Source organism: Mustela nivalis (assembly GCF_964662115.1).
Source record: "Mustela nivalis genome assembly, chromosome: 7".
In the NCBI taxonomy this organism is placed as follows: domain Eukaryota; kingdom Metazoa; phylum Chordata; class Mammalia; order Carnivora; family Mustelidae; genus Mustela; species Mustela nivalis.
In genome coordinates, this window is record NC_139026.1 from 3129516 (window position 1) to 3408816 (window position 279301).

Below are 279301 nucleotides of genomic sequence, written 5' to 3' on the forward strand. Positions count from 1 at the left end.
GGCCGCTCCCCAGGCAGCCTGAGGGAGGGGAGGGGCCTTGGGCGAGAAGAGCCAGGGAGCTGGCCAAGGCCCAAGGCCCAGCTCATCCCCTTGGTTTGGATGGGATGGCCAGAGCCCCACTTAATGTTTGTATATTGACTAAGAGTTTAATGTCCCTCCTTCCTATTGAACCGTAAAGCTGCAGGTGAGGGGGAGGCATGAGCTTTGCTCGCTTCTGTGTCACTGGGAGCAATGCAGCCTGCCTGTAGTAGTCTCCATCAATACATAGGGCGCCTGTCCTCTTAAGAAGAGCTTGCGATTCTTGGTCTCGGGTTCATGAGTTGCAGCCCCAAGTTCAGTGTGAAGACTGCTTAAAACTAGATAAATAAGACATAAGTAACATGTGAAGGATGAGTTCCAGGCTTTGGGTTTTCCCCTGTGAGCTGAGGGGCCACATCAGAGGACACCCTGCATGAATATGGGAGCCTAGCATGCTTGTTGCCCACAGGAACAGAGCCGAGGGAGGAGAAGGCTGCCGTGATTCTGGTCGCTTCTCTGTCCCCCTGGCCAGGGAGCGTACCTAGAGCAGGGCACCCAGCTTCCAGAGTCTGAGCTAACGCAGACAACTCCAGGTAAGCGCTCACACGTGCAAGCATTCCTGCCTCTGGATGGAAAGCTCCTCCACAAGTGCGGTGCTGTCCAGGAGACACGTGGGCCTTTTCTGGGCAGCCCGGGAGTCCCCTCTCCATTTGAAACGTTAACCAGAGAAAGCTCAAAGCACGGCCCCCGGCTTGTCCCCCTCCGCGCTCTGTAGACCGAGGCTCCCTGGTGTTGGGCAGGAAATACCAGACGGGAGCCCAAACAGCAGGCCCCGTGACTCTGGTCTGCTGAGAGGCCACTGCACTCAGGCTGTGAAATTTTCTCAAAAAATGAGGTATCTATACAGATCATTGGCTTCCAAGCCAGCTAGTTTTTAAAAAGATTTAGATGAGGATGGCTTCAGTCGGGGAAGAAACCTTCCAGTGGCCCTCAGCTCCCTCTACCAGATCGGCTCCTGCTTTGAGCAAATGGAGGGGTCCTCCTCACCCCCGTGCCCACATGGGCTGGACCTCAGCTCCCACACCTCTCCCTCAGCCTGGCCCCCTCACTCCCCAGAGCAACCTCTTCTCCAGCTGTGTCCTGAGTGTGGGCTGGAAGTGCAGATTACTAGGCCTGCCCCAGACCTGGGCCATGAGCCTGGGTCTGCATTTAAACCAATTTTTATTCATACTCAATTTTGAAAATCACTTGAAACAACTAAAGTTTGGATAACCTAGGGGCGCCTGGGTGGCTCAGTTGGTTAAGCCTCTGCTTTGGGCTCAGATCATGATCTTGGAGTCCTGGGACTGAGTCCCACCAAGGGATCTCTGCTAGCGGGAACCTGCTTCTCCCTCTGCCTGTAGCTCCCCCTGCTTGTGCAGGGAGACAAGTAAATAAATAAAATCTTTAAAAAAAAAAAAAAAGAAAAGAAAAGAAAAGAAAGTTTGCATACCTAATCTGATAGTAATAAAAATAGTTATGCATGTTTGAAAATCCAGACAACCTTAAAAACCAAGGTGTGTTTTAATAATTTTCATTTATTTTACAATTTAAGTCTAGAATATTTAACTTTCATACAAACTTAATTTTAAAAATAGTTATGTGCTATTTTACATCCAAAACAGAATTCTTCAACCGGAGCAACTGCACCTCCGCGTCTCAGCCCGGCACTCGGGCAACACGTGCAGGAGACGCTGGGCAGCAGGTGACCTGGGAGCCACAAACACCCCCACCCCGGCCCACAGCAACCACTCCAGGCACAGAACCCTTACCAAAGGTTGGCTTTTCCCCTCAGTACAACTTCTCCTAAGATTTATTGCTAAGGGTTGAAAACCACCTTAGGACTGAAGGTTCTTTTAGAAAGAGTGAAACGAGCAAAGGACTGTGTTCTTCTCAGAACTTGAGAAGTGGAGAATCCAAGTTTTCCTTGTCAGCCGCAGGGCTCAGCTGGATCAGAGGAGAAGCCAAGTCGATCAGCTGCAAGAAGCGACAGGCGGTGAGCGGTGCGGCCACACTGCCCCTGGAAGCCCATCGGCTCCCCTGAGGCCTCTCTGCCGCAGCGCGGGGCCGCCAACTGCCCGGACAGCCTGGCTCAGGCCCGCGGACAGAGGAGCTGGAAGGGGAAAATGCCACACGGAAGGACTCGGAGTTCCCTCGTCACAGAGTAGGCACGGGGTGGGGGGTGGTGGTGGTGGTGAGGCCCTGTGGGGCCATGATGTGACCCCCGCCCTCTGAGAGCCTGGGCTTCCCAGGCAGGATCCTATAGCAGGACCTGGTGCCCCAGGGGGGGTGTGCCCTGAGCCATGTCACTTTAGAAATCTCCCGGGCCACTCTCAAGGGTCACTGTGAAGCACCGTAGGACAAGGAACAGACCCAGAACAGAGACTACCCGAGGCAACATGGCCACAGAACCCGAGGCGGCTCCTCACCTGTCCCACCTCCTGGGGGGCCTTGGACGCAGTGTTCCTGTCCATGTCTGGAGTGTTGAGCAGCAGGTCGATCAGCGGTCCACGCTCAGATCCCAGAGCCACATGCACCTCCGGACTATTGCAAAAGTCAATGAGAGGGACCTCGAGGCGGGCTGTGCTTTCAGCTTGTGGGGTGATGGCCAGCTGGTCCAGTCTGAGATCCACGAGAAGAGCCTAAACGAGAACACCAGGAACTTTCTGTCAACCATTCTGAGAAAACATAGGAGACCCAGGGAAGGAGGGGCCTTTAGGGGTTGGAGTGGCTGTGTGGGCACCTGCTGAGTTCTCTCCTCTCTGGCTGCCCCCCACACAACCCCACCCCCATCCGCCACCCCAGCCAACAGCCCACACCGGAGCTCCCTCCGAACCCCCTGTTGCTGCCCTGCTTCCCATGCTTGGAGCCTGGCCCTCTCCCATCCGACACGGGGCTGTGGGGGGCAGGGTGTGGCTTCGGTCCCCGCTAGAGGCTGGAGGTGCACACTCCCTCTCTCTGGCATGGCTGGCACCGGAGGTCCCGGGGATGACGGATCAAGTCCTGGAGAGTGCCTCTGGGGACCGTTGTGCTAAGTCTGCCGGGTCACCCGGGGTGACACAGGTACCTCACTGGCGGCTGTGTCTCCAGGGGGCTGGGCCGCACCCAGGGCTGCTTCCGTGCTGACGCTTTTTGCAAAACTCAAGTCCCTCTCCTCTGGAGAAAAGTGAAGTGCCTGTGGCACGGCCGACGGAGGGGACAAAGGCCCCTCAGGTGACGAGTCCTTGCACCCAGAGGTGGCCTCACTGCTGTTCCTCTGCCTTGGTGCAGCTCTGCCAGACAGAGAAACAGAAATCTTAGGAGGGGGTCTGGGGATGTGTTGGCCTGTGGGCGAGGAGTCCAGCTTTGGAGGAGGTGTGTTACGTGTCGTGTGCCGTCCACGGCAGCTCCGACCATGCGCGAGGCTCCTTCCAGCCTTAAGCCTCTTCGTGCATAAAAATAAAAGTCTGAGGTCCTCTGGCTCTAACTGTTTGCTGGCCTGCTGTCCCCACGGGCCTATTTCACTCCCCTTTCCTGGGGAATCTGGTAACTAGACAAGTACGTACTCCACGTTCAGCAGCAAGGAGAGAGACGTTCTGAAGACGATCAAGCAGGAAAATGGAAGAGTGACCGGGTGGGGAGCTGAGGCTTTCTGAGGTTGGCCCTTCAACATGGACTTCAACTGTGGACGGCGGTGCATTCTAGGCAGAGGACGGCCAGGACAGCCTATTTGCCATGTTGGGGGTCGGGGGCATCACGGCAGGAGCAAAGTGGTGGGGAAAGAGCAGAGGAAGGGGGGAGAGGCAGGTAGGACAGATAGTCTAGAAAATTCAGTTTGTTTCTCAGGAAATCTGGGTGTGGTCACCCGTGACCAACACCCTAGCAGCTAGACTGTGGGACTCTCCCGGGGACCCAGTTGCAAAGACCACACCAGACCAGAGCTCTGGATGTGGGCGCACCTTACAGAGCCCTCTGTCCACAGGGCTCCTCCCAGTGAGAGGCCGAGGCCCACAGTGACGGGCGATCAGGACAGATGCTCTCCCTCCTTGCCCAGCCCAGCAGCCCAACCGGGACAGGACGCTGGGTGGGGACATGACAGTGGAACAAGCAGGTGCCCTCCCTCGCTTCAGAGGGCCACTGACAGGCCCCCGCGGCTGCAGCTGATCAGACATGATGAGCCTCGGCCCGGCTGGTTCCTGACAAGTGACTCACCCGCCAGACTAGGCAGACTTTCTAGTGGAAGAATCACCTTGGGTCCTGAGAGTCCGAGACGAACTTACTGCAGCCTTTACCTCTTACCTCACTGAAGACTTTTTCCGGGGCTCAGAAGAAAGCCGCCGAGCGGACACGCACAGAGGTGAAGCCAGAGCTCTGGGCACGGTTTTAGGGGTCATCACTGGAAGGCCAGAGAGCCGACGGCTGGCAGGTGTGGGCAGGGCTGACGTGTGCTTCCTACTCAAGGGGGTCCTTGTACAGCTTCCAAGTCTCTGTGGGGCCGCCACGGACGAGCGTCTAGCGGGAGTGCTATGGACAACCACCCTGGAAAAACGAAACTGGAGTCTTCAGCAGATGTGACTAAAAAAGATCTATCCATTCAGCCAATATGCTAATGCGGTAAAAACCCCAGGATTTCAACACGAAGGATAAAAGACTGAAGCCCATGAAGCCTGCTGGAGTTCTGCTCTGGGCAGGAAGGGCTGCCCCAGCCCCCCCGGGAGGCCCTGGTGTGGGCTTCTGGTTCCTCCATCAGTGGCCGCTCCGCCCTGCCCGCAGGTTCTGACCAGACATGACGGGGCACCCTCCAGGCGGGGTCGTGCACACGCACTGCGTGGAAGGGTCAGAGACATCTGGAAGTCACCTGATGGGGTAGGTGTTTCCAGAAGGAAAGGCAGACCCACAGTGGGGCCTGGCCTGGGCTCATGAGCGTGTCCACTCATTCCCGGGGGACGGGCCCCCCAATCACGTGTGAGCCCCCATGAGTACATCAGGGCAGCTGCACATGTCTCGCACATCCTCCTTCCAACCTGGGCGATCCATGTGGCTTTGATGGCCAGTGACTCCGCCCATCTGTGTGGAGCCCGCTGCTACTTTCAAGTAAACAGTCGAAGCTGTCCTACCAACATGCGGCCCAAGGAGGGCTGCGGGGGATAGGGGGATATACCATCCGTCAGGGACAATCTTTACGTGCTTCGGAAAGAGTCTGAAAACAAACCTTAATCAATGTTAACTGGAAAACTGAATCACTCCAGGGCACTGGCAGGAGAGGCAGGGCTCAGTCAAGCAGCCACTCCCTGCAAAGTTCTGGAACCACTGCCTTACTCCCCTTACTGCTGAACTCCAGTAAGAACAGATGAAAATGCAAACAAATATGATCTTCATTGTAACCCAGGGAGGCAGGAACTACTGTCCTGTTGCACAGGTAGTGGACTGAGGGACGGGGTACATGAGGCAGGCCGTGGCTGTCTGGCCGTGGGTGCGAAGGCAAAGACCTGCAGCACGGCTAACCCTGTGAGGGGGAGCATCCGTCCACCCATGAGGCACCTCCAAAGTTCACACTCAAATAAATGAAAGGCCAAGGCCAGTCTGTGGCAGAGCCAGCATCAGGGCCCCGGCTCTGGTGTCTGAGCCACCACTTGGCTTAACCCCTTACCCCTGCCCCGCCCAGCCCAGCCGTGTGCAAAGCAGCGCCCCCGTGCTGCACGCGGGGCCTGGAAACGCTGCTCCCCTGGGGGAGCGTCCTCACGTCCGCCTCCTCTCCCAGTAGATGCGCGCAGGGAGCAGAGCTGGGACGGAGTGCCCAGGCAGCCGGGCCGGGGCCAGGCTGTCACAGAGGGCCCTCGAACCCCAGCAGGTGGCAGTAAAGGGTGGCAGGGGAAGGACAGTCCTGGCCTGGGCCTCAGGCATGTGTGCGTTTGTGCGCGTGCGCGTTCTGACTGTCTGCCGTGCTGAGTGTGCGCCGTCCCCAGCGCACCGCTGAGGAAACGGTCAGGGATGTCCAGGAACTCGCATTAGCTCGCGGACCAGAGACCGAGCAGCCAGGATTCAAAACCCCCAGCCAGACTAACGACACTGCTCCGGTCTCTGCCCGTGGCACAAACGAGAGCCCCCTTTCACACCTGTAGGGGTGGATGTTTCTGCCAGGAGGTCAGGCCTGAGAGTCAGCTCGTTATAGCACTGTCGGCAAGCCTGCGACGGTCACGAAGCAGATGTGACAGACCGACTGGGGATCAGGCCACGTGGGGCTGGGCTGTGGGGTCACCACACACCTGCTTGAGAACGCTCAGAGCTGAGCAGGCTCCTTCTCGGAGTGATATAAACTCAAAGGATGCACCGACTCACCTCCCCACCGATGTGCAGGACTGCGGCCTCTGTGCTCGACAGGACCTCGGTGTCGTGCTGTCTGGGGGCTCACCTGGGCCAGGAGAGGAAGCGTGTACAATCTGTCACACATGGGGTGAGGGACAACCCCCCCATCCAGGGCTCTTCACCAAGAGCAACTCTCCTCAAACACTGAACGCTCTGGGGCAGGGCCCTGTTCCTAGGGTACCCAAGTCCCCTCGACCATGACAGCTGGCATCACGACCCCCAGTGCACGCAGCCAGAGGGAGCATGCTGCCACACGGTCACAGAGCGGGGTGTTCTGAGCAGGGTGGTGGCTCCTCGCAGCCTCGCCAGCCCGGACTTTGTGGGAACAGCCTGCCCCAGGGCGGATGATGAAATGCTCGTGAGACAGCCCTATCCCTGACACGGTGAGGAAAGGACAACCACACTCCAGAGTAGCTGGAGGCGCTGTTAAGGGCCCAGAACGGGCAGGAGAGGGCAACAGGTGATGGGCACTGGGACCGGTACTATTCCTGTGGCCTCGCAGCTTGGCGAGGCCAGCAGACAAAGGCCGTTGGAGGGCCACGGCTATGGGCATCTGGCAGGAAAGGAAGCAAGCTCTGCTGGATACGGTCACCCTGAAAAACCCATTTTCGCAAACACACTGGGCCCTCGGCTGCACTTTACACTTTATCTCTAGGTGCGGTTTCTCCCGCAGGATCCAAACTCATGCGTTCACCCGCCTGCTCAGCCCAGGCCACAGGAGCCCTGCGGCATCTCCAACTCAACACATCCAGACTGGCCCGTGGGCCAGCGCCAGGCCTGCGCTTTCTCATGCGGTCCCTGGATGTGGGAGGCGGGCCCTGGGTGGTGTGCGGCGGCCCCTCCCCACACTGCCGCAGGCTCCCCCAATCTCCCAGCAACCCCCGCCCCAGTCTCTAGTTCACATCCTGGCAAGGCTTCCACCCAACTCTCCCAGTTTCCATTCTTTTCTTTTCTTTCTTTTTTTTTTTTTTTTTTTAAGATTTTCTTCATTTATTTGACAGAGATCACAAGCAGGCAGAGAGGCAGGCAAAGAGAGAAGCAGAAGTAGGTTCCCTGCTGAGCAGAGAGCCCGATGCAGGGCTCGATCCTAGGACCCTGGGATCATGACCTGAGCTGAAGGCAGAAGTTTTAACCACTGAGCCACCCAGGAGCCCCCCAGCTTCCATTCTTGACCACGAGGGCCTCCTTGTCCCTCAGGGGAGGGCTCTGTAGAAGGCCTAAAGGCCCGTGGAGGCCCCTGCACTGAATTACTCCGATCCATTCGTCAGTCCTGAGGTGCTGGGGAGCCGGCCCCTGCTGCCCCTCGGCTCTCACCTCTCACCTCGCCCGCTAACTTGGCTGAAGCCGCTAGTTCGTTCAACAGCCACTCTCCTCTTCTTAGTAAGAACCGTCAGCGAGGCAAAAGGACAACCTGTCTCTGCTTCCCTGGCAGGTGAGCACAGTCCCAGGACTGAGGCCCAGGCAATGGGGAAGAGATGGGCGTGGCACGCGTAACTCCCGGAGAGCCTCCTTGCTCCTCCTCACCGGCCCCACCTTCGAGGCTGGGAGCATGAAGAAGAGGAGCTAATTACAGTAAAACAAGTCAAAGGAGGCCCCAGGCCTCCAAAGGAGGCTTCTGGGCCATAAAGGCCACCTGTGCGGGCCGGCGGTGCTGGAAACTTCGAACATCTGCCTGGAAAGCACATTCACGAGGGAGAGGCTACAACTACCACCTCCCTTGAGTCTGTGCTGTCCAACGTTCACATTAACACATTTCTTAGATGAATGTACCGCCACTGAACATCCACCTACTATCTGCCCGACACCATGCCGGTGCAGGTGGGGGAGGCCACAGCAGCCCCCCCGGTCGTACTGATCATAGGATGCGGAGGGGAGCGGGAATTTGGGGGGTGGACCTAGACAGGTGGGAGCTACAGAGGAAAAGCTCTAGAAATGGGGAGGGAGCCCAGGCCAGCTGCACAGGGAACAGCAGCACATGTATAACAGCACGAGACTCCAATAGGCCATGGTGAAGATGGCCAGTGGGAACAACTGTCACCGCTCGTAGGGGGCTGCGGGACCGCCACGCCGATCCGGCCAGAGCGGAGACCTCAGGAGCATATATCACGTTCAGCAGGGACTCAGACAGGCAAGTGTTCGTAGCAGGGCTGCCTGGTCCCCAGGGTAACGGCTTCAAGACCTGCCCCATCAAAACTTAAAAAGAATCCAGAAAAGGATCAAGCTGACCCACAATTTAAATGCCTTTCAGGGTAAGATTCAGCTCCTTAAAGCAGGACAACAAAACCCAGATATCAAAAATCCTGAACTTAACCATCTAAGAGATGATCAACAATCATTAAACATGTGAAGAAGCAGGAAAATGTGACCATCACCAGAAAAACACTTAGTGGTAGAAATGGATCCCAGCATGACAGGGAAGACGGCATCAAAGAAACAGCTTAAAACAACCATTATAAATATGCTCAAGGATTTAAACCAACACTGTTAGGACAAAGATGGGAAAACTACCGTATCAGAAATGAAAAATTAACTGGAAAGAAAGATGTAAACGCGAAGATGTCACCTTGAAACGCCCAAACTGAAACACAAGAAAAGGTGGGGAAACCCAGGGCCTCCGTGACCGACAAGAGCACACCGAGAGGCCTGTAATACTTGTGATCAAAGTCCCAGGAAATGAAGGGAAGCAAGAAAAAAGAATCTGAAGAAACAACGGCCAAGTTTTTTCCCCCAGAATTAACACAAATATCAACCCACGGATCAAAGCAGCTCACAATCCCCAAGAAGAACGAACCCAAAGAAAGCCGCCTCAGAACTGCTAATAACCGACATGCTGAAAAAGAAGGAGAGAGAGGAATTTCTGAGAGCAGCACAGGAGCAGCGATGGGGCAGAGGGGAGTGACTGTGAGACCAGAATGCTGCGGAGTTCTCCTCTGAAAGGGCGCAAGCTAGAAGATGCTAGAGCGACACATTGAAGTGCTGTAAGAAAAGCCGGCACCTGCGAGGCCCGGGTCATGATCCTGGAGTCTTGGATCAAGTCCCACATCAGGCTCCCGGCTCAGCGGGGAGTCTACTTTTCCCTCTGACTCTCCCCCATCTCATGCTCTCTCTTTTTCTCTCTCAAATAAATAAAATCTTAAAAAAAAAAAAAGAGAGAGAGAGAAAGCTAAAAAAAACCTTATATAGAATCTGTTCAATATTTTAAAAACAGAGGAAAAACTCCTTACCAGTAGCAAACCTGGGGATCTTAAATTGACTTGTAGGGGTGGGCATGGCCCGCGTCCCACAGAGTAGGTAGGAGTCACGCCTTCTTGCACTCCCCACTGCAGTCAGGGGAGAGGGCTGTGACCAGGTGGGGCCGGAGTTCGGCCCAGGGCCTCCCTGTCCTGGTGACGAGGCTTGGGCGAGAGCCGCTTCAGGGGGCGCCTTGGCCGGCTCTACCAGTGCCTCAGCGGCCGCGGCGCACCTGCTCTGCCTGCTGGAGGCACCCGCAGGGCTGGCCCGCAGAGGCTGCCGCGGCACAGCAGGGCCCATCCTGCCCGGATGGCTGTTGGGTGGCAGAGGCGGGGAAGCGCCCGTGGAAATCCTTGCAGGCTTGCTGGATCTAGCTGCAAGAGGGGACGCAAAATCTGGTTACCACTTAAGTGTCCACTATTTTTAAATTACTAAGTTACTTAGCACTTATAGTTTTCGAATGAAGAAGGTTATTTATTTCTATCACGATGATTTCCTCACGATCAAACACAGGACCTATGAGCAACATCCCACATGCACGTCAGGTAATGTCCCCACACACAGGACAAGTCTGGCTGCTCCTGGCTTAGCTGAGTGTGTCCTAAGGTACAAACTCCAGACACATTACCAAGACGCATGTAAGTATTCGTGAGTTCCAGCTTTCCCGTCTTCCCTGCTGTTGTCGACAGCAGACCTCTGCCCTGGCTGAGGGGCCAGAAGTGGACGGGGTTGTCGCACGCCCCACCCCTCTGGTCAGGGAGGTTGCGAGGGGACAGGGAGAGAAGGCGCTGTCCTAGCTGCTTGGTCCCTTCAAATCCCAGGGCGGTTGGGTCACAGCAATCCCAGGGCACCATTTAAAACAGAAAGAAGATAAACCCGGGCAAGCACTCAGGTGCCAGTACGCCCCCCGCAGACGCCATCTGGGAAGACTCCTGCAGAAAGCCCAAGAGGAGGGCTGAGGTCGCAGCCCGTGTCGCAGGGTGCGCACCGGCTTCGCAGTGCTCCTCAGCGCACTCTGTCCCCGCGGACCTCACCAGCCCCGTCTGTGCACACCACACCACACACCATACCACACACACCCCACACCACACCCACCCACCCCCCACACCACACCACACCACACCCACACCCACCCCCACACAGCAGCCGTCTCGCAGCCTTTACAAGAGGCAGGACTGCAGCAACCCCTAGTGAGAGCAGTGCCGTAGCCCTGCAGCCCCGGCCACACAGACTGCATGGCCCCTCACTGGGGCAGGGATCCCTTTCCCCGGTCACGGCCACACTCCACTCCGGAGTCGGGGTGGGCCCGTCACGCACTCCCTCTAAAGCCCGGACAATGCTGCAGGGGAGGCACCGTCCTGCCGTCTGTCCAGCTACAGAAACGAGTTCAGTTCTCCTCCCCACCACCGGGCAGGCAGGACTCCAAATCACATCAGTCCGATTCCAGAGAGGACGCTTGTCCCATTTTGTGAAGAAAATCCACACACGTCTAGACAGCAAATAGCACAGGACTAGCGGGTAGGTCTGGAAGGGACCTGAGGCCCGCTCCTCACCGAACCCCAGCACACCAGGGCTTCTCCCCTTCACCGCGAGATGGCGCCCTCGGCTCGCGGAGACCACAAGGCAGCTGCCTTTCGTTGCTTCCGCTGTGGGGATTTAAATAAACGCTGAGTTGACTAGGGTCACTAAGTGGTCTGGAACAGTCCTATTTTTAACACCTGTGTCTGGTTACATGTCCAGGGGCCGGTCTCTGCGTCCTTGCACGTTCGCAGGCCCCTGGAGCACAGGGCAGCTGTGGCGGTGTGGGGGGAGGGCACCCTAAACTAACCCCAGCGCTCTCCTCGGAGGAAGGGAGCGCCACAAGGGCAGGGACCCTGACACAATGGCCCCCACCCCACACCGCAGCAAACCCTCCACAACCTTCTGCGGAGCCAAACGGTCTGAGAGGGACATTGCCCTCAGGGCTGGGCCTGGCTAGGCAGGGGTGGGTCTGGGCACCGAGCTCCCCTCCGGCCGCACCTCTGCCAGCTGCTGAAGCACCCACGCTGGAAATCGCCGCTGGAACAGACCCGGAGGAAGACTTTCTTGAGAGCCCGCCAGCACAGCCAGGTGGTTTCAACAGGGTTTTCTTCAGCCCCAACTGCAGCAACATGTTAAGAACAAAACAAAAAACCCAGAGTCATCAAAGAGTTCAAGATCTATACCCATGATCTATACCTTTCTTTGCAAATCTAGGGTTTTTAAATAATTGAGTAATGATCACCTTGAATTTAAAGGGAAAGGCCAGGCCGCAGGGCTCAAGCGTAGTTTTCCAAGACACACGCAAGACACATGGGACCTTGCTGAAAGGCCGATTTCTGGGCTCCAACCCCCACCCGCAGAGTCCGAGCTGTAGGGCCCAGCTTCTGGCAATTTTAACAAGTGGTTCTGACGCACAGCTCCGTTTAACCACAAGGCCAGGAAAGAACCGGCAGGGCTGTGGGCACCTGTGTCTGTGCCCATGAGGGACAGAGCCAAGCACTGACAACCTGTTGCGTCTCTGAGGGAAGCAGGGAGCCGCACAGACACACGGGTGCTCGGAGATGCCGAGTCCCGTCCACGGAGCCCCCACCACACGCCAGGCCGTGCGCTCTAGCTTCCGTCAAGTAGCCTCGCACCGATCCCATTTCCAACCTCCCCCAACTTGATTTCAAAGACACACAGCACATCTAGCGCGCTGCCCCCGAGATCGCTTTGCTCCCGGGCCACACCCGCCCGCTGCCCTGCCGGACCCACCTTGTTCGGAACAGGAAGCGATCGCTTGCCTTGGATGGAGTGGTTTCCCCCAGCCGGTAGGCTGGCGGGCTCGCGGGCCACACTGGACTTGTCAGGGGCCGCGTCCCTGCGGGGTTCCTCTTCAGTGAGGATTTTCAACTGGGAAGGACTGGCTGCTATCCTTTTCATAGGCTGAAAATTGTAAGATGAAATGTGAAAACTGTCTGGTCTTTAACAACGTACAGAAGTAGCAAGGCTTCGGTGTAGAGCAACGGCGGGCGCCGCCCATCTTCCCGGGCTGCACACGTCCCTCCACTCATCAGCAGACAGAAGTGAACACGGCAGCCCGCTTCCTGCACCCAGTCACCATGGACGAAAATGATGATGGCTTTTGCTTCCTCATTAACAACAGAGGGGGAGAATACTAAGACCATTAGCAAGGAGAGAGATCCTCTAAAGCTTTTCCTCAATCAGGATTCTTAGCTAAGGATGACGAGGAAATTGGTTCTAGTAACAAAACTTTTAAAATGCTGTCTAGAAAGGAATCACTGATTAAAACGTCATTCCTTCTAGCAGAGATGCTGCTCAGTTGTAATGAATCTTCCGGGCAGAGTACTGGAAGCCATTTTTCTCCGGGCAGCATAGTCAAACAAAGAATAAATGTCAGATAATATTTAGATCCAGGGGCATTTAGGGAACGAACCCCGGCTTATGTCGATAACCCCTTCTAACAAGGCCAGCTACGAAGAAGCAGCAGCAGATCATAAAGTAAGCACAGCATTAGAACAATAACTTTCTTTTTCCTTTACAGCATTTTAAAACTGAGATATAGCTCACGAAACATAAAATTCACCATTTCAAAGTGTACGTGTCAGGGGTTTTTAGCAAATTCACAATGTTGTACAACCGGCATCAACCCAAGACATTCTTGTTGTTCCTGAAGGAAAGTGCTAGCCATCAGCAGTCACCTTCCACTCCCGTCAACCTCCCCGCCTAGACAGCCACTAACTACTCCCCTCTCTACAATTCGCCTATCATGGTCCCTTCCTGGAAATGGGAGCATACGATATGTGAACTTTTGTGTCTGGCTGCCTTCCCTAAGCATGTTCTCAAGGATCATTCATGTCATACTATTTTCTAATATTGCATTTCCTTATTGCCTGAGTCCACCTGTAATCCCTACCGCGGTCCACATACTCCCCATAAGACCCCGGCACTCCTTCTAGGCACATCACTTTTAGAAATTTACATCCCAATGGTCTCCAGGAAAATGACTAAAGGAACAGGCTGGCTATTTAGAGGAAGCTACAGCGATCATTACCCCTGTCTAGGCTTCAGTGTGGCCGACAAGATCTGAGCTCGGATCAGCCCTGGGTTCTGAGGGCAGGAAGTCATGCAGCTCGCGAGATGTCCTTATAGAGGGAAAAGGAGCTCCTAGGCCCTTGCTGGGTGGTTTGCACTGACCCAGACCTGCTTACAACCGTACAGTACCATTCCTCTGCAACTGGCTCAGAGAGCAGAGGCCTGGGGCCCAGGTTAGCAGCGAAGCTGAGAAATGGCACACAGCAGGCTCTAACTGCTGCCTCCCCTCAAAGCAGGAGCTTCCTCCCCTGAGTAGACACAATGTCAGCAAAGCCTGGAAGCAGCCAGCCACCTTCCCCGACCGGAGCGCCCTGCCCCGCAAATCTCCAGGAGCCCCAGTGCACTAGAGTTGGCTAGCCGTATCCCAAAGACCTGGCTGTCAACTGCCACTTCCCAGGACAGCTTATCTGCATAGTTCCTGGGAGGAAAACGATCTGAACAAATTCACAGCTAAGGAAGATAGCTACTGGCTGTTCCAGGAGGGGAATTTTTGGAAGTTGCTTGTTAATATACATGTAATCCCTAATAAGTAGAAAATCTAGTGTTGTAACAAAGCAAAAGGACAAATTTCAAAAGGCATTCAGGACGAGGTGTTTTTAAGTCATCACAAGAGGAAGGTAGTTCCGCCCCTGTCCATATCCACCCCAAACTTAGCTCTCCAGGCTGTCCCTGCTCTTCATGGACTTTGTGTCTATACTTCCTTCTTTTTTTTTTCCCCTAAGATTTTATTTATTTATTTGTCAGAGAGAGAGAGCCCAAGCACGGGGAGCAGCAGGAAGAACCAGCAGAACAGGCAGAGGGAGAAGCTGGCTCCCCACTGAGCGGGGAGCCCCGATGTAGGGCTTAACCCCAGGACCCCAAGATCATGACCTGAGCCAAAGGCAGATGCTTAACCAACTGAGCCACCTGGGGCCTCGTTCCTATGCTCCTGAGCCCTCAGCACAGCTATGTTTCCAAGCTTCTCCCTGTCACGGTTTCCTTTAGGGTCATAAACCAAAGGGCTAAAACGCAAGGGAGCACCTAGCTCTCCAGACAGATGTTCTGGGATGTGCGTGTGTCTACCTGCTCCGTGGCCACAGGAATGTTCTTTCCTCTTGCAGAAAACGCCCGGGGCTGCACCAATTTGCTGATGACCTTTCTCTGAGTCCCTGACTGGTGTGGAGGGTGAGCAGTACTTGGTTCCGCTGGCAGAGAAGAGCGGGATGAACATGGTGGTCCCTGCGTCTGGGCGGGAGCCCTTGGGAGGGCCACTCCAGAGGGGGTCTGGGTTCCCAGGAGTGGTGTGCCCCGCAAGGGGCTGTCTGACAGATAATAGGTCTCCCTCTTAAGTGACTTGGGGCTTTTCTTCATTTCATTTTCTTTCTCAAATAGGCTTATTTTTAATTTTGATTCCTGTATAAATCTTTCCACGCCCTGGCTCCAGAGGTCTTCAGCTGTGACATCTTGGGCTGCCTTGCTTTTGCTCTTGCTTTCTATCTGTAAGGCGAGTAAGTGGGCTTCTTTATACACTTCCACAAATTTTTCCCCAGTGAGAGGACTCCAGGTGAAGTGACTTTCTGAGGCTGACAAGGGAGGTTCCTCAGGAATGTGATGGTTTAATTCCAAGCTGGCAGCAACGCATCTTTCCTTATGCCCAACGGGTCCAAAGAAGACCTCATCATCTTCATTTGCACTGTTTTAAATAAAAGGATTATTAACAACAATGGCATTTAAATGAAAGACTTTAATGAATGACGTTAAACCCAAGGAAAGGGAAGAAAACTCATAATTTACCTTGAAGAAGACAATGAAAGATCGAAGTCAAATTTTTCATCAGCCAAGAGGAGAATGTCTGGGGGGGAAAGTCCAGCATTATTTGAAGGTTGGGGCCAACAAAGAGAAACTATTACCAGGCTCTGCAGCTATAAAAACAACAAAATTTCACTCCCCAAAGTGTACCTTCCTGTCATCTTAACAGAGAGCTCTAGATGCTCCAACGTTTTGTTTTCTTTTTAAAATAGCATAAAAAAACCCAATAATAAAATAAAATAGCATTGGCAATCCTGGGTTTGCTAAGCTGACCCAAAAATCCCAGTCCGCATCTTTAAGATATAATCTAAAATGCATTCACCAAGTCATTCAACCAGTTTTTCAAGGCTAGAGAAGTCATATTCGGGTATAGACAATTTTCAAAAGATCACCTGCTTCAGGTCCCCCAGAACTGAATTCCTTGCTTACAAACTACATCAACACCTACTCTTCCTTCAAAAACAAATTCAGTATTATTCCAGTGCACCCTCCGGACTCCACATGTATTTGCTGATGACCGGCTCTTCTTACAGCACACCCTGAACCCAGATGAAACTGCTGCACCTGTACCCCCATCCGCACTTTCGCCATAGCTCCGAAACCAGCTCGCCTAGAAGCTCAACCCCCTCTAGCAAACCTCCACTCTCTCTAACAAACCTCGGGCTCCAGGTTAGCGGATCTCTTTCCTGGAGCAACTGCACCCTTCCCCTAGATCCCACACCCCATGCGTCCCTAGGGCCTCCCTGCCCTAACACCTGTCGCTGTGCTGCCCTGCTGTTCTGTAATGTCCCTTTACCTTTCTGGGACCCCAGCTAGAGTGTAAGCTCCTCCAAGCCAGAAAATGTCTAATGCTCTCACAAATTCCTTTATGTCTGGCTAAGGGCCCTAAGGGCCACTTACAAATAATTATCAAAATGGGTAATTACACTGGGGGTAATAATAATTGCACTGAGTGGATATTTCTATACTGTAAAGTCTATACAGCAGTTTCACAATTCACATCTTATTTGATCCTAAAAAACAATGCAGCATGCTTACTAAAATTAGAAAAATTTGAAGTACACTATTATCATAATTAGGTCCTAATTAGTCACTTCAATTATTCTTAATTACCCAATCAAGGAAAAGGTAGAAAGCACAAATGCACAAACACAATAAAGAGAAATGACCAGAGAGAGAGGAAATTAAAAGATTCTTAAGTTAGATTGCTCAACTCCATGCATATAAAACTAAGAACTGGGCTGAAATGCATAATTTTCTAGAAAACACTATTTTTTGTATTTAAATTACTTAAGTGGATTTATTTTTAAAACTGACTCCAGAAGAGAGAAAAAAAAATCTTCATAGTTCAATTATCATAAAATAACTGCACTCATTTACTCAAGAGCTCTTGTCCTCGAAAGAGCACAAGTCCCAGACAGTTTCACAGGATAATTCTGTCAAGTCTTTCAAGAATGCATCATTCCAAAGTTATTTAGACTGCTTCACAGGAGAGAAAAAAGAAACCTTTAAACTTACTTCTAAGAAGCAAGCATAACCATTCCCCAAAACTCTAGTTAGCTCAATAAAGAAAGTTACAGACCAGACCAGACTCAGAAAAAACCCTAGAGAGGAATACTGGGTACCAGAACCCAGCAGCACATTAAAAGAAGAACACATCCCGACTAGGTGAAGTTTGTTTCAGGACTTGAGGACTGTAGGATGGTTTAATTTTACACAATCTAGTGACATGATTGTTATATTACCAGATCATAAAAGAAAGCCCTATATTGTGTCCATCTATGCTAATAAGACATATTAAAAAATGCAACATACCTTGTTGACTTTAAAAGCTCTTTATAAAAAGCAATAGATACATTAGAGACACATTTGATCATATAAGGAAGTATCTATCTCTAGCCAAAAGCCAAGGTCAGGTCTAATGGGACACGATCAGAAGCATTCCTTCTAAAGGCAGGAACCAGTGTACTCTATCAGTCAGGACAGGCTAACTTATGCTAAAGTAACAAACAACCCCCAAGCATCAAGTGCTCTATTTCTTACTCAAACTCTACGTATGTTGAGGCTTGGGTCCTGCTCCACATCCTTCTCACTGCAGAACACAGGCTGATGGAGCCTGGCCCTTGTCCTAAGGGGGGAAACAGCAAATTCATACTAGTTCTTAAAGACCTAGAAGTGACACATATCACAGCATTCCCATTTCACTGGCCACCCTTCAAGTCACTTGAGCTGAATCCAGCTGCAAGTGGGCAGACAAGTACGATTCCACCATGTACCCAGGAGGGGAAAAAAAAAAAGTAGAAAGGAAGAAGGAAAAAAAAAAGTGGAAATACTGATAAACAGCACCAGGACTACCACCTATATGTAAATGAACTCACAAACCGGCATGAGAGTTAGTGGTATCTAAAGAGGCAATTCCACGAAAGGCGGGCACACGGCCACGATGTCTGCCGTCACGACAAGCCTGGACACCGTGCTGGGCGCACTAACCAGTGCAATCAGACAAAGGAGAGAATCTGGAGAGAACAGGATCGCAGCGCACGGATGCTATAATCACAGACATGAAAAAACAAGCGAACACTATTACAAGTAGCAAAAGGATAAAAGCAGGTGCCTGAGGACAAAATTACTGCACAGCAGTCAATGGCATCATATCTACAAAGAACAGTGTGAAGATATGCTGGAAGAAAAGACCTCATTACAGTAGCCGCAAAACCCACTAAATACCTGGGAATAAACCTAACACATGCAAGACAGATAAAAGAAAACTTAGTATAACATAAAAGTAGCACATCAAATTAAAGGGGGAAATGGTGTATTCAATAAACGGTATTTTCCCTTAGGGAAAATATATATAAAAGGAAAAAGAGGGGCACCTGGGTGGCTCAGTCGGTTAAGTGTCTGCCTTTGGCTCGGGTCATGATCCTGGGGTCCTGGGATCGAGCCCCGCATCCGGCTCCCTGCTCGGTGGAGAGCCTGCTTCTCCCTCTCCCTTTGCCTGCTGCTCTGCCTACTTGTGCTCTCTCTATCTTTCTGTCAAATAAATAAATAAATAAAATCTTTAAAAAAAAAAAAAGGAAAAAGAAGGGGCACCTGGGTGACTCAGTGGGTTGAGCGACTGACTCTTGATTTTGGCTCAGGTCACAATCTCAGGGTTGTGAGCCTGAGTCCCATGTGGGGCTCCTCACTCAAGGTAGCATCGGCTTGAGATTCTCTCTCTCCCTCTCCTTCTGTCCCTCTCCCCGCTCACTCACGCGCGCATGCACTAATGCTCTCCCTCAAAATAAATAAGTACATCTTTATAAAAAAAAAAAAAAAAAAAGGAAAGAAAAGGAACAAGAAACCATGAGGAAATTGTCCCCTGGAGACAAGAGGTCTAACTATGACACCAAACGGGAAACCAGAGGAGACTGATAGTACAATACGTAAAAAAACCAATTTAAATCTCTGCATAGCCAAAATCCCCATGAGCAAGGTTAAAGAAACAATAAGCAGGGGAAAACGTATCTGCGGCTCCCATCTCAGAGGGCTCATTTAAGAACGGTGCCTACAAACTGTAGGAAAACAAGCAGCGATGTAATGGAAGACCTGGCAAGTGACAGCACCAGATCAAATAACTGACAAAATAAAACAAAAGTAACCCTGAGATTCCACTTTTCACCTGTCAGGTTGTCAAAAAACCAGAGAGTTTGGTAAAACGGGTACAGGGCTGTGGAGAATGAAGACAGTCCACATAGCACTGGGGGAGGCGTCACTTAGTCACCCGGCAGCACCTACCAAAATCAGAAATGCGTGTGTCCTCCGGCCCAGCGAGGAGACCTACAGGCAGACATCCCACAGCCGGTCCTGGCGCCGTTTGCTGCAACGGCATTTGAGAAAGCAAGACACAGGACACAAGCGAACATGCACCCACAGCAGATGGGAGACATCAGTCCCCGTCCCCAAGGCGGACCCCTACACACAGACCAAAGAGAACAGCAGCGGTGCACGTGCTGACATACAAAGATCACCCCATAAACCCGTACCATGAGCAAGATGCGGCACAGGGCTCCACCTGCTCTAAGAGAGGGGCGGTCGGCCGGCTGTATACACAGACTGGTTTGCTCTTGCACAGATCGGGTCTGGAAGAGCAAAGAGACCGAAGACACTGCTGGCCATCGGAGGGGCAGCTGAGGGGCTGAGGGAGAGGCTCCAGGAAGCAGAAACAGGTTGGGTCAGATCCTGGAGGGTTTGCAAGGCACTGCAAGGAGCTTCTATTCTAGCCAGAGTGCAACAGGAAGCTATGGAAGGCTTAAGCCTAAGAGTTATGGTCTAAAAGGTTTCTCAAAGGTTAGCCTGGCTGCTGTGTTGAATGTATGGGGAGGGAAGGAAGCGGAATCTGCTGAAATCTCAGATGCCCACGGAGGTGGAGGTGAGTTAGTGTGGCTGAGGCACGGGGTGATGGCATCCGGGTGGGGCTGGAAAGAGGCAGATCCGAATGCATTCTGGAGGTGGAGACAGCAATAATGGGGGACTGAACGAACGTGGCCGCTTCACAACTTCGGTTGATAAGTAGAGGGGCCATTTGCTTCCACAGGAGGACAAAGAGCCGGCGAAGAACAGGGCGAGCACATTGGGCTCGGAGTGCAAGCCATTCGGGGGAAGATGCCAAGGACAGGTGGATACAGGAACCCAGACTCTGGGGAAAGACTGTGTCCAAGACAAAACGGAGGCCCCGCTACAAAGCGGATGGAGTTTAAAACCTGTGAGCGTCTGAGAGCCCCTGGGGTCGGGGGGATCGAGAGAGACCCCAGACCATGTCCTGGGAAACATCAGCTTCAGAAGACGACAGAGGAGGATAAACCAGCCAGAGAGGTGGAAGGTTGTGCCTGCAAGTCAGTGGTGAGCACAAGCACACGGACGGGCACGAAGTAAGGCTATGAGGGTCAGGGAGGGTTGGGACAAGGGCCAAAGTCCTCCAGTGCAGCCCATGGGACCGGGGGCGTGCTCTGCACTGGTACTGCAGGTGAGGGTAGGGACGGGAAGGAGGAAGAGATGCAGCGGCAACTATGTTTCTAGACAGGAGGAAGGCAACTATGTTTCTAGGCAGGAGGAAGACGGGATGAAACTGGCGAAGCCCCCAGGACGCTCTTGGCAGGATGAAGTGTCCAGGATACCCAGTCCACCGGCCTCACACGGATGTTGCCAGGAGCACAGGATGCAGGGACGCCCACTTGCCTTAGGGGAAAGAGAGGAGGGTTTGGGCCTCCGCTCATCTCCGGGGCTGTCTTCTCACCCGATGCTCAAGCCAGACCGGGACAGAACAAGACCAGAAACTCACGGAGATTCTACACTAGCCTCAGCCGACAGGAGCCAGCAATGAACACCAAGAGGAAACATCAGATTCGGTCACGCCAGTCCCGAGCGCCTGCCAGGTGCCAGGCTGTGTTCTCCGCCCCGGCGGGTCGGGCTGCAGAGAACCCCCGCTTTGAGGGAAATCCGAAGCTGGGGGGAACGCGAGGGAGAAAACCGAAAACCAAAGAGGCGGGACGGAGGCACACCGCTTAGGGCGGGGACGTGACTTTGGCCGGCGCGGGGCACCGGTGAGCGCCGAACAAACACCGGACTAAGTTCTCGCAGATGCGGGCACTCGAGCTCCCCGACCACGGCGCTGCAGCGGCGGGGACGCACCGTTCTCCTCGGGGACGTCCATCTCCGCTTCTCCCGGCGGGCGGGCTGGCGGCGCGTCCTCCTTCCACGGCGACGGCTGTCGGAGTCCCTGCGGGGAGGACAGGGCCGGCCGGTGAGCAGGGGCGGCGCCCAGGCCCCCGGACCCCCCCCCCCGGACCCCGTGAAGGCCGGCGAGCGCCGCTGCAGCCCCGACCCGGACGCAGGGAGAGGGCGGCCGCCGGCAGGCGGGGAGGGGAATGGCGGCCGGAGGCCACGGGAGGTGCCGCAGGGACCCTCTGCCTCGCACGCCCGGCCGCGCGCCCCCGGGCCGGGAGCTCCGGGGCCCTGCTCCGGACGGAACTCCACGGCCGAGCACAACGGAAGTCCCCGCGCTCGCGGCAGCGCCACCGAAAACACGAGAGGACCCCGCCCGACCCACGGCGCCCCTCACCCGAGCGACGGCGGCCCCCGGCGGCCCCACCCCGGCCCGGGGTTTAAACGCGGCGCGGCGGGCGCGGCGCGGGCCGCCGATTGGCCGGTTTGAAGGCGCTGCGCCACGACGCCGCGCCCGGTGCATCCTGGGAGCTGGGGGCGGAGCCGCCGGGAGGAGGGGCGCGGCGCACATGCGCACTGCCTCCGCGTGCGGGTGGGCCGGGCACGTCTCGGTGCCGCCGGCGCCCGGGGCTGGTCGGTAGAGGCGCGCGGGGGCTTCTTTGGGGCGTCGTGCCGGGTCCCCGCAGGCTTGGCGTCAGGGTAGCCGCGCGTGCCGAGGGACGTGGTTCCGACCCCAGCTTTTTGTCTGTACACGCAGGGGCTTCAGTTCCCCGCGAAGCGTGTCGGCGGGAACCGACCTGGGGGCGCGCGTGTGCCTCCTGCGCCCCCGCTTGCCGGCGGGCGCCAAGCCCCGGGCCCGCCCGCACCAGCGCACACCCACCGGGGAGCTGGGTCTGTTCTGAGAGCAAGAGGCGGGGGCGGGCCGGAGGGGTGCGCAGGGCGCGTGGCCCGGGGGTGCAGTCCGCACGGGGAGCAAGAGCCCTGGTCCGAGCGACGCGGAGCACTGGCCAGTGAATGGTCAGACTGACCGCGCTGCGCCGTGCACTGTGAACCAGCTGTAAGTAACGCCCCGCTCGTGGCCGGGAGGGTGAGACACCGTGCCATGAAGCTGTTGCTCTGGGTATCTGGGACTGGTGGCTGGGGGAGGATGTGGGAAGGAGGGGCCTGGGATGCCCCATAGGGTCTGCCCTGGGAAGGTCTGAACTCCAGAGGGAGGAACACCTTTTTCAGGGGGCGGAAATGAGTTGTTTACTTGGGGCAGATTGGATGGAGAGCTGTCCAGGGGGCAGCCTTCCCAGGCCCAGGACCCACGCCAAGGCTTCGGTATTGGCTGGCGTCTGGACTCCACGTTGTCCCTGGTTTCCCATCACCCTGTGTGGTTGTGTTCCCTCTCCACGTCTCCCGATTCCAGCTCCCTGTGAGACCCTGAGCCCCTAAAAGGCATGGCAGGGGCTCGGTTATGTGATGTCCCCCAGCCTCACGCAGCCCAGCCACGGACCCCAGGCAAGAGCTGGGAGAGTGGAGGCTGGATATTGAAGGGGTAGGAGGTGGAGAGAGGGGCTGGGGAGGGGGGCAGTGTCTCCCAGTTTGGACAGAGCCCAGCCTGACCTCTGCATCCCTTTTATCTTGTCCTGGCATCTCCAACATGTCTTTTCTATCAAAGGGCGCCCTCTGTGGCCATAGGCTTCCCACTGCACTCGGCTGTGCTGGGTCCGCCAAGACCTCGCCTCCACCACCTGAGTTTCTGTCCATGGGGTTCCTTCTGAATTCTATTGTCTTTTGGCCTTTTTTTTTTCTTTAAGATTTATTTATTTGAGACAGAGAGAGAGGATGAGCATGACCAGGAGGGAGAGAATCTCCAGCAAACTCCACACTAGGCACAGAGCCTGACACGGGGCTCCGTCTCACAGCCCTAAGACCACAACCCGAGCTAGACCCTCACCCACATGGCCACCCGGGCGCCCCATGAACTCCATTGTCTTTTGCTCAGGTTCCTGCTTAACTGGAGAAGAAAGGTGGTCCCAGGCACACCCAGCTTCAGGTATCTGTCAAGAGCCTTTGGGTTGTAAGAAACACAAAACCAGCTTCAGACTGGCTTTAGAAAGAGGAGAATTAACTGACTCGAGAAACCAGGAAGTCCAGGAAAGAGGGGCTCGAAGGAGGACTGGGTCAGGTCATCTCCCAGCTGCCTCTCTGGGGTCCTGCTCACCCTTGAGCATGCTGGCTTTGCTGGGGCCCCCAGCGCAGGAGCTCCAGGCTTCCCACCACTTAGCAGGGCCTCCTGAGGGCAGCAACTGGTTTGGGGGTGCCCGTGCCCTGTCGATGGTCCGAAGGCCTCTGTGTGCCTGACTCAATCACAAGGTGCCTGCAACAGGAGCTCGGGAGGGTGCTTGACCCGGGTCCCCACAGCACCCTCGCCAGCCTACAGTGGCTTCGAGGAGGGCTTCCCCGAGGAGGGCTTCCCCAAGGAGGGATCAGGGCTCCTGGCTTCCCTGGCCAAGTTGTATCCTCCTTGGAACCAGGAGAGGGGAGGGCAGATGGAATGTGGGCAGGTAACAGGAGGGGACAGCTCAGGACGGGAGGGTAGGCTCCCCTCTGGCCTGTGTCCCTAGCTCCTGGATGGAGAGAGCACCTCTCTCGAAATCCTGTTGTAACTACCCATCTTCTGGACTCAATGTCCGGCCCCCACGCCCAGGTTCAAGGAGAAGCGTGTCTCCCCAGGACCCAGCCTGGCCCGTGGGAGATGATGAAAGGTGCCGCCAGCACAGTCAGGCAAAGGAACCAATTAACTAATTTATTTTAATCTCAGAAATTTGTCTAATCAGTTTGGAGGCCTCCACTGCCCCTACCTGAGTCCCTACCTAATCTCAGCCTACACTGAAAGAACCTGAGAAACATCTAGGGGTGGGGAATGCCCCTCACAAGCATATTCCAGTGAAATCAGCAGCTTGCTCAGGAGTGTCACTGGGACCATGTTAAGATGGGGAAACAGAAAACTGGCTCAGATCTTAGTAAAGCTCCATGGACTTTGGTTTTTGCCAGGACAGGGCAACCCTGAGTTCAGTCCACAACCCCCAGAAAGTGTGCCCATTCAGTGCATGTGCGCCCATGTGATTCAAGTCCTAGTGGGCAAAGGAAGCCACATACCTGAGGTCCCTTAATTAGCACCACCGGAGCCCCCTGGGGAAGTCCACAGACTTCTCCAGAGACAGGAGAGGGCCACCCCACATGCCTGTGCTGCTTTTGGGGGGTGCCACACAGCTGGGGGGTCCAAGGTGAATCTCAGGGCCTCTGGTAGCTGTGACCCTGGGCAAGTCACTTCCCCCCATGGGTGCTCTCACCCAAAAGATGGGACAACGTATCTAGAATTTGATGGGGAAGACCAAAGAAGAGGGCTTATCCCAGGGGCAGCCTCAGGGGCAAGAGTGTTCCCCATGGGAGGACTCCCCTTCCCCCAGCCAAGCCAGCCCCCCCAACCCAGGAGGTACAAGAGTCCCCTGGGAAAACAGTTTGCCAGGCAAACTGTGCTACAGTGGCAACAGTGCTACTGGCACATGCACTTTGGCCCTTGGCACAAAGGCTTCCAAGATTCTGAGTCATGTCTAAAATTGATTTGTGTCCCTACTTCCCATAATGTTGCTGGTTACAGGGCTTTCTGCTTAAAGCTGCAAATTACTCAACAGCACTAACTAACAGACTCTAGCTGCTTCTAACCTCAGGGTTTAGGGGGCAGCTGATCCGACGCTGGGGAGGGGCCCAGGTCCAGCTCATTAGAGGAGGTGGACGGCAGCGGCCTTTCGGATGAGCCGCTGGGTCAGGGGTGAGTTGGGCTTCAAGGCGTCACGCTCCATCAGAAGGTTCCTGTGGAAACGGACAAGATCTGTGATGGAACCTCCTAGAAGTGAGGGGGCCCTGTGATCCCTGGGCCCCAAGAGAGGACAGGCAACTCGGGCTGGGGCTGAGATGGGAAGAGAGGGGACAGCATCACTGCAGAGGGGAGGGACAGAGACCAACAGCAGAAGACCTGGTCTTGGCAGGGCACTAGGTGGGTGGGGGAGGTCAAGGATGAGAAGGCAGGTCGGGGCATCGGTGTCGGAGAACATGTCGACACTCTCCCCAAGACATAACTGAGTGAGCGCAAGACCATGGCCTCGTCTGCCTTGGGAAGCTGGGGGCCCATCCGCCTGCCAGACAAGAAGGTTGAGCCTGCCCGGAGGGTGGTCGGGAAGCCACGCTGAGGCCGACTCAGAAGGTAAGTGGCAGGAGACCAGGTATGGAGAAATCCACGTGTAAACAAGTTCTTAAGGCAAAGACCCTGAACGATGAGTAACGGTGCTTCTGCGGGGTGAAGGGTGGGGTTAAGGAGGTGCGCTGCACTCAGAGTGGGGACACGACGGGTGCGGCGCAGGGTTTCCATCCTGGAGGGCAGGGGAGTGAGCTGCCCGTCACCCCGGCAGCAGCAGGTTCTCCTCTGTGGCCAGCATCTGCTCTGAGCTGCCGCCGTGGCGTGTTGTCCCCCAACACCCCAGTAGGCAGACCGCCCAGCTCAGAGGAGGCCCTCCACCCCCATGGCATGCCCCCACCCCACACCTGCCCTCAGCCAGCCTGTCCAAGGGGCCCCACCTTTCCTGCCAACCTGAGATGCCAACTTGCACCCTCACGGGGGCCTGGAACTCTAAGCACTGTGACCCCTAAAGAAAGGTGTGTGGCTGTGGCAGACGGCCATGGAGGGGTGAACAGTGAGGGGCGCGTAGGACGCATCAGCGATCCAGCCAATTCCAGCGCGCCCGGAGCGCGCACAGCTGTTTCATTAGTGCTGAGAACACCTGCTCTGCTCAGTGTGGAGACGCTGTTGGGACAATGGGCCTCACGCAGCTTAAACCCTGGGCCTTTCTGCCTGACCTCCAGGGCTCAGCCTAGGGTCATCCCGACTTCACTGGGTCTCCCGACCCCTATTCTACCCACCAGGTACCCCACAGCCCCTCCCTGCCCCCTTTCTCGTTGGTGTTCCAGTGGGGTGCAGGGGACCTACAAGGACACCGGGCTGCCTGTGCAGGGCAAGGCGAGCTGAGGCGTGGGACCTCCCAGGCTGCAGGTGAGGGCTGGGCTTTGCCACGCTTTCTAATTCAGGTGCCCCCGCCCCAACACCCCTAACCCTCCAGCTCCTGCTCCTCCTAGCCTGACCACTGCGCCTGATCAGATCTGCTGGTTTGCCGGCCGCTTCTCAACTGTCTCTTCTTCAGGACACCCTCCCTCCCTGAGTCCCGGCCAGCTCAGCCTCCAGAGCAAGGTGTCCTGGCCCGCACCCATGGCAGGTTGATGTGTGCGTGTGTACATGAGATAGTTGCTAGTGTTCCCACGTGAGACGTACGCTCCACATGCCAGGCCCCGAGTTGGCCTGCCCCTCCCCCACCTTCTGGAACCCAGCAGAGCCCGTGAGAAAGGGCATCCCGGCAGAGTGCGCAGCATGTGCAAAGGCCCAGGCCCCTGAAGGAGCAGGGCATGTTGGGTAACTATAGCTCAGCGTGGCTCGGCTGGGAGGGCTAGGAAGGGCAGGAGGGCCGGCCTGGGGGTGGGTGGACCCCAGTGGTCAAGTCGAGTGTGCCAACAGGGAAAACCAAGCACCCCATAGCCTCACATCCTTGCAACCTCAAAGGTGGGAACCGTCTCCGGCAGAGGGAGGTGGGAGTCTCAGCAGGCTGGAAGCCCCTGGGAAGACCCTCAAGTGAGATAGGCAGCTCAGCTCAGAGATGTCCCCAAGCCTGGCATGGGTGTGAGCGAGGAACTCACCGAGCCACGTTCTTGTGGACACTGGATGTGCAGTTCAAGGCCGCGTGGATCAGCAGCTGGTTGAAGATGTCTCTCTGAGAAGTCAGTGGGGCAGGTTAGGCTGGTGTAACATGGGGTGAGGGCTGGGAGACCCCATCCCACCGCGGGCAGGCCTGTTCTCGGGAACAAACTCCCCGCGTGTGGGAAAGACGAGGACACCCGCGCTCGTGGGCGCTGACCCGGAGAGAGGCCGCCGGCAGCGGTGCAGCCCAAGGCTGGGGGCTCACCTGGGCGTTGCTGCCCCCGATCTGGATGATCCGGTAGCGGATGGGAAGGAGCAGTTCCAGAACACGTCCCGGGTTCCCGTTCTCAGCCTCCACCAGGGCCTGGCACAGGGGCAGCCCCACATCACGGGCCAGGAGGTGCTGGCAGTTCTCCCCGGGGGCCCTGCCAGCCAAGGAGGTGCCCTCGGTTACTGGCAGGACACCTTACACTGCCTGACTTAGGTGTCCTGAGGGAATGGGCCGCTCTTCCTCAGCCCAGCATTCCTGGCTCTGTGCCCGACACAGCAGGTGCTTGGGTCAGGGGTGCTGACAGGGGAGAAGCGGGCGGGAAGGGGGAGAACAGGGTTCTCAACCCTGGCTTGAACAGCCCTTTCCACAGGGTTGGACTGTGCTGTTGGGGGACCTCGGGCAGGTCCCCCAACGTCTGGCCTCAGTTTGCTCATCTGTAAAGTGGGTACAGTGCCAACCTCAGGGCCGTCAGGATTGCACACCGTGCAGATAAAGCCCAGTGCTGAAGTTGGCCCCCACACTGGGGCACACGGCTGTCACGGCCCATGTCTCTGCTGGCCCACAGGTGGGGGTTGAGCTGGGTCATGGGGACAGTGGGCATGGTGGCAGCAGCCTGCTCCAAGCCTGTCTTAAAGAATTAGGGGGGCCTGGTGGCTCAGTCACTAAGCATCTGCCTTCGGCTCAGGTCATGATCCTAGAGCCCCGCATCAGGCTCCCTGCTTGGTGGGAAGCCTGCTTCTCCCTCTTCCACTCCCCCTGCTTGTCTTCTCTCTCTCGCTGGCTCTTTGTGTGTGTGTGTGTGTGTGTCAAATAAATAAATAAAATCTTGAAAAAAAAAATAAAAAGAATCAGATCTTGGAGTGCCCGGTGGGCTCCCCAGTCCTTCCCGGGCTGACATGACCGCCGCTGAGCTGCAGACACCTTGCCTGAAGCTGCCTCCCCAGCGGAGGCCCATGGATCCTGCAGCTCAGCTCTTGGGGGGGGGGGGGGGACGGGCAGGCGGCTGGGTTGGTGGCCAGCTCCAGCACCACCCCCAGGACAGCACCAGGGGTCCCGGCTCCCACAGCTCCAGCCCTCCGGGCGGGGGGGAGACCGAAGGGTGGCTGCTTCCCTGGCCTCTCCTGGGAAGGAAACTGGCTCCCACCCATGGCAGGAACCAGGCCAGGGGGCTGTGTGGCCACACCACCACACCTCCCTCTCTGGCCAGTCTGCCTCAGCAGGCACTGTCCCCAGTTGGCAGATGAGAAGACTGAGGCTCAGAGCAGAGAAGCACTTTGTCCAGGATCTCAGAAGGTATGCAGCAAGGATTTCTGGTTGCAGAGCCTCACCGTGCCCCCTGTGGGAGGGGGCACCCATGGCACTGAGGCTTCCACCCCCAGCGGGGCCATGGAAAGGCAACTCTGGCTCCTAGAAGAATAGCCATGTCCTTGCGTGATATAGCTGGTGGGGGCACACACCTGTGGGTCACACACAGGACAGCCACCCTCCATGGGCATCCCCACGGTGGCGTTCAAGTGGGGCCTCCAACCCCAGCCTCCTGGGCCGATCTGGCCAGGGATGGAGCAGACCTCAGCCCGCCCCCAGCACCCCATGGCCCTCCCAGCGGGTGCCTGGCCCCCTGGCATACTTGCTGGCATCCTGCAGGGTGGTCAGGAGCTCCTGGGTGGTCCTGGAGTCCCGAGCTCCCAGGGATGCCATCAGGAAGTGTGCATCATTGAAGAGCAGGATGTGGTCCCGGCTGTGCTTCTGGGTTATAGGCAGGACCTCCTGCCACCGCTCACCCACAGACACCCCTGAGGGCACAGGGAAGAAACCTGCAGGCCTGGTGTCCCATGTGAGCATGTCCTACGCATGGGCCTCCTGAACCCCCATGGCCCCCAGAGGCCCTTGTGTTCCAGCTGGGGAGGCCGGGCAGGGGAACAGGGTGGCCGGTGGCCTCTGGCCTCACACAGAGACCTTTGGGCCCCGTTATGTTAACCTTGTTTAATTGTAAATGCAGCAGACGCTTGCAATAGAGAAAACTACTGAAGGGTACGAAGTTTCTGGCCCCTTGGACGAAGCCCCAAACCATTTTTGAAATTTGTCCTGGGATTCCCGTTGGCACCTGCTACCTAATAAAAGTCGGCAGTTAAATAACATTCTCTCACATTTGTGTCGGGATTTCTCGGTGCTCCCGGCCCCTTTCCCCGCCTCGCGTGCCTCCTGACTCCTCGAGTTACTACCTCCTTCCTGCCTCTGCTGTGGGTGACCCTATGGTAGAAACATTGCCCTTGAGCTCTGTCTCTGGCAGCAAGTCAGACAGTTCTCTTGAGTGTCCGCCCTGCTCGGTGAGGGAGCAGCGGCCTTTCCCTTCCCTCCACTGTGCTGCCAGCCTCTGTCCCCGCAGGCCTCCCTGGGCATGTGCCCCGGGGCACGAGGCTTCAGGGTCCCCAGGGACCTCCAGGGGGTTTCAGAAAGTGTGGACTTCGGCCTCCCTGAGCTCAGCGCCACGAGGCGGATGGGAATCCTGCCCAGCCCTGCTCTAGAAGGCTCCCTGCAGACCCGGATCAAAGCCAGACTCTTCACCGGTCTTCCTGGTACCTGGGCTCCAGCCGCCCACCTCTCATCCTTGCCCACACTGACCCTGTCTTTGGCCCCTCGCCTGGTAACAGGCAGCTGGTTTCTGTGTCCTGGGGGCCCTGGACAGGCTGCTTTCTGCACATCACATCCTTTCCCACCTCCTGCCAAGCAAAACCCTCCACGAGCCTCATGGCTCACATTTCACTCCCACTGGGAGGCTTTCCTGGAAACAGCTTGCCCTGTGCAGGCCCTCAACCCCACACTGTCCCGCCAGCCCAGGGCCTAGCGTGAGTAGAGCTTTGGCTCTGTTGGGCCTGAGGGAGAGGGGAAACCACCTGGCACCTGCGCTGTTGGCCAGAAGCACCAGAGCTGTGTTCACAGCTATCCAGGCTGCCTGCAGAGCTTGGGGTGACGATGTTGAGAAACCTCTCTGTCTGAAATCCCAGGGAGTTGAGGAAATGTCACCCTCTTCTACTAGGAAAGGAGGCAGCACGCAGAGCCTGCAGCACGCAGAGCACCCGTGCTCTGCCGGGCTGGCGGGCAGGCGGCGGGCACGGCCCGGACCCTGAGCTTGCGCACTCAGAGATGTTGACACTAGGAAGAAAGGGGGGGCAGAGGCTAGAACCCACTGGCTTCGGGCTGGCTGGAAGGTGGCTGCAGAGCCGGGACCCAAAGCCACACAAAGGCAAGCCGCTCGGGTCTGCGACAGGCCCTGGAGGGGCTCAGTAATGAGTTCCTTCCCCTCGCTCTGTGGGAGGGAAGAGAGCAGAGGAGCCCAAGGGGAGGGCGCAGGTCTGTACCTTCCATCTGCAGCCGGTACAGCATGGAACAGCTGTCCACCACGTCCAGCATCGCCCCGCTGGCCTTCAAGCTGGGGAAGACCTGGAGGACAAGGGTGGTGGGCAAGTAAGGGGCCCCAGGGATGGGCCGCGTGTGGGGCCTGCACTGAGCCAGCCCTCAGCCAACGGCATCCACCGCCATCACCCTGCGCCCTCAGCTTCCAGAACCAGCCCGTCGCCCAGGGGTCTGGCCGCGCCAGGTGCCAGACCTGAAGCAAGGCCCCGGCCCTGAGCACAGGCCGGGCGCTGGCACCTGTCCCCTCCCGACCCTGGCCTCAGACCACGCTGGCGGGTTCTGGTTCATCATGTCCCTCACGGCATGGAGGGAGCCGTTCTTCTGTATCACCCCACAATCCTGACAGAACTCAAAGGGAGGAATCCACTGACACTTTGCTGACGGTTTTCCTCGGGGTTAGAGGCCTGGGCCCCACGCATTTTTGTGACACCCCCACAGCCTTCTATTACAAAGCATGCAGGGGGGTTCCCAGGAGCTGCAGTCGGCCTTCTTTTCTCTTAAAAGCCGCCTGGGGAGCTGGAGGAGGGGGCAGGGGGTCGTGCTCACTGGGCCTGGGGCTGCAGTCTATTCCAGAGACGGACTGTGGGGCTGGTGAGTGGCCTCAGTGCCATGGAACCCTCGGGTCAAAAACGGTCTCGGGGCAAATTTTGCGTATGTTTTACTAAAAAGAAAGAAAGAAAGAAAAATTCCTGCGGGCAGATCATTGGTTGTACCAAAGACAAGCCGTGTAAAAGGACTACAGAAAATTCCGGGATTTCGGGAAAGACCAACTTAGCCGTGCCATTGTACCGGCGCCGGCGGGGACCCAGTGAGCGCCTTCACCCTGTCCCAGCGGCGCCACCGCTCGGCAAGCACGAGGAGTTCTCTCTCCAGCTGCGTTTCTGGCAGAGACCGTGCTAGCGGGCTCAACTATGTGCTAGAGACTAAAAGGCCAACGTCTGCCATCCACCGAGTTGGCTGCAGAAGTGGACTTACGTGGTTATCGTAGATGGTCAAAGCGGCCTCGTATTCGCCCTGCAAGGATCAAGTGTGCGTGATCAACATGGGACGAAGGTCAGAGGTAACACCGCGAGAGGGGCTGGAGAGTCCATTCCCCTGCCTGCCACCAGCACCCTGCATGAGGGGATGGGCTGTGCTGCCTCGAGGGTCTGAGGGTCAATGAGCAGAAGCCCCTGTGCTCCGGGAGAGGCAGTGCTGACCTCTGCTACCCAACGGACAGTTTCTGTCGAGGCCTGAATGTCCCCACGGCACTTGTCGACGCTACAAGCTTTCTCATGTACTTCTAGTCTTTTCTTCTCTCTGTTTTCCTTTCAGTACCTTCAGTGGGGACCACTGCTCTCCTCCAGACCCTGAGCACAGCGGGCCCTCACCTCTCTATGATAAGCACCACTGCGAGAAGGTGCTGACTCCCTGGGATCAAGGGTGCTATCCCCGACCCTCACTTCCACTGGGACAAACCCTTTGGAGGCTCTCATGTCTCCTTCGGGTACAATCTGGGGGGTTGGGGTTGGCTGTTCACTCCAGCAGCAGAGGACTCTCGGTCTAGATCGTCTCCATAGATAATATATATAATTTCCATGTCCAGGCAGTGAAAAATGACTAAGGTCATTTAAGCCTGAAAAGCTATTTGAAAACATGAATGCTCCGTTACAATCAGACATTATCTAAATGTGCAAACGCAAAAAATTATCCCTGGGATACACAGCAAGAGGTAGAAAGAGACTGATTTCACTGGACGTCTAGACAGGTAAGAGTGGGCCGTCTTACCTTCTCAATCAGATACAGAGCCCAGTGCCAATAATTGTGACAAGCAAGCATATCGGAGTCCTGGGGAAAGAAGGAGAAAATTCGAGAAGAATCTGACAGCCCGTGGGACCGAAATTACTGGCTGTGGTTTTGTGACGGGGCCGAGCCCCTCCCCACTCTTTGAGCTCAGGAAACGTCTCCTGGGGCCAGGTTGCCTGGGCCCAGCTCGGAGGGACTGGTGACACGTCGGCCCCGCAGCTAGAGTGGCAGGAGCAGGGCTGACATCCCGGCAGGCTTCAAGCCCTCCTTATGCACCGAGTAGAGAAAACGGGCGATAAATCCGTTGCACGAATGGGTGCAGAGCCCCGCTGGGTGTCTAAGTCCCAAGAAAGCCATGAGGATCAATAGGCCCCAGGCTGGACCCCTTCCAAATAAAGGGGGCGGGGTTGACATCTGGACAGTTACTACTGGCACCCCGTTTGGCCCCACCATGGATGCCCGGCTCTTCCTTCTGAAGCCACTGCAGATGCTTCCTCCCCTCCCTGGACACTACCTTCCCTTTCTTGGGAAAAGAAACTGGCCACGCCCCTTCCCTGGCTCACGTCCACCCCGCACCTGTGCTCGAGGACATCCAGATGCCTTCGTCTCTTCTTCTTCCCACGCTGGCCGGCCTTAGCGGCTGTGCTCCATCTGGTCCTGGGCTGGGACACCCTCCATCTCCCCACCCTTTACCTGGCAAACCCCTACCATCCTTCCATACTCAGCTCAGGGTTTGCCTCCTCCAGGAAGTCTTCCCTGACCACTTCCCCCTCAAGTCCAATGGGGTCGAATGCCTCCTCTGAGTTTCCACATCCCTGAGAGTGCCCCCATCATGGTGTGGTTCATGGGCTGCTGGGAAACTGCTCACCCCACTTGACTGGGGCATTGAGGACACAGAAGTCTGGGCTGGACTCTCAGTGAGGTGTCCAGGATGGCATAGTCTGAACTCTAGTCTGGGGCAGGAGCGGGAGGAAAGGGAGCGCCAGGTCACAGTATCAACTGCAGGGCTGTAATGCCAGGCCAGAGGCTGCCCGAAGCCACCACGGGGGACAGATGCAAACATCAGGGGACTAGCCAGCCTGGACTGCCTCATTTTACACATGACTGGAACCAACCCCCATAGGAACTCATATGGGGGCAAGGGCTTCATAGTTGTTACAATAGCAGGTGTACCAAGGGGGAAACAAAGCTCAGAGGGTCACTTTCTTGCCCCAGGGTCCAACCAGACCTCAAAACCTGTAAAATCACAGCATCTGGGGGAGGGACATCTGGGGGAAGGCCCTGGCCAGGCCTTCCCTGGGCTCCCTCGGGTCTGCCTAGGCAAGCCCCTGGCCCTCAGCAGGGAGGGTGGCCACACAGTTGCGCCCCCGACCCCAGACCCACTGCTCTTGTAAGAGCTAGCAGTACCTGCCTGGGGGAGCCTGAGGGCAAGACTGCACCCCACCGCCCTCCTCCCCAAGCCCTGGCTCAGCCTGCGCCAGTGCCTCTCCCGTCCCCAGTGTTTGTGGATCCTCAGAAAGATCTGGGTGTGAACCTCCCGGGATCATCGTTCTGAAAAGCTATCTCACCCCTGTTCACCTGCGCTGCCTAACTCCACTCCCACTTCCCGCTGGGACGTCCCAGGCCAGGGAGCGGCTTGGAGGGATGGAGGGGCTGTGCCAATCCCTGCCTGCTCCCTGCCCGATTCCTGGTCTCTTCCTGGTTCCCTCAGGCACTGAGCACCTGCTGCTCGGTGCCAGACACAGCCGCCCCGCCTTGGCCAGCGGGACCTGGGGAAGCCCACCATGGCACAGAGGAGGGCTGGGCTGCAGACCACACCTGGACAGGTGGCCAGGCTGACCACCAGAGATAACCATGGGGACACACGATGCACACAGAGGAAGGAGAGCTACGTGGCGCTGACCCCCGCCCCAGGAGTCCCTGCTGAGCCAGCTGGTGGGTGGTGGCAGAAGGGGCAGCTCAGGGCCCTCCAGGTTCTCAGTGGGGACAGGCTCTTGTGCCCTGGGAGTTTTCCGCTCCGAGCCTTTACACCAAATGCCCCAACACAAAACGTATTCTAGAATCACCTGCAAAACATTGGCAGGCTTGGCGGGGAGCCATGTGGCTCCAAGGGGGGACACTGTGTCTTGACAGAAACTCCTCTAAGCAGAACACAAGTTTTCCCAGAGCTAAGCTAAGCTGCACCCCGGAACTGCTGTCCATAAAGCCTCAGTTTAACTCAAGGGGCTGCCTGGGGTTTTCCAGGCAGGGGACCCGTGGACAAGAATCGTACCTTCCAGTGGGCTTCTGAGGACTGCATAAACTCTACTCCGTCCTTGATTTCTGCCTTCATCTCGTGAATGTGAGCAATGGTGTGCACTGACCACGCGTCTGTGGGGTTGATAGACAAAGCCTACACGGGGAGGGCATGAAAGACGATTAGAGAGAACATGGATCTGTCGGGCCGCCCAGGGACCTGAGACACCTCCAAGTGACACGGGGACGAGGGGCCCACGCTGGACGGGCACATGTGGGGCTGGCACAAGTGTGGGCACCAGGCTCTGCCTCAGAACGACAATGATCCCCGAGTCCAGCCCCGCTGAGCGTCCGCATGCTGTCACTAGTGAGGGTATCACTGCCCACCTCAAAGCTGAGGGACCGAGCTCGGGGAGGCTGGCCAACTGACGCAGGACCGCAGCTGGCTCTTTCCAAGGCCGGGACTCGGCCCCAGGGCCCCACAGCCTCCTGCACATGGCTGAGTCCCCTGCAACAGGCCAACCAGCCTCTCTGGGCCTGTCCGCCCTGGTGAGAAGCAACAGTGCCGCGGAAGGGAAGTGCCCCGGAAGGTCCGAATGCTGAGCCCACCGCCCCACCCCCAACTCGGGCTCCTGGCTCCCCCTTGCAGACGACCACACGCCTATGAATGGCCTTCTGGGCTCGTTCTGATGTTCTTACTATTCAGAACAGTAGGCCCTCCCATGACCAGTGAGCTTGACGGTGACCGACAAGGCAGGCGGGACACAAAGTGGGATTCCGACCCCACCTTGTCTTCTTCTTTTCCTCCTGGGTTCAGCTTCTGTGTCCTGGGCACCTCCCGAGTGCCAGGCCCAGAGGAAGCTGAAGCTTGAAGCAGCAGACCATCCACAGGAGCCCAGGTCTCCTGCACCACACACCAGATCACGACGTCCCCCAACCCCGCTGCCTCGGTGCCCCATGCTTTTCCCAGAGGCAGAGTCCCTGGCCTGGCCCCCTGCTGTGGGGTCTCGGCCGACAGATTGTCCCCAGCAAGCCCAGCCTCTCTGCTCCACCGGCTGCTTGCACAGGCCCGCCCAGGCCACGTGCGGACGCTGTAAGAAAGGGGCGTCCCGAGAAGGGACCCACTGAAGTGCTGCCCTCCTGCAGGGTGGACGCGAGGCCTGCTGCTCAGCGTAGGGAGCGGGGCAGCTCCCAAGGTTAAGGCCCACCCTCTGCGAGGGACTCCAGACCAGTTTCCTCACTGGGTCAGAGTCACAGAGGCTCAGCACCACCCAGGAGGTCCCCCTAGCCTTTGCCCCCAGGGCCTGCCCTGCCCACCTCCCCCGCCCGAAGCCTCAGCCTATCCCTGGGCTCCACACTTCCCGAGCACTGTGCTCCCCTGCCCTCCGCCCTTTGCTCTCCCTGCCCCTAGGGTTTGGCTCACTAGGCCCACACCCCATGCACTACCAGCCTGAGGCCTCTCCAGACCTCAGCGGAGCCGGGTGCACGCGCCTCGCTCTCCTGGAGGTGGGGCGGTCACTGCCACTGTGGGGCCCTGCTCCGTGATCTCTGGCGTACTGGCACTGGGGTCAGAGTGTGCCGCCTGCAGGAGGGGGTGCAGCGGGAGAAAGGGGCATGAGGCCAGCAGAGCAGGGCTCCCCAGGCCACCACCTCCTTATGCCCCAGTGAGGCATAAGCCTGCGCCTTTTGTCTGTCCTCTGGCTTCTGGAAATATCCTGCCAGCCCTTGGCTGCCCAGATGGACATCACCGAAGGAGGGGGTCCAGCTGCCAGGGTCTCCAGGGCACCTTCCTGTGGCTGACCCCGCCGGACAGTGTGGCCTGCTCACCCCAGCCGGGGAGCCCAGAGGCCTTGCAGGGAGCCATCACCCTGCACTCGAGTCTGGGCTCCATCTCGATAACCGGAACACATTTCAGGAACCTCACGGCCTCCTGGGGAGGGCTACTGGGGGCCAACTAGGGCGATATCTGCGGGGAGGAGCACTGGGTGGGATGTGGGAAGCCGGGTCTGGTCCAGGCAGCCGGAAGGACAGCGGTCCGGAGAGGAGGCCTGGCCGAGCACCTGCTGGGCCCTCCCTGAGCTGCATGGAGTGAAGGAGGCTGCAGCCATGGCCCCTCTCTGAGCCGTGACCCCGTCATGGGGACAGTGAGGAAGACAGTGCCTCGTGGTAGACAGGAGCAGGTTAAGCAGCTGTGTATAAAGTGCCTGTATGTGTGACAGCCCCTCTGTGCCTGGCCTCAGTTTCCACTCGCCTGAGGAGAGGGGCTGGAGGACAGGGACTCCAAGGGCCACAGAGGACACCCCGAGCCCCAAGTCCACTGCCACAGCCTGTTGCCTGCTCCTGGGCCCCTGGTGAGGGGTGCCCACCACACGCCCGGGTACCAGCCGGCCCACCAGGAGAGCATGGCGGACGGACCTGGGCTGGCGGGCAGCACACACCCACCCTCCTCTGCACTTTCACCTGGGTTCCCTCCCTCTGGAAGGAGGCAGAGGTTCAGGGAAGGGCTGGCTGGCAGGAGCCCAGCCCCCGGGTCAGGGCCCTTGGGGAAGCAGCTTGCATTTGCAGTCCCAGGACATCTCCCTGAAGCTCTGCTCTGAGACAGACAGAGCTGGGGGAGCCTGGAGCTGCCTCCTGTGGGGCCGCGAGGGTGAGGTGAACACAGCCCTCCTCGGCCTCATCACACCCGGGAAGGCAGTGTGCGGACTGCAGACCGCGGGACGGGAGGCTGTGCTCGCCGTGGCCACGAGTCCTCCCCAGTGTCTCTGAGGAAAGGGAGGCTGGTGTGCTCTGCCCCACCCGACGGCCCTCCCTGAGGGGTCGGCACCTTGGCAAGGGCCCTCTCACCTCTTTGGCCAGCTTCTCTGCCTTGTCATAGAAGTTGGTTTCCATCAATCCAAATGAATAGATGCCTTTCACGTAGCTGAAAACAAAACAAAGTCTTCAGGAAAAGTGGCCTGTTTAGCCCTCAGTATGGGCTGAACCGTGTCTCCGAGAAGGACATCTGAACATGGACCCTAACATGAACATGGACATGGAATTAGGATGTTTTCAGACGGTGCAGTGGTGATGAAGTCCTACGGGTTGAGGGCCAGCCCCGAATCCAATGACCGGTGTCCTTACGAGAGAGAGGAGAGAAGGCTTGGGCACACACACACACACACACACACACACATATGCTGGAACCACAGAACACAGGCAGATGCTGGGGTGGCACAGCTCCAGGCCGAGGAGTGCCAAGGACTGCCAGCTACCTCCAGAAGCTAAGGAGAGGTGAAGAGGTGAGGAGGGTTCTCCCCTGGATCCCTCAGGGGAAGCATGGCCCTGCTCATGCCTTCATTTCTGCCTTGTGGCCTCCAGAACGCTGAGAGCATGGATGTCTGTTGTTTTACGCTGCCCGGCTTGTGGCACGGTTATGCCAGCCCTGGGAGATGGGCCGCCCTCCCCTTCACCAGCCGGGCACCACCCCAAGTCGCTGGATACTCTGGCCCGTGGGGAGCACCATTACCACAACTGTCCGACCCCCAAGCCCTGTCTCTAGAGCAGGCCCCTTGGCAATTCACACCCTACCCCCATCAACTACAGAGTCTCCCCTGAGAATGCCGGGGGCCATTTCCTTCCTGTCCGGTTGGGGGCACTCACTGAGAAGCACAGCCCAGGACGCCTCTCCGGGAAGCACGAGTGAGTGCAGGCTGGTGGTGGCTTCTAGGAGTGCCAGCCCCTGGCCTGGCCTGACCTGCGCTCACTGGGCAGCTCCTCCCCAGACCCCAGCTCCTAGAGGCAGGGACCCTTCTGTCCTGCGCCCTCTTGGCCCAGGGCCAGCCCCGGATGGGCCTGAAGACACTTCCCGGGATACATGGGCACGATGATTTCTCAGCCATAACCGCCAGCAGAGTACTGGGCTGAAAGAAGCATTCTCTCCTGGGGTTTGGAGGGATTATGGGAAAACATGATAGAGTGATGGAGTTCCTATTTGTGACTCAGACATTACGCTTACTGCCGTGCACATAGACAAAGCCTGGCTCTCGTGATTCACAGAAGCCACGTCCTAGCACACTGGCTTTCAGACTTTTCTTTCAAATATTTATTTCTTTCAAACACTCAGGTATTTCTCTTAAATATTTAAGTATTTCTTTAAATATTTAAATATTTCTTTTAAATGTTTATCAGGGTCATTTCACCTGCAACATTTACACATGGACAGAATGCTCATGGTTTACCCTGTCCCGTTGGGCTCTTGTGATGAGGTTATCTCACGGGCCCACTTGGCAGGGCTACAGCACTCAGTTGCTCGGCCAGACAATATCTAGGTGCTTTCGTGAAGGTTTTCTTCAGGTGTGATTAACTTTTAAATCTGTAGACTCTGGGTAAAGCAAATTACCCTCCATAGCACGGGTGGGCCTCATCCAATCCATTGAGGACGTCAGAGAAAGGAGTGAGGTCCCCAGAAGGCATTCTTCTTCCAGATTGCAACACAGAGACCCTGCCTGATCCCGTAGACTGCTGGCCCGGTCTGTGGATTTCAGACTCTCTTGCCAATCCCTGTAACTTCATGACCCAATTCCTTAAAATCAATCAACCAATCTCCATACATACACACACACACACACTCGCACACATACATACGTGTATGTGCGTATAAGTGATACGGCTACAGATATTCATACCCTCTTTGCTCTGTTTCTGTGAAGAACCCGGAGAACACAGCTCTCTAATCCATGAGCCCATCTGTGATGGACACAACCATTGTGTGGTTTTGTTTTTTTTAACTTGTATTTATTTACTTGAGAGAGTGAGAGAGAGAGAGAGAGAGATCATGAGCAGGGGGGAGGGGTAGAAGGAGAAGCAGCCTCCTTGCTAAGTAGGGGGGACCCCAAAGCGAGACTTCATCCCAGGACCCCGAACCATGACCTGCCTGAGCAGAAGGCAGCCGCTTCACCGACTGAGCCACCCAGGCACCCCCATCCTGTGATTAGACATGATAGGGGTCTTTCGGTGTGGTGGTCACTCGGGTGGCTCCGGTACTCAGGGCCTCCCTCTCCTCCTGAGAACGGAACAGAGATGCACATCCTGCCCTCCCCTGGCTGCGTGGCCAGCTCCGGCCGACGACTTGGAAGTGGCAGAGTGTGTCCCTTCCTTTCTGAGCCCTGCCACTGGGAGTCCCCCAGGGGTGCCCTCCTCTCTCCCTCAGTGATCAGCTAGATCCTCTGGGTCACTGATGCAGGAGGGAAACAAGGACAAGGTTGCAGAGCCCTCAGCCCTCCTGTGACAGGTGCGTAGTACGTGCGAGAAATGAGCCTTTGGAGAATCAGATCTAGGAGCTATTTGTTACTGTGGCACAACTACCCTGGGCTGATACATACGGTCCTGCCTCACCCACAGGACAGGTTGGGATGAACAGCGAACAGAGAGACCTTTTCACTTGCAAGGACACGGAGAAGAGCCACAGTAGATTCAGTATTTTTAGGGCAGGGTCATGTTTTCAGGGCAGAGGGAGAAGAAGAAAGACACGACGTGGTTTCTAGCTGGCACGTACCTGCTCAGGGGGATGCCGGGTGTCCAGAAGGGGTAAATTCGGGCCACAGAATCTCGCATCTGCTCCTGGTAGCCCAGGTAAAAATAGGCATCGTGGGAAAATTTTAGGGCTAACATGTCTGTTGGGTGGTCCCAGAGGATCTGTTCCCATAGTTCACAGGCTCTGGAAAAGTTCCTGTGAGACAAAGAGAGATTTCTCCGCAACACTGGACGTACACTTTATCCACAGGAGGCAGAGAAGCCCTCGCTTCTTGCCAGTCCGCACCAGTTCAACAGAAATGCATATAATATATCAGGATTGGAGGGGAGAGGGAAGAAGGTCGCGCAGAGAGGAGAGAGAGAGAGAGAGAGAGAGAGAGAGAGAGAACATACTATATATACACTCACACACAAAAGTTTCTGTGTTAGGTTGTGGCTCAGAAAATTGAAAAACCAGTGGGAAGCTTTACTCTGGAATTCAAACCAACCAAAAACTGGTTTAACAAGTTGCCAAAGCCGGTGAACCAGCTGCAGAAAGTCGGTAGGGCGGGGGGAAGCCCACCTTGGCCGGGCTGGCCACTGGCACTGACCCAACAGAAAAGGCCAGGCACAATTTGCTTACTGCTTTGGAAGCCACATACCATCCACTCAGGTCACCTAGCTGGGCAGAGCGTCAACCCTGCCTGAGCAGATGCACTGCCTATCCCGGGGAGGGGCTCCAGGATCACGACATCCACACACAGGGGGACAGCTGTGGGGACAATGGAGGCAGGGGACAACCTTGAAGCCCACAGCAGACACTCACGAGGGTGTGTATGTAGCATGGATTATGTATGTATATGTATTAAGGATTTTGCCTTGAATGCTAGATCGGAAATCCTAGCCACCCGTCTCCTCATCTGTGGTCAGGTGCAGGCACAGCAGCAGACAGGGAGAGGGCCGCAGGAGGCAGGGTGAGGACCACCCCAAGTCCCCCTTGCCGAGGGTACTGGGTGCCCGTGGCATCGCCTGGCCAGGGAGGCTCTCACCCCTTGGCAAAGGTCTCCACCGCAGACACGTGTAGCCGCTCCCGCTGCGTCAGCGGCTGTGTTTGGGACACCTCCACCATTGTCTTCACGGCCTCATCCAGCTCCCTGTCCAGCCGTACGGAGCTTCCAGTGCCGATCAGCATGAGGCCATTGGCGATGGCGTGACCCATAGCTGGGGAAAGGTTGGAGAGCAACGAGTGACCGTGACGGCCCCGCCCCGCCAGCCTGGCCAGAGTGTGAAATAAACACCCCCCATCCCAGGAGGGCCCGGGCCGGCGGCCAGTGCGCTGCGCGCTGGGCCCCCACCACCGTCGGAGCTCAGCCGGACCCTGAGCGGCACACGGAGGAGCGGCACTGTGGACCAGTGTCTGCTAACAAGGGCGCTGTGGTGCGTGCCAGTGTCTGGGGCGTCTCCCCTCAGCCCTCCACTGGGTGGACCGGTTAGGCGCTGCCCGTGGGCTCCCATGGCCCTCCAGCCCTGCTTTCCCTCCCCTGGCAACACTCACTACCGCCCGCACAGAGACGCCAGGGAAGGGCTCAGCTGATGGTCCAGTGCCAGGGGCTGGTCTCTGGAGCACAGTGGGTCTGAGCCACGCCCCTGCCCGGAGAGCTTGGGGGTGCCGTGGGGGACGGGAGGGTCTGCCTCTGGCCCTTGCAGCAACCTTGCCGGCAGGTCCGCAGACCTCTAGGCCCTCCTTGAGCTTCCTAGCCCTCAGCCTGACAGAGCCAGGGGGTCTGCTGAGAGTTGGAACTCGGTCACTGGCCCAGGCCCGAGACCGAGGACCCGACTATAGTGTAGTGTTGGGATGACCCCGGTGGTCCCGGCTTCTATCCTGGGGCCAGAGGTCTGCTCAGCGTGCCTGAGCACACTCCTGACTCCTGGTCCCCTGTAGGCTGCGCTCAGCTTCCTTCTGCCCCCATTCTGGGCACTCTGTCCTCAGCAGGTTCCAGAATGCACTGGGCTGACCCACCTATGCCCGCGGCACACACGGCTAATGTGGAAGGCAGCTACTGCTCACCACTGTACCACCAACACTCACGTGGCTTATCTGGGATGCCAACTTCTGTCACGAGGTCTCTGTGGCTGAGGCCTCACCAGGGTCCTGAAAGGCTGCCATAGCTGCCTCTCAGGCTCCAGAGACAGGTCCGGGATACAGAAAGCCTTATGTGGTCCCAGCCACCCAACTACCAGCTGGGTCATTTGGGATACATTTCTGGTTCCCTTTCTTCCTCTGAGAAGTGGGATCAGTATCTTTCATGCAGAACTGACCGACAATGAGGGAATAAATTAGGAAGATCCCTTCTGGAGAACCCGGCACCTGTACAAAACCAGCTGTTACTCCAAGCCCGATGGTGGCTGTCGGCTTCCTGCCCTCCCTCCATGCAAATGCCAGCCTGATCACTGCCACCAACCTGCCATCCCCATGCCAGCTGAGTCTCGAAGTGAGGGAACCAGAGAGGCAGGGGACCCACACGAGGGGGCTCAACTCAGGGACGGCATCACTCACCGAAGGTTGGATCCGCGGCTTTGAGCTTCGACAGGCAGCCCTCAATGCCACCAAGACTTCTGTCGTTGGTCCACTTGACATACTGAAACAGAACAGACAGAACAGACCTGTCCCCAGGGAGTCCTTCGTTTGTGTTGACGAAAGCATGTGTCTCCGTCTGCATCTTCTCTCTAGAGAATTCAGGACTTTACAGTCCGAACTCCAAGCGACCACACCTGGGTTGGTGTCATGTGAAAAGACTAAACACCCAGAACTGAAGGCACGTTTTCTAGAAACGATCAGGTCACCATTTTCAGAAAGGAAAACATGTAACGGAAGCTTCGTCCTGACAGGCGACTTGCCCAGAGCAGTGGCTTCTTTAGTCAAAAGATGGGCCTTGAAATCCGGTACCACAGTAGGATTCATTCCTTCCAAAAAAGAACTTTATTAAACATTTAGGACAAAAATTTAGAAAGAGGCATGAAAGCCCAATGATCAAACTTAGTCTCACCCCCATTGGTAGATGTGTTTCTAATCCTTTTTTCCCCCCAAAAATGCTTATTTTGGGGGACACCTGCGTGGTTCCATTGGTGAGGGACAGGACTCTTGATCTCAGCTCAGGTGTTGATTTCAGGGCCATGAGTTTGGGCCCTGCGGTAGGCAAGAGAAAGTAAATAAAATAAAAATGCTCATTAAAAAAAAATCCTAAAACCATAATAGTACACTGGATTTTATTTATTTATTTTTTAAAGATTTGCTTATTTATTTATTTATTTATTCGACAGATCACAAGTAGGCAGAGAGGCAGGCAGAGAGAGAGGGCAGAGCAGGCCCCCCGCTGAGCAGACAGCCCCATGCGGGGCTCGATCCCAGGACCCTGAGATCATGACCCAAGCTGAAGGTAGAGGCCTAACCCACTGAGCCACCCAGGCGCTCCAATACACTGGCATTTAAAACGTGTCTCATCACGTTTGTCTAAATGTCTAGACATCACGATGTCTAACCTACATCTTCACAGAACTAGCCGAGCATGTTTTCCTAAGACACAGAGGAGGCAGTCTAACACAGACTGGCACAGTCTGACCCTGACCCATGGGACAGAATATACACAGGCCATGCGGGGGTCGGGGTAGACCATGCCACATTGAGGACTTGGGCTGTGTAACAAATCAAGGGCTCGATCAAGGCCAAAAGGAGCAGGAAGAGCACAGAGCTCGCAGGCACACAGTGGAGTCCTGTGGCAAGCTAAGGGCATTTCATCGGCTGTGGCTTCTGCTTGGGTTTCTAAAAGCTTTTTCGGTCCTTAAGTCATATGGATGGACTTGGTAGGCAGTGCTCTCTCATTGCTCATGATAAACACCAGGTCTGGGGGTTTCTATTGGCATATACAGACCCAAGTGCATCCTGCTTCTGCCCTACCTGAATGCAGGAGCCAGCTCAGCTCCCTGGGCCTCAGTTTCCCCACCTGTCAGGGTAGTTGGACTGCGCCTCTGAGACCCTCCCAGTTCCAAAACTATAGGCTCCTTCGCTGGTGTTGGAAATGGCTGGGAACATGGTGGACGGGCTCAGAACAGTCAAGCTGAGTGCAATATAGTCGAAGATTTGCTCCAGTCCAAGGCCCCAGGCCCTCAGTGGAGGGGACCCACATCAACCCCCGCAGGACACAGGGGGAGGCCCATGGAGGGCCAGCACCTCCATAAATATCCCACTGCTCTCTGCCCACCCCTGGGGCCACCTCTCAGCTGTGCCATGGGTCGGCAAAGATGCCTCCAACACCAGGCCCCAGAGTACATAAATTTCACTGTCACTGGCACCTAAATTCATCATGAAATGGAAAACAGCATGCACCACTTTCCAAGCTGTGGGCTCTGGGGATTCAAAGCATGATGAAGCATGTTTGTGTCGCCAGGACGCCCTACTGTACCCAAGATGACCAGGAGATTTGGGTGGCCATGGGGCTGATGGGCTTCGCTGCTTATAAAACCAGAGTGCTGATAAAGGTGTTAAGCTGTAGAAGCTTCGAGTCTGGTGCCCGCCGTGGTCATCATTTAGCAGCTTTGCATGAGAGTGCATCGGGCGATAAGTGCGTTGGGCTAGAAATCGAAGTTCCCTGTGTTAGATGGGAACGCGGGGCACAGCTGCTCACTTGCCGCAGGGCCGCTTACTTGCCGGCATAAAAAAGGGGATGCCGGAACATTTAAACATGAAAAATATGTTCCCTAAAAGCCTTCAGTAATTTTCAAACCTGCACGGTGGGCCTTCAGAGGGGAGACCACCACATTGCTCGGGGAGCATACCTGGGTCAGGGTAGCATCGAACAGCTTGCAGGCCTCGTTGCTTGTGGTTGAGAGTGGGAGCCCCGCATCCTTCCACGCCTATACATAGCGAGAAGAGAACACCCCTTTATCCTCCAAATGGAAACCCCCCACACCCAAGCACAGAGGGTCTCCAAATGCAGAAGCTTGTCACCCAGTCTGGGTTTCCAGAAACCCCAGCCTTGAAGGCATGGACTCTCCGATTTCAGAGACAGTGCAGAGCACACGAAGCTGAGCCCTGGGTGGGCGAACCTCATGTAAATTCCAGCGTGCGGGGGACTCTGAGTAGCTGTGTGCCTCCTGGCAACGTCCTCTATCAGATCCTTGGCTGGCCCACATGGGGTTCTAGAGGATACATGGGGCACCCGTGCAGTGTCTGCTCAGAGAGCAAGCACACAGTACATGTAAGTCCCTGATAAGACTGAAGGAAGGTCTGGGAGGCCAGGAAAGGGGTAGAACGCTAGCCTGCTTGGTGGGGACGGTGGTATTTCCATCTGGCCCGCAAGTCTATCGGCCAAACACCAAAAACAACGCCTCCCCTCTCTCAACTTCATCAGACACTCACACCTGTTCACCTTTAGAGCTGCCTTTGGGGCCCTACCAGGGCCTCACAGACCTGCGACTCCCCTGGGAAGAGAAATATCCTGTACCCACCCGTCCCCACCCCCAGGCCAGATTGCCTCTTGCATAACGCCGGGGCAAGGCCCCCGAACTCCACCTTCTTCTGCAAAATGTGTACAGGATTCCCACCCTGGAGGATCCCCAGCAAGCGGACGTCCCTCCTGTGCCATGCCTGGGCTAATGCTTTTTAGGTCCCGGGGCCGAGGGGCCGACACACGCGGCCGGGGTCCCACGGGAGGGTGCTCTGGTCCCTTCCTGCAACCAGGACGCACGCCAGGACCTCACAACCGACTCCCCAGCTGACCTCCGTTCCCACGCTGGTCGATCCCGCCTCCTCCGCGGGCGCCACGCCATCCCCGGGCCGTGGAGCCGGGCCGGGTTCTGCCTCCACTTACCTGGCAGTCACGCAGGGGAGCGGGAGCGGCCATGGAGCGGAGAGGGCGGCGGGGCAGGTATCAGGGTCCAGGCACCCCTGCAGCCTTGCCTATGGGGATGGGGGGAGGGGCCGGCACCGCGGGGCGGAGCGGGCGCGCGCCCGGCTCGCTCACTGGCCAGCGGCGCCGGCGCCGGCCCCGCCCCGGGGCGCCCTAAGGAGGTCCGCGCCTGCCGCGCCGGGGTTGGGCTGGAAGGGTACGCCGCAGTGGGAGCGCCTACCCCTCCATCAGACACCTAGCCTGGGCCACAGGGCCCGAGGGCGCTCCACCCCTGCCAGGGGACTCCTCCCTGCTGGGGGCCCTGTTGGGGACTCAACTGTAGAGTCCCTTGGGAGGCAGGGGAACCCTAGAGCAGCTACCACTTTCAAGCTCTTCAGGGTGCCATCTTAAGCCTTGCCCGGCACACATGCCTGGAGGTCGTTTTTTGGAGTTAAATCAAACTGAATGGCGCTCACTACTAGAGCCTGTAGAAGAAAATCTGCTACATGATCCCATTAGGTAATGCTGATTAATATGCAACTAATATATGCTCAGGAACTGATTCCAATGTAAACGCAAAAGAAACCAGAGACGGGAGGAAAAACGGAATTCAGATCAATGGGTGCCTCCACCCGCAGTACTGAAGATTCTCTTTTCAAGGGTACTGTGAGGCCTTGCACTGCCCCCATAGTGCTGTCCCCTTACTTGTCTGTGAGTACCACGTGGGGGCGCTATTTTAATCTTTTCTGGTTATTTTTCTATCTTTTTGGATATCTAGATCTTTTATAATACTACCATTCCCCTCTGCCTACCGTCTGACTTCCTTGTTCTACCATGTCTGCAAAACTTCCCAGAGTTTTATGTGGTTGTCACCACCAGAACACTGAACTTGCACTTGTCAAGGACAGTAAAGGCCTTCCTACTCCAAACCCCGTGGTTGCCTTGGCCACCTCTAGCACCTCCTCTTCCAATCTTCATCTGCTCTGACCCAGCAGACCAAGCTGCTCCTTTGATGAAATCCCCCTTCCTTTGGCTTTCAAGACACCATACCCTCCTGCTTTCCCTCCCACCCCACTGCCTGTCTCTGTCTGCCTCACCACTAAGTACGGAAGCGGCCAGAGTCTGTCTGTCTTCTACATCTTGGCCTCCTCCCTATATGCCTCCTATGACCCCAATCTGAGTTTTCAGCCCTGACCTTTCCGGATGTCTTAGCTCAGACTGATAAAACAAAATACCACGGAGGGGAGCGGAGTGGGGGCAGTGTCTGAACAGCAAGGACTTATTTCTCACAGTTCTGGAGCCCCACGGCCAAGCTCAGGGTGTCAGCATGATCGCTTCTCAGTAAGGGCCATCTCCCTTCCTTGCAATGGCTGCCTTCTTCTGTCCTGACAATGGCCTATCCTTCGGGGTGGTGCACTCAGAGAGAGAGGATAAGAAAAGAAAACCCTATTACATGTTGCCTTCAGAAGACCACTTTACATATAAAGACATACATAAGCTGAAAAAGAAATGAATGAAAAAAAGATATGGCATGGAGACAGTAAGCATAAGAAGGCTATTTCATTTCATTTTCCAGGTTTATTCAGATACAATCAACATATCATCTGGCATTGAACATCAGGACTTCCAGAGATGATTACTAGGGGTAAACAGAAACATCTCATCATGAGACAAGGACCAATTCACATGGACGGAACACCAATGTGTATCCATCTAATAGAGCCTGAAAAGACATGAAGCAAAGATAGACAGAAAGAAAGGGTCAAAGACACAGTTTCCCAGTCAGCACAGGAGAGAGTAACAGCCTGTCTCCGCGAGTGATAGAAAAACTAGAGAAAACCCAGGGGAGACATAAAAGATGAAACACTCGGGTACCCACTCTCTTGATCTAGTTGATGTCTGTAGGACAACCTACTCAATGGCGGGAGACACACCTTGTTTTTAAGGGCACCAGGACGATACAGCAAGGTAGAACACACTACTGTATGGGCTCTCAAGCAAGTCTCACTCCATGCAAAGGCTCAAAATCAGATGGAATGTATTCTCTGACCACGATAGACTTAAGTTAGAAACCAGCATAATTGTAAGATTTCACACAAGCTCCAAATACTGGGAAATTAAATAAGCCACTTGAACTGATGGTTCATAACCCTATGAGGGGCAAGTAGAAATAGTTTAAACTGAATGATAACAAAACTAGGCAGGCATGCAGGAGGCAGTTAAGCAGTGTTTGGTGGGACATTTACAGCATTAAATGCTTCTAGAGAAATGAAAAAGATCTAAAGACAAGGATTTGGGGTTTCATCTTAAGAAAGCAGGAAAAGCAAATCAAGAAACCCCGACTCAGACCTCCCTAGGCTCTCAGGAAGATCTGTGGTTTTTGCCAGTGGAAGGGGATGCCAGCTAAGGTGGGGCCTTTCCAGGCTGTTGGGAGCCTGGGGCACCTTAATTCCAAGAGCACTCCTGCTTGGAGGCCTACAGGAGCAGGAAAGGGAGGGGGACCCCGGAAGCCCAACCCCATTCCATGCTCCAGGGTGGTGACCCGCAGCCCGCGCCCAGCCCCCAAGCCCGCGACCCCCGCCCCCCCCCTACTCCCCCACCCCCAACACCAAACGGTTAGCCAGATCCCGCGGCTACAGCTGCGGCTCCCAGGTTGCCCTTCAGGCAGCACCATGCGGCCTAGAACACTGCTTCTCCTCCTCCTGGGCCTGAGCCTGGGCCTGGGTCGCAGACGCCTCCCGCGGCCCACCTATCCTGGCAGAGCCCTGGCTGCCATCCCCGACTCCCGGGCGACCGCCACACCAGAGTCCGGACCCCACCCACCGGATCCCGCCTCGACCCGCCGCCCCTCGCCAGCCGCCGGGACTCGCGGCCCAGCCCTCGGAGCCAAGGCCGCGCTGCGCGCTTGGAGGGCCGCCCCGGGCCTCGGGGAGCCGGCCGGCAGCGCCCGCGTCCACCTGCGGCCCCGCGCGGCCCCTGGCGGCGGCGTGATCCTGGCCGGTGGCGGCCGCCTCTGCCTGCCCCGCGGCCCCGCGCGCGCGCTCTGTGTCCTGCTGCGCGTCCTGCTGCGCGCGCGCTTGGCCGCCGCGCCCGCGCTCGTGCACCTGCGGCTGTCTGCGCGCCGCGGCCGGCTGTCCCTGCTGTGGCGCACCGCGCTGCCCCGCGCGCCCGGGCGCCCGGAGTGGACCTTCTGGCTCGTGCCGCTGCGGCCCGCCGGCCCTCGGCGCCCCCGCCGTTCCACCTCCGACCTGCCGGCCGCCGGGCCTCGCCCCTCCGCGGGCTTCGTGGCCCAAACGCAGTGTCCCACGGATGGGCCCACGCCTGTTGTCCTGGAAGCTCTCAGCTCGGATGGGCCTCAAGCCATCCAGTCTTCCGTGTCCTGCCAGGTATCCCCAGACGCGCCGTGTGAGATCACCATGGTGAAGATCAACAGGGACAAAGATGGTGAACCCTTGGTGCTGACCAGGAAGATGGAGGCTACCCTCAGTGTATCCATTAAGCACAACTGCCCTAACACCACCTCAATTGTTCCAGAGTGGGACGTCTTTCCCGTGCGCTCCGGAAACATCCCGGACTGGAGTGCACCTTTGAAAACACGGGACACCAGACTTGGAATATCTCCACTACATTTGGAAATCCGCCCCAAAACCTTATCTTTCGGGTCGTATGCTTTCAGATTCACACTCAACATCTTTGATGCAAAAACAAAGATACTTAAGACAAAAGGTTCAGATTTCATCTATGTCAACATCACTAGAAGTAAACTATTGGCAGTTATTCCCGGCAATCCCGACTTCGTAATCCAATTCACAGACAGGCTGATTCTGCAAGGAAGGGCGTCCTCTGATGCAGATTCGGAAAACCCATCCGAGGGAATGCTTTTTTCTTGGTACTGTACCACTGATCCGAAAAACTACCAGGGACATAAAATCACAGTGATGAGCAACAGCGTCTGCTCCCCAAAGCAGACTGATCTGAACTGGAAGGAGGCCTCTGGCCCTGTCCTCACACTTCAGCCAAAAACACTGAAAGGTGGAGGTGTGTATTTTTTCAGAATGGTGATCCGCAAGGGTGATAGGAGAGGTCATATTGATAGAAAGGTACACGTGCTAAAGGGACCAGTCCCCACAGCAAACATCTCGTGTATTGAAAACTGTGATGCCGTTTTGGGTATTTCAGCCAGATTTTCTTTGTTTCTCAATTGCACAACTGGTTCAACAAGCCAGGATGCGTATAAATGGTCGATTCTGTCATCTCTAGGGGATGAGTTAAACTTTGACTGGGCAAAACACACCACAACAGGAAGGAATGGGGCTCATTTGTCTATAAAACCTTTTGCTTTGAAGGATTTTCCTGAAGCTAAGTTTTGGGCTTCTGTGCATTTAGCAACTTGGAGTGGGCATAACGTGGACTTAAAGCACCCATTTGTTATCAACCATGTCCCTGAAACCGGAGAGTGCAGCATTAATCCAGCTACAGGAGTTGCCTTTGTTACCAAGTTTGTCATCTGTTGCTCTAAATTTTTGGATAAGAACATCCCACTTACGTACAAAATGGTAGTCTCTGATTTGTATGGTTTGGGTCAGATCAGTTCTGTAAAAGAAAACACCTTGGGGGCCATCCTGTATTTGGGGAATGAGTCCACATCGCCCCCTTCATTTCTCCCCGTGGGTGTGTTGGCTAATCGTTATGCGATGAAGATATTTGTTCAGGTGTATGACTCTCTAGGAGCTTTTTCTCAGGTGACTTTGTATGCGACCGTACATGCCCCTACGGATAAAATCTCAGCAAAGGGCGTGCTCGATCGCTTAATCAATTTCACTATGGGACCAAATTCATCGCTATCTACTTTGCTTGACAGCCAGGACTTTCTACCTGCAGGCTACTTAATATATATAGCAGCTTCTGTTTTGAATAACATGAAACCTGAATTAAGTTTGGAAGCTGACAAAGCCAGACTCCGGGAATACCTTGTCAACCAGACTTTCATTCTTCCCAATAGCACTTTGGTGGAAATTAGCCAGGTAGTCATGAGTGTTACTGAGTTAACCCAGACGACCACTGGATTCACTCGAATGGCTCAGAAACTGGCCACAGTGAGGATTTGGTTAGCAAATCGAGCCCTACAACAGTCTCGACAGAATGATGCACAAGTTCACTCTGAACAAATAGAAACTGTGAGCACTGGGATATTAACAACTTTGTCTAATATCTTGAAACTGACTGTTAGCTATGAAGTGGTTGATGAGCCTTTCTATGTGTTGGAATCACTAGCAGACACAGTACTGGCGGGTAAAGTGCCAGGGAGCGAGACCACCGCAATGACGGCCTCCAGCCTTAACGTGTATGTCAGGAAAACTGAAACGTGGGATGTTACCGATATCTTCAGGAATGAGAAAAGCAGTCAACGTTATTTTCGTCCGACGCTAAATATGAACAATATTCCTAGTTTACCTGAAAACGCTCCAATTTCCACCATGTTTTGTGAGTTTGCAGATGATCCCTTTCCTTGGATGAATGATCAGGAAAGCTGTTCGGCAGAGGTGGTTGGATTCAGGATGACAGGAACCACACCTGACGGCGACGTGGTCGAGATCATGCCTGATGTAGCAGAAGTGTACATCGCCAGAAAAAACTTGAGCTTTGCAGCTTTTAACCTCACAGTGGGACCCGAGAGTGAGACCGAGGGAGCTGATGAGTCCTTGAAAAGGACGACAGGCGAGTTTAGGGTTGAGGTGGACAGCAGTGTAGTGAAGGAGTTGCTGGTCCACATTGTGACCGAAGTGACCGTGTTGTTCACGGTGTTGGTGTACGCTGGCAGTGAAATTACCCCCACTGCTCTGGTCGCCACCTTCCTTGTGCCCCATGACTTCCCTCCCATGACCAACCAGAGTGACCTGTTTGACTCAGCCTGTGCCGTTAGGGAGGCCCGCGTGGTTTGCCTTCCAGCGTCCCTGCTGCAAGTCATAGCTCAGCGAGGCGGCTCGCCTGAGTGCACCTTGGTCATAGCTCTGCAGGCACCTCGTTTTGTCCTGGCAGCCAATGATAAGCTCGTGAGAATCGCTCTTTTCAGCGCTCACTGCCTAGACATGTATGGGATCCAGAGCGATTGGAGAGAAGATACCTGTGTTCTCGGAGAGAGGACCACGTGGCGAAGAGTGCACTGCATCTGCCAAAGGACTAGGAGGGTCCGGCGGCAGCTGGATCTAATAAAACAAGCCAGCAGGCACCTGCAAATCCACTTTCTGAAGGCCAATGTGATTGTGCTCCCTAATGCTGTGGATCTAAGGTTGGAGGTCATCAAGAACGTTACCCACAACCCTGTGACGCTCTTCACCGTACTTTTCATTACGATGATGTACATAATCCTAGCTTTCTGGGCTTTGCTGATGGATGGGAGGGATCGGTATCTTCGGCTACAGGTGATAATTCTACTAGATAATGATCCTTATGATAAGGTGTGTTACCTCGTGACTATTTTTACAGGAAGCCGTTTTCGGGCAGGGACCAGGGCTGATGTCTTCATGCAACTTATGGGAACGGAAGGTGCCAGCGATGTGCATTGTCTGAGCCATCCGCATTTTACAACCCTCTACCGGGGAGGCATCAACACTTTTCTCCTAACCACGAAAAGGGACTTGGGGTATATCCATTCCATTCGTGTGTGGCACAACAATGAGGGCAAATCCCCCAGCTGGTATCTAAGCAGAGTCAAGGTAGAAAATCTGTTCAGCCGACACATCTGGCTGTTTCTATGCCGGGAATGGCTTTGTATTGACACCTCTTTGGACAGAACATTTCGTGTTACCGACCCAGACCAGCCTATCAACAGAAAGGACTATTTCCTGATAGAATCAGCTTACAGGATGGGGAGAGATCACACGTGGTTCTCCATTTTCTCCCACAATACTTCTGGGGCATTCAGCAGGCTGCAGAGACTGTCCTGCTGTTTGGCAATGCTGATGGCCTCCCTTCTGTGTAATATTATGTTCTTTAATCTCGACAGACGAGAAAATTTGGATTCAGGAGACGGGAGCTACGTCAGGTCAATGATGATAGGGCTGGAAAGTGTGTTAATTATGCAGCCTCTGAAAATATTGATCATTTTTCTCTTCACCTACTCCCAGAGGGAACCTCGTGTGACTCTAGAAAAGGTATCTCCCCAAAAGGCTTCTCCCATGGAGCTAGAGAATTTATACTGGGAGGAATTTCTGAGAAGATGGTATGCCCGTGAGTCTGGGGACTCACCCACCAAGGCGGCTTTGGAGCCTCCAATTGGGAAAAGGCCTAGTCTTCAAAAGACTGCCCAGGCGCTGTCTGTGACACGGCAGCAGCCTACGAAGATAGAGAGCAGGGACTCAAGCACCCAGGCCACAAACATTAATGCCAGTAACACAAACACAAATAATAATCAAAATGTTCCTTCCGGAGAGCCGCCATCCCATGCGGGTTCCACTCTGGAACTCAAGGAGAAGAACAGTTTCGTTCTGCCTTCGTGGTGCCTTCATATAGCGTGGCTGCTGGTTTTCGCCACGTCCATTATATCTTCGTTCTTCATCATATTTTATGGGCTGACCTATGGCTATGACAAGTCAATGGACTGGCTCTTCGCATCGTTTTGTTCATTCTGTCTGTCCATTTTTCTGGTGAAAACGTCTAGAATTCTACTTCTGTCAGGCTTCAGAACACGTAGGCCCAAGTACTGTAAAAACCTTTCATGGGAAAGTCAGTTCCGCTACACTGAGATCGAGTTAAAGAGCACACTGAGCCCAGAAGAAATGCAGAGGCAACACGAGCAGATCATGGAGCTCCGAAGATCGAGGATGTACCAGCCCCTCACCGAAGACGAAATCCTAATATTCAAGAGGAAGAGGGCAATTAAGAGAAGGGCTTTCCTGTTCCTGTGTTACGTTCTGACTCACTTCATCTTTCTAGCCCTCCTGTTGAGGCTCGTCGCCCTCCTGCGTCACACGGACAGCTTTTACTATAACCAGTTTGTTCGCGATCGGTTCTCTGTGGATCTCGGCTCGGTGACCAAGCTGGAGGACATCTACAGGTGGCTGAACAGCGTGCTGGTGCCCCTGGTCCACAACGACCCGAATCCAGCCTTTCTGCCCGACAGCTCCTCTAAAATCCTGGGGCTTCCACTGCTGAGGCAGGTGAGGGCAAGACCTGGCGATCAACTCTGCCTGCCTGCCAACTTTGCCCAAACCAGCATGGGAAGAGAAATCCATTGTCATCCCAGCTATGGCACTGACCCGGAAGACACCAGAAGCTACTCTGGCCTTTGGAACAAAGTTCTCAAGAGGCCTGAGGATAAGAATACCAATGGGTTTACTTACAAGCCTCCAGGGAAGATCTGGGGGTATGTCTCCCACGGACTCTTACACACCTATGGGTCGGGAGGCTATGCGTTCTATTTTTTCCCAGAGCAGCAGCCTTTTAATTCCACCGTGAGGCTCAGGGAACTCCAGAGCAGCGAGTGGCTTGATGAGAACACGTGGGCCGTGATTCTGGAGCTGACCACCTTCAACCCAGACGTCAGTCTGTTCTGTAGCATTTCTGTCATTTTTGAGGCGTCTCAGTTAGGAGTTGTGAACACGAGCCTATCCGTGCACTCCTTCTCGCTTGCTGATTTCGACAGGGAGACTTCGGCAGAAATCTACTTGTATGTGGCCATTCTCATTTTCTTTTTAGCCTATGTGGTCGATGAGGGTTATATCATCATGCAAGAAAGGGCCTCGTACGTGAAAAGTGTGTACAATCTGCTCAACTTTGCTCTAAAATGCATATTTACTGTGCTGATTGTGCTCTTCTTTAGGAAGCACTTCTTGGCCACTGGCATAATTCGCTTTTACTTGTCGCACCCTGAGGATTTCATTCCGTTTCATGCGGTTTCTCAAGTAGATCACGCCATGAGGATCATTTTGGGTTTCCTGTTAAATCTGACCATTTTGAAGACCCTCAGGTATTCCAGAATCTTCTATGACGTGCGCCTGGCTCAGAGGGCCATTCAAGCGGCCCTTCCCGGCATCTGCCACATGGCCCTGGTGGTGTCCGTGTACTTTTTTGTGTACATGGCATTTGGCTACCTGGTGTTTGGTCAACACGAGTGGAACTACAGTAACCTGATTCATGCTACGCAGACGATATTCTCCTATTGCGTTTCAGCCTTTCAGAACACCGAGTTCTCCAACAACAGGGTTCTGGGGGTCCTGTTCCTCTCATCCTTCATGCTGGTGATGATCTGCATATTGATCAACTTGTTTCAGGCCGTGATTTTGTCTGCCTATGAGGAAATGAAGCAGCCCGTGTATGAGGAACCATCAGACGAAGCGGAAGCAATGACCTATCTGTGTCGCAAGCTAAGAGCAATGTTTAGGTTTCTGACCTTCCAACCCAGGGACAAAGATGAACCAGAGTTCTTTGTCAACATGCTGTATGGGCAGCCAGAGAAGAACAGCCGGCGGTATCTGGGGCTGAAGACCAGAAACATCAAGGGGAAGAAAATGGTTTACCTTGTTGTGTGATGAGTGACAGGGTCAAGACCCACAGGCAAGACCCCCACCCCTGCCCCGGTGCTGGTTCTCTGGATGTAAGGAATGTTCAATGGCTCAGCAGTGCTCTCTTCTCGTGTCCTGCACAATGCACACCCCTACTACATTCAGAAGTGTCTCCCTCCACCTTTGGCCTCTACTCCTGAGTGGTGGGGTATAGGGCAGGTCTCCAGCATGGGGGCCAGGGCCGATGTCATTCTAGAGGGGAACTGGGTGTCCTTGGAGCCCACAGCAGTTTAGTGTAGTAGAGACCCAGAGTTGGGCAGAGAGCTCTAACGCGTCCCCACTCTACTTCCCTAGGGAGGAGCATTCGCTCCTGCGACTTCTCCTCCGTGCTGGGTGTCAGGAGTTTGTGGGTCCCTCAGTTACTTTGGGGAATCCCCTTGCAGAGCAGAGCTGGGAAACCCCTCTCAACCCTTGACTTCCCCTCCACACCAGACCTCTCACCATCCAGCTGGGCCAGGGCTGGAGGGCCAGTGTACCAACCTCAGGATCTCTCTTTCTGTTTACGAATTTAGGGATGGGACCTTTAGGTCAGGAGTCTGAGCTTCCCATCTACGTCTGATGGCTATTGCCAGTTAAATCTGTGAAATATAATACCATTTTTCTGACCATTAGACATGAATTTTGTTCAACAGCAAAAAGGCGTGTTTGTGTGTCTGTTTGTCGGGGGCAGTGGGCTCACACCGAAAGACAGTAAGTGTTCTCTATATTGACTGTAAGAATTTGTCCATCTAGGTCTTGGGCTCTGGGTAATTTACAGCGTGGTGGTTTACTGCAGAATAATAAAGAAAATGTGGTTTATTGTTTAAGAGCAATATGGCTCACAACTCTTAAAGAGTTCTGCTCAGAAGCATGTTCATTTATGTAGATGCCACTTTAAGCTTTATCGGAATTAAATGTGAGATTGCTCCTGTGAGACTTGCCGCGATTTCTGTGTGAGGGGTGTATGTACAGGTGGATCCTGCCTTCTCCAGGGAGAGCCAGTGAAGGGGGACAACCCAAGAAGCTGGGAGACAACTTTGTTCCAAGGCTTTGATATTCACTGGGTGCCCCTGTGGTCCTGAGCTGTGCTGGAATGGCTCACAGACACGCACATGTGCTTTCCATGCCACTCACACAAGAGTGCCTGAAGGTCAGATTTGGATTTTCTTTTCTTTTTTTAGGATATTATTGAGTTGAAAGAGAGAGAGAGAGAAAGGGCAGAGTGAGAAGCAGAATCCCGTTGAGCACGGAGCAGGAAGCAGGCCTAGATCCCAGGATGGATCATGACCTGAGTGGAAGACACAGGCTAACTGACTGAGCCACCCACATGCCCTTCTCTTTTTATCTGTAAATATGAGGTTTCTTTGGGAATCCTCTTTAAAAATACTTTGAGATATTGCTAATCCTTTGGATTGGTTTTCTTCTTATATTACCAATGGTAGGGAGCTCAAATTCAAAATTAACTTTATTTTCTGCCAAAGACCATGATTTGCTCTTTCAGTATTTCCCATAGTTCTTGTAGTCCTTGTCCTAACTTGTGTAGCCTGTCTTAGGGCTTGAACAGTATTCTAGAGACAAGGTCATGTATCTGAGTGGTTACCGGTCGTACATGAAAAGCTTCATCCAGATGGTCCATCTGTGGGCAGACACAGAAAATAAAGTCCGCAGTATATAAACGTGGCTGTGATCCAAGGAATGCTCTTGCTGGAAGCACCCAGAGGTCCTATCTGCTAGTAAGAAAATCTGAGTGTTTCCTGAGCTCCCCTCTGTCCATGACCCGGAACCGGTGTTATTCCCAGGATTACAAAAATGCCTCGTATCTTCCTTAATCCTCAATTGCCCAATGGAAGAAGGCCCAGCCCCAGGCCTTTCGGCTTCAGGGGCAGCACAGTGCTTGGTATACGTAGGGGCAGAGGGGTCTGGAGACGAGCGTGTTGGGGAGGCACAAGGGAAGAGCAGGTCTGACTGGGGCATGGGACCCTGCGGGCCAGAGGGTCCTCTGGAAGCTGGAGCAGGGCAGGCTCCGGAGGGCCGGGTCACTGGGGCTCAGGTCACCAAGGGCGCCATGGATCACAACACCATTGCTCTAAAGTGTCCATGGGGAAGGACAGGGCTCCTTTTGTACCTATCTCGTCTGTTCCTGGGGTGCACACAGACCCTGCTGCCTGTGGCGCTGGCCCAGGCCTGGGGACTCCTGTCCCAAAGTGTGTGTTGTGGGGTAGGGGGTTGCTGAGAGGGGACGGGAGTCAGCAGGCTAGGAGCATGATCTCCGAGTTCCTCTTCCTCATCTTCAGCTTCTCTGACCCATCAGGCCTCACTGTGTCTTTCCTGAATCCCCTCTTTCCTTGGCTTCCAGGACACCACACCCTCCTACTCTCCATCTTGACCCACTGCCTGTCTCTGTCTGCCTCTCCTCTAAGTACCAGAGACAACCAGAGTCTGTCTCCTTCTCCATCTGGGCCTCTACCCTACATGCCTCTGATGACCCAATATGAGTTTTCAGCCCTGACCTTTCCGGATGTCTTAGCTCAGACTGATAAAACAAATTACCTCCGGGGGAGGGGGGAGCGGAGTGGGGGCGGTGTCTGAACAGCAAGGAATTATTTCTCACAGCTCTGGAGCCCCACGGCCAAGCTCAGGGTGTCAGCATGATCGCTTCTCAGTAAGGGCCATCTCCCTTCCTTGCAATGGCTGCCTTCTTCTGTCCTGACAATGGCCTGTCCTTCGGGGTGGTGCACTCAGAGAGAGAGGATAAGAAAAGAAAACCCTATTACATGTTGCCTTCAGAAGACCACTTTACATATAAAGACATACATAAGCTGAAAAAGAAATGAATGAAAAAAAGATATGGCATGGAGACAGTAAGCATAAGAAGGCTAGTGTGGCTATTTCATTTCATTTTCCAGGTTTATTCAGATACAATCAACATATCATCTGGCATTGAACATCACATGAAACGGACTTCCAAACAGAGATGATTACTGAGATAAAGAGAAACATCTCATCATGAGACAAGGACCAATTCACATGGACGGAACACCAATGTGTATCCATCTAATAGAGCCTGAAAAGACATGAAGCAAAGATGGACAGAAAGAAAGGGTCAAAGACACAGTTTCCCAGTCAGCACAGGAGAGAGTAACAGCCTGTCTCAGCGAGTGATAGAAAAACTAGAGAAAACCCAGGGGAGACATAAAAGATGAAACACTCGGGTACCCACTCTCTTGATCTAGTTGATGTCTGGAGGACAACCCACCCAATGATGGGAGACACACCTTGTTTTAAAGGGCACCAGGACGATACAGCAAGGTAGAACACACTACTGTATGGGCTCTCAAGCAAGTCTCAGTCCATGCAAAGGCACACCAATCAGATGGAATGTATTCTCTGACCACAACTGACTTAAGTTAGAAACCAGCATAACTAAGATTTCACACAAACTCCAAATACTGGGAAATTAAATAAGCCACTTGAACTGATGGTTCATAACCCTATGAAGGGCAAGTAGAAATAGTTTAAACTGAATGATAACAAAACTAGGCAAGCATGCAGGAGGCAGTTAAGCAGTGTTTGGTGGGACATTTGCAGCATTAAATGCTTCTAGAGAAATGAAGACGATCTAAAGCCAAGGATTAGGCGTTTCATCCTAAGAAAGTAGGAAAAGCAAATCAAGAAAACCATAGTCACAATCAAATCAGAAATCAGAAAACCTGGGCTCTCAGGGAGGTCACAGCACTGTGGTTTTTTGCCAGGGGAAGGGGATGCCAGCTAAGGGGAGTACTTTCCCGGCTGTTAGGAGCCTTGGCCCCCTTAATTCCATGAGCAGTGCTGCTTGGAGGCCTATCTTGGCAGGCAGGGGGAGGGGACACCGGAAGCCCACCCCATTCCTTGCTCCAGGGTCATGACCCATGGCCCGCGCCACCCCCACCCACCCCAGGCCACGAGGCCCCTGTGGCGGTTAGACAGACCCCACCCTTGAGTTAGCGGCTCCCAGGTACCCAGGCAGGCAGCGCTATGCGGCCCAGAACCCTGCTTCTCCTTCTCCTACTCTTGGGCCTGGGCCAGGGCCTGGCCCTGAGTCAAGGCTTCCTTCCACGGCCCACGTCTCCTGGCAGGGACCTGGCTGCCATCCCCGACTCCCAGGCGACCGCCACACCAGAGTCCGGACCCTGCCGCCCAGATGCAGCCTCGGCCCACGGCCCCCCGCCAGCCGTCCGGACTCGCGGCCCAGCCCTCGGAGCCGCGGCCGCGCTGCGCGCTTGGAGGGCCGCCCCGGGCCTCGGGGAGCCGGCCGGCAGCGCCCGCGTCCACCTGCGGCCCCGCGCGGCCCCTGGCGGCGGCGTGATCCTGGCCGGTGGCGGCCACCTCTGCCTGCCCCGCGGCCCCGCGCGCGCGCTCTGTGTCCTGCTGCGCGTCCTGCTGCGCGCGCGCTTGGCCGCCGCGCCCGCGCTCGTGCACCTGCGGCTGTCTGCGCGCCGCGGCCGGCTGTCCCTGCTGTGGCGCACCGCGCTGCCCCGCGCGCCCGGGCGCCCGGAGTGGACCTTCTGGCTCGTGCCGCTGCGGCCCGCCGGCCCTCGGCGCCCCCGCCGTTCCACCTCCGACCTGCCGGCCGCCGGGCCTCGCCCCTCCGCGGGCTTCGTGGCCCAAACGCAGTGTCCCACGGATGGGCCCACGCCTGTTGTCCTGGAAGCTCTCAGCTCGGATGGGCCTCAAGCCATCCAGTCTTCCGTGTCCTGCCAGGTATCCCCAGACGCGCCGTGTGAGATCACCATGGTGAAGATCAACAGGAACAAAGATGGTGAACCCTTGGTGCTGACCAGGAAGATGGAGGCTACCCTCAATGCCACCTACAAGTACAACTGTGCATACTCCACCTTAGTTGTTTCGTACTGGCAGGTGTTTTCCGTCCACTCGGTAAATGAACTGCCCCAGTGGTACAGACCATTGGACATACCAATCGCGAAATCAGGGAGGGTACCAACATTTCTACATATCCCTCCAAAATCTTTAACTTGGGGGGTGTATGTGATGAGATTCGTAGTCGACCTCTATGCGAATCGAAATTGGCCTCAGGCCTCGGCCTCAGATTTCATGTATGTCAGCATCGTTAGAAGTGACCTAGAAGCAGTTATTCCTGGGGGTCCCAACAGAACAATCAAATTCACAGATCAGTTGGTTCTGGATGGAACGGGGTCGTCGGATCCAGATTCGGACAACCCTTCGCAGGGACTCCGTTTTTCTTGGTACTGTACCACGGATCCAAAAAACTACCAGGGACATAAAATCACAGTGATGAGCAACAGCGTCTGCACCCCACAGCAGACTAATCTGAACTGGAAGGAGGCCTCTGACCCTGTCCTCACACTTCAGCCAGGAACACTGAAAGGTGGAGGTGTGTATTTCATCAGAATGGTGATCCGCAAGGGTGATAGGAGAGCCCATGTTGATAGAAAGGTACACGTGCTCAAAGGACCAGCCCCCGCAGCATACATCTCGTGTATTGAAAATTGTGATGCCGTTTTGGGTATTTCAGCCAGACTTTCTTTGTTTCTCAATTGCACAACTGGTTCAACAAGCCAGGATGCATATAAATGGTCGATTCTGTCATCTCTAGGGGATGAGTTAAACTTTGACTGGGCAAAACACACCACAACAGGAAGGAATGGGGCTCATTTGTCTATAAAACCTTTTGCTTTGAAGGATTTTCCTGAAGCTAAGTTTTGGGCTTCTGTGCATCTAGCAAGTTGGAGTGGGCATAATGTGGACTTGAAGCACCCGTTTGTTATTAACTATGTCCCTGAAACCGGAGAGTGCAGCATTAATCCAGCTACAGGAGTTGCCTTTATTACCAGGTTTGTCATCCGGTGCGATAATTTTAAGGATAAGCACATCCCACTTACATACAAAATGGTAGTCTCTGATTTGTATGGTTTTGGTCAGATCAGTTCTGTGAAAGAGAACACCTTGGGGGCCATCCTGTATTTGGGGAATGAGTCCACATCGCCCCCTTCATTTCTCCCCGTGGGTGTGTTGGCTAATCGTTATGCGATGAAGATATTTGTTCAGGTGTATGACTCTCTAGGAGCTTTTTCTCAGGTGACCTTGTATGCAACCGTACATGCCCCTACGGATAAAATCTCAGCGAAGGGCGTGCTCGATCGCTTATTCAATTTCACCATGGGACCAAATTCATCGCTATCTACTTTGCTTGACAGCCAGGAATTTCTACCTGCAGGCTATTTAATATATATAACAGCCTCTGTTTTGAATAACATGAAACCTGAATTAAGTTTGGAAGCTGACAAAGCCAGACTCCGGGAATACCTTGTCAACCAGACTTTCATTCTTCCCAATAGCACTTTGGTGGAAATTAGCCAGGTAGTCATGAGTGTTACTAAATTAACACAGACATCCGCCGGATTCACTCGATTGGCTCAGAAACTGGCCACAGTGAGGATTTGGTTAGCAAATCGAGCCCTACAACAGTCTCGACAGAATGATGCACACGTTCACTCTGAAGAAGTAGAAATTGTGAGCACTGGGATTTTAACAACTTTGTCTAATATCTTGAAACTGACTGTTAGCTATGAAGTGGTTGATGAGCCTTTCTATGTGTTGGAATCACTAGCAGACACAATACTGGAGGGTAAAGTGCCAGGGAATGAGACCACCGCAATGACGGCCTCCAGCCTTAACGTGTATGTCAGGAAAACTGAAAGGTGGGATGTTACCGATATCTTCAGGAATGAGAAAAGCAGTCGCAATTATTTTCATCCGACGCTAAATGTGAACAATTTTCCTAGTTTATCTGAAAACGCTCCAATTTCCACCATGTTTTGTGAGTTTGCAGATGATCCCTTTCCTTGGATGAATGATCAGGAAAGCTGTTCGGCAGAGGTGGTTGGATTCAGGATGACAGGAACCACACCTGACGGCGACGTGGTCGAGATCATGCCTGATGTAGCAGAAGTGTACATCGCCAGAAAAAACTTGAGCTTTGCAGCTTTTAACCTCACAGTGGGACCCGAGAGTGAGACCGAGGGAGCTGATGAGTCCTTGAAAAGGACGACAGGCGAGTTTAGGGTTGAGGTGGACAGCAGTGTAGTGAAGGAGTTGCTGGTCCACATTGTGACCGAAGTGACCGTGTTGTTCACGGTGTTGGTGTACGCTGGCAGTGAAATTACCCCCACTGCTCTGGTCGCCACCTTCCTTGTGCCCCATGACATCCCTCCCATGACCAACCAGAGTGACCTGTTTGACTCAGCCTGTGCCGTTAGGGAGGCCCGCGTGGTTTGCCTTCCAGCGTCCCTGCTGCAAGTCATAGCTCAGCGAGGCGGCTCGCCCGAGTGCACCTTGGTCATAGCTCTGCAGGCACCTCGTTTTGTCCTGGCAGCCAATGATAAGCTCGTGAGGATCGCTCTTTTCAGCGCTCACTGCCTAGACATGTATGGGATCCAGAGCGATTGGAGAGAAGATACCTGTGTTCTCGGAGAGAGGACCACGTGGCGAAGAGTGCACTGCATCTGCCAAAGGACTAGGAGGGTCCGGCGGCAGCTGGATCTAATAAAACAAGCCAGCAGGCACTTCCAAACCCACTTTTTGACGACCAACGTGATTGTGGTCCCTAATGCTGTAGATCTTCGGTTGGAGGTCATCATTAGTGTTACCCGCAACTATGTGACACTCGTCACTGTACTTTTCATTATGCTGATGTACATAATCCTAGCTTTTTGGGCTTTGCTGAGAGATGAAACAGATCAGTATCTTCGGCTACATGTGATAATTCTACTAGATAATGATCCATATGATAAGGTGTGTTACCTCGTGACTGTTTTTACGGGAGGCCGTTGTCGGGCCGGGACCAAGGCCAATGTCTTCATGCAACTTATGGGAACGGAAGGTGCCAGCGATGTGCATTGTCTGAGCCATCCGCATTTTACAACCCTCTACCGGGGAGGCATCAACACTTTTCTCCTAACCACGAAAAGGGACTTGGGGGACATCCACTCCATTCGTGTGTGGCACAACAATGAGGGCAAATCCCCCAGCTGGTATCTAAGCAGAGTCAAGGTAGAAAATCTGTTCAGCCGACACATCTGGCTGTTTCTATGCCGGGAATGGCTTTGTATTGACACCTCTTTGGACAGAACATTTCGTGTTACCGACCCAGACCAGCCTATCAACAGAAAGGACTATTTCCTGATAGAATCAGCTTACAGGATGGGGAGAGATCACCTGTGGTTCTCCATTTTCTCCACTATCATTGATAGCCCATTCAATCGGCTGCAGAGACTGTCCTGCTGTTTGGCAATGCTGATGGCCTCCCTTCTGTGTAATATTATGTTCTTTAATCTCGACAGAGCAGACGAAATGGCGTCAGGAGACGGGAGCTACGTCAGGTCAATGATGATAGGCCTGGAAAGTGTGTTAATTACACTCCCTCTGCAAATGTTGATCATTTTTCTCTTCACCTACTCCCAGAGGGAACCTCGTGTGACTCTAGAAACGGTATCTCCCCGGAGTGATTCCTTGGAGCAAGAACATGTACACTGGGAGGAATTTCTGAAAAAGTGGCACGTTGAGGAAAGTGCTCATGCACCTACCAAGGAGGCTTCGGAGCCTCCAACTGGGAAAAGACCTAGAGCTCCGAAGGCTGCCAAGGCGCTCACTACGATAGGGCGCCAGCAAAAGAAAGGACAGAGCACGGTCACACGCACGCAGGCACAAAATAAAAATGCCAGTAACGCAAACACAAATAACAATCAGTTTGTTGCTTCTACAGAGCCTTCTTCCCAAGCAGGTCCTGTCGAACTCAAGGAGAAGAGCAGGGTCGTTCTGCCTCCATGTTGCCTCTATGTAGCGTGGTTCTTGGTTTTCGTCACAGCCAGTATATCTTCATTCTTCATCATATTTTATGGACTGAATTATAGCTATGGAGAGTCAATGGACTGGCTCTTTGCTTCGTTTTGTTCATTCTGTCTGTCTGTTTTGCTGGTGCAGCCATGCAAAATTATACTCTTGTCAGGCTTCAGAGCTGGTAGGCCCAAGTATTGTAAAAACCTTTCATGGACAAGCAAGTACCGCTATATTGAGATCGAGCTTCAGGGCGCGATGAACCGAAAAGAAAGGAAAAGGCGACACCAGCAGATCTTGGAGCTCCGAAGATCGAGGATGTACCAGCCCCTCACCGAAGACGAAATCCTAATATTCAAGAGGAAGAAGGCGATTAAGAGAAGGGCTTTCCTGTTCCTGTGTTACGTTCTGACTCACTTCATCTTTCTAGCCCTCCTGTTGAGGCTCGTCGCCCTCCTGCATCACACGGACAGCTTTTACTATAACCAGTTTGTTCGCGATCGGTTCTCTGTGGATCTCGGCTCGGTGACCAAGCTGGAGGACATCTACAGGTGGCTGAACAGCGTGCTGGTGCCCCAGGTCCACAACGACCCGAATCCAGCCTTTCTGCCCGACAGCTCCTCTAAAATCCTGGGGCTTCCACTGCTGAGGCAGGTGAGGGCAAGACCTGGCGATCAACTCTGCCTGCCTGCCAACTTTGCCCAAACCAGCATGGGAAGAGAAATCCATTGTCATCCCAGCTATGGCACTGACCCGGAAGACACCAGAAGCTACTCTGGCCTTTGGAACAAAGTTCTCAAGAGGCCTGAGGATAAGAATACCAATGGGTTTACTTACAAGCCTCCAGGGAAGATCTGGGGGTATGTCTCCCACGGACTCTTACACACCTATGGGTCGGGAGGCTATGCGTTCTATTTTTTCCCAGAGCAGCAGCCTTTTAATTCCACCGTGAGGCTCAGGGAACTCCAGAGCAGCGAGTGGCTTGATGAGAACACGTGGGCCGTGATTCTGGAGCTGACCACCTTCAACCCAGACGTCAGTCTGTTCTGTAGCATTTCTGTCATTTTTGAGGCGTCTCAGTTAGGAGTTGTGAACACGAGCCTATCCGTGCACTCCTTCTCGCTTGCTGATTTCGACAGGGAGACTTCGGCAGAAATCTACTTGTATGTGGCCATTCTCATTTTCTTTTTAGCCTATGTGGTCGATGAGGGTTATATCATCATGCAAGAAAGGGCCTCGTACGTGAGAAGTGTGTACAATCTGCTCAACTTTGCTCTAAAATGCATATTTACTGTGCTGATTGTGCTCTTCTTTAGGAAGCACTTCTTGGCCACTGGCATAATTCGCTTTTACTTGTCGCACCCTGAGGATTTCATTCCGTTTCATGCGGTTTCTCAAGTAGATCACGCCATGAGGATCATTTTGGGTTTCCTGTTAATTCTGACCATTTTGAAGACCCTCAGGTATTCCAGAATCTTCTATGATGTGCGCCTGGCTCAGAGGGCCATTCAAGCGGCCCTTCCCGGCATCTGCCACATGGCCCTGGTGGTGTCCGTGTACTTTTTTGTGTACATGGCATTTGGCTACCTGGTGTTTGGTCAACACGAGTGGAACTACAGTAACCTGATTCATGCTACGCAGACGATATTCTCCTATTGCGTTTCAGCCTTTCAGAACACCGAGTTCTCCAACAACAGGGTTCTGGGGGTCCTGTTCCTCTCATCCTTCATGCTGGTGATGATCTGCATATTGATCAACTTGTTTCAGGCCGTGATTTTGTCTGCCTATGAGGAAATGAAGCAGCCCGTGTATGAGGAACCATCAGACGAAGCGGAAGCAATGACCTATCTGTGTCGCAAGCTAAGAGCAATGTTTAGGTTTCTGACCTTCCAACCCAGGGACAAAGATGAACCAGAGTTCTTTGTCAACATGCTGTATGGGCAGCCAGAGAAGAACAGCCGGCGGTATCTGGGGCTGAAGACCAGAAACATCAAGGGGAAGAAAATGGTTTACCTTGTTGTGTGATGAGTGACAGGGTCAAGACCCACAGGCAAGAGACCCCCACCCCTGCCCCGGTGCTGGTTCTCTGGATGTAAGGAATGTTCAATGGCTCAGCAGTGCTCTCTTCTCGTGTCCTGCACAATGCACACCCCTACTACATTCAGAAGTGTCTCCCTCCACCTTTGGCCTCTACTCCTGAGTGCTGGGGTGTAGGGCAGGTCTCCAGCATGGGGGCCAGGGCCGATGTCATTCTAGAGGGGAACTGGGTGTCCTTGGAGCCCACAGCAGTTTAGAGTAGTAGAGACCCAGAGTTGGGGGAGAGAGAGGTATAGGGTCCGAACCCTACCCCTCTAGTGTAGAGCATTCTCTTGCTGCGACTGTGTTCCCGGGGCTGGGGAGCCAAGAGTTTGTTGGTCTCATAGTCCCTCTGGGGGTTCCCTTTGCAGACCAGGCCTGGGATACCCCACCCAACACCCATCCTCCCCATCACACCGGCCCCCCACACCCCGGACCATTTAGCTTGGCCAGATCTAGAGGGACCTTGTGCAGAGATCACGATCTGTTTTCCAGCTTTTGAATTTAGGGAGTGGACCTGAAGCTCAGGAGTCTGAGCTTGCCATCTACGCCTGAGGGCTACTGCCAGTTAAATCTGTGAAATGTAATATTTTCTGGCCATTAGACATGAATTTTGTTCAACAACAAAAAGGTGTGTGTGTGTGTTTGTGTGTGTGTGTGTGTCTGTCTGTGGGGCAGTGGGCTCACACCGAAAGATAGTAAGTGTTCTCTATATTGATTGTAAGAATTTGTCCATCTAGGTCTTGGGCTCTGGGTAATTTACAGCGTGGTGGTTTACTGCAGAATAATAAAGAAAATGTGGTTTATTGTATAAGAGCAATATGGCTCACAACTCTTAGAGTTCTGCTCAGAAGCATGTTCATTTATGTAGATGCCACTTTAAGCTTTATCGGAATTAAATGTGAGATTGCTCCTGTGAGACTTGCCGTGATTTCAGCGTGAGGGGTGTATGTACAGGTGGATCCTGCCTTCTCCAGGGAGAGCCAGTGAAGGGGGACAACCCAAGAAGCTGGGGGCCAACTATGTTTCAAGGCTTTGATATTCACTGGGTGCCCCTGTGGTCCTGAGCTGTGCTGGAATGGCTCACAGACACGCACATGTGCTTTCCATGCCACTCACACAAAAGTGCCTGAAGGTCAGATTTGGATTTTCTTTTCTTTTTTTAGGATATTATTGAGTTGAAAGAGAGAGAGAGAGAAAGGGCAGAGGGAGAAGTAGAATCCACTCTGAGCACGGAGCAGGAAGCAGGCCTAGATCCCAGGATGGATCATGACCTGAGTGGAAGACACAGGCTAACTGACTGAGCCACCCACATGTCCTTTTCTTTTTATCTGTGAATATGATGTTTCTTTGGGAATCCTCTTTAAAAATACTTTGAGATATTGCTAATCCTTTGGATTGGTTTTCTTCTTCTATTACCAATGGTAGGGAGCTCAAATTCAAAATTAACTTTATTTTCTGCCAAAGACCATGATTTGCTCTTTCAGTATTTCCCATAGTTCTTGTAGTCCTTGTCCTAACTTGTGTAGCCTGTCTTAGGGCTTGAACAGTATTCTAGAGACAAGGTCATGTATCTGAGTGGTTACCGGTCGTACATGAAAAGCTTCATCCAGATGGTCCATCTGTGGGCAGACACAGAAAATAAAGTCCGCAGTATATAAACGTGGCTGTGATCCAAGGTTTGCTCTTGCTGGAAGCACCCAGAGGTCCTATCTGCTAGTTAGAAAATCAGAGTGTTTCCTCAGCTCCCCTCTGTCCATGACCCGGAACCGGTGTTATTCCCAGGATTACAAAAATGCCTTGTATCTTCCTTAATCCTCAATTGCCCAAAGGAAGAAGGCCCAGCCCCAGGCCTTTTGGCTTCAGGAGCAGCACAGTGCTTGGCATACATAGGGGTCGTGGGTACTCGAGAGGGGCACGTTGGCGAGCCAGGAGGGAAGAGGGTGTCTCAGACTAGGGCATGTGTCCCCGCGGGTGAGAGGGTCTTCTGGAAGCTGGAGCAGGGCAGGCTCCGGAGGGCCGGGTCACTGGGGCTCAGATCACCAAGGGCGCCATGGATCACAACACCATTGCTTTAAAGTGTCCATGGGGAAGGACGGGGCTCCTCTCAACCTATCTCATCTGTTGCCTGGGGTACGCACAGACATTCCTGCCTTTGGCACTGGCCCAGACCTGGGGACTCCTGTGCCATAGTTTGTGTTGTGGGGGTGGTGAGAGGGGACAGGGAGTCAGCAGGCTGGGCTTTTCCTCATCATCAGCTGTTCTGACCCATCAGGCCACACTGTGTCTTTCCTGAATCCTCTCTTTCCTTGGCTTCCAGGACACCACACCCTGCTACTCTCCATCTTGACCCACTGCCTATCTCTGTCCACCTTACCCCTAAGGACAGGAGGCGGCCAGAGTCTGTCTCCTTCTCCATCTGGGCCTCTACCCTACATGCCTCTGATGACCCAATATGGGTTTTCAGCCCCGACATTTCCGGTTGTCTTAGCTCAGACTGATAAAACGAAATACCTCCGGGGGCGGGGGGGAGCGGAGTGGGGGCAGTGTCTGAACAGCAAGGATTTATTTCTCACAGCTCTGGAACCCCACGGCCAAGCTCAGGGTGTCAGCATGATCGCTTCTCAGTAAGGGCCATCTCCCTTCCTTGCAATGGCTGCCTTCTTGTGACCTGACAATGTCCTATCCTTCGAAATGGTGCGCCAGAGAGAGGGGATAAGAAAAAAAAGAAAACCTTATTACAGGGCACCTGGGTGGCTCACTGGGTTAAAGCCTCTGGCTTTGACTCAGCTCATGATCACATAATCCTGGGATCGAGCCCCAAATCGGGCTCTCTGCTCAGCCGGGAGCCTGCTTCCCCCTCTCTCTCTCTGTCTGCTCTCTGCCTACACATGATCTCTGTCTGTCAAATAAATAAATAAATAAATAACCTTAAAAAAAAAAACCCGTATTACATGTTGCCTCAAGAGATCACTTTAAGGGAGGCCTGGGTGGCTCAGTTGTTTGGACGACTGCCTTCGGCTCAGGTCATGATCCCGGAGTTCCGGGATCGAGTCCCGCATCGGGCTCCCAGCTGCATGGGGAGTCTGCTTCTCCCTCTGACCTTCTCCTTGCTCATGCTCTCTCTCACTGTCTCTCTCTCTCAAATAAATAAATATCTTAAAAAATATTAAAAAAAAGATCATTTTAAGTATAAAGACGTACACAAACTGAAAAGGAAATGAATGAAAGAAAGATATGGCATGGAGACAGTAAGCATAAGAAGGCTAGTGTGGCTATTTCATTTCATTTTCCAGGTTTATTCAGATACAATCAACATCTGGCATTCGAACATCAGCTGAAACAGATTTCCAAACAGAGATGATTACTGAGATAAAGAGAAACATCTCATCATGAGATAAGGACCAATTCACATGGACGGAACACCAATGTGTATCCATCTAATAGAGCCTGAAAAGACATGAAGCAAAGATGGACAGAAAGAAAGGGTCAAAGGGGCGCCTGGGTGGCTCAGTGGGTTGAGCCGCTGCCTTCGGCTCGGGTCATGATCTCAGGGTCCTGGGATCGAGTCCCGCATCGGGCTCTCTGCTCAGCGGGGAGCCTGCTTCCTCCTCTCTCTGCCTGCCTCTCTGCCTACTTGAGATCTCTCCCTGTCAAATAAATAAATAAAACCTTAAAAAAAAAAAAAAAGAAAAGAAAGGGTCAAAGACACAGTTTCCCAGTCAGCACAGGAGAGAGTAACGGCCTCTCTCAGCGAGTGATAGAAAAACTAGAGAAAACCCAGGGAAGACACACAAGATGAAACACTCGGGTACCCACTCTCTTGATCTAGTTGATGTCTGGAGGACAACCCACCCAATGATGGGAGACACACCTTGTTTTTAAGGGCATTAGGACCACACAGCAAGGTAGATCACTCTACTGTTTGGGCTCTCAAGCAAGTCTCAGTCCATGCAAAGGCTCAAAATCAGATGGAATGTATTCTCTGACCACGACAGACTTCAGTTAGAAACCAGCATAACTGTAAGATTTCGCACAAACTCCAAATGCTGGGAAATTAAACAACCCATTTGAACTGATGGTTCAAAACCCAATCAAGGGCAAGTAGAAATAGTTTAAATTGAATGATAACAAAAGTAGGCAACATGCAGGAGGCAGTTAAGCAGTGTTTGGTGGGACATTTACAGCATTAAATGATTTTAGAGAAATGAAAAAGATCTAAAGAAAAGGTCTTGGGGTTTCATCCTAGGTAGGAAAAGCAAATGAAGAACCCAAGACTCAGACTTCCCAGGGCTCTTAGGCAGGTCAGAACACTGTGGTTTTTTGCCACGGGAAGGGGATGCCAGCTAAGGCGGGGCCTTTCCAGGCTGTTGGGAGCCTGAGGCACCTTAATTCCATGAGCACTGCTGCTTGGAAGCCTACAGAAGCAGGGAGAGGGAGGGGGACCCCAGAAGTCATTCCCATTCCATGCTCCAGGGTCGTGACCCATGACCTGGTCACTCCTTCTGGCCCGAGACCCCCATGACAGTTAGCCAGACCCCATCGCCAGGGGCTGCCAGTCTGAGGTGACCAGGTAGGTGGCACCATGAGGCCCAGGCCCGAGCTCCTCCTCCTCCTCCTGACTTTGGACATGGGCCTAGATCTCAGCCCCCTCCCGCGGCCCACGTCTCCTCCCAGGGCCCTGACTACCATCCCCATCTCCCGGGAGACCGCCTCACCAGAGTCCGGACCCAGCCGCCCAGATGCAGCCTCGGCCCACGGCCCCCCGCCAGCCGTCCGGACTCGCGGCCCAGCCCTCGGAGCCGCGGCCGCGCTGCGCGCTTGGAGGGCCGCCCCGGGCCTCGGGGAGCCGGCCGGCAGCGCCCACGTCCACCTGCGGCCCCGCGCGGCCCCTGGCGGCGGCGTGATCCTGGCCGGTGGCGGCCGCCTCTGCCTGCCCCGCGGCCCCGCGCGCGCGCTCTGTGTCCTGCTGTGCGTCCTGCTGCGCGCGCGCTTGGCCGCCGCGCCCGCGCTCGTGCACCTGCGGCTGTCTGCGCGCCGCGGCCGGCTGTCCCTGCTGTGGCGCACCGCGCTGCCCCGCGCGCCCGGGCGCCCGGAGTGGACCTTCTGGCTCGTGCCGCTGCGGCCCGCCGGCCCTCGGCGCCCCCGCCGTTCCACCTCCGACCTGCCGGCCGCCGGGCCTCGCCCCTCCGCGGGCTTCGTGGCCCAAACGCAGTGTCCCACGGATGGGCCCACGCCTGTTGTCCTGGAAGCTCTCAGCTCGGATGGGCCTCAAGCCATCCAGTCTTCCGTGTCCTGCCAGGTATCCCCAGAGGCGCCGTGTGAGATCACCATGGTGAAGATCAACAGGAACAAAGATGGTGAACCCTTGGTGCTGACCAGGAAGATGGAGGCTACCCTCAATGCCACCTACAAGTACAACTGTCCGAAGTCCATGTTAATTGTTTCGTACTGGCAGGTCTATTCCGTGCCCTCCGTAAAAGATCTGCCTCTGTGGTACAGACCATTGGACATACCAATCATGAAATCAGGGAGGGTACCAACATTTCTACATATCCCTCCAAAATCTTTAACTTGGGGGGTGTATGTGATGAGATTCGTAGTGGATGTCTACATGAATCCAAATAGGCCTCAGGCCTCGGCCTCAGATTTCATGTATGTCAGCATCGTTAGAAGTGACCTAGAAGCAGTTATTCCTGGGGGTCCCAACAGAACAATCAAATTCACAGATCAGTTGGTTCTGGATGGAACGGGGTCGTCGGATCCAGATTCGGACAACCCTTCGCAGGGACTCCGTTTTTCTTGGTACTGTACCACGGATCCAAAAAACTACCAGGGATATAAAATCACAGTGATGAGCAACAGCGTCTGCACCCCACAGCAGACTAATCTGAACTGGAAGGAGGCCTCTGGCCCTGTCCTCACACTTCAGCCAGGAACACTGAAAGGTGGAGGTGTGTATTTCATCAGAATGGTGATCCGCAAGGGTGATAGGAGAGCCCATGTTGATAGAAAGGTACACGTGCTCAAAGGACCAGCCCCCGCAGCATACATCTCGTGTATTGAAAATTGTGATGCCGTTTTGGGTATTTCAGCCAGACTTTCTTTGTTTCTCAATTGCACAACTGGTTCAACAAGCCAGGATGCATATAAATGGTCGATTCTGTCATCTCTAGGGGATGAGGTAAACTTTGACTGGGTGAAAAACACCACAACAGGGAGGAATGGGGCTCATTTGTCTATAAAACCTTTTGCTTTGAAGGATTTTCCTGAAGCTAAGTTTTGGGCTTCTGTGCATCTAGCAAGTTGGAGTGGGCATAACGTGGACATGAAGCACCCGTTTGTTATCAACCATGTCCCTGAAACCGGAGAGTGCAGCATTAATCCAGCTACAGGAGTTGCCTTTGTTACCAGGTTTGTCATCCGGTGCGATAATTTTAAGGATAAGAACATCCCACTTACATACAAAATGGTAGTCTCTGATTTGTATGGCTTTGGTCAGATCAGTTCTGTAAAAGAGAACACCTTGGGGGCCATCCTGTATTTGGGGAATGAGTCCACATCGCCCCCTTCATTTCTCCCCGTGGGTGTGTTGGCTAATCGTTATGCGATGAAGATATTTGTTCAGGTGTATGACTCTCTAGGAGCTTTTTCTCAGGTTACTTTGTATGCGACCGTACATGCCCCTACGGATAAAATCTCAGCGAAGGGCGTGCTTGATCGCTTATTCAATTTCACCATGGGACCAAATTCATCGCTATCTACTTTGCTTGACAGCCAGGAATTTCTACCTGCAGGCTACTTAATATATATAGGAGCTTCTGTTTTGAATAACATGAAACCCGAATTAAGTTTGGAAGCTGACAAAGCCAGACTCCGGGAATACCTTGTCAACCAGACTTTCATTCTTCCCAATAGCACTTTGGTGGAAATTAGCCAGGTAGTCATGAGTGTTACTAAATTAACACAGACATCCGCCGGATTCACTCAATTGGCTCAGAAACTGGCCACAGTGAGGATTTGGTTAGCAAATCGAGCCCTACAGCAGTCTCGACAGAATGATGCACACATTCACTCTGAAGAAGTAGAAATTGTGAGCACTGGGATATTAACAACTTTGTCTAATATCTTGAAACTGACTGTTAGCTATGAAGTGGTCGATGAGCCTTTCTACGTGTTGGAATCACTAGCAGACACAATACTGGAGGGTAAAGTGCCAGGGAACGAGACCACCACAATGACGGCCTCCAGCCTTAACGTGTATGTCAGGAAAACTGAAAGGTGGGATGTTACTGATATCTTCAGGAATGAGAAAAGCAGTCGCCATTATTTTCATCCGACGCTAAATGTGAGCAATATTCCTAGTTTACCTGAAAGCGCCCCGATTTCCACCATGTTTTGTGAGTTTGCAGATGATCCCTTTCCTTGGATGAATGATCAGGAAGGCTGTTCGGCAGAGGTGGTTGGATTCAGGATGACAGGAACCACACCTGACGGCGACGTGGTCGAGATCATGCCTGATGTAGCAGAAGTGTACATCGCCAGAAAAAACTTGAGCTTTGCAGCTTTTAACCTCACAGTGGGACCCGAGAATGAGACCGAGGGAGCTGATGAGTCCTTGAAAAGGACGACAGGGAAGTTTAGGGTTGAGGTGGACAGCAGTGTAGTGAAGGAGTTGCTGGTCCACATTGTGACCGAAGTGACCGTGTTGTTCACGGTGTTGGTGTACGCTGGCAGTGAAATTACCCCCACTGCTCTAGTCGCCACCTTCCTTGTGCCCCATGACATCCCTCCCATGACCAACCAGAGTGACCTGTTTGACTCAGCCTGTGCCGTTAGGGAGGCCCGCGTGGTTTGCCTTCCAGCGTCCCTGCTGCAAGTCATAGCTCAGCGAGGCGGCTCGCCTGAGTGCACCTTGGTCATAGCTCTGCAGGCACCTCGTTTTGTCCTGGCAGCCAATGATAAGCTCGTGAGGATCGCTCTTTTCAGCGCTCACTGCCTAGACATGTATGGGATCCAGAGCGATTGGAGAGAAGATACCTGTGTTCTCGGAGAGAGGACCACGTGGCGAAGAGTGCACTGCATCTGCCAAAGGACTAGGAGGGTCCGGCGGCAGCTGGATCTAATAAAACAAGCCAGCAGGCACTTCCAAACCCACTTTTTGACGACCAACGTGATTGTGGTCCCTAATGCTGTAGATCTTCGGTTGGAGGTCATCACTAGTGTTACCCGCAACTATGTGACGCTCGTCACTGTACTTTTCATTATGCTGATGTACATAATCCTAGCTTTTTGGGCTTTGCTGAGAGATGAAACAGATCAGTATCTTCGGCTACATGTGATAATTCTACTAGATAATGATCCATATGATAAGGTGTGTTACCTCGTGACTGTTTTTACGGGAGGCCGTTGTCGGGCCGGGACCAAGGCCAATGTCTTCATGCAACTTATGGGAACGGAAGGTGCCAGCGATGTGCATTGTCTGAGCCATCCGCATTTTACAAACCCTCTACCGGGGAGGCATCAACACTTTTCTCCTAACCACGAAAAGGGACTTGGGGGACATCCACTCCATTCGTGTGTGGCACAACAATGAGGGCAAATCCCCAGCTGGTATCTAAGCAGAGTCAAGGTAGAAAATCTGTTCAGCCGACACATCTGGCTGTTTCTATGCCGGGAATGGCTTTGTATTGACACCTCTTTGGACAGAACATTTCGTGTTACCGACCCAGACCAGCCTATCAACAGAAAGGACTATTTCCTGATAGAATCGGCTTACAGGATGGGGAGAGATCACCTGTGGTTCTCCATTTTCTCCACTATCATTGATAGCCCATTCAATCGGCTGCAGAGACTGTCCTGCTGTTTGGCAATGCTGATGGCCTCCCTTCTGTGTAATATTATGTTCTTTAATCTTGACAGAGCAGACGAAATGGCGTCAGGAGACGGGAGCTACGTCAGGTCAATGATGATAGGCCTGGAAAGTGTGTTAATTACACTCCCTCTGCAAATGTTGATCATTTTTCTCTTCACCTACTCCCAGAGGGAACCTCGTGTGACTCTAGAAACGGTATCTCCCCGGAGTGATTCCTTGGAGCAAGAACATGTACACTGGGAGGAATTTCTGAAAAAGTGGCACGTTGAGGAAAGTGCTCATGCACCTACCAAGGAGGCTTCGGAGCCTCCAACTGGGAAAAGACCTAGAGCTCCGAAGGCTGCCAAGGCGCTCACTACGATAGGGCGCCAGCAAAAGAAAGGACAGAGCACGGTCACACGCACGCAGGCACAAAATAAAAATGCCAGTAACGCAAACACAAATAACAATCAGTTTGTTGCTTCTACAGAGCCTTCTTCCCAAGCAGGTCCTGTCGAACTCAAGGAGAAGAGCAGGGTCGTTCTGCCTCCATGTTGCCTCTATGTAGCGTGGTTCTTGGTTTTCGTCACAGCCAGTATATCTTCATTCTTCATCATATTTTATGGACTGAATTATAGCTATGGAGAGTCAATGGACTGGCTCTTTGCTTCGTTTTGTTCATTCTGTCTGTCTGTTTTGCTGGTGCAGCCATGCAAAATTATACTCTTGTCAGGCTTCAGAGCTGGTAGGCCCAAGTATTGTAAAAACCTTTCATGGACAAGCAAGTACCGCTATATTGAGATCGAGCTTCAGGGCGCGATGAACCGAAAAGAAAGGAAAAGGCGACACCAGCAGATCTTGGAGCTCCGAAGATCGAGGATGTACCAGCCCCTCACCGAAGACGAAATCCTAATATTCAAGAGGAAGAAGGCGATTAAGAGAAGGGCTTTCCTGTTCCTGTGTTACGTTCTGACTCACTTCATCTTTCTAGCCCTCCTGTTGAGGCTCGTCGCCCTCCTGCATCACACGGACAGCTTTTACTATAACCAGTTTGTTCGCGATCGGTTCTCTGTGGATCTCGGCTCGGTGACCAAGCTGGAGGACATCTACAGGTGGCTGAACAGCGTGCTGGTGCCCCAGGTCCACAACGACCCGAATCCAGCCTTTCTGCCCGACAGCTCCTCTAAAATCCTGGGGCTTCCACTGCTGAGGCAGGTGAGGGCAAGACCTGGCGATCAACTCTGCCTGCCTGCCAACTTTGCCCAAACCAGCATGGGAAGAGAAATCCATTGTCATCCCAGCTATGGCACTGACCCGGAAGACACCAGAAGCTACTCTGGCCTTTGGAACAAAGTTCTCAAGAGGCCTGAGGATAAGAATACCAATGGGTTTACTTACAAGCCTCCAGGGAAGATCTGGGGGTATGTCTCCCACGGACTCTTACACACCTATGGGTCGGGAGGCTATGCGTTCTATTTTTTCCCAGAGCAGCAGCCTTTTAATTCCACCGTGAGGCTCAGGGAACTCCAGAGCAGCGAGTGGCTTGATGAGAACACGTGGGCCGTGATTCTGGAGCTGACCACCTTCAACCCAGACGTCAGTCTGTTCTGTAGCATTTCTGTCATTTTTGAGGCGTCTCAGTTAGGAGTTGTGAACACGAGCCTATCCGTGCACTCCTTCTCGCTTGCTGATTTCGACAGGGAGACTTCGGCAGAAATCTACTTGTATGTGGCCATTCTCATTTTCTTTTTAGCCTATGTGGTCGATGAGGGTTATATCATCATGCAAGAAAGGGCCTCGTACGTGAGAAGTGTGTACAATCTGCTCAACTTTGCTCTAAAATGCATATTTACTGTGCTGATTGTGCTCTTCTTTAGGAAGCACTTCTTGGCCACTGGCATAATTCGCTTTTACTTGTCGCACCCTGAGGATTTCATTCCGTTTCATGCGGTTTCTCAAGTAGATCACGCCATGAGGATCATTTTGGGTTTCCTGTTAATTCTGACCATTTTGAAGACCCTCAGGTATTCCAGAATCTTCTATGATGTGCGCCTGGCTCAGAGGGCCATTCAAGCGGCCCTTCCCGGCATCTGCCACATGGCCCTGGTGGTGTCCGTGTACTTTTTTGTGTACATGGCATTTGGCTACCTGGTGTTTGGTCAACACGAGTGGAACTACAGTAACCTGATTCATGCTACGCAGACGATATTCTCCTATTGCGTTTCAGCCTTTCAGAACACCGAGTTCTCCAACAACAGGGTTCTGGGGGTCCTGTTCCTCTCATCCTTCATGCTGGTGATGATCTGCATATTGATCAACTTGTTTCAGGCCGTGATTTTGTCTGCCTATGAGGAAATGAAGCAGCCCGTGTATGAGGAACCATCAGACGAAGCGGAAGCAATGACCTATCTGTGTCGCAAGCTAAGAGCAATGTTTAGGTTTCTGACCTTCCAACCCAGGGACAAAGATGAACCAGAGTTCTTTGTCAACATGCTGTATGGGCAGCCAGAGAAGAACAGCCGGCGGTATCTGGGGCTGAAGACCAGAAACATCAAGGGGAAGAAAATGGTTTACCTTGTTGTGTGATGAGTGACAGGGTCAAGACCCACAGGCAAGAGACCCCCACCCCTGCCCCGGTGCTGGTTCTCTGGATGTAAGGAATGTTCAATGGCTCAGCAGTGCTCTCTTCTCGTGTCCTGCACAATGCACACCCCTACTACATTCAGAAGTGTCTCCCTCCACCTTTGGCCTCTACTCCTGAGTGCTGGGGTGTAGGGCAGGTCTCCAGCATGGGGGCCAGGGCCGATGTCATTCTAGAGGGGAACTGGGTGTCCTTGGAGCCCACAGCAGTTTAGAGTAGTAGAGACCCAGAGTTGGGGGAGAGAGAGGTATAGGGTCCGAACCCTACCCCTCTAGTGTAGAGCATTCTCTTGCTGCGACTGTGTTCCCGGGGCTGGGGAGCCAAGAGTTTGTTGGTCTCATAGTCCCTCTGGGGGTTCCCTTTGCAGACCAGGCCTGGGATACCCCACCCAACACCCATCCTCCCCATCACACCGGCCCCCCACACCCCGGACCATTTAGCTTGGCCAGATCTAGAGGGACCTTGTGCAGAGATCACGATCTGTTTTCCAGCTTTTGAATTTAGGGAGTGGACCTGAAGCTCAGGAGTCTGAGCTTGCCATCTACGCCTGAGGGCTACTGCCAGTTAAATCTGTGAAATGTAATATTTTCTGGCCATTAGACATGAATTTTGTTCAACAACAAAAAGGTGTGTGTGTGTGTTTGTGTGTGTGTGTGTGTCTGTCTGTGGGGCAGTGGGCTCACACCGAAAGATAGTAAGTGTTCTCTATATTGATTGTAAGAATTTGTCCATCTAGGTCTTGGGCTCTGGGTAATTTACAGCGTGGTGGTTTACTGCAGAATAATAAAGAAAATGTGGTTTATTGTATAAGAGCAATATGGCTCACAACTCTTAGAGTTCTGCTCAGAAGCATGTTCATTTATGTAGATGCCACTTTAAGCTTTATCGGAATTAAATGTGAGATTGCTCCTGTGAGACTTGCCGTGATTTCAGCGTGAGGGGTGTATGTACAGGTGGATCCTGCCTTCTCCAGGGAGAGCCAGTGAAGGGGGACAACCCAAGAAGCTGGGGGCCAACTATGTTTCAAGGCTTTGATATTCACTGGGTGCCCCTGTGGTCCTGAGCTGTGCTGGAATGGCTCACAGACACGCACATGTGCTTTCCATGCCACTCACACAAAAGTGCCTGAAGGTCAGATTTGGATTTTCTTTTCTTTTTTTAGGATATTATTGAGTTGAAAGAGAGAGAGAGAGAAAGGGCAGAGGGAGAAGTAGAATCCACTCTGAGCACGGAGCAGGAAGCAGGCCTAGATCCCAGGATGGATCATGACCTGAGTGGAAGACACAGGCTAACTGACTGAGCCACCCACATGTCCTTTTCTTTTTATCTGTGAATATGATGTTTCTTTGGGAATCCTCTTTAAAAATACTTTGAGATATTGCTAATCCTTTGGATTGGTTTTCTTCTTCTATTACCAATGGTAGGGAGCTCAAATTCAAAATTAACTTTATTTTCTGCCAAAGACCATGATTTGCTCTTTCAGTATTTCCCATAGTTCTTGTAGTCCTTGTCCTAACTTGTGTAGCCTGTCTTAGGGCTTGAACAGTATTCTAGAGACAAGGTCATGTATCTGAGTGGTTACCGGTCGTACATGAAAAGCTTCATCCAGATGGTCCATCTGTGGGCAGACACAGAAAATAAAGTCCGCAGTATATAAACGTGGCTGTGATCCAAGGTTTGCTCTTGCTGGAAGCACCCAGAGGTCCTATCTGCTAGTTAGAAAATCAGAGTGTTTCCTCAGCTCCCCTCTGTCCATGACCCGGAACCGGTGTTATTCCCAGGATTACAAAAATGCCTTGTATCTTCCTTAATCCTCAATTGCCCAAAGGAAGAAGGCCCAGCCCCAGGCCTTTTGGCTTCAGGAGCAGCACAGTGCTTGGCATACATAGGGGTCGTGGGTACTCGAGAGGGGCACGTTGGCGAGCCAGGAGGGAAGAGGGTGTCTCAGACTAGGGCATGTGTCCCCGCGGGTGAGAGGGTCTTCTGGAAGCTGGAGCAGGGCAGGCTCCGGAGGGCCGGGTCACTGGGGCTCAGATCACCAAGGGCGCCATGGATCACAACACCATTGCTTTAAAGTGTCCATGGGGAAGGACGGGGCTCCTCTCAACCTATCTCATCTGTTGCCTGGGGTACGCACAGACATTCCTGCCTTTGGCACTGGCCCAGACCTGGGGACTCCTGTGCCATAGTTTGTGTTGTGGGGGTGGTGAGAGGGGACAGGGAGTCAGCAGGCTGGGCTTTTCCTCATCATCAGCTGTTCTGACCCATCAGGCCACACTGTGTCTTTCCTGAATCCTCTCTTTCCTTGGCTTCCAGGACACCACACCCTGCTACTCTCCATCTTGACCCACTGCCTATCTCTGTCCACCTTACCCCTAAGGACAGGAGGCGGCCAGAGTCTGTCTCCTTCTCCATCTGGGCCTCTACCCTACATGCCTCTGATGACCCAATATGGGTTTTCAGCCCCGACATTTCCGGTTGTCTTAGCTCAGACTGATAAAACGAAATACCTCCGGGGGCGGGGGGGAGCGGAGTGGGGGCAGTGTCTGAACAGCAAGGATTTATTTCTCACAGCTCTGGAACCCCACGGCCAAGCTCAGGGTGTCAGCATGATCGCTTCTCAGTAAGGGCCATCTCCCTTCCTTGCAATGGCTGCCTTCTTGTGACCTGACAATGTCCTATCCTTCGAAATGGTGCGCCAGAGAGAGGGGATAAGAAAAAAAAGAAAACCTTATTACAGGGCACCTGGGTGGCTCACTGGGTTAAAGCCTCTGGCTTTGACTCAGCTCATGATCACATAATCCTGGGATCGAGCCCCAAATCGGGCTCTCTGCTCAGCCGGGAGCCTGCTTCCCCCTCTCTCTCTCTGTCTGCTCTCTGCCTACACATGATCTCTGTCTGTCAAATAAATAAATAAATAAATAACCTTTAAAAAAAAAACCCGTATTACATGTTGCCTCAAGAGATCACTTTAAGGGAGGCCTGGGTGGCTCAGTTGTTTGGACGACTGCCTTCGGCTCAGGTCATGATCCCGGAGTTCCGGGATCGAGTCCCGCATCGGGCTCCCAGCTGCATGGGGAGTCTGCTTCTCCCTCTGACCTTCTCCTTGCTCATGCTCTCTCTCACTGTCTCTCTCTCTCAAATAAATAAATATCTTAAAAAATATTAAAAAAAAGATCATTTTAAGTATAAAGACGTACACAAACTGAAAAGGAAATGAATGAAAGAAAGATATGGCATGGAGACAGTAAGCATAAGAAGGCTAGTGTGGCTATTTCATTTCATTTTCCAGGTTTATTCAGATACAATCAACATCTGGCATTCGAACATCAGCTGAAACAGATTTCCAAACAGAGATGATTACTGAGATAAAGAGAAACATCTCATCATGAGATAAGGACCAATTCACATGGACGGAACACCAATGTGTATCCATCTAATAGAGCCTGAAAAGACATGAAGCAAAGATGGACAGAAAGAAAGGGTCAAAGGGGCGCCTGGGTGGCTCAGTGGGTTGAGCCGCTGCCTTCGGCTCGGGTCATGATCTCAGGGTCCTGGGATCGAGTCCCGCATCGGGCTCTCTGCTCAGCGGGGAGCCTGCTTCCTCCTCTCTCTGCCTGCCTCTCTGCCTACTTGAGATCTCTCCCTGTCAAATAAATAAATAAAACCTTAAAAAAAAAAAAAAAGAAAAGAAAGGGTCAAAGACACAGTTTCCCAGTCAGCACAGGAGAGAGTAACGGCCTCTCTCAGCGAGTGATAGAAAAACTAGAGAAAACCCAGGGAAGACACACAAGATGAAACACTCGGGTACCCACTCTCTTGATCTAGTTGATGTCTGGAGGACAACCCACCCAATGATGGGAGACACACCTTGTTTTTAAGGGCATTAGGACCACACAGCAAGGTAGATCACTCTACTGTTTGGGCTCTCAAGCAAGTCTCAGTCCATGCAAAGGCTCAAAATCAGATGGAATGTATTCTCTGACCACGACAGACTTCAGTTAGAAACCAGCATAACTGTAAGATTTCGCACAAACTCCAAATGCTGGGAAATTAAACAACCCATTTGAACTGATGGTTCAAAACCCAATCAAGGGCAAGTAGAAATAGTTTAAATTGAATGATAACAAAAGTAGGCAACATGCAGGAGGCAGTTAAGCAGTGTTTGGTGGGACATTTACAGCATTAAATGATTTTAGAGAAATGAAAAAGATCTAAAGAAAAGGTCTTGGGGTTTCATCCTAGGTAGGAAAAGCAAATGAAGAACCCAAGACTCAGACTTCCCAGGGCTCTTAGGCAGGTCAGAACACTGTGGTTTTTTGCCACGGGAAGGGGATGCCAGCTAAGGCGGGGCCTTTCCAGGCTGTTGGGAGCCTGAGGCACCTTAATTCCATGAGCACTGCTGCTTGGAAGCCTACAGAAGCAGGGAGAGGGAGGGGGACCCCAGAAGTCATTCCCATTCCATGCTCCAGGGTCGTGACCCATGACCTGGTCACTCCTTCTGGCCCGAGACCCCCATGACAGTTAGCCAGACCCCATCGCCAGGGGCTGCCAGTCTGAGGTGACCAGGTAGGTGGCACCATGAGGCCCAGGCCCGAGCTCCTCCTCCTCCTCCTGACTTTGGACATGGGCCTAGATCTCAGCCCCCTCCCGCGGCCCACGTCTCCTCCCAGGGCCCTGACTACCATCCCCATCTCCCGGGAGACCGCCTCACCAGAGTCCGGACCCAGCCGCCCAGATGCAGCCTCGGCCCACGGCCCCCCGCCAGCCGTCCGGACTCGCGGCCCAGCCCTCGGAGCCGCGGCCGCGCTGCGCGCTTGGAGGGCCGCCCCGGGCCTCGGGGAGCCGGCCGGCAGCGCCCACGTCCACCTGCGGCCCCGCGCGGCCCCTGGCGGCGGCGTGATCCTGGCCGGTGGCGGCCGCCTCTGCCTGCCCCGCGGCCCCGCGCGCGCGCTCTGTGTCCTGCTGTGCGTCCTGCTGCGCGCGCGCTTGGCCGCCGCGCCCGCGCTCGTGCACCTGCGGCTGTCTGCGCGCCGCGGCCGGCTGTCCCTGCTGTGGCGCACCGCGCTGCCCCGCGCGCCCGGGCGCCCGGAGTGGACCTTCTGGCTCGTGCCGCTGCGGCCCGCCGGCCCTCGGCGCCCCCGCCGTTCCACCTCCGACCTGCCGGCCGCCGGGCCTCGCCCCTCCGCGGGCTTCGTGGCCCAAACGCAGTGTCCCACGGATGGGCCCACGCCTGTTGTCCTGGAAGCTCTCAGCTCGGATGGGCCTCAAGCCATCCAGTCTTCCGTGTCCTGCCAGGTATCCCCAGAGGCGCCGTGTGAGATCACCATGGTGAAGATCAACAGGAACAAAGATGGTGAACCCTTGGTGCTGACCAGGAAGATGGAGGCTACCCTCAATGCCACCTACAAGTACAACTGTCCGAAGTCCATGTTAATTGTTTCGTACTGGCAGGTCTATTCCGTGCCCTCCGTAAAAGATCTGCCTCTGTGGTACAGACCATTGGACATACCAATCATGAAATCAGGGAGGGTACCAACATTTCTACATATCCCTCCAAAATCTTTAACTTGGGGGGTGTATGTGATGAGATTCGTAGTGGATGTCTACATGAATCCAAATAGGCCTCAGGCCTCGGCCTCAGATTTCATGTATGTCAGCATCGTTAGAAGTGACCTAGAAGCAGTTATTCCTGGGGGTCCCAACAGAACAATCAAATTCACAGATCAGTTGGTTCTGGATGGAACGGGGTCGTCGGATCCAGATTCGGACAACCCTTCGCAGGGACTCCGTTTTTCTTGGTACTGTACCACGGATCCAAAAAACTACCAGGGATATAAAATCACAGTGATGAGCAACAGCGTCTGCACCCCACAGCAGACTAATCTGAACTGGAAGGAGGCCTCTGGCCCTGTCCTCACACTTCAGCCAGGAACACTGAAAGGTGGAGGTGTGTATTTCATCAGAATGGTGATCCGCAAGGGTGATAGGAGAGCCCATGTTGATAGAAAGGTACACGTGCTCAAAGGACCAGCCCCCGCAGCATACATCTCGTGTATTGAAAATTGTGATGCCGTTTTGGGTATTTCAGCCAGACTTTCTTTGTTTCTCAATTGCACAACTGGTTCAACAAGCCAGGATGCATATAAATGGTCGATTCTGTCATCTCTAGGGGATGAGGTAAACTTTGACTGGGTGAAAAACACCACAACAGGGAGGAATGGGGCTCATTTGTCTATAAAACCTTTTGCTTTGAAGGATTTTCCTGAAGCTAAGTTTTGGGCTTCTGTGCATCTAGCAAGTTGGAGTGGGCATAACGTGGACATGAAGCACCCGTTTGTTATCAACCATGTCCCTGAAACCGGAGAGTGCAGCATTAATCCAGCTACAGGAGTTGCCTTTGTTACCAGGTTTGTCATCCGGTGCGATAATTTTAAGGATAAGAACATCCCACTTACATACAAAATGGTAGTCTCTGATTTGTATGGCTTTGGTCAGATCAGTTCTGTAAAAGAGAACACCTTGGGGGCCATCCTGTATTTGGGGAATGAGTCCACATCGCCCCCTTCATTTCTCCCCGTGGGTGTGTTGGCTAATCGTTATGCGATGAAGATATTTGTTCAGGTGTATGACTCTCTAGGAGCTTTTTCTCAGGTTACTTTGTATGCGACCGTACATGCCCCTACGGATAAAATCTCAGCGAAGGGCGTGCTCGATCGCTTATTCAATTTCACCATGGGACCAAATTCATCGCTATCTACTTTGCTTGACAGCCAGGAATTTCTACCTGCAGGCTACTTAATATATATAGGAGCTTCTGTTTTGAATAACATGAAACCCGAATTAAGTTTGGAAGCTGACAAAGCCAGACTCCGGGAATACCTTGTCAACCAGACTTTCATTCTTCCCAATAGCACTTTGGTGGAAATTAGCCAGGTAGTCATGAGTGTTACTAAATTAACACAGACATCCGCCGGATTCACTCAATTGGCTCAGAAACTGGCCACAGTGAGGATTTGGTTAGCAAATCGAGCCCTACAGCAGTCTCGACAGAATGATGCACACATTCACTCTGAAGAAGTAGAAATTGTGAGCACTGGGATATTAACAACTTTGTCTAATATCTTGAAACTGACTGTTAGCTATGAAGTGGTCGATGAGCCTTTCTACGTGTTGGAATCACTAGCAGACACAATACTGGAGGGTAAAGTGCCAGGGAACGAGACCACCACAATGACGGCCTCCAGCCTTAACGTGTATGTCAGGAAAACTGAAAGGTGGGATGTTACTGATATCTTCAGGAATGAGAAAAGCAGTCGCCATTATTTTCATCCGACGCTAAATGTGAGCAATATTCCTAGTTTACCTGAAAGCGCCCCGATTTCCACCATGTTTTGTGAGTTTGCAGATGATCCCTTTCCTTGGATGAATGATCAGGAAGGCTGTTCGGCAGAGGTGGTTGGATTCAGGATGACAGGAACCACACCTGACGGCGACGTGGTCGAGATCATGCCTGATGTAGCAGAAGTGTACATCGCCAGAAAAAACTTGAGCTTTGCAGCTTTTAACCTCACAGTGGGACCCGAGAATGAGACCGAGGGAGCTGATGAGTCCTTGAAAAGGACGACAGGGAAGTTTAGGGTTGAGGTGGACAGCAGTGTAGTGAAGGAGTTGCTGGTCCACATTGTGACCGAAGTGACCGTGTTGTTCACGGTGTTGGTGTACGCTGGCAGTGAAATTACCCCCACTGCTCTAGTCGCCACCTTCCTTGTGCCCCATGACATCCCTCCCATGACCAACCAGAGTGACCTGTTTGACTCAGCCTGTGCCGTTAGGGAGGCCCGCGTGGTTTGCCTTCCAGCGTCCCTGCTGCAAGTCATAGCTCAGCGAGGCGGCTCGCCTGAGTGCACCTTGGTCATAGCTCTGCAGGCACCTCGTTTTGTCCTGGCAGCCAATGATAAGCTCGTGAGGATCGCTCTTTTCAGCGCTCACTGCCTAGACATGTATGGGATCCAGAGCGATTGGAGAGAAGATACCTGTGTTCTCGGAGAGAGGACCACGTGGCGAAGAGTGCACTGCATCTGCCAAAGGACTAGGAGGGTCCGGCGGCAGCTGGATCTAATAAAACAAGCCAGCAGGCACTTCCAAACCCACTTTTTGACGACCAACGTGATTGTGGTCCCTAATGCTGTAGATCTTCGGTTGGAGGTCATCACTAGTGTTACCCGCAACTATGTGACGCTCGTCACTGTACTTTTCATTATGCTGATGTACATAATCCTAGCTTTTTGGGCTTTGCTGAGAGATGAAACAGATCAGTATCTTCGGCTACATGTGATAATTCTACTAGATAATGATCCATATGATAAGGTGTGTTACCTCGTGACTGTTTTTACGGGAGGCCGTTGTCGGGCCGGGACCAAGGCCAATGTCTTCATGCAACTTATGGGAACGGAAGGTGCCAGCGATGTGCATTGTCTGAGCCATCCGCATTTTACAACCCTCTACCGGGGAGGCATCAACACTTTTCTCCTAACCACGAAAAGGGACTTGGGGGACATCCACTCCATTCGTGTGTGGCACAACAATGAGGGCAAATCCCCCAGCTGGTATCTAAGCAGAGTCAAGGTAGAAAATCTGTTCAGCCGACACATCTGGCTGTTTCTATGCCGGGAATGGCTTTGTATTGACACCTCTTTGGACAGAACATTTCGTGTTACCGACCCAGACCAGCCTATCAACAGAAAGGACTATTTCCTGATAGAATCGGCTTACAGGATGGGGAGAGATCACCTGTGGTTCTCCATTTTCTCCACTATCATTGATAGCCCATTCAATCGGCTGCAGAGACTGTCCTGCTGTTTGGCAATGCTGATGGCCTCCCTTCTGTGTAATATTATGTTCTTTAATCTTGACAGAGCAGACGAAATGGCGTCAGGAGACGGGAGCTACGTCAGGTCAATGATGATAGGCCTGGAAAGTGTGTTAATTACACTCCCTCTGCAAATGTTGATCATTTTTCTCTTCACCTACTCCCAGAGGGAACCTCGTGTGACTCTAGAAACGGTATCTCCCCGGAGTGATTCCTTGGAGCAAGAACATGTACACTGGGAGGAATTTCTGAAAAAGTGGCACGTTGAGGAAAGTGCTCATGCACCTACCAAGGAGGCTTCGGAGCCTCCAACTGGGAAAAGACCTAGAGCTCCGAAGGCTGCCAAGGCGCTCACTACGATAGGGCGCCAGCAAAAGAAAGGACAGAGCACGGTCACACGCACGCAGGCACAAAATAAAAATGCCAGTAACGCAAACACAAATAACAATCAGTTTGTTGCTTCTACAGAGCCTTCTTCCCAAGCAGGTCCTGTCGAACTCAAGGAGAAGAGCAGGGTCGTTCTGCCTCCATGTTGCCTCTATGTAGCGTGGTTCTTGGTTTTCGTCACAGCCAGTATATCTTCATTCTTCATCATATTTTATGGACTGAATTATAGCTATGGAGAGTCAATGGACTGGCTCTTTGCTTCGTTTTGTTCATTCTGTCTGTCTGTTTTGCTGGTGCAGCCATGCAAAATTATACTCTTGTCAGGCTTCAGAGCTGGTAGGCCCAAGTATTGTAAAAACCTTTCATGGACAAGCAAGTACCGCTATATTGAGATCGAGCTTCAGGGCGCGATGAACCGAAAAGAAAGGAAAAGGCGACACCAGCAGATCTTGGAGCTCCGAAGATCGAGGATGTACCAGCCCCTCACCGAAGACGAAATCCTAATATTCAAGAGGAAGAAGGCGATTAAGAGAAGGGCTTTCCTGTTCCTGTGTTACGTTCTGACTCACTTCATCTTTCTAGCCCTCCTGTTGAGGCTCGTCGCCCTCCTGCGTCACACGGACAGCTTTTACTATAACCAGTTTGTTCGTGATCGGTTCTCTGTGGATCTCGGCTCGGTGACCAAGCTGGAGGACATCTACAGGTGGCTGAACAGCGTGCTGGTGCCCCTGGTCCACAACGACCCGAATCCAGCCTTTCTGCCCGACAGCTCCTCTAAAATCCTGGGGCTTCCACTGCTGAGGCAGGTGAGGGCAAGACCTGGCGATCAACTCTGCCTGCCTGCCAACTTTGCCCAAACCAGCATGGGAAGAGAAATCCATTGTCATCCCAGCTATGGCACTGACCCGGAAGACACCAGAAGCTACTCTGGCCTTTGGAACAAAGTTCTCAAGAGGCCTGAGGATAAGAATACCAATGGGTTTACTTACAAGCCTCCAGGGAAGATCTGGGGGTATGTCTCCCACGGACTCTTACACACCTATGGGTCGGGAGGCTATGCGTTCTATTTTTTCCCAGAGCAGCAGCCTTTTAATTCCACCGTGAGGCTCAGGGAACTCCAGAGCAGCGAGTGGCTTGATGAGAACACGTGGGCCGTGATTCTGGAGCTGACCACCTTCAACCCAGACGTCAGTCTGTTCTGTAGCATTTCTGTCATTTTTGAGGCGTCTCAGTTAGGAGTTGTGAACACGAGCCTATCCGTGCACTCCTTCTCGCTTGCTGATTTCGACAGGGAGACTTCGGCAGAAATCTACTTGTATGTGGCCATTCTCATTTTCTTTTTAGCCTATGTGGTCGATGAGGGTTATATCATCATGCAAGAAAGGGCCTCGTACGTGAGAAGTGTGTACAATCTGCTCAACTTTGCTCTAAAATGCATATTTACTGTGCTGATTGTGCTCTTCTTTAGGAAGCACTTCTTGGCCACTGGCATAATTCGCTTTTACTTGTCGCACCCTGAGGATTTCATTCCATTTCATGCGGTTTCTCAAGTAGATCACGCCATGAGGATCATTTTGGGTTTCCTGTTAATTCTGACCATTTTGAAGACCCTCAGGTATTCCAGAATCTTCTATGACGTGCGCCTGGCTCAGAGGGCCATTCAAGCGGCCCTTCCCGGCATCTGCCACATGGCCCTGGTGGTGTCCGTGTACTTTTTTGTGTACATGGCATTTGGCTACCTGGTGTTTGGTCAACACGAGTGGAACTACAGTAACCTGATTCATGCTACTCAGACGATATTCTCCTATTGCGTTTCAGCCTTTCAGAACACCGAGTTCTCCAACAACAGGGTTCTGGGGGTCCTGTTCCTCTCATCCTTCATGCTGGTGATGATCTGCATATTGATCAACTTGTTTCAGGCCGTGATTTTGTCTGCCTATGAGGAAATGAAGCAGCCCGTGTATGAGGAACCATCAGACGAAGCGGAAGCAATGACCTATCTGTGTCGCAAGCTAAGAGCAATGTTTAGGTTTCTGACCTTCCAACCCAGGGACAAAGATGAACCAGAGTTCTTTGTCAACATGCTGTATGGGCAGCCAGAGAAGAACAGCCGGCGGTATCTGGGGCTGAAGACCAGAAACATCAAGGGGAAGAAAATGGTTTATCTTGTTGTGTGATGAGTGACAGGGTCAAGACCCACAGGCAAGAGACCCCCACCCCTGCCCCGGTGCTGGTTCTCTGGATGTAAGGAATGTTCAATGGCTCAGCAGTGCTCTCTTCTCGTGTCCTGCACAATGCACACCCCTACTACATTCAGAAGTGTCTCCCTCCACCTTTGGCCTCTACTCCTGAGTGCTGGGGTGTAGGGCAGGTCTCCAGCATGGGGGCCAGGGCCGATGTCATTCTAGAGGGGAACTGGGTGTCCTTGGAGCCCACAGCAGTTTAGAGTAGTAGAGACCCGGAGTTGGGGGAGAGAGAGGTATAGGGTCCGAACCCTACCCCTCTAGTGTAGAGCATTCTCTTGCTGCGACTGTGTTCCCGGGGCTGGGGAGCCAAGAGTTTGTTGGTCTCATAGTCCCTCTGGGGGTTCCCTTTGCAGACCAGGCCTGGGATACCCCACCCAACACCCATCCTCCCCATCACACCGGCCCCCCTATCATTTAGTTTGGCCAGTTCTAGAGGGACCTTGTGCCGAGATCACGATCTGTTTTCCAGCTTTTGAATTTAGGGAGTGGACCTGAAGCTCAGGAGTCTGAGCTTGCCATCTACGCCTGAGGGCTACTGCCAGTTAAATCTGTGAAATGTAATATTTTCTGGCCATTAGACATGAATTTTGTTCCACAACACAAAGGTGTGTATGTTGTGTGTGTGTGTGTGTGTGTGTGTGTGTGTTTCTGGGGCGGTGGGTTCACACCGAAAGATAGTAAGTGTTCTCTATATTGAGTGTAAGAATTTGTCCATCTAGGTCTTGGGCTCTGGGTAATTTACAGCGTGGTGGTTTACTGCAGAATAATAAAGAAAATGTGGTTTATTGTATAAGAGCAATATGGCTCACAACTCTTAGAGTTCTGCTCAGAAGCATGTTCATTTATGTAGATGCCACTTTAAGCTTTATCGGAATTAAATGTGAGATTGCTCCTGTGAGACTTGCCGTGATTTCAGCATGAGGGGTGTATGTACAGGTGGATCCTGCCTTCTCCAGGGAGAGCCAGTGAAGGGGGACAACCCAAACAGCTGGGAGACAACTTTGTCCTCAGGCTTTGATATTCACTGGGTGTCCCTGTGGTCCTGAGCTGTGCTGGAATGGCTCACAGGCACGCACATGTGCTTTCCATGCCACTCACACAAGAGTGCCTGAAGGTCAGATTTGGATTTTCTTTTCTTTTTTAGGATATTATTGAGTTGAAAGAGAGAGAGAGAGAAAGGGCAGAGTGAGAAGCAGAATCCACTCTGAGCACGGAGCAGGAAGCAGGCTAGATCCCAGGATGGATCATGACCTGAGTGGAAGACAGAGGCTAACTGACTGAGCCACCCACATGCCCTTCTCTTTTTATCTGTAAATATGTGGTTTCTTGGGAATCCACTTAAAAAATACTTTGAGATATTGCTAATCCTTTGGATTGGTTTTCTTCTTATATTACAAATGGTAGGGAGCTCAAATTCAAAATTAACTTTATTTTCTGCCAAAGGACTCGATTTGTTCTTTTAGTATTTCCTTTTTCTTATTTTTTTTAAAATAAACATATAATGTATTATTGGCTCCAGGGTTACAGGTCTGTGAATTGCCAGGTTTACACACTTCACAGCACTCACCATAGCACATAGCCTCCCTATTGTCCATAACCCCATCACAGTCTCCTGACCCCCTTACCCCCAGCAACCCTGTTTATTTTGTGAGATTAAGAGTCTCTCATGGTTTGTTTCCCTCCTGATATCATCTTGTTTCATTTATTCTTTTCCTACCCCCAACCCTCCTGCACATTGCATCTCTACTTCCTCATATCAGGGAGGTCATATGATAGTTGTTTTTCTCCGATTGACTTATTATGCTAAGCATAACACGCTCTAGTTACATCACGAATGGCAAGATTTCATTTTTGATGGCTGCATAGTATTCCGTTGTGTGTGTGTGTGTGTGTGTGTGTGTGTGTGTGTGTATACATATACCACATCTTCTTTATCCATTCATCTGTTGATGGACATATAAGTTCTTTCCATAGTTTGGCTATTGTGGACATTGTTGCTATAAACATTCAGGAGCATGTGCCCCTTCAGAGCACTACATTTTTATCTTTAGGGTAAATACCCAGTAGTGCAATTGCTGGGTTATAGGGTAGCTCTATTTTCCAACTTTTAGGAACCTCCATGCTGTTTTCCAGAGTTGTTGCACCAGCTAATGCAGCAGGGTTCCCCTTTCTCCGCATCCTCGTCAGCATCTGTCATTTCCTGACTTGTTAATTTTAGCCATTCTGACTAGTGTGTTTAGATTTGTATTGCAGTTTAGATTTGTATTTCCCTGATGCAGAGTGATGTGGAGCATTTTTTCATGTGTCTGTTGGCCATCTGGATGTCTTCTTTGCAGAAATGTCTGTTCTTGTCCTCTGCCCATTTCTTGATTGGTTATTTGTTCTTTGGGTGTTGAGTTTGCCAAGCTCTTTATAGATTTTGGATACTAGCCCTTTATCTGATATGTCATTTGAAATTATCTTCTCCCATTCTGTCGGTTGTCTTTTGGTTTTGTTAACTGTTTCCTTTACTGAGAAAAAGCTTTTGATTTTGAGGAAATCCCAATAGTTCATTTTTGCCCTTGCTTCCCTTGCCTTTGGCAGTGTTCCTAGGAAGAAGTTGCTGTGGCTGAGGTTGAAGAGGTTGCTGCCTGTGTTCTCCTCAAGGATTTTGATGGATTCCTTTCTCACATTGAGGTCCTTCATCCATTTTGAGTCTATTTTCATGTGTGGTGTAAGGAAATGGTCCAGTTTCATTTTTCTGCATGTGGCTGTCCAATTTTACCAACATGATTTGTTGAAGAGGCTCTCTTTTTCCCATTGGACATTCTTTCCTGCTTTGTCAAAGATTAGTTGACCATAGAGTTGAGGGTCTATCTCTGGGATCTCTATTCTGTTCCATTCATCTATGTGTCTGTTTTTGTGCCAGTACCCTTCTTTCTTGATGATGACAGCTTTGTAATAGAGCTTGAAGTCTGGAATTGTGATGCCACCAACTTTGGATTTCTTTTTTAATATTCCTTTGGCTATACAAGGTCTTTTCTGGTTCCATATAAATTTTAGGATTGTTTGTTCCATTTCTTTGAAAAAAAAAAAAAAAAGGATGGGATTTTGAATAGGAATAGCATTAAATGTGCTTTGGGTAGCAGAGACATTTTCACAATATTTTTTTCTTCCAATCCAGGAACATGGAACATTTTTCCATTTCTTTGTGTCTTCCTCAATTTCTTTCATGAGTACTTTATAGTTTTCTGAGTATAGATTCTGTGCCTCTTTGGTTAGGTTTATCTGTATGTATCTTATGGTTTTGGGTGCAATTGTAAATGGGATTGACCCCTTAATTTCTCTTTCTTTTGTCTTGTTGTTGGTGTAAAGAAATGCAACTGATTTTTGTGCATTGATTTTATATCCTGACACTTTACTGAATTCCTATACAAGTTCTAGCAGTTTTGGAGTAGAGTCTTTTTGGTTTTCCACATATAGTGTCATATCATGTGCAAAGAGTTATAGTTTGACTTCATCTTCGATGATTTGGATGCCTTTAGTTTCCTTTTGTTGTCTGATTGCTGAGGCTAGGACTTCTAGTACTATGTTGAATAGCAGTGGTGATAATGGACATCCCTGCCATGTTCCTGATCTTAACAGAAAAGATTTCAGTTTTTCTCCATTGAGAATATATCTGTGGTGGGTTTTATATAAATGGCTTTGATAATATTGAGGTATGTGCCCTCTATCCCTATACTTCGAAGAGTTTTGATCAGGAAGGGATGCTGTTCTTTGTCAAATACTTTTTCAGCATCTATTGAGAGTATCATGTGGATCTTGTTCTTTCTTTTATTAATGTATTGTATCACACTGATTGATTTGCAGATATTGAACCAACCTTGCAGCCCTGGAATAAATCCCACTTGGTCATGGTGAATAATCCTTTTAATGTACTGTTGGATCCTCTTGGCTAGTATTTTGGTGAGAATTTTTGCATCTGTGTTCATCAAGTATATTGGTCTGTAATTCTCTTTTTTGGGGGATCAAGGTAATGCTGTCCTCATAAAATGAGTTTGGAAGTTTTCCTTCCATTTCTATTTTTTTGGAACAGTTTCAGGAGAATAGAAATGAATTCTTCTTTAAATGCTTGGTAGGATTCCCCTGGGAAGCTGTCTAGCCCTGGGCTTTTGTTTGTTTGGAGATTTCTGATGACTGTTTCAATCTCCTTACTGGTTATGGATTTGTTCAGGTTTTCTATTTCTTCCTGGTTCAGTTGTGGTCATTTATATGTCTCCAGGAATGCATCTATTTCTTCCAGATTGTCAAATTTGTTAGCATAAATTTGCTCATAGTATGTTCTTATAATTGTTTGTATTTCTTTGGTGTTGGTTGTGATCTTTCCTCTTTCATTCATGATTTTATTTATTTGGGTTCTTTCTCTTTTCTTTTTGATAAGTCTAGCCAGTGGTTTATCAATCTTATTAATTCTTTCAAAGAATAAGCTCCTAGTTTCCTTGATTTGTTTTTTGTTTTTTTGGGGTTTTTTTTTTGGATTCTATTTCATTGATTTATGCTCTGATCTTTATTATTGCTCTTCTCCTGCTGGGTTTAGGCTTTCTTTGTTGTTCTTTCTCCAGCTCCTTTAGGTATAGGGTTAGGTTGTGTATTTGGGACCTTTCTTGTTTCTTGAGAAATGCTTGTATCGCTATATATTTTCCTCCCAGGACTGCCTTTGCTTTGTCCCACAGATTTTGAACTGTTGTGTTTTCATTATCATTTGTTTCCATGAATTTTTTCAATTCTTCTTTAATTTCCTGGTTGACCCATTCATTCTTTAGAAGGATGCTGTTTAGTCTCCATGTGATTGGGTTCTTTCCAAATTTCTTTTTGTGATTGAATTCTAGCTTCAGAGCATTGTGGTCTGAAAATATGCAGGGAATGATCCCAATCTTTGATACCAGTTGAGACCTGATTTATGACCCAGGATGTGATCTATTCTGGAGAATGTTCCATGTGCACTAGAGAAGAATGTATATTCTATTGCTTTGGGATGGAGTGTTCTGAATAGATCTGTGATGTCCATTTGGTCCAGTGTGACATTTAAGGTCTTTATTTCCTTGTTGATCTTTTGTTTGGATGATCTGTCCATTTCAGTGAGGGGAGTGTTAAAGTCCCCTACTATTTTTGTATTATTGTCGATGTGTTTCTTTGATTTTATTATTAATTGGTTTATATATTTGGCTGCTCCCATGTTAGGGGCATAGATATTTAAAATTGTTAGATCTCCCTGTTGGACAGACCTTTTGAGTATGATGTAGTGTTCTTCCTCATCTCTTATTATAGTCTTTGGCTTAGAATCTAATTGATCTGATATAAGGATTGCCACCCCAGCTTTCTTCAGATGTCCATTAGCATGGTAAATTGTTTTCCACTCCCTCACTTTAAATCTGGAGGTGTCTTTGGGTCTAAAATGAGTTTCTTGTAGGCAACATATTGATGGGTTTTGTTTTTTTATCCATTCTGATACCCTGTGTCTTTTGATTGGGGCATTTAGCCCATTTACATTCAGGGTAACTATTGACAGATATGAATTTAGTGTTATTGTATTGCCTGTATGGTGACTGTTACTATATATTGTCTCTATTCCTTTCTGATCTACTACTTTTAGGGTCTCTCTTTGCTTAAAGGATCCCTTTCAATATTTCCTATAGAGCTGGTTTGGGTTTTTGTTTGTCCTGGAAGCTTTTTATCTCTCCCATTTTCAATGATAGCTTAGCTGGATATAGTATTCTTGGCTGCTTGTTTTTCTCACTTCGTTCTCTGAATATATCATGCCAGTTCTTTCTGGCCTGCCTGGTCTATGTGGATAAGTCCACTGCCAATCTAATATTTTTACCATGGTATGCTATAGACTACTTTTCCCGGGCTGCTTTCTGGATTTTCCCTTTGTTGCTAAGACTTGTAAATTTTACTATTAGGTGACGGGGTGTAGGCCTATTCTTATTGATTTTGAGGGGGCGGGTTCTCTGCACCTCCTGGATTTTGATGCTTGTTCCCTTTGCCATATTAGGGAAATTCTCTACAATAATTCTCTCCAGTATACCTTCTGCTCCCCTCTCTCTTTCTTCTTCTTCTGAAATCCCAATTATTCTAATTGTTTCATCTTATGATGTCACTTATCTCTTGAATTCTCCCCTCGTGATCCAGTATTTGTTTGTCTCTCTTTTACTCAGCTTCTTTATTCTCTGTCATTTGATCTTCTATATCACTAATTGTCTCTTCTGCCTCATTTATCCTAGCAATAAGAGCCTCCATTTTTTATTGCACCTCATTAATAGCTTTTTTTATTTCAACTTGGTTAGATTTTAGTTCTTTTATTTCTCCAGAAAGTGCTTTTATTTCTCTGGAGAGGGTTTCTCTAATATCTTCTATGCCCTTTTCAAGCCCAGCTACAACCTTGAGAATCATCATTATGAACTCTAGATCTGACATATTATGTATATCCATATTGATTAGGCCCCTAGCATTTGGTACCACCTCCTGTTCTTTTTTGGGGGGGTGAGTTTTTCTGCCTTGTCATTTTGTTCAGATAAGAATATACGAAGGAGCAAATAAAATTCTAAAAGGGTGGCAAAGACCCCAGGAAAATGTGCTTTAACCAAATCAGAAGAAACCCTAAATTGTGGGGGGGGGGGGAATAAAAAGAAGTTCATAAAAAATTTTTTAAAAAAGAAAACAAATAAAGAAAAAATATAAAAAGGAAAAAATATATATATAGACTGGTGACTCGAACAGGGTCACCCACTTAATTTGGGGAGTATTTTGGTCTCTTAGAAGAAATTACTTCCCCAAATTTTAAAGAATGAAAAATATATATAAGGGTAAACACAATGAAGGGATGGAATACACCTATAAAGAAAAAAAAATTTTTTTTAAATTTCTAAAAAAGGAGTTGATAAAGTAAGTTGGCTGGGAGAATAAAGAAAAAGAAAGTGGAGAGAATTTGCTTGGGCTGGAGACCAGAACAAGCCCAGAGCTAGATTTAGGGTATATTTTGATCTTTTTGAAGAAGTTGTACCCCAAAATTTTTAGAAGAAAAAACCCTATGTGTATACAAAAAATAAAGTTAGATACAATGAAGGATAGAATATGACTATAATAATAAAGGTTCAAAAAAGATTTTTTTTAATGAAAGGTATTGTTAATATAAACTAGGTAAAAAACGTTAAACAAGGAAAGGGTAAAAGTTAAAAAAATTAGCAGAAGGAAAACTATAAAATTAAAAAAAAAATTAATTAACTGCAAGACTAAAGAATCATGGGGAGAAAGCCATGAATTCCATGCCTTGCTTTTTCCTTTTCTGGAATTCCATTGTTCTCCTTGGTAAGTGAACTTGGTCTTGGCTGGGTTTCTTGCTGACCTTCTGGGGGAGTAGCCTGTTGTAGAGATTCTCAAGTGTCTTTGCCCCAGGCAGAATTGCACCGCCTTTACCAGGGGCCGGGCTAAGTAATCCTTTGGGTTCACTTTCAGGAGCTTTTGTTCCCTGAATGCTTTCTGTCGAGTTCTGGAGGACGAGAATGAGAATGGTGGCATCCCAGTCTCCGGTCCGGTCCGGAGGAGCCGAGAGCTTGAGGCCACACTCCTCCATGTGTCCTCGGAGAAAAGCGCTCATCACTCCCGTCTCCCTGGCCTCCGGCCATTTTCCGAGCTCACCCAGCCTGCGATCAAGCTTCTTTGTCTCTGGCACATAGCCCTGCCTGGAGTCTCTGATCCCCGCAGATCCCTGAGCTCTTCTGGAGGTGTCTCCCTGGATCTTGTGGGGACCCCGCTCACAGAGCAGTGGCCTGTGCCACAGACCATGGTTCAAGGTAACCCCAAGTTTAGAACTCGCTCCTCAGCTCCATCTCTGCAGCAGGCTTTACTGCTCTAATACCTACGAGCTCTGCCACACTCAGACACCCCTGATCCTTTTGTGACCCGTGGGACCTGAGACCACACTATCCCCGTGTGGGCGTTACCCCTGTTTAGCCTCTGGAGTGATGTCCCTTACTGGAGCAGACTTTTAAAAGTCCTGATTTTGTGCTCCATGTTCTGCTGCTTGCCAGGAGCCGGCCCCAGCCCCCATTGTCTATCTTCCCGTCGCTTTAGATTCACTTCTCCACCAGTCCTACCTTTCAGAAAGTTGTTGATTTTCTGTTTCTAGAACTGTTGCTCTTCTTCTGTTCGATCTCCTGTTGATTTGTAGTTGTTCTCAATGGTTTGATAAGCTATCTAGCTGATGGCCTGCACCTGATGTCCTCTACGCCAGCCACTTCTCCTGCCATCTTGACTCCTCCCCCCTCTTTCAACATTTCCCGTAGCTCTTGCAGTCCATCTCCTAACTTGTGTAGCCTGTCTTAGGGCTTGAACAGTATTCTAGAGACAAGGTCATGTATCTGAGTGGTTACCGGTCGTACATGAAAAGCTTCATCCAGATGGTCCATCTGTGGGCAGACACAGAAAATAAAGTCCGCAGTATATAATCGTGGCTGTGATCCAAGGAATGCTCTTGCTGGAAACACCCAGAGGTCCTATCTGTTAGTAAGAAAATCAGAGTGTTTCCTCAGCTCCCCTCTGTTCATGTCCCAGGACCGGTGTTATTCCCAGGATTACAAAAATGCCTTGTATCTTCCTTAATCCTCAATTGCCCAAAGGAAGAAGGCCCAGCCCCAGGCCTTTTGGCTTCAGGAGCAGCACAGTGCTTGGCATATGTAGGGGCAGAGGGAACTCGAGAGGGGCACGTTGGGGAGGCACGAGAGAATGGGGCATGGGACCCTGCGGGCCAGAGGGTCCTCTGGAAGCTGGAGCAGGGCAGGCTCCGGAGGGCCGGGTCATTGGGGCTCAGGTCACCAAGGGCGCCATGGATCACAACACCATTGCTCTAAAGTGTCCATGGGGAAGGACAGGGCTCCTTTTGTACCTATCTCGTCTGTTCCTGGGGTGCACACAGACCCTGCTGCCTGTGGCGCTGGCCCAGGCCTGGGGACTCCTGTCCCAAAGTGTGTGTTGTGGGGTAGGGGGTTGCTGAGAGGGGACGGGAGTCAGCAGGCTAGGAGCATGATCTCCGAGTTCCTCTTCCTCATCTTCAGCTTCTCTGACCCATCAGGCCTCACTGTGTCTTTCCTGAATCCCCTCTTTCCTTGGCTTCCAGGACACCACACCCTCCTACTCTCCATCTTGACCCACTGCCTGTGTCTGTCTGCCTCTCCTCTAAGTACCAGAGACAACCAGAGTCTGTCTCCTTCTCCATCTGGGCCTCTACCCTACATGCCTCTGATGACCCAATATGAGTTTTCAGCCCTGACCTTTCCGGATGTCTTAGCTCAGACTGATAAAACAAATTACCTCCGGGGGAGAGGGGAGCGGAGTGGGAGCCGTGTCTGAACAGCAAGGATTTATTTCTCACAGCTCTGGAGCCCCACGGCCAAGCTCAGGGTGTCAGCATGATCGCTTCTCAGTAAGGGCCATCTCCCTTCCTTGCAATGGCTGCCTTCTTCTGTCCTGACAATGGCCTATCCTTCGGGGTGGTGCACTCAGAGAGAGAGGATAAGAAAAGAAAACCCTATTGCATGTTGCCTTCAGAAGACCACTTTACATATAAGACATACATAAGCTGAAAAAGAAATGAATGAAAAAATGATATGGCATGGAGACAGTAAGCATAAGAAGGCTAGTGTGGCTATTTCATTTCATTTTCCAGGTTTATTCAGATACAATCAGCATATCATCTGGCATTGAACATCACATGAAACGGACTTCCAAACAGAGATGATTACTGAGATAAAGAGAAACATCTCATCATGAGACAAGGACCAATTCACATGGACGGAACACCAATGTGTATCCATCTAATAGAGCCTGAAAAGACATGAAGCAAAGATGGACAGAAAGAAAGGGTCAAAGACACAGTTTCCCAGTCAGCACAGGAGAGAGTAACAGCCTGTCTCAGCGAGTGATAGAAAAACTAGAGAAAACCCAGGGGAGACATAAAAGATGAAACACTCGGGTACCCACTCTCTTGATCTAGTTGATGTCTGTAGGACAACCTACTCAATGGCGGGAGACACACCTTGTTTTTAAGGGCACCAGGACCATACAGCAAGGTAGAACACACTACTGTATTCACGACAGACTTAAGTTAGAAACCAGCATATCTTAGATTTCGAACAAGCTCCAAATACTGGGAAATTAAACAACCCATTTGAACTGATGGTTCCAAACCCAAACAGGGGCAAGTAGAAATAGTTTAAATTGAATGATAACAAAACTAGGCAAGCATGCAGGAGGCAGTTAAGCAGTGTTTGGTGGGACATTTGCAGCATTAAATGCTTCTAGAGAAATGAAGATCTAAAGCCAAGGATTAGGGGTTTCATCCTAAGAAAGTCGGGAAAGCAAATCAAGAAACCCAGAGTCAGACCTCCCTGGGCTCTCAGCGAGTTCACATCCCTGTGGTTTTGGCCAGGTAAAGGTGAGGGCTATTTGCAGGCTTTTGGGAGCCTTGTGCTGCCTTAATTAGATGAGCAGTCATGCGGCCAGGCAGGGGTCAGGGTACCACGGGGCCCACCCATTATTACCCACTGAGTTCTGACCCGCAGCCCACGAATCAGCCCTCCGCCAGACACGGAGGTAGTCTGGACCCTGGGGCCCACCTCCCCTCCCCCTCGCCCCCTTCCAGGCCCGCGCCCTCCACGGCGGTTTGCCAGACCCTGCGGTTGCGGCAGCGGCTCCCAGGTTCCCAGGCAGGTGGCGCTATGGGGCGCAGAGCCCAGCTTCTCCTCCTCCTCTTGGGCCTGGGCTTGGGCCTAGGTCGCGGGCGCCTCCCGCGGCCCACCACTCCCCACAGGGACCTGGCTGCCATCCGCGACTCCCAGGCGACCGCCTCATCAGAGTCAGGACCCAGCAGCACGGATGCAGCCTCGGCCCACGGCCCCCCGCCAGCCGTCCGGACTCGCGGCCCAGCCCTCGGAGCCGCGGCCGCGCTGCGCGCTTGGAGGGCCGCCCCGGGCCTCGGGGAGCCGGCCGGCAGCGCCCGCGTCCACCTGCGGCCCCGCGCGGCCCCTGGCGGCGGCGTGATCCTGGCCGGTGGCGGCCGCCTCTGCCTGCCCCGCGGCCCCGCGCGCGCGCTCTGTGTCCTGCTGCGCGTCCTGCTGCGCGCGCGCTTGGCCGCCGCGCCCGCGCTCGTGCACCTGCGGCTGTCTGCGCGCCGCGGCCGGCTGTCCCTGCTGTGGCGCACCGCGCTGCCCCGCGCGCCCGGGCGCCCGGAGTGGACCTTCTGGCTCGTGCCGCTGCGGCCCGCCGGCCCTCGGCGCCCCCGCCGTTCCACCTCCGACCTGCCGGCCGCCGGGCCTCGCCCCTCCGCGGGCTTCGTGGCCCAAACGCAGTGTCCCACGGATGGGCCCACGCCTGTTGTCCTGGAAGCTCTCAGCTCGGATGGGCCTCAAGCCATCCAGTCTTCCGTGTCCTGCCAGGTATCCCCAGAGGCGCCGTGTGAGATCACCATGGTGAAGATCAACAGGAACAAAGATGGTGAACCCTTGGTGCTGACCAGGAAGATGGAGGCTACCCTCAATGCCACCTACAAGTACAACTGTGCATACTCCACCTTAGTTGTTTCGTACTGGCAGGTGTTTTCTGTCCACTCGGTAAATGAACTGCCCCAGTGGTACAGACCATTGGACATACCAATCGCGAAATCAGGGAGGGTACCAACATTTCTACATATCCCTCCAAAATCTTTAACTTGGGGGGTGTATGTGATGAGATTCGTAGTCGACCTCTATGCGAATCGAAATTGGCCTCAGGCCTCGGCCTCAGATTTCATGTATGTCAGCATCGTTAGAAGTGACCTAGAAGCAGTTATTCCTGGGGGTCCCAACAGAACAATCAAATTCACAGATCAGTTGGTTCTGGATGGAACGGGGTCGTCGGATCCAGATTCGGACAACCCTTTGCAGGGACTCCGTTTTTCTTGGTACTGTACCACGGATCCAAAAAACTACCAGGGACATAAAATCACAGTGATGAGCAACAGCGTCTGCTCCCCAAAGCAGACTGATCTGAACTGGAAAGAGACCTCTGGCCCTGTCCTCACACTTCAGCCAGGAACACTGAAAGGTGGAGGTGTGTATTTCATCAGAATGGTGATCCGCAAGGGTGATAGGAGAGCCCATGTTGATAGAAAGGTACATGTGATCAAAGGACCAGCCCCCGCAGCATACATCTCGTGTATTGAAAATTGTGATGCCGTTTTGGGTATTTCAGCCAGATTTTCTTTGTTTCTCCATTGCACAACTGGTTCAACAAGCCAGGATGCATATAAATGGTCGATTCTGTCATCTCTAGGGGATGAGTTAAACTTTGACTGGGTGAAACACACCACAACAGGGAGGAATGGGGCTTATTTGTCTATAACAGCTTTTGCTTTGAAGGATTTTCCTGAAGCTAAGTTTTGGGCTTCTGTGCATCTAGCAAGTTGGAGTGGGCATAACGTAGACTTGAAGCACCCGTTTGTTATTAACTATGTCCCTGAAACCGGAGAGTGCAGCATTAATCCAGCTACAGGAGTTGCCTTTGTTACCAGGTTTGTCATCCGGTGCGATAATTTTAAGGATAAGAACATCCCACTTACATACAAAATGGTAGTCTCTGATTTGTATGGTTTGGGTCAGATCAGTTCTGTAAAAGAGAACACCTTGGGGGCCATCCTGTATTTGGGGAATGAGTCCACATCACCCCCTTCATTTCTCCCCGTGGGTGTGTTGGCTAATCGTTATGCGATGAAGATATTTGTTCAGGTGTATGACTCTCTAGGAGCTTTTTCTCAGGTGACTTTGTATGCGACCGTACATGCCCCTACGGATAAAATCTCAGCGAAGGGTGTGCTCGATCGCTTATTCAATTTCACCATGGGACCAAATTCATCGCTATCTACTTTGCTTGACAGCCAGGAATTTCTACCTGCAGGCTACTTAATATATATAGCAGCTTCTGTTTTGAATAACATGAAACCTGAATTAAGTTTGGAAGCTGACAAAGCCAGACTCCGGGAATACCTTGTCAACCAGACTTTCATTCTTCCCAATAGCACTTTGGTGGAAATTAGCCAGGTAGTCATGAGTGTTACTGAGTTAACGCAGACGACCACTGGATTCACTCGAATGGCTCAGAAACTGGCCACAGTGAGGATTTGGCTAGCAAATCGAGCCCTACAACAGTCTCGACAGAAGGATTCACACGTTTACTCTGAACAAATAGAAACAGTGAGCACTGGGATATTAACAACTTTGTCTAATATTTTGAAACTCACCGTTAGCTATGAAGTGGTCGATGAGCCTTTCTACGTATTGGAATCGCTGGCAGACACAGTATTGGTGGGTAAAGTACCAGGGAACGAGACCACTGCAATGACAGCCTCTAGCTTTAAGGTGTACCTCAGGAAAACTGAAAGGTGGGATGTTGCCAATATCTTTAGGAATGAGAAAAGCAGTCAATATTATTTTCGTCCGACGCTAAATGTGAGTATTATTCCTAGCTTCCCGGAAAATTCCCTTATTTCCACCATGTTTTGTGAGTTTGCTGATGATCCCTTTCCTTGGATGAATGATCAGGAAGGCTGTTCGGCAGAGGTGGTTGGATTCAGGATGACAGGAACCACACCTGATGGCGACGTGGTCGAGATCATGCCTGATGTAGCAGAAGTGTACATCGCCAGAAAAAACTTGAGCTTTGCAGCTTTTAACCTCACAGTGGGACCCGAGAGTGAGACCGAGGGAGCTGATGAGTCCTTGAAAAGGACGACAGGCGAGTTTAGGGTTGAGGTGGACAGCAGTGTAGTGAAGGAGTTGCTGGTCCACATTGTGACCGAAGTGACCGTGTTGTTCACGGTGTTGGTGTACGCTGGCAGTGAAATTACCCCCACTGCTCTGGTCGCCACCTTCCTTGTGCCCCATGACATCCCTCCCATGACCAACCAGAGTGACCTGTTTGACTCAGCCTGTGCCGTTAGGGAGGCCCGCGTGGTTTGCCTTCCAGCGTCCCTGCTGCAAGTCATAGCTCAGCGAGGCGGCTCGCCCGAGTGCACCTTGGTCATAGCTCTGCAGGCACCTCGTTTTGTCCTGGCAGCCAATGATAAGCTCGTGAGAATCGCTCTTTTCAGCGCTCACTGCCTAGACATGTATGGGATCCAGAGCGATTGGAGAGAAGATACCTGTGTTCTCGGAGAGAGGACCACGTGGCGAAGAGTGCACTGCATCTGCCAAAGGACTAGGAGGGTCCGGCGGCAGCTGGATCTAATAAAACAAGCCAGCAGGCACTTGCAAACCCACTTCTTGACGGCCACTGTGATTGTGATCCCCAATGCTGTGGACCTACGTTTGGAGGTCATCAAGAACGTCACCCACAACCCTGTGACGCTATTCACTGTGCTTTGCATTATGCTGATGTACATAATCCTAGCTTTCTGGGCCTTACACAGGGATGACATGGATCAGTATCTTCGGCAACACGTGATAATTCTACTAGATAATGATCCATATGATAAGGTGTGTTACCTCGTGACGATTTTTACTGGAAGCCGTTATCGGGCCCGGACAAGGGCTGATGTCTTCATGCAACTTATGGGAACGGATGGTGCCAGCGATGTGCATTGTCTGAGCCATCCGCATTTTACAACCCTCTACCGGGGAGGCATCAACACTTTTCTCCTAACCACGAAAAGGGACTTGGGGGACATCCACTCCATTCGTGTGTGGCACAACAATGAGGGCAAATCCCCCAGCTGGTATCTAAGCAGAGTCAAGGTAGAAAATCTGTTCAGCCGACACATCTGGCTGTTTCTATGCCGGGAATGGCTTTGTATTGACACCTCCTTGGACAGAACATTTCGTGTTACCGACCCAGACCAGCCTATCAACAGAAAGGACTATTTCTTGATTGATTCAACTTACAAGCTGGGGAGAGATCACATGTGGTTCTCTATTTTCTCTGGCATCATTGCTAAACCATTCAGCAGGCTGCAGAGACTGTCCTGCTGTTTGGCAATGCTGATGGCCTCCCTTCTGTGTAATATTATGTTCTTTAATCTTGACAGAGCAGAAGAAATGGTTTCAAAGGAGGGGCGTTATGTCAGGTCATTGATGATAGGACTGGAAAGTGTCTTAATTATGATCCCTCTGCAAATACTAATAATTTTTGTCTTCACCTACTCTCAGAGGGAACCTCTTGTGACTCTAGAAAGGGTATCTCCCAGGAAGCATTATGTGGTACCCGAAAGTGTATACTGGGAGGAATATCTGGAAAAGTGGCATGCTCAGGAGACTGTGCATGAACCCATCATGGAAACTTCCAGGTCTCCACCTCAGAAAAGACGGAGAGATCACAAGTATTTAGCCAAAGAGCCTTCCATTGCATGGCACATGCATACGAAAGGAGCAAGCAAGGCCACAGGTGCCAAGGAAAAAAATATAAATGCTAGTAACACAAACATAAATAACAATCAAGATGTTGCTGGTGGAAAAGACCATGCAGGTCCTGTAGAACTCAAAAGGAAGAGCAGGATCGTTCTGCCCTGGTTTTGCATTTATATAGCTTGGTTCTTGGTTTTTGCCGCATCTAGTATATCTTCGTTCTTCATTGTATTTTATGGTCTGACCTATGGCTATGAAAAGTCAATGGAATGGCTCTTTGCATCATTTTGTTCATTCTGTCTGTCGATTTTTCTGGTGCAGCCATGTAAAATTATACTCTTGTCAGGCTTCAGAGCAAGTAGGGCCAAGTATTGTAAAAATCTTTCTTGGGCAGGCAGGTTCGGCCTTACTGAGATCTCTCTGCGCAGCAAACTGAGCCAAGAAGAAATGGGAAGGCGACACGAGCAGATCATGAAGCTCCGAAGATCGAGGATGTACCAGCCCCTCACCGAAGATGAAATCCTAATATTCAAGAGGAAGAGGGCAATTAAGAGAAGGGCTTTCCTGTTCCTGTGTTACGTTCTGACTCACTTCATCTTTCTAGCCCTCCTGTTGAGGCTCGTCGCCCTCCTGCATCACACGGACAGCTTTTACTATAACCAGTTTGTTCGCGATCGGTTCTCTGTGGATCTCGGCTCGGTGACCAAGCTGGAGGACATCTACAGGTGGCTGAACAGCGTGCTGGTGCCCCTGGTCCACAACGACCCGAATCCAGCCTTTCTGCCCGACAGCTCCTCTAAAATCCTGGGGCTTCCACTGCTGAGGCAGGTGAGGGCAAGACCTGGCGATCAACTCTGCCTGCCTGCCAACTTTGCCCAAACCAGCATGGGAAGAGAAATCCATTGTCATCCCAGCTATGGCACTGACCCGGAAGACACCAGAAGCTACTCTGGCCTTTGGAACAAAGTTCTCAAGAGGCCTGAGGATAAGAATACCAATGGGTTTACTTACAAGCCTCCAGGGAAGATCTGGGGGTATGTCTCCCACGGACTCTTACACACCTATGGGTCGGGAGGCTATGCGTTCTATTTTTTCCCAGAGCAGCAGCCTTTTAATTCCACCATGAGGCTCAGGGAACTCCAGAGCAGCGAGTGGCTTGATGAGAACACGTGGGCCGTGATTCTGGAGCTGACCACCTTCAACCCAGACGTCAGTCTGTTCTGTAGCATTTCTGTCATTTTTGAGGCGTCTCAGTTAGGAGTTGTGAACACGAGCCTATCCGTGCACTCCTTCTCGCTTGCTGATTTCGACAGGGAGACTTCGGCAGAAATCTACTTGTATGTGGCCATTCTCATTTTCTTTTTAGCCTATGTGGTCGATGAGGGTTATATCATCATGCAAGAAAGGGCCTCGTACGTGAGAAGTGTGTACAATCTGCTCAACTTTGCTCTAAAATGCATATTTACTGTGCTGATTGTGCTCTTCTTTAGGAAGCACTTCTTGGCCACTGGCATAATTCGCTTTTACTTGTCGCACCCTGAGGATTTCATTCCGTTTCATGCGGTTTCTCAAGTAGATCACGCCATGAGGATCATTTTGGGTTTCCTGTTAATTCTGACCATTTTGAAGACCCTCAGGTATTCCAGAATCTTCTATGACGTGCGCCTGGCTCAGAGGGCCATTCAAGCGGCCCTTCCCGGCATCTGCCACATGGCCCTGGTGGTGTCCGTGTACTTTTTTGTGTACATGGCATTTGGCTACCTGGTGTTTGGTCAACACGAGTGGAACTACAGTAACCTGATTCATGCTACGCAAACGATATTCTCCTATTGCGTTTCAGCCTTTCAGAACACCGAGTTCTCCAACAACAGGGTTTTGGGGGTCCTCTTCCTCTCTTCTTTCGTGCTGGTGATGATCTGCATATTGATCAACTTATTTCAGGCCGTGATTTTGTCTACCTATAAGAAAATGAAGCAGCCCGTGTATGAGGAACCATCAGACGAAGCAGAAGCAATGACCTATCTGTGTTGGAAGCTAAGAGCAATGTTTAGGTTTCTGACCTTCCAAACTAGGGACAGAGATGATCCAGAGTTCTTTGTCAACATGGTATATGGGCAGCCAGAGAAGAAGAGCCAGCGGTATCTGGGGCTGAAAACCAGAAACATCAATGGGAAGAAAATGGTTTATCTTGTTGTGTGATGAGTGACAGGGTCAAGACCCACAGGCAAGAGTTCCCCTACGTGCTGGTTCTCTGAATGTTAGGAATGTTCAATGGCTCAGCAGTGCTCTCTTCCCATGTCCTGCACAAGGCACACCCCTACATTATGAAGTGTCTCCACCTTTGGCCTCTACTCCTGAGTGTTGGGATTCAGGGCATGTCTGCAACATGGGAACCCAGGGCCTATTTCCCTCTAGAGTGATACTCATTGTACGTGGAGCCCATCGAAAGATAATAAGTGTTCTGTATATTGACTGTAAGAATTTGTGCATCCAGGTGTTGGGCTTTGGGCAATTTACAGCATGGTGGAATACTACAAAATAATAAAGAACATGTGGTTCATTGTATAAGAGCAATATGGCTCGCAACTCTTACAGTTCTGCTCAGAAGCATGTTCACTTATGTAGATGCCACTTTAAGCTTTATCGGAATTAAATGTGAGAATCCTCCTGTGAGACTTGCTGTGATTTTTGCGTGAGGGGTGTATGTACAGGTGGATCCTGCCTTCCCCATGGAGAGCCAGTGAAGGCGGACAACTCAAGCAGCTGGGAACAACTTTGTCCCAAAATGTGAGATTTCTCCTGTGAGACTTGCCGTGATTTCTGTGAGAGGGGTGTATGTAAAAATGGATCCTGCCTTCCCTATGGAGAGCCAGTGAAGGGGCCAACGCAAGCAGCTGGGAACAACTTTATCCCAAGCCCTTGTTACTCACTCAGTGGCCCTGTGGTCCTGAGCTATGCTGGAATGGCTCACAGACACGCACATGTGCTTTCCATGCCACTCACACAAGAGTGCCTGAAGGTCAGATTTGGATTTTCTTTTCTTTTTTAGGATATTATTGAGTTGAAAGAGAGAGAGAGAGAGAGAGAGAAAGGACAGAGGGAGAAGCAGAATCCCCGTTGAGCACAGAGCAGGAAGCAGGCCTAGATCCCAGGATTGATCATGACCTGAATGGAAGACAGAGATTAACTGACTGAGCCACCCACATGTCCTTCTCTTTTTATCTGTAAATATGTGGTTTCTTGGGAAACCATTTAGAAAATATTTTGAGGGGGCACCTGGGTGGCTCAGTGGATTAAAAAATATTTTGAGATACCGCCAATCCTTTGGATTGGTTTTCTTCTTACATTACAAATGGTAGAGAGCTCAAATTCAAAATTAACTTTATTTTCTACCAAAGAGAGTGATTTGCTCTTTTAGTATTTCCCGTAGCTCTTGCAGTCCATCTTCTAACTTGTGTAGCCTGTCTTAGGGCTTGAACAGTATTCTAGAGACAAGGTCATATATCTGAGTGGTTACCGGTCCTACATGAAAAGCTTCATCCAGATGGTCCATCTGTGGGCAGACACAGAAAATAAAGTCCGCAGTATATAAACGTGGCTGTGATCCAAGGAATGCTCTTGCTGGAAGCACCCAGAGGTCCTATCTGCTAGTAAGAAAATCTGAGTATTTCCTCAGCGCTCCCCGTGGTTCACATCCCGGAATTGGTGTTATTCCCAGAAATGTCTTGTATCTTCCTTAATTCTCAATTGCCCAAAGGAAGAAGGCCCAGCCCCAGGCCTGGTGGCTTCAGGGGTCGCACAGTGCTTGGCATACCTAGCAGCAGAGGGGCCTGGAGACGGGCACGTTGGGGAGGCACGAGGGAAGAGCGGGTCTGAGGCTGGGGCATGGGACCCCGTGGGCCCGAGGGCCCTATGGAAGCTGAAGCTGGGCAGGCTCCGGAGGGCCGGGTCGTTGGGGCTCAGATCACCACCGGCATCACTGGCCACACTTGGGGTAGCTCATGGACATGTCCGAAGTGCGCACTGCTTTACCGTGTCCACGGGGAAGAACAGGGCTCCCTTTGATCCTGTCTTGTCTGCTGCCTGGGGCGGACACTGACAGTCTTGACCGTGGCGCAAGCCCAGGCCTGGGGGACCGGGACTCACATTTTAAAGGGGGTGTGGGGACAGGGAGTTAGGGATCTAGGTTCAGGGCGCTCCCGTCCAGGCAAGTGAATAGCGAGATGATGCTGGACGCGCTCCGGCCGCCTGGATTCTTCGGAGGCGGGTGGAAAATCCAAGAAGCACCGGAGAGCCTCCGAACAGTCATCAGCGCCGGTCCAGGGGCACTGCTCAGTCAGGAGCAGGGCGTGACCTTCCCTTTCCCACCCAGAGTCGCAGAGGCGGAAGTTCTCCAGAAAGCCCCAGGGCGGGTTGGGGGCGGGCTCGCGCCTGCGCTGTACGTAGCCGCCGGGAGGCGGAGTCGCGCAGGCGCCGCGGGTCGTACGTCGTGTCGTTCCCGGCGGCGCGTCCAGCTGGCCTTGCGGGGCGGTGTTGCCCGCGGTTGGGCGGTAGATGCTGAGGAGCCCCGGTTGCCAAGGTCCTGGGGCAGCCCGGGAGGTGCGCGGCCGTCCGGCGAACTGAGGCTCCGGTGGAGGTCGCGGGTGACACCGCGGTGGGAGAGGGCCGCTGCCGGCCAGAAGCCCCGGGAGAGGGCGAGGGAGAGCGGCGGAGCCCGGAGCGGGCCCAGGGGACGGCCTGCGCGTGCGCGCTCGCGGCCGGAAGCCCCGCTGCCGCCGGGGTGGAGCCGGGGAGCGGCGGGCCGCGCGCGCCGTCAGGCCTTGCCCCGAACGTCGTGAGCGCCCGGCGCGGTCAGGCGCTTCGCGGACGGCGGCCCGGCGGGCGGCGGGGGGGCGCTGCGCACAGACGCGCTCACAGACCCTCGGCCTCCTCAGGGCGCCCCGTCAGAGACGCCGCCGCGGGCCGCTTCCGGCTCGGGCCGTGGGCAGCGCCGCAGCGGGAGCGAAAGCGCGGCGGTGGCCCGTCGGGCAGCGCGGAGGAGCGAGAGGAGCCGGCCGGGCTGTCGCGGCGAGCGAGCGGCGGCGGCCGCGGTCGGGCGCGGGTGGCCGGGAAGGGGCCCGCTGGTTCGAGGCCCCGGCCGGCCCGGCCTCGGCGCCGCTGCTGTGGGAGTCGGCCGCGCCCGCCGTGACCTTGACGGGCCTGGTGGGCGGCTCGGGGCCCGGCCCCTCTCCGGAGCCCGCAGATGGAGGCGGAGGCGGGGCGCCGCGCCCCGGGCGTGTTCTCGTGCGCGCTCTGCGCGCTGACCGCTCCCTACAGCTACGTGGGGCCGGCGCCCCCCGACGCCCGCGCCGTCGTGTGAGTCCGGCTTCCCGCGCGCTGGGCCGGCCTTGGGGGGGGCGGGGCGCCCCGGTGTGGCGGTGGCTGCGGTGTCGCGTCGTCGCCCCACCGCGCCTGGGCTCTGGACGCTGCAGGCGTGACCTGCCGAGGCGCGGGGCAAGGCTCCTCCAGAAGCTCGGGGCCCCGCGGTCCGCGCCCTCGCGGGGAGCAGCACGTGCTGCGGCGGCCGGCGGGGAGCGTCGTGCTTCCGGCCGGGGCGGGGTCCGCCGCGGCCTCTTCCGTGGGGCTGGGCCGGGTCGCCGCTCGTCCTGCTCCCTCGCGGACCTTGTCAGTGGGGAGCCTTCCTGCCCTCTCATTCTGAGGCGCCTGGTCCAGGTCCAGCTGCCCGTGGATCTGCCCGGAGTCAGCCTGGCGCCAGCCGCTGGGTCCTGGGGCTTGGTCTTGACCTCGGACGTGCCCTCCTGGGAGGCCGCGCTGTGGGGCGGGCGGCCGGCACGCTGCCCACCCGGCGCGCCGCTGCCACGGGCCTGGTGTTAGGCGCCTCTGCTGACCCGGACCGGGTGTCCTCGCAGACAATGTGCGCCTCCGCTGTGCGGGCGCGGCCAGCGCCGCGGGCAGGGAGTAAGGCGCCCGGTTCTCCCTGCGTGTACGGCAGGGCCCCGAGAGCGGAGCCGGAGGCGGCGCTCCCTGCGCGTCCAAGCGGGTGGAGAGGGCTCGGGGCCCTGCGCGGCCGCAGCCGGTCTGCCCGCGGCCAGGAGCGGCTCCCCACGCCGCGGCTGTTGCTCGGGTTCCAGCCCGCCCCCCGCGGCTTGCCTTTCTGCTGCTCCCTCTCGGGGGCACGGGGGGACTCGCCCTCTGCTCGTGACCCCCTCCAGGGGTGCGGGCTCTGGGGAGGTCCATTCCGTGCCGCTGCCGGGCTTCCCTCGGCGGAGGTGCGGCGGGTCTGACCTCGGCGCCCGCACTGTCCCGCAGCCTCCTGGAGGAGAGTTACGTCATGAAGGACCCGTTCGCCTCAGACAAGCACAGGTTCCTGGTGCTCGGCTCCAAGTGCAGTGTGTGCAGCCGGCTGGTGTGCGTGGGCCCGGTGGGTACGCGGTGTGGGCTGCGGGGCTGCGGCTGCCTCTCCTTCCCTCCCTCCCTCTCCGCGTGGCTGGGACCCCGCCCTTGATCGTGGGAAAGGTGACGGGGGAGCCTTCCCCGAGGACAGCGTGAGCGGCAGCCTCCCCTTGTGGCCGTGATCCTGGGAGCCCTGCCCCGTCGTGGTGGGAGGCGGGGGGTCTTGGAGGCCAGCTGGCCCGGCTCATGATGGAGGAGTCCTGCGGCCAGCCGAGGTGCGCAGACAGGCAGAGGGGTGGGCGGCAGCTGCGCAGACGGTCGGTGTTGGCTAAGCAGTGGCTGCTGACGCTTCTCCCTCTCCCAGCTATGCCAGTGGCCATTGTGCTTCTCTCCTTGGGAGGGTGACCTTCTTCCTACTTGTCCAGAGGACGGAACTGTGCTTACGTGAGCAGTTGTGGGTCAGGGCCTGTGCTTGGGGCCCGTTTTCCCAGGGCAGATTCCTTCGGTCCTGCCCCAAACCCTTCTGTGCAAGGCAGCATTGCTCCCCTCTCATAGGTGGGGACGCGGAGGTTTGATTGGCCAAGTAGGCCCAGGACACCAGGGTAGTGAGCCTGTCATTGGACAGCCCAGGGGCGGGTGGAGGCGGAGCCCTGGGGCTGAGTGCTGTGGCCCCTGTAACCCGGGTGACAGGGCAGCGGTGGTCCCTGGGCACTCCCCTGGGGGGCAGAGTGTGGACAAGGCTGCTGCCTCACAGACCAGGCTGAAACACCCGCCTCTGTCCCTGAAGGGTCGGGGGGATGCGATTTGATGGGGTGAGACGAAGCCTTGGCAAGGCAGAGGCCTGCGTGTTCGAGGACACGGGGTGGCATGTGAGGACTCAGCCGGAGAGAAGCAGCTGGGAAATGAAGACTGGAAAGGGGAGTTGTCCCAGAGTGGGCGAAGCCTTGAACGCCACACTCACACATTTGGGCTGCACTTGGTGAGCAGAGGAGAGGGTGCCCTGTGTGGTATCCGAGGTCCCCTGTGTTCTTGGAACAAGTGCTTGGTTGGTGGCGAAGTCCCCTCTCTCACGTGGGAACAGCTTTCCTCGGTACTACAGGGAGAACAGCCTTGTCTTAGCTGAGGCACACCCTGGGCTGCTGCAGCAAAGAGACCCCCAAAGTACGTGGCTTGGCTATGACAGTCTTCACTTACTTTTCGTATGTGTAAGCGTCCAGAGCAGGTACCACTGCCTTTCTCAAAACACAGCACAGCCAGGTGCAGAAGGGGCCGGGAAGGCAGTCTTTGGACGGGGCCCTGGGCGGTGAATCCTAGGGGTTGCGTGGCAGAGGGTGGGTGCAGGGGACAGTGGCCGCGGTTGGACAGATCCAGCCTCCGGCCGTTTTGGTTTATGGAGCTGCGCCCAGCACCGGTGGTCACCAAGCACCTGTCGCACTGCTGGGATAACCAGGAGAGGGAAGGATCTAGGATCTCTGACAGGTTAGGTGTGGCCCGGGTTCCATCTTCTCATTGTTTCCACGTCACCTGTGGTGGAGTACGGTAGTCCCCAGAGTGTGTCTGCGCCATCCAGGCCCTCCCACCTGGGTTGACCCAGGCCTGCTTGCCTTGTTCTTCCCCACATCTTCACCAGTCTCACTGGGTGATTCCCACATGCTCAGGACCCCCCCCATCCCCCACTGCTTGCAGGGGCTGGTGGGGATGCCTTACCTGCTTCCTCCTCCCTGGAGGCCCTCCATTGTCTCTTTTAGTCTTAGGTGATGACTGCATTCTTGGAGGTGGCTGGCTAGTCCCCGGGCCCTGCTCTCCCTCCTGCTGTTCTGGCCTTGGCCGCCACCTCCCTGATAGAGCTGCCCCTGCCCTGCGCCCCCTGCCCCCAATACGTGGTGAAGGACTGGCCTCTGGGAGAAGTCGCACACCCCCCCCCCACCCCGCTCTGTGGTGCTTAGTCCCTGTCCTTCCCCTGTCCTCTTTCAGGAATGCAGCTTATTCTACTCCAAGAGGTTTTGCCTCCCCTGTGTCCAGGAGAACATGGACGCCTTCCCTCAGGAAATCCGGCAAGACTTGGAGAAAAGGAAAGCTCCATCAAAGAGGCCGGTCAGCCAGCCTGGCTCTCGGACATGAGTGCGCCGGATGCCGGGTTGGCAAGAGCACCTTGCACAGAGCTCTGGGGCTGAGCTGGGAGCCGCCGTGCCCAGCCTTGTTCTGGGACAGGCAGGAGCAGTGTGTGCAACTGAGTGAGCTGGGGCCCAGCCTGCCCCAGGAAGGTGACTGGGAGACGCAGAGAAGGCACTCAAAAGGCAGACCTTGGACCAGACATCCCACAGACCCAACCCCATACAGAGCCCTCTCCAAGCTGAGACTGCAGGGCAGGAACTGAGGAATGGTTCAGAACTGGCACAAAGGGAGGCCAGGGCTAGGCCTGCTGGCCCTTTGGCTCTCCTCCCAGACCTGAGGGCTCTAGGCCTTCCCGCAGGGTCATCCCCTGGCTCCTGCTTACAGGCGACAGACCTGGAGGGGCCTTTATGCCCTTCGCATGATTTTGTCAGATCCAGGAGCTGCCTCCAGGTAACATGCTGCTCTGCCTGGCCCTGAGGACACTGGAGTGAAGGGACAAAGCCCACTGCCATGGTCCAGTATGGGGAGGCCCTCTGGTCACGCTGGGGGGTTGTGCTGTCCGTGCTCATGCAGAGGCAGAACAGCTGGATGGGGACTCTTGCTTTCTCCATCTAAGGAAGTGAGTGGTCATGCAGGGAAGACCTCACTCAGTGGGATGGTTCACAGCGAAGTGACCTGTGGGAAGGTGCCTGAGGTGTGTGGGGGAGCTGCAGATGCAACCGGGGGCCCGGGGGCAGTGGAGTTTTACTTCACATCCTCGTGGTGCTTGGAAAACGTTTTAAATCTTGACCATGCGTTCGATCCGTAATTTAAAACCCAGAGAGCCAGTTAATGTTTTGAAAAGTAATCCTTCCCCAGATACATTTGTGAGGCAGATGTTCTCCTTGGCACTCCGGATCTGGCGTGGGTCGGGGGCTGGGGTGTTGCCACATGAAGCCTCTTCTGTCCTGTCTGTCCCGCAGGCTCTGGCTCCGGCCCCAGGCCCAGTCCCATTCCAAGGCAGAGCAGTGCCTCCCCTGCCTTCCCTTCACACACACAGAGGCTCACGACTTGAGGTGCTGGCTTGCCCTTCTCCACAGGGAACTCCGCACGGCTCTGCAGGCTCCTGTAGGTGGCCCCAGGGCACTCGTCCCTCCACGGGCACCCCTGCCCCGTGGCCCCCACCTTCGCCATGGGGAACACACTAAAGGGTGCGTTTGGCTCTGCTGGTTCTCAGAGGGCCGGAGCTGTTCTATCTTCGCCCCTGTTCTATCTGTAACTACCTGAAGGCCCGCTGACACTGTCCTGGGGGATGCCAGACAGTGGGTTTGAGAAGAGAATGAATAAAGAGCTTTTATTGGCTGATGGGTGCACTGGGTTTTATTTTCAGATGCTTCCCCTGCGTCACATTACTTGAGACGAATGGCTGTCATCCTGGGGCCACACTGTCCTAGGTCTGTTCTGTGCGCCAGAGGATAAAAGGACTAGAGGTGAAGACCCATGGGGGAGTGGGGTGCGGGCTGCTCTGGGCTGACGGCAGATGCTACAGCCGGGGACTTTCAAACTAAACATCTCATGACATCACTCAGAACTCACCAACTAATTTTAAAAAATAGTTTTATTTTTTAAAACCATTAAGGCAACGCTGTACCCTGAAATTAAATCCTTACATTCATCAGTCTTACAGTAGGACATTCCAAACCTGTACATTCCCATAAATTCAGTATATAAATCAGCATACGTGATCAGCCCAATCTCCTAGCAGGAAACAGAATAAGACTGAAGATTTTTTTAAAAATTAAAAAGTTACAGTCATTTTCTAATTGCTTGGAACCGCTATTGGTTAATGTGACTTGGAAGATTCCATTTGCTCTTCTGTGCACATGGAGGCCCTGGATGCCCTCTCTGCCCAGACCCAGAGAGGCCCCCAGAACCTGCTCTAAAAGATCTCCTTTGGAACTGCTCCTGTTAATACGAAGACAGGGGGTCTACCAGCCCCTGAAGACTTGGAGAGTATAAAGTACCAAAGAATGGTAACGATAAACACACCAAGAAACCAAGTTCAGTCTTGCTTTGGAAATCTGTACCCATCTAATGTTTTGACGTGTTAGTCAGTTGCTCTCAGCACCACGACCCTGTGGACCTCAAGAAGTTCTGCTGAGGGGCGCCTGGGTGGCTCAGTGGGTTAAGCCTCTACCTTCGGCTCAGGTCATGATCCCAGGGGCCTGGGATCGAGTCCCGCATGGGGCTCTCTGCTCAGCAGGGAGCAGGGAGCCTGCTTCTCCTCATCTCTCTCTCTGTCTGTCTCTCTGCCTATTTGTGATTTCTCTCTGTCAAATAAATAAATAAAATCTTTAAAAAAAAAAAAAAAGTTCTGCTGAGATACTAAGAATGACCCAGGGGGACTCATGGGGTCTGTGGTTTCTATTATATGCTTTAGGCTGGGCCATCTGGGTGTTGCCAGAGAACCAGTAGTGCAGATATCCCATTCAGAGATTTTGGATTGCCCGAGTACTTTGGTAATAACCCACAGGTAGTAGTAATTCCCTGAAGAGCAGACTGCAACCCACGCCCAGGAATAGTTCAGGTCTTCATCAGGATACTGCTGGGGGCAGTAAGTGACTCTGGACCTGGGTCTCTGGCCCCCTTGCCGGGAGAGACAGTGAGGACAGACTCGCTTGTGCTTGCATGTGGGCATGATGAGGGGAACAGATTTATACAGGGAAATAAACTGCATGGCTTGGGAGAGACAAAAAGCTGTGTGTGCCTGTGTGTGTGTGTGCGCGCGCGCGCGCTCGTATGTCAGTTATATTCCAGCATCCTTTGTGTTTCTGGTAGGTTCCAAGAGCTAGGCTACTAAGAGTATATGTCAACTAATACTGATTTCAAAAGAATCCAAATCTTTGTTACTAGATGCATGATTATAAGTAAAATATTTATATTAAACTTTTACTTAAACTTGAATCCTAGTATTTAAGATAAAGCTACAAATAGTACTATGTACCATACAGTGTAGGAAAAATAGTGCTCAAACGCAAATACTGTGACCTTACTGGAAAGGGTACTGAGTGGCACTCATCTATTGTGAGGTAATTTTTTAATTTTTTGTTAGTTTGTTTTTAGGCCTGAAAAAAGGCAGACTGTGCTTTTTAAGAGAAGATAGTTTCCAAAAGTGAATGATTTTACTTTGGAAAGATTGGTCACTCGCTTATCTTCAAGGCCTGAAGCTTGACCTCCCTGCCCTGAGAAGGCCATGCTGAGGCTGGAGGACCCCTCCAGGCCCAGAGCCCTCCCCTCGGGGCTCACCTGGGTGGGTGGCTCACGGAGGGGGGCGGGTCCCTGTGCTGGTCTGCACAATGCTGCAGTCTGTTGAATTAACGAATTAAGGAAGTTTGGATGTTGGGTGTGGGGAGAAGGGTACGGGAGGAGGAGGCTAGTATATTCCCTTCTCTGGAGAAGCACTTGGGGAAGTTCTTTACACCTGACCCGAACTAGAAAACAAATTAAAAAACCTGATCCAGGTCTTAACCCTATCTCTGACATTTAAAAAAAAAAAAAAAATTAGTTTTTTTTCTTTTATTTTGGCAGAAATACACTGAACAGCTAGTGGGCCACTGGAGTCCTTGATGTTCCTGATTGCTTCAATCAAGATGTGACTTTGAACGTGGGTGCAGGTTAGTCTGTTCTGTTTGGCAAGGAATTCCAGAAGGATGTGGCTGTATGTATTTCAGCTGGGCCACATTACATGGTCCCCCCCACTTTCCTGAGGTAGGGTAGTACACGGTGACACTTGTCCTTATCTCAGACTGAAATGTCAAGAAGCAAATGGTCCGCTGAGAGCCCCACACGAGAGCTGAGAAGGTGTCCCAGGCCTCATGCTGTAAGGGCAGCTCAGACCGCACCCTGCCCGCCAGCCTCTCTCTGAGAAGGTGTCCCAGGCCTCATGCTGTAAGGGCAGCTCAGACCGCACCCTGCCCGCCAGCCTCTCTCTGAGAAGGTGTCCCAGGCCTCATGCTGTAAGGGCAGCTCAGACCGCACCCTGCCCGCCAGCCTCTCTCTTGCTGTCCTGATACGTGGGCCACCCCCACAGCCTTTACAAGCCTCAGCCCACTCCATGGAAGTATTAAGACACCGAGCTGCACTGCACAAAAACAGCATAACGGAGAGAACTCTCTAATTCCTTAAACTGACACTTGAAGGTTCATTGTCTTTTTTTTTCTTCTTCTAAAACTGTCAAAATCACCTCTAATTTGCATTGTGGTTTCCAGAGAAATTAATAGATCTCGTCTCCTGAGTCAGACTAAAGTTCCCTGCCTTTGTTCTTACTCCGGTGCGTGTCACAGGCTGGAGGTCAATGACCATTTTCCTGAATTCTATTAAAATGGCACCTAAATATATATAATATATGTATATATATTGACATCCCAGCAAAAAAACATAGGCTGCAACCTTTGGAGCCTGGCAAGAATCCTTAATCCCAGGGGAACCCTATAAATCAGCTTGGACCAAGAGTTCCAAGAAGCAGGGCCACATTTAAGGGGAGAACAAGCACAAGGGGCCTGGCTCTGGAGCCACCTGGTGCCGGGCTGTGCCAACGCTGTGAAGACTCGGTACATGGGAAAAAGCTTCCACGGACACCTGTTAATAATCAGTAAGCTCTCAGTGGGTCGCACTGATCGTAGCTGGCGACTTCCACAGTGGGATGTCCTTGCCCTCCTGAATGGAACCACAGCTGTGAACTTAAAGGCTTTAAGCAAGTCACCCCTCCAGGAACACCTGCAGTGCAGGTTGGTTGAAACAGCGCACCCCTCTCTAAACGGGCTTTTGTCAGACATTCCGGAGACGGGTGTGGCCACTGGGTAGAGACAAAAAAACAAAAAACTACAACCATCAGTATGCAGTGGCTAGGTATCTAAGGTATCTAAGGTGTTTGGTGGTTTGAAGAATCGAGGAGGAGGCAGGAAGTGCCCAGAGCAGCACAGAGGCCCAGGTGCACCTTGGACAGTCACTCCCAGTTAAGTCCGCCCAGAGGCATCTGCTTCCAGCCTCATCCGGCAGGGTCTTTCCCTGAGCCAGCTGCCGGGCCAGCAGCTACAACTGAGGAGCAGGGCGGGTCACTGTGGCCAGTGACTGTTCCCACTTCTTGACCCAGGTCATGCTCCACCTCAGGGCCACCAAACTGGGGCAGCAGCTTCTGCACGTGTGTATCTTGGAGGCACTCTTTAAACCATCAAAGTGCCTTTAAGGAGTCACATGACCTTCCACCTCTCAGTGTGCAATCAAGCAAAGGTGAGTAACTTTGGAATCTTACTCATAAATGATCTGACTATAGGTGCTGCAAAAGGACCCCGAGTGTTTCATGTACCTTAATTTTAACTGTGCCTTTAGATATACTGTATTGAGGTAGCTGTTATGCTATAGATTTGGGGAAACAGTAGTTGCTAAATTAATAGTTTACTTATCATCACACATTAAACAAAGGATTCTACTTGTGCCTTGCTTGAGCTTCTGCCCAGATCTTAGGATGCTGCCCTGTCTCTGGAACCCCCACACGATCCTTGAGGCTGTTTGTTTCCTTAGAGTTTCAGCTGGCCCAGTATAAGAAACGCATCCAAAATGCAGAAAGATATATTCTTGTTCTTAAAATGAAGAGTCTCTTTAAAATAGCTCTTGCAGGCATTCCTGAATGCACTGTGCACCACGGTTCTTCTCTTGGACTTCACATTCTGTTTGATATACGTACACCTGCTGTTCAGGGAGATGCCTGGAGTGCATCTCATCTGAGAGTTACAAGGCCACACGGAAACTCGAGAGCAATGTGGGAAGAAAGCAGCAGCTCACTGGTACTCTGAAGATTCCCAGACTGTCCCTGCCTCCTGCTCGTGCTGGTACATTCGCTTGCATCCTGATTTTGGAAGATGCTGGGCTTCCCCCAAACGGCCACTGGCGTGCACAGCCCTCGGCATGGCAGGGGCAGGATTCTGTGTGTGGGACACCCAGCTGGAAGTGCCCAGGAGGACAAAGGGGAGGGACGCTGTGGGACTAGGGAGAGAGGGCCAGGCCGGCTCCCAAGCTGGAGCTGGCTGCTGGGTTCAGGAATTGTCCTTGTCAGGCCTACAGACAAAGGGTGTTGGTAATTTTGTGGTTTCTGAGGCATTTGGCACTTGTGGCTACAGACAGTGACTTGTCTAAGGGTGTCAAGGTGGTGGCACGGGGAGCTGCATCGTGTGCCGAGTTCCCCAGCAGAGGAGGGGCTCCGTGCCCTGGTCTGAGGCTTCTCAAACCTGTTCTGTCAGATCTACCCCACTTCATGCTGACGTCTGCTGAAACCCAGCAGACAATAAATGTGCTTTAACGAGCCCCTACTGGAAATGCGACAGTATTTTGAATTGGTGAATAATCTGTCCATATCTGACAAATCTGGTCTGAGAAATCTTTGATTAGGTGGCCTGAACATTCTGCATGGCAATCCGTGACTGTTACTTAAAATGAAGAGGAATCTGTGATTTTCTTCCTATCTGTACCAGTGAACAAATTTAAGTGACTTTCGAGCCGCAGTCTCTGCAGCCTCCTTTGTGGCCTCACCGGGAGTTTCTCTGGGTGTCTAGCTGGGCCCCAAGAGAGCCAAATGCTGACACTAGGAACGCAGAACCCATGCCTTCGGTAGCAGAATGCACGAAATAAGAAGCTTTTTTAAAAGTAAGTTTTATGAAAACAGAACCATGAGTGAGTGACTTTCATGAAAGCCTGAATCTCGAGGGCCCCTTTCTGAGGCCATGTCTATGAATGGCCTCCACGTGGGGCATGTGAGAAGAAAGGCCAGTGGACGATGGAGGCGACACAGATGCAGCAACAGCCCAGGGGGCCTTGTCTTACGGAGGAACGCCCGCACAGCCCTGCCCTCTGACTTTGGGTGACCTCTTGACGGGTGTCATGTATACGTGGAAATACTTCTATTTGCTTCCAACGGATCCTCTGAGTGGGCCTCTCAGCAAAATAAAGATGAAAACTACCACTAAGGTTTAATTTTAAGAAGGATGTGCCTGTTGTCACATTTGCCTTTCCTAGTTGAAACCTCACAGTTTTATCATTTTCACTCCTCTCGCATTTCCAGGATGCTGACCTTGGGATCTTGATCAATCTCAATCCTAATCATTCCTCGACAGCAAGTAGTAGAGTGACCTTACAAAGATGAGTTTTCTAGAGATGGAGGGGGAGGGGCGCCACGGGCACCAGCAGGTCCTAAGAGCTGCCAGGAGGCAGGGGGTCAGAGGCAGGTGGCCAGGGGGGTCCCCCGCACCCCTCCTCTCCAGCTTCCACTTCAAGCTCTGGCAGGCTCAGGCCTGGCTGGCCTGGAGGGCAGGGCAGCTGCAGATCCCCTCACAGAACATTTATGTACTATGGTGGACAAAAAGAGAGAGTCTTTCTAGATCCATATGCTCTGGACGAGAACCACGAAGAACATTGCTTTCATAACCATACCGGGGTTTAGGTTGAAACAAGTATTTCGGATGTTGGAAAGCTGCCTTCCATATGTAATCAGAAAACTGCCCCATGAAGGACGCTGTGTCTGCCCCCTCATTCTCCACATGGTTCCCCCAGGGCCCATGCTCTAAAGTCCTGTTTGCCTCACCTTCTACGCTTGGGCGCAGCTACTGCCACCAAGAGTTAAAAAAATAAAGCTGCATACTTTAGAAAGCAACACATGAAAAGACCAAGGAGCTGCCTTGACACACGGGGCCCAGAGGAACACTGACAAGCAAGTTGTCAGTTTGCCCCCCAAAATGCTATCATGGCCCCCAAACAACCTGACTCGGTTGGTTCCCATTTGATAGGGAACAGGTCAGAGGGACGGAGAGCTGACACACTTCCCGTTTGTCTTGCTCCTGCTGCCCCGACGCCAGCTCAAAGCAGGCAGAGAATCGGTTCCAGGGGGAGTCTCGAGATGTGGCTTTCTGGGATCGTCTACATACACCTGCAAACAGGCCCTTCCACCTAAGTCACAACCATGAACACAGTGAAAACCAACTGACTGCAGTGTTTGGATAGCTTATCAAATGATCCTTTGAAATTTTAAATCCTATGATTAAGAAACAGCATGTTGTCTGTCTTCAAATTCAGGAAGCAGAATTAAGGCCTTTCCAATAAATATTTTGCTGCTTTAAAAAAAAAAAAAAACTTAACCTTTGGATTCATCTAGATTTATAGGATTATAAAAGTTAAAAAGTGCTGATTAGTTTAAAAATGATAAGGGAGCATAACAGCCAAAGGTGGCAAAAGGAGAAGACAGACCACATATTTCGAGATCACCAGTTAATTCAGCGCTACGTTATTCACGTGATATCAAGAAATCTGCATTGATTAACATCAGGTGAGTCAAAATCAAACCACTGGGCACTATTCCCCTTAATTTTCTAAGAACTGCTTATAGCTACCTGTCCCCACCATTTTAATACTTTGCACACTTTCAGAAGTACTGGTGTGAAAAAGAAAGAAATGTGGTCTAGGGTTCCGGTTACCTAAGGCTCATCCGTCCCATTCTCTAAGGTGAAAATGGTGGAATTTGTGCAAATCGGATGTTGCTCCCGTTTCCCATCTGTAGTGCTGTTGACTTTAGAAGTCCTTGGCACGTGGCCTGGGTGTTTTACCTTCAATCCATCAGTACATGTCCCTGTAGATTTCTTGCAGCAGTGGGTGCAGGGCGGCGTCAGCCTCGGTCTTTTTGATGACCTGCACGAGCTGCGCGTGCTCAGTGACAAGCTGCCGGAGGTCTGCCATTTTCTGAAGGAGTTTTGGGAAGAGAAAGATGTTGTCCGGGTGGTTGGTCTGCAAGTGAAGCTTGAGCACGTGCACAATGCCCTCCTGCATTTTCTCAATGTGTCCCACGTTTAGAAGGCCGGGACGATCTATTCCCAAAAGAAAGAAGAGATGACCGTGATAATCACCCCACTGATGACTCATAACTGTTTATCGGTCGTGGAAACCCAACGTTCCTATTTATGTGGCCTTTCATTGTTATTCCAACCTTTCGGTAATGTCGGCTCTGCTGGAAGACAGAACTTGATTCTATAAAAGTCACTGGGACTGTTGGGTAGATGGGACAAAATACTTGGTCCTAAATATTTGTATACTGCCTTAAATCGACCAACTACTCTACAGTATGGCCCTTTCATTTTGGGTTTATCTCATTACCACTGGTACGGGGAAAACCCTAAAACATTGGGAGTGACCATATATTACAATGATGATTAAAACAACCAGTTTTTGCATAATATGAAGTGAAATACTTCTTCTTTAGTGAAAACTAAATATTCGGTTTCAAGTTTTCCATAACCGTGTGAAGGAGTGTGATTGTGTTGGACTGGGTTTTGTGGTGCAGCGCACTGTAAGGGGCAGGCATGCTATGAGTCTTCCGATATGAGTCACCTGCATAGACGGAGGAGTAACATGTGAGTGGCAGATGCCAGCTGTACCAGATGCTGCTGAGCCCCAGGGAGGCCTGAGATCTGGGGCCAGCAGGTCAGTGAGCACACCACATGCCCTCCCTGCGGACACTCAACCGCAGGCACTGGACCTCTCGGGACAGCCCGAGAACACGTGTCCTACCTTGGGTCCAGAACCCACCTTGTCCCTGTCCCTGTCGCCATCCCTGTCCCTCTGTCCAAGAGGCAGTGCTCTCTTTAAAGCCTCAGTCCTTACTAGGATCATTAAAAGCGTTGCCAAGGACGTGGATTTTTTTCGTTGCGCTTTTTGGTTGTGAAATGAATCTAATTACTCACTTTTTAAACAGACTAAAAGAAACAGAAAGTGAATCCCCCTCGTAAGGTTTAATGTGTATCACACTTGATCCTTTTCTATAAATAGGATTGATCCATGATTTTTTTTGAGTGAGAGAAAGAGCGCACGTGGCAGGAAGGGGCTGAGGGAGAGGGAGAATCTGAAGCAGGTTCCCACCTCAGCGCAGGGCCTGATGCAGGGCTCGACCCACTACCCTGAGTTCATGATCTGAGCCAAAATCAAGAGTTGGACGCTGAGCCACCCAGGCATCCCAGGACTGATACAGGATTATAATTTCTTCTAGAGAACTGTGCCCTACTCCTATAAAGGTTTGTGCCGTTGCTTTTTACCCACAGCACTACATCTTGAGCATACAGAGGACAAGAGTAGCTGACATCAAACTGCCCTACAGTTTCCATTGCTTGCCAGGGCACAAGGGTGCCAGCTGACCACGCGCAGCTGGATAGTAGCAGGGACAGGCCTTGTGGAGCTTCCGCAGTCCGGGCAGCTGTGGCTGGCCTCAGCTCTGCACGTCAAGCCACCTGCGGGGCACAGCACGGTTTCTCGCAGTGGGTGGTGGTCGCCCCATCAGTCTCCCCCAGACTGGGTAAGGTCAGCTGAGTTTACAGTACAGGGATGACCTTCTTATATCAGGACAGGGTTATTTAAAGGAACAGGACATTGAGCCAAAATTCTGGGAGCTGCAGAGCCAGCTTCCCTGCAGAGAGGCCCAGATTCTCCTTCACTGGGATCCATTTCCTTTGGCAAAGCAAACTGCAAACACTGCCAGTTAGCGACTGACATTTTTCATTATGAAACAGAATATACCAATAGTGAGATAAACTGTACTAACATCTGCCTGGCACGTCACATAATACTGTCTGTAATATGGATAGAATACTATAATAGTAGAATTACATAACAATAATAATATACAGCATATATTATGATCTTATCTAATATGTATTAGATATTAGATATATATTAGATAAAAATTGTGTTACCATTATACCTAGTAAATTATATTTGATGATTATATTATAATCAGAAATAGAATATTATGTATATAACATAGTTATGAATGGAACGCATTTCTATAATGTACAAATAGGTATTTAACTATAGTAACGTATGCTAGAATATGATACGGTATGATATAATTCTCACTTAATTCTCCTTGGTGGTGACGCAGGGGCTCTCAGATGCCCTCCCGCCTGCTGGTGCGTGCCTCACCGTGTGCCACTCACGCACAGACAGATGTACTGCCATCCTTTGGGAGAGGAGGCTGCAGGGGACACCAGATTTGGTCAGTGACTTACCTCCACAGCAAATTATAGCAGCCACAAAAAGGGAGATATCACTGTCATCCAGCTCCAGCGCGTTGAACTTCATTGCAAAATCAAACTTAGGTTCCATGATATCACAAAACGGTTTCCTTAGGCTCTTCAGGAATTCACGCGTTATAAAACCATTTCCATATGCTACCAGCATCCCATCTTTATTCATCACAGAAGACAGCATGGCAAATATGGCCTCATAAACTCCGTATTTCAGCAAAGTGACCTGATCGTTTAAGTCCAAGTTGGCAAAGCCTGGGATGGACTTGGCAAACTCGGTGAGCTCGGTGACGGTCTCCACAGACGTGCACTGGCAGCAGTGGAAGATGCGGACTTCCGCCTCCTTGTTCTGGATGCCGTTGGCCACCAACTTGGCCACCAGAGTCTTCTCGGCCATACACAATGTCTCCATGTCGTGTATGACAAAGGGCTGCAACGAAAGACACGGAAATGAGCCAGGTCGCCGGGGACAGGCTGTCCTCTTAATTATCAAAGAACCGATGAGCAGCCAGTGTCTGCAGATCACCTGCGGAGAAGCGCGATATGAACAAAATGCTGTCTTCGTCCTTAAATAACCTCAAAGTTGGCTGGGGACACAAAGACATTTATGGAGAACTAGCGATATAAATCTGTAAGGTAAGATCATCACTGCCTGACACCAGGTGGGGAGTTCATTGCTATGAAAGGGAAGTCCTGATTTTGGCAATAAAGCTAACAAGAGTGTATTTTCAAAGCACTTTTAATACTTTATAAGATTTTCTGAACTCCTGACTACTATTGCAGTGGCCCTAACTACAGTAATTTAAAATTTTTTATCACCAAAGAACAGCTGACATACAATGGTATATGAGTTTGAGGTGCACAGTGTAGCGATTCAAGACATCTACACCTTAGGCAGTGCCCACCCCTTGAGTGGGGTCACCAGGAAACCTAACTACAGTATTACTGACCACCGTCCTCATGCTGTCCTTTTCATCCCCGGCCTATTAATTTTATAACTAAAAGTGTGTGCCTTCACCTCTTCCGCTCACGCTACAGTAATTCTTAATTTTACCATTTTATGAACTTCAGAGATAACCGTTGTTACCTGACCCTGACTACAGCATGAGTGAATTTGGTACATAAATAGATAGAACTCTGAAAGCTGGTGTTTGCATAGCAATAAGCAAGAGAGCATTGTTAAGCCCTTGCTCTCAGGGGCCACCTGGGAAAATCTTAAAGAACCCTCACTTCCTCACTTCAGTGCTCCGTGTTCTGGAACAAGCACAAACCCTTAGGCCAGCAGTCCACACTTTGATATATACCATTTGCTTCTAAGACCATGGGTCCTGCCATTTTCCAAGTATCTAGTGGAGGAGCGGAGGTGGCTGGCCCTGTTATTTGAGGCCAGCATGCCCAGAAGGCATTATATATCTGGTGGGGCACAGGGAAATGGATGTAAATATTTTGTGCTGCTGGCCAGAATGTACACCAGGTCTGTGTGCAGAGCAGAAGAAATGACAGTCTCTAGGGGATCTCTGATTTATAATGTGTTCTACAGATCAGTAATGAGGTGGGCTGAAGCATTATTTTCAGTTCCTACCAGAATACATAAATGTAGAATGGCATAAGCAGCTCATGATTTTAAGACTCACTCTGCCTGTGCGCAAAGCGTGTCACTGACACTCTATCTGGCCCCAGAGCACGATGTGGCCCCTATTCCTGGGCCCCCAAGATCATCTGGAGGAACCACAGCATGAAGCCATCTCCGGTGCACCTGGAGAGTGTCCTTGTCTCAGAAACAAGGCAGGCACATTGGAACAATACAAGGCATTGTCTTAGAAATGTTTGAATAAAATTCGAATTTGCAGCACAGCATTGGACCACCCCCCCCCAAAAAAAACCCCACAACAGTAATTTGATTCTACATCTGAAGAAAGGGAATACTCAAAAAATTACCTGTGTGTGAGTGAAAATATTCTGAATACAAAATTCAAAGCCAAAGTCCCGACTATCTCAAGTCTGGTTAAGGAATACTTAACCAGTCCCTTCAAAGTCCCTTCAAAGACTGTAAAAGCAGGCCTGATTACTGTTGTTTAGGGAAAGTTTGGGGGCAGTTCTGTGTCTTGGGAAGTTGCTCAGAGTAAAGGAATTAACATTTTCGGGTGAGCTGGAAGGATGCTTTTGAAGGATACACAGCACTATCCCTTCAATTTCCAGAAAATACACTAGTAGGCCGCCTTGGCTGTATCACTGGCTTTGTAATCTTCAGCAGAAATAAAAACAAAAGTTGTGTGGCCCAAACAAATTTGGGAAACGCTGAGTTAAATAAAATTCGGTCCTTCCAGAGTCTCTACTGTGGGGTGTGTGGTGGGAAGCTTCAGGAACAGGGATGGGCTGGGCAGCAGTTCCCCAAGTGTGTGATCCCAGAGCACCTGCATCCTTTGCTGGAGCATCTCACATGACTGGCACGGTACTGGCCACGGAATTTGCAGGACTCCAGGCGAGATGAAAATGCGGGGCCCCTCTTTCAATTAGCAATAATCGCGCCTCAGATAAACCTCATTGGCTACGATACTGCCACTGCGCAAAGCTGGGGGCCCCTCTTTCAAAAATGATGAAGAATTTCAGGACAGTGACAGCAGGGCATGAAATCCCAACCCCGGGCCCTTCCAGGCAAAGCTCCTTGTGAAACAGGACACAGGCCCATGAAACCCTCCTGGGACAAGTTTTATGTAAAACATACTCTCGTAAATGGGGAAGTAACTGGTACAAATACTTCATTTCATTTTTATAAAATTTTCACTTAGATTTTAAGAAGGCAGGGCCTCATTAACAGACAAAATTAGAAACCATCTGAATTCAAAACCAGTGCTAACATTTAGAAACCAATGTTTATGGAAGCTTAAGAGAGAATGCATATACTAACACACTTGATAAACACTGTTGATAGGACTATTTTAAAAAAAAATCCATGCTGCTTATATTTAATTATGGAATGCGCCTTTTATACTTAAGTTTGAATATGAATGTATCTGACATCACAGGTGGTCATTTCAGATAAATAAAGGATGTTGTCACAAGTTTAAATAGCAGGAGGCAGAAAGCTGCCCAGCACCCCCACCCATCACTTCCCACCAAGACCAGAAGGTTCTCCTAACTGACATCTACCACTTGTGCACACGCCTGACGGTGTTCTGTGTGTGTTAATGATACTCCTGACAAAGCTCATCTTTACATACATCTAAATAGCATTTTCTACATAAAGTGCAGGCAGCACCATCTTTTAGGAAAAAATTGTGATTTCTTGGTAGAATTGTTTTGGATGAAACCATTTAATAAGCTTTTGGTTAGGTTTTACTACACATTTCAAGAAATGGTATAAAATATTAAGTATGTTTTTTAAATCTTAAGACACCTTAAGTTGTCGGTGTAATCTTTCAATGTAACACCGCGGGCAAAACCCCACCACGGGGTTTATCATCCCCCAAAGCCATTTCAGGCTGGCACCTGGGGGGGGGTCCCTCGTCTCAAAGATCTCAAAGCACTAAGAATAATGTTGGAAGCCCTTTTCAAAACGCACATTAGAATCTATTCTCAGTCACGTGCCCAAAATTTATCCCCTTGCTTGGTTCATTCTTCTCTGACAAGATACCTGACTTTGTTACTGACTGGCTACAAAGGACCCATGATTTTGTCTAAAATTCCTTAATCTTCTCAGGGGACACAGACTGTCCATAACTGAAAACATTCAAACACTCTAAAGACTATTCCCAACAATTCCGAGCTATATAGGAACCTTTGAGATAAACATATGCGGTGTCCTTCATTTGAATGAAGAAAGTCACGATGGTCTGTGACATGAGACCAGTGCTACTGCATGACCGTCGCCTGGCACAGTCAGTGCTGAAAAACTGTTTGTCCGTTTGAACCGAACACCCTCCCGTAGTTTCCAGAGGTACAACGAGCTTCTAGCGCCAGCAGTGGCTGGGGCAGTGTGGGTAGGCCGTGCGCATTCATGGGGCAGGCCCGAGCCCCTGGTTGCAAACCTCACAGAAGAGGCACAGACTTGAACGCTCCTCACCGTCTCACTGCATGTGGCCTTCCAGAGTCTTGTGATATTAACACCTCACATGTCAACACACCAACTTTTTAAGACGTTGAAAAGCATGTCTTTTGGAAGCCGAGTTCAGATGGGACCGATGTGTCCTCTGTGCCTCGGCTCTGCTTCCGTTCCTGTCGCCCTCGAATCACAGGGCAGCAAGGGCCCTGATAAGCCCTGGCCAGCTAGCTCACTCAGGGCCCTGGCGGTTTTCTGGCCTCCGGTTCTGAAATCTGAGTGGCTCAAACCAACCGCATGTCCAGACATAAACAAACACTATCCCTCCCATCAGCCCCTGCCCTCAGCTAACAGCCGCCCTTCCCAAAACAATGGGATCCACACGCTTCCTGCAGCTTCCTTCCTCCTCCCAAGACCCTCCCTCCACCGTTTTCCCACCAGCCTCCCACAGCACCCCTCTCCTGGCCCACCCAGCCCCTAATCGGTTCTAGCCAAGCTGTAGGTCTTCGTGTTATGTGATCTACAGGCCACGGGAAATAGAAAAGCAGACCCTGTGTCCTGCATGGGGAGCTCCAAGCTCTGGCCGACGAGGACAGGGCTCCCTCCAAAAGCGTTAGGATCTCAGTGGTATATGCAGAAAGATACTCTGTGGGAATGAAACTAATGTTAAACAAGAGTGTTTGGTTCAGAGTCAAGTTAACTTTTAAGTTCCCCTTTAAAAACCCAAGAGAGAAACAGAAGATCTCAAAGAGATCAGAAGCTTTGGTTTCTCTAATATGGGGCTCTCCTAACCATTTCCAGGAGAGAAATTCCAAATTAAAAGGTTACTTTGCTGTCAGCCTCATGGTCCAGAAAGGGTCTAATTTATATAAGCCCCTGGGGCCTTGCAGCATGGGTACGGCTTTACCAATGTCCTAGGGTTCGCCTGAGCCATTCCGAAACGTCCCCACCCATTTAATTGGAGAATTTTACTGAAGAATTAAAGACTCAGTAAAAGAGAGGTTTGCTTTGTTCATGAGAGTAAGTAGCTTGTGAAATACTTCATTTTCCTGTGACTAAAAATTCCAGCTTGTAATTCCCAATCAGGATTGCTTTAAGCTACTCATTAGTACGAATTAAACCTGTTTTGCCATGTCATAGGAAAAAAGCAAACTATTTCATTAGCCAACCCTGGGCTGGCCCTTCTTTGAATTAGCTGTGAGATCAGTTCAGCAATGGACATAGAGACTGAGCAGACCACAGGGTCGGGGGCAGGTAGCAGTGCACTTCGGAAAAGGCCCAGAGCTATCCAGAGAAGACAAAGTTTCTGTAAACGAACAGCCCTTTCTAAACCCAGAGATGCCCTTGCCTTTTCACTGAAAAAACAGGATTGGGGGGGTGGACTGCAGGGCGGGGGATGAGGGAGGAGATTAGGGGAGGCGCCAGAACATGTGTTGCGTGAAAGAAAATGCTTTCATTTTCTGGCATTAAAATAGAGATTTAGGGGCACCTGGGGGGCTTAGTGGGTTGAAGCCTCCGCCTTTGGCTCAGGTCATGATCCCAGGGTCCTGGGATCGAGCTCCACATCGGGCTCTCTGATCAGCGGGGAGCCTGCTTCTTCCTCTCTCTCTGCCTGCCTCTCTGCCTACTTGTGGTCTCTGCCTGTCAAATAAATAAATAAAATCTTAACAATAAAATAAAATAGAGACTTAAGTAAAAAAATAGAGGATTTAAAAAAAATGCACTTAAGAAATGACCCTAAGCTATTGATCAGACTTTGGCTTTTCTTTTTTTCTTTCTTTTTTTTTTTTTTCATGTATTAATTACAGAGTCATTATGATGCCTGGTTGCTAGGAGCTCTGAGGTAGAGCGAGCCCAGAAGATAGGAGTTGCCGACACGCTGCCTCCATCCGCTGTCTCTGGGACTGACACCGTCTTCCCAACACCCAACCTTGGTCCCCTCAGCCCCTCCCTGCGGCCAGGGGCCGCCTCAGGCGGGAGAGCAAGCAGCAGCCAGGCCACCTACCGGGTTGTTGCTGGCCTTCCCTGCCAGGATGACCCGGGCCTTGACCTTGTTCATGTTGAAGTTCTTGAGGTAGGCCTCATAAATTCTCTTGGCGAGGGACTTCAGATCTGCCGTTTCTGCATCTTCTGGGTCGTGTTCGCAGGTGAGAATTTCCGCTTTCAGTTTTGCTTTTTCAGATCTTGGCATTCGTCCAAAGCGAATTGCTGGGGGGCAGGGAGGGGGGCCACGGGAGAGAAGGGGAAGCGAGCAGAGGTGAGCATCAGGGTGCACGATAGGGGGACGGGCCTCTGGGCAGAGAATGTGTGTCGAGAATTCAACCGCGAACCAAAGCCGCCCCGTCAGGACTAGTCAACATTGTACTGCTCTCTCTATTCTGGAGAGAGGAAAATGAAACACAACCCTCCATAAACTCTGGACTTCTTCAAGAGGCTAAAAGACAAGGTGACACCCTCACTTGTTTCGTCAGTAGGATCAGCCGAAGATTCAAAATTGTCCTTTAGGACAATTGTCCTAATTGACCTAATTATCATGAGGTCCAAACTTGAACCGAGTTTGAGGAGATGGCAGTGACCCCTAGGGTGACTTCATGTGACACCTTTTTCTTTGTCCAGAAGGTAGACCTGCGACCACTGGGAACTAGTCATTTTAGATCTACTGGCACGTTCTAAAATGACAGCAGGGTTCAGAATAACAATATTCGCCGCACAAGTGCTTTGTGGGGATGCTGCTTCCACGCTGGTGTCCCAGAGGGATTTCCATTCGGTCTGAAAACCTTCAGTCAAAGGCTTACCGTGCGAAGTGTCTAAGAGGAATTCCGGGAGCTCTGTTGCGTCTCAGCTACGTGACACTTCCCCCTTCTTAGGCTATCTGAGTTGCAAAACGATCTGGGCACTACGTGCATTCATTCAAAACACAGTCCGTGGCGACCAGACAAGGGAGGTGGGCTGAGGCACGGGCTGCAGAAGCGCACTAGACAACCTTACCTACCGTTATGGGACATCCCGACCGAAAGGCACTTGTGGAAACGACAGTATTGGCACTTATTCCGGTTCTTTTTCTGAATCTTGCAGCTGCGGTCACATCTGTCATAGGCCAGCTTCAGCCGAATGGTTCGCCGGAAGAAACCCTGTGGGATGGACGCAAGGTTGGGGAGGGGTGTTTCTGGCCATTCATTTACTGTACTTTTCAAATGAACTGAAATTAGTAAAATTGTTCTAAGAAGTCTGACTTAATTGGGACAAACTGAAAAATTTAAATTTCATTACACGTAAGACGAAAAACCAACAAAGTGAGGCAAAATTCAAAGCCGTTTCAAGACGTCCTTGTCTGGCTTGGGAAGACAATGGTTACCGTCTCCCAGAGTCACTTAGTCTTAATTTGTCCAAGTGTCGCTTTCCCTCCCCGACTCACATCCCGATCTGTGACTGCACGGATCTCTGTGTAAGAGAATACTAGCCCCTTCCAGACAAAAATCACAATGAACTCATAAAAGGCAGCCACCTGGTGGTAAAGAACAGTCACACTTCACAAAAGCTTGTCTTAAACTCTACCCAGTAAGAACCTTTAGTATTTAGTCCATGAGAAACAAAATGTAACAACAGGAACTCAGGCACAGCCCTGGGGTAAAAGTTACTGTGCAAGTAACTTCTTTCACAAGTTCATGGTCAGAAGGCTTGCGAAGCGTCTGTATTTGCTTTGGTGCTGCCTCTGTTTGCTTCCCACTTCCCACTGCCTGTTTCACACCGGGCAGGTCTGGAACGCCTGCGGGAGCAGGGACAGCAATTTCTTGGGGGACAGGAGGGAGGTTGGCGCCTTCCCTCAGCTGGATCCCTAAGTCTGTAAAGTGGGGAGGGCCAGAGCAGGCCAGGAGCATGAGGAGGCTGAAGAGAGAATTCTGCCCGTCGGAAGGCAGCGTGGCCCTTTCTCCCCACAGCCCCGGCCTCCAAGGCCAGCCCGGGCTCCGGTGCGGCGCTGCTGTCAAGGACGTGGGTTGTGCCCGCACCAGGAAGGGCTGGGGTGTCTTCCAGAGTCAGCAAACCGTCTCAGCATGCACAGGGAGGAGTTCCAACTTTAACTGAACACGAGATGACGAGACCCTGCGCGTATCAGGTACATGAAATACCGAAGCTGAGAGTGCACACACAGTCCTAAAAGCACGATGTGGGGGCCTGGCACCGCTGACTGACAGATCCTTTTAGTGATGATCAAAATCTGTGCTTAAAAAGAAGCAGCCATTGTCCCAAGCAGGGACACTCTCCCCTGCTGGGGTCCACCGTACCTTACAGCCTTCACACGCGTGAACTCCGTAATGGTAGCCTGAAGCTTTGTCCCCACAGATCCTACATTCAATGTTCAAGGCTATGCTGGAAGGTTCATCAGCACTACCGGCCGCCACTGGGTACGTGACCGACGAGGGGCTTGAGGCTGGTGAGAGGGTGTCTGAGAACAGAGGAGAAAGACCGATGAGCGCTCCAGACAACGTTGCCGTCGATGTCTATGCCAGGTTCAAGAGGACACGACTGCATGTGAGGAGGCGCCGGCTAGTAGGCAGAGCTCCCGGCCTGGGCTGGCCCCTGTCCTGGGCTGTCCCACCCCCACCCTGTGTGCCTCCAGTTACTGCGGTTACATCCGCAAAGCGGCTGGGAGGCCCCTGGGTTCTGGACCCACAACCCCAGCTGTCTCCCCCTCACCCCCGACCTTGGCGCGGCCTACACACAATTTTTACTTTGCTGCCCTCCACTCTTCTGCAAATGTTAACTCCATAAATCACACCAGAATACAGGATGAAAATCCACGTGGGCAACATCGGAAGCAGCCATCCATGAAAGATTAAAAAAAAATTAAGCTGACTTCCTTAAAATTAAAAACTTCTTTCTGCTCTGCAGAAGACACTGCCAAGAGAATAAAAAAGACAAGCCACGGGCAGGGAGACAATGTTCGCAACACACACATCTCATAAAAGACTTGTCTCCAAAATACACAGAAAAGTCTTAAAACTCAACAATAAAACAAACCGCTCAATTAAAAAAGTGGGCAGAAGATCTGAACTGACGCCTCACTGAAGAATGGTAGCAAATCAGTATCACTTGCCATTGGGAAACTGTGAATTAGAATTAGACGTCCCTATGCACCTATTAGACTGGTGAAAACAAACAGACAAGCACTGGGGCGCCTGGGGGACTCAGCGGGCTGAGCGTCCGCCTTCAGCTCAGGTCATGATCTCAGGGTCCCAGGATCGAGTCCTGTGTTGGGCTCTCTGCTCAGCAGGGAGCCTGCTTCTCCTTCTCCCTCTACCTCTCCCCCTGCTTGTGCACGTGCATGCGCTTGCTCTCTTAAATAAATAAGTAAACCTTTTTAAAAAATTAAATTAAACAAACAGACAAAGCTCTGACAACACCGCCTGTTGGTGAGGACACGTGGCGACAGGAAGGCTCGCCCATGGCTCGTGGGAATGCAGAATGGTACAGCCACGCTGGAAGACAGTTTGGCAGAACAGTCTTAAAGGAATCACACTCTGAGGTATTTAGCCATTCGTGATCTGAGGACTAAGTTCACACAAACACTTACACACGAATGTCTCTATCAGCTTTAGTGTTAATCTCCCCAAATCGGAAGCAACCAAGATGCCCTTCGGTAGATGAGAGGACAAGAGGGCAAAGCCGGTCTGAAAGGTCAGAAACTGTGCGACCCGAACATCTGATGCTTTGGGGAAGCGGAATCATAGGTCTGGCCCAAAGGTGAGTTGCTGGGGGCGGGTGGGAGGCAGATGAACGGGTAAAACAGATTTTGGAGATGGTGAAACGACCATGCGAAGACGTCACGGTGAAGACACGACATGTGATGCCTTTGTCAGGACCCACAGAACTTTACAGTACAGAGCGAGCCTTCATGTGCTCAAATAAAAATTTAGGAGGTTGGGGAACTATGCTGGGGGAATGACTGACTGTGTCACACATGCACAGAATGGCTTCCCTGAAGGAGGTGTGGAGAAGACCCTAGCGAAGGCAACTTGGAAATGAGTGGCATCTATGAGACCAAAGGCAAAGGAGCTACGTGTCCACTTGGGGTGTCCGTGGAGAAAGCAGCTCCCACAGGGTACCGGTTAGCCACCCTGATGCAACCACTGTGTAGACTGGAGACAGACCATGAATGGAAGGAACGGTGGCGTGGGAGCCGGGCCTCTCACTGTGGGAGCAGGAGCTAGCAGATTGGCTGGGAGAGGTGAGAATGACCCATGTGATGGCAGGTTAGTGCCGCAGGCACCACGCAACAAACAGAGATACAAGTGGTGACATATGGAAATGTTTGTGGACCTATGCGTATACATGGGTTAGAACATACCCATATCTCTTTGCTCCATCAGCTAAGAGAGCCTGAAAGAAAAGACACTCCAGCAGCAACCTGCAAGGACAGGGGAGCAGCAGCCAGGACTCTGACAAGGCTGGATGTAGTTCTGTGACCACCTCTCACGGTGAAAGCCTCATAATCCACAGGCCATCAGGTAAGGGACTCAGAAGGATTTTGCCTCAGTATTGGGGCAGACTTAACACTGTTATCGTTCCATCTAACACAGAACCCAAAAGGTCAAACATTTTCCAAGTAACTAACTGCGTCCCAGAACAGAACTCAGAAGTATTTATGGGAATACAAAAATATCCACCATGAACAAAGTTCACAATGCATGGCATCCGATAAAAAAAATTACAGGGGCACCCGGGTGACTTAGTTGGCTAAGCGCCCAACTCTTGATTTCCGCTCAGGTCATGATTTCAGGGTTAGGCTACACCTGAACAAACACAGATGATTAACGTTATGACTGTATCCTAATGCGTTCAAGGAGCAGGATGAAAGACTAGAGACTGGGTGGAAAAGCACCACATTGCACTTCTAGTGAGTAAGACTACACCACCTAGTGTGAGAAATAAACTGGTTGGGATCAGAGCCGGCTCAGACACTGCGGAAGAAAAGATTAGTAAATGTGAAGACACAGAAAACAAAGAAACAAAAAAAACAAACAAAAAAACCCACTATCCAAAATGGAACACTGAGAGAAATGAGATGAAAAAAAAAAAAAAAAGCTTCATAAGTGAAATTTACCAACCATTTAAGGAAGAACTAGTATCAATTCCACAGAAATACAGAAAACTGTAGAGGAGGGGCTGTTTCCTAATTCATGCCACGAGACCAGCATTAATCTGATACCAAAACCAGATAAAGATTTTAGAGGAAAACTAGAACCAATATCCTTCATGAACAAAGACACAAAATTCTTAACAAAATTTTAACAAGTCCACCATGTACAGAAAGGACAATCCATTATGACCAAATAGGATTTATTCTGGGAATACAAAGTTGACCTAATCTTTGAAAATCAAATAGTATAATTTGTTGTATCAACCACATAAAAAAAGAGAAGTCACATGATCATCCTACTAGATGAAGGAATTGTATTTGACAAAATCCAACATTAATTTCTGATAAAAACTCACAGAAAACTGGGAAGGAGAACTTCTTCAATCTAGGAAAGGGTATCTATGAAAAACGGTTATTGTCATACTTAGGGATGAAAGACTGAGATCAGGAATAAGGCAAGGGTGTCTCCTTATTCAACATTATACTGGAGATTTCCAACCAGTGTAATAAGGCAAGAAAAAGAAATAAAGGCATCCAGCTTAAAAAGGAAGAAGTAAAACTTCTTTATGTACAGATGACATAATTACCTATGCAGAAAATTCTAAAGAATCTATAAAATATGAAACACTTGGCAATAAATCTGACCCAAAAAATATAAAAGATGTGTACACTAAAAACTAGAAAACATTGCAAAGATAAAATTTTTTTGAAGATTTTATTTATTTGACAGAGAGAGCACATACAAGCCAGTGGTGGGGAGAGACAGAGGCAGAAGCAGACTCCCTGCCAAGCAGGATCCCAGGACTCTGGGATCATGACCTGAGCTGAAGGCAGACGCTTAACTGACTGAGCCACCCAGGCGCCCCCTCAGAGAGAAATTAATGAAGAGCTATCTAAGAGGGGAAATAAGTTCATGGCTCAGAAGGCTTGGTGTTGGTAAGATGTCAATTCTCCTCACATTGATCTTTTGACTTAACGCAATCCCAATCAGACTCAGCAGACTTTTTTGGTAGAAATTTAAAAACTGATTCTAAAACTACCAGCACACCCAAAACATCTTCAGGAAAGAAGAATAAAGTTGGAGAATTTAGTGAAACTTGCCTTCAGGCCTTACAGTAAACAGAAATTAGTGGCACTGGTGTCAAATGAGACAAACCAATGGAACTGAAATAGACCCAGGCAGGTAAAGCCTATTGATTTTTGACAAAGATATAAAGGCTGTATAGTGGAGATAAGAGTCTTTTTTTTCTTTTTTGAGATAAGAGTCTTTTTAATAAAGTCTGTGAGAACAATTACAAATGCAAAAGAGAGAGAAAAGAAATGAGTTTTGAGGCATATATGAAAATTAATTCAATAGATCTAGACAAATTCCGTAGAGCTAGGGCAAAAATGTAAAACCTAAAAAATGTCAAACTTACAGAATAAAGTGACTTTGGGTGAGGCAAATATTTCTTAACTATGACACAGAAAGCAGGATCCATGGGGGGAAAAAACCACTGACCAATTCACTTCTTCAAAATTAAGGACTTCTGTGTCTTGAAAACCACTGTTAACGGAAGGAAAAGACAAGCCACAGACGAGGAGAAGCTATCCAGAAATCACACATCTGATAAAATACTCGTATCCAGAATATATGAACACCTCTCAACAGTCAAAAGCAAGGAAACCACTCAATTTAAAAATGGGCAAAAGGTTTGAGCAGAAATGTCACCCAAGAAGATGTGTACACATGAGGCACAAGCTTGGAGTTATCACATAAACAAGTCACGGGGCAGAGACGTACAGCATTGCAAGTACAGTCTGAACTCTCGTGATGACATTGTACGGCGACAGACGGTGATGGCGCGTGGCGGAGAGCACTGTGCCACGCACGCAACTGTGAAATCACCATGTTGTATACCAGAAGCTGATGTAACACTGTGTGTCAACTATGCTTCACTGAAAATGTTTACAGGGGCCCCTGGGTGGCTCAGCCAGTTAAGCGTCTGCCTTTGGCTCATGTCATGATCCTGGAGTCCTGGGATCGAGCCCCACATCACGCTCCCTGCTTGGTGGGAAGTCGGCTTCTCCCTCTCCCCTCCTGCTTCTCTCTCTGCTTGTGCGCTCGCGCTCTCTCTCCGTCAAATAAATAATTAAAATCTTAAAAAAAAAAGTGATATACGATATACTGTTCTGGAAAAGACTTTGGCAGTTTCTGAAAAGTCACATATACGTCTACCTTACGTCCCAGCCATTCGCTCCTAGGTATTCAGCAGAGAGAAGCGAAAGCACACGTCCACAGAGAGACTTGGACGTGAATGTTCTCAGCAGCATCGTTAGCAACAGCTGATACACAGAAGCAACTGAAATGTTCACCGACAGGTGTATGGGTAAAGAAACAGTGCGTATCCACACAACACATAAAAAACCTGAGCTTCTGGTATGTGCTTTGATGCAAATGAATCTCAAAAGAATTTTTGTTTTTTTAAAGATTTTATTTATTTATTTGACAGAGAGAAATCACAAGTAGGCAGAGAGGCAGGCAGAGAGAGAGGAAGGGAAGCAGGCTCCCCGCTGAGCAGAGAGCCCGATGCAGGACTCAATCCCAGGACCCCGAGATCATGACCCGAGCCGAAGGCAGCGGCTTAACCCACTGAGCCACCCAGGCGCCCTCAAAAGAATTTTGAAGAGTGGAAGAAGCCAGCCGAAAAGAACACCTACGACATTATTCTTTTTATATGAAACTCTAGGAGCTACAGACAGATCTATAAGGAGAGAGAAAGATTGGTGTTGCTCAGGGGAGGGAGGGAGACCAAGGGGTGGGGAAGAGGGTTTATACAAGAGCACAAATAAATTTGAAGGTGATGGCTTTGGTCACTGTTTTCATTGTGGTGATGGTTTCACACTCAAAATGTGTGTGTACTCATCAAATTGTGCACGTTAACTATGTGCAGTTTACTGTATGCCGTAAAGTTGCAAAGGAAAATCGGGGGAGAAAGATAGATGGGCCTCGCAAGCAGCCTCGCCCATCTGTTCTCCTGGGTGTAAAGTTTAACGTGAATACACTTTATAGACGGCCCTTCCAGAGCAATTTGCATAATGCAGAAATACCACCGAGGGATGGAAAAATCTAATTTACAAAGAAGTGGTAATCTTATCTCAAATTAGCTAGTCCCACCAGCCCTGGAGAACCTGGGAAGGAAGCAGAGCAAGATTTTAAGAAGCAACAGATGATGCCAAATGATGAAAAGGATCAACCACAACAGTTCGGGGAAGCTGACGCACACCCCAGGGCCTGGAGGGCCAAGGGCCGCGGGTCAGGGGTGTCTGTGGCACACGTTTCAATATGATCAGTTTTTGTTAAGTTTTTGTTAAGTTTCCCCTCTTCTGTTTTTGACACAAAGTTCCTTGGAATTGGTTGAAGACCAGGATGGAACTCTCTCCCCACAAACCCTTGCTCTTACTTTATTTAGATGCAAAGCGTATGTCTGCCCAAGGACTTGGGTCCGGTGTGGCTTTTGATGGGAGCACATGGACCACGAGGCTAGTTTATACGACATTTCCAGGTCTTATATGTCAGAGCTTTCAGATGGCTTAGGAATATATTTTACATTATCATTCATGACAACGACCTAAAACACAACCTTGAAACAAATGGAAGAATGTAATTTCGGATCCCTCCTGTTTGAGGGTGAGGACTTGGGAAAGAGAAAATCCAGGCAGAGTGGCCGCTGTGGACTCTGTCTTCCCGGAGAAGGTGGGTGTCTGCACACTCTTTCCATCCATGGCTGGAACAGCGCTTTCCAGGGGTTTTACAACTACACACCCACCCTGCTCGCACAAGCTCCTTATTTGAGAGCAAGCTCAAGAGCATGTGTGACCTAAAGGAAAGCCTATCCCCAAATCTTTCGTTATAAAATGAACAACTTGTTTTCCAAAGGGGGGGATCTGCCTTCTTTTAATAATAAAAAAGGAAACATGGACACAAATAAATCTCAAATCCTGAAGAAGAAAAATTTCTGATCGTCCGTATAACCACAAATAGTATGTGAAAACAACTGGCCAGTAGGCTCCATGCCTACAGTGTGGTGACCCAAAGATGCATTTGGAGGGGTTGAGAGCTGGGTTTGACCCTGGGCTTCTCATCTTCAGCATGTCCCAGTGTCCTGGGGTCTGTCTCTCTTCCTCTTTCCTCAAATAAACAGAACAATGAGCTCAAACATTGTTCTTGGGATTCAGGTAGACAAGGCACATGCACTGGCTACCATGGTGCCCAGTAGCCTAGGCTGTCACTGTCCCAGGCACTAGCACAGGTCAGCCATGCGGTGACCTACTGAGGCACTGAAGGTGATCCCGCACCCCAGAGGCTTTTCCTTGCTTGCCTCCCTTGCTGTTTCTGGAAGCTCCCATCACCCTGGACGCTGGCTCCTTTTCCTCAAAGCTCACTCCCTCAATAACAAGTCATGAAAAAGACAGTCAAAATGCAAAACCATTGGGGCGCCTTGGTGGCTCAGATGGTTAAGCCTCTGCCTTCAATTCAGCTCAGTTCATGATCTACAGGTCCTGGAATCGAGCCCCGCGTTGGGCTCTCAACTCAGCTGGGGAGTCTGCTTCCCCCTCTCCTCTGCCACTCCCCCTTCTTGTGCTCTCTCTGTGTCTCTTTCTCTCAAATAAGTAAAGACATAAATCTTAAAAAAAAAAGAAAAAGTGAATAATTTATAAAGGTCTGTTGGGGTCACTACCAAGGCTGTTCGCCTAGGAAGGCAACAGAGTCGGAAAACTCGTCATCTCCCCGGGGTCTCACATGGATCGTGCAGTCCCTGACTTTCTGGGTCGAGGACACTGCTGCCAGAGGGATGTTCTTACGAAGAACTCGGCTTCAGAGCCAGCTGAGGGGCACAGGTTCAGGTCCTGGCACGGTCTCTTTCTAGCTATGTGACCAGGCCATGTCACCTCATAGCTGTGTTATTTCCACTTGTAAAACGACAACGGTCTTCTCACTGAGATTTCACGAGGATTGTGTGAGGCTGTGCGCAAGGTGCTTTCTCCTTCTGCCAGGAATGCTCTTTCCTGCTGCTTTTATTTTTCATTAAAGCACCTCACACATATAGAGAAGTATACAGAAGGACACCCGCTGCCCAGATCTGCAAATGGTAATGTTTCATCACACTGCTTCATGCCTTCTGTCTGAAGTCCCGGCAGGACCCTCGCCCCAGTCCCACCTGCCTCTCGGCAGGGCACCGACCTCGTAAAGCTGGCACGAGCTTTCCCAGATGTGACATGGACCTACCGACCACATTCAGCCCTGTTTGGTACCGGAGACCTCACATGCATCGAACTGTACAGAATATATCGTCAAGCTTATTTTCATTCTTTATCTTCACGCTTTTTACGTGGATTCGAGTGGAGACAGGTGAAGCTAATTCTTGTAAGTTACGATGAAGAACTCCGCAGCAGGAAGCTTTCACGACCTGCTCCCCCCACTTCCTATTTGTCCCCATGCCGCAGGTGCTATCCCAAACACGGCTGCCACGTGCACCCGTCTGCGTGTCTCCTTTTTAACGATGTCTGTCCCCAGTGGGCCCACTGGGTTGAGAGCGCACGCACCTCCGACCACTCTCTCTACAGAGGTTTCATCAGCGCGCACTGCTCCCGCCGTCACCAAAGTCAGCACACGATCATGAAAGCCATCTTCCTGGCGTGGGAATCGGCGAGAAGACGGTTGGCGGACAAGTACTCTGGGTTAAGGAGCTGACGCATGGGAGGCTTGTCCCATGAGGGCGTGGTCCACACCGCAGCACCCAGGGCCGGCTTCAGTGCTGCCTGGCAGGATGGCGGGTCCCGCCATTTCTTCTCTGTGACACCAGGGGCTACGTGGATGGACCCCAGGTTTTATTTCTTTGCATCTGTCCCACTGATACTAGTTGCAGGGTTTTTTTTTTGTTTTTTTTTTTTAAGATTCGATTTATTTATCTGAGAGCGAGAGCGTGCAAGCAGAGGGAGGAGCAGGGGGAGAGAGAATCTCCAGCAGACTCCGCGGAGCACGTTGGAGCCCAGCATGGGACTCGGTCTCAGGACCCTGAGATCATGTCCTGGGCGGAAACCAAGAGTCGGACGCTTCACCGACGGAACCCCCCAGGCACCCCTTTGCTGCAGTTCCTGATGCAGTGAAGAAAACAGGGAGGTGGTTCATATACATTTCCAGATTTTTTTTAAAAAATCGTTATTTTTATCATAACAGGAGCTTCTGCTTTGAAGAAATAGAAACTCAGACTTGTTTAGAAATGTACCTGACTGCCTTAACTGAATTTTAAGCGTTATTTGATTTGCATATGGCTTTTGAAAGCGGGCATGCTGCGTGTCTCACACTGTCTCCTGAAAGGCCCCCAGGTCAGTGAATTCGGTGTCACGCTCTATCATGTCTAAACAGTTCACGGCACAGAGATGGGACTACTTTGCCAGCTAAAGCGAACACTTTTCTCTGCAGGAAAGCAAAACAAAACAGACAACAAAAACTTACCTAAATAAAGCGCTATGGGATACAGCACACTTACCCGTAATAACAGACCCATCTGATCCCGGGCCACTTCCTAAATACTGGTATTCCGCGAAACTGAAGCTTCCAGAACTGTCCTCGCCGATGGATTGAGAAATCTCTTGGATGTTTCCCATTTCTTGTAGAAATTCTTCAGATAATGGGCTTTCCAGATCGTCAGCCTCGAGTGGGGAGAGGGGGCAAATCAGGGTTTCTGTGTCTACCATCTTGACAAGAGGTTCTGGAAATGTAGCTGAGGCCCAGCCTGGGAGGAGAGAGAAGTAGCCAGTGAGTCAAACGCAGAGGAACACTTTTCCTTCCTTGAAAACCTCCGGTACCCATGACGACCCACTAAATTCATAATCTAAGAAGGGACAGTGCTGACCACCCTTTCTCGCATGCCTCTTGGTGAGCATGCTCGGAAAGTGGAAATCTTCCAACATGACATGTTTAGGAGAGAAAGCTGGTCCTGCAAGAATTAGTCACTTGCTACCGAGCACACAGTGTGTCGACACACGGTGTCTCACTGGACAGAAGTGGCCGCGGACACAAAGTCCCTGCTTGCCTAGAGCACCAATTTCGGTGGGGACGCAGACAGCAAGTAAATGAATACACGTGGGGACTGAATGTCTGCCGGTGCCCCGACAACACAGTGAGAGCGCATGGGGACAGACGCCGCCTTACAGGGGACACTGCCTGGCTGAGCTGGGGACAGTAGAACACGACAGGGTGTGCTGCACAGAGGTCTTGGGGGAGAATGTTCCAGCAAACAGTGTGTGCAAAAGCCCCACAATGGAAGCCTTCTAGGAACGCGCAGGCCAGTGTGGTTCAGCGCAGGGGCGCAGAGAGAGCAGGAGGGGCAAGCCATCAGCACACACCCTGCTGTGACAGTCTATGTTCTCCTGTACCCCAGGGGTAACTCACGCAGGTTTTCCTTCATAAATGACTGCACACTTACCGGTCCATGGGAGAGTTTAGAAAACCCAATTATGTGAGTGCCTAACAAAGCTAGACTGTTTCAGCCGGCAAACAACAGACGCTCTCCAGGTGGGTACTGTTACGAGCTGCACTGTGTCCCGCCCAACCCTATGCTGGAATCCTCGCCCAGGACCTCAGAACATGGCTATATTCGGAGAGAGGGTCTTGAAGAGGCCCCTAATTTAAGACGAGGGTCTTTTTTTTTTTTTTTAAAGATTTTATTTATATATTTGACAAGACAGAAATCACAAGTAGGCAGAGAGGCAGGCAGAGAGAGAGAGAGGAGGAAGCAGGTTCCCTGCTGAGCAGAGAGCATCCCAGGACCCTGAGATCATGACCTGAGCCGAAGGCAGCGGCTTAACCCACTGAGCCACCCAGGCGCCCCAAGACGAGGGTCTTTAAAGCCAGCTCCGAGCGATGTGATTGGTGTCCTATGAAGAGCAGCGTGGGAGACACAAAAAGAGACACCAGGGGCATGCGTGCCCAGGTGCACAGGTGTGCGGCAGGTCCCGCTGCCTGAACGGGCCTCCCATCTCTGTCCTCCTGAGGTCCCTCGCCAGGTCCATCCCTGGCCTGGCAGTCATGCATGGCCCAGTGACATTTCGCTTCTGGGACTGCTTTCCCATCTGAAGCGGTTCCAGGGAAGCCCACAGGCTTGCAGCACCGAGAGGACCCAAGGAGGTACAAGCTGACCACAGCCAGGGCTGACCTCGAGGCGCTGCCATCACATGGTGACCGCAGGACGCCAGGCTCGCTCAGCTGAGTGAGAACACTATTCCAGAACAAATCCGCGGGACGTGCTCTTCTAAAACAGGTTCACAGTTCAGCCCTGCTTCAAGGAAACATCTTTAAGTGGGAAGATGAAGGGATGTTTTGACTTCCTTTAGAAATGCAAAATGGGGACAAGTCACACATTTTTGTGGAAGTCACATCTCCTGCTTAGAATTCAGACAGTAAGTTCTCATGGTTGATGATAACACACCGGAAAAATAAAAGGGAACTGTTAGCCTTTCATAGGGTTTAAAAGACTTTCTGTGTAATCTGTTTCCATAAGCCGGCCACGGCTCTGTGCATTTTCTGCTATCACGTTTTAGTCTGCATTATATCTGAAGGCAGCTTTCTTCAAACGGCAAGCAAGACAGTAGGGTAAGTATTGTTTAAACTATTTTTCACCACAAACAAAAGGTTAACAACTGCAGTCACTAAAGTAAAATATTAACTGTGAAGTTTAGCCTAGTACCAGAGAGCTGGGCAGAGGCTGTGAGGTCAGTGGGGCTGGGACCACTTTCTTTTCGGGCTCCCAAGTGCTGCAAGGGAAAATGCACGTGGACGGCAGCTTTTTTTTTTTTTTTTTTTTTTAAAGATTTTATTTATTTATTTGACAGAGAGAGATCACAAGCAGACGGAGAGGCAGGCAGAGAGAGAGGAGGAAGCAGGCTCCCTGCTGAGCAGGGAGCCCGATGCGGGACTCGATCCCAGGACCCTGAGATCCTGACCTGAGCTGAAAGCAGCGGCTTAACCCACTGAGCCACCCAGGCGCCCCGGCAGCTTTTTTTTAAATTCTTTTTTTTTATTCTCTCTTCCAACCAGGAGCGTCACAGCTGGAAGAACTGATCTTTGACTACAAAATGATGTTTGTTTCCTTGTCATTACACTCAGGGAGTTAGAATACTCTTACTGCTTTATTTCTCAGTTGCTTTTAAAGCACAGCTGAGATTTATTTAGGGGAATGTCGGTCCTGCTGTTCATGAGGAGCTGACAAGATAAAATCCATCCGCAGAGTGAGGCGACACTGTCCCGAACTCCTGCCAGAGGCCTGCGTTTGCACAGATCACTGAATACACCGGCCCTTCCTTGCTTCTGGCTGGAGCAGATAAGGCAGGGCTCCCTGTGAAGGTGTCCCCACGTAGAGAGCCGAGGCGGCCGGGCACACACCCCAGCCCACCTGCCCTGTGGCTCCTGGTGTGCCTTGGCTCCCGGCCCTCCCCCATTGCTGTGGCTTCTGCTCCAGCAGCAGAATTATCACAGGAAGTCTGGCTCTAAAGTCCACATGGCATGGCCACTGCCCAGTTCCTCGAGGAGAACAAACTAGGCGCCAGTTACTGTGTCCTCCGCCCCCGGTGCTCTGGAGGGACAGACGGGCACAACAGTCTGATCTCTTTTCTCAGCCGCGCCCAGTCTGGCCACGGAGGTGAGACAAACAGCCGGAGGAGAAGCAGAGCGCGCCAGCAGAGCGCCACTGGGGCTTCAGATTCCTCGTGCAGGGGGGCTTCCGCGGGGGCCGAGAGCCCGGGAAAAGGGCTGCGGAGCTCCCCACCCACCTCCCATTAAGACGGGTGTTCTGTGCAATCTTGGAGTTCCTTCCCGAACCCGAGGCCTGCTGGGTTCTCTGTCAACACTTCTTTCCCTTCCGGCCCAGTTTAAATGTTAGAGCTGCGTCTTGTTATTTCTGAAACTCTGAATTCTCCTTTTGGGTCTCAGTCGAGCATTTACCCATCAGAATATGCAAAATCTAAAGAAGGTTAAAAAAAGGAAGAAGAAAGAAATGACAAGAAATAAGGAAGGAAGGAAGAGAAAGGGACAGAAAGAAGGAGACGTAGATACTACGGCCAGGCTGCGCCACCGAGGGCCGGAGAGCGCTGGATGGATTTTAACAGTGACCCAAAACCTTTACCGTAGTGTTTTCCAAATCACCAACTCTTAGGTGGCGTGACTTTTTAAAAAGATTAGGCTAAAATGAGCTGCTAATGGCACGATGAGCTCTTACTCTGTGAAGCCAAGCGGGGCTCAGCATACCCTCCTCCGGTTCCCCCCGCAGCTCCTCAGCCCGATTCTGACAGAGCCCTAATTACATGCAGGGTGAGAACGTTTCATGTCTGTCTTAAGGGCAGAGAATGTGTTTTGTTAATCCCCGTATCCATAGTTCTCGCACAGTCCTTGTGCCGCAGAGGGGATCCGGTTTCTGTTTCCGGCGCGTAGCTACGATGGGTACAGCATGTGCCCCGCGGTGTACCCCGGCAGTAATTCGGTGAGAGTCTGCGAGGACTCACCCGGCTCTAACAAGTGGGGCCTGCCGTCGCCCAGATGGCACAGGCAGACCCAGCGTGTCCAAAGACAACAGAACGTAAGGGTATCTAGATCAGAAGTCAGTGTGGTTCTGCGTTGGGAAAGTGATCCAAAATTTGCCCGGTGAAGCAGAATCACCAAGACTTAAAAACAAAAGTGTGCAAGAGGGACAATAAGTCTAGTGAATAACAAGGCTCCGAGTCGGCAGGAAAGAGCTTGTGTCAAACGGGGAAGGAGGGAGCGAGGCTGGCAGCCGCCGGCCCCTTTACCCCGAGGGAGAGGCCTTGGGGCGAAGGTAGGAATGCCCGAGCAGCTTAACTCTCCACCTTAGAAATGACAGAGGACGTGGGAGAAGTTCTGTTCTGGGCTAACATAAAGTGGGTGTTTTGAGGAAAAAGTGAAGGACTTTTGTTTCGTCACATGCTTGGAATCAAGGACCAAGGAGGACTCACGTCCTGGGGACGTGACTGCATCAGACCCATCTCTGCGCCCCTACATTGCTAATGGAGTTTCTCGGACCTGCACGGCCCTTCGTCAATATTTTCTGAAATTACACATTAAATAACAGCTGGATATTGTCCCAACTATTAAGATTGTCCCTATTGTCCCAACGGTTTTATATTTTATGGGATCAGATACTCAAGAGAAAGAACAGTGGGCGCTGGGCTTGAAGTCCCCCCTACTCAGCCCTTGTATTTGACCCAAAAGGGTCCAGAAACATAGTGACAAACATGGAACTTTGACTTCGCTGCTCTTTATCTTTCTGTCAGCAACCCTGAGTTATCACACTGTAAAACCCCCTCAAATTATACTTGATGTGCTTATTAATGCCACCCCAGAGAAGCAATTTACATTTTCTGTTGCAAAATTAAGTCCGATAAGACTTCGCTGCGTTGTGGAAAGGCAGAAGGACAGAATTTTCGTCGGCGCAGAACCACTCGCACGGCAGGGAAGGGAACGCTCAGACGAGGAACTTCTCCGTGTTCCACCAACTGCCACTCCACGGCCTTCTCAGAGGCTTTCCCCTTTCCTGTAGACCTTGTAGATCTCTAATATTTAGAGGCTTCAGCTGAATTTGTTGGACTAGCAGTTAAAATAACATTTCAAAATAAACAGAGAAACGCTACAAGCCCTCTGTCCCTTCACGTGGCACCTGAAGTTCATAGAACTGATGAACCATTCCCGCCTGCCTAATGGTTAACGTGCTCCCGACGTCAGGACAGAAAATGCCTCCGACAGGCTCAGAAGCAGCGAGGACAGCGCCAGAGTGCGGCAGTGCGAAGGGAGCCCGCGCCTGGGGGCTTGTACGAATTAAGCCAAAGGCGGGGTAATTAGGAGTAGTTTGCAAGCCACACAGTTATCCGGGGACATCTAAGACCTTCCCCCAAGGATGCCTAAGGCATCAGCATTTTGTAATCAAAAGACTTTGGTGTGTGAAAATGGCTGAGGAGGGGCGCCTGGGTGGCTCAGTTGGTCGCTGGGTGTCTGCCTTCTGCTCGGATCATGATCCACAGTCCTGGGATCGAGCCCCACATCAGGCTCCCTGCTTGGCGGGGGCACTGCTTCTTCCTCTCCCACTCCCCCTGCTTATGTTCCTCTCTTGCTGTGTGTCTTTCTCTCTGTCAAATAAATAAATAAATAAAATCTTTAAAAAAAACAAAAAAAAAAAAAAGGAAAGAAAATGGCTGAGGAGTCCAATGTGGCAGGGAAGCCGTGAGGCTCTGCACCCTTACCTCTAAAGGTGCGAGAAGAGGGCGTGGGCGGACGGTTGAGCCTCCAGCTCTTGGTGTCGGCTCAGGCCATCATCTCAGGGTCGTGGGATCGAGCTCAGGCTCCCCACTCAGCACGGAGTCTGCCTGAGATTCCCTCTCCCTCTGTTCTTCCCACTCAAGCTCTCGCTCTCCAAAATAAATAGATCTTTAAACAAAGAAAAACACACAAAGAAGAATGTTCCCAAACACTTCCAAGAAAACTCCTGCCAGTTCCGCACAAAGTTCACACCGTGTGATGGAATCTCTCTTCGCTGTGAACCCGGCAAGCTTCCCATTTTCCTGAAACCGGGGCCCTTATTTTTAAATCTAGTCTTATCTCTGCTGGTGATGAAATTAAAAGAGTTACAGGAGGGCCCTAAGTCGGACGAATGGCGCACTGAGCTGAGAAGCTCATCCTAAGAACCAGCAGTCGCCTGAGATGCGATCCGTGTTTGCCGCACAAAAGCCTCGCTCTGATGAAAACGGAAACCTAGCACCGCAGCGCGAGGACCCGGGCCTCGCCAGGGACGACCCTGAATGATGACGTTCCGGAACAAGGGAGGCCCTGCCTGGTGATGGCAGCATGACATCAGACACCGAAAACCCAACTCTACAAGGCTGAGCCTTCATTCTCTGGGCTAAACCAATGCTGGTCACCTTTGGGTGTGGAGACCACGGTTTATGAACGTCCGGAAACACATGAGGGGCCACCTCCGCTGGCGACTGCCTTAACCCTGGACAAGACCCTGGAGGAGGCAATCTCAGCCCCAGGGGGACCCACAGCCCCAGGGCAGCGAGTGAGCCGGGAGCACCGGCTGAGCATTGTCTTGGGCAGGGTCCTAGGAACAGCCAGACGTGCTGGGTTAAGTTCGCCAGTACCCGGGCAGGGTAGCTGGTATCCGCCCCATTTCCAGAGGAGAAACCCAGCCGTTCAGGGAGCTAAAGGACTGGTCCAGCTAGCAGGGGAGGAGACGTGAGCACAAGTGACTGCAGAGGCTGGAACGTGAGGAATCCTGGGGGGCAGGGGAAGGGGGCATCCAGAGAGGCTCCCGAAGGAGGGGACGCCCGAGTTGAATCCTGAAAGGTGATCAGAAAGCAATGCAGAAAGCAAAGACAGGAACGAGGCTAAGGGAGCAGCCATGTGCACGGTGGCCTAAGCATCACCAGGAGACGGCGGATAAGGGCCGCTCCAGCTGCTCCGAGACTTGTCTGCTCTGCTCGACTGTGGGACAAACAGCCGTACAACGTAGTGGCTTGAAACACAACCAGCATCGTGCTTCCCGAGTCTGCGGGCCAGCACTCTGGGCCCCATCTTCAGGGTCTTTGGATGGGCCGTGTCCTACGGTGAGTATGGGATGGCAAGACCACGTGTGTAAGCTGCACAATGTTTCTTCTGCCACAAGCCCTGGCTCAAGACAAGTCACGGGGCAAGCTCAGATCCCAGGGATGGGAGAATCTATCCCACCTCTGATGGGGGTGGGGGGGTTGGGGCACAAAGATTTTTGTGCAGCACAGGGGAGAAGTTGCAAGAGATGAATGGCAGAAGCGGGAGAGGGGGTCGGGCCGGGGCCTCACGGACATCACGGATGCGCTCGGGCAGGGGTGTGGTCCTCGGCCTCTTCTGAGCCCGGGGAGTCAGAGAGGGGTGCTGAGCAGCCCCGGGGTGTCCTGGCCGCAGGGTGGGACCTGCTCATAAGGGAGACGGGAGGAGAAGCAGCCAGAGTCCTTGTGAGACCATGGAGACCACCCAGAAGGGGTGTCGGGAGGGAGGGTGGCAGAACACGAGGGGCCGACACCAGCCGGTCACTGCAGCTGGACACGGGGCAGACTCGAGGACAAACCTACGCTCTGGCTCAGGCAAATGGGAAGGTGAGGTCACGTCCATGGAATCCAGGACCGCGAAGGAGGAGGGCAGGTCTCCCAGGTGGAGAGAGCTGGGACCAGTGGAAAGAGAGGGCCGTGGGAAAGCAGCCACAGGGTTTCTGAGGGACACCCAGGCTCGGCCCCTCCAGCCTCCCTGCCTCCCCTGGGAAGCCACCGTGCAGCCAGCAGTGTTCTCCTTGACAGTTCTTGGTGGCAGCAAGTCCCACCCTCAGGGGACAGGGCAGTGCTGCACATGACGGTGGATACGGGACCACATCTCTCGGAGCCTTGATTTTCAACGCCTGTGGTCAGGGTCAATTCGATCTGTGTGACAGTTTGTTCTGAGTGTCTGCAGAATGACAGGCACGCAGCCCTCCCCCAAATCGTACCATCCCGAGTCAAGACCAGGCCTCATTCAAGTGTAGGCACGAAACCCGCCCTTGAATACACTGAGCAGAACACAAAAGGAAGGGAAAACCCCACCAGTAACCAAGAACAGACGTCTGAGACACACGAAGGATTTCACAGCTGTCACTTAAGCCAATGACATGGACTGGAGCATGATCAGCCAGAGTGACCAGCAGCACCCGGCCGACGGACATATTTCTGCCCTGCCAGCCCTGTAGCTTCTAGATTCTCAGCCAGACACGCAAGACTAGCATTAACGAAAAAAGGTCCTCTTATCTTAACTCCCAGGGGACAGCTCGGTGGAAGTCCAAATTTGCTCAAGGTCAAGAGTAACCAAGTAGAAAGACAATGACTTCCTGGGAAGTGCTATGTCCCAGGGTTAACTCTAGTTTTATGATTTCAGGAAGTTGATTAAAAAAAAAAAAAAAAAAAAAGACAGGGCCATTTTTAACCCTTTCTGCTTGGATTTCCATCTTCGGTTTTCAGATTAAGGCTACACGGTTGTGTTTTGCCAGAGCATACAAGTTCTGGATACATTTCCACTTCTTCCAAGTCCGGCAAAAAGCAGCCTGGGAAGAGGAGAATGGGGTCAACAGGAGCGTTCTGCACTACGTGAACTCCAAGGAGAGATGCTTCTTGCTCTATTTATAAAGTTATAGGAAATGGTCAATGCCAGGCGTTTCCGAGGAGGGCACAGCACCCACGCGCCTGAGGAACCGCTGGGGAATTCGTCATTAGCTCCTTCTATACTTAGAAAAATGACTTTTCCAATATGGGTCAATTTCCTGCCAGGTGAGAACTGCTTTTATGAAAACTTCGTAAATAACTCTACAGAACAAAGTCGGTAAACATCGTCTTCAGAGTTTTCTGCCTAAACTGAATGATAGATGTCTGCTCCTTCTCGTTCTGCATTCTGCCCTATGGCAAAGTAGACCAAAGTAAGAACAAAGGCCCAATATGGGATGGTTAATATAATGTTTTTGCTAGGTTTCACCTTTCTCTGTAAGGATACAGGGAAAGGAAACACTTCCTGCGCTGGTTCTATTTACATAATGGACATGTGATATTACGGTCGTATTTCTTCTGTCACCTAGATGTTGTGTCTTGCTGCTTATCAGTCTGTACGTGGCCTATAATGGGCATTTAGGACACAACTGATGAGGACGTCACACTTACACTTGAGGGGTTCCTCACAACTTGGCGGGGGGACAGAAGGGGCAGCCCGACCCCCAGCCTTGCCCCCAGTTGGCTGGGGGCCTCCTGCCCTCCACCTTCCCCAACTGCAGGGGCCTGAAATGTCTCATCTGGAAAGGTCTTCTGCTAAGAGGGAATGCCTGCAGACACCAGCCATGGGCACCGTGGGGCCTGTCCCCTCCCAGGCTGACCTCTGCAGCAAGCTGACCACGACCCTCCCCATCCTCTGCCCAGGACCCCAGCCAGCATTTAAGCTCCTCACTTTCATATAGAAACAGACGAGCCCAAAATACCAGCCTTCTTTCGAGATAGGCCTCTGGCAAGAAAAAAAGAGAGCCAATCAACCAACAAATCTGGAAAGATCGACTTGGAAAAATAGAATACAGGAGGAAGAAAAGAACAAAACCAGGGGAACTGGTATTACTATCCCAGGAAAGAGAAGATATTGCCCTCATGGGAAGAGAAGACTATGCCGTAAAAAGGAAAAGTCAGAGAACAGAAAGCTCCCTTGGGAATTAAAGAACCACCGTCACAAACTTGATCAAGAGTGCTTGGATGGAGGCCTCTGAGATGGTGGAGAAAGCAGGGGGCAGTCAGCAAGCCAGGTGGACAGCAGGAAAAGTAGCCACAGATGAGGTGAAGAATGTTCCTCATGAAGGCGGAGGGACAGTCCAAACCAGGCCTGCCGGAGCCGGAGTGAACACAGTCCCAAAGCAACACTCATTGCCAGGGGCTCCAGCACATACTGGGGACAAAGAGAAGCTCCTACAAGATCCCACAGGCTTTCTAAAGAGGAAAGACACGTCTTGTGCAAAAGATCAAATACCAGATGCTTTTGGGTTTCTCAAGAGAGTGCTAGAGGCAAAAGAACAGGTCAAGCCCTCCTAGAATGCCGAAAGAAAATTACTTCCAACTCATTACCACAGCTTCAGATAAGCCATCCTTCAGGTGGGCGGGTAAAGAAGATCCTGTATATTCTTTTCATGTGCCGGCCATGTATCTGGGACTCTGGACTCATCCTCCATAATGCTTGGTACTTGCCTCCTGGTGGCAGGGGTGGGGTGGTTCCTGATGGACGTGGTTTTTGGACAGGACTGGAGGTTACCTCTGGAATGGCACCTTCCCCAACCATCTAACTTGTAGAGCAGCAGATGTTGCTTACAGACCCCTGTGGGCCAGCTTAGGACCTGGTCATCATTGGTCATTATCCAGATATAACACCACTATCAAGAGGAGATTTCGATGACACTGATGATTGCAGGAATGCTTCTGGAATCCTCATCGCCTGCCGAGACTATATGAACGCACTTCGGTCTTTAAACAGGCCCAGAAGGCGGTCACTCCTAATATGCTTACTCTATTGATAAGAATACTACAGGACACAATGGGGACATTAACACACCCAGTGTCACCAACTGGTGGAGCTGCGGTTGGAACCCAAGACAGGCAGCCTTGGTTCCTGCTCCTAAGCACCATGTGACATTCTTCAGCGGCATGGGTCCCAGAGCTAATGTTGGTGGCTTCCAATCCCGCTACCAGCAATTTCGAGATGTGATCTGGTTCCTGATTACCTGCAAGGACTTCCCTCCCCAGTTCACCTATGCCGAGCGCGCTCCTCTGCGTCAATGTGATCCTTTGCTAGAGTCCCCGTCAAATAAGAAAGAAACAACCCAGCATTGCTCTAATGTGTTTTTAAAATTAAGACTGGAGGAGCCCCGGGTGACACAGTCAGTTAAAGCGTCTGTCTGACTCTTGATTTTGGCTCAGGTCATGATCGCAGGGTCCCAGAATTGAGTCCCTCGATGGGCTTTGCACTCAGCATGGAGTCTGCCTGGGATTCTCTCTCCTTCTCCCTCTGCCCGTCCCCCTGTTCTCTCTACAATAAACAGATCTTAATAAAACATGAAATAGAGAGTTGAGGTTTTAACTAACAGTGAAATGAAATGTGAAGCTTACTGGAGCCCCCAGCACTTAAGCTGCTAAATGTGTTCATAGCTAGTGGGGAACCGTCAGTCAGCCAGTAGAGTGTTGTCTGTCAGCATCTTTACATGGGGTCACTTGAGGCTCAGAGGAAGACCCAGGCTTCAGTGCTGGTGCTCACTAGGAGCCAGTCACTTTGTTCTGTTTCTAAAATCGGCTTTATGAATGAGGTGTAAGGGGCATACGACACTCGTGCATATTTAATGTATACAATTTGATAAGTTCTGACATACGTATACACCTGTGAAACCACCATCATCATCCACATAATGAACATACCCATCAGCCCCAAACATTTCCTTGTGCCCTTTTGTCATGCCTCCCTCTTGTCCTCCACACTCCCATCCCCACTGACCTGCTTTCTGTCGCTGTGTCTTCTGGAGTTTTATATAAATAGAATCATACAGTATATGCCCATTTTGCCCATCTTCTTTCACTCCACCCAATTATTTTGAGATTCATTGATATTGTCATGTATATAAATTATTCATTTTTCTTTATTGCAAAATAATATTCTAGTATATGGCGAGCCACAGTTTGAGTGACCATTTGCCAGTGACGGATGTTTGAATCGTTCCCAAGTTTGGGCTGTTATACATAAAGCAGCTATGAACACTCACGCACACTCTCTGGATGGACATATGCTTTCTTTCCATTGGCTGCCTATCTGCTCATGGACCTGCTACATCACACAACAGGTGTTTGTTTCACTTTTTGAGAAACTGCCAACCTGTTTTCCAAAGGACATTCCCACTAGTGATGTATGAGAGCTTCGGTCCTTGCACACATGGTCAAGAGTTGGTGTGCATGGTTTTTTTCATCTAAGCCATTCAAAGGGGTAGGTGGTAGTACTACACCACACCTGTGAAAGGCGGGAATGAATGATGCAGAACATTTTCACGCTGCTATCCACACACCTTTGGTGAAGGTCCAGATCTCTTCCTCATTTAAAAGCCTGGGTTGTTGGGGCGCCTGGGTGGCTCAGTGGGTTAAAGTCTCTGCCTACGGCTCGGGTCATGATCTCAGGGTCCTGGGATTGAACCCCACATCGGGCTCTCTGCTCAGCAGTGAGCCTGCTTCCCCCTCTCCCCTCCACTTGTAATCTCTGTCTGTCAAATAAATGGATAAAATCTTTAAAAAAAAAAAAACAAACAAACCTGGGTTGTTTATTTTCTTATAGGTGAATTTTCAGACTTTTTTCTCCCCGTTTTCTGGATGTAAGTCGTTTATCAGGTTTATACTTTACAAAGACTTATTTCCTCAGTCTATAATTTGTGTTTTTATTCTCATAAAACTGTCCTTTGAAGATCTAAAGGTTCATTCCAATGAAGTCCGATTTATCAACTTTTTCTTTTACAGATTGTGCTATTGGTGTCTTATTTACAAAGCTGTTGCCCAGCCCAAGGTCATAAAGATTTTCTCCTGTGCTTGTTTTATAAGTTTTAGATTTTACATTTAGATCCATAATCTACTTTGCATTAATTTTTGTATATGGCGTGAGGTATGGATCAAAGTTCATTTGGGACACATGGATAGTCAGTCGTGCTGGCACAATCTGTTGAAAAGATGGTCTCAACAAAAGATTTCTTGACAGTACCTTTGGACTTCTATTTTTAAAAATCAGTTGTTTTATTAGTAATAATTGTGAAATTTTACCAAATACTTTTTCTGTATCTATTAAATAATCATACAGATTTTTTTCCCATTCTGTTAAATGGTGAATTACATGAGCTTTTTACTGTCAAACCATCCTTGCATTTCTGGGCTGAACCCCACTTGGCTATCATATAACATTCTTTTCATATGTTGTTGAATTCAATGTCCTAAAATTTTGTTTGGAATTTTGGCATCTATGTTCACAAGGGATATTAGGCTTTAGTTTTCTTTACTTGTAATCCTTTGTCTGGTTTTGTTATCAGATAATGCTAGCCTCATAGAATGAACTGCAAAGTACTCCCACCTCTTTGATTTTCTGAAAGACTTTTGTGTAGAATTGGTATTATTTATTCCTTAGGTATTTAGTCGAATCTACCAGTGAAGCCATCTGAGCCCAGAGTTTCTTGGGAGGAGGGTTTTTAAGTACAAATTATATTTATTTAATAGATGTAGGGCTTGTCAGATGATCTACTCCTTGAGTTCAGTTTTGGAAGTAATTTGCCCTTTTCATCTGAGTTGTCAAATATACTGGCATAAAGTCATTTATAATATTCTCCTATTATCCTTTTGATACCTGTAGAATCTGTGGTGTTGTTGTCTCCCTTGTTCCAGATGTTGGTCCTCTGTGTCTTTTCTTCTTTTTTGGATTAGCCAGGCTAGAGGTTTGTCAATTTTATTTATCTTCTCAAAGAACAAGCTTTGCGTTTTACTGATTTTCTCTGTTGTGTTTTGGTTTTCTATTCACCGATTTCACTCTGATTTTTATTATTCCCATTTTCTGCTTACATTGGATTTAATTGCTTTTCTTTTCCTAGTTTCTTAAGGTCATTGTTTGAGTCCTTTCTTCTTTTCTGATATAGGTGTTTAGTGTTATAAATTTCCACTTAAGTATTTCTATAGCAGGATCCCACAGATTTCCATATGTTGCTTTTATTTTCATTCAGTCCTAAGTACTTCCTAATTTCTTTTTTGATTTATCAGCCCATGGATTATTGGGAAATGTGTCAGTTCCCAAATATTTCTTGATTTTCCAATCATGTTTATGTTATTGATTTCTAACTTAATTCTGTTACAGTCAGAGAATCTACTTTGCATGACTTGAATTTATTTAAATTTATTGAAATTTCTTTTATGCCCCAGAATAGGATGTATCTTGGTAAATGTTCTACACGTGTTTGAAAACAGTGTCTATTCTGCTGTTCTTGGGTGGAATGTTCTGTAGATAAATGTCAGTTAGAAATAGCTGGTGTTGTTCAAATCTCCTACATCTTTCCTGATATCCTCTATTTGTTCTTTGAATGATCTCTGACTACAACTGCGTATTTGTCTATTTCTCCTTGCAGCTCTTTTTAAAAAATATTTATTTATTTATTTATTTGACACAGAGAGAGAGATCACAAGTAGGCAGAGAGGCAGGCTGAGGGAGAGGGGGAAGCAGGCTCCCTGCTAACCAGAGAGCCTGATGGAGGGCTCGACCCCAGGGCTCTGTGACCATGACCCAAACCAAAGGCAGAGGCTTGACTCTCTGAGTCACCCAGGCGCCCCTCTCCTTGCAGTTCTGTCAGTTTTTGCTTCGTGTGTTTTAAGGCCCTGTTATTAGATGCATAAACTTTTAGGATTGTTAAATCATTGCAGTGAATTGACCCCATTAATTTTTTCAGTTTTTTTCTGTCCTCCACTTCCCACCCCCCCAGGGTCTCCAATTATACATATATTAAGCTGATGTTCTACTGTTCACTGATGCTATTTTCATTTTTTTTAATTCTTTTTTTTTTCTGTCATTTTCTTTTCCATGGCTATGCCTTCAAGTTTGTGAATCTTTTCTTTTGCAATGTCTACTCTGCTATTCATCCCATCTGGTGTATTTTTAATCTCAAATACTGTAGTTTTCAGTGTAGAAGTTCAATTTATATCTTTTGTTATTTTTTTAAAGATTTTATTTATTTATTTGACAGACAGAGATCACAAGTAGGCAGAGAGGCAGGCAGAGAGAGAAGGGGAAGCAGGCTCCCTGTGGAGCAGAGAGCCTGATGCAAGGGTTGATCCCAGGACTCTGGAATCATGACCTGAGCTGAAGGCAGAGGCTTTAACCTACTGAGCCACCCAGGCGCCCCTATATCTTTTGTTATATCTACCTAACTTTTTGAATATCTAAAATAGAGTCAGAACTATTTTAATATACTTGTCTGGCAAATCTAAATCTTTTTCAGTTCTGGATAGATTTCAATTCATTGATATTTTCTCCCTGATGATGAGTCCTTTCCAATTTCTTTGGACATCTTGTAATCTTTGATTAGATGTCAGGTCTTTTGATTATAGTTTGTTCAGTGCTGCATAGTTTTGTATTCCTATAAATATTCTTGAGCTTTATTCTAGGGTGCCGTTAGGTTACTTGGAAAAAGACTGATTCTTTTGTATCTTATTTTTCAGGTTTGTTAGGCAGGGCCACAGCAGTACGGACTCTAGTGTAATTATTCCCCCCCTACTGAGGCAAGAGTCTTCTGAGTATCCTATCCAATTCCCTTTGAAGTATGAGGTTTTCCAGACTGGCAGGTGAAACAGGCTCTGTTCCAGGCCCCATGTGAGCACCAGGCACAATTCCTGGCCCAGTGTGAATGCTGGGCACTGTTCCCTCTCATTCTCTCAGATGGTTCTTTCTCTGGCCTCCAGGAGTTCTGCTCACATGCACACACCAATCAGCACCTCACTAGATCTATGGAGTTCTCTTAACATACAGCTTTCTCCTCTGCTACTTTGCCCTGGGAACTCTAGACATTTCAGTCTCTCTAGACTCTCAGCTCCCCTTCCTCACCTAAGGGATGTTCCTCCTCTCTCGTCATCGCCTATCAACTCTTGAGTCATACCTCCCACCTTGGCTGTTTCCCACTCACACAAATGCCATTCATTGCCTGATTCCATGTCTTGAAAAACATTGCTTCATGTGATTTGTCTGGATTTGTCGTTGTCTCGGGTAGGAGGGTAAACCAGTCTCTGTTATTCCACTTTGAACAATGGAGCCAATAATTTTTACACCCATAGAATGAGTTGGTTATAAGGCCACAGCCAGTATTTCTCCATTTAAAAAAATCCATGTCCTCTTCTCATATATAGAAATATCTCAGATCTTCTTTTAATATTATTTTAAGTTTTTAAGTAAATTAATTATTAGACTATACTTTTACAATCACCCCTCCTCAGAGATCCTGCTAAGCCTCTTTGGGTCTAGACCTGAGATTCTGCGGTACCTCCTTTAAGTACCCATGATTCTGACATATCTTCTGGATATACTCAAGGTCCTGATATAGCTCCCAAGATTCTGGAACATCTCCTTCTCCTCACATATATTCTAATCCCTGCTTTGACTCAGCACTGACATCTACCTAAAAATTCCCTACTTATCATGAATACTTAAGTTTGTTCAGAATTCATTTTGAATCTTACCAAGCATAGTATTTTCAAAATTTCACATACAATATTGTCACTTCTGACGTAATGTAAAGATTAACAAATGCTGAATAAATAGGGAAGGCAGAACACTAGCAGTGATTAAACATATTTTTAAAAAACGTACTTAAAGGGATCACAAAACAATAAAAGGATTTATCCGCTGGGAAGATATGACAATCATAAATACGTATGTACCAAACTGGCAAATCTTAAAATACATGAAGCAAAAACGTGTAGGACTGGCAGGAGAAACTGATGCCTCCACCATTATAGTGCGGACTCCGACCTCCCTCTTAGCAACTAATAGGACTGCTAGGAAGAAGTCAGCAAGGTTATAGATCTGAAAAACACAACTGACCAATAGGCTCTAACTGACATAAATAGAACACTCCATCCAACAACAGCAGAATACAGTTTGTTTTTTTAAGACCCATAGGACACTCACCAAGACAGATCATATCCAGGACTATTAAACATATAAAACATATCCTGGACTATTCAACAAATTCAAGAGAACAGAAAGCTTATGTTGTGAATTTTCTATTCATAATGGAGTCAAAGTAGAAGTTAATAACAAAGACTATGAAAATCTCTGAATATTTGAAAATTAATCAATACACTTCTGAGTAATCCATGGATCAAGAGAAAGTCACAAAGGAAACTTAAAAATACATAGAAATGAATGAAAAAGTATCAAAATATGTAAGATAAAGTGAAAGCAGTGCTGCGAGGGCAATTTATAGCATTAAATGTTTATAACAGAGAATCTGAAAGACCTACAATCAAAAATCTAAGTTTGTACCTCAAGAAACTAGAAAAACGAGAGCAAAGCAAACAGAAGAAAGAACTTAATAAAGGTAAGAGCAATGGTCAAAGAGATTGAAATCAGGGAAACTACAGAGAAAAAGCAATGAAACTAAAGGCTGATTCCTTGAAAAAAAAATCAATAAAATTGATAAACCCCTAGAAAGAATGACAAAAATCAAAAGACCTGATACAAATTACTGATATCAGAAATGAAACAGGATATCATTATAGACCCTGCAACAAGTAAAAAGTTAAAAAGAAACTACTATAAATATTTTTAGGCTCATAAAATCAACAACTTGGAAGAAATGGATTACTTCCTTGAAAACTACAAACTACCAAAACTTAACCAAAATGAATAAACAATCTTGATAGCTTTATAACCATTTAAAAGTTGAACTTGTGATTTTAAACAAAACAAAACAAAACCCCTGAGAAACAAATTTCCAGGCCCAGCTGGTTTTATTAGAAAATTCTGTCAAACTTTTTTTTTTTAAGATTTAATTTTGGGGTGCTTGGGTAGCTCAGTTGGTTGTGTCTAACTCTTGGTTTCAGCTCAGGTCATGATTTCAGGGTCCTGACTTAGGCCCTGAGTCCGGCTCTGTGCTCAGTGCAGTTTGCTTGAGGATTCTCTCTCTCTCTCCCTCTGCCCTTCCCCTGGATCATTCTCTCTCTCTCAAATAAATAAATCTTAAAAAAAAAAAAAAAAGATTTAAAGTTACCTTCACACCCAGTGTGGGGCTCAAACTTACAACCCCAAGATCAAGAGTTGCATGCTCTACCAGCTAAGCAAGTCAGGCACCCCTCTGTCAAACATTTAAAAAACAATTAACACCACAACAACTTCCTACAATCTCTTCCAAAAAATAGAGGAGAAAATTCATTTTCATGAAGCTGGTACTACTTTGACACCAAAACCAGCAAAATCAGTACAACAGCAACAGAAGAAAAAAAAAATAAAAAGAACCTATAGACTAGTATTGTTTGTGATCTTGGGCATAAAAATTATCCATAAAATATTAGCAAATCAAATTAAAAAAAAAAACAGAAAAAGAATTATACACAACAACCAAGTGAGATTTATTCCAGGTATGCAAGGCTGGTTTAACATTTATAAAATCACTCATTATCCATCATATCGACAAACTAAAGAAGAAAAACCATATGATCATATCAACTAATGCAGAAAATCTATTTTATAAAATCTCACCTCCATTCATAAAAAATTCTCAGCAAGTTCATAATAGAGAAGACCGATTTCAACTTGATAAGGATCATCTACAAAAATGGCACCAACACCAAATGCTGGTAAGGACGCAGACAGGATCACTCAGACCCTGCTGATAGGAACGTGTAACCGCACAGACGCTTTGGGAAGCATTTGGCCAACTGCTTATTAAACTAAACATACAATTACCAGATGACCCAGCAACTGCACTCCTGGGCACCCATCCCGGGGAAACGAAAACTTACGTCACACAAACACCAGAAGTACAAGTAGCGAAAGAAAAAAAAAAAAATCAGTTTGACATCAAGACTTGACATTTTTGTGCTGTAAACACCACCAGCAAGAACATGAAGGCAAGTCGCCACTCGGGCAATGTGCGTAAATGGGATATCTGTAGATCGTATGCGCGACACGACACGTGTGTCCAGAGCACTGAAAGAACACTTGCAGCTCAGCAATGCAAACACAACTGTCCCAACTGAGAAGCGGGCAAAGCATCTGAAAAGACATTTCTCCAAAGAACATGCAGAAATGGCAGACAAGCTGCACGCGCGCACACACACTCCGCACCAAGAGCTCTGGACCCTTCCCTCCGCACGGCCTCGCGAAGACCCCTCCATCCCCTGCTCCGCCCTGAGCCTGTCTCCGCGCCGGGAGCCACGGAGTGGGTGTGCGCATGCGCGCGCACAGGCGCACGGGGCGCGGTGGCGATGCGGGGCGGATTGCGCAGGTGCGTGCACTGGCGCGTGAAGGCCGTGGCGGGGGGGGGGGGGTGCAGATACAGAGCGGGGTGTGCGCATGTGCGTGCAACACGGCGTAGGGACCCACGGAGTGTGCGCAGGCGCGTGGGGCGCAGCGTTGGAACCACGGAATGTGTGCGTGCATACGCGCGTGCAGGCGCGTGGAGCTGTGGTGCGGGTTGCGCAGGCTTGTGCGGGGGCGCACGGGGCGTGGCGGGGGAGCTACGGAGCGGGTGTGCGCATGCACAAGCACAGCCACGTGGGGAACGGCGTGGGGCATGCACGCGCGCAGGCACGTGGGGCGCGGCGGGTCTATGGAGCGGGTTGCGCAGTGCGTGCACAGGCGAAGGCTCGGGAAACCGCTGTATTGGTGTGCGCGTGCATGGCGCAGGCGCGGCGTGAGGTGGGCGCTACGGCGCGGGTGTGCGCATGCACAGGCGCAAGCGCGTGGGGCACCGCGTGGGGCCCATGGGCAGGTTGTGCAAGCGCGTGCACAGGCGCGTGGGGCACGGCGCAGGGAGCCACAAGGATGTGCGCAGGCGCGTGGGGCGCGGGGGTCCCCCTTGACGCCTAGCGCGGGCCGCGGGTGGAAGAACGAGGACAGTCCCTTGGCCCGCAGGACGCGGACGCCCGCGGCCGACCCAGCGGAGATGCGAGACTTTCCTCCGGGACCCCCGGTCCGATTTTGTCACTTGGCCCGGAAACCCGCGGGAGAGCGTCCTCCCCGCCGGCGCCGGATCCGGTGTGGGGCGGGATCCCGCGCGTCGCGGGCGCTTCTCTGCCTCCGCAGCCGCCTCCGCAGCCTTCGGGCGCGGCGCGCACGTGGGCACTTCCCCGTCCCGCCCTGGGTTCCGGCGGAGGGCGGGAGCGGCGCGGACAGCCCCGGCAGGCCTCCCGGCAGGCCCGGCCGCAGGGACCCGGCCGCGTGGTCCGGGCGCCGCCCAGAGGCCCGCGAGGCTTCCTTGCGGGACCCGCGGCCCCAGAGCCCTCGGCTTCGGCCCGTCGCGCGGAACCCCGAGAGCCGCACACGGCTGTGCCGCGCGCTCCCGAGTGAGCCGACCAGGCCGGAGCGCGGACGCCGGCCTCCTCGCCCCGCCGGGAAGCAGCCCGCGCCGCCGGACACGCGGGGGCCTCGGCGGCCGTGAGCGGGGGGCCGCCCGGGGGCAGAGCGGCCGCAGTCCTCAAGCTCACGAGAAGGCAGCCCAAACGGGGCTGCTGAGGGGCAGGAGCGACCTGTGCGGGGGGCGGGGGGGGCACGGAGTTTCCTGCCCCGAAGCAAGGCTGTGCGTGAAAACAGGAGCAGGGGGAACTCAAGGGTTGGCTCCTGAGACCGGGCACTGGGGACCTGAAGCGCGGGGCGCCCCGCTTCTGGGGTAGCTGATACGTGCGCTGTCGCCGGCGGAGGAACCCGCCAGAGCAACGGGACTTGCCATGCAGAAGGCTCGGCGGCCACCCTGCCAGCCAGGGACAGCTGTCACCGTGCCTGGTGCCCAGCACGCCCTGATGTAACCTCGGTCTTTTACGCCTGCACCAAGTCGCAGCTTAGGGTCCTTTGGGCAGTCCCCTTCGCTTGCTTGTTCTGAAAGACTGTCCTCTTCTTAAGTCACCTGCCCCCATGCCATCTCCAGCCCAGCGAAAGGCACCTCTCCCTCCGCCGGGACACCTGCAGCAGCCTCCCCACTGGCCCCCTGGCCGCCTGTCTCCCTCTTACAGGCTCTCGCTGCCAGGCGTGTCCTCGAGGACAGCCCTGATCAGAGCACCCCCACCCCACCCCCCCAGTTCCAAACACCTGCTTTTGTAGCAGTAGGGAACAGCCCAAGGAGAAGCATTGTCCAAGGGCACTCAGAGGCCGAGCTGGACCTAAAGTCAGGTTTTCCCTGCCGGGGGAAGAGGTGCAGAGCTCTCCCCCTACGCCACCTTGCTGGCCCCAGCCACATGCCCTCAGGCCCTCCAGAAGCCCTGTCAGCCTCAGGACCCGCCTGCAGCTTCTGTCCGTGGTCCCTGGTGACAGCAAGAGGGAGCCTCTAACAGCTAAAATCAATGTGTACCACAGACCCACTCAGAGGTCCCCTTCCCCGTGGCTGCTTTCACATAAAGTACATAACCTTGCCAGACCCCCCCTCCCCTGCCGCCCAAGGTCTCCAGAGTGACCTGCTGCCATCTCTGGTCTGGGACCTCATGTCCTCTTCCTCTTCAACATGACATTGCTCCCCAGTCACACCTCCTCGCACTCCACCTCTCACTCAGCCAGCATGCTTCCCGTTCTGGTATCTGCCCTGCCACCCTCACCATCCAGTCCTTCCTCAAGCACTACCTTCTCAGCCAGGCCACCCTGGCCACCCTCCCTGGTGCTCCTGGCTCATTCACCTGCTCCACACGTCCTTCCCCTACGCTTAGCATCCTCTAGCCCCCCAAGCCATGTACGTGATAACTATGCTTGTCACCTGTCTGTCCCTGCCAGAGCGCCACCCTAGGAACAAGGGGATTTTGTGGGTGTTTGCTGGCTCATCTATTCCCCAGTGCTTAGACCCATGCCTGACACAAAGAAGGAGCTGAGTAAACATTTGATCTTGAAGGAATCAATCTTGTCATCACTTCCCTTTGCAAACCTCATATTCTGGCCAAAATAAACAGCTCAGCATTTGCCAGACCCAACTCATGTTTACCAGCTTTTCCTACAATTTATCCTATTTCTTTGCCTGGAATGCCTCCCATCCCTACACATTTTAAGGGATGCTCCAATACCAGTCCTTTCCCCAAAGCCCTCCTAGATCCACCCTCCACACCACTCCCCCCTGACAGCTCACAGCTCACAGCCCAGGGGGTGGCCAGTGCCCTCCTGCCCCGAAGATCTATAAGTTAAGGCGGAGTTCACATCTGTCACCTCCCTTGGCTATACAAACAAGAGTTCAATAAATATTGACTGAATGAATCGAACACTGGCACTAAATTATGAACATTGTTCCCTTGCTTAATAATAATAAAAAAAAACACCCTCGAATCATTTTAAGTAACAAGTCTCTGAAAGGAACACTGCCAGTGCCTACAAGGCAAGGGCTCAGTGTGGAGCTTTTCTAAAGAAACGAGGAGAATGCAACTTCTGGTGACAAGAATGCTAAGGAAACAAGAGTGATCTGTTTAAGAAAACAATGGAAATTTCAGCTATCAAGTTCCTGAACTGTACCCTAAGACATCCTGGGACAGGTTTCCTTCGGGGGCCTCAGGGCCATTTAAACTGTCTGTGACCAGTTCTGAGAGTCCACACTGTTCAGCTGACACCTGCAAGAAGCAGGCGCTTGGTTGCAGATAGCGGTACCCTTGGAAACCTCTCCAAAGAGAACCAGCACCTTTCCAATACTGCATGTCTCCTCCATGAACATGGTATAACCCCTTATTCGTTTGGGCTATGTCGAATTTTTGTCAGTAATGTCGTTGGTTTTCTGAGAGATCTTGCATACCTTCTTTAGACTTATTCTTAGGTATGTGATATATGCATTTTAAATTTAAGTTTCAGTTAATAGACTTTATTATTTAGAATGCTTTTGGGTTGACATTAAAATTGAGTGGGAAGTACAAAGAGTTTCCATAGTACCTGCCAACACATACACACCCTAACGGTTTTCCTGTTAGTAACTCCTGGTACTTCTGTTACCATTGATGAGCCAATATCCATATATTATTATTAACTGAAGTCCATGGTTGACATTAGAGTTCACTTTTGTTATTGCACATTCTGTGCACTTTGACAAATGTGCGGTGACATGTATCACTATTATAGTATCACACTGAGTAGTTTTGCTGCCTAAAAATTCTCTATCCTGCAACCACCAATCCTTTCACCCCTCTGTAGTTTTGCCTTTTAAGGAATGTCCTATGGTTGGAATTGTACAGTATGGAGTCTTTTGACAGTAATTCTTTAAGGTTTATGATTTTTTTTTTTTTTAAGAGAGGGAGTGAGGCTGGGGCGCCTGGATGGCTCAGTGGGTTAAAGCCTCAGCCTTTGGCTCCGATCACGATGTCAGGGTCTTGGGATCAAGCCCCGCATTAGGCTCTCTGCTCAGCAGGGAGTCTCCCCCCGCCAGCCTGCTTCTCTGCCTACTTGTGATCTCTGTCAAATAAATAAATAAATAAATAAATAAATAAATAAATAAATAAAGGGAGGGAGGGAGGGAGGTGTTGGGGAGAGGGAGAAGGAGAGAATCTTAAATAGACTCCATGCCCAGGCTCACTACCTGACCCAAAAATCAAGAGTTGGATGCTCAACCAACTGGGCCACCCAGACACTCCTCAGATATATGACATTTTTTATAATAACATCAGTGATATCAGTTGCCAAAATGTTTTCCAAAGTGGCTGCACCATTTTACATTCTTGTATTCAGTGTAGGAGAGTCCTTGTTGTTCCATATCTTCAGCCACACTTGGCCAGTCTTCTAAATTTTAATTTCAGTCATTGAAGTTGGTGTATAGCGATATCTCTCTACTTCTGACAGTGATAGCTACTGCTATCAATCTCCATTTTCCTAATGATAACAATGCTGAACATCTTTTCATGTGCTTACTTGCCATCCAATGCCCTTTGTTGAAGAGTCTGTTCAAACCTTTGGCCCATTTTTGCTTTAATTCTTGATTGGGTTATTTTCTTACTGAATTATAAGAACTCTTTATATAGTCCAGATGTAAATCCTTTGATGTACGTTTTGTAAATATTTTCTCCAATATGTGGCATGCCTTTTCATTTTCTTATGTCTTTTTTTTAAAAGATTTTATTTATTTATTTGACAGATAGAGATCACAAGTAGGCAGAGAGGCAGGCAGAGACAGAGAGGAGGAAGCAGGCTCCCTGCTGAGCAGAGAGTCCGATGTGGGGCTCAATCCCAGGACCCTGAGATCATGACCTGAGCTGAAGGCAGAGGCTTAACCCACTGAGCCACCCAGGCACCCTTCTTGTGTCTTTTGATGAGCAGAAGTTTACAATTTTGGTGAAATCCAACTTACTAATTTTTTTTCATAGTTCATGCTTTTTGAATCATATATAAGAAATCTTAGCCAAACTCCAAATCAGTAAGACACCTTCTGTATTTTCATTTTGGAGTTGTGTAGTTTTCACTCTTAAAATTGGATCTATGACCCATTTCAAGTTCCTCCTCACCCTCCACCTCCTCCTCTTCTTCTTTAATATGGTGTTTGATGAGAGTCAAGATTTGTTCTTTTGTGTACTTTTTAAAAATTATTTATTTATTTATTTATTTATTTATTTATTTATTTGCGAGAGAGTGGGAGATACAGGGAAAGCATAGAGGGGGAGTGAGGGGGGAGAAGCAGACTCCCAGTTGAAGAGGAGACTGATGTGAGGCCTGATCCCAGGACTGTGATCATGACCCAAGCCATAGGTAGACACCCAACCAACTGAGCCACCCAGGCACCCCTATTCTTTTGCATATTTTTATCCGATTGTTCCAGCACTATCTGTTAAAAACATTATTTTTTCCCCATTGAATTGACTTGGCACTTTGTTGAGAACCCATAGACCATATATGTAAAGGTCTAGTTCTAGACTTGCTATTCTGTTCCACTCATCTGTTTGTCTATTTTCACATCAGTACCACACTGTTTGGATTACTGTAAGTCTACAGTAATTCTTGAAATCATGTAGTCTAAGTCTTCTATGTTCCCTTTCAAAGACACTTTAGCACCTCTAGGTCCTTTACGATTCCATATAATTTTAGAATCAAGTTGTCAAATTCAACAAAAAGACATGCTAAGATTTGATTTTGATCATGTTGAATGTGTAGGTCACTGCAGGAAGAACTGCCATCTTAACAAAGTTGAGTCTTCTGATTAAGAGCATGGTATAACTTGCCATTTATTTAGATCTAGGTCTTTAAAAATTTCTCTAGGCAATGTTTTGTCAGTTTCATTGCACACATCTCGTGCATTTTAGCCCAAGGCGGCATCTCATAGTTTTCTGATGCTTGATTACTTTTTAAAAGTTAAACTAACCTTGTATTCTTGGGAGGTGGGGACCAACTTTCAGCACACTGCAGATGTCTTTTCATTGTCTTCTGGTTGAGAAAATTATCTCTGTTTTTGGTTGAGAAGTCTGAGAATTTGGTTGAGAAGTGATCTCTGACTTGTTGCTCCTCTGAAAGTAATGTCTTTTTTCATTGTTTTTAACCTCTAGCATCTTTCAGGATTACCTCTTTGTCTTTGTTTTTCAGCTGTTGCACTATAGTGTGTCGAGATATGGATTTTTTTGTTTTTTATCTTTAATTCTGCCGATCGTTCTGTAGATTCTCGAATTTGTGACTTGATGTTTTTCATCAGTGGCAGAGAAGCTTCAGTCTCTATCACTGCCAATACTGCTTCTGCTCCATTCTCTCTTTCTTGTCCTCCTAGGATCCCAATGATATGTACAACAGAATTCTCAATACATTTGTATTCTGTCCTTTTGTTTTTGTGCTTCATTTTAGATATTATCTTCTGACCTAGACACTGAATTGTGATTCCACAATTCTCCCAATAGTCATGTCTACTCTGCTGTTCTATCTATCTACAAGGTACATAATTTCAGCCTTTGTATATTTTACTTTTGTAATTTCTACTTGGGTATTTTTCATATCAATGTACTTTCTAAATATATAATTTCTGGTGTCTACCAAAGTTCCCAACCCCATTGTTTATCTTCTTAAGTAGAGGAAGCAGGTTATTTTAAGGTTTATATCTTATAAGCCTAATATCTAATATCTCATGGGTCTCTTTCTATTGTCTGTCATTTCCATGGCTCAGGAGGTCTTCTTGCACTCTTGGTTGGTTTTGTTGTGTGCCACTCTGTGCAAACAGTCATGCCTCACCATGAAAAGGATCACATGGGCAGAAATTGTGCAAAGTGATTGTACTAATCGATGGTGAAAATTACATGCCCTTTCAAAGTTTTTGGCAAAACATTAAAAACTCTCTTATTGTCCCTTGTAAATGAACAGGGAACAAAAACATATTGTGAAACTAATACAGACTTAGTACTTTGTAATTTAAAACATTAGAAACACTGAAATCCAAGTGTCTCATTTCTTTGTAAAAAACTTACCCAGAGTAGCTTGAACCCACACCCACTTAGTTCTGGTACCTAAGCTGTGTTGTGGGGAGCCTGGTGGCATTTAACTAACTGTGGTCATTGGGATTCCTACAAATGAACTGCACACTGGGAGCTGCCTATATTTCAGAATTTGTTCCTAGAAATAGAGACCTAGGATGATGCTTTGTTCCTGCAGGCATCTGCCAGGGTCCTAGCCATCTGGGACCACCTTCGTCCAGCCTCCGGGACTGAGACTAGTTAGAACCGGGGTCAGTTCATGAGCAAGCTTATCATTTTCCAGTCACCTATTTTCCTAGAGGGCAGCTTTTTGGGTCCCAACAGAAAACTTGGGCTGTTTCCAGGACCTTCCCTTCTTAGAGGTTTGATAGCCCGAGTCTACTCTTAGCCACAGAGAAATGCTACTTAGCTTCTTCATTGCTTCATCCATAAACTGGCCAATACCCCAGGGACAAAATGACCCCAAAGGTCAAATTCCCATGCTCTCCAGACTCCAGCCTGACAACTCACCGGTGAGTTCTCCAGAGCCATGGCATACGTTTAAAGATTTCGTCCACCTTTTCAAGTTGACTTTCAAGCCATTATCAAAAACGGAGTCAATATTTTCAGACCTGTTTCTCTCTTCATTTTTTATTTCCAGAGCCCTAGAGTATTTCTGTACCTTTGAATAAACTCTGTAGACTGGCATATGACTGCATTTCCTTAAGGTTTTTTTCATATTCAGGCAATCTGGTTATAACAGATTCCTAATAAAATGCCAATAAAATTTTCGAACAGAAAAACTCATCTTTTCAACAACCACAAGGGCACAGATTATTAAGTAGAGAGGGAGGTTTTGTTATTCAACAGCCATTGTTAGGAGCCTTCTATACGAGGCCACGGTCTAGCCACCAGGACAGGAGTGAAGAAGACAGACAGACATCCCTTCCCCTGTGGAGCAGCCGTTCCAGGGAGGGGAGGCAGACGGGAGTCAACGGAGCATGTCCTTTGATGGACGGTGACCAGGCAGGCAGAAGGGGCTACAGTCACAAATGGGGGGTCAGAGAAGACCTCCACATGTGGGTTAGAAGCACAGTTAGGATGTCCTTCCTTCCTGTAAGCAGGGACACAGACCTCCCGACGCTCCAGCCCCCTCCACTGCAGCAGCGGCAGTGGGAGCTCTGCCCCGGGCCTCAGCCCGACGGAGGAAAGGGAGGAAACCACCACACTCTGCCACTCACTGTGCTGTCACACGTGTCCCTCTACAGCTGTCCTGGCACGTGTCCGCACGACCTCCCCTACCCTGGCTGCCTCATGCACCAGCAACTCTGGCCCCAGCTTTTTATCTCGGATGTCCTAGATTTGTCTTCCGTTGTCGGAGCCGTACACTAAGCAGGTCACTCACATTCGGGCATGAATAGGAGAGATGCTGAATCCCACGAGCACGGCACCCAGAGACGTCCGCGCTCCAATCTTGGAGCCTAGGTGACCTTGCGTGGCAGACGGGACTGAGGGCACCGCGACGGGCTGACTTGTGTCCCTGCTGCCAAAGGATACATCCAGGTCCTTCCTCCGGTACTTCAGAATGTGACCTTAGTGGAAAAGGGGTCTGGGCAGATGTAGTTATGATGACGTCATACGGGAGCAGGGCAGGCCCTTAATCCGTGACAAATGGTGTTCTTATAGAAAAGGGGGGACATCTGGATACACACACACACACACTGTGTGATGACAGGCAGAGACTGGACCGATGCGTCTACAAGCCAGAGCGCGTCAGGCTCGGCAGCGAGGGAGTGAAGTGAAGGCAAGGGAGGGTCCGCCCAGAGCCTCGGGGTTGGGGGTCACAGCCCTGCCCACACTTCGAGGTCAGACTTCTGGCCCCCAGAACTGCCGGGGGAACACGCGGCTGTTGATCGTGCTGCTTTGTTACGACTGCTCGAGGAGACGGACACGGGCCCGGGCCCCGCCGGAGGAGACTCGCCTGGGCCATCTGGCTGGGGCTGAGCGCGTCTCCTGGGCCTTGCGAGCTACAGGGAGGCGGAAAGGGGGCGTCCGGGAGAGTCAGAGTGTGAGGACGACTCAACCCACGGTGCTGATTTTCACCACGAAGGGGTCACAAGCGAAGGGCTGCGGGCCATCCCCCCCACCGGCTGGCCGCCCACCCCCGGCTGGCCGCCCCCGAGGGAACAGGGAATCTGAACGGGCTGAGCGGTACATATATCACCTCAGTGATCCCGACTTGCGGGGAAACCCAACCTCAAACCCATGTCAGTGGCCTGATGTGCAGGGAGCCCAGCAGGAGGGACGTCTGGTAAAATGGGTCCCAGAAGCCAGCCCAACCCCGGTCCCGCCCATGGAAGGCAGCCAGGCTCCTCTCCCGGGCTCCTCCAGGAGCCGGCCCTGCTCCCACCTGCCGCGTTAACAGGGCTCGTGACGGCCCCGGGCAGGCGTCGGCTGCCTCGGTCCCACCGCCACAGCCACGGAGCCAGAAGCCTCCTGGTCCTCGAGGGCCTCGACGTCCCCCATCGTCCATAATCCAGGAGAGGAATTTGTCTACGGAACAATATGCCTCGGTCACTGCTGTCAGGCCAAACGGTGTCACACTAACGGCAACGGTGTCACACTAACGGCTCACCACCCGGCTCTCGCCCCACCCGGCTCACCCCTCGGGGAGCAATTATCATGCTCATGTGACTAAGACCGACTGGCTGCTCGGAGGCTTGTCTGCTTTTAATGCTGGAAGTGTCGGCGACAGAGAGAAGGCAGACCCCGGAACTAAGCAAATGCTGCTTCCTGCATCTGGGTCATTAGATGCACTATTAGAGTTAATATTCACCTAAGGTTTAAATTCTGCTGCACTAAGTGGGTCAGAAGGATTTCGCGTGAGCACTTAATGCCTTCGAGGTAATAATCAGAGCAACTAAAATGGGTTCTGGAATCTCTTGGATAATTTTTGTTCACTCTTGCCTCCTTCCTGACTTACCTCCTCTAGTGAAAGGAAGTTCTGAATTTTAAAGACAAGTATTTGTGGAGCCACCCATTCAGATCGCTGTTAAAACCCTGGCGTTCCCCGCTTGGGGACCCGCGTCCCCTCTGCCTGGGAGCTCCACGCGTCCTGCGACGCAGTGATTTATAAGGACGGTGACCATTCCTGTCGCTGTTCCACGGCCTCCTCAGCGCCTCAGATGCTGCCTAGCACAAGGTGGGCCCTCAGTAAGTGTGTGTTGAGTGAATGCACGAGCTCGGACATGCACAGTGAGAGCGGCCGCGGGGAGGCCAGAATGTATCGAGTCAGAGAGCATTGCACCTGCCGTCGGGTTTGAATGTCTGTAGGACAAAGTCCTACATCTGGTCTGGAGGAGGGTCCCGGGAGGCGTGATGGCGGAGGGGCCCCTGAGCCTTGAGGGAGTCTCCGCTGGACGGTGGCTGCACAGGAGCTACCCGGTTGCGCGGCCCGAGGCTGAGCCGGTGGTGAGCAAGGCCACTCCGGCTCGGGGCTTCTGGGGTCCCCGTCGCATGGGGAGACCAACCTTCATCAGGAAAAGCCCCCGGGCATCCTAAGTGCGTGTGTCGGGGAGGTCCAAGTGGGGCAGGGAATTCAGAGAGGTTCCCCCGAGAGGGTAGCTTCAAGTTCAGTGCTGCAGGGCGGAGGCTCTGGGGGCCAGGTGGGGGCGGGGTCAGTAACCAGTAACGGAGAGTCCCGGGCAGGAGGGAGGGACCTGGGTGCGTGAGAGGAACTGGCGGTGCAGGAAGAAAGTCAGGCCTGGAGAGGAGGGCTGTGCCTTCCTGCTCACAGGGAAGCTGATGAATAAGGCCGGGTGAGTCAGCAAGAAGCCCCACGGCGGCGACGGCGAAAAGAAGCCCAGAAACAGCTACAGAGTTCTTCCTATGTGGCAGGTATAACCACCCTTGGAAAGCGCTGGTATCCGCCCACGTGTCAATGAGAAAACCGAGGCGCAGGCCAGAAGGGCCCACGTGCGGCCAAGAGCCGCACCGAGGACCCCACGCTGGTCCTGCGGCCAGAGCCTCAGCCTAAGGCTACATCCTGGGCCAGGAGGGAGGGCTGGCCACGCTCCGCGGGAGTCCCTGGGCAGGTCAGGGTGAGGTCAGGAGGCCAGCGGACGTGGGGCCTGAGGTCACGGCCACAAGGACCAAGTGCACAGGCCCCTGGGGAGGAGGCGAGGCCAGCTGGACCCAGGACACGGCGGAGACCAGCGGCTGGCATCGGGAGAGGGGCGCCGAGGGCTCCAGACTGGAAAGTGAGCGTCTGTGTCCCTGGTCCCTTGGCAGCGCAGCTCCGGGCGTGCACAGGTGATGGCTGAAGCCATCTTCTGACGACAGGCAGAGGACGTGCCAACACCTCCGGCTAGGATGTCACTTTCATCTCTGAAAAGCAGCTCCTTTCCAGAGCCCTGCGTTCCGATCCTGCCCTCGTCCGTCCCTCGGAGCGCTCGTTCTCAGAGACCGTGCCAGTCCCGATGTCGCAACGCACCGCCACGCATCCTTCGGAAACACCTCCTAGAGGAGGATTCGTGTGGCTCGGAAGGCCCCCCTGCGAATGCGCGGTCAGTTCGGGCCTCCGTGTGTCTGTCTACCGTGGCTGGGTGCGGATGAGCCGCGGCCGTGCCCACCTGCCTGGCTATTGTTCCTCTAGACTCCTGCTTCTTTACTGGCCTGTGCCCTGCAAGTACTAAAGATCAGCAGCTGTCCTTGGCTGTGGTTAAATATTCACCTTCACTAGCCTTCTGACCTCGACTCCAAAAGCCAACTTCGTTAGATTCATCGAAGTCAAGAGGACAGGGCAGAAGAAGGTCGGTCATTCTTGGGCTCTGGGTTGAAAACAAAACACCCCCTTTTCCTTTCTTACAGCTGCTCCGCACTCTGTCCCCGTCTTCCCACACAGAGCCAGGAGCTTCGAGAGAATGACAGCTGCCCTTCGTGGAAAGCGCCTGCTGTGGCCTCCGCCGGGAGCTGCGACCTTCCCACGGACCCCTGCCCCTTCTCCTCACTCTCCCCTGCATCTAAAGTCTCCTTTTCTGCACCTGACGGATGCTCTGGGCGCCAACCTTTCCACCGGCCCCGCACAAGAGTTCCTTGAACCCTGTGTATGCTGGTCTTCTCCTCTCAAGGAACATCAGCTTCAAAGGCTTCTAAAGCCCCGGTACCTTTCTCCTCATGCCCCTCATTGTTCAAAGCCTTCTTCTCGGGCTGTTGCCCCCCATAAAGCCTGGGCTGGCAGCATCCCTGCTCAGCTGGACTTGTTCCTCAGCTCTCAGGAGTCCTGGCTGAGCAGAACAGAGGAGGTTTCCCTTTCTGATTTGACAACTGCAACAACAGAATGTCTTCCTTTCCGGAAAACTCTCTCCACATGTGGCTGCTTCTAAGGAGAGAAGGGGAGGAGGTGCTTTTCTGAGCCTGTGTGTGCTTGGGACTGGATGCCATGCAGCTTCAGGGGAGCCCAGGGGACGCAGGAGGGAGGCCCCTGCCCTGACCTGAGACAGTGTCAGAGACGGGGACATGTTCCAAGTGGAGAAAGGGGGCAATCATCGCGGGCCAGCAGAGCCCTCCCCCGAAGGTCAGGACATCAGAGGACGGCACAAGTCATTCAAATGCTCTGGTTTCAACCAGACTTCACATTTCTCTGAACAATTTTCCTTTTAAACATCATTCCCCTTGACCCCACCCCCGATGCGAGTGCACAGTGAACAGATAAGACTCTGGCCTACTTATCAAGCTCTCCCATAAAATGAACCAAAAGGAGACTGTAGAATTTATCAAATTTCCTCATGATCCCTAGAAAGGGGGAACAGGCTCTGCATGTTGGCAGCCTAGTCCACCTGTCTGATAATAAACTTGCTGGAGAGGCTTTTAAAAGTTCTTCTGGTCAAAAATTATCCCACTGAACACAGGAGATAGGAGAAACCCGGCCTGCGGACAGTCAGCAGACACGATCTGACGGCAGAGCGGGCCTGTCCCCTACAAGCCGTGTTGCTTCACTAGAAATCCACACTGACGCAGTCTCGTCGGGCTGACGAGACTCACTTCTTAGAATGTTTCAGAAAGGACGCGGCCACAGGTCAACTCCGCATGACTGGGTTCCTTTTACTGGAGCTTAGCAACTTGTCACCTTCGTGCGGTGATCACGAACCACAGGCTTGTTCAGTTATGAAGGGCTGCAGGAAAGCGTGGGGCCTCACTCACTCGTAAAAACGGGGTGGAAAAGGAACTACAATATACTGTTCATTTAACTGTATTATAATTTCGACCCACGCATACAAAGCTTCATGGTCTTGGAAGCGGTGCCTCATTCTGTATCTGCCTTGCTAGCTCTGACTAGTTGAAGTGATGCCTTCCTCAAGGTCTGCTTGTGGCCTCTGAGCTAACGGCGTGAAGCGGGTACTTCCGACTGGGAACTGTCACTCATCTTTACTCACAAATGTCTTAAAAGAGCACAAAACTGAAGCAGCCAGGCGAGCGCGGTTCCCTGCAACACGGAGCCAGCACTGTCTCGAGCTGCCCCCGTGCCAATCTGGTCCCCACACCCGGAGTGGCCGAGGGACCCCTGCCCTCCCAGACAGAAGCGCCCCCGAACTCCCACCGGGATAAAGACACCCTTTCCCTGATGAGCCCGTTGTTTGGAATCTGAACCCACGATCTCGCAGAAAGCTATCGCATTCTACTTAACTAGCTGCTTGGGCCCGCTCGTGAAAAGTCCCTCCGATACACGACGTGCCCGAATCAGAGTCATGATCACGGTCGGAGTCATCTTGGACACCACCGCCTTCATGATGTGGATGCCCCGCACCCTGCACCCTGGGGCCGCAGGACTGCAGCCGCTCCCCTGCCGCGGCGTGACCGAGACTGCGGTCTCCCCGTCCCGGTGGAAGGGAAGCTGCCACGTGCCACGGGGGCCTGGTGGGCAGGCCTGCTGTCCGCCCTTCGAAGCCAGCTCCCACCCACGTTGGCGGCCGGTAGGAAACGGAGGTCTGGCAGCCAATCCTTGTCCAACTGGGTTCTGCTGGTGGCTTGGCTCAGTGACCACTCGCAAGGACCTACTCGGGACGTAAGACCAGCGGGGCAGACACGAACAGGACACACACTGCGCTCAGCGAGTCCCAGCCCCGCGGGGAACGTCCGTGCCGCTTTCCGAGAGCCTGTGAAAATCCTGGCCAGAGCAAAAATAGCGCAGGGACCGGCTGTGGCTCACCGAGGAGCCTAGGGCAGGAAGGGTCAGCTTCCTCCCAGGACACCTTCTGGGCTACACGTGGGTTTTCATGCCGTACAGGAGACTGCAGGTAAGCCTCTACTGCTGAGCTTCCCAACCCCTCAGAGAAGGGAAGTGGGATTTTCTGATGAGGAGAGAGCAGTAGAGCAGTCTAGAGAGGCGGGCAAAGGCCCCGGGCCCGGCAGGCAGCTGCTAAGGAGCAAGAAACCAAGTCCCAAGCTTCAGAACCCAGTGCATTTCCACCGTAGGGAGCCGCCTGCGATGCAAACCAACACGTCCGAGCTTTCTCTCCCAGCACGAGCTGATCTGAAAACAAAGGTGGCTCAACCACAAAAATAATTCTAACAAGGTTGGCCCGGAGGGACCAAATTCTTCACTTTTTAGAGTGCAGAAACTCTTCCCAGACACCGCACTGTCACAACGGTGAGATGCTACGTGATTCAAAACTCCAGAGGAAGGAACAAACACACCTCTCGCCCGAGCCGCGCATCGGGCTAGGCCGCGTCTCACCATCCGCAGAACCAGCTAGAAGCTCACATGCGTGTGCTCCTTTCCACAAGAAGCTCAGGGCTTGTCAGCGTGGAGAATGCGCGGACGAAGAAACAAAGGCGTTCACATGCAGCCGCCGGGGGCTGCTTGGTTCTTACTTTATGTTTATTTATTTTTTTTTTTAAATTTTAAAGATTTTATTTATTTATTTGTCAGACTGAGAAAAAGAGAGAGAGAGAAGCAGGGGGAACGAAAGGCAGAGGGGGAAGCAGGCCCCCCACAGAGCAGGGAGCCCGATGCAGGGCTCGATCCCAGGACCCTGGGATCATGACCCGAGCTGAAGGCAGAGGCTTTAACCCACTGAGCCACCAGGAGCCCCGTTCTTACTTTAAAACTATCTTTGGGCGCCTGGGTGGCTCAGTCGGTAAAGTGTCTGCCTTTGGCTCAGGTCATGATCTTAGGGTCCTGGGATCGAGTCACAGGTTAGGCTCCCTGTTCAGCGGGGAGTCTGCTTCTCCTGCTTCTGCTCCCCTAACCTCTCTCTCTCTCTCTGTCTCTCAAATAAATAAGTAAAATCTTAAAAAAAAAAAAAAACAAAAACAAAACTATCTTCACACCAAGTTGGAAATTCAAGTTCACTGCCTCACTCTCCCTAACCACATGACCTGGCCTCGGCGTTGAGCTCTCGTGTTCCATGTCCCTAGTAAGGCTGAAGTAACAGATACAGCACATGTCTACCCCGCACCCAGAAACTACGCCTTCCTTCGGAATGTCTGTGGAACGTAGGGAAAACTGACTCAATATCAAGCCATGAAAACCAAAAATAAAAAACAGAGGTCTTCAAATTCAAAAACAGCAGAAATGATACTGGTCCCATCCTCTCTCGGAGAAACGCAACAAAACCATCACAGATGCTCAAAAGGGACATGGGCCGCTTGGAATCGGGGCCCTCGCGCTCTTTTCCTTTGGGGATACGCACAGACATGCGGGAGAGGAAAAGGAGAAAAGAGAAGTGGGGGTGTTTAAAATCTGTGCACACTAAGCTGAGAAACAATTGACGTTTTTTTACGATTACTTAAAGAATATTTGTCGTACAAACACAGATGCTCACAGCACGCAAGAGAAAGAGCATTGGCTATCAATCAGGAAATGGCAAGATGTTTTGGCAAAAACAGTTCCCCTCTCGATAGTCCAGTTTCGCCTTTTGGGATGAGGACAATCTCCAACTCTCTTTTTTGTATCCTGGTACAACAAGCAGCTTCAGGAGCTTCATGAGCAGACCGTGGTTCTCTTGCTCCCCACTGAGCACCCTAGGAGGTGCTCGGTGGACGGCTGTAGAATGATGGATTATATATATATATATATATATATATTTGACAGAGATCACAAGCAGGCAGAGAGGCGGGTAGAGAGAGAGAGGAGGAACCAGGTTCCCCGCCCAGCAGAGAGCGTGATGTGGGACTCGATCCCAGGACCCTGAGATCGTGATCTGAGCCGGCTGAAGACAGAGGCTTAACCCACTGAGCCACCCAGGTGCCCCCATATATATGGGGGGCATACATGTTTATATATAAAATACACAATTATACACACATACATCTTAAGGGATTGGCTAAATAATGACTTTACCTAAACATGACGGACTATTACACAGACATTTAAAATGATGAAGCAGAAACATATTTGTTTCACAAGACACGATTTTTCATTACCCAAGAGTCCACAAAGCAGAAGCAGATTACCAAGTGGCTTCTGTGCAAGAAACATGCCTTTTCTCCACTCTCTCTCATTCTCTCTCTCTCGCCCACAATGCTTAAAACTCTGTTTGTGAGTCCAACAGACACGAGCTAGGACATACCATTTCGTGATTATGGAATGTCTCTCATTATATATCTAAGATCTGAAAAAAGAGGGGGAAAAAAACACATTTTCTCTACAGTCGCGAAACTTGCTTTTGCCTCAGAGTTGTCCCGAAGTGGGACAGGGCTGCCCCTGTGCTGTATGAGGACAGCTCCAGACCTGACCCACTACCCCAGCAAGCTCTCCGCTGGATACTCAAATCAGCATGGAAACAGCAAGAAGAGCCGGCACCTGTGACTTCAGCAACTGTCAAAGAGTAACTCTTCTCGCAGCTCAGCTGTCGGCTACATGGAACCGCATTGCTATCAAGGAATGAACCTCTCCCGGAAACTGAGACAAGAATCTGCCACTTAGCAGCACCGACTTCCAGTCCACATTCGTCGGCCTTTCCAGGCACTGAACACAGAGCTAACTTTGCACCACAAAGTAATGTAACTCACCCCAGACGGCTAGTTTGTTGAGCAAGAGAAGGAAACACTTAAATATTTCGGTCTGCAAACAGGAGCGAATAAACCTGGTGTTTACCTGTGCCGGCAACGTCTGACTTCCGAGCTGGTCTCGGCACCAGGGGTTCCTCGCGGAGGCCGGGCCCTTCCCTGCAGCCTTGGCAGCGAGAAGGTGAGGAGGAAATGGTCACGGTACGTCCTCTGGATCCTCCCCAACTCTCCACCACCTTGCAAGGGGAAAGTCACCGTGACCCTACTTCAGCAGGAATGGAAAACCCGGGGCCCCCCGCCCTGCCGGCACCCCCGGCCCCCCTCCCGAGCGGCCCTGGAGAGCAGGGCGCTCCCTGCTTAGCTGGGGTGGGGGTGGCCGCGCAGCCCCTAAGGGCCCAGAGCGCCCTGCAAACGCCGGCACGTCCCACAGTCTCTTCTTAGGAGGACGTTTGACACTGACACTGGGGCACGCCGCCCTCCTTTAAACTTGAAAACTAGCTGAGGAGCGCGCGGGCACGCAGCGGGTCGGCCGCCGTGGGTCCGGGGCGCGCGTGCGGGCAGGGCCGGCTTCCGGAGCGCGGCGGACACCGCCCTGCGCCCCCCCCCGGGCCCGCGCGGCCGGGACCCGGACAGACCTGGGCGCGGACGCCGCGCGCGGGACCCGCAGGGCCGGGCTGGGGAGGAGCGGGCGCCGCTGCCCTGGGCTCGGCCGGGGGGCAGACCGCGCTCGGGCGCAAAGTGCGTCCGTCCCTAAAGCGGCTCCGCGGGCGAGTTTCTCCCGTCCGACCGAGCGCAGCAGCCAGCGGTCCGTCTGTCCCCGCCGCCCGCTACCCAGCCTCGGGGATCCCGGGGTCCCGGGAACGCCCCCGGCCGGTGACACCCCCCCAATCGACAGGGCGGAGCGAAGGGCGCGCCGAGGCCCCCGCCCGCTGCGCCCTCCCTCCGGCGGGACAACCTGCGGACCCAGCGTCTCCGAGGCCCCGGTCGCTCGGAGCGAGGCCGAGCAGGGGGCGGCCCCCTGGGCCCGGGGATCCCCGGCACCAGACCCGGCGCCCTCGGCCCGCGCCCCCGGGTCCCGCGCATGCGCCGCCCGGCCCCTCCTCTGGCGGCCGCCTCCCAGCGTCCCGAGAAGGGGAGACCCGGTTCTCCGACCCCCGCGAGCGCCCGCCCGCCCCTGGGCACCTGGGGCCAGTCCGCCGCCTGCGAGTCCGCCGGGCGAGCGCGCCGAGGGAGGCGGCGCGGGGCAGGGCGCTAGCTGCCGCCGCCTCCGCCCCCGCCGCCCGCTGCCCCAGCCGTGGGGCTGCCGCGTCCCCTGCCCATGCCCGGCGCCGCCTCCCCGCGCCCGTGCCAGCCGCGCCCCCCGCGGCACGCGCCGCCCCTCTGCCCCCCGCCCCGGCCGGGCTGCGCGGGCGGCTCGCGCGGGTGGCCGCCGGAAGCCCCGCCCCGCCCCGGGTCCCCTGGCCGGGCCCCGGGCGGGACACACCCCCCTGGCGGCGGCAGCCGATTGGCTGCCCGCGGGGTCGGAGGCGGGGCCGCGGCCTCTGGGGCTCCCACCTCGTGCCCGCTGCGGCTGCACCCGTGGGGAAACTGAGGCCGGAGAGGCGGAGGGGCTGCAGAGGTCTCCGGGCGAGCGGGCAGAGAGCCACGGTGGGACAGCGCGTGCAGCTGGGCGTCGGCGGGGGTCCAGGCCCGCGCCCCGGGAGGGGCTGCTGTCGCGGCGGGGGTGGGCGCGAGGCCGCCGGACCCTGGAGGTTCCCGCCTGGCGCCCAGGCCCAGCTGGCGAGGCCCCTCCTCTCTCGCGAGCCCTGCTCCGCTGGCCTCTGGCGAGCGGGTCTGGACCCCGGCCGGCCGAGGTGCGAGCGCCGTAGAGTCGCGGGGTGCGCAGGGTGGGGGGCGGTCGGGGCAGAACCGGTCCCAAGGACCGCAGCACACGAAAGAAGGCGAAAGAGAACGCGAGCTGAGGGGCGCGTCAACAGGTGGTGGAGGCGCCCGGGCGGGCCCCGCGGGCAGGGACCCAGGGTGAAGGGCAGCGGGGACAGCGTGGGCGCGGGCCACCAACTCCGACCACCCGCTCCACAGCCACACCCACACCCCCACCCCGGCTGCCAGACAGCCGTGACCCCTCCCGTCCGGCGTCACGGACGAGGGGCTGACTTTGTGTCCCGCCAAGGCGCTGGTCCTTTGCCAGCGCAGGGGGAGGTCGCGGCCCGGCAGCCAATGACAAGGAGCAGGGGAGAGAGCTGCGGAGCTGCTCTGTTTGCGCGGCGGCGCACGGAATGCACAAAGCCCCCGGTGCCAGCGCATCGGGACACCCCTCCCTTGGGAACGAAATGTGTGCTATGCCAGCCTTCCTCCCTGCCCTCCCGCTGCTCCCGCCACCGTTCTATTTGTAGCGGCGAGCGGAGCGGCCCGGGGAACCTGCTGGGGGCGGATACCCAGCTGCGAACGAATCCCTGTATTATGCCGAGACTGGAGCCCAGGCCGTACCTGGCCCTTAAGTCGCAGGCGCCTGGATCTCACCCTTGGGGTTCGGCTCCTTCCTGTGGTGAACTTCGCCCTTCCCTGCAGAGACACCCACATCACCTTTCTGCTCGCTCACCGGCAAGCCCAACTTTTATTACACGTCCTAGCAATAACCAGTGTTTGTATTATGTTCCAGTGTTCAAGGTTATCCCCGTGCACTAAATCCTGACTATGGCACAGGCTGGGCAGGCTGAACGTGTGTCTTACTCATGCTGCTAGGAGCCACGGACAGTGCTGGGTGCCGTGGATATAGCAAAGAAGGAACTACAGAGCTGACGTCCTCATGAGGACATTCAGGTTCAAAGATGTCATCTGATGTACTCCAGATCCCGGGCTGTGAAGGACCCAGAGTCCAAATGCAAGGGATGTTGGCTTCTTTTCCCAGTTGTGCTGTGACCGTCTGCCATAAACTCAGGTCAGCCAGGCGGTTGGAAAGACCTGGTAAAAAATTGTTTCGAATGAGGACAAAGGAAGCTGTTAGGGTTCAACAGAGTCGTGTAGGCACCTAGCAGACATTAGAGCAATTATATTCTTGGATTCTTGGGGCTCTCAAGGTTTTTTAGGGAGAGAAAATTTGCTTTTCATGCATGTGTCCAAAGTTGTCCCTTTGAGCAAATGCTTTCGGCCACCCATACCCTCCCTCCCCCATCCAGGTAGAGAGGGAAGAATGATCAGATCGCCTGGAAGCATCCATGAGACAGCTCCAAGCATGCTGCCCTCGGGGTGGGGGGGCATGGGTCCCTATTTGCTGTGAAGAACCTGACACACACCCAGCACAGGAGAAACTGTCACACAAAGAACATTCCACCCCTTCCCCATGTCCTGGAAGTCTCTCCCTCCCTCTCTCCTTCCCTGCAGCGTGGATGGAACATGGGCGGTGCCAAAGAGCAGAGACAGCCTCCTGTGCACGGCTGGACGGGATCTGTAAGATCGGGGACATTTCGTGCTCTTGACACTGTGTCTGACACCCTGGGTCCCCCTGGAGCCTTAATAAATGCTAGGAGACTTTGGGGGTACGTGTGTCTCGGTTCATAGCTTCCACCTGTTGGGGCTGATGGTGTTTCCGCATTTCTAATCACATTTTCTAATCTGTTAGAAAAGATGTTTGGAGACATGATTATTATGGTGCTCCCATTACGATCGGGAGACCGAGGCACAGAGAGGTTACTTCCCAGACCAGGTCACGGAGGCCAGTTGCAGAACCCGGGCTAGGAGGCGGGTCTGTGGCACCCACACTCTGAGCAGGTCCTGGATGCACCCACCCACCCAATCTCCCTGGGGCTGCTGATGCTGTGCCCTTGGCCTCTGGGAGAGAATTAGGACTTTCAGAGAGGAGGTGGGGAGCCGAAGGCGGCCCCTGCCCCTAAATACCAGACTGTGGGGGACACAGTGAACTTGTAAGAAGGTGATGTCAGCCCTCTGTGTCCAGAGAGAAGGTGAGACCTGACCGCCTTCCTGAGTCCTGGTGGGGGGAGCAGCAGGTCCCACAGGTCTGGGGGGCCAGGCCAGAGTCTGTTTGTCCTACAGCTTAGGTAAGCCCTTTTCCAGGAACCAACACCTCTACAGGTCACTTATTTGCCCTTTGCTGATCTGCAAAGCCTCTGATGAGACGGATTTTGTGCTCCCGGGGGTCATCAGCCAGGGCAGTGGCCTCTGGGCTCGTGGAAGCCTGCCCTTGGGTCAGGTGGTAGAGATCAATGGGGACTGGGCGCACCGGCTGAGAAACAGAGCGTTGGCTGTTGGCAAGGACAGAGCTGCCCCGTGGCCCACGGCTGGCCCTCGGGACCGACGAAGGGCCTGTGTGTGGCTGCCATCCCAGTAATGACTGCAGAGCCTCGTGGGTCCAGATAACAAAGTCTTGTCACATTAGGGCAACGAGCTCACAGCAGTCCCGCAGGGTAGCGGGGTTCATCCCCATTGTACAGATGAAGAAACCGAGGGCCAGAAATGCCATCGTTCGGCTGAGATCTCCAAGAGGGAGCAAGAACCAGGCTGTCAGAGTCCAGATCCGTTCCACCACTTGCCCCGGCCCCAGGGGGCCCCCCAGAGGTCTGGTGCAGAAGCCGGTGCTCTCCTGGCCTGCTACCCCAACGGTCTCTGGCAGGCACAGGAACACCAGGTCGAGGATCAGTCTCGGCCCCAGCACTGCGGAGGGGCGGTAGCACGTGCAGAAGCCTACGGCAGGAGCGAGGGGCCAAGGGAGAGAGAGTAGAAATGGTGCAGGGCGGGCAGCGGCGGCCTAGTGGGGTGTTGGCTGGATTCCATCAGATCAGTAAAAAATAAGAAACGTCGCATGCTAACCGATTGTTATTACCGAAGCAGAGGCCGCGGTGGTGGGTGAAGGCAGGCACTCACATGAGGCCTGCGGGCTCTGGAACCTTCTGTAGGCCAGCAACGGCTGCTGCCTCAGACATTTCACCTCTTCGATAATTGACCTGTCCCCAGCCTAGGTCGACAGACGGGCCACCGTGCTTGAGAAGTCCATGACAGCCCACTTGCAGCAAGGCTGCCCCCTCCCTCCCTTCCCGGCAGTGAGCGGTCCTCCCCTCCGGGTCTGTGCCATTCCAACCCCCTGGGAAGGGGGCGGGGCTTAAGGTCTCCGGATGGAGGCTGCCTTGTGGATGGTCTTTTGTCCTGTTTAGGGCGCTGGCTTGAAGCTTCAGGACTCATGTGACCCAGTAGGGAGAGCCTGACGGTGAATCGAGGTGCGGAGAAGCATTTGGTCAATAATGGACGTTCCGCTCTGCTCAGATGGCGTTCGCGATGCTCTGACCCGGGTAGGGGTCCCGACTGTGAGCTGTACTGTTTTGGGGGGCAAGGTCGGGGGTAATGCAGAGAAGACACTGCTGTTCACCCACAAATGTGTAGTAAAGATGGGTATACGGGCACATCACTGCCTGTGCCTGGGACACCCCCAATTTCCCTCATGAAACAAATAGACAGAACCAGGGATTAGGAATCAAACTGACCTAGAGTCAAAACCTGGCTCTACCTTCGACTCGGTCTGTATAACCTTGGACAAATGACCTCTTGACTGAACTTCCTCATCTAACAAATGGGGCAGCGGTGCTTATCTGCACAGGCCCTGGGGAAAGAATGAGCAGCGCCCCTGTAGGACGTGCACAGACAGGACCTCAGAGGTGGGTTGTGGTTGCGATTTGGTGACCAACTGCCTGAAGGCTCTGCCAAGGGTCACCTCCTCCAGGAAGCCTGCTTGGCGTCCATCCCACCGGCAGAGCCGCCCTCCTCCCTGGGTTGCCACCATCTCCCACGTAGTTGAGCACTGTCTTAATAGGTGCCTCTGCCCCACCTGCGTCACCACTCAGGCGAGCTGGCCTCGACGGAGGCCTCACACCACCCCGACCCCAGGCAGAGTGCTTACTTGTTGCTCACTCATGCTCGGGTCTGCCCGGGCTTCTGCCTTCTACAGATGATTCCTTCCAGCGCATCAAGGCAGCACGAATTTGAGCCCAGCCCTAGAGAGAGCTCCTTGGAGCAGGGCTGGCCTCCCCCAGCCCTTCATTCCCAGGTGCCCAGCCCAGGGCCTGGAACCCACAAGGCTCCATAAATGAGCCAGGGAATGGCCGGGACATTCTATTGGCACCTCTCGGCCCTGGCTTTCACCGAAATGAGGTCAAGGACTGTGGTCCCCAGTCCCCTGCAGGGACAGGCCATGTGTGCCAAGTGTCCCTGGGCTGTAGCAAGATGGGGAAGAGAAGCAGGGACCTAGTGTTTCCTGTCAAGCTTCAACTAGTCAGTTTGAAGAAACACCCCTTTTCTCCCCGAGAGGATGTCCTTGACATTCTTGGGTTATTACTGAAAATGCCTTTTCTTAATAAAAACGTCTTAGATGAAATGCTGATAACGGTTGGTAGGGATTGGTGTGTTTTGGCTCACCGGCCCCCAGGTCCGTCCCCAAAGCTGTTCAACGTGTTGTTGGTTTGGAAAGTCCAAAGTCCAGGACCTCCTGGCCCCCACGAGCTCTGTTTACTGATAAACACACAGCACGTTGCAAAGGCCTCCCGACATGTTTCCGGGTTTGTTGTACCCGGCTAGCTTCTCCTCCAGATTTACTTGTGGTATTTATTTGCAAGTCAACATTCTGGTTTCTGTTGAGACTTGCAGCGTGAAATACACAGTCCTCCACGAGGGCCCGATTTTGATCTTGGACAAATCGGCAGAGCGGGGTGTGGGCGGCCGCCTGGGGAGCCTGCCCAACTCACACCCACGTGGGGGCCCAGCTCACATGCCATCAGGCATCCCAGGTGTGGGGGAGCCCAGCCTGGTGGGGGAGAGGTTCCCTCTGCCTGGGAGCCCGGGGCGCGCAGAGGAAGGAATGGGCTGGAGGCCGAGAGGGAGCTGAATATCACGCATGTGCGAGGGTGGTGGCTGGAACCATCTCTAGAAGGGGACGGTGGCCGGGGACGGGACCCCAGACCGGCAGCCGGCGGGAGACCTTCTCAGATGGCTGGTGAGAAAGACAGAACCCGGAGCTGGGGACTAGAAACCCACCACCTAGTGTCTCCGTGTGGAAGCAAGGGTTAGTGCTGAGTGTAATTTTAAAACCCGGAAAAAATTCTCTAGGGATGGCTGGGTAGGTAAGTGCCAAAGACTGAGCAGGCACCTTCGAAACAGGACTCCCGTCTCACCAGCTAGCAACCCTGGCGCTGATGCCCTCCGGGACAGCGAGGCAGGCTCCGCGCTCCTGCAAAGCCGCCAGCAAGTTTCCCCACGCCTCCTTGCTCTTGGGTCCCTGGCACGTGGCCTTCGGGCCTCCAGCCTCACATGAGGGACAATCTCCCATTAGAAAGCTGGTACCTTGACTTCTGTCCTCACACGCCCCTCCCGTCAAGGTCAAGGCCCAAAGTCTCCGAAGTGGCAAAGGGCCTCAGGTCAAAAGCGGCTGCTACCCCCCCACACCCTGTTCCTGCTGCCCCTCCCGCCCCAAGCTTGGCCTGGACGTTCTGGACTCTCAGCTACTTGTAGAGGTTTTTATCATCATTTGTAAGGGGTTTCTCTCTCTCTCTCTCTTTTTTGTCTTCTAGTACTTCATTCTTAAAAAAATTTTTATGAACATATAATGTATTATTTTGTAAGGGATTTTTTATTTACTTTATTTATTTATTTATTTTGGTAAGGGATTTTTTTTTTTTTTAAAGATTTTATTTATTTGACAGACAGAAGTCCCAAGTAGGCAGAGAGGCAGGCAGAGAGAGAAGGAAGCAGGATGTCTGCTGAGCAGAGAGCCCGATGCGGGGCTCGATCCCAGGACCCTGGGATCATGACCTGAGCTGAAGGCAGAGGTTTTAACCCACTGAGCCACCCAGATGCCAGGGATTTTTTAAATACAAGAAGTTTTACTTATCTCTAGGGAGAGCTGACCCTAAGGAGCCAGCCCACCTTCCGCGGACGCAGAAGCTTACACCGTTACTTCGCCAGCGGTCATACGGATCTGTTTTCTGGTTCAGATGTTAAGCACGGGGACTTGGCTGTCCCTGATGCTGTGTGTCCCCACCTTGCCTGGCATGGGGGCAGTGGCCCCTTGCTAATCAGGGGTTTTTGAGCACGTCCCTTAAGAGCCGTGTGAGTCCAGAGCAAAGCGGCTCGCTGCCCCTCTCCCCGGGCAGAGGGTCAGGCATCTGAGCTGCCTCCCTGCTTGGCCGCCCGGAGAGGATGACACGCCCACTGTGCGCAGGACACTCTGCCCTCCGTACCACTCAGCCTCACGGAGGCCTGCCGGCAGCGGCTCCTCGCCCTGCTCCCGGCTGTGGAAACTGAGGTTTGAGGGGCTGACCCTTGGCCCTGAGACGCAAGCCGGGGAGCTCTGGCCCTGCCGTGGCATCCAGAGGCCCCGCTCATGTGTCCTTGCTTTTTCCACTGTGCCCCCCACTCCCTTCCCGGGCGCTGTGACCTTGGACAGCCATGACCGCCCTGCATCCGTTCCCGACTGTAAACTGAGAGGCTGGGCTGGCTGATCTCAAACGTTCCTTGCCAGCCGGGGACTCAGAGTTGTGCTTGGGGGGTGTGACTGGGCCATGCCCCAGGAGCCAGCTGCCAGTGCCCACGAGGGAGGCATTTTTTCCTGCCTCCCTGGGGGAAAGCAGACACATGACTCTCTGGGCTGAGCACCCGTGGTGAATTATGATCAGTGGGGCTTGCGCTCTGTGCTTTGCAAATGTGTTTAGGACTGATCTCCAGGCCTGTTATCAGTGGAGCTCACGGCCTGGGGGGGTGGGGGGGGAACCAGCTCCCTTTCTCTGCTGGAATGTCCCGGGCCAAGGCAGAAAGCCACCCACCTCTGCCTTCTGCAGACTGGGAGTAGAAGGGCAGCCCCCCGTCCTGTCCGCACTACATCCGTGGAGGGGACCCTCAGTGTGGCCTCCCACCCCCCAGCTTGCTTCCAGTGGCTCTCACAGTTTCTTGCTGCTTTGGTCTAAAAGTGGGCTCTGACTTCTTGCTGGGATCAGCAGAGGTGACAGACCCTGCTTCAGTTAAGAGGTGACTGGAAGGGGCGTGCTTTGGCAGACAGACAGACCAGCAGGCCCCCCGGGGACTGCCTGCCTCACGTGTCCCTGCTCATGCACTGCGATGTTAGGGAACCAGGCCCCTTGCTGTTAGGGAACCAGACCTGGGCCTCCTTGCCTAGTTGCTTCTGACCCCTTTGGAAGGGAACCTGAGAGGTCAGCTGGTGGCAGGGCAGGGAGGGAGGGCTCTTGGCAGGACCTGAGGTCCAGCTGGAACTTTCTGGATTGGGGGAAAAGGCAGGACCCCATGGGATCTTCACTAGGCCACAGGCAGAGGCCCGAAAGGAAGACTCAGACAGCCATGTGGGTGACACAGCGCTCACCGTGAGAGGCTCCTTGTCGCCATCTCCTTTTTGTTCAGGGCAGCAAAGTTGTGCGGAAAGTCAGAGCTCCGGCCCCAGCTCTGGGGGCGGGGGGGGATCCAGCCGGCCCCCTCAGCCTCCAGCACCTTGGTATCCTTGTGGGAGGCACTGAAGCTGCCCCAGAGGGTCACCGCAAGAGGTCATGAGGATCTCCAGTCCCGCTGGCTGCTCCCCCACCCGCCGGCCCAGTCCTTTCACACGGGCCCTCCAGTCTTACTTCCCACATCCACCAGCGCCAGGCCTGCCCCGCCCTCTCGCCAGCCCCCTGGGGTCGGCCACGGTCACACCCCCACCTCTCTCTCTGGCCTCTCCACTTGCAATCTGATGTGTCACACTAGCTTTCCCTTGCATGGGGTACCACCTCTTCCGGGAAGTCCTCCCTGATCGCCTCCGTCCCCGGGCACTGTTCCTTTCTTCTGGACCCTTATGGGCCCCAGAGCCTCTGCTGATCTTCCCGGGTCATACAGGTCTGTTCACTACTCCATCTCCGCCAGACTGGAAGCTTCCTAGGAATTAGGATCTTATCTGACGTTATTAACACAAATAACAACAGAAACGATAATATAAAAAAAATCACCCTTTTATTGGTACATTACCTCCTCCGTGTTGGGATTTAACGACGCCGGGCTATTCTGTGCGTAAAGCTCTCTAGTGATTGCATCATTCATCCTGCCGTATTATAATGCAATACGTCACCCAAGTGCTTTACAATTTTGCTTGTTTTTATTAAGACGCCTATGTTACTTACTGTGTTTGAATACACTTTTAACTTAGTTTTTACGTTGTAATTTTTTTGTTGCGGTAAAATACACGTAACATTTCCCGTTTCTAAGGTTCGGTTCGCTGTGAGACCATTACCATGATCTGTCTTCCTCGTTCTCTCCCAGCTGAAGCCCTGCACCCCCTGAGCACTCACCCCCACTTCCCCTTTAGGATTTTCAGTTGCTATAAAAGAGATTTGGGAACTTTTTGTTGAATCAGAATGCGCTCTGTAGCTTAGGGTCCGATCGGCGTTCGCTTCCTGGTGTGGATCCTTGGGGGGGATTGTGTGGAATGGCCATTCTCAAAGATGTTGGCTTCGGGGCTCCTTTCTACTCTTTTTTTTTTTTTTAAGATTTTATTTATTTATTTGACAGTCAGAGATCACAAGTAGGCAGAGAGACAGGCAGAGGGGTGGGGGAAGCAGGCTCCCTGCTGAGCAGAGCCTCATGCGGGGCTCAATCCCAGGACCCTGGGATCATGACCTGAGCTGAAGGCAGAGGCTCAACCCACTGAGCCCCCCAGGCGCCCTCTCCTTTCTACTCTTAAAAGCTACTGACAACCCCAACGCCTTTTGCTCCTGTAGCTATACTTGTCGGTATTACCAGTATTAGAATTAAAATTGAAAAAAAACTTTAAATATTTATGAATTCATATAAAAATAAGAAGCCCTGCCTATGGGAATGTATACAACATTTTGATTATATTTTTCAAAGCCCCTTCCAGTGTCTTAAAACATTCTTGCCAGGCTCTCTAACGTCTGGTTAACAGCAGGTGGCTGGCTCCCGCAGGGTGGTGGGGAGAGAGCGCGTTTCCTGGTGGGTTCAGGTAAGCACGGGTGATCTTTGACATGGCACCAGAATTCAGCCAATGAGTGTTACTTTTCTTTTCTTTCCCTTTCTCTCTCTCTCTCTTTCTTTCTTTCATATAACTGCTTTAGGGCAGTACATTCCCATGCCATAAAATTCATGCTCTTAAATTCTAGGGCTTCTAGAGTGTGCACAGAGTTCAGTTCCCATCACCTCTATTCATCCCTGGGGACTGAGGTGGGGAGCGTTTGAAGGGAGTGCACTCAGACGGGGGTAAAACCACGTCCTGATAGGAAGACCCCACTGAAGGGAAGGTGCCAGATAGGTGGAGGTCCCGTTAGGAGACTCCTCCAGCCCTGCAGACAGGTGGATGCTGAGAGGCCCCTCCCCCTCCCCTGAGAGCACAGGGGAGGAGGACCTCCGGTGGCATCAGTGATGGCCTTGGGAGAAAAAGCTCATTCCCCTTGACTGCCCAGCACGGCTGTGCTCATTTTGCATCCACAGAGATGGGGGGACAAAGCCCCTAGAGAAACACAGGAGATGTTGGAAGTCAAGAACACAGTAATTATAGGAGTGTCCCGTGGCCGCTGGAACAAATGACCACCCTTAGTGGCTAAACACAACCCAGACCTTCTGTCTCGGATCTGAGGTCAGGTCTGATGTGGGTCGGCAGGGCTGAACCCCCTCTGGAGGCTCCAGGGGAGAATCTGCGTCCTGGTCTTCTCCAGCTTCTAGAAGCCGCCTGCATTCCTGGGCTTGGGACTCCTTCTGCCACCTTCCAAGCCAGCAGCTTGGCATGACCCGGTCTCCGACTCTGCTCCCACCCCACGACGACCCTTGCGACAACCTTGGATGCTGTGAGGAAATCCACATCCTCTCCCCATCTCAAGATTTTTAACTTAAATCTCATCCGCCACGTTCCTTTTGCCACACAAGGCGACTTCTTCACGTTCTGGGTATCAGGACATGGACATCTTGGGTGGAGGGCTTGTTTCGTGTCATCACAGTGGTCAAGGTCATGGCCACGGGAGCAGACGGCCTCTGCCATTTGTGGGGCCATGGGCCAATCATGGCGCCTCTCCATGCCTCAGTCTCCCCATCTGTAAAGAGGGCATAATGACAGGGCTGCCTCATCAGGCCGTTGGAAGGATCAGTAAGGTGATGTCTGTCAGTTCCTCGGGGTGGGGCCGGGCATTTGAGAAGGGCTAGGGGAGGTCTGCCTCTGTGAGGTCCTCACGATTCCCAGGGGTCAGGCAGTCCTGGCCACAGGGCTGGGGGCAGGCCCTTCACAGGCGCAGCAACCCCATCCTGCAAGTCACCAGGTGGCCACACACCACCCTGCCTGGGGCTGCTCTGCTGTGATGCCTTACGGTGACTATGCCGCCCTGGTGGGGGGAGGGGGCCAGTCTTTACCCCAGAGCCCATGCGCCCCACCTCCCAGAGGGACCTCCCGGGACCTACCCAGGCTCCTGTGGAAGATACCACAGTCCCAGGCCCCAGGGTCCACCACCCCATTATGTAGGTGAGGACACGGAGGCCCAGAGGGGGACCTGCCAGCCGGGAGGCCTCGCTGCTGCCAGGCCCCTGTCTCCTGGCTCACGGCTGTTTCCATGACACCTTCTGGCCAGTGCCAGGTGATGTGGGCCATGGCAGTGTCTCCGGAGCCTCCCGTGTGGCCGAGGAGGGTGCCAGCAGGCAGGACACCCTCCACCCGTCCATCAGCCCCTTCCCTCTGTTGCACACGCAGAGGGTGCCCGGGGGAGCCCTGGCGGTGGGGGATGGGAGGGCGGGCAGGTGGCGCACACCCCCCATGCTATCCCAGGCCTTTGCCATGGATTTCACCGGTTTACAGGAAAGAGACTTGAGTTTCCTTCAGTGGCATGTCCTCCTACATCCCGGGAAGTCAGAGGCACTGAAGGTGCCCTTGCTGGATCCTGAGTCCTCCACTGGTCGGCCGGAGGACTAGAGACAGAGTCGCACCTTCCCCCCGCCGCTGCCTCAAAGCCTCCAATTGTCTCTTCCATAGAATGGAAGGGGTATTTCCTTCTTTTTAATTTTTTAAAAAGATTTTCTTTGTTTATTTGAGAGGGAGTGTGCACAGAAAGAGAATGAGCCCAACATGGGACTTGATCCCAGGACCCCAGGATCATGACCTGAGTCAAAGGCAGACGCCCAGGTGACTGAGCCCCCCGTGCGTCCCCGAGGTATGTATTTCCCTCTCTGGCTGCTGGGCTGGGCACCGTGAGCCCCCCCCCCCCCCACTGCAGGAAGCCAGGCCCTGCACCTGAATGATCTTGGCCTGCTGGGAGCTCCCCAGCACTCTGGCTCTCTGGGAGAGCTATGGGGCTCGGCAGGGCCAGGCCGCTGGGGGAGCAGGGAGCAGAGGCTCGGGGCTCTGCCTGCCACGGGGGCCTGTGTGTACACGTGCGCGTGTGTGCTTATGACCGTGCACATACGTGTGCATGTGTGGGCCAGCCAGGTGACCATGTATGGGGCAGGTCTGCGTCACACGTGCATGTATGGGAGTGTACCTGTGCATCAGTGTGCACGCAAGCCCATGCGTGTGAGCATAAACACACGTGTACGCATGTGTGTGTGCCTCTGCCCGTGCTCGTGCCTGGTGTGCATTCATGTCTGCGTGGGTGTGACCGTGCGTGCTCACGTAACTCTGTGTGTGCACACATATGAGTTTCTCATGCCCTCCCTTGGGCAACGGTGTGCAAAGCTGAGGTAGTGGGGGAGGGGGAGGCAAGTTCAGGCCTGGGGAGAGCTGCCGGCTTGGCCTGGTCCTGCCCTCAGCTCAGCCGCAGTCGGCTCGGATCAGAAGACCTTGGGTGCCAGGCCAAGGTCAGTGAGGCAGAATGCTTCCCAGGACAAGGCTTCCGGCACCTTTGGCCATCTCTCTGTTGCTTATTTCCCAACTTTTCCCACTTGAGGGCATCTTGCCTGTGTTTCTTGGTTTCTAGCCCATTCTGAGAGCCTCTGCCGCGCTGTCCTTGGGGGAGCTCCATCTTCCAGCTGCACAGGCAAGTGTCCCCAACCCAGCGAGGGTGCCTGCTCCGGGCCAGCCTCTGGGGGACGCCCTCCCCTGGTGACCCGCCTCTGCACCCCCACGGCCAAGGAGTTCAGCGCAGCATCCTTCCCCTACCCCCTGGCTCCAGGGTGGGGGGGGCTCCTTTTTAAGGCTCCCCTGTAATGCAACCAGAACAGCCATGAGTTTCTTGATCGTTTGCTTCGCTGGAAACAAAGCCAGAATTGTCTGTGCTTGTGGGAAAGGGCAGCAGTTTGCGTAGCACAAAGAATTTATTTTTTCCTTCCCTGATCTGAGCCCTATCACCAGGGCCATGGCTGCTGGGAATTTGGAAGCTCCTTCTGGGAGAAGACTGGGGCAGGTGGTGTGGGTGGCCTGCTGGCCAGCCTGGTCACAGCTCCCTGCTGTCCCCACTGTGCCCCTGTCCTGCGATGCCAACACATGTGCGTCGGGGACACCCTTGGCTTCTCTTTCCCCACTCCAGACCCCGGCCTCTTCAGACTCCCTTTTCCAGCTCCTCGCTGGGTCCTGGGGCTTCCGTTCTGGCCTGCGACACGGGCCCCATTGCGTCCAGATGAATGTGGCCGTCTTCTCCACCTTGGAGGAGATGCAGGCTCGTCCCCAGATCGCAAGAGTTTGCGAATTCTCCCAGCTTTCTCGGGGACGAGGTCATCCAGAAGACGTGTCCGCCGTTTGACTCTCCGGGAGGATGTGGGCGGTGGGAGCCTGCCCCTCCCGTGCCCTTAGAATGGACACTCTGCCTGCTGCTCCCGCCGTCGGAGCTGTTTGGAGACACACAGCCTTGAGGGACGCCTGGGTGGCTCAGTCGGTTAAGTGTCTGCCTTCTGCTCGGGTCACGGTCCTGGGATCCTGGGATCAAGTCCTGCCTGGGGCTCATTGCTCGGCAGAGTCTGCTTCTCCCTCTGCCTCTGCTCCTTCCCTCCCCTGCTTGGGCTCACTCTCCCTGGCAAATAAATAAAATCTTGAAGAAAAAAGAGACATAACCTTGAGAGAATAAGTTGTTGTTGAGAATTTCTGGGCTGTGTACATGACTGCGCCGAGCTAAAGCTTCCACATAAACGACACCGGCTTTGGCAAGCAGGTGCCCAGATGGACCTACCTCACGGCTGCCCCAGACAAGGCTTGCAATTAAGTTCCTTTGCTTTTTAAGACCTGTCACCTACAAAACAAAAAAACAAAAACAAAAACAAGCATACAAACCAAGCAGGCGGTTGAGCGGCGGGACCCCAGGGATGGGCTGGAGCCCGCCCCCCGGTCCTCAAAGCCCCGTGAAACCTGGGACCCAGAGGCCAGGCTCTCAGCCCCCCGGGGTGCTCCGGCGGTCCTGCCGGGCAACTGCCCACCAGAGGAGGCCGAGCTGGACCCGCCGCTTTCTCTCTGCTACGTGGGGGTCCAGGGGACCTCGGCATGCTGGCCACCCCCTCCACCTCCCGCCCACCCTGGAGAGCCTAGGGTGTCCTTAGGCTCACATCACCTCCTAGCGGTTCCGCAGCTCAGCCCCCAGGCCCCCAGCTAACACGGCCTGGGGCTGGCTTCCCCAGAACATTCAAATACCACAACCTCTCGCTCGCCCAGACCGGAATGCTGTGGCCTCCTGCCGGGGAGAGGGTTCAGCAAGGGAGAAGAGCCCTGGCTTCCAGCCCTGGCCGGCCCTGACCTTGACCTGGCCTTTGGACTCCTGTGACCATGTCACACGGACACTGAGTGGGGCTCTCGGCCCAGTGGCTCCAAGGAGGACTGTTCCTGTAACAGTCTGTCCAAATCACCTCCCTTCCCTGCTGCTTCCCTGACCCTGAGTGTCTCCAGTGCCCCCCCCCCCCCGCCAGCCGGGCCCTGGCCGGTAGCCAGCCCCCAGGGAAAACGGCTCCACCATGAGGCCCGGTCAGTGCGGTGTGCCCCTAGGGCTGTGTGAGGCTCAGCTCCATCGGACAACCTCCTGGACCTCCCACCTCCCCAGGGGTCCAGGCCCCCACCAGCTGTGGTCAGAGAGGCGTCTGCCGCTCACAGCCCCAGCCGGCACGGAACAGGCACACGGACAGAGTCAACTATGAGAGGACATCCCAAGTTGGGTCTGGTTGGACGTCAACAGACTAAGGGGTGGGGAACACTGGGTGGCACGCAGCCTCACAGGTGATCTGAACCCGGACGCCAGAGCTGAGGGTATGCAAACCTCACTGTCCTGTGGTGGTGGGGGGCTCCGGACCCCGAGGCAGCCCAGGGGGTTCTGGGCCCTGCTGCTGGACCTGAGGGCCCAGATGCTGGACACACACAGCCCAGATGCCAACACCCCTTGCCTCCCGACTCAGGCACCTGGACTTACGTTCCGGCCCGCATCAGGCTGAGTGTGGCTGTGAAAGCAGGATCCAGAAGCCGGACGAAGATGCTTCTGGCAGGGGCCCTAACCCGGCTACTCTGGCCGCTGGGGCCGCTCACACTACCTCCTGAATTTGGGACCCGGCCCCAGCCCTGGCCCCCAAAACCACACTCATGCTGGACAACCCCATCTAGAAACATCGATGCCCCCAAACCATGTGTGCCCTCTTCATCGGCTTTTCCCTGAATGTAGGGACTTCTTTGCAAGGCTCACTGGGGTCAGTCAGCTCCACAGTCCCCAAAACAGGCCTGGGGGCTGCACGCAGAGCTCAGGAGATGTCCTGTGATGACAGGTATGGTTCTGGAATAGTTTTCCGCATTTGACCCAGCACAACTTCTGTGCCTGGCAGGTGTCTATCTGGTCTTCATGAGGTCTCCCTCCATGAGGGAGCCTCAAACTGCCTCCTCCCCTCCTTGCCTGGAGTCCTTTCCCTTCCTCCATGATCTACACTGATCGCAAAGCTCTCTCACTGAAGCCAAACTCCCCACGGGCTCCCCGCTTCAGCCAGCCACCTCCCTCCACCTAAGGTTCCAATGTGACTGCCCCAGGACCTTTGCATCTTTCCCCCTACTGATCCCTCTGCCTGGGGAACGCAATACCAGAGGCTCTCATCCTCCAAGATGCTTCTCTGGACCCCTGCCCTGCACCCTCCTGGTAAAGCTTTCGTCCCCGTAGCCCACCAGCCCCGTCAGGGAGAGGATGCTGCAGGCGGCTGCTCTCCAGGCTGCTTGCTCAGGGTGTGGGTTGGGAGAGCAGCTCCTTCAGAGCCAAGTCTACCCCCAGCATTCATGCCCTATGAAACTGGACCCCCGAGAGCAGTGGGAAAGAAAACAAGGCCAGAGGGCCCCACAGCACCAGCCCTGGGGCCGGGATTGGGGAGTGTGGGGGCGGCTGTTGCATTCTGGCCAGGGCCGCGAGGTGTAGCTCCCTCAAGGGGCCAGGACCTGCCTGGTGAAGCCCTCACCCAGACCCCCACCCTTGCTGGCCACAGCTGGCCCACCCTCCCATCCAATGCAGAACCCACAAGGCCACCAGCACGAACTTCCAACACGCACACCTGACCTTGTCTCGAAGCTGCTAAAACCTGATTGCTCCCCCGGCCCTCCAGGACCCAGGGGCCTTCAGACTCACCTCCCACCTCCAGACCCTGTGCCTGCCGGGGCCTCCCTCACCGTGGACACCACGCACTGCCATCCCTGCCCCCCGTCATGTCTCAGCTCCTGTCTCCAGCTGCGTGAGCGGTCACATCACTTCCTCCAGGAAGCCTTCCGGCTCGCCCCCACAACCTGGTGAGGGCCCATCCCCCACGGCCTTTGCGTGCTCTGTGCAGCTGCCATCACCCCAGGATGTCGTGTCTCCCGGTTCAGACCAGACAGGCAAACCCAGGAGCTCTGGGGGTTGGGGTGCCATGTGGGGGCCCGCATCCAAAGGTGGGGCACGTGGGCAGGAAGTGCTGGCTTCCAGTCCCTGACCCGGGGTCTCCTGGTCAGCATGGGCTTGGAGATGGCGTCTCCCTGTGCTTTGGGCTCCTTGGCCGTGAAATGGGGCGCCGTCTCCCCAGCCGGGGCCAACAGATGCTTCACCCACAGCCCTCCTGCTCAACAGAGTGTGGCCTTGGGTTGACCTTGCTGGCCTCTGTCTCCCAGGCCTGAAGACACCCAGAGCCTGGGACTTGGCGGGGAGGGGCGAGTCGGGACGGGTCAGGAGCCAGCGGACAGGCCTCTGGCCCTTGCCTGACTGGCTGCCCCGGGAAGCCGGTCCCCTGAGTTGACTGCCCCTTGGAGGCCCTACTGTGGGGCTAGGTCTCACATCTGTTCCCAGGTCTGGGTCTGAGCCTAACAGCCCCGCTCTTACGTTGTTAGCTGTGCCTTCTCAGTACCACCGAGGCCCAGAAAGGGCGAGCAACTTGCCTGAGGACAGCCAGCCTCTGGGGAGAGTCAGGCAAGGTGATGGAGCCCGCTCTGGCCGAGGCATCCTGCCGGCTTCCGTCACCCCCAGCAGGCCTCCCTGCGAGCCCAGGGGACGGGGGCCTGGCCGGGAGCCCGGTCTCTCCCTTGCCCATGAGGTGGAGGAGCAGCTCTCGCTCACCCTGGGGCTGCCACTGAGGAAACTGGAAGGCACTGGGAGGGTCACTGCCGCCAGCTCACAGCCTTCTGGGCCCGTGGCAGCATGGAGAGCCGTGGGTGGGCACAGGCGGGCCCTCTTCTAAGTGCCCAGCTTCCCAAGCCCTGCTTTGGGCCGGCCCCAGGCCTGGGCTTGGGGAACTGCCCAGAGACAGCTGTGCCACAGCTGGAAGTAAAGGCTTGGGCGGGTGGGGGCAGGGCACAGTGACCACTAGCCCGGCCTGAGGGGGAGGGCTACATGGGGACACGAGGGACCGGTGGGCCAGCTGGCCACGGCTCTCCTGGCAGGGAATGTGGGCCAAAGGCAGGAAGCCTGAAGGGGTTTGGTGTCACCAGAGGGCACACAATGGAATGGTGACACAGGCAGGGGACCTGTCCCAGGGAAGCAGTGACTGGCCAGCCAAGCTGAGGGCCATGGGGGCCATGGGGGAGAATGACCCAGCTTTCTCCTTGGCATGTCTCCTGCAGCCCCAGCCTGGGGAGGGGCCGGGGCCCAGGAGAAGGGGGAGGGCTGCTGGGCCACTCACGTGGGGGTGCTCTTCAAGGGGCCTGGGGGCCAGAGTGGGGGAGGGCAGGGGCAGCACCGGGGGCCACCTGGCTGTGTCACTCCCTGGGGTCTTCCAGGGTCAGAGCAGCGCAGTTCCCCGCGCAGGTGTCCAGCCTGAAGGAGCTGTGTCATAGTCCCAGAGTGGGCCTCAAGTCTGGGACCTGGGACCCCACATGGTCCACCCTGGCTGGGGATGTCACTTTCGGTCACCCTGGCACCGTCTTTGGCCTCCGTGTCCTCATTTGTCCAGTGGGTGCTGTCCAGCCTGTGGGGCAGGGGTCACACGGGGTGCCCAGGGCCCAGTATGAGGGGCAGGAGGGGGAGGAGGGGCAGAAAGTCCCACCAGCCAGTGCCAGGGAGGCCTCCTGGCGGAGGCAGCTGGGGCTGGGGAATGAAGGGGAAGCAGGCCAGAGGACTAGGGGAGCCAGCAAGACCAGGGGCAGGGAGGACTGGCATCTGGAGGACCCCACTTCTTGCTCACGATGGGGGGGCCCCAACCTCTTTAGCAGCAGCAGAACCCAGAGCTCCTGCCCACATCTGGGCCTCTGCGCACACTGTGGCCTCCTCTGGGCTGGGCCTCTCTTCCTCCCCACGATGAACTCCTATTCATCCTTCAAAGCCCAACAAAAATGGTATCTCATGTGTCTGCCCATCTGATAGATGCTCTGAGTACCAGCTTGGTGCTGGACCCGGGGCCCAGCCCAGGAGCTCCCCCTTTCCTGCCTGGGTCTCACATTGTTGCCATGGTGATTATCGTCCATACTTGTGGGTCTCATGAGCTGGAAAGGGCTTTTCTGTGTCTCACTGGTGTGGCTCTTAGTATGGTGACACTGAGATGTTGGGTTTGAAGGTGGGGGAGCCAGGAGGCATGGAGGAAGCTTTAAAGCAGGGAGAGGAGCCCTAGGCCAGGCTCTGGGCAGCCTGTGGCCTCACCCCCCAAGGCAGCAGCCCCAGGCATTCCGAATCTATGAGACACAGGCCTCCTCCTCCTGCCCAGGGGGCTGGCTAGGAGGTCACACTTGACTTGGGCCCCTGCCATGTGACCCTTGCCAGGGTCAGGGGCTCAGAGTAGACAGCTTGGAGGACATCACGTCCCGAGCTCACACAGAGAACGGGGCCCTGCGGCAGATGAAGGACAGGGCAGCCGTTAGCCCCTTGGCTGGGAGGAATGCGGGCTGCTGCCCCTGTGCCTCTGCCTTGACCCCATCTGAGAGCCAGTGGTGAACATTTGCTGGCTCCTCTGGGGCTCGGCTTACTTGCGGCCCACCCTGGCCTCCCCTCACTCCAGGGACACTCCATATGGAATGTTAAGTGGCTGTGCCATGATGCCCCCGGGTGCCTGGGAGTGGGCACTTAGGAAACGTGTCCATCCATGATAGGCTTCTTGCCCGGTGCAGGAGGGATCTGGGCGGTGGGGCAGGGACCCCAGTCATACACAGGTGGCCTGGGCCAGCCGCCTGCAGTCCCAGCTCAGTCCCCTTTGGCCGAGTCCTAGGACTGCCCTTGCATTTACTTCTGGTCTGCAAAATGAGACCGATGTTAAGCACAGGGGAGAAGCCTCCCCCGTGGCTGCTGGGAGCTCTCCCAGGGTCCCCGTGGACCTGCAGGTGGCAGGAGGGCAGGAGGATGGCCGGCGCTCCTGCCTTCTCTCTGCCCTTCCGGAGGACACTGCCCGTCCCACACTAGCCCAGCCCTGAAGGGTGCAGCTCGCCTTCTAAACATCCAGCCAGCGTAGATGCAGGCCCAGCCTTCAGGTGCCCCAGAGAACTGACCAGCAACGCAAGGTGGCCACAGGGGGCCTGCCCACAGGGAGCCCATTTCTGGTCCCAGGAGCCGCAGCTGAAGCTGCCTACCAGGAGACCGAGTCTTCTGGGGCTCCCCTCCCTCCCACAGTCCCCTCAGGGAGCACGCACAGCTGAGCACACCCAGCCAGTGGCGCTGGCTGAGAATTTGCCTCCAGCTGGCCCATCAAAGAGAAAAGAGAGTTTTGCCCAGAGTAGGGTTGGGAGTGGGATGGAGGTGCAGACTTCTCCACCTTGTCAATGGGAGCCTGCCTGTAAGGGCAGGCACAGGGGAGAAAATGGGCGGCAGAAATGGTGGAGGCAGGGTCCCCTTGATCCAGCCATGCCTGATGCTGGTATAGCTCCTGGAGTTTTGGTGGTCTAAGGCTATAAAACCCCCTGGGCCTGAACTGGTTTGGCTTGGGTTTCTGTCACCTGAAACAATATCTTCCTGATGAATTCTGAGACTGACTCTAGGAATGACCAGCACTTTGGAGCATGAGTGGTCCCCAGTGCCCAAAGAGGGTCCCTCACTCTTCCACCACATCAGCCTACCACATAGCGACCCCCCAGCAGCCCCCACAAACGGCACATATAACCACACTCTGTGAGGGCGGGGCTTCGATTCCTTTTCTTGCTCTGTAGCTAACAGACTCCTACTCATGCTACAAAACCCAAGTCAGGGCTTACCCGTCCCAGGAAGCAATCTGTGAACTCTCTTCCACCCCACCCCTGCTGTTTCGCTTGTGCCTCCAAAGCCCCAGGCAGCCCCTCCCCTAACCCTACTGTGTAGCCATTGCCCATTCCGGGTCCGTCTCCCAGCTGAAGGATCTTTTGCAAGGCAGGACCCCCGAGGTGATACCTCACGGTGATGAACATCCTGTTCTGGCAAGTCTGCAGTCAAGGCTGCCCTGGGCCACAAATGGATGGCCTCTACTCCCAGCCGTCCATGGAGCCCCGTGCCAGCAGTTAGAAATGTCTGGGTACAAGTGCAGGGCCGAAAGGAAAGATTACTTCCAGGAAGGCTCCCCAGAGGTGGAGAGGCTGGACCCTGGTCTCCAGGGCAGCTGGTGGAGGCAAAGCCAGGCCTGCCCATGTTTGTGCAAGCACGTCTGGGGCCCTGGCAAGATGTGCGTCTGCCAGGCTGTGGGACCTTGGGCAGGTTTCTTATTGTTAAGATCGGGGGGCGGAGGAGGAACACCCACAAGAGGGTCAGATCACGTGGGCAGTGTCGGGCATGTATGAACAGCAGCTGGGGTGGGGGTGGTGGAGGCAATGGAAGGGCTCCCGCGAAGCTGATGGGGAAAGGAGGCGGCTGGAGGGGCATCCTCGGCGGAGGCGCCAACAGAGGCCGGGTGCCACGCCGGCCAAGAAGCGGAGGCCTCCTGTGGCTGGAGGGACAGTCAGCCCTGCGGAGCTCCCGGAGCCAGGGATCCAACCAAGGCTGCGCACCAGGTAGGGGACGACTAGGAGACGTCTGGCCCCTCCAGGCCCTACAGCGGCTCCCTCTGGGAGGTGGGCCCTGTGCTGGGCAGGAGAGCGGTCTGGCCTTGGCCTTGGCCACGCCAGGACCTCCTTGCCCAGGCCCTGTGAGGCCGCACAGCTGGTGGCCTCCCAGACGGGCCGCCTGTCTAAGCACCACCTTGGCTGCCAGGGTCTCCTAGAACAGCAGAGTCCACGAGGCTCCGCCCAACTCCGATTCTGCTAACCCCCACACCCCCAGGCTGCCTCAAGGCCAGCGCAGCCGCCACCCCCGCCCCTGCCAATGAGGCAATCTCACCTGTCAAGCCGCCTCTTCCTCACTGGGACATGGGTTAGCCGCGGCTGGAAGGGCCTCCATCTCTCCTTCCCACGGGTACCCAGCTCTCATCAGTGACCACGGGTGGCACTTGCTGACCGCCCGCGGCCCACGTTCCCTGCCCCCTCTGCCACCAGTCTGTCCTTGTGAGTCTAGAACTTTGGGGGGTGGGTCTCAGGGGTGCTGAGGGATACCTCCAGGATTTCCTTGGAACTGGCTTCCCCAAGGCTCTAGGAGGGTGCTGACCGCCCAGGGGCACTGAGCAGTGACCGTGCTGGTGACGACAAGCAGTGTTTACTGCTTATCATGTCCGTGCTGGGCGCAAGGTGTGCAGAGGGGAGAGGGAGACCCCTGTCCCCAGGAGACACTGCTGTGTGACCCTGGGCATGACTCTGACCTCTCTGGGTGTCAGTGTTCCCGACCCAGGCATGCAGATGGGAAATCTGATTCAGCCACTGTTGTGGGATCCGACCAGACCCTCCATGATGAGACCCAGGCCTCTGGCCACCTGGCACGTGGGCACTTTTGTCCTGGACCTTCTCCTGCCATCTCAAGGCTGCTGATTGTGACCTCTGGCCGCACAGCCGTCTGCGTGGAAGGGACGGCCGGCCTCACCCTCCTGGGCTTAGCTTCTGGGGGAAACGGGAGCTCAGAGAGACACAGGTCATGCGGCCCAAAGCCATGCGGTGGGGGTGGGGAAGCATCCAGACAGCCGCGGGGTTGGTCCTCAGCCCGGGAGTCAGACCTCGGCCCCCCCAGTGCAGACCCGCAACAGGTGGCGGTCCTTCTGGTGGCTGGACCGTGCGCTGTCTCATGTCTCCCCCTCCCCTCCCCTGCCAGCCGCTAGAGCACTGGACCCACCCAGGGGTGTGGTGAGGGGAGAAGGGGCCCTGCCCCCACGGGGGGTGGGGGTGCTGGCCGATGCTGTATCTGCCCCCGTCATTCCCCTGCCTGGTGCTGGTGATGCCACCGCCTAGCGGACCTTGGGATTGCGGTGGGGAACGTGGCGCTCCAGGCCGGGGCCGCAGGGGGCCAAACCTCGCCCTCCCCGGCCCACACCGCCCTTTCCACCGGGCGCCGGGCGCCCCCTGGTGGCCACCCCAGACCACACGGCTGAGCGCGGACCGCAGCCCCCGCGTGTGGACCACGCAAGCTCAGAGCAGTCCCTGACCCTTAAGCTCAGGTCCCCCTCGTTGTGTAAATGGGGAAACTGAGGCTCAAGGAGTGGTCAGGAGCTCTCCTGGTGCCACAGGGAGAGAGAGTGGCCGGGAATGCTGAGGTCAGGCCAGTGTCCGCGTTCTTTCTGGGTATGCTCAGGACCCCTGGCTGGGGGGCATTAAGGGACATGGTGGTATAAGACGCATGGGGACCCTGGCCCCGCCCTGCAGGGATTCAAGACACAGCTGGGCTCGTGCAGGCACCTGCCGGTGGCTCTGGTCTGTGTGCTCCGGCCAAGTCCGAGCCCTCCCGGTTGTCCCCAGCTGCCTCTCCGAGTGACCACGCTGAGCGACCCCGGATAAGTGGGCACAGGTCTGCGCGGCCCACTGGAGAGTCTCTGCCCAGCACCCAGGCCACCTTGCATAGCTGCCGGCCTCAGACCTAACAGTCCATCTCTGCAAGAGAAAAGTGACGGCTTTGCGTCCACCGGGACCAAGGCCTTGCCTGAGATCAGAAGCACCAGGAACTGTGTCTCTGTTCCCGTCCTTGGGGGTCCTGGCCCTGAGCCTGCTTCAGGGCTCCTCAGGACACTGTGGTTCACTGTGCAGCTCTAAGCCCCACCCTAGGCCCCCACTAAGCCCGCGTTCTGGGGACCCTGGTGCTGTTCACAAGCCGGGCCTGAGTCCCGGCAGCAGAGTGTGAGGAGATCTTTCTGACCCTTCAGGCCCAGGATGAGGATTCGAGGAAGCCTGAGGGTGTCTCTTGGATGCTCTTCAGGCAGGACGGAGAGGGAGCAAGCCGCACAGGGCTGGTATCTGGCTTCCTGCAGGATGGGCCCCCGTGGCTCCTCTGGGACAAAGGCTGGCCTCCAGCCCATGTGGGGTCCCCAAGGTCAGTCCCCAGAGATCCTCACATGTGTCCTAAACCTCAGTCACTTGGGACCTGTTCGCAGTCCAGCTCCTCTGCCTCAGTAACTGTCCACCTGCCCCCTGGGGGGGCCTGGGCCACCCAGTCAGCCCCCAGTCTATCCCACGGTGTCACCTCCTGGTGAGTCTCAAACCCACACACTTCAAGGGGCCCCTTGGTCACCACAGTGGTCCAGGCATATCTGCGTTGGCCTGAGCCTGGTGGTCGCCGCCTCTTGGGGCCCCCTTTCCTCTTGGTGGCCAGAAGAAATGCAGAGTTGTCAGGCCAGGCTGGGCTACAACTCACTGAGGTGACTCCTGTTCTGGGGGGCAGCCACTGCTGACTTGACCAGCGTGGTGTGTGTGGTCAAGCCTGTCTGAGAAACTATGGGTTAAACCACGTCTAAGAGGCCTGCATCCTCTGTGCAGGCCTTGTCAGAGCCTTCAATAGGCTCCCCAGTTCCAAGAGGAGACACTGTAGGCAGCTGCTCTGGATGTATTTATCCAGGGACCCTCTGAGTCCAAGAACATCTCAAGGCCATTTTAAGGGACAGTCAGTTCCTGCCTCCGCTTAGGTCCCCAAGGTCCCCAGGTGCTGCTTCCTGCCACCCACCTGCCTGACTTCCTCTCCCACTAGCTTCCCTCCCAGTGCCAGGTTCCACCCCAGCAGAGAGTGTGCTCGCTCTAATTCGTTTCCTCAGTCACTGGGTGTTTACTGAGCACCAGGAGTGTGCCAGGCGGAGCTAGGTGCTAGGGATATTGCAGGAATAAGATACACGGGAACCCCAGCCTCGTGGGGGTGGGGTGACGGTGCTGAGAAAGCAGGAGGAGCCTGGCGGCTGGGAGCTGCCTGGAACATCATCTGAGCCTGGTTGTCCTCCCAGGAACCCAAACAGCTTCCCAGGACACCAACACTGGACAAGGCCGCTCTGGGACCCTGCTGGGTCAGGACAAAAGCGAGACCCCTGGAAATCACTGAACACAGGTGACAGCGTGAACATCCATCGGGCTGCAGAATGGCCCTATCCCCTCCTGGCCCGTCTCGGTCCCGCCAGCTGTCCAGGATCTGACACGGACAACCTGACTGTTCCCGTCCCCTCCTGTCCTAGAGAGAGGGGCTGAATGCGGCCCCTTCAGGCCGTGGCCATGGATACGCCCCAGACGGCACCCCCCGACCCCCACTCTGGCCTTTCAGACCCTGACTGTTCCAGGGAGCAACAACATCGGGGAGACCCATCTTTGCTAAGGGACCGGGGGGGGGGGGGCGGCATGAATTCTCGGCTAGAGGCAGAGATCCAGACCTGGCCCTCATGCCCAAGAACCCGTCCTCCTCACCTGGGCCACCGAAGCCCCAGCGTCCCCCTCAGGCTCCTCTTGCCGGGGGCCACCCACACCTCCACGTCTCCACACAAGCCAGTGCCCCCATTCTTTCAGGCTTGGGGGACCTCTCCTTTCCTTGGGGGAGCCTGGGCTCCCACCCAGGGCCACCACTGCCTCGCACTGCCACACGGTGTCGCTGTCGGGAAAGGCACAGTCCTGCTGCCCGGAGGGGACTTGGGAGCTGCCCTGGCCGCTGTGGGTGGGACAGAAGGAGGTGTTCACCGTCTGGGCGGGGCAGTGCGGCGGCCTCGCAGGTGGGCCCAGGGCCGGGCCCTTCCTGGGTCCTTCCTTCCTCAGTTTACAGACTCACCGTATGACTGGGGCGCACAGCCAGTGTAAGCCAGGACAGGCTCGTAATGGTGGAGGTCACGTGCTGTTTTCTGTGTGGGATGGAAGGATTCACGACACATATTGTGCACATACAACGTTCTCAGAAGTTCGTGGCCAGCCGTGTGGTTTTACAAAAGACCTATATTAGTACCCGTTTTTGCTAACTGCAAAAAATCCACAGAAGACTTCTGTTTTTATGAAAATAAAAAGAAGAGGGGAGGGAAGATCTCATTCACCACTGATTTCACCATGAGCTGATGTAGAGGCAGGGCGCGCCCCGAGACACGGGGCAGCGAGCAGCCCCCAGCCCCTTCCCCGGGACCCCTCAGTGCTCCGCCGCCACAGCTCGTGTCTGCGAGCGTCTGTGCTTGATCTTGAGTTATGTTGTGCATCCGTTAGCAGGATGTGTCCTAAGAGCGGCTGAAAAGTCCAAGAGAGGTGGTTTGTTAGGTCTGGGAGCACTCCTTTTCTTTTCATATAAAGTAACCGTTTCTTTGCTTTATGCCATTTTGGTTTAGGGATGTTTTCTTAGGGTATGTTGTGCTTTCGGATAGCAGCGGAAACCTGTGTTCATTTTTTCCTTCAGATTTTATCTTTTAATTTTTTTAAAAAAGATTTTATTTATTTATTTGACACAGAGAGAGAGCACAAGCGGGGGAGTAAGAGAGGGAGAAGCAGGCTTCCCGCCGAGCAGGGAGCCTGATGCGGGGCTCAGTCCCAGGACCCCGGGACCATGACTGGAGCTGAAGGCAGATGCTTAACTGACTGAGCCACCCAGGCGCCCCTTTCTGTCGGATTTTAAAGGAAACTGAAATGAAACCTCTTTGTGGCTCCTAGCAGCATGTGGCCTGCAGCTCTGTGCCCGCCGGGCTAAAGGACAGGCCAGCCCCACCACATGACCCCAAAAGTGAGGCCCCATGTGATGGTGGGCCTCTGCCCCGACCCGTCGCCTTGGCCTTGGGTGCTGTGTGGCCCTGGCCCTGCCCTTAGCACTATCCTGGCCTGCAGAGCCCACCTGCTGGTCTGCCCCAGGCCAGAGCGACGCCCGGAGCCATAGCCCGGATCAGGCAGCAGATGGCGCCAGATGTCCAGCCACAGCCGGGAACTCGGGTCCTCCTGCCGGCCCAGGCCTTCTCTTGCGCCGGCCCTGCGAGCCCTGCTGCCCCCGCTGAGCTCTCTGAACGGCTGTCTCTGACATCATCACGCCACCATGCTAGGTGGGATGGGGAAACCAAGGCTGGATGAGTAGAGCTGCCATCTTGGGCCCGTGGTCCCAAGGGTGGGGCCCTTTCCGCCACCCCGCAGGGCCTTCTAGCGCTGGACGAGGGGACAAGAATAAAAGCTGTTTTGACCAGGCTGACAACACCATCTGGTGTGTTCAGGACTGAACTGCTTCCATATACCACTGAGGGCCACACGATGGGGTACCCTGCCCCTGTCCCCTGCCCCCGTCTCCCCGTGGCACTCAGGTTCCCATTCTGGTGGGTTCTGATACCCTCATCTCTAGGGACAGCCTGGTGGCAGAGGAGGCCGGAAGTCGGTTGGCTGGAATGTGAGGAGGGACACGAGGTGATCCAGGTAAGCCGCGTCCTCCAAGAAGCTGCCCCTGACTACGGGGCTGGGTCCAGGGCTCCTTGGGGGCTCTCCCAGCCCCCGAGCCTCTCCAGCCATAGGGCTGAGCACAAGAAGCGGCTGCTGTGTGTCCCTGTCTTCTCCCCACCGGGCTGAGAGCTCCCACTGCAGGGCTGGGCAGAGCAGAGGTGTCTGGAGGAAAGGCTGAACTCAGGACATGGGCTTCGTGGTCAGAGGCGGAGCCTGAGTTGCGGACGTGAGGAGGAGGGGCTGTATGTTCAGAGCCCCTCGGAGCAAGACCAAGCAGGAGGGGTCCCGGTGGGAGCCTGTGCAGGCATGAGGAGGGGGCTGGGCACAGGAGGCCAAGGGTCTGGAGAGAGGGATTAGAACTCCCAAGAAAATTCGATGGCAGAGGGAGCTGGGGTGCCGAGAAGGCAAGGATAGAAAAGATCTTCGGGGGACACAAGTGGCCAGGCTCGGCCACTAACTGGCTGTGGGTGAGGAGAAGGAGGTCAGTGCCCAAGTTTGCCCCCCACCCTGCTGCTGGAGGACGACCGGAGAAGGGATGATGGCGCACTCCACTGGGACAGCCTCTTCTTTGTCTCTAATTGAAAACTCCTACACAGCCATCGAGATCCAGCTCAGATGGCCCCTGGGGTTGGAAGACTTCTGTTCTGAGCTCCCACCGGCCCCGACCCAGGGTGCCGCAGAAGCGGCTCGGAGCCAGCAGGCTGTGGGTCGGTGCTGAGCTGGAGAAGGCAGCAGGCGGAGGCCAGGATGCTCAGGAGGGCGGCTGGGGCCGAGATGGGGGCTGGAGCACAGTCGTGGTGGGAGGAGCTGGGGCACCAGGAGGAGGGGCTTGCCAGGGCCTCCGGCTGCTGTGCAGGTGCCCAAGAAGTGTCCGTCTTAGCCGGCCCTTCTGGGCCCCTGGCTTGGTCAGGAGCTCCCTCTGGTCCTTGACCCAGAGTCCTCATTCTGGGTCACTGAGGACCGTCCATACCTCGTCTGTTCCCTGGTCAGGCTGGCGACTGGGGTCTGTGTTGGTGTCCAGCTCAGTGTGCCCTGTGCTGTTGGCAGGAGCCAGCCTGCAGCTGCCTCTCACGGGAGGCCGTGGGCAGACTGGGGGGACTGGCCCCAGCAAGGAAGGGGGTGCAATCTTGGGTTTGCGCTAGGCACCGTGGCACAGGGGCCGGGCGTGGGCTCAGCCGGGCCAGTGCCTCCCCAGGCGGGGTGCTCGGAGCTCCCTCAGGCACGGACGGGCCCCTTCTCCTTCCCAGACTCTGGAATCGTGGGGACGGGGAGGCAGCGGCCGTCAAGTGAAGCTCAAGACCTCTGGGAGAAAGACGAGGGCACCCTTGGAGGGGAGGAGGCAGGCACAGGAGATGAGCACCCCGGGGCGGACGTGGCTGTGGAGGCCGGCCCCGGCCTGGGCCTGGAGCTGCTGACGGGGGTCCACGCCACCTGCAAGGAGTTTGGGGGGGGTCTCTCCACAGGATGGGGGTGGAGGGGCACGTCTGGGGCCTGGGGTCCAGGACCGAACCTGCTGGAAGGACCCACGGGCCTCTGCGCCCAGACACAGCCCCCCACGGTCCCCCCCAACAGATGCTCCCTGCCCCCACCCACGTACGCCCCCCCCGCCCCCCCGTCCCAGGGCTTTCGGAAGGAACGGGCAGGACTCTAGACACATGTCAGAACGGCTTTTATTGATGTCGAGGACTGCATGCCACAGGCTCCCACTCCCTGGCCCGGGGCTCGCGGTCCCCGAGTCACCTGCTGGGACTGGCGGCGGGCCCTCCTGCGCATATGTGCCACTGGGCTCCTCAGGGAAGGCAGTAGGTTGTATAGTTATCTTCTGAGGGGGCAACATCACTGCCCTGAAACCACACAACCTACTACCTCACCCCGCCGGCGCCCTGGGAGTGCGGGAGGGCCCGCCACTGCCCCACCCCCAGCCCTGGCCCCTGCCTGGTGGTCGGTGGCCACCAGAGCCGAGCTGGAGGGCTGGGCAGGCGCGGGGCAGGAGGGACAATCCAGAAGGCACAGACGGTGCAGCCCACACCGTCCACCTGCAGGTCGTCGTGCGTGCGGTGGAGGGAGCTGGGTTCCCCGAGGGGCCACATGGCGCTCACAGAAACCCCCCACTTCCTGCCTGGAATGGTGAGTGGTGAGCGATGGGGTGGCCTCAGCGCCCCTCGCCAGTGGAGGAGCCGTCACTGACCAGAGGCCGGACGCTGAGCTGGGCAGGCTGCTGAGGGCACTGGGGGGGTGTGCTGGGGTTCCCTGGGGGGCTCCCTGAGGGCGTGCCCTGCAACCCCAGTCTCGTCCTCTGGGTCCACAGCTGCTCCCCCAGGTGCCCACTGCCGGCCACAGGGAAGGAGCCGCGGACAGAGTCCAGATGTGGGGGGTGGGAGGGCGGGGAAGAGAGGCAGGCGGCAAAAACTACCCCACGGGTCCCCGCTCTCAGGAGAGTGACGGAAGGGTCAACTTTGAGCCCTCCCCTGCTCCCCCTGCTCTGGACACTTCACGGTTTCGTCTTCAATCCTCACTTGTCCCCATTTCACAGATTAGGAAAATGAAGCCCAGAGAGATCAAAAGACCCGCCCAAGGTCACAGAGCAAGTGGAGGATCGATCTGCCAGACCTACTGCACGGCAGCCTGTCCCCTCCCCCTCAAGGCTGCTGCCCACGCCCCGCCTGCACCTGTCCCCTCCCCGGCCAGGGTCCCGCTGCCCATACTCCACCTTCTCCTGTCCCCTCCCTGGACAGGGTCCCACTGCCCACGCCCCGCCTGCACCTGTCCCCTCCGTGGCCAGGGTCCTGGGCGCTGTCCATCGGCGATATTACAACCACTTCAGGAAAGACAGTAGATCGTATAGTTACGCATAGTAGGGCAGGGCCCCAAACTATACAACCTACTACCTCACCCCAAAGGGCCGTCAGTCGTGGCGCAGGGACAGACTCCCTGGTTTCCAGAGGCACCTCCTGGAGTGGGGCTGGAGCACTGGGGGGACCGGGGCTGGGGGTCAGGCCGGCTGGGTGCTCAGGGCTCGGGGGTCCCAGCCGGTGGACTCCCCACACCAGCTATGCAGGGGGTGCCACACATAAGAAAGCCACCAAACCACGGGAAAGAGAGTGTGAGGAGAGAGACGGAGGGATGAGAGGACAGGGACAGGTGTCGCGGTGTGCTTTCGGGGCTGTTACGGTGACGGATCATCCCTGTCTGGACAGGAGTGGCCATAATGTTCCCAAGGACCATCTCCTGCACTGGTGACACTGGGAGGAAGGCCATCCTGCCATACAGGGTGGCCGGAGCTGTCCCCACGTTGGGAGACCCCCCCCCCAGGATGCTGTTCTTTCCTTCAGACCAGGAAGCTGGCTCCCTGGGGAAGGCGGCTGGGGCAGGGCTGGAGACCCCGCAGGGCTCTGCACTCGGTGCCCAAGAGCAGAGTCAGCCTGGGTTAGCGTCACCATGGCCAGCAGGGCCACCACCTTCCTAGGGGCCCCTGAGGGAAAGCTGGTGAGGCGAGTGCTACTGTCAACCTGCCTTAGGGGTGAGCACAGCGGCCCAGAGAGGTGACCTCGCTCTCCCAGGGTCGCACAGCGGGTAGGTGGCAGGAAGAAGGTTAGAACATTCTGCCTGGTGAAACGGCCCGAGCTCCCTGAGCTCTCCCGCCGCCAGACCGCCTTGTACCCACCCCCAACAGGCTGCCTCCTCTCGGCAGGCCCCAGGCTGGGCTGCGCCATGCAGTCCTCACAGGCCCGCTGAAGCTGGCAATCCCGCTTTGCAGCGAGGAGAGGCGGTGATGGGTGGGCTGTGGGGTCCCTGGCCCCTTGTCAGGGCAGAGGGTTTCTCTTGGGCTCTGCTGGGTTTGGCCTCGCCTGGTCCCGCAAAGGGAGGTCTCAGGCCCAGCCCCCAAAGCAGGGGCATCTGCCAGTCCTGAATGAGCTCTGGGCGTCCTAAAGCCCCCCCAAGTGCCCTGTGGGGTGACTGGCTGCCATGAGCCTCACATTCCTGGGGACAAAAGAGGCCGAGGACCTGGCCCCCAGCCCAGGGCTCCCTGCTGGGTGTCCCAGAGGACCCTGGGCTTCAGACTCAGCCGCTGAGACCCTGATGCCTGCAGGCGGCAGAGACCCCCCAGTTCTGACCGCTGCCCCCGCAGGCTGAGGGCGGCACGAGGTGGGGGAGCCTGGTGGGTGGAGCCAGCGGCAAGACCAGGCTGGCCTCCTCCCCGTGCATCTCTGGGCACATCTTACAACCTCGTGGGCTTCGACTTCCCCACTGGGATGCGGGGCCGGTACAGGAGCTGCCCCTCGGGGTGTCTGGGTAGCACCGGGCCACCCTTAGCCAGAGCCGGAATCCAAGTGTGCCACGACGCAGACTCCGACACCTCCTGTCCCGCGGTCTGCACCCGCCTGCCCCCCAGGCCCGGGCTTAAGCTCCAGGGCTCGCAGCGAGAACGAGGAGAGCCCCGGCCGGAAGACACGGACCGCACGCCGGGCCCCCACGCGCTGGGCCCCCCCGCTGCGGCGAGCGGGGGACACAAGAAGAGACACACATCCTGATCCACCCTGGCCATCGCCACGAGCACCCCTGCCCACCGCCTCCAGCCCGGCCTGCGCACCAGACGGGGTTTCCTTCTCTTGCCCTTTGTTCCTGTTCCTGCTAGACTCACCGCACGGCATCTCGGGGGGTGACAGGTGGCCTGGGTGCGTTAGGACTGCACGCGAGGGCTGGTTCACGGCCAGGCAGAGAGAAGGGGCTACCTCCAGGATCAGGGCCCTGAAGACAAGGTGAGGCCGAGGGGAGCAGATGCACCGGGTGGTACACCCCAGAGACAGACGAGTCCTCACGGTGCCGAGCGGGGACGGGGCTGAATAGTCCTCTTCCGTCCAAACTCTCTGTAATAGACCACAGCTCCTTCAGGCCGTGTCCAGTCGTGGTGGGGGGAGGCCACAGAGAACCGTCAAAGGTGACAAGGTCCCAGGAGAGAGGCAGGGGCAGAGAGGCGTGGCTGTGGGTGGAGGGTGCTCCTTGGGCAAAGGTTTGGCGGTAGGACCACCAGATCCCCCTGATGACAGGACCTGGAGGTGAACAGGAGGGACCCAGCTCTGACCATGTCCCTCCTGGAGTGGGGACGGCAGGAGAGTGGTGCGGGGGTGCCAGAGGTCACCTGTGAGGCAGCCACATGGGTGCTGGGCCGGCCAGCGTGGGGCCAGCCAGAGGGGGGCCCTGCAAGGTACAGCCCGCCCAGACCCAGAGGCCTGTCCTAACACGCACTCACTGCGAGAAAGGCCGGCCACAGACAGAAGCCCCCAGATCGGCACCGTTTCTTGACCTGTGCGGGATTTAGGGAGAAAGTAGTAAGCGTCAGGTTTGGGGAGACACAGCCAAGCCGGACTTCGGCCAGCTGCTGTGGGCCTCCGCCCCTCAGGGACGCACCTGCCAGCCCGCTCCTCCCCCATTCCTGACCAGCCTCTGGCCAGGGAGGCACTCCCCCCCAGGGCCAGGAGAGGGACCTCTGTGACCGCCCGGAGCTGGACAGTTCTGCGTCAAAGACGACAGAGGCCCGGGCCTCGCCTCTGAATGGTCATGGTTCCTGATGTTTCCAGGCTGGGCAGGGAGCACTATGCCAAGGTCACGAGGACACCCTGGGGCCTGGAGTTGGTGGGACCCAAGAGAGAGGAGCTGAGGTCCCCACTTTACAGAGGAGGCTCCAGCCAGGCTGAGGCTCCTGTCCCATGGCGAGGCCTGGGGTTCTCTGGAGAGCAGAAATCCGGAGGAAAGGGCTCCCAAGACCCGCCCCGAGGCCTTTGCCAGGGCTTGCTGGAGGCCGGCCACCCCACCTGGCTGTGGCCCATTGTGGCTGGATGAGCACCTAGGACTGGCAGAAGGACAGCCAGCCGCACCTGTCCGCCAAGGAAGGGACACAGATAGGCAAGCCCACGGCCGGACCGCTGACCTCCTGGAGGGCCAGAAGCTGAGCCCGAGGTGTTGCGCCGGGAGCCAGACCCGCCCCCAGCCCGCACCTCTGCTTCTTCCCACCGAGTCCCTGCCCAGCCCCGGCTCCCCTACGCCCGCCTCCTGGAGCAGAAAAATAGCCAGGGCAGGCCGCGGCTGACTCTGCCTGGCCCATCTGTCTTTGTCCTTTGCCAGGGCGCCTGCCCCCGGTTGTTCTAGCTGCGTGCCCACGAGGGCCCTCTGCTGTCTGTGTGAGCCTCTCTGGGGGCCCCCCGGGGAATCCCAGCTCTGCCCCAGCTCTGGGGCCCGCCGTCCTCTCAGGGGCCCCAAGGCCTCCTGTATGGAAGAGCCTGCCCCGCGGCAGGTGGCGTGGCGGTGCCCAGCGGCCCTGGTAGCATTCCTCCCTCCCGAGGGCCCGGGCGGGTTCACTGCAGACATGAAGTCTGCTTCCAGTGTCTCTAGGTGACCGGGAAGCAAGGATAGTGACCCCCAGTGGGGTCCCCACTCTGGCTTTGCCCATCCCAACAGTGGGCTCAAACAAAACGCCTTTTTTTCTGTAAGCCAAGAACCCAGGTTTTTGGGTGGGGGTCAGGATGTACATTTCTGGGTCTGTGACCCATTTGTGGAGACACTTCTGAGCTGATGGGGCAGAGGCCCCAGGTTGGTGTGTCTGAGGTGGAAGGGAAGACTTGCCGGGCCTCCCTGCCCCACAGTTCCGGGGGTCACCATGGGCCTCGGCGCGGGGGTACGGCAGGATTCCTGAGACAGACCAGAGGGACCCTTCCCACTCAGCCCAGGTGAGGCCTGGCAGCAGGGCACAGGTGATGCATCTGAAAGGGGCTCCCTGAGCTGGGCTGCCAGGGGCACTGAGCAATCGGGGGTCACCCCACCAGCCACCAGCTGCCGCCACCGGCCCACCCGGTCCCACGGTGTCTGCCTTGGGGCAGGGTGCTGGGCAGTGCCGGGTGGGAGGGGCCAGGCCAGCCAGGGACAGGTGTGTGGGCGGCCTTCGTGGGCAGGTGGCCCTTTCAGGGCTGGGCGGATGTCTGGAGCGAGTGAGGCAGACAGACGGTGTCACCCCGCAGTCACCTCAGGCTTGGCTCGGGGCCACAGAGAGCCAGGAACCCCCCCCACGGCCGCCCCCACCCCCGCACTGCCGCCCCGATTAGGTTTCTCCCCATAAAGCGACCAGTGTTTCTGCTCGGCAAGCCGTGCCAACAATGGAGTCTGGGAAAAAGACGTGGGGGTGGCATCCGGGGGCCCTGGGGGGGGTGGGTCTCCTTACAAACACGGCCCATCGAGTTAAGGACATGGCAGTCTGATTGACCTGGGCCAGGGGCAGGGGGCCGTGTGCCCACCAGGGGCCTGGCATGGCCGGGAAGCAGGGAGGCCAGCCAGACCATTTCTGGAGCACCAACACTCAGCAATCCAGACAAATATTTTAAAGTAAAATTCTTAAAAACGAATGTAAAAATGTCCATGACATAAAAATATTCCTCCTACAGACAGAACGGACAGGGTTACTGACTTCTTTTGCCTCGGGCTCCAGCGGCCCAGGGAGGACATGGACCAGGGGCCTCACCACCCCCAACAGCATGCCCTGGGGACAGAACAGCAAAACTGGATCTGGAATCCCAAGTTCCGTGATGCTCGGCTCTTCCCACAGCCCCACGTCCCTCTGGGCGGTACAAGCCACTCCCAGCCAGGAGCCCCCGCTCCAGCCCCGTGGGTCTGGACAGACCCCAGCCCTCCTCCTGTCTCCGGGCTCCAGTGATCCTCTTGTCCGCACCCTCCCTGACCAGCTGCTGCCCCCGCACCCATGATGGGCACTTGAAAGCCTGTGTCCTGCTCCAGCTCCCTGCCCTCCTGTGCCCAGAGACCTCCATGCCAGCACGGTGTGGGCGGCACGGCCACAGCAGAAGCTGGAATGGTAATGCCACAGATGCGGGCTGCGAGGCCCACGAAAGTGACCCCCGGCCGCCCTTGGGAAGCCAGGGGGCAGGGGCTGGCTGGGGTGGCTAGCGGGCTGCAGCCATGGGGGCACGGGCATGGGGAAGGGGAGACAGCTGGCTCTGAAGTCCCCCTGGTCCCGGTTCTGACCCTGCTCTGGCTCCAAGCAGAGATGAGCCTCGGGCAAGTGAGCACCCCTGGCCTCGCGGCAGGGATGCTGGGTGGTCAGGAGCAAGGTCAGCGGGCTCTGTGCCCAGGGAGAGGATGTCAGTGGGGAGAGCGGTGCTTCACCCCTGCAGCGTTTGCTTGGACTCCAAAGGGAGAAGCCAGATGCAGGGCTCTCTGCTCCTGCGGGTGTGTCTGTGCGGTGCTCTTTAGGAGCCAACAGCGTTAACCTCAAAGGTACGCGTTTATCTACAATGTTCTTGGCTCAAGCTACAATCTGGGTCACCTGGCGAGGAGCAGTGTTAAGGGAGGGGACCGGATGCATACCTATCATTAAAAATGCCCAGCACGAAAGCCCACCCCGCAGCAGCCCTGGCTGGCCCGGTCCCCTTCAAGATGGTCTTTCTCCGTGGGACTCTGTTTTCCCCTAAGAGGCGCTGGGTCTGGCCTGGCGCGTGGCCACCATCCTGTCCCACAGGATTTCCCCAGAGGGATCCAGGGCATGAGTAAACCTCACTTTACGGTGACGGAATGTTCTCTCTGGGAACCACAAGAAGAGAACGTCTGGGAAGGGCCTGGAGCAGCAGCCAGCAACCCTCCTAGCCTGAAGGGCTTGGCAGGGCCACAGGTGTCTGGGGAAGGCCTCAGCAGCTCCCCACCCTGTTCCACACGCTCTCCCCCTGGGTGTCTCTTGACAGTGCGGGACTGACCCTCAGCTGGGCCGAGAACACAGATCAGGCCGTGCCCCCAGGTCTGCCCGGCACAACTCCACGCTGCCTGGCCTGAGAGACGGCAGCAGGCCTTGAACAGGCACACTCCTCAGACCCCACTCCCGGCTTCTGCACCAGGTCTTTCCTTGGACGCGCCTCTAGGAGGTTCGCTGCCCTCTGAGGACCGCATCGCTGGGCCCTGACGGCAGGCGCGGAGGGCTGGCGTGCTGGCCGCTCCCAGAGGCACGCTGCCGGGGCCAACAGGGCACGGTGGCCCACAGCGAATGGCCCGGTGCTGGCTCCCGAGACAACGGAGTCTTCTCTATGTGGCTCCCCGGTCCCTGTGGCCAGGAGTTCCCACGTGCCGGGCAGCCTGCTGTTTGCATGAGTGTGTCCCCCGGTGCCATGCTACCTGTGCCCAGCTGGGCACGGTCAGAGCTGCAAGCCTGTCCACACTGTGCACAGAACAAGAGCAGGAGGCACAGATGGAGGCCCCCGACGCCCGGTGGCTCCCAGCTCTGGGACGGTGCTCTTCGGGGTAGCCACGGCCTAGGGGATGTGGGTCCCTCAGGAGATGGGACCATGCAGGGCAGTGGGCTGGGCTGGAATGGGCCCACCCCCAGCTTCCTGCAATGAAGAACCTTAGCTGGCTCAGGCCCCGGGGGAAGCCCAGCTGCAGAGCGGCACAAGCCCACCTCCTCCAGGAAGCCCCCTGCCCGTTTCCTGAAGACGGGCAGGACCTGTGTCCAGACCAGAAACCTGACTGACCACCAGGGAGCCCAGAGGCTCCTTGGGCAGGTGAGGGTGCGGGCGGTCGAGCGGAGGTCTGAGTGCGCCGCTCCTGTCCCCCACGTGGGGGCTGCCCCGTAGCAGCGAGTCTGGGCAGCCCACCCCCTCCGGCTCAGGCGAGAGTCATTTCTAGAACCGTCCGTGCCGGCCCCGGGGATGCCGAGGACTCCCTCCAGGAGCATGGCTTTAATTACAGCTCTTCTGGGCTCGGCTTCGCAGCATCTCCGTCTGCTCCTCGGGGAAGGCTGGGGGGCGGCGAGGGGGCCGGCCGGGCTGGGTGAAGGGCAGGGGTTCCCGGACGGCCTTGCCAAGACGTGCGCTGGTGCCAAGCCCAGGGCAGCCGCGGCCAAGGCCGAGCTGGGGCGGGGGCTGCTGCTGGGCTCCGTCCAGGCCACTCGGGGCAGCGGGCGGACAGTGGTCTCCCTCCCTCCTCCCCCGCCGGGCCGCCTGCCCGCCGGCCTCACACACAAAATGGCGGAGGGCTGCGGCGGCCATTTTGTGCAGCCCCAGGAAGACAAAGGCAGCCGGCAGCCGGGGGCAGGAAGGAGGAATGTCCACTCTGGAAGTGCAGCCGCCTGGCTGCGCGGAGGCCCGGAGGGCCCGGCCGGGGGGCGGAGGACAGGCGGTGCCCTCTCTGCAACCTTCCGCCTGCCCGGGCCCCGGCCACCCTGAGCCGCCAGAGGTACCCTCATCCCTCCCAGGGGCTCTGGGTGGTCTTGGGGACGAGCCCTTGCCCGGGGCGGTGGCACAGATGCCCTCCCACCTTACAGAGGAGGCTGTCCAGCGCGAGGCAGTGACACTGAGAGGCAGGGGTGGACACAGGCTCCCGGCCTCCCAGGCCTGGGCTCCTTCTGGATGAAAATCCTGTTCTGCCCCAGGCCCTCCAAGGGTGGTCTTCGCTTGCCCTGACGGGGGGAACCTCTGACCAGATGGCCCGAGGCCTACCCTGCATTCCAGGGACATCCCAACACTTCCCACCCTGGGTCCAGGCTGGCAGCTTCTTCCCGCCCACGGCCGGTGGGCACAGGGACAGCTGGCAGGGCCGGCCATGCCAGGGCAGCACCAGGGGGACACCAGCCAGACCAGCTCCAGGGATGCCTGGCCGAGACCCCCTTCCTGAGCTCCCGCAGCACCTGCCCAACAGGGCCCCATCTCACACCTCAAAGCTCCGGTGCTGTGTCTGTTTGGGGACAGCCCACCCCCTGTTCGGGGCCCTCCGGGGGCACAAGGGGCTACCCCAGCAGACACGTGCTGGACCGGGAGCCTCTCGGGAGCCCAGCCTGCCAGGCAGCGGGTGCACACCAAGAGCCCGCGTCTCTCTGACTCTGTCCGTGGTCTCCTGATCTTTATCAGACCTCACTCGTACAGCAGGGACAAACAGGACTGCTCTGGGGGCTACGGGGCCAGCCCCAGGCCCCTTCCGCCCCGCTGGCACAGAGTGAACACCTGAGACCAGCAAACTGAGGCCCAGGGGGTCACCGAGCCCTGGCTCCGGCTGAGGCCAGCATGGGGGCCCTCAGAGGGCATCAGGTCCAGGGAGATGTGACTCACACAGAGCAGGGCAGAGCCTGCGTCGTGTGTTCTGATGGGGATTGGCTGATCTAGAGCTAGGAGCCAGGCCTGTGTCAAGACGGAGGCAAGTGGGATTGGGAGGGAGGCCCCACGCCTGTCCCGTGGAGGGGGTGCCGCCGTGGCGACAGCATGGTGTGGAGGGCAGGTGCCATGGTCTTTGCCGCGCGTGGGACCACAGTCGTCCAAGTGTGAACACAGTGCTGTCCTCACGGAGGGCACGGAGGACCTCTCCCGGGAGCCCCGGTTCACATCCCCTCTGCCCAACATTGCTGCTCGCGTGTGTGCCACTTCCCGGACACTTTCTCCCCACCGCAAACCGCACAGACACCCCACAGTGACCACGTGCCAGGCACCAAACCGAGTCCGTCACAGCGAGTGCCCCCGTCCGTCCCCATCATGGCCTGATCCGCAGAGGAGGAATGAGCACAGAGAGGTTAAGTTACTTGCCCACACTCACACAGCCAAGACGGGCATCCTCCTCCACGTCCCCGTTTCCCGCACTGGGTCCCACTGCTGCTAAAGAGGACCAGAGCCCGCTGCACCAGGCGACCCCAGGCAGCCCCACGTCTGAGACATTCACTTTCTCTCCCTGCAGGTGACCGCAGGGGTGTTCGGGCTCCCCAGTCTTCTGAGGCTGGCCAGGCTCGGTGTGTGCGGTGCTCTTGGGAGAAGAGCTGCTCAGTCCCAGGCAAGCTGGGGCCAGGAGCTCAGGGCTGCTGCGCAGAGTGGGAGCCTGTGTGTTCCTACCCAGAGCTGGCCCGCTGGTCTGCCAGCTCCATTAACTACTAGGGAGCAAGGCCTCCAAGCAGGGAGCTGTCTGACGCCAAGCGTCCCACCGAGCCCTGACCTGTGAGCACGGACAGCAGCCCTGGGCCCTCCCAGCCGCAGTGGGTCTGGGAGCTGCTTGCTTTTGCTTCAGTGGGAAGAACCCTCTAGCCCACCCTGGGCCCCAGGGCATGGAGAGCCTGAGCTAGAGACCTGGTCCCCAGCCTCCTGCCTGCCCTCCGGGGAGGCCGCCCCTTCATAACCCGCGGCCTGATGCCTCAGCACAGCCATACACTCCCGGGAACCCAGAAATGTTGCTGGGGGCTGGCGGGGTTAGGGTTAACCTCCCCGAGCCTCTGTCCCCCAAGGGGCACCCACCCAGCAGGGCTGTCCACAACAGAGACAGCTCCTATGGGAGGGGCGTCCGGCTCAGGGCCTGGCACAGTGACAGGACCCGCATCGGGAGTGGCTTTTGTCCCATGCAGCTCGCAAAGCAGGCTCTCGTGGGAACCCGTCCTCTGTTTGCTGTCACATCTCTCCTCGCGGTCCCGGGTTAGTCACCCCCTAGCCAGAGCGCCGCTCGGAACCGAGAGGTGAGCACGGAGTGAAACCCACCGTTCTGCCTTCTGTCAATATTTTCACTGGGACCAGAAGATCAAACGTGAGGTCTTTGTAAGGCCTTACTTCCTACCTGGGTAAATAAACGCTATCTGGACATTGAGCATCAAAATAAATTTCGGCCCCTCCTGGACTGCAGGCAGCAGACACGGGTCAGCCTGTGGGCAGGCGGACGTGGCTCGTCTGTGCTCTGCCGTGGGGCATCAGGCCTGTGCGCACCCACTTCTGAAGAACAGGGCAGCCCGTCCGTCCACAGGAACCCAGGGTTCCTTCAGGGAACAAGCCACCACCGGGTGCCGAGCAGTGGAGCGTGGCTCCTGCCTGTACTGGGCGTGGGGTAGGGGCTCAGCGCAGGGGAAGGGACCAGGGACAGGAGGGAGCCTCCCGTGCCCAGACTTCTCCCCGTCCTGGGCCAGGTCTGGGCAGACTTCAAGATGAACAATACGGAATCCGTTCAAAAACAAATCCTACCAACCGAGTCACCGTCCCCCGAAAACCTTCGGCACCTCCCAGCCCAGCATCCTGAAAGGCAGCTCCGTTGTCCCACTGACCCTCTGGGGCCACAGGGGAGGCCAGAGCTGAGCTCTTCCCAATCCCCAGCTTCTGTTTCTGGCTGAACAGGACGAAGATGAGCCCCGACCAGTGCCAGTCATGCTGGGCCTGCAGGAGCCTGTGCGCACGGGGCTGGGGCTGGGGCCTCCCATCTGGCCCTGAGCGTGATCTCCCCCTGCAGTGAGTGGGCTCTGCGGTCATCTTGGGAATTACCCAGGCTCAGGATGAGCCCAGAATAAGCACCTACTGCATGCGCTCGCCTGCATGCATTCTGTCCACTGCACACTCTGGGAAACATGGTCCTGTCCTGGGGTCCCCATCCTCCCAGGCCTGTCCTTCTCCACCTGGGCCACTCTCCACATGCCTGGGTCAGCTGCTGTCCTGGGTGCCCGTCGCCCTTCTGGCCTCCCAGGTGGCTGGCCCTGCCGACACCCATGTTCCTGGGGACCCACCTCTGTAGCCCCCTGCACGTGTCCATCAGGGCATGGGGACCCAGGACCCAGGTGCACGTTCTGGTGCCCCAGCTGGCAAGAGGAACATACCTCTGGGGCGTGGGCTTCTCGGGGACCCCAGAGGCTACCACAGCTGCCCGTGGGACACCAGGGGATTTCACAAGGGATGCCCAGGAAAGCATCTGGACTAGACAGTCTTGGGCAGAGCCCAGCAGGCCCTGCAGACATCTGGGACCAGCTGTACCCTTAGGCCCTGTTTCCCCAGCGAGCCCCCCACCCGCAGTAAACCTTCCGTCGCTCTGCTCTGTGTCCTCTCTCTCCCCGTGCCCTGCCCACTTTCTCTCTGCCTCTGCCTGTTCGTCCCCTTCCTCTGTTATGCCCCCCCAGGTCCCCCTTTCCCTCTGTCCCGTGTCCTCTGGGGGCCTCCCCCTCACCCCACTCATGTTCCCCCCGGCCACGGGCACCGGCTGGTGTGCTTTCTCCGTGCAGACACAAAAGCCCTGGGGGGGGGCAGCGTCTGCAGAGTCTTGTGGGCAAGCTGGACCTGTAAACGGGGCCCAGATGGCAGAGAGGTCCTGCGCCCAGACGCAACAGCCTGGGGTCCTCTCCACATGGACTTGGGAGGCAGGCCTGCCCCTGACCATGGCAACGGTGGGGGGGGGGCGTCTGGCCCACATGGCCCCATGGGCTCCCCAGGAGGCTCAACTCAGCCAAGGCGGCCCTATGGCCTGCCCTGTGGGCCAGCTTTCAGAGGAGGAGCACAGGTGGGCAGGGGGCTCTGAGCACCACAGGCCCCCGTCAGGGCCACAAGGTGGCTGGGCTAGGGAGCGGCCGGCCGAGGACCTTCTCACCTGCCGAGCCCAAGTGCTGCCCACTCCGCAGACACTTCGGACCGTCCCCAGCAGCTGGCCCAAACCCTCCCACCATGGACCCCCAGACAGACAGCTCCTGGCAGAAGGGGCTTCACTCCGAACTTCTGTGCAGAAGAGAGCCAGAGAGTTGGGCCTGAGTCCAGCTCTCTGGGGCAAGAGACCAGGGCAAGCCCCTGACTCCTGGCAGACCTTGGTCCCTTGACTACAGGAGGAGTCTGGCCGCAGGTCAGGGCTGAGGCCGGAGCAGACCCAGCTGAATGCGCCTGGCTGTGCAATCCTCCACAAGCCGTGTGTGTGTGTGTGTGTGTGTGTCTGTGTGTGCGCGCACGCGCGTGCCCACGTGTGTGTGTCAGTCCCACTTCCGACGTGCCCAGCCCAGGGTGGTACCTGGGGGGAAGAGGTGAACCCTGACTCTCAAGGTTCAAAATGCGGCACTGACCTGAGAGGCAGAGTCATCGGAGTTTCAGGGTCACCTGCAGAACGAGGAGGCAGGAAGAGGCGTGGGTCCTGGAAAGAGAGAGATGCCATGTCAGTCTCGGGAAGGAGAGCCCAGGCCCTGCCCTGTGTCAGTACCCCCAGCCCCGGCCCGCGCTGCCCTGACAGCCTGGGAGGTCACCTCCAGGACTCCAAGGGCCATGAAGCCGATGCATCAGTGAGGCTTTGTGTCCCAAACCCTGGGAAGGGCACCCATTCCCAGTGGCACCACTGGGTTTTCTGGAGGCACCCATCTCCCAGGGCAGCAGCCAGTGGCAGGGACAGGCACCCAGCGGGCGGACCCGGGGCCAGAGGGACACAGGTTCAAGATCAGCCAAGGCAAGGCCTGCCTCTCCCTCCGCTGAAGGGGTCACGGGAGAATCAGGCGCAGTGTGGGAGGGGCTCCGGAGGAGAGGAGAATAGCCCCGGGCAGCGTGGGGCAGCGTGGGGCAGCGTGAGGGAGCGTGGGGCAGCGTGAGGGAGCGTGGGGCAGCGTGGGGGAGCGCGCCCCCTCCAGCCTCGCCCAGGGCTTCAGGGCATCCTGCCGGCACTAGGCAGCTCTCTTGACATCCCCATTGCGGACACTATGCCCTGAACACCACTTCCTACAAAGGACAGCTTTTCCTCTTTGCTTTGGCTGCTGGGACGCTCAGAGCTGAATTGACAGGTCATTACTAGCAGCCAGAGACTTCTATGCGACGTGGCTTCTTTTAGGCCTACCTCTGCCTCTCCTTTTGCCCTAATTTTCTTTTTATCTTTCTGCATTATCTTTGCTGCTCTAAGCTTTAGTATAGATCTATGTATTTTTTATCTACGTTTATTTAGACAGCAGCACTTCAATGTGGAACACTTTAGCTCCCTCTCTGCCCAAGTGATCAGTGGGGGCTATGTGTGGAGGCTTCATTTTTGCAAGTAATGGGTTAGGACTGATTCCAAGTCAGACACCGCCCCCCCAACCTCTTGGCCGGAAGAGGCGCCCTCCTCTGCTCTGACTGGGAATGGGGAGTGGGCTGCGTAGGAAGAGGTCTGGATGCCCCTTTTGCAAATGAGAAACAGAATCCCATGGAGAGGTCTTGGCTTTCCCCAGACCACAGAGCAGTGCAGGCCAGGTAGGTCTGGGACCCAGTTTTGATCTGGACCCTGTGGCTTAGTCCCCTGCCATGGTGTGGCCACACCCACAAGCCCTCAGGGTTGGCAGTGGCTGCCCCCAGGCCGACCCTGGGTATGGAGGTGCTGCCCCGGGACACCGACAGAGAGCCTCGGGGTCAGGAATGCAACCAGGCCAGACCTCTGGCAGCCCCCCATAGCACCTGCTGTGGCCAGGGAGGCTCCCTGCCCTGCGGTCGTGCAAACGGACCCATGACCGCCACATCTTGGGGTGGGGTGGATCTTGGGGTCGGGGTGGAGCCGCTTGGATCTTGGGGTCGGGGTGGAGACCCCTACCCGCTTGGCTGTCTCCCCAGGGCTGTGAAACTAACCCATGGCCACAGCAGGCCTGGGTTCCTGGGGGTGCGGAGACCCTCCTGGCGGCCCCAGTCCCCACCCTGCCTCGACCTGTCCCACCTCACATATTAACACCAGCACATAAACCCCGACCGACAGACGTAAGGAACTGGACCCCACTGAGCTCCAGTGAGGGGAGGAGCCAGGAGAGCGCCGGGGTGGCCCCGACACCTGTCCAGCCTTCAGGGAGGCGTAAGCCACTGAGCTTCTCGGGAGCCCGGTGTGTGCCAGGACTTGTGTCCCGTCCCCCTGGCCTGTCACAGAAGCCATGCGTGCTCTGGGATCCACAGTGCGTCCCCAACACTCCCCCAGGAGCGGCTCATGCCCCAGCCTCCCAGGAGAGGAGACTGGGGCTCTGGCAGAGCGTGTCCTCCCGCGTCCAGGAGGATGGCTTGCGGCTGGGGGATGGGCATGCCCATCGCTTGGCACCATGCAGGCGGCCATGGCTCGGAGCTCGCTCGGGACAGTCTCTGTGCCAACAACTCAGCCCTCCTGGCCGGCCCTGATTCCACCAGCTTCGAGGAGGCCAATCAGGGTCTTCAGGCCGCAGGGCAGGCTGGGGACTCAGGGCGAGGCAAGGGCACACGGCAGGCCAAGGAACCCTGTGCTCTGCCCTCACTGCTCGTCCCGGAGTGGGACCTCGGCCACCTGCAAGGGGCCAGAAGGAATCCCTCAGGAAGGGTGGGCCTGGCTGCAGGCTGGGCCCGAGGGGCTGGAGCTGGGCTCTTCTGAAAGACGGGCTCACATTCCCTTCCTGGTCAGGCCGCCCACCTCCCGGGTTGCCTCCCTGCCCTGGCCCAGGGCCAAGACCATCTACCTGGGTTCTGTGGTCCTGGAGTGTCTCCCAAAAACCATGATGGGTCCCGCCTCCTTGGGGGTACTCTGGGATGAGTCACCTTCTGAAAGACACAAGGTGACCAAAGAATCAGCCGGGCAGGCCTGGTGGCACATGACTCCGAGAACGGGAGGGGGCTCGGTGTGACCCTCCCCTGCCTCTATTTTACCTGGCACCACCACTAGCAGAGGGGCCCAGCTCATGGTAGGCAGCGCACCGCTGTGCCCAGAGGTTATAGGCAGCAAGGGAAGCCTCGTCTGCTCTCCCAGCTCCAGCCCTGGTCTGGAATCCCCCCACCAAACCAAACCCCAGCCACTGGCTTCCGTGGGACCCAGCCAGCATCTTCCGCTCTCGCAGGGTTGCCGCCCGAGTCAGAGTCTCCCTAGCTCTGGTTGGAGGCTGCAGGTCTGGTACTGCCCACCCCCCCCCCCCCCAGGGCTGGCAGCTCTGCATCAGAGACCAGCTCCCATGTGGCTGGGTACACCCCGGCCCAGCGCAGAGCCCAGCACCCAAGAGGCCCCCAGGATGGCAGGGAAGCGCCACCACCCCCAGCCCTGGCTCTTGGAACCATGTCTGTATCTGGGCTCCGAATGCGTAGACCTGACTCTGGGCCTTTTCCCAACGAGCCAGTGAGAGGACACCCGAGAACTGACTGAGCAGGAGTGCAAGGCCCCAGGGTGCCCTCAGAACACCTGGCTCAGGGTGAGCCAGAGGCCAGGCTCTTGAACTTGCCCCGCCTCCAGGACCCTCCCCACAACCGGGTCCAGGTTCCCCCAAAGCAGGGGGCTGGCTCCGTCTGTGAGGACAGAACGGCAGACCCAAACCCAGGCCCAGCTCACCACAGAGAGGGGCCAGGGTGGGCCTCAGCGGGAGCCACTCTGCCTCTGCCCCAGGCCGAGCGTGAGTGGACGGCCAGGAGGAAGGCAGCGTCTGGGCCCTGGGCCCTGGGTCTGCGTCCCTTCCACACCCTCCTCCCCTGGCCTCTGTGAGCCCTCCCGACTTCCTGAACATGCCCACCCCCCACCCCGGTGTGAGACTGCGGCTGCTCTGTCCCGCCAGGGGGACAAGCTTCCCCAGACCCCATCACCAAGCAGGTCCCACCTGGAGCAGGGAGCCACCAGGGCCAAGAGGGACCAGTTGCCACTAGCTGGCCTGCAGCGTCCCCACCTCGGGCAGAGGGGGTCATGGGACTCATCAGGCCCTCAGAGGCTGCAGGGGACTGGCTCGTGGGCTCCCCAGAATGTGTTCAGACTCCCACCCCGAAACACTATGTGGAACCCCAACACCAACGCTGAAGAGGGGAGCCTAGGGGACTTGTGAGCCCAACGCACTCTGCCTGCAAGTCACACAGCTCTGGGTTCTAATCCTGTTTCCTGCCTCTCATCATCGAGAGCCGCTCTTAGCCTCAGTTTCCCTAGCTGCAGGGTGGGGTTTCTGGGCCTGAGCACCTCACTGCCCTGTTTTATAGGAGAAGAGCACCCCTGAGAAGGGACTGCCCCGAGGCAGCACAGCCCTTGGTCCCTGGCGGGGGCACCCTCCCTGCCTCTCCTCCCAACGGGACCCATGTGTAATGACCCCGGGGCCCATCTGCCTGCGCCTGTAAGGCGGGTGGGTCAGGAAGTGCCTCGAACTGGGGCGTCTCTGATGCCTTCACCTGGAGCTGATGGGACAGCACCCGAGGGTCTGCCCAGGAAAGGAGAACCCCGAAACTGCACAGGGGAGCCAACGGAGCACACAACCTCACCCCCCACCCCGGACAGCGCGCACAGCCTGGCTGGGCTCACAGAGGGCCGCTGCCATGGGCGGCACACCGTCGTGCCCACAGGCCCAGCAGCCGAGGTCCGCTGTTTACAAACGGCCCTATTCTCTACGACCAGTTGATGTTAGCCGCAGAAATCAAGCTTCCAGGGAGCCGGAGGTGACGAACAAGGACGAGGCCACCCTGGGCTGCTCGAGACACAGGGGCTGTGGCGAGCAGAGTTCCAGCTGTGGCAGCAGGTTTGGTTCTGGGATCCTGGCCCGATCCCTGTACGGCACGGGAGCCACATGTGGCCACGGCTGAGAACTCACGAGGACGGCTGCCCAGGGCAGGGGACGTGAAGCCCCTTGCAGCTGCAGGCGGCACTGACGGAATGCTCTCCCCCCGGGACACTCTGCTGCTCCCACACCCTTGCCGCCACTCTCCCGGTGACGGCACAGAACAGCCAGGCTGTGTCCACCAGGCACGGGGACGCGGGGCGCTCCCTCGGCCTCTCACCTTCACCGCTGCCTGTTTCCAGTCTCCGTGGGCCGAGCCAGACGACTACGGCGCTGCCTGCCCGCAGAGCCCATGCAAGTCTTGGGAGTGCCTCGTTCTCCCTCGGGGCTGCCTAAGCCTTCTGAAAGCTGACCTCCCTCAAGAGCCCGGCCCATGGGCTGTGGCGGGGCGGGGAGGGAGGCCAGAGGCCCCTGCCCCCTTGGGGTCACTAATGAGCTTGGGCCCGCACGTCCCAGAGATCACGAGGGAGGCTGAGGAAGTGTGGGGGGCTGGCCAGATCCGCGGTCTCCACCTGGTGTGTGGCTGCAGGCACAAGGTCGCCCCTCCTGCCCTTCCCTCCTGTGACGCCGGAGAACTGTGGCGGGTGTTCCCAATGACCAAAGTACATGTCCCAAGCTGTGACACCGGAGAACTGTGGGGGACGTTCCCAATGACCAAAGTACATGTCCCAAGCCCACAGCTGGCTCATGATGACGCCTACCATCACTTCTCTTGGAGGCCCTGCACTGGGGCCCGTTCCCTCTCAGAGACTGTGCCCCATGGTGTGGTCACTTGGATGAAGGGTCAGCCCAGGCTGTCTTGGCAACTGTCTTCCCCCATGCAGTTCCAGACTCTGGAAGGCTTTGGCACAATGAGGCTGGTGCCTAATTGGTCAGAACCAACCCTGGGACCCGGCAGGATGTCTCAGAGTTCAATCCCCGCCTTGCCCGAGCCCAAGAGTAGCCTGGTCTCTGGAACATTCTTGTGTCTGTCTGCAGGGCAGTCCAGGGCCCACAGAGGTCCCATTTCAGCTCTGGGCAAGCCCCTCCGCATCTCTGGGGCTCAGGCTCCCAATCTGTTCCACAGGGACAGCAACACCTACCTCCTCAGATTTACACGCAAGATTAGAGATGGTGCCTGCTGCACACCCAGGCCACACGGGGCTCCCTGGACCACACGCCCACCACTGCCCCCCACCCACGCCGGGCTGCTTTGAGGACGTGTGAGAACTCACTCTGGGCCTTTATCCTGGAGAAATTCCTTCTCCACCTCTTACTTCACCAGGGACCAAGTCTCTAGGGCCTGGGGCTTGAGTGGACACCGTGGAGGCAGGAGCTGGGAGCCCCCAACAGGAACCCTGTGTTGGCCAAGCTGCAGAGCCCGGAACCATGGGAGCATGGATCCCCAGAACTGCCTGTCCATACTTTTCTTTGGCATTGAACTTCCTTCTCCAAGGTCACGTGTGGGATAAAGAGCCTACAGATGGAAAGAGCCAGTTGCTAATAAATCATGTGCAGAGCTCACCCTCATCTCCGTGTAGGAATGCCCCGCAGAGGATGGGGCCTGACCCTGGGGTCGTGCCGTGTCGGAGACCCAAGACTGCAGGTACCCAAGACAGGTCGGGGGGCGTCAGAAGGAGGCTGTGAGCTGGTCCAGCCACGTCCTCCGGCCAGAGGGCCAGAGGGCCAGAGGGCCAGAGGGCCAGAGGCCCAAGCCATGGTGCCTCTCCGGGTCGGCTGCTTCAGTTGGTTCCAGATGGCTCTCTGGCAGGGACCGGTGAAGCTGGGACTCGGGGAACTGACGGCTACCACAGCAGCCAGTGTGGAAGGGCACAGGCCAGCTCAAACCCCCAAGGACACAGTGCCCAGTGGCAGAGCAGCCAGCCCCAGGGAGGGGCCTGGGCAGCAGAGCCCAGCGGGCCGCAGAGAATCTCCTGTGCTCTCTGAGCCTCAGTCCGGTATCTTAAGAAGCAGCCATCACTGACATCACGAACGTGACAGTGAACACACGTCAACCCCACAGGCTCGGCCCCCACATCCCACAGGCACTCTTGCCAGGCAGTGGCCCACGCCGTACAGTTACCAACTGGGGCCAGAAAATCGAGTCTCTGCCAGGGGCCGGTCCGTGTACACACCCACCCTGAGCTCTAGCAGGTCGAGGGGCGTCACAAGGACGTCCCTACCTCCAGCAGCAACGGAACAGGCCCCAGCACCAGCCTGACAACAGGGGTCCCGGTCGCCACAAACAGACGCCACTTCCAGACATCAGACTCCAAACACTCGGGACGAGAACAGGACCCTTCAGGGGGGTCCCCCCTCAAGGTAGCAGCATCGCCACCACCGTCGGCCTGGAGGGGCCTTGCCGCGCGCCTCACTCTCAGCGGCCCCTCCGCCCCCTACGGCAACCTGCCGCACCTTCTGCAAACGTCTCTCCTTCTGGGGGACGGCGTGCTGCCGTGAGGATTTGGGTGGGTTGAGGTCACCCTGGCCGGGTGGTTAACTGTGATTTAAAGGAGTTTTGCCTAATTCAATAAGCTCTGAAGAACCGAGAAAAGGAGAGAAGGGCAGCCCACGGTTCTCCCCTGCTGAACCAGGCCCGAGGCAGACTCCCCCCCCAGGAGGGGTCCCACGCACACCAAGGCGGGCGGCCACAGCCTTCCGTGGCACTGGCTCCCACCAGCCGTGTCTGTGGAACGGGCCATGCCACCCCGTCAGAGATCTTTGTCACAGCTCCCTGACCCAGACACCCCACCAGGACAGTGGCTGGCCACGTTGTTTCTCATGTTCGGGGAGGCATGAGGACACACACCTCTGGCTTTACACATAGATCTTTCCTCCTTCCCTGGGGAGACCCCGCCCAAAGCCCAGGAGCTCTTTCGCGCACCTGAGGCCGCCCCTCCAACTGGCCCCTGGGAACCTTCCAGAGACTCACCAAATGTCAGAGGTGGTGGGGAAATGGAGGGTCAGAGCTGGGGAGGGACCAAGCCCCTGCGCACTGCTCAGGCACCATCTCCCCGAAGCACACTTTCCAAAGGGCCTTAGTGGAAGCTGCCTCAGACCTGTCCCGGGCCCTCGGAAGGGTCTGGATGCCAACGCCCTCATGCGACCCAGACCCGTGAAGATGAATGATGGGAAAGAAGAGGGGTGCGGTGGGTGCTACGGAGGGGCTGGGCAGCCCACTGCCAGGGCAGAGGGGGCCAGAGGGCCTTGGGGTTTGTGAGGACTTCCTGGAGGAGGAGGACCCCCATAAGCCCCACACAGTGGCGGGGCCATGCAGGAAATTCATGAACGGAAAATGTCTGACCTAAATTAACAGGATATGCCACCGCTCACCAATGACGTCGGATGGGCCAATTGAGTCCAGCTTTCATACCCACTGAGCAGAGGAGAAAAGGCCCCAGAGCCTTCTACAGCATCTCTCACTGCTGGTCGTCCCGACTGAACCCCCACCCCAAAGCAGCAGCCACGGTTTTCCCGTGGCCCGGAGTTACCTGGAGTCCTCCCTCTGTGGGTCGCAGGTGCTCAGGGCTCAGGCCTGTCTGTCGGATGCTGCCATGCCGTCCCTGATGAGGTGGGGTCACAGTCCCCTCAGATTAGTCCTAAAAGAGAACGTATTGCTGGAGGTAAAAAAGTTAAGACCTGTCCCCTTGTCTCCCAGAGCGCCATGGCCGTGTGACACGGCCAGCCAGGTGGCTCATGCCGCCACCCTGAGTCCAGGGTTCACGGTCTTCCCTCCCTTCTGTTTCAGCCTCGGGATTCATGAAACACTCCCCCAGGAGCCTGCCCTGGGCCAGGCTGGTGATGCTGGCCGGTCTTTCCGGAGTTGCTCAGTCTCCAGAGCAGACACTGTGACTGGGCCGTGAACTGATCACGGGGCAGGTGAGCAAGGAGGGCCTCCAGGAGGAGGCGATGCTTGGGCCACCGTCTAGAGAAGTGGGAGGATGCCAACACGGAGGGGGCTGACAGGCTCCTGGGAGCCTCTCTCGTCTCGGGAAGGGGAGACTGGACTTCCTCCTGGAGCTGGGCGGGAGCCCCCCAGGGCGGGAGGCAGGGCGGAAGTCTGCATGGCGATCTCGCCTCTCTGGGTGAGACCCAGACACGCTGAGCAGAAGCAGAGCTGGCAAGACTTGGGCACAGTCTGTGTGTGGCAAGGAGGGGAGCCGACGATGACCCTGCAGGTCAGCAGCCAGGGGACATCCGCCGGGAATCACAGGGGGTGGGAGCGGACAGTTGTGGTCACAGCAGAGGAAATCCCCTAGTGCGGGCTGCCCACAGTCGGGCCCTAAAGGGCGCATTGGCCAAGCAGCCCCCCGGGGCCAGCCACGGCCTCTCCCGCACCCTGGCCAACGCGGCGCGCTGCGTCATTTCCCTGAAGAGCGCACCCCGATCCTTGTTTCAGCCCCAAGCCACGGCCCGGAGCCCCCCCTCCCACGGCACCAAGAAGGAGCAGGGCCTGTGCCCTGACTGTCCCCGTTCTAACGGGCCGACCCGTCTGGCTGAGGCTCCTCCGTGAAGTCAGTGCGGGAGCCTCAGCCTCCCGGCTGGCAGCCCATCAGGGTTCCGTGAGGCCGTCCCCAGACAGCAGACGTCAGGGCTCAGAACACAGAGGGGCTCTGTCCCCAGGACACAAAGCAGAGCTTGGGTGCTGGGCGGCGCCCGCTGGCTTCACTGCCTCCCCCATCCGCGGGTCTCTGGGGGCGCGGCGGTGGGGGGCGCTGAGACGGGAGGGGTGGTGGAGACCAGAGGAGCCGGCCTGCCTGCCATAAATCACCACGCCAAGCTTTATAATTATCTGGGCACTTAAGCTCCTCTTTCTTCTCTTCCCCCTTTCCCTGGGGAAATTTCCTTCATTTCCTACAAGATCCCGGTCTCCCCGCAAATCTAAATCAACCTGGGCCACGCCACGGCCGGCTCCCCCGAGCTAGCTCCCTTGGCCTTTCACTGGGGAGGCGGGCCGGGCCGGAGGGCAGGAAGGTGTCCTCGTTCAAACCCAAGTTCCCTTCCTGCCCAGGGCAGAAAGCTGAAAATGCCACCACGCCCGTCCTTTGAGTGGCGGTGGTGACCGTGTCCCTGGTGTCCGTTGGCTGCGGCTCCCGCCTCCGGGGGATCTGTCGGGAGGCTTCCCCGGGGAGGCAGGCCCCAGGTTGAGTAGGGTCCCAGAGGAAGAGGAAATGCCACTGCACATGGAAAAGCCACCTGGGCTTTCCAGGTGACCTCGACAAACAGCTTTCCCTGAGGCCAGGCAGGGCCAGCGTCACCGCCCACCCCCACCACCCGCACCCCCATCCCGTCCCCCCGCCCCCGCCCCGAGTCTGGGGAGCCGTGGAAGGGGCAGCTGCATCGTGTGTAGAGGGTCTTGCGGGGGAGCAGCTCCAACACCACCATCATCTACCGTCTGTCCAGCCCGATCCTGAGACTCATCTAATTCCCACGTGCCTGCAGGTCTGTTTCTCCCCATTACACAGATGAGAACATTAAGGCCCAGGAAGAAAAGCTATCTGCCCGGAGGCTTGCCGCTTCCGAGGTTCTGCTCCTTGCATGCCAGCTGGCAAGGGTCCCCATAGGGCAGTGGCAAGGGCTCAACAGAAGGCAGGTCGGGCAAGAGTCCTCAAAGCGTTCCCCATCATCTCCGGTAAAAGTCCCACCTCGAGAGGCAGAGGGGATGGCAGCCCCCGCGCCAGGGCGTCCGGCTGGGGCCGGGGGCTGCTGCCATAGACCAGTCCTGGGCAAGCGTTTCAAAGTCAACAAGCGGCCAGGCTCTCCCAGGCCTCCCTCCCAGGGGGATGAGCCAGCCGGGTTTTTTTTAAATCTGGATCTCATTTTCTGCCCACATTTCTGACCTCCGGAAGCCTCTCGGGTAGTTTTCCAGAGCCCTCTGGATTCTGTCACGGGCACGTTTCATGCCTCTGCTCGCCACATTCACAGCCAGGTCACTGGGCGCCTCCCCCCCCCGCCCGCCGATGCCAGGAGGAGCCTGCGGGCACGGCTGCCCGGGCCTTCCCAAGCCCTGGGTCCACGGGCTCCAACTGGCTCTCCAACAGCCATTCCGGTCAAATTCCATGACTCCCTTCCTCTGAAAAAAAAATCCCCTCTCTGAAAACAAACAAAAGTCCCAGAGAGAGATGGCTTTGCCTCAGCTGCATGTCTGCCTTGTTCCGTCGTCCTGTTTGGCACGGCAAGCACCTGGCGAAGCCGTTCAACCCTCTCATTCTACAGATGGGTAAACTGAGGCCCAGAAAGAGGAAGGGGCTACTGAAAGTCCCCCCCATAATTCTATGGCCAGCCAGCATGGAGCCGGGGGGTCCCTGTAGCAGCTGCTGGTTCTGAGCAAGAAAGGATAGGGTCTGAGCCCACGGCGAAGCCCAGAGAAGGGCAGTCATGGCCCGGGGTGCGACCTTGGGCCCGCAGTCCACCCACGCAGTCCCGGTCCCACGGCCCAACACTGGTGCTCAGTACATGTGAAAGAAACCTCGGTTTGGGGGGGGGTTGCGTGCCTTGAACTTCGGGGGCAGAGCTCAAGGAAAGCAGGCTGGCTCTAATGGAAACCAGTCAGCGGGCCAAGTGCAGCGGGAACCACCCCCCCAGTGGTTTCCATGGGGACGGAGCCGGGAGGTGGAGCTCTGGCGCGCCTGCCGCAGCAGATGTGGCCTGTGCAGGGCTGGTGTGGGGAGGCAGGAGGGGCGGCGCTGCGCCTGGCAGCAGGGCCCTGGGACGTGGCAGGCCCCGGGCTGAATTCAACAACAAGCCCGGGGCCGTAGGTCCGCCACCTCCGGGAGGCTTCCTGGATTCCTCAGGCCGGCGCTGGGGGCTCCTGGCTGACTTTGTGCTCCCCACCCAGCACCACCAGGCCTGGGGCCAGGCCTTCTTGAGGGCACCCCGTTCGCTAAGTGAGGTCCCTGGGCCTGTGAGTTGGGGACAGACTCCACTGCCTGTCACAGCTCTAGCCCTCTAGCAGAGGACCCAGTGCCCAACAAGGTCTGCTTGATCCAGTCACTGGATGGTGTGTCCATCTCCTCTTGGACCCCAAGCCAGGGCCCGCCCAGAGCAGGCTCCCCAGCCGCTCCAGAGGTGTGCCCTCGAGAATCAGATGAGCTCTGAGCAATGCTGGGACACGAGGGCCAGAAAGGGGACCCTGTGGACACACCGGGCACGGTTTCTCCAACAGGACATGGCCCCGCTCACCCGCAGAGAGCCGCTTTCAAACACATTTACCCTGACCTCTACACAGTACCCCAGCACCTCTGTCCTGCCCAGGCTGACGGATCCCCCTCCAGCGGAGACCCTCGCCTCAGAGCAGACCTCACAGACCCCGAGAGCCTGACCGGTCCGCTCTGTCCACCTTAGCACAAAGTACGAGTGTCTCCATGAGCAAGGGGTCCAGGCCCATCAGATACAACCAGCCTCCATGTGAAGAACCTACCCAAATCCTGCGCTCATCCTCCACGGGAAGTTCCCGGCACCATGGAAGGGTATGAATTGGGCACAGAGCAGAAAGGGCCACTTTGAGAACATCAAAGGCTGCAAAATGGTCTTGCCTGTTGCAGGTTTTTACAGTGTCCCCCAGAGGCCGTTATTCCCGGTGCTTGAGTGATAAACCCTGCAGATCCCCTGCCATGGGCCACAAGAACAGTGAGAGTGGGCATGACCCCCTGGGCCACCCATTCTCAAGGCCCACTGCCATACTGCACCGTCAGCCACCAGCCAGCACCTTGAGCCACACGGGCCTAAAGCCCTCAGCCCAGCAGGGCACTAGGGGCTTTAAGCAGGCCTCAGATGCGGAGGTCACGGCAACCCAGCCAGAGACAGGTCCTAGGGACCCCAGAACCAGCATGACATGGCCCTTGGCAGGGAAGCGAGGGAAGCCATCCTGGCTCTTCCTGGGGACGGAAGAACTCCAGCCCAAAGGACAGGGCCCTCCTGGCACTGTGTGTCTGGGGAGAACCCACCAAGGTCAGCACCCAGGACAGGTAAATGATAAAAAGGCTCCGGCATCCAGCCGCTTCTACCCAGAGCGGGTCCTGCGGTCGGAAACCTGGTCTGGGTGCGGACTCTGTTACTCACTGGCTGTGTGACTCTGGGGATGCTCCTGGCCCTCTTGGAGCCCTCTTGGAGCCTCGGTTCTCTGACACTGAAAACTGCTAACTAACACCTTCCACACAGGCAGGGCCTGTGGCCGTCCTGCCTGCCCCACATCCCAGCACCGGGAGCAGCGCAGGCACACAGGGGCTCGGACGGGATGTCAGAAGGAAGCGCAACAGGTCGCCTGCACTCCCAAATGGATGTTTAAAAAAACGAGGGGGGGCGCCTGGGCGGCTCACTCCATGAAGCCTCTGCCTTCGCTCAGGTCGTGATCCGGGGGTCCTGGGATCGAGCCCTGCATCAGGCTCCCCGCTCAGCAGACAGCCTGCTTCTCCCTCTTCCTGCTGCTCCCCTGCTTGTGCTCTTTCAAATAAATAAATAAAATCTTAAAAATAAATAAATAAGTAGGATCGAAGTACCCGGCCCTGAGCCTGGCACATAGTAGGTCAACAAAGGACAGCTGCTCCAACCCCAAGGAACCAAGTCCCGTGTGCAACATCTGATCCTCCCTTGGGGGAGCAGAGTGTGGCCCCCAGTTCCCCGCTGGGCCGAGGCAGGGGTTTCTGCCTCTCTGGGTCCCTTCATGGGTCCTGCCTGAGCCTGTCTTACTTGCTCTTCCCCTGGCAGCGGGACACTCGAGGTAGCGGCCATACCTTTCCCCTGGAGTGTCCGCTAAGGCTGCGGTGGCCCGCCACGCTGCCCGGCTCAGCAGTGACCCCCGGGAAGCCACCTCCCAGAGCCGCCACCAGCACTGTCACACAGGCCAGGCTGCCCCCGGGCTGCCCCCGTGACCGCATCTTGGGGAACGGGCTCACCTCCAGCGCTAGAGCACCCAGGGCTGAGGCCTGAGACCCTAGAGGCCCACCCACCCGTGCTGGGAGCCTCCAAAGGTCCTGGCATCGGGCGACTTACCCTTTGGGTGATCGTCACCGCAAAGGCTCCAGCGGGAGGGCGCCTCCTCAACCCTGCATCAGCCCCCGTGACGCTGCCGCTGCTGCCGCTGCAGGCCACCGCGGCCGTGTCCCCCGGGCCCGTGCGCGGCCCGCGGGCCGGGGGCCACCTGCCTGGACCCCACGTGCCCCGCTCAGGTGGGAGTCCTCGTCCCATGGAGCCAGAAGCAGCTACACAACCAGGAGGCTCTGGCGGGCGGGAACGGCGGGAACTCTGCTCGCCGGCGGGACCCCTCCGCCCACGCCGGCCGGAAGTGCGGGCACACCCACTGCAGGAATCCCGGGGCAGGGCTGGGCTCCCAGGAAACTGGGCCAGAGGTTCCCCAGCACATGCTGGAGCAGCCTGGCCTCCGCCACCCACCCCCCCACCCCCGGCTGCTCCCTTCAAAAGGTCTGGCCTCGACCTCCCTTCTAGCCCCTCAAGAAACTCAGAAGCCAGAGTCCTGGGGAGCCACCAACAACTGCTCCCCTTCAAGGGGGGTCAGTGGCGAGTGACCTCATCACCTTGGAGGCCCCGAGAAACCTGTGGGTAGGACTGATCCCCATGCTTTATGGACAGGGAAACTGAGGCTGGATGGGCAGGCAGCTCCGCGGAGAGTCCAGGCCTCTGGTCTCTGCTAAGAGGCCCCAAAGAGGGGACACACAAGCCCCCTGGGGCCTCCCAAACAGGCTCCCATCTGACATGTCGGACCGTTTCCCGAGCTTTGAAGACACAGAACTAAGACCTGCAGTAAATATCATTCTCCTCAAAGCTCTTTTTTTTGTCCAAAGGTGTGCTGGGTGTTCCCAGGGCCTCCTCGGACCGCCCCCAGCCTCCCCCGTTACTGATGAGCCAGCGGGGCTGCGGAAGCTTCTCGGGGCCTTGCACGCAGGTGCACACACACGTGCACGCGCGCGGACCCGCCCGGGAAGACTGGCCCCGCGGGCCGCTCCTCACAGCACAGCTGCCAGCGCACCCGGCGGCCCACCCTGTGCCTTCCGGCCGCTCCCCGCCCTCGGCCACCTTCCCGGATCCCGTTCTGGGCCTGCCCGCGCCGCCATTTCCTCTCCCGGGCCTAGAGGCTCACTTCCACTCCTCAGCGTCTGCAAATGGCCGGTGCCTGGAACAGCCCGGCCCTCCGAGGGGACCGCTCCGCGCCTGGCCGGCTCCCCGCGTGCAGCCAGGGTGGCCAGCGGGCCTTCCTTTACCTTCCAGAAGCCCAGCAGCTGGGGTCCCGGTCCAGCCTGCTCTGGCTGGCCCTGGGCTGGGAAGGGGACCCATGACAGGGGGGCAGCGGGGTGCCCAGCAGGTGTCCCGAGGGATGGCCCAGGGGCTCCACGGCTCACTGAGAAGCCAGGCAGGCACGGTGCCTCCAAATGCCCTCTGGAAACCCCTGACGTACCAGGCAGAGCAGAGGGCACTACCCGTGTGCGCACACCGTGGGGCCCACGCCCTGGCAAAGGTGCGCCGTCCGCACCTGGACACCGTGTGGACGTGCAGAACGAACGTGGGACGGCAGCCCCGGGTCCGGCCTCCATCCTGACCGTGGCCAGCCGGCCGAGTCTGGGGCCTCGGCTTCAGGCCGGGGGCCTCCCCTGGCCGAACACAGCCGGCGTTAACCCCCGCCTGGCAGGCATTTCTGAGACTCAGAAACCAACCAAGAACGAACAGCGGGTATGGGGTGGTCTCAGGGAACGGAGCGCTGGGCCGAGTGCGTTCCGTGCGTGACTGTGAGGTGGGGACGCTTTCCTCATCTGTGAAACGGGGACATCGGGAGGTGCGATGACTTGCCTTTGACGGACGCGGCCGGGAACTGACACCGACTCCGTCTGAACCCTGGCCTCGGTCCCGAAGGTCCTTCTCTTCTGCCCTTGGCTTTGCCGAACGAGCAAAGTGCGGGGTTCACCTTGCCCACTCCTGCGGGAGCACCCCGCCCGGCGCCGTGTTCCCGGGGCTGCTTGTGAGTACAGGTCTGATGCCAAGACCAGGGTCGAGAGGCTGGAAGACCAAACGGGAAAGGAGGACGTGGTTAAAAAAAAAAAAAAAAAAAAAAATCCAAGAGCAGAAGCGCTAGAGAAAGCGGCTCCCCAGGAGCTCCGGCAAATTTCATCAACTTGTCGCCCTTCCTGTTATTTCCAAACATCTCCACCAACAGGTACCTGCCTTCAAACAAACACGCCGCAACAAAGCACTTCTACTAACAAATGGAAGGAGGTCTGGGAGCCCACAGGAGACCGCAGAGGGAAACATCTGTGTCTCGTTCCCGTTCGGCCACAAGCCCCGGGTGTGAGCTCCCGGCCACGGCGAGGGCAGGCGGCCTCAGAGGCGGGGAAGGGCAGAGCCAGGATCCAGAATTCGGGGAAAAAGCAGAGCAATCCCTTAAAAGTGAGGCGGGGGGCAGGGAAGAACCCTCGGAACAGATTACATCATAATGTGAGCAAATTCACAAAACAAACAGTTATCGTGTGCAAATTATTTGTGCTTGTAAAACTTCCTGTCCTCACGTGAGATGATGGCCAATAAGTTCTGCACCCTGTTATCTCGGTGAGATAATTCTTTTTTTTTTTTTTTAAGTTTACAGCCTCTCTTCGTAGTTACCTGTTGAACGTGTGTGCGTATGTGTGCTTTGCCGAGTGGCGGGTTTAAATGTACCTTTAAATCACTCGAAAAATCTGTCATCGGTTTTTCATAAATAACTCAGAATAATTTTATGTTACCCTATACAAAACAGCTAGAGATGTAATGAAGATCTCAAAATCTAAAGTCTCAAACCCCGTAATTTTGAATTTAAATCTAGTGTTAACGCTGTTCATGCTGCCAAACAACATAAAAACTGGGCATTGGTTAAAACACTGAAGTCCTTTGACGTAGGGCATTCGGAGTCTTAAAGCGCAAAGAGGAAGACCGACGATTAAATTCTCATCTAATGAAGGAGATGGCGGTTCCTCCACCGCGCTGGTCAGGGGACGAGAGGGCCACAGGACTGTTTTTATATACAAATGCCACTTGTTTATTTTGACCTCAGTTCTTCAAAATTGTCGACTCCACAATTGAAATATGCTGTGTGTTCCAACAAGGACCCAGCAGTCGTAATGACAGACCAGCCCATCTGTGCTGTGAGAATGTATAATTTCGGTGTATAGTGGAGTTTATATAGAAGCAATGATGTGAAAACTGCTATGCGTGGTACTTTCTTAAAAAAACAAAAAACAAAACAAAACCAAAAAAACAACAACAACAACAAAAAAAACCCGACCTGCTGAGAAGTATTGAGTACCATGAAGAACGCTGATATTTTGCCTGATTCAGGACACAAAAGATTGCAGGGTATCTTCCTGATTTTGTGGGGAGGCGGAATGTCATTGCCCAAGTTACAAAACAAACACGGTAATCAGTCACATATAGCCATCCCGGCTCTGTAAGGTGCGTGCTGGAGAATGTGGTATCCAGAGACACTACTCCCATTAGATGATCATAATCTTGGAGGAAAATACTAATTTAGAATGAAAATGCTCATTTATGGAAATTAATTGATTTTATGCTGCTTGCCCTTACCTCCAAAAAGAGCACGAGGTCGTGCTCGGGAAACGTGACTATCATTCCAGAATTTAGGATTAAAAGTCCTATTTACCTAACTAGTAATACCAAAAAATTAAAATTTTTGGAGATGAGGCATGGGCAGCTATGAAGAGCACAAATTCTTAAAAAAAAAAAAAAACACCAAAAAAAAAAACCCGCAAAAGACCCTCCTTTCTCCCCAAACCCACCCTCTACACTCTGGACTCTTTTCCTTTCGCATTTATGGCGCTCCGTCTTTTTCCCATGACTTCTACTTTCTCACCAGTGTTCCATGCGGTGCTTGCTCAATATTTGGGTAGGATCACCCTCCAGCTTGCAGCAGCAGAATGTGGCTGTCCCAGTCATGAAGGTGTTTTAGTCCTCTCTGCTATATCCGCCCGCACCCCCAGTAGGGACCGCTGTCTAATGCAAGAACAAAAGCAGCCGTGGTCGTCCTTGTGAGAGCGGAGCTCACTTTTACGCTTGGTGGTATCTGCCCAGGCCGGCTGCTCAGACCCACAAGGGCAGGGCCCGACGCCTCCGATTAGGAAAACAAAGATGTATTTACGTGGGACTTTTCCTCTCCGTTGCCATTTAGAACTTTCTGGGCCTGATTTTCCATTTTCCATAAATCAAGACCCCGGCTACACTCCACTGTGGGGAAAAAACCAGGCCGCATCTGTAGGCGTTTTTGTCAGCCTGCCAGGGGACGGAGGTAAGTCAGAACTCAACTCTGCAAAGCCCACCTTTTATCGGAAAAGGTCCAGCCATTCTGAAGGGTCAGGGACCATCACAGCAGCTCGGGTAACCGAGGAGGGTAGCTTTTGGGCTGCGACGGCAGCATGGCCCGGGGAAGCAAAGGTCTTCGAGGGAGTCCCACCCCTGTTGGCCACCGTTCAGGCCCTGGACGGTCGAACGTCTCGGCCCACGGTTCTGCAGATGGGAAACCAGGACAGGATCCGGCACAGGCCGGCTCTGGACAACTCAGGCCCCCTGAGGGTCCGTCTGGTGGTCGTGTCCACGTGGACCCCACATACCATCTGTGGGGAGGGCAGTTATGAGCTGGACACGGCACCATGAGGTGGAATCCCCAGGCTTAAGTAAGTGTTTTAAACACAGAGCACAAAACAACCTAAAAGATTTTCCCCATACTGAGCTGAGAGCCAAAAAGAGCCTTCTTTTTTCTCCCGACACCCGCACACCCCACCCCCCAAAATAAAATACAACGAAAGGGAGAAAAGAACTGGACCCCTAAACTGTGGACATGGCAGCATTAAAGACGCCGGGTAAAAGAAAAAGGCCTCTGTTTCTCAATGCAGAACCCACCCCTCCCGTGTGCCAGCCCAGCCCTGCTTGCCGAGGAGTTTGCTGGGAGGAGCATGGGCACGCTGGTGTTTTTCCCTCCGCCCCTCCTGGCACCACCAAAAATTAAAATAATAATAATAATGATGATGATGATGATGATGAGAACCCCCCCCCCCACGACAAGCTGTCTTCCTGAGCAGAAATGAGTAGGCCGTGCCTCGTAATACCCCCTGAAACGTTCGTTCGGATCTAATTGAACACACAGCCACTGTGAAATAACAAACATTCATTTTTATTGTGATTCCCAAAGCCTATAGCTTTGGATCTTAAAAATAAATGGGCTTGGCTTCTGCATTTTCCCTGCAGTTTTTGGAAAGGCTTACTTCACTGAAGATGGTGGGGGGGGGGTCGGAAATAGAATTTTGAATTTCGGATAACCAATTAGAGGGAAGGAAACGTAACAGGCATCGAGCACAAGATGGCAGAGCCCTCGGCTTGTCTCCAGCACAAGAGAAGGGAAGAAGGTGACTTACCCAAGGTGCGGGAGGACGTGAGGAGCTTTCTCCAGAGCAAGGAAGTGGCAAGGGTGCCTCCTGGCCCGGCCGGGCACGGTGGCGGGAGGAGGAGGGCAGGTCCCGCCGGCCAGCAGGCCGTCCCCAGGTGCCAGCCCCGGTCCGACGGGCCCTCGGGCGTCCTGCTCTCCAGCCACCTTGTCCATTGGTCCCCTCGGTCCTGGCCGGCGCGGCCTGGGCCTCGGCCACCCCGGCACCCGGAGGCAGGGCTGCCAGGAGCCAAGTGGTGCTGGGGGAGGCTCTGCTCCAGCCCAGGAGGACGAGGAAAATGCTACTTTTGTCTCCTGCTCTCATCTGGCACTGGCTGCCCGGGGAGGGGGGGCCAGAGGCGGCCGCTGCGGCTCGGCCCCGCCCACCGGGAATTTTTGAAAGATGCTCCTGGGTGCCGGGAGGATGGCAGACGTGGCAGAGGCGGGTGGGCCGGACCCCCGAACCCACCACCAGGCGGGGGCGGCGGGGGGGGCCCCGAGTGGGAGAGGGAGGAGGCAGCAGGCGCGGCTGGCCACTCAGCGGCTGGCCCGAGGAGGACGGGGGAGCCGGCCCGGCCCAGGCGCCAGCCCTCCCCGTGGCCAGGCGGCGCGGCCCTGGGCGCCATGTTGCTCCCGAGCCCAGGCGGCCCGGGGCCCGCCGCGGGCATAGAGGCCGCATTGTTCCCGGGCCGGCCCGAGGAGGAGCAGGCGGCGGCGGCCAGCACCCGGCGTGCTCCCCGGGGATGGAAGGGGGGAGGCGAGGCCCAGGGCCCCCCACCCCACCCCGACCTCTCCCTAGACCCCCAGCCTCAGAGCGAGCCCGTTCTAACCATGCCCCGAGAGGCTGAGCCGCCAGGGGTTGGCACCGGCCTTGTGTCCGAGGGGCCGCCTGGCCCTGGGCCGTGGCAGCTCTCTGAGCCTCAGTTTCCCCGTCCACAGAAGGAACGGGGATAACAGCTCCTGCCACTCAGGGCTGCTGCAGGACAGAAGGAGAAACGCACACAGAGGCACCCCGCTGGTGCTCAGGAGCCGGCCACTTCGCCCAGAGGCGCTGCCAAGCAGCCGGGCCACCACGAGGGCCCCGGCGTCCAGAGTCCAGGCGTGCCACCACACCCTGTCAGACTATCACCGACTCCTCAGCTCTGCCAAAGCCAATCCTGGCCACCACACGGGGCCACGATGGAGTGTGCCTGGTCTATGGCCCTCAGAACCGGTCAGCGGGCCTGAGGGTTTAACTTGGAGCTTCTATTTGGAGATTCCCCAGATTTGGCTGTCCTTTGCTCAAGGCAGGCAGGCCACGTCTGTGGGGCTGTGCTATCTGCCCAAGTCTCTCCTTCGACCCTTTATGTGGCCAGGCACTTGCTATCCCCGTGCACGGGGAGCCACGGGGCTGTCAGTGTGAGACAGGGCCTGGACAGGCAGGGCCAGCTCTGTGCTCCAGTGGAGGGCACAGCATGGACTGGCCGTGGCTGGGCCTGTTGTCTGGCTCATGAGCCCTTCTGCCAGTAAGGACTGGGGGTAAGGGACTGTCTAGACACCTGAGCATCTGGGGACGGGAGCGCAGGCTCAGACACGGTCATGCCCGCAAAGGAGGGGGTGGGAGGTGGCGAGGCGATGGAGCAAGAAGGGAGCAGTCCAGGAGGAGTCCTCTGGTCCTTGGGCTCTGGTCTCACGCACACGACCACGTGACCAGCTCAGCAGCTGATGCCAGAGACAAAGCAGGTAGGATTCCGGTGCCACGCGCCTAACCAGGAACGCGGGTAATCCCATTCCAGGAACGGCTCGGCACAGCCGCCAACAGCCTGGCCCCCGGGGAGGAGAGGGCCCCCCCAGCTCCCATGCTCCACCGGGAAAGCCACTGAAAACCAGGTGGCCATTTGGGGACCGGCTCCTGACCGAGGAGAGAAAGCAGAACCTCGGCTGTTACGGAGGCAGAGGCAGTGGGCGTCCCTTACCCCAGCACAGGCGTACACAATATGGCCACAACCAGAAGTGGCCTTTGCTGGGCCAGAGGGCTGCCTAGGAGAAAATGGCCTCTGCCCCAGCGTGGGGCTCAGGACACAACACGTCGGTCCGGGTGGCAGAGCAGCCAGGCCCAAATCAGGTCCTCCTCGGTTGGAGCCCTGTGCCGGAAGGTTTGGCAGCATCGCCCCCTGCCAGGGCCAGAATCCCCAGGGACGAGCCCTGCTCCCCCTGGCTGAGCGGGGAGGGCGCCACAGGTGACACGCACAGACCCTGTCATGCTCAGTACACACGTGTGTCCCCGCAGGCCAGAACCCGCGTGTCTGGCGCCCCCTCGGAGCCCAGGCCGGTCTGGGTGAGGGGATGCCACCCGCATGGAACTCACTCCCACTGCCAACAAAGCCGGCACCATCGTTTTATTAGAACTTAAAATGTAATTATAAAGCGCTGATTTGGATGTAAATATCGCTGTTAAACACATGAAAGGCGAATCGAGATTTAAGAGCCCCAGACCATGCAGGTCAATATTTCAGCTAAACACTCTTCCTGCCTCTGAGATGCCAGAATTAAGGAAGGGCGGTTTGCCGCCCAAAAACCCAGCCTCAGCTCTAGAAGCCAAAGGGATCAGGGACAACACTCCTTTTTTAATCTTAAGGGAAAATACTATCACTCCTTAAAAAAAAAAAAAGAAAAGAAAAGAAAAAAGAAAGAGAAGGCTGTTTCACGTCATCCACGCCATGCACACATTTCCGACCACGAGAACAGCCATCGCCTCTGCTCTCACACGTCTCCTCGGAGAAGCCACCTCTCGGCCGCCCGCTGCAGCCACGCGGGTTTCGGACACGTCCGGAATCCGGCGCGAACAAGTCCGCCATCCAGATCCCACAGCGAGACCCTCGGCCATCGACTCCAGGGGCTGCCCCAACCGTCAGAATAAAAGCCCGTCTCCGAGGGGGTTCTGCGCCTGACACACCGTTCCAGCACTTTCTACTTCGATTTTACCAAATCGACACGGGGCCTCGGACGTCGTTTTGGTCACTCCCAAAAGAGACTCTTGATGGCATTTCGGGGGAGGGGAGGCAGGTGAAACAGACCAGAGTGAAACAGTTCCAGGATCCCAAAAAACCCAAACCAAAAAACCCCATGTAAAAGCAGTTTTAAAAAACGAAACCTCCTTTTTGAAAGCCGAATGTTATCATTTGCCAACAAAGACTCATGGGTGAAGGGAAGCTTGGTGGGGGGGGGACTCTCATCCGTCACCCCCCACGGGGGCCGCTCCCTCCCGTCCTCACCCGCTTCGCAGGGGCGCCCAGACTCAGGACCCCTGAGCTGGCAGGGATCCCAGGCCGATTAGCCCCACAGCCTTCCCCACGTCCCCCCAACGCCAGGAAGACGCTCTCCGTTCCGGCCCCAGCCAGATCCGTTCCTCCGAGTCCCTAATGGGAGCCTGGGGGCTGGGCCCCGTTTCTTGGGGCGCCTTCCCGGCTGCCTGGAGGCAGTGGATTTAGCAGGAACCCGGCTGACCGCTATCCACGGCGGCAGAGTGGGGAAGGCGGCAGACGGCGGGTGCCTAAGCCTCAGAGTGACCCTCTGTTCGTTTTAGTCACTCAGAAAGCCATCCTTCCAGGGCGCACTCTGGGCCAGGCCGTCAGGAGTTACAAACACACCCTCTCCAGCCGGGGACGGAATGTGAGGGTTGGCATGTGGCTTCACCACGGCAGGCTAGGCTCTCTGATAACCCACACGCTGCTCCTAAGGACACTGGACCGTGGGCTCTGGGAGGAGCGAAGGGCTCCAGAGAATCACAGATTCATCCGAAATTGCTCTCGATGGCCTCCTCCTGGGAAGATGGACCCTTCCTCTTAAGAGTCCCGGTTTTCCTCACTTCCATTGGGTGACTACCCTGCCAACCCTCCGACGCCCCCCAGCAGACAAAGGTTCATCAGGTCTGGCCCCTGGCAGGAGCAACCCAGCTCACCACCAGAACCCTGTAATCCTGGCTACCTTTCCGGTGCTTGCGTGCTTGCGAGGAGCTCCCAGTCTTGCGAAAGAGATCCCGGAAGGAAAGAATTAAACTTGAGAAAGTTTAGCCTCCGCTCAACAAAGAAAGCCAGGCGTTCCCACTGCATTTCCCAAGAATCGGGGGTCAGGAGACGGTCCTTTTCCCCTTTCTAGAAATCTCCGTCTCTGACTGGGTTCTCGGGGCCTGTGACAGCCAGATACTCAAGGTTTGCCGTCCCAGCCAACAGGGCACTGGTCAGCCCTGAAAATAAGTATTTCATATAAAAGATCCATTGTCTTGGCTTGGAGACAATTGTTGCGTTTTCCCTCCTCTGCTCTGACACATCAGCATGTCCGGCCAATGCCCGGGCTCCCTTCTCGTCCCGACAGCGCGTTCTGAGAAAGGGCCATCTTGCTGGTCTTCCTGAACCATCGGCTAAGAGAGCAGATTCTCCTCAACGAAGCGTTCTGGGAAATGCATGCTTGTATTTGGCCGAAGAACAATTAGCTCACCGGCAGGGAAACCCTCCCACCAAATCGACACCCGCGTTGCCAGCTCGAATGCTGGCAGCTGGTGTGGCCACTCTGGCCCCCGAGTGGTGACGGCCCGCCCTCGACCTTCCCTGGAGCCCCAAAGAGGTGAGAGGCACAGGTCAGACCCTCGGGTCAGCACCCACATGAGCTCCTGAAGTGCCATTCTGTGGGGAGGCTCCCCTCCTTCCTCGGTAAACATGTCCCAGGACCTCACGGGGCCTTGCTCCCATCTAGTGTCCCCAGTGCCTCCGAGCCACGTCCCCGTGACAAGGGAAGCCCGGCTTTGCAAGCTTCCTGGCATTCCACCTGGGAGAAAAGATCAAAGTTCACCTTTCGGGGGTGAGGAGTAAACTCGTAGGTGTCCTTCCAAGAGAAACCAAAACTGGACTCTGGTTCTTAGAAACTCAGGAATATAATCATCCCTCATGGTAAACACAGTGATCACCATTTACAACATGAGCACGCTCTACGGTGTCCCTGCCACGTGCCAGGAACTGTGCTTTGTGGGGAGAGAGCTTTCTGGACACTGACGGTGCTGTCATTATTCCCAGGGCTAGAGTGCAGGCCCGGGGCAGTGAGCCACCTTGTCTGGGGTCACACAGTACGCCAGGGGCAAGCCCAGATGGGAGCTGCCCCACGGGAGCCAGGACACCCCCACAAGTGTCTTCTCCCTTCTCCCCAAACATGCAAGGATACCCTCTAAGCCCGAGGAAAACCAAGCATGATGGTTGTAAGATGTTTTGCTCGCAGGCCTGCAAGGGCTGCCCCCCTTCCCAAACACTGGCCTTCACTAGGGATACACACTGGTTTCCCTGGACACCAGGGAGCACTTGCTCAGGCAGAGGCCCCATCCCTCAGCCCCAGGGACTGCCTTTCCGTCAGGCCTCATCCACACCAGAGCAGAACAGGCCCCAGGCCCCTTCTGAGAACAGGAGCAAGCAAGACTGGTTCATAAACCGCCCCATCGGGGCAAACGACACAGACCCAGAAAGTGACCCTGCCACGAAGCTGCCGCTATTCCCACGGAGCCTAGCACAGCGCCATCCGCCCCTGCTCAGGGGCCCAGTGGAGGCCTCGTCACCACACATCGCCTGTGTTGAGCAGTTGGACTCCACCAGCACCCAGGACACCCCTCACCCAGGATCTGTGGGCTTCAAGTGGCCAACGGCTGGGCAGGACCCGGCCCCAAGCGCAGACGAGGAAAGACCCGGGGGCCGGCCCTGGTTTAAAACAAAAGCAGAAATGCCAGGGCCAGCCTCCCACTGGCCCACCGCAGTCCGTGAGCCTCTGTCCCCTTGCTAGCACATTCTTTCTATTCAGTCCAGAAGCGACAAAAACCACACAGGAGCCATTTCCAAAACCTCGATTTTGGTGTGCATACCCTCAAAAATGAATTCTGCCCAGTTGGGATAGCCCAACACAGTAAGAAGCCCCCGGTGGGGCCCAAGTCTCCCTCGGAACCGGGCTGGCTCCAAAGCAACAAGGACAAAGGCAGGACAGGACGGTGCTGGGGCTGAGGCCAGGCCTCTGTCCGGGAGCGTGGGGTGGGGGAGCACAATTTACTAGAGACTGTCAACCCCATCTCCCTCCAGGGACTGGGGGCACACTCGGGCCGCCGAGATGGGGATCTGGAGCTTCGTCAAATGGTAACCCCCCACTAAGTGGCCCTGCGGGCACCTCCTTGGATGCTCAGGCCTTTCCCTGCTCCCATGGGCCCGGGGAGAAGCAGCCACGGATGCCCCTCATTTGGGGGGTCGGCAGAATGCCACACGGCCCTGCCCACCACGAGATACGACACAGGTCATCTGCGGACCCGGAGAGAACATCTCCCACACTCTGCAGGCGAGGGTCCTCCGGAACTTGAGCTTCTTCTGAGCATGGGCCGGGCCACTGCCAACGCCAAGCAACAGCTCCCGGCCGCAGCAGCACGCCTTCCGCAGCGGCAACCCCGTTCCTGAGATCGCTCTGGCACGTCCCACCCGGGTTTCACATCTGCTAACTGCCTCTGACAGCGTCATAAATAAAAATTCAAAATGGGGGAGGTGGGGAGGTGGAGTGAGGGGTGTGGGGGCAGAGCGGCCTAGCAGAAGGGGCGGCCCCCGGGGTCCGGTACGCAGCACTGGAGCAAACTTTTGACTTCTGCACCCGGAGTTGGCCATATCTTAGCCAAACGGTCTCCTCTTTCCTCCGAATTCTAGGGAACCCAGGCAGCCCGGGGAGAGGCTGTCGTGAGCCAGGCCTGGGCGACTTGGGCCTCTGTCCACGTTCCCGGAAACATGGCCTTCAGGTGCCAGCTCACAACTCTGGGGCGTTATGGAAACAGGGGGGGGCCCTGCCCATTATTTTGTGGTCAAATCGCCCATTAAGGTTCTCCAAACCACATCAGTAAGATGGGGAGAGCAGAGGGGAAATCGTACTTTGATAGGATGGTACGAAAAAGCGTCCTTAATCCCGCCTCTGCCACCCCCAGGACGGGTTTCACTTTAACAGGATAGGTGCCCGCGAGGACAAACGTGCATTTTAAAATCCCAAATGGCTAGAACCAATGAACGAAAATAAAAACGGAGACAGGGACGGCCTGCAGGGACTGCCCTGGCTTCTGAAACCCAACTTTGAAGAAATTCATTTCAGCGTTACCTTACAACCCTGTAATTATGGCAAACGTGCATTCCTTCACCCATTTCTTCCTCCCCACAAACTCCCCAGGGCCGCCGGCTGGGCCTGTGTGTGAGCCGCCTATAAAGGGGGATTTATTACGAAAAGTTATGAGTTGTTTTTCATTTTATGCCACCATAAACAAGAGCCTCCACACAAGGGCCTTTCACTCAACCGGCCCAGTGGCCACCAACGCTTGACTGCAGCCCCTGAAGCCCGCTCTCCATAAATGTTTGACCAGCAGGGGAAAAAAAAATTAAAAAAAAAAAAAAAAAAAAGAAGCGGCGCTTTGGCTGGCTTAGGAAAGGAATGAAAGATGTCAATTTTTCAAAGAGGGATGGCTGCTTCCAGATCATCCTTCCCAACACATCGCCCCTAAAAACAGATGCTTGCTTTTTCTCTTTTTTCTGTTCTGGTGAAGATAGCTGCTATGGCTCTCTTCTGTGTCCGACAAGATTCTCTCTGGCAAACGGTCCGCACACCTGAGATCAGAAACTGTATTTCACAAATAACAAGTTCCTGAATTTTAACGACGGCCGCGGAGTTCTTGCCAAGCTGGACGGGCCGCCGGTTCAGGAGCAGCCTCCCGGGTCTGCGGAAGGCCTGCCTGCCCTACAGGCTCTTCTTAGAAATCCCTTCATTAATATTTAAATACTCACTAAGTAGCGAAAGTGAGAAATGCACTTACCATCCGCAGGAGTCGCCCCGGAACCCGATGGTGACCCGGGACACGCAGGTCGACTGCCCTGCCCTTGGCGGAGGAGCGCGCGGGGACGCGGCAGGCGCTGCGCTCTCGTGCCCGCACCGCACAGGCCCTGGGCCACGGGTCTGAGTCCTGGTCCGAAACGCTTCCCTCCTCGGCGCGTGGAAACCGCAGAGCGCAGCGCGGTGCCATCTCCCGCAACTCTTCGCAGGGCGGGACGGCTCCGGGACGGAGAGACGGCCGGGCGAGGCGCACGGCCAGGCCCCAGCGCCCATGTCCCGCACCCCGCCGCTCCTCCTCTTCTGACCCCGGCTTGCCGGTACGGAGCCGCCGGGCCTCTCCGAGGAGCGGCGGGCAGCACCCGGTCTCCGCGTCCGCGACTAGCGCCTCGGGGGACCTTTGTCCCCGACGAAAACGAAAGCGCGCCGGGCCGGGGGCGCCCACGCCCTGCCGCGGAGGTCCGGGCCGGCGCGCCCCGCGACTTTCTCCAAGTTCACGTGCTTCCCGGGCCGGCGGGAGGCGCGGGCCCCAACTTGCAGAGCCCGGCCGTCGGGCGCGCTGAGGGCTGCGGGCAGGCTCGGGGCGGCCCCGCGGCGCGGCCCGGGCACAATGGGCGCCGCCGGGCGGGCGCGGGGACAGCGCGGGCCCGGCTGCCGCGCGGCCGCTCGTCTGGCGCGGCCCGGGCGCCGAATGCGGCGGCGGCGGCTTGGCACAGACGCGCCGCGCGCCCGGTGCATGCTAATGGCCGGCGGCCGCGCCATGAATTATTCAGCAGCGGCGCGGAGAGGGCGAGCGCGGCGCGGAGGGCGGCCCGGCCCGCGCGTCCCCCGCCGCTGCGAAGCCGCCGCGGCGACTTCCCAAACTTTCCCCGGTCGGCACCGAGGATGCGGCCCCCGCGGCGCCTCCGTCCCCGCCCGAGCGCGCCGGCCGCGCTTCCCACGTTGCCGCCTATTTTATGTCTTTTGTCTCGGAGTTGGCACCTGTCCCAGAGAGCGCGTTTCCCTGCCCACCCCTTCGCCGCCGGATCGGGGCGGGGGAGGGGGTACGGGGGACCCGGAGAGGAGGAGACGGGGAGGAGGGGGGGGGAAGCAAGGCGCCTACGGGCCCCGCAGCCAGGAGAGACCTCCCGGGGACAGCGGCCGTGCCCGCGGGCCCGGGCGCCTCTGTTCCGCGGGGAGGTCAAGGCTTCGGCTGTGCCCGGAATACCAACGAAGCCTCGGGGGGCCCCGGGCCGTGCCCGCTGCGGGCGAGGACGGGCCGCGGCCCCTCCCCGACTCCCACCCCCCCCCTCCGCCGCGCACCCTCCTCCGGGGGCCGGCGCGCGCGGGCGGGGCGGGCGGCTCGAGCAGCGGATTCGCCGCCCGAACCCCGCGCCTCGCCCCGCAGGCCCGCGTGCGCGCCCCCGCGGGCACGCCACCCCCGGCGCTCCCCGCCGCGCGCCCCCGGCCCGCGGCCCCGCCCGCCTCCCGGCGCGGCCAGGGGGCACCGCGCCGCGAGGACCCCCATCGGCCTCCAGCATCGCGCCCCGGGGCCGCGCGGCTGCGGGGGCGGGCGGGCGCGAGCCCTGGCCCCTGCTCGCACGGCCGCCCTGGCACCGAGGCGGCTGCCGGAGCGCGCTCGGCGGCTGCGTTCCGAGGCGCCGGCTGCCATGATTGCGGGCAGGAGGGGCGCGCGCGCAGGCTCTGGCCCGGCTCAGGGACCCGGGGCGGACCGACGGTCTCCGGCCTGCGCGCAGACCAGTGCGCGCCGCGGACGGCCGCTAGGGTAGCCGGCTCGGCACTGCAGGGGGCGGCGTGTGCCCCGGAGCTCTGGACAAAGTCCCGGGCCAGGGCTCGGGGTCGACGGCGGCGGCGGCCTTCCCCCAGGGCAGGGTGCGTGCCAGGGCGACCCCGCGGCGGCTTTGCGGACAGCGTCCGTCGGCGGAGGGAGGGGCGCGGTGCCAGGTGTGGTGGGGGGCGGGGTGCACGGGATCTGGTGAAGTGGAGAGGGGCAGCGCACAGAGCCCAGAGATGGAGGGGGTGCGCAAGGTGCCTGGCGGAGGAGGGGTGCCCTCAGGGTGCCGGGAAGGCGTGGGATGGCGGGGGCACCGTGCCCAGGGCCGCTGCCCAGCTTGGAGCTCGCTCTTCCTTCCCCGCAGAAACAACTTCCTGCTCCGCTGGCCTAGGGGTTCTAGGCCTCAGCTTGGCTCCTGGAGGCGACTACACTGCAACACCCTGGGACCGCATGGCTCCTTTCCGCGCCCCCTCCCGGGGGGGTCTCGACAGGCCGGGCTCCAGGGTCCCGCCTCTGGTTATAATGCCAAGGAGGCCCCAGCAGCTTTTTTCCTGCCGCCTGAGTGATTTCCCCGCAGAGAGTCCGGCCTGGCCCTCTGGCGCTTGGGGACAACACCGGGTCACTATACTCAGACCCCCTCTCCCTGTCCAGGCATGAACCTCTTTCAGAGCCAGATGGACCTGGCTGTCCCCGGACGCCCGCAACGGGGGCCCAAGAGGAACAAGGCCTCTTGGGCCCCATCCCAATGTCTCTCTGTGCCTGTCTCCCGCACCCCCCCCCACCCCAGCCGGCCTTGGCATTCTAACCAGTGTCCCTTGACGTCACATCTCGCCATTTCTGTCAACCAATTGAAACTTGCTCGTTGTCATAAAAATATATATACTTTTTATGCCATTGGTGCATTCAAAAGTTCCTCGTGTGCCCTGCTTCCCAGGAAACTCCATCCCATATTGGATTGGACTGCCCAGAAAGGGGGAACTGGCTGCCCGAGGCAGGGCTGGGCTGGGGCGGCTGAAGCAGCCTTGCCAGGGCCTGAGCTGACCACCGACCCAGCTTAGAAGTTCTCTAGACCCCTTTGATCTTGGCCTTGAATTGTGGCTGGACACCCCCCGCCCCCCCCCATGACAAACATGGTTTCCCGGGGGAGGGAAATGTTCAGGACATATTAAGGAATCTTCCAAAATGGTTTTGCTGGGTGTTAGGCTCTGAGTGTAGCCTCTTTCTAGGGACGGCTTTTCTTACTCGTATGAGAAAATGGAGTTTTATGAAATGCTTTCTGTTCATCTTCTCACTGAAACGCTGACCAACTTTCACTTTTCACAGCTGCTGACAACAGGCAGAGCAGAGAGAGCCCAAGCAGGGGTGACTTCACAATGGGGTGGGTTTCACTCTTTTCCCGGGGAAGGTCCAGGGTGACCCTCCCAGACCTGAGGACTGTGGGGGTCCAGAGCTGGAAGCCTAGGAATTCTGTGTTCCTCCTTCCTCAGAAATGGACACCTTTGTAGCGGTTTGAGACGCAGGAATGCCGTGCCCATGTTCTAGCAATACAGCAGAACGACAGTGTCTCCTGTCTCGCACAGTCCTTTATAATTTTCTTCCCTATTACAGTGCCCAGTCCCAGCCTGGGCTGCAGGGTAAGAGAACAGGTTCCTACAAGCTGAGTATGTGCCGGCGGTCCCAAAGAGCCATCCAGAGCCTTCTTTCCACACCGAGGAAGAACCCGAGCACCAATGGCCATTACACATCTCCCCCCACCCCGTCCACTCATCTCTACTGCATGGTTCGACTGCTTCAAAAAACACATTAGACATTCTGTGGCTTAGCAACTTTGGGGACTCCAGAACTACAAAATGCTTTCAGGGACTGGCTGAATGAAGGCATCTAAACACACTGTCTCGGGCCCTTTTAATACCAAACCTTGTTTTTCCAAAATAATGAGCAAGCGCGGTTAATGATCGAACCGGGATTTTGAAAATAAATATATTTTCACACAAAACTGCTCCCAAGGGTAAACCCTGAAGTTGTGCATACCTTTGCGATAACGTTCACAAACGCGCGCGCACACACACTGTAATCTATTTATACTCTCTTCCCTAAACACTATAAATATTGTAACTAATGTGATATATATCTTGTGATTAAATTGGTGGATTAAAACACTGAATTTAAAAAGCCACAAAGAGAGATGATCTTACCTTATGCCACTTATAACTTTTGTTCCTTTGGCAAAATACAAATTTGACAACTATATCATTACTGAAGGCAATAAGCAAACGTTAGCATATCAGCTTTGTAATTTTCACCTGAAATCATTGTATAATCATACCAACTTGCTAACCTTTTTATTAGCTGATTTTTTTTTCGTTCTCTACACACAGTAATAAGTTAATTCAATGCCATTTTCCTCCTCCCAATTTTTATTTGGTAAAACAAGAAGTCGGATGAGTCAGAACAATATTTGAGAACGCACAATTTTTTTTTATCCCCTCTGTACTTGGCAAGGATTTACATATAATTTGGTTGTGAATTCAGAAATCAAATTCCGCTTTATTCAAGGAAAATAATAGCTCTCTGATAATTTCACCGGGCATTATTTAGATTGGTTTTTTCGAGTCTTTTTCCAACTTGCTATAAAATTACATTTTTCAAAGTAAATAATTTTTTAAAATATGCTCAAATTATCAAAAAAGAAACCTAGAAGATTTATGTTGTTGGTGAGTGTTATCGATGGACAGCCTTCCTGGGAGAAGAACTTGGTCTGTGCCTGTGGGCCATACCACGCCTAAGGTCAGATGCTCGAAAAAATAAGTCCTAGGAAGGCTCTCGATATAGCAGGATGTTTACACTATCAGCCTTATACAGTTATTTTTTCCTGATTTCTCCCCAGATCTGCCTAATGGGAATGCAGCTGGCGACTTCCTGCTCTGCCCCTGAGCCCCCGTGTCCCCGGCTCAGCCTCTGGCCTCACACCAGCCTAGGAAGACCACGGGCATTCCAGTTCACTGTCTCTTTTCCCAACGCCGTGACTTTTAATGGTTAAAAAATGTCAGTATCCAAGGCATTCCAAGGACTTCGTAAACAGATGCGTTTAATCTAATTAAAGCAAGCAGGATGCGTGTGACTGAAAACTTACATTTTCACTTGGGTTTTGAACATCCAGCTTGCACACTCAAGAATAATGATGTTTTCAAAGCTGGCCCAATAAGCTTGAGATTGTCAGAGCGTGGCGGTTCCTGGGTAAGATGCCCCTTCTTCAGTCATCCCAGACAATGTGCCCTTTTGAGGAGCTACTGGGAGGCTAAGGGTGCTGTGTGGAAAGGCAAACAAGCTTTAACATTTTTTTTTCTTTTTTCTTTCTTTTGTGTGTGTGTGTGTTGTTGTTGTTGTTGTTGTTTCTCTTATCTCAAAGTAGTCTGCAGGTTTGGGATTCCATTTCTATCTATTTCATAATAATGTGTACCCCTACTTTATGCAGGCTTTAATTGCACAACTCAATGATTTGTGCACAAACTCACTGGCATCAATTTACCTTGGGTAAGCATTTTTTTTTTCTTATGGAGATGCCAGGGCAAAGAAGCCTGCTAGTGTAGCTACAGGTAAACCGAGGGAAAGATCATCGAGTGAGGGTCTCGGGCTGGGGAAGGAAGTGCAAGCAACCCCACAGAAAGGATTCCTTCCTTGCAAACATAACGAAGCATTTTCAAAATCCTTTGCTTTCGTTCACCCCATTTTGTGTCAACCTTGGCATAGTTCACTAACAACCGAAATAAAACTCTAGCTATAGGACAAGCATGTTTGAAGAAGAAAACAGAGGGCAGAAATCTACACTAGCAGCCACCCGCCTCTCCCCAGGAAAAAAAGAAAGAAAAAAAAAAAAAAGCCAGCATGCTGGCAGATCATTTCTGTGTCTTCTTTCCTAAAATACAAATATATCCACATATATATGGAACAGACTTAGTGTGTCTGCCCCAATGACGATGAATAGCACACCCCACGCTCCCTCCTAACTGATGGGTAGTAACTCCCGCATATTCACATGCCTGTATATATTATACATATTCACCTGCATATTCACATGCCTGTTCAGAAACACATGGGCAGCTGTTTTGTCAAATTTAACACACTCGCAAAGTGCACACATTCACCTTTCATGATGTGTTACCTGCATATGTATATTTTTTTAAAAATCTAACAATGCTGAAAGCACTCTTAAGAGGTTAAATATTTTTTTTAAATAAAAGGAGAGCCTAAAACGACCAAAAGTCTGCAGTAAATGTGTGTTCGGTCCCATATACGTCTATATATGTGAATATACTGTATATAATACATACGTACCGGCATCAAAAATTTCCCCTTACTGATCAAGAATCACAGTGAATCTTTTTCATTCCCAAGTAGTAACAACACAAATCAGAAAAAAATGAATTAAGGACGACAGACCAATACCCCTGGTCATCCACGCATCCATCAAATGGCAAAGTGAGGTCCTTAGCATGACATAAGGAATGAGAAAAAGCACAGAAGAAAATAAAGTTTTTAAAAATCAAAATTAACTCTTGACGAGAAGTGGACACTGAATTTATTGCAGTTGTACAATTCTGTAGTCCCTCCAATGAAATCATCACCAATTGGGAAACCGACACTTTCTAAAGAATTTAGCCTGCCACCTATAGCAAATGTGTATTAGCAATTAAAGGCATATTGGAATTTGGAATTTAACAGTTTCTGGTAGACAGTTACCAACTTCCATGAAAATGAAAAACATCAGAAAATCTGAAAAGAATTTCTCTCCCCAAATATCCAAGGAATGCCTTCATTTCACGTGTTGAAAAGCCTTGATTTATTTGAAATATTTTTGCATCATATCAATCCTTTATATGGAGCCTGAAATAGCCATTATTTCAATAACTACATTGTCTTTTTGAATCACATCTAAGCAGACTTTGCTATTATACATTTAAAGCAATTTTAAACTTGAGAAACTGTCATGTTTATTTAAAAAAAAAATTTTAAATACTGCTGAAAGTCAGCTCAATTGTTTTCTTCCCCACAGATGAAATGAGAACTTTAGCATCATTTCTTGGCCATACAGTTTCTCAGTGAGCTAGGTAAATTATAAGCCCTTAGAATAAAGAAGAAAAGAAAGGAAATAAATCCTGATTTAGAACTCAAAAGGCTCATTGTTAAATTGCAAAGGACAGCAGGAACGTTTTTTTAAAATCAAGATTTCACAGATCTGTTCTTTAAAATGACTGCAAAGAACCCAAGCTGCCTGCGAAGCAATCACATGCAGAATGAGGGAATTTTTAGGGGACAGTTTCAAGTTGTTTCCGATTTGACCATGGTGGTCTTACCGAAATACTCCCGTTTTATTTTCTTAAAATCTAATATGATTTCACACCACAGAGGCGAGTAATTTGCCTTGTATATAATGACAGTTTCATTTTCCTGAATGTGCCTAAATATTGTAGCTTTTAGTTCTGGTTAACACGGAGACAAGGGTAAAGCAGGATTTTGCATGTATGCCCTTTCTACAAAAAGTCAAGAAGTGTTTTAGCTAAATTTATCACTGAAGGACAAGATAATATTTAATGGCTGCAAAGGAAAATACTCAAAAACAGAGCCGATGCTGTTGTTCTGTTTTGTTTCCTGCTATTTATAGAGCAACATTCGGTGAAATTCTTCATATTAAAAGGACACGAAGTTTATTTCTTTTAACGAAGAGAAAGGGGTAGTGTAAGCAATTGGGTAAGGGGTGGCTTGGAATTTGCAAATATGAGTCGACATAATTTTCACACGAGGAACCTGTACTTTAAAAGAATCCATTTCAAAATAAAGAGAGAAGTGCACAGGCTTGGCTCTCCATGAGACTCCCAGGAAGTGATTTTTAATCATCTTCAAAGGCTCGAGCCTTGGCTAATATCTTCCCATTAACCAGTTTTTCAACTCTGTATTCGAGACTGGCTACGCTTCCATGGTGGCCCTGTTTGCACCGTCTGGTCTAGGAGTGACAGCCGCTTCCTTCCCCCACATCGACAACCTGAAATTGACAGTCTCTCACACCTAGAATGCTGGAAACTTCTAGGAGGGCTCCGAGGCTTACTGGGAAACTTCTCTCACTGGGGGGAAAAAAAACAAAAACCAAAAAACAAAAACCTTCTCGACACACACCTGGATCTACAGATTTGGAAAAACTAACCAGCTGCGGCCAAAAACCAAAACACTCAACCTCCCGAACACAGTCTGCAAGAAACACAGAGCCCTTTGACGCCACGCAAAGACTTGTAAATAAAATAGCTCCAAGGCAGACAGGCTGAATGAGCCTCTTAAAACAGCCAGTTGGTGCCTCAAAATTTAAAATTAGAACATTAAATGTTAACAACACGAGGATATCCTGGGATACTTGTGTGCGTGCGTGTGCACGCTCACTTGTCTTGTCTGTGTGTGTGTGTGTGTACATGCATGTGTATGTGTATGTAGGAATACAAGTTTTGCCGCCCTACGGCTTGGAGCTGATCCGAGGTCCTGCTGGAGAGCCCCTAAACCAGGCAACAGGCCGGCTGTCCCCGCATTCACTTTGGGCCCCTTCCTCTCTAATTATACATGTGCGAACACCCAAAGCCAGCGAAAACACAACCTGCTGTAGATAACAAGGACCGATCTCAGATACAGAAAAGTCTTTGCCTGGAATAAATGGTGATTTGTGGAAGGCAAACCAAGCTGACCTCATTCTTTGTCATTAGGACAAAAGCGGCATAGCCCGTGTTGGGGAGTGAGGCAAGGGCCGGCAGCTCTGGGAGACACAGGGGCTGGATTCCTCTGAGAGAAAGTCACGTTTTGGGGGTTGGGCCGGGGTTTGGGCCCCGCAGACCCTTACCCTAGCTAGGCTGGGCATGGCCGCAGATACAGTCTGGGCTTAGACTCTGGGATCAACATTCAGGGCTCTCGGGCGTCCGTGTCAGAAGGAGGAGGGTCTCCAAACCGTCAAAGCCAATCCCCGAAATTGGGGGCCATCTCCGTGTCCTGTCCAGAAGCCTTAAGGGGACAAGGACGCTCTTTATCTTGCTCAGTTGCTCCCCACGCTTGGCCCACACGTCCTTCTTCTGGCTGATGCAGAGGGTTTCCATACCATTCAGGGCAACAGAAAGAGCCAGAGCACATGGTCGGGCCAGGTACCGCAGGAGTCGCTAGGAATTTCCATCAGGAATCAGCAGCCTTGTAGTAAAGGGTTCTTCCCGTGCTAATAAGGAGAGCTCCTCAAGTGCGTACCACAAGCGCGTCCTAATTCACTCAGTGTTTCCCCTGTCTCTGTCTCACGGGATCTCACAGCCCGAGAGGAAGACGCAACCAAAATGATGATGCCTCCCTATAAGCCAGGGGAACTGAGGCCCACGTGGGTGGAACAGTGACTTGGCCTGGGACCCTAACTCACACATGCCACTTTGATATTTTGCCTTGCTTGCTTTTTCTTTCTTTCTTCCTATACATCACCACCCACCTCTTCCTACTCATACACACACAGGTTTATTTTATAGGTAAGAACCATTCCCAGGAAGAACAGAGCCTCATTGAAATCTGGGTCCCAGAACTGCTTTAAGCTGGCCAGCTCTGGCGGTCCCCCCCCCCACCCCCGCAGCCAGATTCGGTCATCTGAGGCGTCCACCCTTCCCAGCCAGGTGCATCCTGATTTCCCCCTCAAGTCTGGGCTGGGATGAGTCTATGTCCTGTGTAAAATAGTAGACACAGGTTTGCCGCTGGGGCCACCAGAGTCCTCCCGACCAAGCAGCCTCGCCTGAGCTCGGGAGCTGTGATGCTCTCTGTCCACCACCCTTCCTGCTGGGGGGATGTGGGGGGGCAGCACCCCGAGAGCAGGATCTCCCCAGCCACACAGCCAGGGTGGCCCTGAGCCTCACCTGAGCCTTCCCCCTGCTTTCTGCCTTCTCTGAAGCTGGCAGGCCCATGCCAGTCGTTTTGGTATAAAAGACCAAACAGGTGACCAGGACGGCCAGGAAAAATCTCTAAGTCACACAGCACCTGGCTGCCTGTGGAGCGGCTCCCCGTGGCAGTTCTTTCCGGGAGGGCCGGCCCGGGGCCCAGGTCCAGACATCCGCATTCTGCAGGGGCACACACAGCGGATCAGATGAACTAATTACCCGTCAGAGCAGAGAAAGGACAGGTAGGGACTGTGGCGGTGGACTGACAATGAGGAAGGGGACAGTGAATGAGGAGACCAGGTTCTTTAGGAAATAGCACTAGGGACTGTGAGCCATGCAGGGCACGACTCCGGGGCCCTTCCCTCTCCGGCAGAGATCGGCACCACATATGGAAACGTACCCAGTGCTGGCCTGGCTGCCCGCTCGCCCCCAGTCCCGCTCCATCCTCCCAGCAGAAGGGCATGGCCCACGGCTCCAGGACACCATACCTTCCCGAAGCCAGACTCCGTGTTAGAAGGTTCCACCCCACAGACAGCACGCTCAGAAACACAAGTAACATTTAAAAGAGGCTCCCTAACAAAGGTGAGCGAATGCAGCTATGGGATTCAGGAGGACTAGGGCAAAGGACAACTAGAGACCACCAGGCTCCTCTTCAAAGCAAAGCCTTCCAAGACTCCTTCCTCTTTCCTTTCTGCACCTGACTACAGGAGAAAGTCCTTTTTAAAAAAACATCAAAATCTTAAAAAAAAAAAAAAAAAGAGTTACAAGGAGCTGAGTCACAGAAGCTTTTGGGGGTAAAAAGTATAACCTTAGCCAGGATTTGAGGGAAAAACAAAGAACACAGAGGACACAGAATGGCCAAGGCCCGACTTCAGCGACCATGGCCTTACTAACATATTCTCACCCCCAGCCCTCCCTAGAGCTGTCCGCAGACCCCAGAGAGGCTGTGAGGCCTGGAGCCGGACAGAGCCCCCGAGCCAGAGCGGGGTCTGAAGGTCCCTGTTTTCCCTCACTTGGGACTCAGAATTCGGCTTCCCTGGATTTCCTTTTCTTTCCCATCTGCCGGATTCCCCGCAGACATAAGCGCAGGAAAGAAAAACAGGGGCCAGTGAACCTCTCTTCTCTGCACCTCCACCCAGCCTTAAGGGCCCTGCCTAGAGGTGCCTCCTGTTGGGGTCCTGGGGTCCTTCCCCCAGGGGACAGGTGCGCGCGCGGCCGTGGTGGCTGCCTATGGTCTGTCCGCGGACCAGGCTCATCGGCTAGTCTCATGCAGCCCCCCGGGGTGCCAGAGTCCGGGCTGGGCAGGGACAGGGCTGTGCCTGCAGCAGCTCCGGTGGCCGCGGGAAGGCCCGCGAGCGCCTCCACCAGGCAGCCCCGGGGCTCGCGGCGCAGGACCTCGGGCGGGGTCCTGGCGGGGCCTGGGCGGGGCCGGGCGGCAGCGGGGTTGGGGCCTGGGGCCTGCGGTCCGCATCCCGCGCAGAGCCCAGCCTGAAGTCCGAGCCTGCGGCTGGGTCTCCCCGGGCCGGGCATCGGGTCCGCAGGGGGCAGGATGGGGTCCGGGGTCCGAACCGAGGCCTGGAGTCGGAGTCGGAGTCCGCGGTCGGGTCTGCGAAGGGCAGAGATCGGGGTCCAAGCCGGGGTCCCGGGCCCAAGTCCGAGTCCTGAGCCGCGCAGCGGTCCGGGTCGAGGTCTCAGTCCGCGTGCGGGTCTGGGTCCGAGTTCCCGGCCAAGCCAGGGGCCGGGGTCTGGGGTCCGCCTCCGGGTCCGCGTCCGGGTCCCAGCCAAGGGCCGGGGTCTGGGGTCCGCGTCCGGGTCCGGGTCCCAGCCAGGGGCCGGGGTCTGGGGTCCCAGCCAGGGGCCGGGGTCTGGGGTCCGCGTCCGCGTCCGGGTCCCAGCCAGGGGCCGGGGTCTGGGGTCCGCGTCCGGGTCCGGGTCCGCGTCCGGGTCCGAGCAGGGGCCGGGGTCCGCGGCGGCGGCGGCGGCGGCACGCGCCCCAATTAGCCGCGGCAGGCGGTGGGGCGGCCCCACCGAGGGCGAACAAAGGGCGCGACCCCGGGGTCAGGGAGTCGCGGGCCGGCGGCCGCCACTTTGTTCACCCGCCCTGTTTACTTTGCCGAAGTAAAGCGCACAATATATTGGCTAAAGCGGATTAGAGGGTCGCGCCCCGGAGGCCGGCGGGACCTCCCAGCCGGGCGCCTCCCAGGCCGGCCGGGCCTAGCGCGTGCAGACCCCTTCCCGCCGGCGTCCCCTCCCGCAGAGACAGCCGGGGAAACTGAGGCTGCGCCCGCCAGGCCCCGCCTTGGGGGGCAGGAGCGCGGGCCCGGGGCCGACCCAGGGCCTGGAGGGGGACTCGGCGGAAGGCGGGCGCGTCCTCGCGGGTCCCCGCAGGTCTGGGCTCCCCTGCGCCACGTGGCAGCCGGAGCAGGGTGGCTCTGAGTGCGCCCCACGGGGTCTTTTAAGCCGGCGGGGGTTGGGGGGGGGGCATCGCGTTTTTTCCCAGACCCCAGCGTTTTAAAGATTCTGCCTTTCCCATCGCAGCTGGTCCTGGAAATTCATTTTACGGGGGGAAAAAATGACACTTGCTTAAAAGATACAGTATTTTAGATGGAAACGTGGACTGATTTTTCCACATCACAAAATCCTGTAGCATTTTAGTTAAAAAAGAAAATCCTCCCCTCCTGTCTTGACACGAGATGTTCCCATGCATCCCCAGCTGTCAATCAGCAGGTGTCTTAAGATTGCAGAATAATATTTTGTGATAGCAAAGTCCTGCCAAAGTACAGCCGGGGCGGGGGGGAGGGGTTGTAGGGTGGAGAAAAGTGTTTTCTTTCTTTTTTCAAAGACAAATAATGAGTATAAGTAAACCAAGGTTTCCCCGCAAAGACCACAGTTTATCATCTGGCATTATGAACCCAAAATCTATATGCTTCTCCAGATAGGAACTTGAAGAACCTTTTAAATTGCCAAGCAGTAGAGGCAGAAAACATCAACCCCGCAATCAAGAACAGGGTCTAACCATAGGTAGTTCGACCGAGTATGGGACCACGTATCCTGGAAGAACAAGAATGCCCTTTTCCCTTTCCAATGCTATTGCTGAGGGGGCAAAAATATTTCTTCTTAAGTTCACACAAAATCTGAATTGAGTTTTTTATGCCCTGGTTGTGTAAACGTACATGTTTAGTTAGTAAACGCATGTAGTGTTTGATTAATAAGCTATCAAGGTATAAATCTTTCATAAGAAATGAATAATATTTACTTACTATACATATCTGTTGGTCTAACGAATATTTCTGCTACATACCATCTATCCACAACTACTGAAGGAGAATACGCCATTTGTCTATACTTCTACTCACAAGCCTTTAAAATTTTTTTCTTTTCTGCTTATAAAAATACCATGTGTTTAGAGAAGGGACAGCAAGGTCCAAAGCCTGAGTAATTTAAAGATAGATATTTAAGATAGAGATAATTGACACAGTAAACATAAAATGCAAATAATTCAGATGTAAAATACACAGAAAAAGGAAAAGTCAACGAAATGCCATTATTCAGAAGGAGCATGCTGTTGTATTTCCTTCCCAGCAGTAAACATGTGCATACAATTACATCACTTACATCCATATTTACTGTATGTGAAATGTTGTATCTGTTGGTACCCAAGCCCTTACAAACTCTTTGTCAACAGCATTGTAACAGGGACAAACTATTCCATTATTTTGTTACGTGATAATTTACGCCACCGCCCCCCATTATTCCAAATTTCATTTCTTGCTAATATTACTCTGCTGTAACTAACACGACCACCAGTGGCCTTGTCTGCGAAGTCTGTCTGCCATGTGGGTTATGAATCGATCTCTAATGATCCGCTATTAGGGTGTTGAAGGGTGCATTCTTCGAAGGGGCATTCAGGCCAACCTCATACGCTCCATTTGTCCCATCAGAAACGAACGTGGAAATCTTAGAATTCCCCTAGATCACAGTTACCCCAGAAAGCAAGACGGGAATCAGTTTGTGCCCCCGCCGAAGGCCCGATGGATTTGTGGGACCAGCCGAGGCACATACCGGATTGCGACACTGCGTTTGGCAATGGTGCCCTCGCACTGAAGGGCTGGCCCATATCTGCCTACCCAGCTGCTTGGCATGAACCCCCCCACTGTGTGGTGGGTTTAAGTCAGGACCATAAAGCTGAACACCTTGGAAACATTATCTCAATAGTTCTGACGAAACTTTGTGTGTCTAAGAAGTGATTTGGCTCCAGCGGCTTTTTTTGCCGAGAATCCAGAACTCGGGCCTGCTTTTTCACCCCTTCTCCCAGCTGCTTCTGTCCTCCCGCCCCCTTGCCCTGTCCTGCACGGAGAAGGCCTAGCCCGGCTCTCCCCCATCTCCGCGTCTGGGCCTTGCAAGGGGCCGCGTCTGGGGCCCCTGCCCCTTTCCTCCGACGTCCTGAGTCAGCCCGGGCTCTGCCATGGGGCCGTATTGGCCGTCTGTCTGGCCTGCCCTGACTTGGCTCCCGGAACGGTGGGGGACAAAGCCTGGGGACTGTGCAGCCTGAGGTCTTCTCCCTGAACACCAAGGCCTGCACGGGGGCCTGCCTGAAGGAAGCGACCTGTGGGCCAGCGAGGAGTTGCCCCCAAAGCAGAGCAGCCTGGAAAGAACTGCTCTTTCAGAGGTCACGGCAGAGAAGTCACCGAGTTCCTCCGAAAATAGGTGCCCCCAGGAACTGACACGGCGGCAGTGAAGAAAGCCTGGAGAGAAATCTGGAAATGTGACCGAGCTGCAGGGGGGACGGGGATGAACAATTTCTCCCTTACGGGCATTTTCCTGCATTTTCCGTTTCACGCGATGAGCGTATATTGCCTGCAAACTCAGAAAAGGATCGTATCACTGATAACACCGTATTTATTGTAAGTCAAGCAGATCTAATTCATCACCAGAATGAAACAAATTACTGTTAAACAGGTATGAGTTTAACATAAACAGTAATAATCCCACAAGGCCGGAGAAGTGACTAAGATGATAATGGCATTCACGTGGTTCCAGCACTTTGCCCTTTAGAAAAGCACTTTCAAACAGAAAATGAAACTGGGCGGCTTTGCTGTGCAAATATTGGCTGCCTTATTCTATTTCTGCAGCAGCCCTTGACCGTGGGCTTGGACGGACACTATTCTTCTCCATTTAAATCTGGGAAACAGGCTTGGAGGAGAGACGAGCCCAAGGACGGGAACAGAGGCTGCGAGTCGCTCGTGTCCACAGCGGTTCCCACACCTTGTCCTGGTGCCTTCCTGCGGGGGAGACATTCTCCCGGGGAACGCCTGTGTTTCCCGTTACTCCATTTTTTATTTTCCCCCATGACCGGAGGCGGTGCCAGTGGCCACGGTGGGACCGCAATTAGTGAAGGTTTTCTTGGGTTTGTTTTAAAATACTGGTATTTGCACAGTCTGTGTATCCCTTGAGAGGTATGGGGCGCGCTGGGACGCAGCTGGCTGAGGTGTGTGGGCGCCAACCGGGCAAGGACTGTCTTTGTCACAGGGAGAGCCGAATGCCACACTGCCCCCGGGAAGGAAAAAACACGGGTAGGATGACGACTCACGTTCCTGTCCATGGAATTTCGGAGGCCGGAGTCCCCCCCAGAAAAACTCATGATGCCTATGTGGGAACATGCATTTTGTTGTCTTATTTTTTAAAACGGGGCCCCTTCCGGCCCCTTGATAACAACGGATGGGAACAGACCTACGAATCCGATGTATTTGATCTTAAGTCTCTTTCTTTCACAGCGAGTTCAAAGGCAAACCAGCATGCTGTCTTCTACTCTAACAGGCAATTGCTAAATTTGGATTTTGGGGGGTAAAAATTTTACTCCAGCTTGAAAATCCAATGGCTCTCGGAAAGCAAGTAAGATTCACCACTCTTTATGCTAAAATCATCTTAACTGGTTACAAATAAATCAGGACAAAATGATGTGAGCAGAACATATGCCTTCCGTCTCGTGTCTTCGGGAGACAGCGTGGGACAAGCGGCGGCCTGTGGACCCGCGAGCCGCCGGGAGAGTGGCCCGGGCCCGGGGTTTGGCACGTGGTGATTTTGAACACAGAGGTGTTGCGAACCTGGGCTTTTTACATTCCGAGGACACTTCCGGTTTCAGCCGAAGATTAAATTATTTAAAACAAATAATTATCATGTGTAATCAGCAGGTAAGATCAATGAATTGGAGACATTTATTTCCTCCCGGGAAGACATCTGGCACTTGGGATTTTTAAGCTGCGAGTAGACGGGCACATTTTCCCAAGACCCTTTATTTTCACTTCTCCTCACACAGCTCACAGCAAACCATCCCTGCCTTCTAAAATAAAAACACATGCAGGGGCGCCTGGGTGGCTCAGTCGGTTAAGCCTCTGCCTTCAGGTCGGGTCATGATCTCAGGGTCCTAAGATCGAGCCCCATATCGGGCTCTCTGCTCCACGAGGAGCCTGCTCCCCCCACCCCACACCTACCTCTCTGCCTGTGATCTCTGTCAAATAAATAAATAAAATATTTTAAAAAAATATTGCCGCTTTAATTTAGCAAAGAAAATCCAACACGCAGAATCTCTGCACAGATAATTTTTAATTAAAAAGAGAGAGACTGCTCGCCGTGCCCTCTACCTCTGGGACAGCAGTTACCTTCTCCACGTGTTAATAATTTAACTGTCAAATCACAACAAACAGCTAATTCCATCTTGGAGCCTCGAAGACTGCAACCCAGGAGGGAGATTTCGGTCATTACCACTGAGGCACAAATGCTGACAGAAGTCCTCCTTCCCAAGGGCCCCCAGACAGGGCTGGGACATGACTAATTTATTTTCTCTTATCCATCATCTTTGCACCAGATTAAAATATTTATATCAGTCTGTTCACTTTAAGATGTGCGGAGCCGGCGTCAGCTTCTGAGCCACTCCTTGGGTGTTCAGTTTTGGCTTTTCATTGTTTCCAGCGATGCACAGCCCTACATGGGGAGCACTCTCAAAGGCTGGTGGGATCTTTGAGTGGGGACCGGCACGCACGGCTACGTACCTTGGGCACAAACCTCTCCCCCAGCTGCCCAAATGCCGCCTAGCCACAGTGACGGAGCTGTTCCGACACATCTCTCCCAAGAGATGCCGGTGAAATCATGCAGGCCTGAGCGCTGCTTTGAGAAGGAGCTTGCCTCTGGCCAGGCTGGCTGATGGAAACCAGACCTGAGTCAGGATGCCCCAGCCAGGCAGCCAGGTAGACAACGGGGAGCAGGGGGTTAATCAGGGAGTTGGGAGGGGTGCAAACAAAAGGCCATGGGCAGAGATGGGAAACCAGCAGGGGAAACCAGGCTGCAGGGCCCAGCCCAGCCAGGCGCAGACACAGGGAGCTCTGTGTGCCTGCCCGCTGCCCGGCACTGTGACTAACCGCCCCACTATTGTACCCTGAAGCCGGCCCTTTGTACCGTCCCCCTGGCGTCTGGGAGCACGGCCGGCCGAAGAGAACCTCTCCAGCAGTCCCCCTCATCCTGGAAGCTTGCAGCCCTAATGCCCATTCTTTCAGCTCTTGGGAATGCTGGGGGCCTGACTCGGCCCCTTGACCCGGGCCAAGAAGGGCCACCCATTAAAAAAAAAAAAAAAAAAAGAAGCAGAAAAACCAGTCTCCCCAACTCTGGGATGGGGCACATACATGGGGACCTGCTAACCCTGCATTGCCCCACAGCAGGCCTGCACTGTAATGCCACGTGGGGACCTGCTAACCCTGCATTGCCCCACAGCAGGCCTGCACTGTAATGCCACGTCGGGCCACTGAGCCTTTGCAACCCAGGGAGCCCGTCCAGATGGAGACGCGTGTGAGGACAAAAATCTGGAGTTCAAAGACTCGGGATCCAGAAAAAAGTGGGGGAAACCTCATTGATAATTTCATATTAATTCCACACTGAAATACACAACTTTGGGATATATATTTGATAAAATAAATTTTATTTTTAGAGGGAATTTCACCTGTCGGTTTCCACTTTTTAAAAAAAAGCGACTGTGCGAACACGTCAAAGTCCGTGTCTACTGCACGGAGCTGGGCGAGGCTGGGAAGGGGCCTCGAAGCCTGCTCCCCGCAGGGAGACAATGGCAGGGAGAAAGCACCGTGGCTCTGGGCCCAGCGACCAGCCTACACCCGGAGACCAGGCGGACCGGGCTCTCGTGGCCGCATCTGGCCTCAGCCTCGTGTTCATCGGTCTCCAGAAGTGAGTCTCACACATTCATGTGCCGGAGAATCCTTTATAAACACTCACATGTGTGTAGAAACACGCAAACACTCCAGACCCCTGATCCTCTTCACAGCTGTCTGTGTGAACCAGGTGCCCGATGGCCCCCGGAGGCCTCCCTGGAGCCAGACATGTGACCTATGTCCCAGACTGGACCGACCAAGGGCCCCTTTATGACTTTCACGGCCCCTAACACCTTTGCTTTCATGGCCCCTTCCTCTCCTACATATGAAACAGGATATTTGATGACTGCCTTGGTATAAAGACAAATATGATTGAGGCTGAATTCTTCATTATATATTCATTATTATTATAGTTATTGTTTTCTCCTGATTTTAAAACACATTAAAATTAAAACATGTTCATGGGCCCTCAGCGGGCACGGTGCCTCCGGAACCCCGTCCCACCGGGCTCCTGCGACCGGCCCGCCTCGCATACTCATGCTCCTTCTGCACTGGGTGCCAGCCCGCTGCTTCTCCGGGGCCGGATCGCCTCCCTCACCCTAGAATCCCTTCCTCAAGTCCTGCCCAGAACGGACAGTGTGTGAAGCCCCCACCCAACGCCAGAAAACTTTCCAGATTGTTTTTTAAACACAAAAGTTGGTCATGAGACAGGTCCAGGATCCAAGAATGGCTGAAAGCCCCAAGTCAGCGAAAAACCAAGACACGATGCCCCCAGCACTGTGCAGGGACACCCCGGCTCAACACCGAGAGACAAAGCCATTTAGCCACCAAGTCCAGGCGAGGGCGGCATCGGAGGCCCCTGGGCCTGCCCGCGGGGCCCACCACGTGCCCCATGGCCTGCGGCCCTCATACCGGAGCAGCACCGCAGCCTGGGGCCCAGCTGCTGGCCGGGGATGCCCAGGCGGCCTGTCTTAACAACGTCTCCCAGCAAACGGCGCGGGGCGCCCTCCCATTCCGCCCTCCCTCGAGGCCCCAGTGCAAGGAGGGCCCGGGTGCAGGAGATGGTTAAAAGTCTGCATCCTTTTTGCATCCGCCTCCAGAGGAAGCGCTGCTTTTTTTTTTTTTCCCCTCCCAAGCAGGAGGAGGGGGAGAAAAAAGCTGAGAGCAGCAATTCGCAGGCCTTGGGATGTTTTTCTCCTTGACAGCCCGGGGCCCCGCCTCGCGCACGCGGCCTTCCTCCGCCACGGCCACGCCGGCCCGGCCGGTGCACACGCGCGGCCTCCCCGCCGAGCGGCCCGCAGGGAGGGAGAGAGGAGGGAGGAGGCCGGGGCAGCCGCGGCGTCGCCTGGCACTGCCCGGCTTTGTGCCACCCCGCCCCCCCCCGGCCGCTCTCCAGCCCCCTCCCCCGCCCCCCCTGCGGCCCACTCGGCCCCCGCCGCCCAGTGCCCACCCTGCGCCCACCCGGGGTGCCCTCACCTTCCGGGGGCCTGGGTCCGGCTCGCGCCCGGGGCGCCCGGCCACGTCCTCGGCGCCGCCTCCGCTCGCCCCACCCCGCTGCCCGCACTCGGCGGCGAGCCTGGCACGGGGCCAGCGGCTGGGAGCCCGGCCCGGGCAGGGGAACCTTCCGGCGAGGGTGTGTGCGGGGAGGGGTGCGGGCCCCGGCGGTGCCCGCGGAGGGAGAGGCCCAGATGCCCGGCGGCCCCCGCCCCCGCCCCCGGCCCCTCTCCCGAGGCCCATAAAGGCACAGACAACACGGGCGGTTTAGTCAAAACAGTCATGTGCGGGAGCCGGCGAACAAACAAAAGCCCTTATTTATTTATTTAGTTCACACACTCAGATAAGGAGACGCCTTTTGTGCGCATAATTTCACACACCCCAGACAGGAGGCGACGCCGCGATGAGCCCCGCGCCCGGGCCGGACAGCCCGCCTGGCCTCGGGAGCAATTGCATCGCCGGGGCCCGGGCATTTCCATATTTAAATTGGGCAGCAGCGTATGATTAATTAAGAAGGAAAAAGGCAAAAAGGAAGAAAAGCCGTGGGGGTGGAGAGCCGGACATTCTGGGCAGCTCCGTGTGCCAAGGTGCCCGCAGCAGCTTAACCCCTCCCGTGCCAGGCCCAGGCCCCTGGTGGGACTGGCTCCAGCAGGCGGCCTGGAGGGAAGGCTGCCCCTGCCCTCCGTGCACTCCCGGCCTTGGGGTGCACACCGGGGCCTGCCTTTGTGTCTGGAGGGCTACCCCAGCTTCAGACGCTGCCCTGGGAACGTTCCCTTCCTTCCATTCTTATTCAGAGCAGCTCTGAGTTGCTCATTGCTTGGGCCGGCACCTTGTGAGATGTCTGGCAAGCCCTTGCTAGGACCAGGGAGAGCTGCAGCCCTTCCAGCCAGGACAGAGAGACCCATCTTTTGCCATCCAGACCTTTACCCTACTCATCCTCACAATGCAATGAGGCCCTGCCGCCGGGGGAGGCTCCCAGATCCCCCCACGCTCACACAAGTGCCCCCTTTGCCAAGGGGCTGCCCTGAGGCCTTTCTGTCCATGAGAGCAGCCTGCCTGTTCTGGGAAAGGGACAAGAAGGCCCACCACCCTTCTGGAAAAAATCAAGGGCTGGGGTTCCGTGAAAGCCAGGGAAGTCTGTATTCCTAGAGGCAGACCCTGAGGAGACCTGGATTTAGGGTCTAGCCATTACTGAGGGTCAGCCCTGCCTCTTGGCAGCTGTAGGGCCTTAAGCATCTTATGTAGCCACTCCGGGTCTCAGTTTGCCCACTGTAAAATAGGGATAATAGTGCCCACTCTTCCTGCCAGCCCTGTGGGTTGGGGTGGGGAAAAGCAGCTCCTGATTGAGCAGAGGACCTGCCTGAGCTCCCAGAACCTTTGTCCTTGCCATAGGCGAAGGGTGCAGCCAGTAGGACCTCTGGCAGGAATCTGTGTCAACCCAGAACAGTCCGAACCCAGGCTGCGGGGGGAGGGGTGAAGTTAAGGGCCTAGAGCTGGGACAGCATCGTGGATTATCCACTTGGGTCCAATCTAATGACATAAACCCTTAAAAATGGAGATCCTGGCCCAGCAGGGGTCAGAGAAAGAGAGATACAATGTCTTTCTTTGAAGATGGAGGAAGGGGCTAGAAGCCAAGGAAAGTGGGTGCCTCTAGAAGCTGGAAAAGGCCAAGAAAAGGATTCTCTCCGGGAGCCTCGTGATGGAACCAGCCCTACCAAACCCTTGACTTTAGCCCTTCCAGTCATTTCAGACTTCAGCCTCCACCACTGCAGGATAATGAACTTGCAACCTGTGAGGCATCCCATCAGGGGACTTTCTTATGGCAGCAGTCGGAGACTAACACACCACCTTCCTCCCTCCCCCACACGTCCAGATGCTTCTGACGGAGACTGGGGGTGCGGCCTGACTACGAGTCACTCCACATATGGGGCTCATCGGCAGTGGGGCGTGCTGGGTTGTAGCTAGGACACTTCATCCCTGCCCTCAGGAGGCTTCGTCCAGGGATCAGATGACCTGCGGAGCCCTCCTGTCCTAAAGGGGCTCGAACCTCACCTCCTGGCTTCTGCTCTCCCTCCCTGTCCTCCTCCTCCCCTCCCCCACCTCCTCCTCTTCCTGCTTCTCCACACCACCGTTGACTGAGCCTTGCCCAAGAGTGGGCGCCATGCGAAGCAAGATCTATTCCAACCCCAGCCTTCAGGCTTCGTGACTGAGGCAGCCCAGACCCCGAAATCCTGTCCACAGTTCGGGGCGGAGAGGGGCCATCTTCTGCTTCGTTACCATCAATATGTCCTTCTTGCAATAGATCAGGCAGGAAGTCTTTGGGTCAGTGTTTCCCGTCACTGGGCCCGGGGTCTTCATCTGTAAAAAGGGCCGATTCCAGGCCCTCATGCGGTGGCCGTGAAGGCGACCAGGTGTTGCTGCATGTGCCCTGGGGGCCCAGCACTGCCCAGGCAAGTCAGCTGCGGGACGACTGGGTTCTCTCTAAAAAGAACAACTAAGATGCCAGGCAGGGCTGTCCCCTCAGCAGTGCCACCGCGAGGGGGATGGCAGCTCGGGCCCTGGCCAAGGTGAAATTTCAGAGACACCCCAAGAGGCTTCTGGAAACTTCTGGAAACACTCCCCTCGGAAATGTGCAGATGTGTGCACACACGCGTTCCTCAAAGCTGTGTATAACAGAGCGGGGAATCACCTGTGTCCAATGATGGGGATTGTTAAAAAGCTGTGCCCATGAAACATTAGCCATTAAAAATCGACCGGCAGAACAGCAGCGTCTGACTTAGGAAGAGGCAGTGAAAAAAGTTTGGTAAAACAAACAGAAGATAAAACGATACGTATTCTAATAAGAAGCTCAGATGGCGATTTTGTTTCAAAACACCCAAGTTTGAAGATGGGCAAAGTGCTCCCACTGGCTATCTCTGGTGGTTTTATGGGTGATTGGAAATATTTCTCTTCTTTTGTGAGGACTGGAAGTGTTCTAGAATTAGCATGCAACCCCAGTGACGGAAGACACCCAGTGAAGGAGGGGAGTCGTGCTCCCTCCAGGAGGCTGCCCATGGGTCCCCTTGGGCCTCGGCACCCTGCTTAGGTACATGCCGGTGCTCAACCAGCTTTGTGGGTTGTGACCTCTCTGCCACAAAGAGCCCACGCTCAGGAAGGCCCCGTGCTCATAGGGGCCCACACTTAGCTTAATCCTTTGTGGTCACCATCTTGAAACTCTTCCTCGTTTTGAATGAGGACCCCGCGTTTTAATTCTGCCCCACGCTCCGCAAATTATGCAGCCCGTCCTGCCAAAGGAACCCAAGGCCTCTGGATGCCTCGACTTCGCTCTCGAGTTTCCTGAGTGAGGCGGCCAGCCTCTTGTACCATGTTTGCTTAATCTCCCCACTCAGCGACTCCTCGTCTTCTCCTTGCTACATAGGCCAATTCCCACAAAGTGGGAAACACACGTCCATCCCTTGCAGGGCTTCCTCTGGAGACTAAAATCAACACCTCGCCAATTTTTTAGGACCTTCTTACCAGGTGTGTATTTTCTCCATAAAACCAGGTGCCTCAGACCTTGGTCCTGACAGTAAAGTTTCAGGGGTACCTACAAGAAACACCACCAGAGAGGTGGTGAGCTGCTCATCTCTGGGGGCATTCAACAAAGGCTGCAAGGCCACCAGCAGAAGCATTGTGCACAAAACACTTTCCCTGGATGGGAGTTAGCCCAGAGAACCTCCCCCGGTGCTAAGATTGCGCGGGGCAGCCAGCAAGCAGCTTCTCAAGGTACAGCCAGTGTCAGAACCGCCTCTTGATCCCCAGTGCTCAGCCCAGGGCTGTAGGCACTGTAGGCAGGGCTGTAGGCTGTAGGGGTGCGGGGGAAGCTGAAGACAGGGGACACGAGGTCAGTCTCCCAGCGCCTCCACGCAGCATGAGGCAGTGCTGGGGTTCAGAAACAGGCCTGGCTCTCTGTATCCGGCCCTTCTGGGCAGCAACAGACCCAGGCTTTCATACCTGGAGGTTGCTCTACCACCTGGGACAGGAAGAAAGTTCAAGTTCAAGTTCGCTTTCTGCATCTTGCCCTGCGTGGCTTTGTTGCACAGAACACTTGGCGGGCACTGCCTGAGTGGGCACAGAGGCTCCTCAGAGGATTTGGGGATGGCGTAGTTCTATTACCTGGTTTAAGGGGCGATTTTAACTCCACATCAGCTCAGTGAACCAGATCTGATCTGAAAGAGGCAAACCGGCCCCATTGTCCAGAGCACTCAGGCCTCGACTTCCCTGAGATGTGGGCTAAGCGGGGTGCAGACTGACTCTCCCACCTGCTCTCCAGATCTATGGGGCTTCGTCATCAGATACTGGGCTGGGGCTGGGGTCCCTGGGAATCCTTCTTCCATGTAGCACTAACTAGCTCAGGTGTTCAAGGGGTTGCAGAGTGGGGTCTGCAGGCTGGGTTCAACCCAGGATATGTGATATTTTCAAATTTTGGACATTCCATGCACAAACATGGACTTCCTTCTCCCAAAAAGTCCGAGGCTCTGGCACCCGAGGCCTTGACCCTCTTGGCAGCAACTGGCAGGCCTGGAGTCTCTGTTCCCCCCCATGCCTGAAAATTCTTCACAGTGCCCCACCTGGTCTTCCTGAACCCTGCAGGCTGCCCATTCGAGGCCGCTGCTGGCACGTCCAGGGCACTGAGGGTGGTGACCTGCCCAAACCCAGCTGGCCCGGACCTTCTCAATCCGGCATGAACCCTCCTACCCACCGCCCCTGCAGCCTCTCACAAGGACTTTGGGCTCCCGGAGCCCTGGGAATGGAGATGAGGTTAACAGTGCTCTCTAGAAGGTTAGGGACCAGGCCACTGCCTAGAGCAAAGCCACGCAGACAGTCCCTGCTGTGGCTGGGGAGCACTGAGTCAAACTCCAGGCCCAGACCCAGGGAAGAACTCCGACATTTTCAAGCTCTGCTTCCCTATCCTGAAGGTGCCCCTTAGGGATCAGGACACTCACAGGCCTGTCTGCAGCAAAAGGACAGGTGTGGAGGAATGGGCTGGAGCGGCTGCTGGAACGGGCTTGTGGGCAAAGACCATGGGGTGGAGGAGAGGCCAGAGACAAGGTCCCACGGGGCCAGACTCCCTGTCTTACACAGGCCCTGAGCACAGCTGTCATGTTTCGAACCCACCATCGGACACGGTGGCTACCCAGGCACAAGGAGCCCAGGGCAGAGCTGATAGGGAGGTGGTGGCTGGGGGTCCCGCTCAGGGGGAGGGGTCACACAGGAGAGGGCGGGGCCACTGCTCAGGCCACTGGAGTGGGTCAGGAGCCGTATCCCCCGGGGATCCCCCAGGACCCACTCCTGTGGCAGGGCCTGCCTCTCCCGGAACTGCTGCGGGTCCCTCTTCTTGGCAGGCCCTCATCTGAGTGTGGAGCCCCCAGGCAGGCCCCCGCCCGCGTTCACACCTGAGAGGTAGACTGGATCCCTGCCCCCCGCCCCCACCTTCCTTCTCTTCTCCTGGGGGCCGAGCACGCTAGAAAGCAAAGGAGAGAAAAAGCCAGAGTGGTCTTCTTTCCCCTTTAAGAGCCGGGATGGCCGCCGCCCAGACCCAGCAGCCGGGGGAGGGAACATGTCGGGAAAGATTCCTTCCGAACGTCCCGAGGCCTTGCTGGGGAGGAGGCCGGGAGGGCACACCTCGGGGGGCCTCGGAGGGCCGCGGCTCCCGGTGCGCTCCTATGGCGGCCGCGGCGGCGCCCCCTCCCGGACGGAGACCCGGGCCCCGGCTCTCGGCCTCCCCGGGTCCCTGGACCCCCCGGCCGGGGACCCTGGCCCCCGCAGCCGCGCTCTCGACCCGGCCGGCCGCAGCGCGCCTCGGGGGAGGGGCGTGGGGGCGGGAGAGCGGGCGCGCTTACCAGGTCATCCCGGGGAGCCCCCGCGGTCAAGTTCACGTCCGGCCCTTGGACTCTCCGAGGTCTCGGCGCGGCCAAGCGGAACGAGGCCGCGAGAGGCGGCGCCCCCGGTCACCGCCGAGCGGGGCCTTTGGGGCGCCGCCGTCACCCTGGCCTTGCGACCCCAACTTTCTGCCTAGTCGCGGAGCTGGAAGTTTCCGGGCTTTGCGGACGCTGGGCTCGGTTTCAGCAGCGACGTCTGAGCTTGGCAACAAAGAGGGAAAGCAGGCCCGAGAGGGGAGGAAAGAAAGGAAAAGGGTGGAGAGGGGGCTGGCTACTTAGAAATCCCACAACCTGAAATTCCGCCCAGTAGCTGTTTGGGGTTGCTTTTTCTTTAGGGGTAAACACCCACCCCTCAACTCTGGAGGGGGCTCCTCTACCCTCCCTGGTCCCACTGCTACAACCCGCTCCAAAGCGCCTTGGGCAAGTCTGGGGAGAGACAGGCCCAGCGTGCTTCCTGGAAGGGAGTGTCACTAGGAGGCTGTCCCCAGGGTATCAGCAAGCCCCTGAGCTCTGTCTAGTCTTGTCCCCCCAGCAGAGGGCTTGGGTCAGCCACCATGCGTTTCTAAGAACGGAGGGACAGTTGGGACCCGTGGTGTCCAGGAGAGGACCTGGGAGAGGCCCGCCTGCTCCCAGTCGGCATTGGCAGTGGATGTGGGAGCCTAGCCCCGCAGGCAGGTGTTTCTTGCGCAAGGCCTTGAGCTGACCTGGGAGCCCCCCCTGCTCTTCTCGCTGCTTCTTGGCTGTGGTCCTCCATTTTCTGCCCTCTTGCTCTGCGTGGCTTGGAACCGTCCCAAGCAGGGTCCTGGGGACCCATCTGGTCTGGGGAAGGCAGCTGAGTGGCCCCACGCCTGGGAACCTGTGCACTGACCAAGCCTACTCCCTTCGAGGGCCCTGTGAGCACTGGAACAGAAGCTGAGGGGCACAGAGCAGCTGCCAATCTGCCTTGGGATGTCCCTGCAGCTGCCCAGCTTACCGTTTGTCTGTCCCTCCTTGCAAGACATGCTCATGGAGAAAATATTCTGTCACAGGCCTGCTACTCCAGAGTGCTATGGAAAGCTGGCAGAAGTGGGGTGGATTGTTTGTTAAAGAAAAATGAGCAAGGGGTCTGTAGAGAGCAGGGCCGGGGGAGGAGTATGTTGTCTGTGGTCCTGTGAAAGTGGACGGGGCCTCACAGGGCTGGAGCCTCTCTTCCCTCCCAGGGACTTCTCTGTCGTGACCCTTGCTGTAGCTGATCCTGCATTCTCACACACTGTTCACAGCAGGGGCTGCTGCTGTCCATCCACCTGGAAACTGCCAGAACCCGACATGGGGCTGAGGATACGAGCGTGGTGAAAGCGGCATATTGTGTGTGCGTCTGGCTGGAGTGGCGTTGTGCAGCCTGTCTTCAGAGCCACAGATCGTCCTCAACTGACATGCAGAGGTGTCCAGTCTGTCCCTAGTACCCTCAGGCCTCATCTGGGGGTGGGGGGTGGAATCCACCTGCCGGTGAAGACTGAGATCCTTTCCCAAAGCAGGTGCGATGGAGTTTCTCATTGTGTCTTTGTTGGAGCAAGCATGAGCATTGGTCTGAGCTCATTTCTCTCCAAGACCGAGGCTGGCCAGCCACACAGCAAAGCCTCCAGCAAATGACTCCAGCAAAGCCACTGAAATTCTATCAAGGCTCTGGGGCAGGGTGGGATGTTTCACAAGAACAGGCAGTAGGTATCCTTTGCTTTACAGGAAAACTCCTTGTGCAGGGACCCAGCTTTTCCCCTTGGGTGGTGGGGAGGGGGTTTCTCTCCTGGAGTTGTCCCTGGTGTCCCTTGTCCCTCTCTTCTCCTTACTTTGTATTTCCGGGACTGGACAATGTATCAGGGACTACATATCTTCCTGAAGCTCGAAGGCATGTGTCTGGTGCTTGCTTTGCCCCCAGAGAGGATGTCCCTGTAGCTCCATAGAAACCTGTCCAGACTTTGTTGGGGCAGGCTTTGGGGGCCTGTGGACGGTGCAGGTACTCTAGGCAGGTACTCTAGGATTCTGAATTTTACAAAAAGACCTCATTGTAAAATTCAGAATCCTTTTTTTTTTTTTAAGATTTTATTTATTTCTTTAACAGACAGAGATTACAAGTAGGCAGAGAGGCAGGCAGAGAGAGAGAGGAGGAAGCAGGCTCCCTGCTGAGCAGAGAGCACGATGCGGGCATGACCGGAGCCAAAGGCAGGGGCTTTAATCCACTGAGCCACCCAGGCGCCCCTCGGAATCCCTTTTGAATAAGGGGCCCCGAGGGTCCTAGGCTCTGAACATGATGGAGCTGATCTTTAGTTTGGCCACTGGTGGACAGTGTCAGAAAGTAAACAAAATGAATACAGAAACAAAAAACAAAACTAACTGACTTTTATATTTCTTTTACTAAATTCTGTTTACAGAAGTCATTCCAGATTGTCTGTCAACAGGACAAAAATGTTCTCATCCAAGATCATTGTATTTAGGAAAAATCTTCACCTTGAAGAGGCAGGAAGCCATTAGGGAAAGAGTACGGTTCTGAGCATCAGAATCATCCCCTTCAGCCTTCAGCCTCCAGCCTCTCCGGCAGGGCCTCGGTCCCCTGGGCTCGGTGGGGGGGGGGGGGGTGGACAGCTCCCACCTGCAGGTGGTTCTGAGGAGCCAGGATGGTGGCAGAGGGTAGCAGGAGATCTGGTACGGAGCAGGTACTGGAGCCAAAGTGTCCTTGATCGTCATGGTTATCATCTGATGGGAAGGCTCAGGGGCAGTCCCGCCGCTTTTAATATAATCGTATTCTACCTCCTTTATTTCTTCTTGTTATGAAAGTAATACAACTGTCAGGGCCCCTGGCTGGCTCAGTCGGTGGAGCAGAAGACTCTTGATCTCGGGGTCATGAGTTCGAGCCCCAAGTCACGTTGTAGAGATCAGTTAAAAAAAAAAATAAAATAAAATCTTTTAAAAAAAATTACAACTGTTACAGAAAGTTTAAAGAACATACAGGGAAGGAAGGAAGGAAGGGAGGAGGGACTTTTCCTTCCTTCCTGGTCCTTTTACTCTAAAGCCTTTGGCCACTCACTTTACAGTTAATTTCTTTACAGTTCTATAAATAGACACACAAGTACCTTACATTTGTTAGAATTTCTTTCTTTTACCTCATCAACTGATTTTTACTGGAAACCCTGAAGGAGCATCAGAGCAGGACCAAGGACCCCCCCACCCCCACCCCACATGAGCTGATGCTAAGCCCCAGCCTCAACGCAGGTATAACGACCCCCCCCCCCCCCCCCCCCCCCCCCCGTTCACAAGGACCATCCGCCAGCACATTTATAGTCGGGAAGGTGCCGAGTGATAAAAACACAACATCACAAAGTGTCCTTAACCTGCTGTTGCCTCATCTTTCCCATTTGAGATTTGGTTAAAAAAAAAAATTTTTTTTTAACAGTTTCAGGCTCTTATTTTTAATTTCCACAGTCTGTTATAGAATCTGCTAACGGTGGGGGGGGGGGTGAAACCGGATCGATCAGGCCTCCTCCTCAGAACCTTTGTGAGCCCAGCGGACCGGTCCGCTGACTGTGTAGAAGACTGTAAATCGTACAGGAACCCAGAGCAGACAACGGCACGGGAGATACACAGCCCCAGGTCCCCAAACCCACTGCATTAATGAGCTATTTGGGGCCCAGAAGCTCCTGGGAAAAGAAGCTTGAATCCAGTGAGAATCCAGCGCTGGGTGGGGTCAAGTCTGAGCCCCGCCAGGTACCGGCTGAGTGATGGCAGGCAATCTGCTACTTATCCTCTTGGTTTCCCCAGTTTGGATTATGGTAAACGATATCCCCAACCTCCCAGGGCCGGGGGCTGGAAGGGGTGGCAAGGGTCTTCTGTCCCCCACCCCTTGCTCAAGGCAGCACAGGAGAAAAGCTCATTCAGGAGAGAAGCCATAGGGCCCTGGCACCCCAGATGGGAGCGGCTGGCTTCCAGGCCACCGGAGCCAACACAAGGATAATGGTCCTCCCTATACCGGTGGCGCCAGTGGGCATGGCAGCCCTGGAGACTAATGCAGCACAGAAACTGGGCCAAAGGACCGGGGAAGGGGGCCCCGCCCCTCGCACCCCTAATTGTCGGCTACCACCTCCCAGGGGATCCCCCTTCACCCAGCAGGCTTGTCCTCACCATCTGTCCTAGGGCCCAGCCCCATGTCCCTGGGCCGCTACAGCAGGAAATAGGGAAAAGAGGTATGTTTGTTCTTATTTAATGTGTTTATGAAAAGGAAAGTGTTTGTTACAGAAAATTTGGAAATACAGGAAAAGCACAAGATAGAAAACAGAAATTACCCCTGAATTAATTACTAGGTACATTTTGTTGAAAGTCCTTCTGGAAAACTCTCTGAGCCGGCTCCCTAGATGTGCTGATATATGTGTGTGTGATTATGCTCTAAGGTCATTTCAGAAGTTTTTTTGTTTACTATGTTGTGGGCATTTCATGTCATTAAATATTAATCTCTCTAGGAATTGGAAAATAAATACTAATCATTTTAAAATTAACTTTACTGGGGTACAAGTTCCTTTCAGTGAGATCCCATTCACGTGTTCAGTTCGATGAGTTTGGACAAAGGTATTCACCCACGTCCCCAGCATCACAGTCAAGAGAGAAAACACTGTCACCGCAAAATGTCCCCTGGTCCCAACTTGTAGGCAGCCCTGCCTCCTAGGCCCCAGGTTACCACCTATCTGATTCATATCACTATAGATTCATTTATATAAATGGGAATATAGAGTATGAGCTCTTTTTAAAAAAAAGATTTTAATTTTTTGTGAGGGAGGGGCAGTGGGAGAGGGAGCGAAAGAATCCCAAGCAGGCTCCACACCCAGCATGGAGCCCCATGTGGGGCTTACCTCATAACCCTGAGACCCTAACCCCAGGCCTTCAGCTCAGGTCGTGATCTCAGGGTCCTGCAATGGAGCCTCCTCCTGGGAGGAGGGAGTCTGCTTCTCCCTCTTGATTTGCTCCTCCCTTGCGCTAGCTCTCTTTTTTGCGATCTCTCTAATGAATAAATAAAATATTAAAACAAAACAAATATTTGGGGGCACCTGGGTGGCTCAATTGGTTAAGTGTCTGCCTTTGGCTCAGGTCCGGACCCCAGAGTCCCTGGATTGAGTCCTGGGTCCCGCTCCCAGCTCAGCGGGGAGTCTGCTTCTCCCTCTCCCTCTGCATCTCTCCCAGCTCATGCTCTCTCTCTCTCTTCAAATAAATAAACTAATTAAATATTTTTTAAAAAGGACTTTATTTATCTTTAAGTAAGCTCTGTACCCAACATGGGTCTTGAACTCACAGCCCTGAGATCACGCTCTACCAACTGAGCCAGCCAGGTGCCCCATAGACATGAACTCCTGCTCAGCACACTTGACCTTCATCTATGTCACGGAGTTCATCCACAGCTCATGCTTGCACTTCCTGTTTTATGGCATTCCATTATATATATGCCCACCCAGGTCTTGGAGGACAACTGTTTTTCTCTGATGTTTTGGCTATTGTGAAGTGAGCTTTGTGAATGCTGATCGATTTATTTTTTTAAGAATTTTAATGGGCAGTGTCACTAGCACCGTGTGGGCACGGCCTGTGTATCTCCTGCCTGGAGCCCCCTGAGAGCCGCAGAATAGTCCATTCTCCCCCTATTGCCAGATGTACAGTCTCTTTAAAGTTTTTGCTATTACAGTAACACTGCTGGGAACACCTTTACCCGGACATTTTAATGTATGGCTGTGCGGATTTCCCTGAGGATAAATTCCCAGAAGTGGAGTGTTGGGTCCAAGGTTGTCCATGTCCTTAAGACCCATCACACAGGTGGCCGGGATTTCCAGCCAAGTTCACATCCATTTCTTCCCCACTTGCTTCTCATATTAAGGACAGGCTTCACGATCCCCACTGCTCAGATGGGACAACAGAGGGCTGCAGAGGCCACATGGCCGGTTAGGGACAGAACTGGGAGGGAACCCCAACCTCTAAGTCCTGTATGCTTCCATTCCCCTATATCAGGAACGCTGGAATTTTCCCACAAAGATTTTCGTGAAAA

General features: G+C 54.2%; 8 protein-coding genes, 5 long non-coding RNA genes and 3 pseudogenes across 30 annotated transcripts; 11 read left to right on the forward strand and 5 right to left on the reverse strand.

Moving 5' to 3' along the window:
• Positions 1 to 1575: 1575 nt before the first annotated feature.
• GTSE1 (G2 and S-phase expressed 1) lies at positions 1576 to 21760 on the reverse strand. 2 transcript variants are annotated; one of them, XM_082739624.1, is made up of 12 exons: positions 21638 to 21760; positions 21208 to 21295; positions 15523 to 15580; positions 14812 to 15421; positions 12409 to 12579; positions 11653 to 11773; positions 9627 to 10007; positions 6376 to 6448; positions 4336 to 4575; positions 3125 to 3329; positions 2487 to 2699; positions 1576 to 2034 (listed from the first exon to the last, which is right to left on the reverse strand). In XM_082739624.1, the coding sequence occupies exons 2-12, from the start codon at positions 21227 to 21229 to the stop codon at positions 1951 to 1953; spliced, it is 2178 nt and encodes a 725-aa protein (XP_082595750.1). In that variant the 5' UTR covers positions 21230 to 21295; positions 21638 to 21760; the 3' UTR covers positions 1576 to 1950. The 2 variants fall into 2 exon arrangements, with proteins under 2 accessions (XP_082595750.1, XP_082595751.1); XM_082739625.1 differs by having other exon boundaries at positions 20858 to 21295; positions 21638 to 21656.
• Positions 21761 to 24019: 2259 nt separating this feature from the next.
• Positions 24020 to 46223, reverse strand: TTC38 (tetratricopeptide repeat domain 38). 2 transcript variants are annotated; one of them, XM_082739631.1, is made up of 14 exons: positions 46094 to 46223; positions 45060 to 45137; positions 42784 to 42865; positions 41276 to 41447; positions 40270 to 40443; positions 37581 to 37656; positions 34774 to 34893; positions 32484 to 32543; positions 31692 to 31730; positions 30662 to 30743; positions 28930 to 29095; positions 27297 to 27456; positions 27031 to 27104; positions 24020 to 25101 (listed from the first exon to the last, which is right to left on the reverse strand). In XM_082739631.1, exons 1-14 carry the CDS (start codon positions 46124 to 46126, stop codon positions 25011 to 25013), a joined length of 1407 nt encoding a protein of 468 aa, XP_082595757.1. In that variant the 5' UTR covers positions 46127 to 46223; the 3' UTR covers positions 24020 to 25010. The 2 variants fall into 2 exon arrangements, with proteins under 2 accessions (XP_082595757.1, XP_082595758.1); XM_082739632.1 differs by lacking the exon at positions 32484 to 32543.
• Positions 46224 to 46525: 302 nt separating this feature from the next.
• LOC309869098 (polycystin family receptor for egg jelly-like) lies at positions 46526 to 56587 on the forward strand. Of its 2 annotated transcripts, none has more exons than XM_082739626.1 (2): positions 46526 to 46630; positions 47688 to 56587. In XM_082739626.1, exon 2 carries the CDS (start codon positions 48508 to 48510, stop codon positions 55639 to 55641), a length of 7134 nt encoding a protein of 2377 aa, XP_082595752.1. In that variant the 5' UTR covers positions 46526 to 46630; positions 47688 to 48507; the 3' UTR covers positions 55642 to 56587. The 2 variants fall into 2 exon arrangements, with proteins under 2 accessions (XP_082595752.1, XP_082595753.1); XM_082739627.1 differs by lacking the exon at positions 46526 to 46630 and having other exon boundaries at positions 46884 to 50609; positions 53118 to 56587.
• Positions 56588 to 59667: 3080 nt separating this feature from the next.
• LOC309868876 (polycystin family receptor for egg jelly pseudogene) lies at positions 59668 to 67501 on the forward strand (annotated as a pseudogene). Its single transcript has one exon. The product of its transcript is annotated as a polycystin family receptor for egg jelly pseudogene (transcript).
• A 3666-nt stretch (positions 67502 to 71167) lies between these two features.
• LOC309868877 (polycystin family receptor for egg jelly pseudogene) lies at positions 71168 to 78992 on the forward strand (annotated as a pseudogene). The gene has a single exon. The product of its transcript is annotated as a polycystin family receptor for egg jelly pseudogene (transcript).
• A 3612-nt stretch (positions 78993 to 82604) lies between these two features.
• On the forward strand, positions 82605 to 89984 carry LOC309868878 (polycystin family receptor for egg jelly-like). The gene has a single exon (XM_082739021.1). The coding sequence runs from the start codon at positions 82659 to 82661 to the stop codon at positions 89511 to 89513; it is 6855 nt and encodes a 2284-aa protein (XP_082595147.1). The 5' UTR covers positions 82605 to 82658; the 3' UTR covers positions 89514 to 89984.
• Positions 89985 to 99192: 9208 nt separating this feature from the next.
• Positions 99193 to 107655, forward strand: LOC309869577 (polycystin family receptor for egg jelly pseudogene; annotated as a pseudogene). The gene has a single exon. The product of its transcript is annotated as a polycystin family receptor for egg jelly pseudogene (transcript).
• A 696-nt stretch (positions 107656 to 108351) lies between these two features.
• Positions 108352 to 120511, forward strand: CDPF1 (cysteine rich DPF motif domain containing 1). Of its 5 annotated transcripts, XR_014313986.1 has the most exons (8): positions 108352 to 109568; positions 111299 to 111410; positions 113357 to 113947; positions 114460 to 114687; positions 114867 to 114966; positions 117065 to 117150; positions 118629 to 118765; positions 120004 to 120511. XR_014313986.1 is itself a non-coding variant. In XM_082739641.1 (3 exons), the coding sequence occupies exons 1-3, from the start codon at positions 109213 to 109215 to the stop codon at positions 113501 to 113503; spliced, it is 615 nt and encodes a 204-aa protein (XP_082595767.1). In that variant the 5' UTR covers positions 108352 to 109212; the 3' UTR covers positions 113504 to 114838. The 5 variants fall into 5 exon arrangements, 2 of the variants coding, with proteins under 2 accessions (XP_082595767.1, XP_082595768.1); XR_014313987.1 differs by lacking the exon at positions 114867 to 114966 and having other exon boundaries at positions 119144 to 120511; XR_014313988.1 differs by lacking the exons at positions 114867 to 114966; positions 117065 to 117150; positions 118629 to 118765; positions 120004 to 120511 and having other exon boundaries at positions 114460 to 114838.
• A 1261-nt stretch (positions 120512 to 121772) lies between these two features.
• Positions 121773 to 179815, reverse strand: PPARA (peroxisome proliferator activated receptor alpha). 6 transcript variants are annotated; one of them, XM_082739635.1, is made up of 8 exons: positions 179664 to 179815; positions 178570 to 178647; positions 142301 to 142546; positions 132913 to 133073; positions 131622 to 131760; positions 130635 to 130837; positions 124573 to 125020; positions 121773 to 122382 (listed from the first exon to the last, which is right to left on the reverse strand). In XM_082739635.1, the coding sequence occupies exons 3-8, from the start codon at positions 142506 to 142508 to the stop codon at positions 122135 to 122137; spliced, it is 1407 nt and encodes a 468-aa protein (XP_082595761.1). In that variant the 5' UTR covers positions 142509 to 142546; positions 178570 to 178647; positions 179664 to 179815; the 3' UTR covers positions 121773 to 122134. The 6 variants fall into 6 exon arrangements, with proteins under 6 accessions (XP_082595761.1, XP_082595759.1, XP_082595764.1 ...); XM_082739633.1 differs by having other exon boundaries at positions 178570 to 178717; positions 179664 to 179799; XM_082739638.1 differs by lacking the exon at positions 179664 to 179815 and adding an exon at positions 179437 to 179643.
• A 137-nt stretch (positions 179816 to 179952) lies between these two features.
• Positions 179953 to 182020, forward strand: LOC309869105. The gene is made up of 2 exons (XR_014313989.1): positions 179953 to 180000; positions 180074 to 182020. It is a non-coding gene; the product is annotated as an uncharacterized lncRNA (long non-coding RNA).
• A 29295-nt stretch (positions 182021 to 211315) lies between these two features.
• LOC309869103 (uncharacterized protein) lies at positions 211316 to 212898 on the reverse strand. 2 transcript variants are annotated; one of them, XM_082739640.1, is made up of 2 exons: positions 211760 to 212898; positions 211316 to 211376 (listed from the first exon to the last, which is right to left on the reverse strand). In XM_082739640.1, the coding sequence occupies exon 1, from the start codon at positions 212872 to 212874 to the stop codon at positions 211906 to 211908; it is 969 nt and encodes a 322-aa protein (XP_082595766.1). In that variant the 5' UTR covers positions 212875 to 212898; the 3' UTR covers positions 211316 to 211376; positions 211760 to 211905. The 2 variants fall into 2 exon arrangements, with proteins under 2 accessions (XP_082595766.1, XP_082595765.1); XM_082739639.1 differs by lacking the exon at positions 211316 to 211376 and adding an exon at positions 211468 to 211559.
• On the reverse strand, positions 211554 to 238395 carry LOC309869106. The gene is made up of 5 exons (XR_014313990.1): positions 236510 to 238395; positions 229201 to 229308; positions 223676 to 223757; positions 221321 to 221388; positions 211554 to 211813 (listed from the first exon to the last, which is right to left on the reverse strand). It is a non-coding gene; the product is annotated as an uncharacterized lncRNA (long non-coding RNA).
• Positions 238396 to 245729: 7334 nt separating this feature from the next.
• Positions 245730 to 252878, forward strand: LOC309869100 (uncharacterized protein). 2 transcript variants are annotated; one of them, XM_082739630.1, is made up of 2 exons: positions 245730 to 249848; positions 252638 to 252878. In XM_082739630.1, the coding sequence occupies exons 1-2, from the start codon at positions 248587 to 248589 to the stop codon at positions 252645 to 252647; spliced, it is 1272 nt and encodes a 423-aa protein (XP_082595756.1). In that variant the 5' UTR covers positions 245730 to 248586; the 3' UTR covers positions 252648 to 252878. The 2 variants fall into 2 exon arrangements, with proteins under 2 accessions (XP_082595756.1, XP_082595755.1); XM_082739629.1 differs by lacking the exon at positions 252638 to 252878 and adding an exon at positions 250115 to 251138 and having other exon boundaries at positions 245736 to 249848.
• An 8187-nt stretch (positions 252879 to 261065) lies between these two features.
• Positions 261066 to 264226, forward strand: LOC309869107. Its single transcript, XR_014313991.1, has 2 exons — positions 261066 to 263257; positions 263459 to 264226. It is a non-coding gene; the product is annotated as an uncharacterized lncRNA (long non-coding RNA).
• A 100-nt stretch (positions 264227 to 264326) lies between these two features.
• LOC309869109 lies at positions 264327 to 266152 on the forward strand. Its single transcript, XR_014313993.1, has 2 exons — positions 264327 to 264928; positions 265449 to 266152. It is a non-coding gene; the product is annotated as an uncharacterized lncRNA (long non-coding RNA).
• Positions 266153 to 274511: 8359 nt separating this feature from the next.
• Positions 274512 to 275619, forward strand: LOC309869110. Its single transcript, XR_014313994.1, has 2 exons — positions 274512 to 274672; positions 274767 to 275619. It is a non-coding gene; the product is annotated as an uncharacterized lncRNA (long non-coding RNA).
• Positions 275620 to 279301: the final 3682 nt, after the last annotated feature.

What these genes read in the sequence shown, in the direction of transcription:
- TTC38 (XM_082739631.1), bottom strand. Translation starts at nt 46,126, where the DNA reads ATGGCCGCTCCCGCTCCCCTGCGTGACTGCCAG. An exon ending in CTCCCCTGCGTGACTGCCAG is followed by an intron (nt 45,138 to 46,093) that starts GTAAGTGGAGGC and finishes CGCTATGTATAG; the next exon opens with GCGTGGAAGGATGCGGGGCT. An exon ending in AGCCGCGGATCCAACCTTCG is followed by an intron (nt 41,448 to 42,783) that starts GTGAGTGATGCC and finishes ACCTTTCCCCAG; the next exon opens with CTATGGGTCACGCCATCGCC.
- LOC309868878 (XM_082739021.1), top strand. Translation starts at nt 82,659, where the DNA reads ATGAGGCCCAGGCCCGAGCTCCTCCTCCTCCTCCTGACTTTGGACATG.
- CDPF1 (XM_082739641.1), top strand. Translation starts at nt 109,213, where the DNA reads ATGATGCTGGACGCGCTCCGGCCGCCTGGATTCTTCGGAGGCGGGTGG. An exon ending in GAGGAGCCCCGGTTGCCAAG is followed by an intron (nt 109,569 to 111,298) that starts GTCCTGGGGCAG and finishes ACTGTCCCGCAG; the next exon opens with CCTCCTGGAGGAGAGTTACG. An exon ending in GGCTGGTGTGCGTGGGCCCG is followed by an intron (nt 111,411 to 113,356) that starts GTGGGTACGCGG and finishes GTCCTCTTTCAG; the next exon opens with GAATGCAGCTTATTCTACTC.
- LOC309869103 (XM_082739640.1), bottom strand. Translation starts at nt 212,874, where the DNA reads ATGTCTGCAGTGAACCCGCCCGGGCCCTCGGGAGGGAGGAATGCTACC.
- LOC309869100 (XM_082739629.1), top strand. Translation starts at nt 248,587, where the DNA reads ATGGGCGCCGCCGGGCGGGCGCGGGGACAGCGCGGGCCCGGCTGCCGC. An exon ending in CGGCCTTCCCCCAGGGCAGG is followed by an intron (nt 249,849 to 250,114) that starts GTGCGTGCCAGG and finishes CCTTCCCCGCAG; the next exon opens with AAACAACTTCCTGCTCCGCT.
- PPARA (XM_082739635.1), bottom strand. Translation starts at nt 142,508, where the DNA reads ATGGTAGACACAGAAACCCTGATTTGCCCCCTCTCCCCACTCGAGGCT. An exon ending in ACGCGTGTGAAGGCTGTAAG is followed by an intron (nt 131,761 to 132,912) that starts GTACGGTGGACC and finishes TCCATCCCACAG; the next exon opens with GGTTTCTTCCGGCGAACCAT. An exon ending in TGCTATAATTTGCTGTGGAG is followed by an intron (nt 122,383 to 124,572) that starts GTAAGTCACTGA and finishes TTTTGGGAATAG; the next exon opens with ATCGTCCCGGCCTTCTAAAC.
- GTSE1 (XM_082739624.1), bottom strand. Translation starts at nt 21,229, where the DNA reads ATGGACGTCCCCGAGGAGAACG. An exon ending in CGGAAAAAGTCTTCAGTGAG is followed by an intron (nt 3,330 to 4,335) that starts GTAAGAGGTAAA and finishes TCTGTCTGGCAG; the next exon opens with AGCTGCACCAAGGCAGAGGA. An exon ending in CCCCCCAGGAGGTGGGACAG is followed by an intron (nt 2,035 to 2,486) that starts GTGAGGAGCCGC and finishes CGCTTCTTGCAG; the next exon opens with CTGATCGACTTGGCTTCTCC.
- LOC309869098 (XM_082739626.1), top strand. Translation starts at nt 48,508, where the DNA reads ATGCCAGCTAAGGTGGGGCCTTTCCAGGCTGTTGGGAGCCTGGGGCAC.